The sequence below is a fragment of the Balaenoptera acutorostrata genome, chromosome 19 (assembly GCF_949987535.1).
Source record: "Balaenoptera acutorostrata chromosome 19, mBalAcu1.1, whole genome shotgun sequence".
Lineage (NCBI taxonomy): Eukaryota > Metazoa > Chordata > Mammalia > Artiodactyla > Balaenopteridae > Balaenoptera > Balaenoptera acutorostrata.
The window spans coordinates 12,879,419-13,089,981 of NC_080082.1; the positions used below are offsets into that span (position 1 = coordinate 12,879,419).

General features: G+C 43.9%; 2 protein-coding genes and 1 non-coding gene across 7 annotated transcripts; 1 reads left to right on the forward strand and 2 right to left on the reverse strand.

Moving 5' to 3' along the window:
* Window positions 1-1,631: 1,631 nt before the first annotated feature.
* ZNRF1 (zinc and ring finger 1) lies at window positions 1,632-99,694 on the reverse strand. Of its 2 annotated transcripts, none has more exons than XM_007198276.2 (5): window positions 98,609-99,652; window positions 15,515-15,610; window positions 5,486-5,591; window positions 3,892-3,983; window positions 1,632-2,286 (listed from the first exon to the last, which is right to left on the reverse strand). In XM_007198276.2, the coding sequence occupies exons 1-4, from the start codon at window positions 99,030-99,032 to the stop codon at window positions 3,926-3,928; spliced, it is 684 nt and encodes a 227-aa protein (XP_007198338.2). In that variant the 5' UTR covers window positions 99,033-99,652; the 3' UTR covers window positions 1,632-2,286; window positions 3,892-3,925. The 2 variants fall into 2 exon arrangements, with proteins under 2 accessions (XP_007198338.2, XP_007198337.2); XM_007198275.3 differs by lacking the exon at window positions 1,632-2,286 and adding an exon at window positions 2,318-2,628 and having other exon boundaries at window positions 98,609-99,694.
* Window positions 99,695-108,875: 9,181 nt separating this feature from the next.
* On the forward strand, window positions 108,876-195,648 carry WDR59 (WD repeat domain 59). Of its 4 annotated transcripts, none has more exons than XM_057534417.1 (27): window positions 108,876-109,031; window positions 121,741-121,790; window positions 126,675-126,810; window positions 131,062-131,147; window positions 132,266-132,346; window positions 134,533-134,570; window positions 138,373-138,461; window positions 141,949-142,065; window positions 146,369-146,446; window positions 148,627-148,783; window positions 153,129-153,208; window positions 154,232-154,364; window positions 154,498-154,622; window positions 158,430-158,594; window positions 161,099-161,194; window positions 161,350-161,506; window positions 162,010-162,079; window positions 166,082-166,235; window positions 169,996-170,052; window positions 175,363-175,496; window positions 176,732-176,813; window positions 180,043-180,155; window positions 181,744-181,894; window positions 181,989-182,061; window positions 183,662-183,788; window positions 183,948-184,090; window positions 194,823-195,648. In XM_057534417.1, exons 1-27 carry the CDS (start codon window positions 108,978-108,980, stop codon window positions 194,996-194,998), a joined length of 2,922 nt encoding a protein of 973 aa, XP_057390400.1. In that variant the 5' UTR covers window positions 108,876-108,977; the 3' UTR covers window positions 194,999-195,648. The 4 variants fall into 4 exon arrangements, with proteins under 4 accessions (XP_057390400.1, XP_007198335.2, XP_007198336.2 ...); XM_007198273.2 differs by having other exon boundaries at window positions 194,870-195,648; XM_007198274.2 differs by lacking the exon at window positions 169,996-170,052 and having other exon boundaries at window positions 194,870-195,648.
* Window positions 179,281-179,353, reverse strand: TRNAR-CCU (transfer RNA arginine (anticodon CCU)). Its single transcript has one exon. It is a non-coding gene; the product is annotated as a tRNA-Arg (tRNA).
* Window positions 195,649-210,563: the final 14,915 nt, after the last annotated feature.

The window sequence follows — 210,563 nt, forward strand, 5'->3', positions numbered from 1 at the left end:
GGAGTGGGTGGAACCCACCTCCCAGTTCCTGCCAATTCCCTCCCCTCCCGGAAAGGCAGAGTTGAGGAGAGCTGTTGGGATGGAGGATGACAGACACCAGTTCCATCTGGAAAGCCCGGACAACCCCGGTCCTACCCCCGCCCAGGAGCTGGCAATCTGGGTGTGAATTTGGAGGAGACGGCAACCGGCAGAGGGCTGCAGTGTGCCAGGTGGGAGTGAAGTCGCTGGGGGTGGGATAGGCACCAGCCCCAGGAGCCTGGAATAGCAGCCGGCGTGGGCTCCAGCCCTGCCCCGCCCAGCTCGACCCCTCAGCCCACCCAGGGCGCTGCCAAGGCTGCCGGGCCTAAGCCACCGAGGTGGGCACAGAGGCCTCCTCCGCCTGCAGGCCCAGGGGTCAGGCAAGGAGATCCTCAGGGCCAGCTTTGCTGGAGGAATTAAATATAGAACAGGCAGACATAGTTGCCAGGCAGAAGCAGGAGGTGCTGTGAATAGAACAGTGTTCTTTGCGGTGACAAAGCCATGAGCGAGCCTGCTATGCACGTGCCAGGGGCTTCTGGGCTGATCCTCTGACCCTCACGGTGGCCTCTGAGCTGCGTGACTTTGTTCCCACTTCACGTGTGGGGCATCTGAAGTTCAGATGAAGTCCTTTCCCCAGCGTGGTGCTGCCAGGCAGAGGAGCCCCATACAGACAGTTTAGAGCCCAGGTTTTTGCCACCATGGCGACTGCGGGTCCCCGGGGTCACCACCCCACAAGCTCAGACCCACAAACTCCTCTTGAGTATTTCTCTGAAATGCTGAGCGTGCCAGTGCCTTGGCTCGCATTTGCCCACCAGCCTGCAATGCCCTTGTACAGAGCAGGTGCTTCAGCAAGTGTCTGACAGAAGACAACTGCAGAGCCTGGGCCTGGTGGGGTCAGACCCCATAGAGGCAGCAGCACACAGGAGGCCCGGGAAGGGGCGGAGCAGGCGTCTTCCTCCACAGCTTCCTTCACAGGCTCTGCAGGAGGCTCTGGAATGCCGCTATGGGAGCCGGTCTGGCACAGGGACAGAGGCCGGGTGTGCACTGCTACCTGCTGCCCTGAGCTTCCCACCCAGCCCAAGGTGTGCCAACTCTTGCGAGCCCTGAGTGGCTGGTTCTAGTTCAAGGGCTCTGAGCTGGCTCAGCCCCAAACCAGGGCCTCTTTCTGGGCCTCACTGAAGGATGCCCATGAGTCAGCACTGAGATGTGGCCGGAGCAACAGGAAGGGCAGGGTGTGGAATGGGGAGCCGAGGATTCGGGGGGGACGGTCTGGGCCAATGCCTGGAAGAACCCGCATCCTTGCAGCCTCCATCTGCTGCAAGATCTTTGCCCTGCAGATCTTTCCAGAAGAGTTCTGTCACGACCACTCCACAGGTGATGGCAGATAGATTCCACGAGGCTTGAATGGGTCGTAAACCTGCGGGACTCCGGCCTGACCTGCCACGTTCCCTCACCCAGGCATGACCGCTGAGAACCACATCACACACCTGTAGCCCCGATGCTAGCCTGAAGGAAGGCTCAGGAGGTAGGCAGGGGAGCAGGGGACAGACCTTCAACGCCCACTTCTTGATTGTGTAACAATACTTGATTAAAATGAAGTCACACAGTGCATCTTTTATTAGACATTATTTTAATACCATATCAAAACACCTTGACTAATGAAGAAAGCCTTTTCCCCCAGCTTTGAACGTATTTTTAAACATTTTATAAGGTTTTTTTTTTTGTATTTTAAAATATAAATACAGAAACCTATCTTGCAGGGGCTGATGCCACATGTGAACATCAATGGCTAGAATGTTCTCAAACAGAATGCCTGAAAACAGGGGCAGCTGTACATATCCCTTTAATAAGTCTTTTGTTCGTCTAGGTTTTCTGGAAAAAAAAAATCCACAAGGGTCTAAGAAAAACGTTCAGGCATTTTTGCAGGACACTTGTGATTGTTAAATCCTCTGAACTGACCAGAACCAGGAGGGAAGAGGGGAGGAGAAATGGAAAGGATGGGGGGAGAAGGTCCTCAGTGGGTTGGTTTTTGGCAATGAAGTCAAGATATCAGGGTCCCAAGGGGAGAAAAGTGCAAAACCAAGCCAGAAAATTGGGGAAAAAACCAAACGAACAACAACAACAAAAAAAACCAAGGCAGAGCGGTTGATGGAGAGACCGCCGGGTGCCAGGCACAGGAGGGCTGTGAGCTCTGCTCTGTGAGTGGCGAGAACCCGGCTCTGTTCGTTTTGTCACTGAGTGGGTTCTGGCCGGGCAGCAGACGGCAATCTGTAAACATCACGAGGGAAAACACCAGTCGACACTAGACATTTTTTTTTTATAATTTTTTTTTTTTTTTTTGTAAACACTTTAGAGACAGACCCACAACGCCTTGCAAAGGTGAAAAAGAAAATGCCCTTTCCCTCCTGAGATGAGGATGAGGGGAAGGATATTGGGTGATTCTTTCTTCTCTCAAACTCGCTCTCATTCAATCTGGTGTCCTCAGGGAGAAAGGGAGAACCATTCTCTGGAAGTCAGTGCAGGAGGGGTGCCCTGTTCCCACTGGTGTCCCCAGCTCAGCTCTGCCCCAGGGTCCGAAGCCTCCTCTCAGGAACGGGGGCCTGGCTGTCCCTGTGGGGACCGTAAGATGTAAGTCGTGCTCCATCGGGCCCGAGGCCAGCCGCGTGCATCCCGCTGAGGCCGGGCAGGGGCACCTGTGGTTCCGGTCTGGGGGCCCCGAAGCCAAACATCATGCCGGGAATTTGGACTTGCAGCCAGCACCAGGCTCCACTCCCTCTGCCTCACTCTCCCCCTCGCTTTTTCTTCACCCCACGTCCTCAGTTTTTGAGGTGAAGGTAAAAAGAGCAAATGTCCCTGAATAGTTTGACATCAACAGCTGTTCTGGGAGTTTACTTGGAATAAATAAAATAAACCTAACAAAGAACAAAAGAAAACAAAAAACGAGAGAAAGAGGGAGAGGGGGAGAGAGAGAGAGAGCACAAAAGAGGCCCCCAAACCCTTGGATTCACGTGAGATGGGGTGGGTTTTGGTTTCTCTGGGGGTCTGGTTTGTTTGGCAGAAAACAGAAAAGTGCCAGCCCAGAACTCGGGAGGGACATGTAGGATGAGGCAGGAGAGAATGGTCAGCAGTAAAGCGGGGTGCCTGGGGGAGAAACTGGGGTCGGACGACGGTGACAGGGGAGCACATGTGCACATCTCGGGAGGAAGCTGGTTGTGCTGGTCTGCTGTGCCAACAGGGACTTGGGTGGCGGGGCCCCAGGTCTGGCCTGGAGGCCTCAGATTCATCTGGAAGGGGGTGAGGGCGGTGGGTGCAGGCGGGAAGAACCAGCCAAGAGATGGCTGCTGACAAGCGCTGCAGGGAACGAGGCGCCGTCCCACACTCGGTCTTGTCCAATGGGTGTGCTGTCCACGCGGGGACGCAAGCGAGATTATCCCGCCCCCAAAGAAGCAGCAGAGACACCCACACCACTGAGGGGCGAGGACCTGCCCCGGACACCCAGTGAGCACGAGGCACAGCTGGGGTGCAAAGCAGCATCCTGTCCCGGGGCTTGTGCTGCTTCTCCTGCCCAGCACTTTCCAAGGGACCTTTCTGAACCTTCCTCGGGGAGATTCGCCCTAGACACGGGGAACACGAGGGTCCTTCCCCCAACTCACCTTCCTCTACCCAGCAGGTTCTTCCTCGCAACGTGCGAGTCTGGACTCTCACCCTTCCTAGGAACGCTCCCCACCCCACGGAACCGCTGCTGCTGAGATGCTCCCCTCTCCCCAGACCCCTCTTGGCCGGGGGAGGCGGGGCGCGGGTGCCCTGAAGGCAGCTCAGCCCCCCTCCCCGCCTCCAGGCCCCAGAGCGACACGACCCCAACCACGGGCTCACCTTTGAGAGGAGTCAGCAAGCGAGCCCAGCAGGGTCAGTCCGCGGGGTGTTCTGGACAAGATCTGTTCACTTCAAACCACGAGTCTATGCAACTGAGGGGAGACGGCAAGGAGACACATCACCGGCTGGCCAGGCAGCTCCCTGGGGGCTAGCTCCAAGGGTCGGGTCTCTGGGCAGGGGATGCCTGACGCTCACCTGCGGGGACCCCACGTACCCACTGTCTGCTAGCAGAAGAAAGGAGGACACCCAGCGGGGTCCTGGCACAGCCGGAGTCCCGGTGCAGTGCGTATGGGCTTGGGGTGGACCTAGGCGCTGCAGGATGCAGGGAGTGTGGCCTCGAGAGGGACGAGGCCTCAGGGGCATGGAGCCCAGGAGGACGGCAACAGCTACTGGTCAGAGGATGAGAGTGGGGGGCTGCACAGGGCAGCCAGTCAACTATTTCCAAGGCTTAAAGGGCAGAGAAGTGGGAACAAAGCCCTGGCGGGCTGGTCATCGCCCTGAGCAAGCCCCCTCCTGAGTCACAGGAGCCGCCTGAGGCTCCCTCCCTGGTCTCCCTCTCAGGAGACCCCCAAGCTCTGCCCGGCTTGGCTGGCTGTGGTGGGCAGCCAGCATCTAGCCCTCCTTCCTGGAGAAGGTGGGCCGGGGGGGGGACTGGCCCTGTGGCTTAGTGACATTGCTCAGGAGAGCCAGACAAGAGGCTAGCAGGGAAATCCTGGTCTCTAGTGTTTACAGAAAGCACTGTCTGAACAGAGAGGGAACAGAAATTGGCCCAAGACAGCTTTCTGTAAAACATCTGGGTATTTTCAAAACAGGAACCAGACAGATCATTTGCATAAATCTCTCCCAGAGCTAAAGATTCCCTTCTTCTGGCTCTGGTCAATGCTTCCCTGGGACACTGGAGCCCTGGGTGCTGCGCCCAGGCCAAGACCCCCTCCCCTTAGGCCTCACTTGTGCCTTTCTGACACCAGCCACATCCATGTGATGCCCCGTGGCCAGTGGCCCTGTGAGTCAGGCTTTGGAAAAGCCTGTGTGTCAGGAAGCAGCTCTGGGGCTCCAGGGGCCGAGAACAGGTGGAGGCCACGGGCAGCACAGAGCGTCCTCCCGTCCTGGGTAAGGAGGTGTCTTCTTTCCACTTGGAAACAAGAATGAGGCTCATGCTGGAGCCTGAAGGCGAATCTCAGCCCTGCTAATTATAGCGGCTCGCAGCACCCGGGCCCATAGGCAGTGGCTATTCCTGCCTGCTGGGCCTCTGGGGAGGAGGGGCGGGGCCAGGGCAGACAGCACACCCCTCCGTGCTGACCACCCACCGCCACCAGACCAGGGTCTGCACACTGGAGCAGAGGGGCTCACAGAGATGGACGGGGACTCAACCTTCCAGGGGGCAGGGGCTCCACAGGCCTCCCCGTCGGCCCCGCCACCCAGGCTCTGCGCTCAGCACGTCCAGAACTCCCCACCTGCCGACCTCTGCCTCGACTCAGAGTGCTGGGGGACGGGGTGCCTAGTGACAGTCTGCCCTTCTCTCCCCCCACCCACAGGGAAGGAGCCCTCTGGGGTCTGGGGTGCAGCTAAGCTGGCCCTGCCGGCCCTCTCGTACCTTTTGTGATAAATGCACAGGCAGGGCAGCCTGGCTATCGTGTCCCCCTGAAGCAGCTCCTCCAGGCAGATCACACACTCACCCGCATCTTTAGTCAGCACGTCATCTGCAAAGGGGGGAAAGGGGAGAGCGGGGGGTCAGTCACCAGCAGGCAGGGGTCTAGGAGCTGCTTGGGACTGCACGGGTCACCTGAGTCAGCGAAAGCCCAAGAGGGACCCTGACGTGAAGGTCCTCACTGTGGACACAAGACATGCAAACCACACGCTAACTACCTGAAGACAAAATGGGATTAATCACCAAGTAAGCGGCCCAGGCGATGAAGGACGAAAAAGGCTTGGAGAGGAGGAGACATGCAGCAGAGGCAGCACGAGACAGAATGGTTCCCTGAACAGACATTCCCCCTAAACATACACACAGACCAGGTGCACTGGATTTCTGGTTTGGAAAAAAATGGTGATGAGGAGAGTGGTACGAGGCAAGGGTGAAAGGAAGAAAGAGGTACCCCAGCAATACGCGTACGTGTGTGTCCACGGCAGCATTATTCACAAGAGCCAAAGGTGGGAACAACCCAAATGTCCGCCAGCGGATGAATGGAGAAATGAACCGCGTGGACCCACACAACGGCGTATCCACTCAGCCAGGAAAGGGGTGAAGAGCTGACGCCTGCTGCAATGTGGATGCACCTCGAAAACATGGTACTGAGGGGAAGGAGCCAGATGCGAAAGGCCACCTGCTGCGTGATCCCGTTTACGTGAAATGTCCAGAAGAGGCAAATCCAGAGACAAAAAGTAGGTCAGGGGCTGGGGGCAGGGGGCACTGGGGAGTGCTTAATGAGTAAGGGATTTTCCTTTGTTTTTCTTGTGGTAACATGAGATCTCTTAACATGAGATCTACCCTCTTAATAAAAATGTAAGAGTACAGTATACTATTGTTATAGGCACCATGCTGCAGAGCAGACCTCTAGACTTATACACATTGCATAACTGAAACTTTTTTCTTTTTTTTAAAAGTCACATTATCAGCTTTTTTTTTCTCCCAAATATTTATTTATTTGGCTGCACCAGGTTTTAGTTGTGGCATGCAGGATCTAGTTCCCGAACCAGGGATCGAACCCGGGCCCCCTGCAATGGGAACGAGGAGTCTTAACCACTGGACCACCAGGGAAGTCCCAGAACTGAAACTTTCTGCCAGCTGAATAGCAATTGCCTGTTTCCCTCTCCACTGTCAACCACACTTCTACTCTCTGGTTCTATGGGGTTGACTGCTTTAGATCCTTCGTGTAAGTGGAAGCATGCAAGGAGTTCCTTCTGGGATGATGAAATGTTTGGAACTAGACAGAGATGGTGGTTGCACAACATGGTGAATGTCCCAAATGCTACTACACTGTACATGTAAAAATGGTTACTTGTGTGTTATACAAATTTAAACTCAGTTAAATATTTTAAAAAGACACCCCACACCCCACCAGAAAAGAATGAATGGAAGGAAGCTGCTGCCCACCACGGCCCCAAGCGAAGCCGTGACCAGAACAGCCCGAGCAGAACAGGGGGCCGAGCCAGCATCCCCTACATTTCTATGACATTCTGGGCACTGGCGACTCAGTGAATAAGCCACGGTCTCAGGATTCAGGAAACTCATAGTCTAGCAGGGGCGGCGGAACAAGAAGACGGAAATGAACAGCACAGGAATTCCTGGAAGTCTTACGACGCACATAGATCCAGATGTGAGAAGTACAGGAGACGCCGAATCGGGGTGGGGACTGTTCAGGGAGGGATATTCCAGGCAAAGGGGACAGCATCTGTGCACCTGGCAAGGCAGGACGTTTGCCGTGGTAGGTGCAGAGTCATGGGGCCACGGGGGGGTAGGTGAGACCAACTTCCTGAGGATGGACTTGTATCCTGCTGTGCTACCTGGGCTTTATCTGGGTCACTGAAGGGCCTTGGAGACGCACTGATCACATCTAGTCTCCTGAAACTACTGGAAATGACTGGACGAGCCCACAGATGGGGAGCCCGCTACGGAGGCTAACGCTGTGGTGCAGGAGAGATGAACTCAAGGCCGGCACCGGCAATGGGGGGAGGTGGATGGCATGAATTGGGGCAGCTGGGCAAACGGGGGGCGGGGGAGGGGAGCACACGCTTGTCAGAGCGAGAGGGAACCCGGAGGAGGGCCAGCTTGGGAAGTAATGATGAGCTCAGAGCTGGGTGGTAGGCGCTGACCAGGCGTCTCCCCCAGGACGCACTAATGGAAACCTGCTGGAGTCCATTCAAGTCCAGATCTGGGGTTTAGAGGAGAGATGTGGGCAACAGGGGTAGATGTGGGATAAAGAGCTTAGACAAATCTAAAGAAGGCAGACGACTGAACCCAGGTGAATTCTAGTATTTGAAAGGCAGGTGAAAGAGGTGAAGTCAGCAAAAGGTTACCCAGAAGTTCTCAAAACCACAGGAGAAATACCCTGAGAACAGGTTCTGGATGTAAAGAAAGCAAAGCCTGAAGCAGGGTAATTCTCCACTGATGAAAGATTTTAATTGATCGTGAACACTGCCAATGATACACACTGAGATTTCACGTGTGTTCAGTGAGCCTCAGGATCTTACAAGCCAGGCAGGGCACACGGTGTTATTCCTGTTTTGCAAACGGGGACACTGCAGCCAGAGGATCAGACACCTTGCCGAAGTCAGAGGGCTCATGAATCGGGGAGGGACGGGGACCCTCTGTGGGGCTGCCCTCCACCACTATGGTTTCTCTGTGCCCTCTGATTACTTTAGTGGAAGGGGAAACATCTGGGGCCCATAAAATGAGGATACTTCATGGCCTAGAAGGCTACGGTGACTCAGAGCCCCCCATCAGGAACCCCAAGGAAAACAACTAAGATAGAATCAACTCAATACTTAAAGTCCTTATGCACAAGAGCTGGGAGAGAAGTCACTTTCAGCTTCCAGGCCACCAGGACAGCCTGTGGTTATGTTCTCTGTTAAGATCTGCCTAACCCAAAGCCCACCTGAAAGGGCGACGTGGAGGGAAAAGCAGACAGCACACAGTCGGTCTGCCACTGGAGTGTAACCTCAGACTCCAAACGTGGCAAGTAGCACGTCTGTAAAAGGGTATGATCCCATTTTTAAAAAAAGCACTAGATACCATACACATTTAAATATTTGTGTGTGTGTAAGCGCAGGAAAAAGCCTGGAGGGAAACACACACTTTAATAGTGGTGGAGGAAAGGAGGATTAGAAGAAAAATATTTTTATATATTTTTGAATTGTTTGAACAGGCATTACTTTTATAATTAACAACCCCCAATAAAGAAACAGACTAGTGTTTTCATTTCACTCTGAAATGTATCAAAAGGATAATACGGATTGGTGGGTGGAGAGACATGTGATAGAGCAAGTACAGTATAATGTAGACTCTAGGTGGGGGGTATTTTGGTGTTCACTGCAAAACTCTCATCTTTGCTCTACGTTTGACATTTTTCATAATAAAATACTGGGAGGAAAAAACTCCAATAAAGATGGGAGGATAAACAGACCAGCTCTGAGAAGGCAGTCATACTGCAGACCTTCTTGGGCATTTATTTCCACTCTCCTTGTCTCTGGCATCTCATCTGTAAAGTGAGGATCTGGGATACGGCCCCTTTTCCGTGCTTCCCTCCTCACTTATGGATGATTTCCTTGGGAGCACAGCAACATTACTGATTCCAAATCAGCGTCCCCTTCTGATGGGTAAGTCAGCTGTGAGCCCAGGGGCAAGTCAGAATTCCCTCAGTCCCAAACAGTTTTCTGCATGAGCTGCGCTCTGTCTGTCCTGTCAGGTCCAGGCTGGGATAGGCGGCGGGAGCCAGGCAAGGGGGTGAGACCTGGTGCTTGCTTCTTCAGCGGGACTGGACTGGACTCTCCTCTCTTTTCTCGCTAGGTATCACTAGGGGAAGGGGAAGGAGAAGGAGGCACAAGGGCGGTTCACCTTCTCATCAAGGACTCAGATGAGCGCATGGAGGCCAGACGCTAGACTTTTCTTCCGAACAGTCGATCGCCACCACACAACCCATTACAGAGCATCTTCATGCACAGTGCTTAGCAGCCAGCCTGGGTGTGCGGCACGGACGGGAAGAACTAAACCGCACAGCTGCCTGCCAGGCTGGCACAGTGGGGAGCACATTTCACCAGCACCCAGAGCCCTGGCTGCAAAAGGCTGCCTGAGGGGTCCTGGGGTGAAGAGGAGCCAGGACTGGGACCCTGAGAGTGCGGGGCAGCAGGGAGTGCTCACACCCAGTGCAGTGCCTGGGGAGCACCATCTCCCCACCGCGGAAGGCAGGAGGAGCCCGAATCCAGCCACAGGCCTGAGTGGGTTGGGTAAAACTTCCCGTCCCAATCCCCGGGCTCTAGGAATCAGCAGCCCCCAGCTGTCCCTGGGCGCCTAGCAGGCGAGGGGAAATGGCTGAAGCTGAAGCCTGGCTATCACCCAGATCCTACGAGACTTCCGCACTCTTGTGATGGGAGCCTGCTGTCCGCTGTCGGAGGGACCTTGCAGCCTGAAGCCGAGGACCCCGAGCCTGGCACAAGTTAAGGCCACTCTGCAGATGGACCCAAACGCCCCCGGGCACCCGATGTCCCCAGAGGAGGGGGGCTCAACCGATGCTGGCTGATGAGAACACAGAACCAAGCTGTGCTTTCTTCCTTTTTCTTACTGCTTCTCAAGCACCCACAACCGCCAGCTTCCCGACACCGTGTGCAAAGCCAACGGCCCTGTCCAGGGGGGGAGTGCAGAAGTGTGCCTGGCCTGAGGGGTGGTGCTCACGGTGCCAGTGCCTGGCCCTCTAGCCAGCGCAGAGCGGCAGGCAGTGCTCTCTGTGACGGCGCTGCGGCGGGCGGTGATGGTACACTTCTGCCCCCTCCCTGACAGCTGCTGTTTATCTGAGAAAAGTGATCGAGGAGGAGGAGAAAGAGGAGCCCTCACTTCTTTGGGGCCAGCTGGATACCACAAATGTCGCACACACATCTCAGTGAATCCTAAAGGCCCTGGGGGGGTCTGTGCTTCAGCTCAGGCAGCTGGTAAGTGGCCATGACTCCCACGCCAAGTTCCTTCCACTTGGCCACCCTGCCTCCTTTCCTTAAAAGACCAGGCAGTAGAGTCTCTTCCTTGCGGCTGGAAACCACCACCCGTCTCACAGACAGCTTCAGATCTTTCTCTTTGTGAACGTGGTGCAGGAACCTGGGCGCTCAGCATGAACAGGCCAGGCTGAGGGAGCTGTACTGCTGCCCTGCAGAGAGCACAGGCTCGACGTCCCCCGAGGGGACCCGCAGAGCTGCCGGCGGCACGGAGGGAAGGCTGGTGCGGTGCAGCTGAGCGGGGCCGCACAGAGTCCACTGCCCCTGCTGCTTGATGGCAGTCACGGTCCTGGGAGGAAGGAAGGTGGGAGCCAGAGGGAGAACCCCCAGCAAATGACTCAGAAACAAAGGCTCCACCGCCGGCCTCATTTCCCGCCTAGGTGTGGAAGAGCCCAGGCTGGTAGACCCTTCGGCACGCGCAGAGCTGCTGGCCCAGCTTCCTGGGGGACAGGAAGGGGCAGTGCCACCACCGCCAGGCGTCGCCAGCTCCCTTCTTGGGAAATCTCCAGGCAAAGGGGAGACTTTGAGTAGAGAGCTCCCCTACCAGCAGTGGCGTCTCCACCCCACCCCACAGACTGTGAGGCACGACCCAATTGTCCTGGATCCAATTGTTCTGACAGGCGGGCTGCGATCACGACAGGCAGAGCGGGGAGCCCTCAGGCCCGCAGGGCTTCATGTTTACAGAGGCTGCCCTGTGACCCCATTCAGTCCCCTCTCCTCCGGTCTCCCTCCCAGCCACTCCTCATTCACCCAGCGGCCTGGCCTGCCGGGAGTTCTCCTCCTCTCTTCCCTCCCGCAGGAAGAGCACCCAGACAGACACCTCCGGACAGACACCTTGCAGCCAGACTCAGCCGCTGCTGGGCATCGAACAATAGCTCCTGGCAGTGCCCCACCGGGCTGGGCAAACTCCCCGGCCAGAACCTGGCTCCCCAAGGCCCAAGAAAAGACACTTCCATCCCAACCACAGGACCCCTGAGAGCAGAGACACAGGCCAAACAAGCACTATTTACACAGGTCTGCTGGCTGGGGGTAAACCAGCAGGAGGCATTCCTGCTCTGGGGGGAGCCAGATTCCCTTTCCTTTAAAGAAACCTTGTGTGACATTTATCATTTCAAGAGCCCTGAAGTTGGGGGCAATGACTTTCAGTAGAGAGGAGGGATGGATGGTCAGGACCTAAGAAGCAGGGCATGGCTCTGCGCCCCAGAAGAAAGCAAGGGGGAGAGGAACTTTTGAAGCTGCTTTGACAGCCATCAAGCTCTCTTAATACTGCTGGCAAATGGACCTGCCACACGCCAGACTCTCCCAGAGCCAAGGACTCCTGGCTGGTCCTGGAACCAGGGTCTCCTCGGCTTTCAATGGACAATCAGTCATCTGTCACGACCCCCCTCCACTCCAGTACTGTGACTCTCTTCTGTTCATAGCAGAATCAGGCCCCTCATCTCGAGGCTCGTTTTGCTGGCTGACCAGTATGATGGTCAAAATCTGAGTGCATGTTCTTGAGGATGCAAGTTCCCCCAGTCTCAGAACCACACACAGATATTGGAAAGGAAGAGAAATTACAAGGCCCAATCAAGCTGACCACATTTACCTGCAGAAAGGGGTCCCCCCAACTCTGTCCTCATCTTTGAGGGGTCCTGGGTTCAGAGCTGCCCACTGAAGAGAACGGAGGAGAGAAGATTCTGTGCTCTGTGGTGCAGCTCCCTTCCTTACCCCTCCGAATGGGTCACCAGGACTCACAAGCCAGGTGCCTGCTGGGAAGCACCAGTTACTGGCCTTCACATTTCTCTTGAGCACTGGGTCAACCAGTTAAACTAGTCTTGCCTTTCCAAAACTGGCTTTTTTTTTTTTTTTTTTTTTTTTTTTAAATCTGGCAGGCGGCTACTGGAGGCCTTCCAACCCACGGCTCAGGCCAACCCTCATAATAAGAAAAATACTACTTTCTATCTGCCTCATTTAGGAGGTTTCTACTTTTTTTCCTCCCCTTTGGTGGTTAACTAAATTTCATCTTATATAACCGCTATAAATTTCCTAAAAATTTCCCCAATTGGTGCCAGCAGCTACAGGAAAGGTGTGTGTGTGTGTGTGTGTGTGTGTGTGTGTGTGTGTGTGTGTAGATGGGAGTCACCAGGAATTCCAGTGAATCTTCACAAGAATATAGCACTTCTTAATCCACTAAGAAAGTCTCAGATTCTCCCCTTTCCAGGAAGATTCTGGGAGTTCTACACCTCACAAATGCTTTAAGTCTCTTCACTTTTTTCTTTTTTGGTAGAAAAGATAAAGTGAAGCTGGGGATGTCAGGATGATAAGAAATCACTGGTAAAATATGTTACTGGCAAAACCAAAATAAATACCTAGACCTGGGACTTCGGCCTAAGGCCTTATCTGAACTAAAACAGGCCCTAGACCAGCCCGGAGACTCACACCCCATATACAAACCCCAAGTGACAAATGCCTTTCTCTTATCTGGAAGGGTTAGGTGTCTTTAGAAAGGACAAAGACTGAATGTGAGGAATCCAGCCATGATGGAGGGGCCAGGCCACTGTTTCTGAAGCACTTTCCTCGCCTTAAGACGAATTCCACCGATGGGACCAGGAACAACCTGCCTTTCTTTGCCTCAGGTGGTAAAGGACTGGCTTTTGCAAAAGAGATCTTCCAGTTTAAAGCTTATAATTTACACTCACACTCACACTCTCTCTATCACACACACACACACACACACACACGCCCCACCCCACCCCCAAAGAGGTGGCTTTTCAATAAGAGGAAGGAAAAAGTGGGAAGTGACCAAGAACAGCCACGGTTATGCCTCAGACTGGTTGGCCAACCTCTGCTTCCTCTAAGGAGACTCCGACTCTGAGTGTGGCTTCCGCAGGTGACCTGTGCTCGGGCTGGGCTGTCAGGCCTGCTCTCCAGGGCTGCCTCTCTTTGGAGGCAAAGAGGAAAGGCAAGGAGGACACCTATGGCAGCTCTGGCACGTACATGCTCACATGCAAGAGGCGCTGCAGGTATCCCGGGCAGTTCCCCGGGAGAGAAGCCCATGCCCTCACCTCCCCCACTGTCCAAGCTGGGCATGTGGGTCCTCCTTACAGAGTGGCCCCAAGAGTGCTCTGCCCTCCACAGCTGCCCTACAAAGTTCTCCCTTATGACGCCAAGAGCCCAGGCCTGTCGGGTGAGCCCACTCTGAGGATGCTTTGTGTTCTCATGACAGCAAGGCAGTGTCCACAGAGAACTCTGCCCAGCGCCCCACGGGACAAGAAGCAGCCTTCATGGGGGTGCTGCGCACGTGGGAAGTAAGTGAACACGGTCTCTGAGGCCACGGCGGGGGAGGGCTGTCAGCCTCGGGGGAAGACTCCTCTCCCTCCCTGGTCCCAGGCAGAGACAAGGAACAAAGTGGAGCTGAGCAGCCTCGACGAGCCTGACGGGGAGCCCAGAGCTCGAGGGACAAGACTCAGAGACTCAGCATCAGTCAGTCCCCAGGGACGGGAGAGGCTGTCCCCTGGGGAGAACGGGGGCTCCCTGGACAACCAGGGAGGAGAGGAAAGGGAAGGACACCTGGGCTCAGAGATGGCAAAGGTCACCAGACCATGTGTATCTGAGACAAAGGGTAACCGGCCAGCCGGCCCACGTCCAGAATCTGTTGGCGGTGCAAGAAAAGAGATAAGAGAATAGCAGGACGTGTCTTCAGGAGAATCAAGTGGATCAGATTCGTCAGATTAATTTTGCAGGAACAATCTGGAATTATCTGGCCTACACAGGTGGGTCTGAGGAGGCAGGAGCCCAAGGAAGGTCTGTAAGGAGAGTCGACCTGGGAAACTTTCATGGACAGGATGGGGGTCAGGTGATGCGGGCCCACCTCCTGCCCGGTCCTGGGGCCCTGAGAAATCTCAGTGCTGTTTTCCTAAGCATCGCCGTGACTCTAACCTACAAGGCAGGCCGGGGTTGGGGTCAGGTTGGGCGCACCCCTCTCAGATCCAGTGCCCATTCTCGTAGAAGACACAGTTCTCTGAGAACATGGTTTGAAGACCAAACTAAGCACGTAAGGATGGAAAGCCCAAGAGTCACTGGCAGCACAGGGTGCAAGGAACTCAAGAGCAGTCAGTCCACTTCAGAAAAGGATGAAAAGAACCCCAGGGACGGCCTTGCATTTCTCGGGGCGGCTGTAACTTCCTGAGCACTGACCACGTGTCAGGCTCCGGACTGAAAGCTTTTATGTGTAATATCTCACTTTATTCTGACAAAAATCCTATGAACCCTGTACTGAAATCCCCATTTTAGGGACCAGAAAACCAAGGCTCTGCAAACTGAGCACTTGTTCAAGACCGCACGGCCAGTAAGTAAGTGGCCAAGGCAGGCTCTGAACCCAGAACAGCTAGGCTCCAAGCCTTCCCCAAAGTAAACCAGGCAGGTGCTGACCCCCGTTCTGTCCACAGAGGCACCGTGGCGGGGGGGGGGGTTTCACTGAGTCCCCCGTTGTACTCACTGCTCAGCCCCACAGCCGCCTCCAAGGCAGGAAGCAGCACAGCCTCGGGGCAGCGATGAGGTGGCAGGTCAGCATTCTCAATCCCCAAAGGTGTCCACAAATCACACCCGCTCTACCGTGGAGAGTCAGGCTGAAGCACTGTGTGCAAGGCACAGCCCAGACTCCCTTCCCCACAGAGAGCTGGCGCTCCCGCTGGGCCCTCTGCTGTCAGCTGTGTGACCAAGGCCTGTCTCCCGACCAGAGATGCAAGGAACTAAGTGGGTGGAAGAAAGGGCAGGGCTAATTGGCCACCCAAGGGACTTCCAGACCCCACCCCTGTGCCTTCCTCCCTGCTCCACTCCTCTTGCCGGAAGGCGGGGTGGACACGCTGCCCAGAGAAACGGAGGCTGGAAAGACTCTTGCTCAGAGCTCCCCCCACACCTCCCGCCCCAGCCAAGCTCTTACCGTTGTAGGAGAGGCGAGGTTTGCTCAGACACATTATAAAGTGCATTTCCATCTCATCGGAAGCCACAGACTTGGAGCAAATGGGGCACTTGAAACCTGAAAAAGAGGAAATAGAACGAAATGTTTTTTTCCAAACCAAACATATCCATCATAAATGTGGAAACTCTTAGGTTACTCTGGCCATTGTGGGGTCAGGGTCAAAATGGTGAATTACAGTCTAGATACATCCTACAGCTGACTTCTTCATTAAAGGCAGGCAACATTTTGTTTTCTGATTACAGCCTCCAATTCCCATTTTTTCACTGGGGCTCACCCTTGTCATGCCCCTTGCTGAAGTTTATCAGAAGTCACTGACAGCTGATTTGAGTTTTATTTTCTTTTATACCCTTTCCCAAGGGGGTCCAGTGGGCAATGGGGACAGGGAGGCATCGATCTAATCAAGGCAACCAAATAATCTGTCTTTGAATAATAAGAGTTTAATTTAACACCCTTCCGCCTCCCAGCCCTCAAACCACTTGGCTGGATCACCTGTGGAAGGAATCCCTAGAGTCCTGGGCACCTCCTCATCCAGAGCACCTTTCCTCCCATGGCTCAGGCAGCTGTCCTCCGAGAGTGTGCGAGCCACAGGGTGGCCCTCCAGAGCACTCCCAAATGCCACACATGCCTTGGCCGTATGCCACCAAGAGTAACAGCTGTTTCACAATGATAGGCGACAGACCCTTCTGTTTTATTCCCGAGGAAGTTTGCTTATACACCCAGGGAGTGTCCTCGGAACTGTATCAGTATTGGAGACTTTGGTTGAGAATCTTCTGAGCTGAACTCCATTAAGTAAACCTAGTCCTTTGATCTATTTTTTAATAAATTATTTTTTGATCTATTTTTATAGATAAATACAGATCCACTATTGTCAATTTCCCCCATTTTACTTTTATTAAAATGGCTTTCAAATGGGGAATTGCCTGGCGGTCCAGTGGTTAGGACCGTGTGCTTTCAATGCCGAGGGCCTGGGTTTGACCCCTGCTCGGGGAACTAAGATCCCACAAGCCGCACGTCGCAGCCAAAAAATAAAAAATAAAATAAAAATTACTGGACTTCCCTGGTGGCACAGTGGTTAAGAATCCGCCTGCCAATGCAGGGGACACGGGTTCGAGCCCTGGTCCGGGAAGATCCCACATGCTGCAGAGCAACTAAGCCCGTGCGCCACAGCTACTGAGCCTGCGCTCTAGAGCCCACAAGCCACAACTACTGAGCCCGCGTGCCACAACTACTGAAGCCTGTGCACCTAGAGCCCGTGCGCCTAGAGCCCATGCTCTGCAACAAGAGAAGCCACTGCAATGAGAAGCCTGCGCACCACAACGAAGAGTAGCCCCTGCTCGCCACAACTAGAGAAAGCCCGCACGCAGCAACGAAGACCCAACGCAGGCAAAAATAAATAAATTTAAAAAAAAATAAAAATAAAAATTACTTTCAAATGGATTACTTCTTTTCCATTCTACCAAAAAGATTGAAAAGTTATCTATTTATTTGTCCACATCAAATTTTAAACATCACAGCTGCTCCCTTTTGTGACCATAATCCCTACTTTCTCAGTCTGGAATTCCTAGGTCAAATACAGCACACCAGAATATTGTTGTGAAGATCAGACTCTTCTGTTAATTTGCAGTCAAAATGTCCCACGCACAGTTTCACTGGATGCTGGTAATATCTATCAGCAATATTTACTATGAGGCGAGGGTTCATGTTGACTGTTAGCTGCTCCAGGAGAAGAGGAGTTCACACCTTCACCAGTGTGCTTCCTGAGGGGAGTCGCTCATTCTGTATGGAAAGCCCTCCACTCTGGCAGCTGGTGGTGCTGAGACAGGAAGCAAGCTGGCTCCCACGTTCCCGTGTAGGGCACAAGCACTTTGCTTGAAGTCTTCTCCAAACCCTCCTCTCTTCAGTGACAATGCTCTGAGCTACAGGACCAGACAGAAAATCCACAGTCCGGTTCACTCCAGGCAATGTGGACCTCAGACCCCGTGGCACCGTTCCCATTCCTCCAACCCCTTTCCTCAAAGAGCTTTAGCATCTAAGTGTCTTGGCTAAAAATTCTTGGAAGTGCTACCATCCCAAGGACTCTGGCCAAGCTTTGAGAAAGGGCTGTATTTTCTGATCTCTGGATGCTTATGAATCCATTAATGACAAAACCAGAAGACAGAAAAGAAACGTGATGGGGGAGGGTCCATCCCCAGTTTCCTGGCACAGGTGAGTAATGAACGTGAGTCTGGTAGAATGAGGATGTTCTTCACATCTAACCTAAGTCCCTCTGTACCCTTGAATCTACCCTCATGTCTGTGCCCTGCAAATAAACCAATACTTAAATAACATTCCATAGAATGACCAGCCATTGGGAGATTTGTTCACCCTTTTTTCTGACTCAAAAGACCAAGGTTGGGTCTTCCCTGGCGGTCCAGTGGTTAAGACTCCACGCTTCCAATGCAAGGGGCACGGGTTCGATCCCTGGTCAGGGAACTGAGATCCCAACATGCTGCGTGGTGCGGCCAAAAAAATAAAAATAAAAAATTTATTAAAAAAATGTTTTAAAAAGACCAAGGTTTTGCAACACTTTGACTACAGGATGCTTCCACTTTAAACTTGCTAAGTTAGCACCCTGTCTGCGGGCTGAGGGCTCATGGCTCAGGGCTGCAGGCAGGCCAGGATGGATGTGCTCCTGACAGGTCCTCTAACACTATGTCCTGATGCAGCCACTGGGAGGTGGTAAAGTGATTTCTTACTGAAGAAAAGCCCTTCACCTCGTACATTACTCACTTTTCTGATAACTCAGAACAGAGTCATTGTTGTTGCTACAATAGCATCATTCAAACCCTCACATCCCAATGTGACTCCTTGAGTACAGGAGAGGGGTCGAGTTACGGCTACGGCGCTGGGAAGAAGGCCACCCCACAAGAAGGTCTAGGAAGGAATGTCACCCGATGTTTATGTCCTAGGAAAAAACAAGTTGAGACTCACAGGTTTAGACCAATCCTCTCACTGTACAGATAAAGAAAGAGACCCCAGTGAGGCCATCAGTCAAACAACTTAGGGGCGGAGCTGAGACCAGAATCAGATTTCTTAGCTCCCAATCTAAAGTCCTTGCCATTAGGGAAGAAAAAGCTGACCGCAGGTGTGATATTGTGATTTATAGTCAGAAGTACATATTTGGTCTTTGTCCCATTTCTGGCATAGAGCTCCTAAAACCCTTGGAATTCCCTAAGACCAATTATATTTGGTTTTCTGTCATCACTTCCTGAAATAGCTCCAGAGCCAAAGGTGAAAGGATGAAAAGGAGTGTCTTGTTATTCATAACCAGCCCCTTTCAACCACACCAGAGTTTATGTTAATGAGGTGACCTTTGGAAAGCCCTAGTTAACCTAAGGATGGGGGCTGGTTGCCAAGGGAACCAACCACGTGATTAGAGGCGTGGAACTTTCAGCCCCACCCTCGACCTGGAGGTTGGATCAATCACCAATGGCCAATGATTTAATCAATCATGCCTATGTAATGAAGCCCCGATAAAACTCCAAAAGGACAGGGTCTGGAGAGCTCCCGGGCTGGTGGACCCATGGAGATTTGAGGAGGGTGGTGTGCCTGGAGACAGTGTTGGCCCTGTGCCCTTTCCCCACACCTTGCCCTGTGCTTCTCTCCCCTTGGGCTGTTCCTGAGTTACATCCTTTTATAATAAACCATTGATCTGGTAAGTAAAATGTTTCTCTGAGTTCTGGGAGCCACTCTAGCATATTAAACAAATGTGGGGGGGGGCATGGGAACCCCCAATCAATAGCCAGTTGGGCAGAAGCAGAGGTGACAACCCGGGCTTGTGACTGGCATCTGAAGTGGGGGCAGTCTTGTGGGACTGAGCCCTTGACCTGTGGGATCTGATGCTATCTCCAGGTAGATGCTATCAGAATTAAGTTAATTGCTTGGTGGTGTTGGGAAACACATCTCGGAACAGGGTTTTAAAAAAGAGGTGGGCTGGGAAATATTATGTCTTGCAGGAAGCACCACTATAGTAGGGAGAGACCTATATTCTAATGAAAGCAGGGTCATTACCACTTGCATCACCTAACTCTGCGTGTGTGTGTGTGTGTGTGTGTGTGTGTAAGGCTCAAAAAAATAACTCAGGGTCTGTTATGAGTGGGAAAGACCAAGATAACCTGGCTTTTCCAGCCTCAAGACCTTGGCAAGTTATCTACTCTCCCTGGACCTCAGTTCCTCATCTGAAAAACAGAGACATTTACCTCCCTTTTGAGGATCAAATGAGATAAGAAACCTGAAAGCACACTAAAAAGAAGCTAAATAAATGGACAGTGGTATCATCATCATCAAGCCAGGCAGTGCTTAACAAGGAGGAAGGAACAGGCTTGAGAAGGGACGTGGGGGGTGGGCTGAGAGATGGGGGTGACGGACCAGCAGGGCACGTTGGCCACAGGTCGTGCAAAAGTGTGCTGGGGGTGGCCAGTGGCCATCACCGCTGGTCTCATCTCCCCAGAGCACAGAACTTTGGAGCACCGTGTGTGGCACTTTCTGTATAGCCGCCGTGGCACTGTACACGCTGAGGTCCCTGTCTAACCTCTATGGCACCCACCTGTGCACGTGATGATAAATAACGGCTTGCATTTACGTTGCTATGGGCAGCCACTGGGCTTTACGTGTCTTCTCATTTGCCAGAATATGAGGTAGGTACTAACGTTAACTTTATTTTGCACAAGAGGACACCAAGGTAGGTCACTTGCCCAAGGTAACGCAGCCAGAGCGCCAGAGCTGGCACACAACCAGGAAGTCTGACCACCCAGTGTGCACCATGTTCCCCGGGCTGTGGGACAGGCTGACTGGTACAGGAGGAGGAGACACATGGCAGAAAGGATGTGAGGGCTTCCCTGGTGGTGCAGTGGTTAAGGATCCGCCTGACAATGCAGGGGACAAGGGTTCGATCCCTGGTCCGGGAAGATCCCACATGCCGCGGAGCAACTAAGCCCGTGCGCCACAACGACTGAGTCTGCGCTCTAGAGCCCGCGAGCCACAACTACTGAGCGTGCGAGCCACAACTACTGAGCCCGTGAGCCACAACTACTGAAGCCCGCGAGCATAGAGCTCGTGCTCCGCAGCAAGAGAAGTCACCGCGATGAGAAGCCTGCACACCGCAACGAAGAGTAGCCCCCGCTCGCCGCAACTAGAGAAAGCCCGCGCACAGCAACGAAGACCCAACACAAATTTTTATAAATCTATAAAAATTTATTTTTATAAATAAATTACAAAAAAAAAAAAAAAAGAATGTGAAATGCTACAAAGACACAAGGTATCACCAAATATTCACCTCAAACCTTCCACATCATCCCAGCAATTTCTCCTGAAGCACCCATGGTCCTGGATAATCTCATAAACTGTAACAAAACTGATAATTTTTTCCTGGGAATTCTGTTAATATGGAAGGACAGAGCTCTGCTTTCCACTCGGGCACTGAGCCTATAGCATTGGTTCTAAGACGCTGAGTTTGCAAATTACCTTTTAAATGGAAAATAAAGGGCAAAAGGTAAGAGGGACGGAAAAATATGGAGAGGCTCGGGGCGGGGGGGTGGGGAAACTAGTGTTCCCACCTTCTTTCCCAAGAGGTCATCCAATGATCAAAATGGATGTTACCACTCTACCACCCCAATCTTTTCTCATGATTGTCCAGTCACGATTCAGCATCAATAGCCCTATGTAATAAATATTATGATCTTTACGAGCCATCTGAAGGTTAAAAAAATTCTAGGAAATTTTGATACCATTTTGGAAAAAAGTCCCAACTGAATTAAAATCAGCCCCACAAACAAAGATCAAACAATGGTCCACAAAGTCATCCAATCAACATCATTTCTGTCAATTTTCATGAGACCTCATCAGCACTCAGAAAACACGGGTAAGAGATGCTTCATGAGAAAGCAAGCTACAGGTGGAGTTTTCAGGACACTCCCCAACTGCGCTGAGACTAGACTCTACCCATCATGCCCTGGAAGCCAGGTGAGCAGACAGCACGTGCGCCCAGCTGCCTTCCTCTCTCCCGCCTTATCTCTTTTCAGAGGCAGCCCTGCCCGCATTGTGTCTTTAACATCTGACAGCATGAAGGGAGGTGTTGGCTAGCTCAGGCTTGCCAGCCAAGTCTGACACCGGTTCCCCTAAGCCTTTGCTCCCACCAGGCTGTGGCAGAGACAGGGAACTCACCCGGTTCCTAGTCGTTTTCTGCCAGCCTCTCAAAATGAGGGAGGAATGAATGACAGAGCACCGAGGGGAATTTGTCTACAATCTCCCAATTCTGTGCTGGGTGGGCTCTACCAAGCAAATGCTGCTGCAGGATCCCCCCACCCCCAATCAAGGAGACAGAGAGATCCTAATGGAGACCTCATTTTCTTTCTTCCTCTCGTCATCATATCAGCCCAAGGTTATGTAGAGAGGTGATCAGCCAGAGCCCAGTTGCTTCCTGTCTTTCAACAAGCATCTGGCTTAAGTGGGGGAATCCTTGCCATTCGACTGCCTGGACCAGAAACCGAAGCTCCTGAGAAAAGACAAGCCTGCACCTGGTGCAGGGCCTTAACCCTCTTACCACCGGGCCAAAGGGAGGTAGTGTCAGGCAAGTGAACCAAGAGTGACCCAGGAATGCACACATGGTCATGTGCATCAAGCGTCTTCCTGGGTCAGGTTAATTGGGCCCCTCAGACTTCACCCAGGTGCTTCCATTTGACTGAGAGAGCAACTGAGGAAAGGTTGGGGGGCAAGCGGCTCAAGTTACAATTCTCTCAAGCCTCTACAGAATTTATCATGCAGTACAAATGAAAGTTTTTCTCATTTTCCAAAACGGCAACCTTCTCCTTTAAGACCTGATTCTCGGGCAGGCAGGACATGTGCTCTACACGTTGCCCCAGTTCCCTCTCAGACCTTCCCTCCTATGCTGATGCGCTATTTTAGCCCTGCCCCAGTTCTGCCTGTCTCTGGGATCACCTAAAGGGAGAAGAATCAAAAGAAGCAACCAGGGTAAAGGAAGCCACGCTATCCAGGCAGGCCCTATGTCTGGGTGAGGGGCTGATGTAACTTCTCTCACCTAGGGGCGCAGGGAGCCCCACCCCCATACTCCATCCCTACCATCCAGTTCCTAGTTTGCAGCCTAGATTTTTCCCTCTCACATCCCTGTGATGCTTTAAGACTTGACTAAATGAATTTTATTAAATGGGATTTATTACAAATAAAAGGTCAAGGCGTAATACTGGATGACTTTCTTTTACAATTCTGTACCGAAATGTGTCCCCAAGAGCAGAGGCTGTATCACATTCTACACACACACACACACACACACACACACACACACACACAGACACACACTCTCTCACTCTCTCTCCCTCTATCAAAGAAATAACTGGAAACCAATGCACAATTTATCAGCTGCTGATGTCTGGTTCAGTCTCTCCTGGAGAACATTCTGGACTAGGGAAAGGCCCACCAGTTCTGCTGTTGCTTCTTTCAACACCTCTCTTCTGAACTCAGCCTCTAGGTTCCATTCTAGGGTCTGGGGCTCACCTGTTGCCCCAGCAGCCAATACAACTCTCATAAGCAGGTATGAGGAGAGAGCCACACTGATACTTAAAATCAATTTAATATATTAGTGTGTGTGTCTGTGTGTGTATTTAACCTATCTGTTGTGTTGGTCAACTTTATGTGTCAACTTGACTGGGTCACGGGGTGTGCAGATATTTGGTTAAACATTATATCTGGGTGTGTCTGTCAGGGTGTTTCTGGATGAGATTAACATTTGAATCAGTAGACTGAGTAAAGCAGATTGCCCTTCCTAGTAATGGCATCATCCAATCCGTGGAAGACCTGAAGAGAATAAAAAGGCAGAGGAAGGGAGATTTTGAGCTCTCTGCCTGTTTGTTTTGGGACATTGGTATTCTCCTGCCCTAGGACTGGGCTGTACACCATCGGTTTTCTCCTGGTTCTCAGGCCTTCAGACTCGGGCTGGAACTAAACCTGGTGGGCTTTCCTGGGTCTTCTGCTTGCAGACAGCAGATCACAGGACTTCTTGCTACCATAATTGCATGAGTCAATTCCTTATAATACCAATAAATCCCTTTATCTATATCTCCTATTGGTTCTGTTTCTCTGGAGAACTTTAATACATTTGTTTATTAAAATGCCAAACATTAAAATTTAAAAGATTGACAACAACAATGTTGGTGAGGGTGTGGACCAACTGGAACGCTCATATTGTTGGAGGGAGTGTAAAAAGACACAAGCACTTTGGGAAAAGGTCTGGTAGTTCCTTGTAAGACAAAACACACACCTAGCCTAACCCAAGAATTCCCATCTAATTACCTAAAAGAAATGAAAACATATGTCTACAAATAGATATTTATCAGAATGTTCATCACAGCCTTATTCTTAACAAGAAAACCCAGGAACAACCCAATTGATCAACGGAATGGATAAATAAACTGTGGTATAATCATGGAATGCAACAGAACACTACTCAGCAATAAAAAGCATGAACTACTGATATATGGAACATGGATGAATATTAAAAACGTGCTGAGTGAAGGGCATGAAAGAGCACATATAATTGGAATTGTACAAAGTTCTAGAACAGGGAAAGCTAATCTATGGTGGAACAAATCAGACCAGTGGCTGTCTCTAGGGGGTAGCAGTTGGGGCAGAGATTGATTGAAAAAGGGTTCAGAGAACCTTTTGGTGGCATGAAAATGTTCTGTGTCATGAGGAGGGTTTGGGTTACACACATGCATGCATTTGTCAAAATTCAGTGAATGTACACTTAAGATTTGAGATTTCATTGCTTGTAAATTTTACCTCAACGAGAAAAAAAGTGTAAACAAATACTGAACTATAGTTAATGACAGACAGGCTGAATGAAGCATTTAGAGGGAGGTGTACTAATGTCTGCATTAGAACAAAATGCATCAAAAAGTAAGATGCATAAGTTAAACTTCTTTCCACTTTTCTGTATGTTTGAAATTTTCATAATAAAACATTGGAAAAGGTGTCATTTGATAATTTACTTTTTCCTTTCTGATTTTGGATGTGTTTTATTTCTTTTCTTGCCTAACTGCTATGGCTAGGACTTCCAATACTATGTTAGATAAAAGTTTGTCTGGGTATAGGATTCTTGAGTTGCCTTCCTTTTTTCCTCAGTGGTCTGTAGATAAAATTCTACCATCTTTCAGCTTCTTGGTGTTGCAAATAGAAAATCTGATGCCAGTGTGGTTCTTTTTCCTTTGTAAATAATATGTTCCTTTGGCCTGAAATCTTGGAAGACTTTTCTTTGCATCCTAAGAGTTAAGAAATTTTACTAGGATACACTTAGACGTATTTTAGTTATTTCCCCTAGTGGTAAGTCAGGAGTGCCATTCACCAAATATTTCTAGCTTTCCTCCTTCCATCTATAGGGGAGGACCATACTTGCTTCCCTTTGAAGTTAAAAGTGGGATTGTGATTTGCGTTGGCCAATGAAATAGGAGCAGAAGTGATCTGTGCACTTCCAAGCCAACTTTAAGTACTAGTTCATGATTTACCATGTTGAGACGAAGCCTCTATCACCTTTTGTTCCTGAATAACAACAATGAGCAGAGCCCCCTCTGCCCAGACCAATACTGGCTACTGCATTATGGGGGAAAAATAAACTTGTTGAGTTAAACTACTGAGGTTATGGACTGTTTGCTATTACATTTTAACCTAGTCTTCGCCTGTCCTGACTGATACACCCTTCCTTTACCTTTTTCTCTTTTTAGCACTCCTATTACTGGTATGTCAAGTGTCTTGGTTCCATCTTCTGGGTCTCTTGCCTCCTCTTCCATAACTTCTCTGTCTTAGCATTTGCTCAGAAACTCAGCCCTTCTGACTCCTCTGAGCCCCACCTGCCCCTGCTTGCTGAAAGAGGTCAATGGTTGGCATCTGAATCAAAGAGATGAGACATGCATTCTGGTCACACCTTCCCAGAATCCTCTCTGCCTGGATATCCATATTTCCCTCTTTTAAATATACATTCTCTTTGTAACAGCAACAATCCACATACTTGTCATTTTCAACGTCTATGCATTCTATAGTGATAATATATTGTGCTTAGCTATTTTCTTCTGTGGGTGTTTAGATTCCCAATTGTTGCCTACTATAAAGATTCTCTCAGTAGTGATCTCTATTCTCTACTCTAAGCATGGTAGATTCCACTCCCAACATATTTTTGCTGTTTCTGAATTGTAGGCTGACTGGTTTGGAAGAAAGAAAATTATATTAGGAGTCAGAAGAAACAGGCTCTCCCAATCACTAAGTCAGGTGGCCTTGTACAAGCCCCTCAGCAATATTTGCATAGTGTCCTGCCTACTGTCCAATATAGTTCTAAAACCCAACCAAAGGTGGATGTGTGAGTGCTCTGTGCAGAGCCAAGCCATGTGAAATGCGATGTGGCCATTTTACTTGGCTGCATCCAGTGCAACTTGAATATACTGAGGCTTGCTGGTAAATCTGGCTATTTGAGGAAATTCACAAATTCTTCAGGCAAAGAACTGAAAAATGAGCTGACGCTACACAATGTATTTTGTGGACTCTAAGATGCCATCAATTTTAACAGGCACCAGTATGAAGCTCCGAGAGAGAGAAAAAAGCTGTCAATTATAATTTGAACATGTGATTATATGACACATCCTGATTTTAGAGTTAAATTGTGTTTAGTTGTTAAACTGTGACATGGACATGCCTTAGAATCAATGAATATATGAAAAACACATATGTAAATATTTTTAAAATATACAGACTGGATCCCAGTCACATACTCAATACATCGATCCTGTTCATTTACTACAAAGGAGAACAGGCTCAAGGAGGTATCTACAGTGGGAACACAGGGAAGAGCTGCAGGCTGTGCACATGGACATGTGCCTGGTGACTCCAAACCCACCTGCTGCCATGGCAAGTCTGGGCTGCACTCCTACCAGGTGGAGCCCAACACCAGCATTCCAGCCAAGAGAAGAATGGGAAAAGCGTTTGCCAGGAGCAGGAACTACAGCTATTAATTGGTCCTATTCCCTTTGACCCTCTGACCCATTTCTTCCAGAGAGAGACCCTGGAAGGACTGTTTAGGAGAGGGATTATGGGGAGGGGGGCAAGTAGGGACACGATAGTCTGATGATCTGAGCCTGAGCAGGTACAAATACAAAAAAGATGAAAGTCTCAGTGTGAGAGTGATCAAGTTCCCAGCTACCGAACAGGAAACATGAATGTCAAATGATAATCCCTTGTCACATGGCCTACCATGCTTGGGCAAGTTTAGGGGCATCCAATCATGATTCAAAAAGTGTGGATGTGGTCTCCAGATGAACATCTGGCTTTTATTTTAGAGATGTCTTAATTAAAGGATAGACTATATGTTAAAAGAGGAAGATGGTCTAGTATCCAAAGGGCAAGCCAGGATTTCTTCAAATGCTTAAATATTAGGGATTACCTACAAGCTAGGCAATAGGATAGACAAGTCTGGCCAGGAAATGTCTAGTTACTTAGCTGGATACCATGCTTTCCTCTCAATGGCTATCCCTTCTTCATTCCAATCCCCAACACACCACACACCCATGCCCCCTGGATCCAACACCCACAGCCGCTGCTGGAGGGGTCTTTCTGGTGTTTGGGCAATGCCAGAGCACATCTTAGGAGTAGGCAGAATTCCCCAGCCTTTTCTTCACAAACTCAACAGCACTGAGTGGGGCCAATGACCACCTTCCCTCAAAAAAGACAAAGGGAACGTAAACACCTGGGTTTTAGGCAAAGAAGGCAGTTATCTCCCCCAGCGGAGGTGGACTGCCTCCACCTTAACCACAGAAAGGAGCCTCACTTCTCCCGATTCTAGAGGGGCATGCCGTCTGCGCAAGACACCAGTCACGTAGGTCTAGCCTCACTCACAACAGGTGCCCTCAGCAGACTTTCCCAGAGAAACAGGACTATGCTGGGAATTGCCCTATTGTTGGCCTATATCTCTTCCAAGTCCTGGGGCCTTTTTTTTTGCTTTTTTTTTTAACGTTTTAATTTTATTGAAATATAGTTGATTTACAATGTTGTGTTAGATTCAGGTGTACGGCAAAATGATTCAGTTATACATATACATATAGTCATTCTTTTTCAGATTCTTTTCTCGGGACTTCCCTGGTGGCGCAGTGGTTAAGAATCCGCCTGCCACTGCAGGGGACATGGGTTCAACCCCTGGTCCGGGATGATCCCACATGCCACAGAGCAACTAAGCCCATGCGCCACAGCTACTGAGCCCACGCACCACAACTACTGAAGCCCGCGCGCCTAGAGCCCGTGCTCCACAACAAGAGAAGCCACTGCAACGAGAAGCCCACACACTGCAACAAAGAGCAGCCCCCGCTCGCCACAACTAGAGAAAGCCGTGCACAGCAACGAGGACCCAACGCAGCCAAAAAAAAAAAAGTTGGCTATATTAAGAATTAAAAAAAAAAAAGATTCTTTTCTCATCTAGGTTATCACAGAATACCGGGTAGAGTTTCCTGTGCTCTAAGTCGTGGGGTCTTTGTTGATATACTTAAATTTTCCAACCTTTAAGTAACTTTTTTTTTTTTATGGTGTGTGTGTGTTTGTGTGTGTTTGGAGGTGGAAGTGGAGGAGAAAAGGGGATTTAGGAAAGGCAAAGGGACAAAAAAGGAAAGTTTCACACATAATCCATACAGGACCAAGAGTTTATTTCTGGGTTCCTGAAGGCATTGTCCATCCCAATGCCCATACGCCTGATGGGGATTTTTCACTGACAAGAAGGAAAACACTTGAACACACTATTAGATCATGTTCAGCCAGTATCTGACTCACCAGGTGAATGGACATGACACACATCTAAGTGACTGCTCATACTGAAAAATGCCATTTTCCTCGCACTGCGGAACTTGTATCTGTTCATGCCAACAGCCCTGGCCTTCGTGTCACTGGAGGTCTGCTAGAAGGCGCCTCCGCAGCTCCCAATATAATCTCAGGATGCAGAACACGTGCTGCTGTATTCACTCCATAAAAACTATCAGCTCTGGCTTGGGCCCTGGCACGCAACAACACTGCAGGCTGAGCTTGGTTATGTTATTTAGCAAAATGAACACTGGCTGGCTTCTTGCCTGGACCTAGACCTGGTCCCTTCTCAGCAGGGCGTCCTCTGCTCACCTGCACCTCCAACACAGAAGTAGATGGAGGAAGGAACTCAGAGGACACGGTCCTGTCGGCCACAACTGTGCTTTGAAATGGCACCTAAAGAGGCAGAAGCCAAGAGAACAGAATGGGGTTGTTCTGAGAGCGCAAGAGCAGTGGAGTGATCAATCCTATGAAAGAGAAGTGTCAGGGTAAGAGAAGACCTTCACGCTTTAGTGTTTGCTTTTCTGTCGTCCACAGCTTTGAGTACCACAGAGAAAGAGATGGGGAGACCCTAGAGAGCTATGAGGTACTGACCAGTGAGTTTAAAAAGTATTTCCCGTGGACCCTCCAGACACAAAGCATGGGCAAGAAGGGTCATCGATTCTAAGCTCCCTGAAACAGTGAATGACTTCTATCAAGACATGGAAAGTGCGCTATTATACTAGACTGGTTCAGACTACTTGGGAGTCTGGGAGACAAAAATGGGAGCGGGGGATGCCGGGGAGCAAGGAGGGCAGAGGAAGAGATTCCAACGTGGTAGCAGGAACGTGGCACTGCCTCCTAAATCTTTACTCCCAATAGTTCCAAGGTTAAAAAAAGTCTGGGATCTCCTAATGATACATAGTTTGGCTGGCTGGCAAGCAAAATGTTAGTAATATGCTGTTAACATGAAAACCAAGTAGACGTCAGTGGACAAAATAGTAAGCCACTAAGCAGTCTCTGTACTGGACCTTACACGTGTATGTTTATGGGGAATGGGAAGGCCATGCCAACTAGGAATTAAATTCTTTCTTCACTTTGCTATTTTGCCTTGATGACTATGTTTACATAGGTTTTGACATTCCCTTATTTCGTCAAGTCAGCACATCGACTTCCCCAAATATTGGCATCAAGAACCTAAATACTGACAAGTATCACTAACTGAAATCTATGGAAGACAGGAGAATTAAAACACAAGCAGCCAAACAGAATGGAACGAGGTGGATAGGAGTCAGAAGTCCAGCATTCAAGTCATGAATTCTGGGGCCAAGGGGAATTGGCCTAACCTCTCTAATCGTCCATTTTCTCCTGTAAAACAGGAATACTTTTACCAACCTAGCCACTAAATGAGAACATATGTGTAAATAGCTATAGAAATGTCTGGTTAGCAGAATAATGGTCCCCCAAAGGTGCCCACATCCTAATCCCTGGAAGATGCAAATGTTATCTTATATGGTGAAAAGGGCTTTGCAGATGTGATAAATTATGGATTTTAAAATGGGAGACTATCCTGGATCACTGAGGTGGGCCCAATGGAATCACAAGGCTCTTTATAAGGGAAAGGAGACAGAGCCAGGGAAGCAGATGTCAGAGAGAGATTTGAAAATGCTAGCTGCCGGCTTTGAAGACGGATGAAGGGGCCATGAGCCAAGGAAAGCCGGTGGCCTCTAGGAGCTGGAAAAGGCAAGGGAGTGGGTTCTCCTCGGGAACCTCCGCAAGAAATGCAATCCTGGCAACACCTTGACCACTTCAGAATTTCACTTCCAAAAACGTAAGAGAATAAATCTGTGTTGTGATAATTTGTTACACCAGTAACAGGAAACCAATGCAAAATATAATAGGAGATGTGGTTATTTTCCTAAAGGATCAATTTTTTTTTTTTTTTTTTTTTTTTGGCTGCACTGGGTCTTTGTTGCTGTGCATGGGCTTTCTCTAGTTGCGGCGAGCAGGAGCTACTCTTCGTTGCGGTGCGCGGGCTTCTTTCTCATTGCGGTGGCTTCTCTTGTTGCAGGGCACGGGCTCTACGCGTGCAGGCTTCACTAGTTGTGGCATGTGGGTTCAACAGTTGTGGCTCGCAGACTCGAGAGTGTAGGCTCAGTAGCTGTGGTGCACGGGCTTAGCTGCTCCGTGGCATGTGGGATCTTCCCGGACCAGGGCTCGAACCCGTGTCCCCTGCATTGGCAGGCAGATCCTTAACCACTGCGCCACCAGGGAAGCCCCAAGGATCAACTTTTTAAAGGCGGAGTTATTGGGGTTCCCTGGCTCTACTGAAAATTACCGAAGCATGGCATCCTCTCTTGGTGCATCACGGAAAAGAGTACAGCTAGGTATGTGCCACACTCAAGTAGGATGAGCAACTAAGTGAGTCAGTCTGTCCACTCATTTTTATTCCAGTTATTAAGTGGTAAGGAAACAAGGCAAGACATTAAATATAATTTCTACCCTCAAGGAACTGATGATCTACTAGAGAAGAAGAGAGAAGACAAGGCCTCAGGGCTCTCATTTTTTCCGCCATTTTCAGAGCCTTAAGTGACTGACGGTGTAGGGAATGTATCCGACACGCAGCCTCATGACTGGACGCTCCTGGAACAGACGTCAGAGGATCCGTCAGCCTCCTGAAATAACATGCCAGGTTCTGCTGATAGCTGTGTTTTTGTCAGGAATGAATCTCTAGATTCAGATTTAAAACCCAAAAGTTCAGAACCATTTGGAAAACAAGAGAAAGACTGTAAATAGAAGATGAAAGCATGTTAAAACAGATATTTGAGGACAGTCCAAACATTTGTGACTTACTTTCAGCCTGGAGAAGAGGGAACTCCAAGGGAAAAAGGAAACTGAACCAGGGCCCTCCTCTCCCTCATGATCAGGGTCACTTAATATCTGCTAAAGCATACCAGAGGGCCATTTACAACAAGTTCCATCAGATGCATTTTCCCTCTCTACTGAGTCAGCATACATGCGCTAGTCCCCATATTACACAATACTCTCTCAATCCCACCCCCACTTTTAGCAACTGTCCCATTTACAATGAAAAGCACCTTCAAAGAGTTGTCTGCGACGGCCTTCTTCACTGCCTCTCCTTCCATTCCTTCTTGAACTACTCCAATCTCACAAATCGCTCTTACCAAGGTTACCAATGACTTCCACGTGGTGGTATCTGAAAGTCAATTCTCCAATAATCAGCAGCATCTGAGAAAGGTGACCCTCCTCCTCCCTCCCCCTATGTTGTTGCACTTGCTTTTTGGTCCCCCATAACGACTCTCTCTCTGACATCTGCCCATCCCCGCTCACCTTCCTAGACAACCATCTAAAACAGCCACCACTCTTAACCCACTCCCCCTTCAATTCACTTTTTCTTCTTAGCACTCACCACCGCAGCACCTGCTGCCACTGCCACTACAATATAAGCTCCCTGAAGGCAGTCTTTTTCTTTCACTGCTGTGTCCCCTGAGTGTGGCATATGATAGGCTGGCTCTCGAAAACATCTGTTGGATGAATAAATACCGCACTTTGTGGAACTGTGTGAAAAAGGTCCAGCTGTATAACCGGAAAGAGATAACAAATTAAGGGTATGTCACACTGAGTCCATTCCCAGCAGAGGTTACCCTCTACCACTCAAGGCTCCAGCAACTGCCATACGACAGTGAGGGTTAAGTGGGATCATGTCGGTTAAAAAGCCACTGCAGTCATGCTGCTTCCTGCCCAACCCCGTGGTCCTGATGAGAGTGTGGAAAATAATCACATGTGCATGTGCACAAACTGCAGGCACCCCTGCCACCAGCACTGGGTTGTGGAGCGGATGTGGTGCTTCGGTTGCCACCTGGGCAGGCCTTGAAAGTTCTGGGGACAGGAAAAAGGGCTGACCTTCTTCCTGCCACCAAACCAAGTCATGTTGAGCTAGAACACCCTCAAGTTTCTCATTCCTCCTACCAACAAGAGCAGGCAGGGCCCCGCCTCCCCATCCTGCCCCCAAAGGGCAGTGCCCAGAGGCAGTGGAAGAGCAGCACGGGGTGACCTGGGCTTTCTACCCCAGGTAGGGGCTGCCTAGGAACCCAATAGCCATTTCCTGTACAGGAGGGCTTCTGAATGCTTCAGCAGTCTGATAGATATACTTCCTTTTATAAAGCCTTTTTATTATGGAAAATTTCAGACAAACAAAAAATAGGATATAATGAGCTCCCAGGTACTCATCACCCAGGTTTAACAGTGATCAACTCAGGGTCAATTCTGTCTCATTTTCCCCTGGGATGTCCTTGTCTTGGTTTGCAGGGACAATCATGGTTTAAACTTGTCCTGGTGTAATTAAAAGCCCCCTCTTTCAAGATGAACCGGTTTGCAGGGCAGAAATTGAGACACAGATGTGGAGAACAAACATATGGACACCAAGGGGGGGAAGCTGCGGGGGTTGGGGTGGGATGAATTGGGAGATTGGGATTGACATGTAGACACTAATATGTATAAAATGGATGACTAATTAGAATGTGCTGTATAAAAAATAAATAAAATAAAATTCAAAAATTCAAAAAAAAAAAAGCCCCCTCTTTCAGTCTCAAACATGCCTGGGATTGGACAACAAATTATATGGTCACCTGATCTTTACCTCACCCACTACCCCCAACACCTGGATCATTTTGAAGCCAATTACAGACAATAAGTTTATCCATAAATATTTCACCATGCGAAAGGTTTTAACACAGCTCAGCACTCTTTAGACACCAACTCACGGACCACTGTGCTCTTTCCTCTCAACACTCTTGCTGGGGGCTTTCGTGTCTCGTAAGTGGGGAGCCAAGAAGGGGGAAGAGGTATGGGTCCCCCCGAAAGGCTCTGTGCTACATGCCCTTGCACTCGGGCCCTCCACACCCACTTTGTGGCCTGAAGGCATGACTACAGCTCGTGGACTGAGCTGCCAAGCACATGGAAAAGTCAAACGTGTGCTTATGCCGGCCCAACTCCATTGTATGGCCTCCTTCCACTACACCATGCTGCCTCCATACAAGAGGTCTAGAAACAGCCATGGACAACAGGACACCAGAACAACCCTCAGCAGTCACAGGTCATTTTGTACGTGGACACAAAAGGAGCAGAGTGAGTCTGAACTATTCAGGGTAAAGAAAATCAAACTTCAAACTGACCCACAAGAGACTAAGCCCCAACCTTTGTCTCTGTTCTCTGGACGGTATCACTGCAAGACTCCAGAGCCAGGCTAAAAGCTGCAGCAGCCCAAGCAACATACCTTCCTAGCACTTAGGAGAAAATGGAGAGAAATGGGATACAATCACCTCTTTTGAATCCCCAGAAGAGATGATCGTAGAAAGTTCACTGGTCTATGATCCCGCAAGCCCACTTCTGGTATGTTTCTCTGAGAAATCCTCCCACAGGCCAATCAGAAGGCAGCAGAGGAAGTCCCCCGCAGCAGGGAGCGGGGCAGCAGTGAGCTGCAGGCAGCCCGGATGAGGAACGGGAACGGAGCCTGTACACTGCGAGGTGGTGTGCAGCAGGCATCAGCAATGGACTAAACACACACACAGGAGAGATACGAACACAGTGCCGAGTAAAGATACAAAAAGGGGGCTTCCCTGGTGGCGCAGTGGTTGGGAGTCTGCCTGCCAATGCAGGGGACACGGGTTCGAGCCCTGGTCTGGGAGGATCCCACATGCCGCGGAGCGACTGGGCCAGTGGGCCACAGCTACTGAGCCTGCGCGTCTGGAGCCCCTGCTCCGCAACAGGAGGGGCCGTGATGGTGAGAGGCCCGCGCACTGCGATGAAGAGTGGCCCCCGCTTGCCACAGCTAGAGAAAGCCCTCGCACAGAAATGAAGACCCAACACAGCCAAAAAAAAAAAAAAAGAAAAAAAAAAAAAAAGATACAAAAAGGATCTGGAGCACCAAGCCATTTAAGTTAAAGATGTGTGTACGTGATCAACAAAAATTCAAATCCAAAAACAAAAATAAAAACTCCACATATGCACACAAAGCAACGATTCCTAATACACCAACAAGAGAATATATATCAAGCACATTTGCATGGTTGGCTACAGAGGGGAGGGGAATGGAGAACAGAAAGAAATGCGAAGAAATCAATGTGGAGGTGACTAAAACCAAGAGAACAGCCTTACCCAGACCAATGACAATACGCCACAAATTGAGCAACAGCGTTAACTCAACCCTCTGCACCAGAGGGAGGTCTAAAAATAAGAAAAAAGGGAAAGGAAAGGGAAAAAAAAGCTCATGATTGCAAAAGCCAGCAAATGATCAACTTGTGAAGGGAAGCCTGGTCCCAATTTTTTTAAATTAATTAATTAATTAATTTATTTTTGGCTGCGTTGGGTCTTTGTTGCTGCGTGCAGGGTTTCTCTAGTTGCGGCGAGCGGGGGCTGCTCTTCATTGTGGTGCCCGGGCTTCTCATTGCAGTGGCTGCTCTTGCTGCAGAGCACGGGCTCTAGGCACACAGCCTTCAGTAGTTGTGGCACATGGGCTCAGTAGTTGTGGCTCACAGGCTTAGTTGCTCCACGGCATGTGGGATCTTCCCGGACCAGGGCTCGAACCCGTGTCCCCTGCACTGGCAGGCAGATTCTCAACCACTGCGCCACCAGGGAAGAACCCTGGCCTCAATTTTTAAAATGCCATCTTTCACCCACCTAGATAACTGGTTGACAAATGGTCCAGGATTGGGGAGGGAGAGAGCAGAGGGACTGTAAAAGGAAGCCTCACTCCTCGCTGCTGGCACACGGGAAGGGCATGAAGAATGGCAGCACCTGGGCTTCATCACTGGGCCAACACGGTCCCTGCATCTCAGAGGTGAAGGCAGGAGTTCCATCCACTGCAACGCCTCCTCTCAGTGTGGGCCTGGGACTGCTGGTCCCGAAGGCATCGGCTTCCAGTTGGATGACTCATGCCAGAGCTCTGTTTACATTTTTTACCTGCAAAAGGATGGGGGGTTGATAGGACAATCTAAACCTAAAACTGCTCTCTGCTCTAAAACTTGGTGCTTTTGTGTGAGTGCGTGTGTGACAACATAGCTAATCCTATGTGTTAAACTGTTAATGCTCAATTTTATGCATAGGCCAATGTCTCTAGTGGGTGGACACTGGAGGATGAATCCATTTTCTACAGTTAGGGGACTGCTCAGTCATTCAGGCCAAAAGTCGTGTGAATGGAGAGAAGCAGGCCTGGGCCAGGCTACGCTGCCAACCCCTGGTAAACATTAAGGTCCCCTGTGCTACTGGGGCCTCTGGGCTGGCTGCCCAATGGGCCATCTGGTGGACTCAGAATCCAGAAGGGACCTCTGGTCGACTCAATTCTGAACAATTATTTATCTTGATTACCTAGTTTTTTGGTGTCTCCTTACACGTTGTGCCCAGTCCTGGTGGAAAAGTATATGGATTAAAAACATCCCAGGGGGCTTCCCTGGTGGCATAGTGGTTAAGAATCCTCCTGCCAATGCAGGGGACACAGGTTCGAGCCCTGGTCAGGGAAGATCCCACATGCCGCGGAGCAACTAAGCCCGTGAACCACAACTACTGAGTCCGTATGCCACAACTACTGAAGCCTGCGCACCTAGAGCCTGTGCGCCACAACAAGAGAAGCCACTGCAGTGAGAAGCCCGTGCACAGCAATGAAGAGTAGCCCCAGCTCACCGCAACTAGAGAAAGCCTGCGCACAGCAACAAAGACCCAATGAAACACCCCCCAAATTAATTAATTAATTAATTAAAAACAAAACAAGACAAAACAAAACATCTCGGGGACCTCCCTGGTGGTCCAGTGGTTAAGACTCCGCACTTCCAGGGCAGGGGGCATGGGTTTGATCCCTGGTTGGGAACTAAGATCCCACATGCTGCGTGGTGTGGCCCAAAAAAGAAAGAGAAAGATCTCTAATGGATTCATTCTCTTGGATTTTTTTATCCTAGAAGTGAGAGGAATGAGTGCAAAAGTAGTTAACAATGATGATCAAGTTTCTGGCTTCAGAAATTGAGTAGATAGTGGTTTTCATGGACATACGAATCCTTGAAGGAGGATGGCTGATAGAAAGGGAGCGCAGGGATAAAGATGATGGTTCAGTTTGGGACATATCAAGTTTGGGGAATGTGAGGGAAATGGAAATAGAGCTATCTGGTGTATCTGCTGTAAGGAACTGAGGCCCAGAGAGAAGATCTGGACTGGAGATATGGATTAGGCTAGAAACAAAAAAAGGCAAAAAAAGCCACGGGAACAGATAAGCCCAGTCCAGGAGAACGTATAAGGATCCAAGTCTGAGCCTTGAGGGAAAATAACATTTAAGGGACTACACTTAAACACGTGTGCAAATATGGTGGATACTAGAAGTAAAAGGGAGCAGCTAAGAATAATATTTACAGTACATATCCCTGGGGTCCAGAACAAAAAATAAAAACACAAATGAAGTTCTCCAACTGTAGACATCTATCTGTAAAGGAACTCTTCTTGCCTTCTTTCTTTTTGTTCTTTTTTATTTCCCCCCTTTCTCTGGCCCCATTGGTCCTCCTCAGGCATCAGCCTGATTCCATCCACTTGCTGAATGAAACCAGGGAGGAGGGAGTGGACCCCCATGTTTCTTGAGTGCACTCAAAATAACTTGGTGAGGGAGCTTCAGGTCCATTTCATAGAAGAGGAAAAAGGGTCAGACAAGTAAGGAAATAGATACAAGGTGAAAAGGGAAGTGTGTTCTTACAGCCTTAGCTACCAGGGCCAACTCCTAAGCTTGGATTAGGGAGATTACATTTCAAGCCCTGGAGGGAGGCATGATACAGGGCTGGAGATGCGGACCTTGCTGTACAGACTCCAGACCCTAGAACAATCCTGGGCCTCCACTCACGGCCTCGGCTGGTATTGGAGACCCTCGCACACTCCTGGGGCTCTCTTCCTCCAGAGGTCACACTCCAGAACCAGATCACTGGGTCTTTAACTTTTGGGACTGACAAATGTTTGAGTTTGGCTTTAATAGGCAAAACCAATCAACCAGATCAACCACAAAAAAGGAACAGCGGGTATGGATTAGAACCCAACTTGGCTTCCTGAGAAAGGAATTTGTCACAGGAGTACAGCTGCCCCACTGCCTGCTCTCCACACAGACTGAGACCCCCCGCCCCGGCCTGGCAAGCCACCTTCTTTCTTTCCACTGCTGGGGATGGCGTAATGCTTGTGGATTTTTTTCCCCAATCACTTAAGCATATTACGAAATGTTCGCCAATTCTAACTGCCACCCTCCTCCAGCTGAAGGCTTTCCCAGTGTGCTGCCCTCTCGGGGAAAGCTGGCACTGAACTCTAAACTCTGAGGCCAGTTTTATGTGACAGAAAAAGGTTTTATTTTTAAAATATATTTCTGGATTAAAATATTTATATCTTAAGGCTTTTTTTTTCTTTACATCTACACTATTTTGAAATCTACTTTTTCATTTTAAAATACATTTTCTTCCATGGAAATAATAAAATCTCCCTCATCTCTTTTAAGAAACGGTTATGGAGGACCCTACTGTACGGAGCCAGAACTTATTTAGCTAATTTCCTACAGCGAGACATTTAGTGTGTCCTCAGTTTTTCAGTAACAGAAACCACGCTGCATCTTGGCAGCACCTGAGCATCTTGGGCACTTGTCCAGTTTCATCCTTGGGTGAATTTCACAAAGTAAAACTGCTTAGTTAAGGCACAGATACTTTACAACCACCACCAGCACAAAAGGGGAAAAGGACAAGTCCCCACTTCAACTCCCCAGAGGTAATTATTGATAATTATCTTACATTTTGACACCTTGCAGATGGCTTTATTCTACCCTCACGTGTCTGGGAGCGGAGGCTGGCTGACTGGTTTCACTGCCAGACATCAGGCTGCTCCTCCCCGACCTTTGTCTCAATCTCCCGGCGCACCGGCTGATTGGATCACGCTGCACAGTTTACGGCACACTGGTCTGAGCGAGGTCTTTCTCTTGCCTCTTTTCATCCCCAGGGGTCACTCCATCCTCCTCCCTGAAGACCTTCTCCCCTGGGAGCAACCATTTAGTATATGTGCTGCCGAAGCGAGCACCTCCCCTGGGAGCAACCATTTAAATCTACTTTACGTGCATCCTCTGGTTTATAGGTGTGCTTGCAAAATGTGGATGGTTATTTTGGCTATGTGACTTTCTTATTTTTTTTTTCCTCTTTATCCTTCCCAGCAGCAAACAAATATGCTAATATTTCTCTAATTTTGGAAAAATGACTTCTCCTGACTCCCCTTCACCTGACAGCTATCTCGCTGTTTCTCTGCATAGCTTTTTATCAAAAACTCCTCCAAAAGGTTGTCTATACTCAATAACGCCTTTCTTCCCTCTCACCCTAAACCCACTCCAATCAGATTTTTTTCCCTTTACCACTCCATCAAAACTGCTTTGTCGAGGGCACCACTGGCATCCACGCTGCCACACCTAACAGTCACCTTTCGGTCCTCCTCTACCTGAGCTCTCACAGGAGCAGGGCCAGGTCATCTCTCCCTTCTCGGTGACTCACTGTCTTCACTTGGCTTCTAAACTGTGCTCCTTTGGTTGTCCTCTCACCTCACTGGTTGCTCTGTCTCCTTTTCTGTTTCTTCCTCTTCCTCCCAACCAATAATAATGGTCTATGCTTCAAGGCTCAGTCCTGCCACCCCATTATTCTCTTTCTACATCCTCTCCCTTCTGAGTCTCAAAGCTTTAAATACCATCTGTGTTTTTTTGCCTTATTTGTGCTTTACAAAGTTCCTCCTTGCTCCTGTGACACAAAGATACTCTGCACTTTTCCCTACTTTTTTATAATCCCTTATCTGCAAACCTCAGGGCTAGAGGAGTTTTGGAATTCAGATGGTTCCAGACTTAAGAAAGGTGATGTCATGTAATACTCCTAATTAACGTCTAGGACAGCACATATTATACACATTAATAGTTCTGAAGTGACCCACCAAGGAAATAATTGATTAAGGTAAGGATCACCAATGGATAATAAAACCATTAGATATTATCATCAGAACACTAAAATAATTTGGTTGTTGGAGGAACAGGAAATTTTCAAGTCACCAATGAATCTCCTTGTAAGTAACTTGCTAACTGCAAAGAGAAAAAAAAAGTACTTTTACAAGGGAAAGATCTGGCAGTCACCATCTTAACCAAATTATCAAACTTAACAGAACTATGGTGGAAAAACCTGACATTCATTACGTGTTTCCTTATGTCATACAATATGAAGTACATAGCAACAACACCTATATTCTTGTCAAAAATGTTTAAACTGAAACTAATCCAGACCTCGCCTCAAGTTTACAAAGAAATACAAACAATAGTATCTAGAGAAACAGGTTAAATGACACCATGAGAAAACAATCAGACAAATCCAGAATGAGTGACATTCTATAAGTCGGCTGGTTCTGGTCGTCACAAGAAGTCAATGTCACACACACACACACACACACACACACACATACACACAGAGTTCTGGATCAAGAGAAATGAAAGAAACATACCAACCAAATACAATGTATGAAACTTGGCTGGATCTTAGTTCAATAAAACCATATAAAAATGTATATTTTGGGTCTCTTTAAGGCCAAATATCCCTCAAAGTAGAATCACTCTAAGGTCTGAAAAGAGAGAGAATGAGTTAGGACCAGGAAGAGGATTCAGCTGTTTTCCCAACACGCTATAGCAGGAGGAAGGCCCCCTTCAGAAGGCATCGATGATTCCTTGCCTCATGTCCTTATAGTTTTGTTTCTGCCCGTATTATGGCACTTATTGCAGCCTGTCCTGCGTCATACTTTTTTGTGTATGTTTGTTTCTCCCACACTAGATTGTTCCCAAGGACAGCGAACACATCTATTTTTGTATTTTTCATAGTGACTTACAATAGTAGGTGTTCAATAATGTTCACTAAACATTAGTCAATGAACAGTAAACAAATAATGTTCAAATGCTCAATAAACATGTGTTGAGTGGGGAAAAACATTTGGGGGATAATTGGGGAAGTCTGAATATTGGTATTAGACGATATTATGGAATTACTGTTAACTTTTAAAAATGTGACTATTACGATTCTGTAGGAAAATGTCCTTTTCCTTAGGAAATACCTATTCTTAGCAGTATATACAGATAAAGTATCACAATGTTTGCGACGTTTCAAATGGTTCAGCAACAAAAGAAAAAATATATACATATACACATATATAGATAAAGCAAATACAGCAAATTGATAAGCATTGAGTGCAGGCAGTAGATATACAGGTGCCCACTGGACTATCCTTTTAACTTTTCTGAATGTTTGAAAGTTTTCATAATAACAGTTTGAAAAAACACTGCAGTGAAATATGTGATATTCACATTAAGCAGGATAAATAAATGATTATAAAGAGCCTCACCTCAACTCAAGTTTTGCTGCCATGTGGGTTATCAAAGAGCTTCTGGTTTTCAGAGCTTTCTGGATTTCACATTTGTGGATAAGGGATACTGGACCTCTATTAATTTTGTGGTGTTACCACTTTCATTTAGGCCTTTAATTCTTCCAGAATCTACCACTGTATGTGATATTACGTGGCGAACTGGTTTATGTTTTTCCATCTAGTAAGTCAATTTTCCCAACACTATCTACTGAGCAATCCATCCTTTCCTCATTGATTGTGGTACCTTTTTATAGTATATTAAGTTCTTATATATACATGGGTCTATTTCTGAGATCTTTATCCTATTCTGTTTTTGTCTATTATCTGTTCTTGCATAGATACCATACTGCTTTTAGTACGATGGCTTGGTAGCTTACAGTATCTGGTGCAAAAGTCCCCTTTTTCTTTCTAAAAGTTGGCTTTGTTATTTCAAATGCATTTAAGAATAAAAGTTCTTCCCCCAAAAATCCAGTTATAATTCTGAATGGAACTGCAATTTGGGCAGACTCTGTTTTCCAAAGATGGCTGCACCAGTACATGTTTCATCCCACATGCTCTTTTTACAATGATATTAACATTCTTCTATTGATATATGGAGTCTATGTTCCCTTCCCTTCTACCTAGAGTGACCTTCGCAACCTGCCTGAATCAATAATGTGCAGAGGTGATGCTGCGTGACTTCCAAGGCTGCATCCAAAAAGGCTTCCCCCTGGTTCTCTCTTAGGACAAGGGATGAGGGAGCCCTGAGCCAACGTGTAAGAAGTCCAGCTACCCTGAAGGCACCATGCTGGGGAGATCAAGCAGAAAGCTTGCACATAAACAGAGATGCCCACAGATCCCCAGGTGTTCAAGCCCCAACTGCTTGAGTCTTCCCAGACCAGGCACTAACATGTGAGTGAAAAGCCTTTGCAATGGTCCCATCCACAGCCACCATCTGACGGCAACCTCATGGGAGGCCCAAAAGACAAAAATGCCTGGGAGAGCTGGCTACCAAAAGTTGTGAGAGAGGATGATTATTCTTGTTTTAAGCTATTACGTTTTGGAGTAATTTGTTATTCCATAGTTACTGGGATAGCACTGAGTTTATAAATCAATGTGAAAGGAAGATTATGATCTGGATAATATTAGATCTCATACAGGAATACAGAATATCTTTCCATTTATTTGACTTTCCCATAGAGGTTCTATATATTCTTGTTTCTGTTAAATACCAGAAACTTTATGGTTTCTTCTGTTGTTATTTCTTAAATTTTGAGTTGATTATTGTAGCATAGGGAAATACAATTTAATCTGATAGATTCATCTTGTATCTGATTATATCATGTGAAAATAAAGTGTTAACTCTTCCCTTCCAACTCCTACATTTAATTTCTTTTTCTTTTCTTAATCTGTTGATCAGGACCTCCAGTAAATGAAACAAAGTTTCTTCAATTAAATATAATGTTTGCTATAGATTTCTGTTATATAACTTCTGTCAGATTAAGGAAGTTCCTTTTATCACTATTTTATTGAGTATTTAAAACATAAAATGCTACTGAATTTATCAAATTATTTTTCTGTATCAACTGAGATCATGTTTTCCCTCCTTTTGTCTATTGATATGATAGGTTTTCTGATGCTGAACTATCCTAGTAATTTGGGGGAAAACAGTACTTGTTTGTACATGTTCCCAATACACTATTGAATTGGTTAGCTGATATTTTATTTTGGGATTTTGGTAACAGAAGTGCCAGGCAGCTTTTTCATTTGTGACCAAACATTAGTATCTACAGATCTTTCCTCTGTAGTAAGTTCAGTTTCTTCAAACACAGATCCTTCAAACTCTTGCCTCTACTCTAGGAGTTCTGGAATTGAACAGGACAGGAAGTTTGGAGCCTCTTGGTACAGTATGGATTCTCAACCGATCCTCCTGCCTCTGGTTTGGTACCTCACTCCCACCTTCCCTTCCTTGGTGTCTGGCCAAGTCCATAAACCCCCGCTCAGTTTCTCTAGAGACGACACCTCCCAACTGTTGCAGAGCTGGGAAAGTAGCGTCACCTGATGGAGGAGAAGATCAGACCTCAGACTTTCACATTATCCTTATTCAGACTTTCACACTATCTCCTTATTTTCCAGGTTAATGGAGGTCTGGTTAATAATTTGTAGAATGTCCATATGATGGGCTATTAGACAGTCAAAATAAAAAGGCAAAACTTCTGTATACTAATTTGTCCACAAATTGAATTAAAAAAAAAAAAAAAGCAAGTTGCAGAACAATATGTAGAGTGTGACGCCCTTAAAAAACAAAGAAACCCACAAGCAACCCACACATGCTTGCAGAAGCATAAGCACGGACACACGTCTGCAGACACACCCACGTTTCACGGCAGCTACCTGGTCACCCACAGACCAGGAGACTGTGACGGGAGAAGAGACACAAGCTTTTACTTTCAACACTCTGTATTATTTGATTTTGTCATAATGAACTCAGATTACTTTCATAATTACAAGAACCAAAGAAGATTTTTTTGTTACGTCCTCCCACGCCCTAAACCCCACCCCAATTATCCCTGGATCTCAGTGAAAATCATAGTGGTTGAAACTGCTACTTACTAAGAAGGAAAAACCAGCGGTCTGGGCCTGGACGAATGAGTCCAGCTGAAAAAACCTGGGGGCGTCAGCACAAGGTTGCTGCTTAGCACAACCAGCTCTGCAACAAGCCCGGGCGTGAGCAGCACAGAGCCTCCCCAGACTTTCGTATCATTTCTGCTTCCCTCTTCCCCGTTTTCAGCCCTGGTTGCCTGCCTTTAGCACGTGTTATACCACAATTACCAAAGCAGTGGGATTGGTATAGCTTCTCGCTCCATGAAAGTGCATTCCCTTCTCCCTTATTTGAAGGCACAAGAGCTACTGAGCAAGGGCCACAGCAGCAAGGCCCATCCCTCACTAAGATAAGGTGAGAAACACCCCGGGCCTCCAGGAAGAGCAGCTGCATCGTCTGAATTCACTGAACACCGCACTCAGGAGTGACCAGCTCCGAGCCCCGCACACCAGCTGGTTTCCCCAGCGCCTTTCCCAGGGCCCTCCGCGGGGCACGGGACAGGCACATGTGGTGCGAGGGAGGACGCACGGTGAGCCCAGGGCAGGGCGGGGCAGTCAGTCCTTCCAAAGAGCCACTTTGGCTCTCACCGATGCAAGACGCGCCAGTGCCAAGTGCTGCAAGAATCGCCAAGAGCAGCCAGGAAAGGTCTCAGTGCTCTCACCACAGCAGCTCTGGGCCTGCTGCTCAGGCAGGGCTTCCATCCACCCAGGGGGTCGGTGGGGGAGGAGGAGGAGGAGGAGGAGGAGGAAAGGAAAATGAGAACAGTGGCCCGCATTTCCAGAGCCATGCCTGGCACGGGTACTGGGCGCTTTATTTGCATTACTACATTTAAGCCCTTGAACCTCTGTGCGGAGCACCATGATTATTCCTACTTTACAGGTGAGGAAATCGAGGCACAGGGAGATAGATGAAGCTCAGACAGTTTCGAGTGACTGGAGCCGAATCGCAGCCCAGGCAGACTGACCTCAGAACAACATGGAGAACCAGATGGAGAAGTAGGATGGGGAGGGAGGAAGGAATAAAACAAGTCGACCAAAGCTCTGACCAGTTCCTTCTTTTCAGTTAAGGACAGAGCAACTGAGTTTTGGTTGAAAATCAGGTCCTTAAGTCAAAGATTAGCCAATGCGAAACTCAAGGTAGGGGAGAAGTTGTCAGGAATAATACTCCTATACTGCTTTGGGTATCTGTAAATATAGAGAAAGAACTATAAGGATAATGTTTTAACAAGAATCCTGAGCTGGGAGACGACCTCCACTCCTCCTCTAGTCCAACTGGCAGGAGGCAGACACACACAGGCACAGGCAGGTCACAGGCAGCTTGTCCCCACCTTTATCCTGAGGACAAAAGCGGTGACCCTTTGGGCCCAACGTTTCCTCCCCTCATTCTCATAGGAAAGGGTCCCTCCCTAACCAGATGAGCCGAGTGGCAGGTGGACAACCCCACCACTCTGACAGCTGCAGAACTTCAGAGCTCACAAAGTGACCTCACAGACCTCATCATACACTCTCAAAGCCACCAGTGCACTGTCTCCATTCACTTATTAATTCAAACATTTACAAGTATAGATCAAGATCTTTGGGCTGAAATTTAAAATATACACATGAAATGCCACCATATATATTTTTTAAAGTAACGTAACATGAACACCTATCCAAGGAAACGGTGAACCCAGCGGGGTGGGGTGGGAGGGGAGTCGGAGATGAAGGGGGATAAGGTAAAAGTAAAACCAAACGGAGCCTGGCTGTCAACACCCACCCCAACCTAGGCTGGAATGTACCCCTGGCCTCCAGGAATGTGAATACCCCTCACCACCACCAGGCTGGAGGCTCCTTCCTGACCTCCCTGAAGGCACTCCTTGTGTATCTCCTGGCTCCAAGTGCCCAGCTTGCAGCCTGTGTGGTGGGAAAGGGACTAAGCAGGAAGCTAAAATATGTGCATTCTCATCAAGGGGTAAATCTTGACATTTCTGAGTCTCCACTTTTTCACCTGTAAAGCGAGGAGACTGGCTTATGCATCAAGATTCCTTCTAGTTCTAAGGCTTACGGATTTAAAGTTAGCGATGACTGTGGGTCCCCTTCAGTTCAGGAAGGCTCTTGGTTTCTTCTGACCCTGAAGAAAGGCAGTATTATTTCCAGGTGAACTAAAGGAGTTGGGTAGCCCCAGGCCTCACACATGGTAAATATTCTAAAATATTTTCAGAATTGATACCCTTGCTTAAAAAAAAAAAATTGGAAAAACTGCCCCTATTAGAAAAGGCAAGGAGGTATTTGCTATTCACATGCTGACTGTTAAACCTCTCCATGGACCAACATGCATCATCCTTCCCCCAACCCCCCCTCACGAAGCCTCCATCACCTACAGTCACCTGAAGGAGGGATGGTCTCACAGAGAACTCAGGTGCATGCGGCCAAAGCTGCTATGAAAAGGTAAAGACATATTCCATATGTGTACTCCTTTTTACTTAGCTCTTTTAATCAACCCTTTCTGATAAATAATTCATCTCACTTCAGCAACTGTCAACTTTAGTAAAAGGTCAAAGCATTAACCTTGAGCTGCTGTAGGAGGGAACTTCTCCAGCTGTCTTCAGAGAGGCCTAGAGAGGTTCTATGGAGGGAGCAGTATTTCCCACACGACTAAGAAATGCATATTCCGAAGAGACATGGGGTGTCTGCCTCTGATACCCTAACCTCCCAACTGCTTCCCAATGGAGCAACTACAAGGCATTACCTTCTTCTGAGATGCTCTTAAACAAATAAGGTTCTAAGCATGTTATTATAAATGAGATATAACAGGTCTGTCAAAGCAGGTTCTTTAAACTGTCTCGATTCTTTTGAAGTCACTGAACAGACATTTGCTTAGATCCTTCTAAGCAGTGTAACAGCGAGAACACTGATACTTTGTCAAGTCAAAAGTATAACCTAATTTTATGTTTCACAGATTAACTTGAGGGAAGTACAATACAAACCAGTGTCTTCCACTGTCTCAGCAGCCAGGCTCTTCAGAAGGGGAGCCTCTCACCGTAATACTGAACTTAGGCCTATTTTCATTAAAAGGCCTCAGCCAGGTCAGAAGCTATGACAAAGCTGATTCTTTGAATTAACACTTTAAACCAAGATGATGGCAAGATGATTAATTCTGTTAAGAAAGCAGGTGAAGTGGAAGTTATACTTGGGTACAGGGATCAGCTGCAAAGTTCCCATACTTTTCATGTCCTCCTCCTTTGGTCACTTCTGACTAAGGCATCACAAAACCTGCAGCGGGAACACCAGTGTGTCACTGCAGGTCTGAATTCATTGTGTCTCCTGAAAGGAGGTCACCCTTGGGCAGCCTTCCTGAGATCTTCTTGCCTCATTTTCTCAGCCTCCTCCTCGTGTAGTTAAGAAACTCCAGCCCCCTCATAGTACAGAGGAGAAATTAAGAGATAACCTTTGAAGTCTTCCCCCAAATCAAGGGTACAGCCGAGACTAATATCCCGGTGTCTGGACTCCTAAACCTCCTTTGAGGCTGGTGTGCTAGTGTGGATTTCATGGTCCTGGTGCTCAAATGTGTAGACAGAATTTATCCCCCTACTCCTGGCCCAGGCAAGGTTGGATCAGCCTAACTTACCCAGGCTATCTAGTCATATAACCCAGTCCCAACTCTACGTCACTAGACTTTGTAAGTGCAAAGGAGAGATGGGAGAAATGAGGAGGACGGGAGAGATGAAGGAACATAAACAATATGACTTCCAAGGGTCAGATGAAACAAAGCCAGCCTGAAGGAGAGGGGAGAGCAGTCAAATCTATCAGCCTAAGATCTTTAGTCCATTTTAAAACTGATTTATGGGGACTTCCCTAGTGGTGCAGTGGTTAAGAATCCGCCTGCCAATGCAGGGGATACAGGTTCAAGCCCTGGTCTGGGAAGATCCCATATGCCGCGGAGCAACTAAGCCCGTGCGCCACAACTACTGAGCCTGCGCTCTAGAGCCTGCATGCCACAACTACTGAAGCCCGCGTGCCACAAGTACTGAAGCCCACGTGCCTAGAGCCCGTGCTCCACAACAAGAGAAGCCACTGCAATGAGAAGCACGTGCACCGCAATGAAGAGTAGCCCCCGCTCGCTGCAACTAGAGAAAAACCCACTTGCAGCAACGAAGACCCAACGCAGCCAAAAATAAAATAAATAAATAAATAAAATTAAAAAAATGATTTATGGGAATTCCCTGGCGGTCCAGTGGTTAGGACTCCACACTTCCACTGCAAGGGGGCACAGGTTCGATCTCTGGTGGGAAAACTAAGATCCTTCAAGCTGCGTGGCGTGGCCAAAACAAAACAAAAAAACTGATTTATGCAACTTCCAGTCATTACAGGGAAAGTAAAAAACTCAAGCTTTGGGCTCCAAATACTTCTCTACTCACATGGAGAACTGGGAGGATCAAATAAGACCTAAGAACAAACTTCAAGAACCAGAGTCTTTAGATGGTAGAAAAACTGGTTCCTAGGTGATCGAAGCCATTTCACCACAAACAAAATAAAAAGACTCTAGCTTTTTCTGATACCCTCACAGTACCAGAGATGTATTATAATTCATCTTGATTTATTACGCTGTTCTTTTTCAAATCCCACGGATATTTGATGCCAAGTCTGCAACGGGGAAGGTAACCGCCAAGTGTCTGTAATGAGCCCCGGTGTTTAACCTGAAGACAGTTGAGAGCGGGCTCTTCCTGCAGCAGCAGGTCTGGGACACTTTGAGGGCTTCCTTCACAGCTCCCAAATGCTACGCAGCTGGAGATCAAGGCCAGTATCTAATCATTTACATTCAAACGTGAAAAGCCTAGCAGGCAACAGCCCCTGGGATGCAGCAGCTCAGAACCAGAACAAGGGAAAACCAGTATGGTCGAAAACCTCGACAAAGGTGTGCAGAAAGCCTGGTGCATCTTCTGGGTGAAGAGACTTGATTTAGTTAAAGGAGAAAAGGAAAGGGGACAATTCTCCTGGCTCCAACCGGCCAAAGCTGCACCCAAAGCAAGCATAAGTCCTACTAGTTACTGCTATCTAACGTCTTACCAGTTATCAAACTCAATCCAAACACTTCTGTCCAAAGCGGCGTGATGAGAGTTGCTGCTTGTTTTGTGCCCAAGTGCAACGCGAAGGGTTGGGACCCCCACTGTCCGGGAGGGCTCCAATTCCCCTTTAGGTTGCCCCCAACTTTAACCATTTCTCTCACTCTTCTGCGAGGCCTTTGGCAGCTTTTCTTCCTCAGCCTCTGCTGCCTGTGGTGCTGCTGGGCCAGCAAGTATGGGGAAATAATCCTTGGACTTAACTGTTACTGTGGTGTTATTCTCAGAGTGCCCCTTGCTACACTGCTACTGAAAGCCAAAAAAGGAAAAAGCCGCACACCGCTGATGAGAACAGCCCACCTAACAGGACAGCCCCAGGCTATCATCGGACCTATACACTCCTGCAGAGAAAGAAAAGGGAAGGGGGCAGGTCAAGTATCAGAGTACTTATAGGACGAGAGGGGCAGAACAGAGGTTCTTCTCTCTCAGACCCCACATTTGCTGAGGGGTTTACAGTGGTGCTGGCCTCCACCCCCTCCACACTCAGCTCAAGGCTAAAACAGCGCTTCCCAAGGCAGACAGACAGCACCAACTCCACCAACCTCCTCGCAGAGCAGCTGGGGATGACCATCCTGAGGCCTGTGGTGATGAATCCTTATGAAGTTTTCATTTTCTCCTGTAAAGTTATTTTCAATCCTACTTCCTAACGCTTTTGACTTTGGAACTTGAACTAGAAGAAGGTTCAAAACTGACAAGAGACCCAGAGAAAGCAGAGGAAAGAACAGAAGAAACTGGGCCATCCTGCTGCCCCGAACCAGCCAACCTCCCGGCTAAGGGAAGGCTCTTTAGTCTTGGGGCTGAAGGGGCTTATCTTCCTCAAGCCCCTCTCAATCAAGGACCAAATTAAATCATTTAAAAATCATTAAAAAGGGAATTCTCTGGTGGTCCAGTGGTTAGGACTCCGTGTGTTTTCACTGCTGAGGACCTGGGTTCAATCCCTGGTTGGTGGACTAAGATCCCACACGCTGCGCAGTGCAGCCAAAAAACTAAAAAATAAAATCTGCCCCCACCAAAAAAAATCATTTAAAAAAATCTCCAGGTATTGATCAAACCTGGTGATTCTTGCTGAGCAAACAATAAAACAAAACTCTGTCACCATCTATATTTGTACTGGAATCACCCACTAAATTTCCCTTTAGATCAGAAATCTGCTTGGCATGAATAAGCACAAAACAAGCATTTGAGTTACACAGGGGTCAAAGGAGCAGGGAGATGGAGGAGGCTGACAGGGGGAGGTTTTTCAAAGAAGCCCTGGAGCCATCGGATTCTGGATGAAGGAAAACCCCAGGAGATTCTGACCAAATCGGAAAGAAAACACAGATCAGGACTCTGTAAGGAGAAATGCCACCATAACAAGAACCCTAAGTCTTGAGTTCCAACAAGCCAAGTAACTGAACAGGAAGATGCCACAGGACTGAATAAATGTGCTGGGGGAGGAAAGGTTTTCCTGAGAAAAGTGAAAAGTTTAAACGAAAGCCAGGGGTCTAACAGGTGGAGCCAAGTGTCATCTTCACGACTGTCCTCGAGCAAGCTTAGCCCACGGGTTCATGAGGGGATTCTCACCTGCCCTTCAAAGACTGAACACTTCACACACTCACTGGGGTGTCACTCCAAGAACCACAGGCAGGCCTGCCGGGAAGTTTTACCTCTGAAGGAACGGGAGGACATAAACTGATTCTCAAAGCAGTAAACCAGGAGGCACCCTGACGCATTCTCACTTTGTCTAGCTACCGGATGAAGGACGTCTGTGCACTGCAATCCTGTTTGCCTTCTTTTTCTGGCAATAAAATGACCAGAGCCGGAGAACACTGGGTCTTCTAGTCGCTTCTCAAGGGACTTACCAAAGCGGACGGTTGAACTTAGTGGTATTAAAAGTGTCTTCCATGAGACAAGTATGTGGCAATTTCTCCTCCCACGCACTACTTGTGAACTTCAGTCCCTTTAAGTCTGTACAAGGATACAGTTCCCACTCTTTATTTATTTATTTATTTATTTTTGTCTGTGTTGGGTCTTCGTTTCTGTGCGAGGGCTTTCTCTAGTTGCGGCGAGCGGGGGCCGCTCTTCATCGCGGTGCGCGGGCCTCTCACTATCATGGCTTCTCTTGCTGCGGAGCACAGGCTCCAGACGCGCAGGCTCAGTAGTTGTGGCTCACGGGCCCAGTTGCTCCGCGGCATGTGGGATCTTCCCAGACCAGGGCTCGAACCCGTGTCCCCTGCATTGGCAGGCGGATTCTCAACCACTGCGCCGCCAGGGAAGCCCCCCACTCTTTTTAAAGAGTGCTAATGCCACGTTCATTCTTTAACCAAGAAAGGTAAACACTGACATCAGACAGAACTATATACCTGACTTTCAAACCTGTTCTGGCCACGACCACTAGAACTTATGAGCAGTACTGTCATCGAAAATGATGGAACCCTCAGCCCAACACCTTATTTCCAGGGTCTCTGACCAGAGCCACCAGATGGACACATGAACTAACATTATAGCCACTGGGACCTATGGAAGGAGACAAATCCTTTCACAGTCAACTTCCACAAGCCCTGACCTCTGAAGAGGAAGATTCTAATTCATCTTTATGGATCCTTCTAGTTCAAATATTAAAAAAAAAAAAAAAAAAAAAAAGACTTCTGAAGTGAAATGGGGAGGGGGACCTATAGAAATAACCAGCAGCTACTAATAGCTAAAATGGCTGCAGCCCTCAAAATTTTCTAAAGTAGCAAATAGTCCTCATTACATATAAATATAACCTGCCGGCTCAGCAAAGGAATGGATCTACATTCTGAGCAGCTCCGGGATGGCTTTGGGTCACTGGCTAGCAAATGTCTTTATTGAGGAAATACCGGAGCAGAAACACTACTTGTTTTCCCCAAAGCTTGCGATGTGAAGGACACGGTCTCGGTCCTTCGAGGGTATGTCCAGTTAGAGGCGAGGCTGACTTTCCCAGGGCAAGCTCAGTTCAGTAGGAAAGGCAATAATCACCCTTTACAGACTATGTGTTTATGCTGTTTTTCTTCTGTAAAATCAAGATCCTTTGTCTCCAAGCTCACCTGAAGAGGTCGTGAGCAACATTCCCATGCCTGTCTAGCAGAAGTGACTCTCCACAGACCGGCAGGAAGGGGTTTCTTGCTCCAGATGGAGCTGGTGTGTCCACGAGGCCTCTGGCTTTGTGGGCAGAGGAAAAGGCTCTCTCCCAGAGGGAGCAGCTGTGCCCTCATCAAGCCTGCAGCCTTTCCAAGAAGACCTCACTGTCTGAGGACAGAACAGGACCTGCAGCTGGCCCAGCAGCATGGCAAGTGCTGGGGACCAAGTTCTTCCCAACAAGAGACACCCAGGACCTTAAATCACGACCCTGGTTCCGCACAAGAAGGGAGAAATTCTAAATCCCAGGTCGGGGACTGGGAAAGTGGAGTGAATATGCACAAAGGGAGGGGTGGTACTTAGTTCTAGTTAGCCAGCACTACCACTTTATTCAAACCAGAGAAACAGTTCCTTTAGAAATCACGAAAATGGAAGCAAGGGGCAAAACCCAAATGACGTTCCCACACTTCTCAACTCTCTTCTCCCATCAATGCAGCACGGGACAACACCTGGCCCTGCCTGCTGGGAGAGGGAAGCCAGCTCTACAAATGAACAAGGACATTGGCCCACCCACTCTGCCACTTAGAAAGCCTTCTTTCTGCATTTGCTCTGGGAAGCTGATAAGATCACAATAATAGGTTCATCCAGACACCCTGCTCCTTTAATAACTGTTCTAAAACAAGAGAGCTACACAGGAGAACCAACCAGGAAGAGAGTCAGACCCTCTTGTTTGGACTTGACCAGTATGAAAGGCCAGGTGTGAGAGACAAGGAGGGGCTGAGACAGTCCAGCTGATGGGGGCAGTGAAAGCCAAGGCACCGTCGCCACAGAGCTGGTCTCACGCTCCAGAAGAGGCAATGCTCCACGTGAATAGGTGAGGCCAATCCCCCAGCGGAATTACTATCAGGAGAGGAACCACGGCACGATGCAGTAATGCCATCACAGGATGGACATGGAGGAGATGGTCAGGGAAGCACAGAACGCTGCTATTACTGACTGGTAAATTATTAAATCACTTCTTAAAGTAAAAAGCAATGATTCTAGACCCTTAAGTAGACGTGCCTGATTCAGAGATCAGAATAGGGGCTGAAAATCCAGCACAAGACCTGAGAAGCCCACAGCGATCTCCTCTGTGCCAGCTCTACCCGCTGTGCCCTCCCCACGCTTTCTCTCTGTCCAGGATCTCAGACCAGAGACCATGAGCTAGTGCCTAGCTTATCCCTGGACCCACGGAGGCCAGCGAGGCGGTGGGAGAACACCCAGGGTATCAGGAAGGCAAAGGGGCTCCAGCTTCTCCCTGGAAGGCCATGACTGGACTTCCAGAACCAGACCCCTGAAAGTACACTGCCCCTCACAACAACAGTTGCTGGGTTTTATTTTCCTTCTCCAAACCAGGAACCACATTTCTGGATCAATACAGTTAACAAGGCGCTTCACACTCTGGAAGACAAAAAGTGTACATGAAAACGCTATGCTGTTGAAACACACAGCAGGCCGATTATTTTCCACAGGGCTCTGCCATTTCCACAGGAACCCCAAATCCAGAGGGAACTAATAAGTAGTCCTGCTGGGAGGAGAGGGGGTATGAAGTGAACTGTCAACAAGGAGGGAAGAAATGATTTTAAATGGAAGCAAACCTATGGGTTGAAGGAAGTTAATTCAATGAGAAGCAAAGTTTTGAGCTGGGCTTGGGAAGACGCTGGCCACCGAAGGGAATGTAACAGAAGAATGTGAGTGAGCGACCAGGACGCGCCAAACAAGCCAGTGGATGATGCTACAGCAGAGGCAGCCCGCACAGGGAGCCCAGGAGCCCAGAGCAAGCAGGAAACCCCGAAAGGGTCGTTTCTAAAGTCCAGATTTTCTTGAAAATGTGACATGTCATCCCAATGCACGAAATGAAAAGACATCATCTGAGCGCATGAGGAAAACTCTATTTCTGTGAGTCAAGTCTGCTTATTCAATACTTGCGCTGTGTTTTGCAGCACGAGGCACACCTGTGATGGGAATTACAGATGCAAAGAGAGGAAGACCTCTGGGCCCACAAGTAGCCCTTGACGGCTGCAGTTTTCATCTCTCCAGCTGGAGTCCTCAAGTTGGAGAATATAATTATTTTCTGACCCTCTGTTCCCACCTTACACATACATTTAGATATGTGGTGTTTAACGTTAAGGTTCTAGCCACCCACCCGAACTAATTGAATTTTATAAGGTGACGTGGGTAGTGAGATAAAAATCCCCGAGATTGGGGCTTCCCTCGTGGCGCAGTGGTTGAGAATCTGCCTGCTAATGCAGGGGACACGGGTTCGAGCCCTGGTCTGGGAGGATCCCACATGCCGCGGAGCAACTGGGCCCGTGAGCCACAGCTACTGAGCCTGCGCGTCTGGAGCCTGTGCTCCGCAACAGGAGAGGCCGCGATAGTGAAGGGGCCCGCGCACCACGATGAAGAGTGGCCCCCGCTTGCCGCAACTGGAGAGGGTCCTCGCACAGAAACGAAGACCCGACACAGCCAAAAATAAAAATAAAAATAAATAAATAAATAAGACCCGGTGCAACCAAATTAATAAATAAAAATATTTAAAAAAAATCCCCGAGATTTCCTCTGGGATCTATGAATAGAGCTTCAGGAAGGCAGGTGGTCTACCTGGGGCAGGACTTTAAGGAAAAGAAAAGTCCGTTTCCTCAGGAGGTTCCTCCCTCACTTCCAGCACAGACGCCTCGTGGAGCCAAGTCACAGGATGTCTAGCCTCGGGAACGCACGTGTCAGACCCCTGATGGCAGCAAACGAAAATGCTTTTCCCATCTGCAGGCTCGGATCCTCCTCATTTTCACATGGGTCACCAGCTCTATTTTAATTTTAAAAGTTGGTGCCGTAATGCAGTAGAATCACAGCGGCGATCACGGAGAGATTACAACTGCATTTGGTGAAATGCATCGGAACGGTAAGATGGGCCGATGGAGGACTGCACAGAGGAAGAGTTTGTGATGAAGCAAATACAGGAAAATGTTGATTGTAGAGTCTGGGTGGTGGTTATGTGGATGTTCACTGTATAACTCTCTTAATGTCACTGTCTCTGGCAGATCCGTCTGCCTGAGGATGGAGGTGGCCTTGCAGGAAGGGGGGGCACTCACACTTGTGAGATCAGAAGACCTGGCCTCACCTTAAACATGCTTGCTGGCCTGAAGGCGGCTTGTGAGGTCAGCAAGGGTTCTTTACAAAGGCATACATCAGAATCAGCTTCCTCAAAATTAGGGACCTTTACAAACGACTCATGCTTGGGCCCCACTCTAGCTCTCCTGACCCACAAGCTGAGGCTGGCAGGGTAATGTAATTTTTCTATCTTGATGGGGGTTTGCATCGTTCTTGCGTATACACTGTCAAAACTCAGTGAATGGGGCTTCCCTGGTGGCGCAGTGGTTGAGAATCCGCCTGCCAATGCAGGGGACACGGGTTCGAGCCCTGGTCTGGGAGGATCCCACGTGCCGCGGAGCGACTGGGCCCATGAGCCACAACTACTGAGCCTGCGCGTCTGGAGCCTGTGCTCCGCAACAAGAGAGGCCGCGATAATGAGAGGCCCGCGCACCGCGATGAGGAGTGGCCCCCACTTGCCACAACTAGAGAAAGCCCTCGCACAGAAACGAAGACCCAGCACAGCCAAAAATAAATAAATAAATAAATAAATAAATAAATAATAATAATAATTTAAAAAAGAACAGTGGTTTAAAAAAAAACTCAGTGAATGTATACTTCAAATGTGTGCATGTCACTGTATGCAAATTTTATATCAAGAGAAACTATAAACAAATACTGAACACCAGTTAATGGTATGCATGTTGAAATATTTAGAGGAAAGTACGCAGATGTCTGCATTTACTTTGAAATGCGTCGAAAAATAAGATTGATGGACGGATAGAAGAGTGGCGAGATGAAAAGAAATATGATGACAAAATAAGCATAGTAAAAAAGATGTATTTGGGGTGGGTAGTGATGGTGGTGATGTTATGGCTGTGCCAGCAAACAAGTATTTTTTAGAAGCTCCTCAGGTTGGTTAAACAAACTGTGGTCCATCTGAACTGTGAAATACTACTTAACAAAAAAACAAAACAAAAAAGGAGTGAATTCTTGATAAACACAGCAACTTGGAAAGGGAGTTATGCTAAACGAAAAAAGCCAGTCCTGGGACTTCCCTGGTGGTCCAGTGGTTAAGACTCTGTGCTCCCAATGCAGGAGGCCCAGGTTCGATCCCTGGTCGAGGAGCTAGATCCCACATGCCACAACTAAAGATCCCACGTGCCGCAATGAAGACCCGGTGCAGCCAAATAAATAAATTTTTTTTAAGAAAAGAAAAAAGCCAATCCTGAAGGTTATACACCTGTATGATTCCATTTATAGAGCATTAACAAAATGACAAAATTATAGAGATGGAGAACAGATCAGTGGTTGCCAGGCGTTAAGGGTGGGGGGAAAGGGATGGGTATGACAATAAAGGGAAGGACTGGGGATCTCGGTGGTGATGGAACATTCTATAGCTTGACTGTGGTGGCTGGTACTCCAACTTACACATGTGATAAAACTACACAAACTACACACACACACACACACACACACGGGTGGATGTCAAGTGGTGAAATCTGAAGGAGGTCTGTGGATCGTCCCAAAGGTACCAATGCCAATGTCCTCGTTTTGATATTGTGCCACAGTTACATAAGATATACCACTACAAGGGAACTGCATGAAGGTACAAGGGACCACTGTATTATTTTTACAACTTCCTGTGAATCTATAATTATTTCAAAATAAAAAGTTAAACAAAAGTTCCTCAGACGATTCCAAACTTCCCTAGTTAAGAACTACTCATTTAGTCTAACCACTTACTGTAGAGAAGAAAAATCAGAAGTCTATAGAGGTCTCTCAATCACAAAAACTTTGTCTTCTAATTCTAAAACTAAAGTAAACTTAATCAATTACCAAGAATGTTTATTGATATTTCTGAGCCATTTGTGCCTAAAGACATCATCCCTTCCTTCCTTGGGATAGTAATCTTGGCATTACATGAAATATTAGGATTGAGATAATCCAAATGGGTAATGTGGGGGAAAAAGAGGTAGGCCAAGTGGACCAAAAGGAGAGGAGAGGAAAAAAAAAAAAAAAAAGAGAGAGAGAGAGAGAGAGAGAGAGATGCTTTCTAAGTTACATTGGAGCAGGTGCAAATTTGCAAACTAAAAATTATAGAGTTTTTAAAAAACGGAGTGTTTCACGCCCATCATATCCAAGCCTAGGTTTGTCAAAAGGGGGTTCTCTCAGTTTTCAGAGCTTCTAAACCATTATTTGCTAGTAAATTTCATGAGAAGCAGAAGGGGACATGCTCTAGACACAGCTGTTTCCATCTGTTGTTGAAAATAAGATCCTGTCTAAAAAAAGAAAATGTTAAAAAGTCATAAATCCTTCAAACTACAACCTCAGCAGGGGAGTGAACCGCGATTCTTTTCATCTTTTAAAATGTAATAACTTTGCTCTAGCTTGATCATATAGAAAAGGAAACCATTCTGACACATTTAAATGCTGATGTGCTGATGCCCTTAAGAACCGGAAGATTAAGCAAAACAGGGCCACTGGGGCTTCTACAACTTAACAACTTCACCATCCTCCCTGCTGCTTTTCACCACCCCATCCCTTCTCCAACCCCCAATCATTAAGAAAAAATAACCGGTAAGATCTTTGTAATCAGAATTAATAATGATTTGGGAACTAAGAATCCGGGACTTGTTAAATTGTGAGAACGATACCAACTTGAGTCACTTGCTGCAAGTTCACAGGAGAGTAAACCTAAGACTTAAAAATTATTTGAAGTGCCAAGTCTCAATTCCCAAAATCAAAACCAGGGGAACTTCCAGTTACAGTAATATGACAGCCTAGAAAACTAGAAAACCAGAAAACCCTACTGCTACAAATACCTAATACTATTGGAGAACAAACGAAAGAACTGGAAATCCCCAAGTGCCAGAAACCAAGAGAACTGAAAAGAGAAAGTGAGGGTTGGGGGGAGGTTGGTCCGCTTGTGCTACAGAGAAAGAAAAGCCTCTCCTGAGTTCTGTAGCTGCAGGCCTGCACCTCCTACTCTGATGATGAGGTTGCAGTCAAAAATTACAAAACACAGAGGGAAACAATCCACCAAGGGCAAGACTCCAAAAACAGTACAGTCTGAGAGATCCTGCAAATACGTATACAGTAATGTCTACATGTTAACTTTTTTTTTTTTCCTTTGGCTGCATTGGGTCTTCGTTGCCGCATGTGGACTTTCTCTAGTTGTGGTGAGCAGGGTTACTCTTCCTTGCGGTGCACGGGCTTCTCATTGCGGTGTGGCTTCTCTTGTTGTGGAGCACGGGCTCTAGGCACGCGGGCTTCAGTAGTTGTGGCACACAGGCTCAGTAGTTGTGGCCCATGGGCTTAGTTGCTCCACAGCATGTGGGATCTTCCCGGACCAGGGATCGAACCTGTGTCCCCTGAATTGGCAGGCGGATTCTTAACCACTGCACCACTAGGGAAGTCACTACGTCTTAACTTTTAAATGGTTCAGAAAAAATTATACATGAAAGAGATAAGGGAGTGAGAGGGAAAAGAGTTCAAATACGACAAAATGTTAATTGGCTAAATCTAGGTGAGGGGAATATAGGTATTCGTTGTCCTATTTAAGTTTTCTGTAGGATTTAAATCTTTCAAAATAACAAACTGGGAAAAAGAAAAAATATATCTTATATATTTATAAACATAAAACCAATGTCTGTATCAAGGCAATTAAATATGGCAATGAATGTGGGGGTTAAAAAAGAATGAAAGAACTGGAAGCACTTAATGAATGATTTAATATGGTTCCAAGCCAAGTAACTTATAGAAAGAAGTAAGTCCCCAAGAGATCATTTCAGGGAGAGTTAGTTCATTTATTTCAGGGGATCTCATTTCCATACTACTTAGAGCAGATAATAGTATGCATTTGTATTGGATCATCTAAGGAAATGTAATTGCCAACCTCACCAAAAGATCTAAGAATAATATTTTCACTAGATATTCTACAGCCATGAATCCTGAATACTAAATTAGCAAAAGGCTTCTTATGTTAATGTCAAAGTGATTTTTAGAAAGAAACAATACAAGGGGATAAAAAAATAATTCATCTGTGGATTAAAAGAGCTTGTGGGACAGCAAAGCAGAACCTATGGGAAATTTAAAATGCATATACTAGAACAGGCAAATCTATACAGGAAGTATTGATAGATTGCCTAATTCTGGGAGACTTGGGTTGGGGGAGGGGGGCGGAGAGAAGATGTGGAGGGTGCAGAGCTTCTTTCTGGGATAAATTGATGGTGATGATGGTTACACACCCTGAATACACTAAAAAGAACAGTATACTTTAAATGGATGAATTATATGTGAATTGTATCTCAATAAAGTTGTGGAAAATGCTGGACTTCCCTGGTAGCGCAGTGGTTAAGAATCCGCCTGCCAATGCAGGCAACACAGGTTTGAGCCCTGGTCCAGGGAGATCCCACACGCCGCGGAGCAACTAAGCCCGTGCACCACAACTACTGAGCCTGTGGTCTAGAGCACTCGAAGAACTACTACTTCACAACTACTGAAGCCCGCGTGGCTAGAGCCCATGCTCTGCAACAAGAGAAGCCACTGCAATGAGAAGCCCGTGCACCGCAACGAAGAGTAGCCCCCGCTCGCCACAACTAGAGAAAGCCCGCGCGCAGCAACGAAGACCCAACGCAGCCAAAAATAAATAAATAAATAAATTTATATTAAAAAGTTGTGGAAAATGCATATACTAGAAAATAAAAATAACGTAAAATCATTAGTTAGAGTGTCCAACTCAAAAACCTAGGAAAGAACTATAGAGCAAACCCAAATAGAGGGAAAGGGAGGCCAAACTGGCCAAAAACACAGCACCCAGCAGAAAATGACCATGGTGTTTAGGCAGAAAAAAGGTTAACAGTGGCAGAGTAACATGGAAGCTAAGCTTCTGAGGACAAGGCCAAACACCATACCACAAATGGACCAATGAGGGTCCCATCTCGGGGACAGTTGAGAAAAACGCCACCATCACGCCCCCCATCCCCGATGCCATTTACATGCTAGAATTTGACCCTGTCAACATGCCGCCTCCATGGCCTCAAGTTGCTCTTTCCAAATTAGCCTTTGGATGGGGCCCAGGTCATCTCTCTGGACCCTGCTGTGAGGAAAGCCAGGCATTTAAGTTTTCTGAGCTCTAACGGATGAAAGCAGGCCCTCATGGGGTTGGAACCCCAACATCCATTCCTGAGGACAAAGAAGGTTCAGAAAGGACCTTCTCTAACCCAGTGAAAAGCATCTACAAAGCCACAGCAACGATCACTTTCGGTGGTGAAACTTTAAGAATGTTCTCTTTAAAATCCCTCTGCAGTCAGGAACAAATCAAGGATGCCCCCGTAACTGCTTCCATTCAGTGGTGTATGAGACAGCTGAGCCAGCGTAGTGTTACAGGCTGAATTGTGTCCCTCCTAATTCCTATGTTGAAGTCTTAACCCCCAGTAACCCAGAACGTGACTGTATTTGGAGATAGGGCAGTTAAGGAGGTAATTAAGGTTAAATTAGGTCATTAGGATGGGCCCTAATCCTATATGACTAGTGTCCTTATAAAAGGTGGAGATTAGGATACACACACAGAGGGAAGACAGCCATCTACAAGCCAAGGAGAGAGGTTCAGAAGAAATCGACCCTGCCGACACCTTGATTTTGAATTTCCAGCCTCTAGAACTGTGAGAAAATAAATTTCTGTTGTTTAAGCCGCTCAGTTTGTGGTATCTTGTTATGGCAATCCTAGCAAACTAACACAATAAGAAGAAGACACAAAAGATATAAGGACCAGAAAAGAAGAAACACAAGTGTGATATGATTATCTGCATTAGGAAAGGCAGGAGAATCTACCAACTGCTAGAACTAATATAAGCTCAGTAAAATTGCCAGATGTGAGATCTACACACAAGAAAGTAAACAGGACCCCTCGGAATATACCAACAACAATTAGAAAACAAACAGGTACGTTAATTAATTGTCCCTCACTGTGCAGACAGATGAAGAAGTTGAGATATATTTATCCACATATCAAGGGAACACTACAAAGTAGTTAAAATAAATGGGCTGGATCTGCACAAATACATCTCAAAAACACAACTCTGAATTAAAAACCAAAAAAGCCAAGTTACAAAGAAATAGATACTTTCTATCTATTCATTTTTAATATACACACAAAATCATGGAGATGCATGTAAGTACAGCACAGAGAAATCCACAGCAAGGGTGTTTATATTAAACATTTCATTTTGGTGATAGGCACATAGATGTTTGCCATATTATTTTCTGTACTGTTCTGTACATTTGAAAGGCTTCATTTTTTGGATAAAAATAAAAAACTCTTGAGGTCCAGATAAATGCAAACATTAAATTCTAAGGGGCTCATGATGTTTTAAAAAGTCCCACAACACAGTTCTCTACTATCTGTACACACATGCTTTTTCAGGGGAGTTTAACCTCACTCCCACACTACTACTACCCCAGCAGGAAGGTAAAACAGCAAAGAAAGCGATTTAATTTCCAAGACATTTATTTTCAAGTCAGAATAAAAACCAACTTAGGTAGTGCCCTTTTCTCAGGGCTGTGTGATCGACTATAATCTGAAAGATGTCAGGGATAAATATACCACATTCTCCACCTGGGAGTAATCAGGGAGATCATTAAAGAGAAGATTCAGCCTAGTCAAAAGAGCAACGCAGGATTATAGGCACCAGGTGCAATACGGTTCACATTCAAAGTCAAGTTAGGACCACGACAGGGATCCCTTGGATAAAGCCAGTGATTGATAATGTCATGGAATCTTTATTGCTAGGTTAAAAAAGAAATCTTAGATCCAGTAAAAACCTGCACTGGCCCCACCTATGCTTATTAGCAGTAACATTCCCCACTCATCCATCATCCCCTCTCTATGCCTAGGATAATGACTTAAGCTTCCACTTCCCAACCTTTTCCTAAGGGAAAAAAACAGGCAAGAATACCTAATAAAAAACTGTGGTGCAAAGGGCAGGGAGAGTTCATGTGTTTAATTTTAGTCAGTTACCAGGTTTTTCTTGAGCCCTGGCCAGAGTTATTCTGGTTCTGGCATGGGGAATCTATTTTGCATGGGTGTGGGTTAGATTAAAAACAAAGAAACAAACAAAACTCTCACAACAGGCGCTCAAAGAACACGTCCCTAACTGAATCCATGAGGTCACCAGACAAGCACTGACCACTGATCCAACCAGGACACCTGCCAGGAGGTTCTGGTAAAGACAAGGGTTTCCCCAATACAGAAAGGGACAGGGGAGGCAGCTAACAGAATCACCATCTCAAATCCTCTGCCACTGCCTCCTTCAGATGGAAGTATTAAGCAATGTTGGAGAGAAAAAAAAAAATCCCACTTTCAAGAGACTCATGGATGAAAGAGAACCATGTTAAGCTCCCCTGGAAGAATAAAATATTAAATAACAGATGAGGTGCTTAAAATATTATGTTACTCCATTTATAAGTATGTCACTATTGGTTCATTTGTTATATATACAGCCTTTTTTTCCAAGGGAAAGCAGAATGTCCATTAAACAATTTGATCCTTGTAAAATCAATGGCAGCAAAGTGAGTCAACAGGACGCGGGCGCCTGTCCTTTACCCAGCAAGGCTGATAGCTAAACCACTGCAAAAGACTTCCAAGGATTAAATTCTGAAAGTCAAGATCTGGGTTTTAAAATATGCAGCAAAGGTAGCTTCTGATTCACAGCAGATTCTTTGGAAAACAGTACTCCATTCAACCCCGAGATCCTCCTCATCTCTTATATGCTCCCTCCTATAGCTATTTGGGTACTTTTACCACACACTGTCTCTTTGACCAGAGCGTAAGCTCCATGAGGGCAAGAACCGTGTCTTGTCCATTTCTGCACATCTAGTAGGGCCTAAAATGATGCCCTGCATATAGTCAAATGCTCAATAAACATTAGCTGGGTTTAAGCAAATCCGGCCCAAAGAGGCCTAGTGAAAGAGAAGGAAGATAAGAACTACAGTCTGGAAGGTGGCCTGTTCAAAAGAAATACACATTTAAAATGTTAAAAGATGAACAGCCATCCTTTGCAGGCCAGAGATAAAATGTTCCTCTAAGTAAAATTGAGGAAGGGAAGTACCAGAGTTTCCTCTGGCAAGCTTCTGAAAAGATAAAAGATTGTCTGGTTTGAGTGATAATGTGTTACAGGCTTAAGCAAGAACAGGTGAAAAAAATCTGATAAAACCATGAAGCTGCTGGTAACTCAAAGAAGAGGGAACCAGACTTGGCCAGGCTGCTTCACAACTCATGGCTACAAAGGTGGCTTTAAAATAAGGAAGGCTCAGAAAGAACAGGGAAGATAAAGGCATTATCCTCAGCTCGTTCTTGATTGTACATGGTCTCTTACTCCTATTATGTATTTATGGAGTGCCAACTACTGGTGAGCCATGGAGGTGAAGGGAAACACCCCAGTCATCGCTACTCAGGAGTTGGCCTTGGCTTGTGTTCTCATTAGCTGTTCAACCCGCTGTATGCCTAACCTGGAGAGAGGCCAGGACATCAAGTGTCTCTCAGGAACCGTTTATTATAACCTCTCAAAGAGCAGAGTCAGTTTCAGTTTCTCTCTGAGAAGTCACAAAGACTCCTGAATGAAAAACATCAGGATTCAAAAACAGATAACCATTTTGTAGAAATCGACAAGCTGATCATAAAAATTTAGATGGAAATATAAGGACCTAGTATAGCTAAAAAGATTTTGAAAAAGAACAAATTCGAAGAACATACACTACCAGATTTCAAAACTTAACTATAAAGCTGTAAGTAACCAAGATAATGATAGTCATATAAATCAATGGAACAGAATTGAGTCCAGAAATAATCCTTTACATTTATGGCCAGTTGATTTTGCCAAGTGAATTCAGTGGGGAGAAAGAATGGTCTTTTCAACAAATGGGGCTAAGACAACTGAATGTACAAGTGGTTCTTTAAAAAAAAAAAAAAAAAGGAACTGAGACCCTTACCTCATATCATACCCCAATATTAACTTAAAATGGAACAGAAGCATATGTAAGAACTAAAACTATAAAAATTCTAGATGAAAACACAGGAGAAAATCTCTGTGATCTTTGGACTAGACAAAGATCTTTTTACATATGACAACAAAAGCATGATGAATAAAAGACAACCATTGATAAATTGGACTCAATCAAAATTTAACATATTTGCTCTTTAAAAAACACCATATAAGAAAATGAAAAGACAAGCCATATATTGGGAGAAAACATTCTCAAATCACATATCCGGAATACATAGGGAACTTTTAAAACAGCCAACCCAGTAAAAAACAAATGGGCAAAGGTATGAGTAGACATTTCACCAAAGAAGATATATGAATTGCTATTAGGCACACGAGCAGAGGCTCAACATCATTAGTCACTGGGGAAATGCAAATAAAAAACCACAATAAGATACCATTACCCACTTACTAGAATAGCTATAAATTCATAAGACTGACAATACCAGGTGTTTTGAGGATGTGAGAAAATTGGAACCCCCATCCACTGCTGAAATGTACAACCACTTTGGAAAAGTCTGTTTCTTAAAGGGTTAAACAAAGACCTGCCATGTGGAAACACATATCCACATAAAAACTTACACATGAATGTTCACAGCAGCATAATTCATATTTGCCTTAAACTAAAAACAGTCTAATTGTCTACCACCTGGTGAATGGACAGACAAAATGCAGTATGTTCATACAATGGAAAACTATTTAGCATTAAAAAGGAACAACACGCTCAACATGGAGGAACCTAAAAGAAGGAAGCCAAATGCAAAAGACTTCATATTGTATGATTTCATTTATAAGAAATTCCCAGAAAACACAAATCCAGGACAGCAGATCAGTGGGACTGAGCAGGGACTGACTACAAACAGATATAATGTAACTTCTGGGGGGATGGAAGTGTTATAAAATTGGATTTTAGTGATAGTTGTACAACTCTGTAAGTGAAAATCTTTTGGGATACTTTCTAGTAGAAATGGAGTTTTCAGGCAGAGAACTAAGAAAGGGATTTCTCTATAACAGTGCTTTTCCAACTTTAGCAAGTGTAAGAATCACCTGGAAAACCTGTTAAAACCCAGACACCCCAGATATCCTCCCATCCCAGATATGGATTCAGAAGGTCTGGGATGGGGCCCATGACTTTGCATTTCTAAGAAGCTCCCAGAACACTCAGTAAAAATAGATTTCAGGGTTTCCCGGGTGGCGCAGTGGTTGAGAGTCTGCCTGCCAATGCAGGGAACACGGGTTCGAGCCCTGGTCTGGGAGGATCCCATATGCCGCGGAGCAACTAGGCCTGTGAGCCACAACTACTGAGCCTGCGCGTCTGGAGCCTGTGCTCCACAACAAGAGAGGCCGCGATAGTGAGAGGCCTGCGCACCGCGATGAAGAGTGGCCCCCGCTCGCCGCAACTAAAGAAAGCCCTCACACAGAAATGAAGACCCAACACAGCCAAAATAAAAAAAAAAAAAAAAAAAAAAGATCTTGATTTAAAAAAAAAAAAAAAATAGATTTCAAAGTCCCACCAGAGATCTATTACACATCCTCTTCAGGAGAGGAGGGCCTGGGAATCCACACCTCTTACAGGGAGAGTCACCCCCGGTATCCATCCACAGGGGATTGGTTCCAGGACACCATCAACACCCCAACGGAAACCAAAATCCATGGATGCTCAAATCCCTTACACAAGATGCATAAAACCTACACACATCCTCCCATATGCTTTAAATCATCTCTAGATTACTTACAATACCTAATACAATGTAAATGCTATGTAAATATTCAATAGTTACCAGTGAGTGGCAAACTCCAGTTTTGCTTTTTGGAACTTTCTGGAATTTTTTCCATGGTTGAATCCATGGATTGGGAACCTGTGGACAGAGAGGGCCAACTGTATAGGGAGAATCTCATGCTGAATCTCATGGTTCAGCACTTCATGAACTATAACACTCTCATATACAATTAATTCCAGCAGTTTCAAGAGTAAAATTTGTGTGTTCCTATTTTGAAAATGATAAAGTAAATGTCCTATATTTTAAATGGTTCAAAATCAGAAGGGGTTCTGCCTTAGGCCTTTCTAAATAAAGTAATTTGCAGAGAAGTAAATTGTATTTATTCAAGGCATTCTAAATATGCCTCCACATTTAAAAAAAAAAATTTCTCCTTTAAAAATGTTTAGGCCACTTTTCAGGCTGAATCTAATTTTAAATCTGTTCAGATGCACGACCACATGTCTTTCTGAATTCTTAACAGGGATGTGCAATTGTCTGACCCACAGGATCACAGTTCTGACTGCCACAGATAACACTCAGCAGCAGTGGTGCCACTTTTAATGGTTCAACTCAGTAACTACTGGAGTCTAATGCTCTGCTATCACAGAAGACACAGACACAGAAGACCAAGTTCGTACCGGGAATTCACCATACTTTTTAGTATCATAAAAAACAACAGTACTAAACATCAGCGTGTGCGGGAGCAGACGGGGGAAATTTTTACAGAGGTAGGACTGTGTTCTAGAAAAAAATGAAACAGCGCTTAAATTATTTTCAACTTCTCTGATCATTATGGTTCAAAGGAGAGGGAGTGGTCTCGCACATTGTATGCCATGTTGCAGGAGCCAGAAAGAGCCAGGCTGAGTGCTTAGAAGAGCACACACGGGACTTCCCTAAGAGCATCTCACCTCACCGTTTCTTCAGATTCTGACTGAAATGGCCTGGGGTGGGGCTCAAGCTCTCCAGAGGAAGGATTCGATGATAAATTATATTTCTAAAGACAGTCACAACAATACTGTCCATCCCACAGGCTTCTCTGCAATGGCCCCTCTCCTAGCCCAGATTCCTGTTTAGACCCACAGAATGTGGAGGAAATGACAGCAAGTAACTTCTGAGGCTGGACCCTAAGAGAACGTCAGCTCTGCTTTCACTGCTTGGAATGCTTGCTCTTGGAATCCAGCTCCCACGTAATGAAACCCAAGCTAGAGAAGTGGAGAGAAAGCCACTTGGAGAGGGAGAGATCCTTGCCTCCTAACCATGCCCACCAAGGTCCCTGTCGTGTGAGTGAAGCCATCTTAGATGTTCCACCCCAGTCACCATCAACTACAACCTCATGAAATGCCCCACCTGTGGCCACACAGAGACGAACCACCCAGCTGAGCCCTGCCTCATTTCCTGAGCCACAGAATTATGAGCAAATATAAAATGGCTGTGTTCTAAAGCCATTAAGTTTTGGGGTAGGTTTTGTTACCTAACAATAGAGTATAAAAATAGGTTTCAAGTCTGCTCTCAAATGTTTTTCTAGGTAAATGGTGTGCAGATTGTAGTCAACATGTATGGACTTGGTCCCTATACACCTCAGGGGTGGGAGGAGCCTGAAATCTAGCTACCGGGGAATGAAAATAAGTGTTCATAAGCCAGACCCAATCTGCTTCATAGACTTTTTCACATCTGTTGGAAAAGATTTTGTTGCTTCCCAAATTGTATATTAAAAAATCAAGTTACATGAATGTTTTATGTTTTCCTAAAGGCCAAATCAGACAAAGGACTGCCACTGCACACCAACCTATCAATGTGATTCCACTCATATTAAGAGTTTACTGAAACAGAAGGAACAAAAGACCCTAAAGACATAGCTTTCTACAGTATCATCCAGTCTGCTCTTCCCTCTATATACCAGCACCCCTGTCAATTTTACAATAGGGAAGAGAATTTAAACCCAATCACATCTAAGATGCGACCCATCACAAAGGCTGCACAAGCAGATGCTCAGTCAGGCAGATTCAAATTCTGCCTTTGTCGTTTCCCATCTATAAGATGGGAAGTTTGGCACTGAATGAGCACTCAAGAAATGTCAAGTTCATGTTTACCTTCTCTCTTCCCTCCCAAATCAATGCAACTGAACCTATAAAGTATTGCATAGCCCAAGGATTTTCTTAAACATCTAAGCAAACACGATAAAGAAACTGAATCACATACGGCTCAGTTCATAGTGCTCAGGGGAATTAAACATAAGTATCCAGGTACACTGAATAAATCTTACTGATCCCAGTACCATACAGGTATTACTGCCCTTTCAAGTGTTTATAATTTCAACATCTGAGAAAGAAAATTAGTGAAGTTGCTTCCATATTTGTGGACAGGTTGTCCAAAAATTTTTAAATGACAGAGCAGATAACTTAGCTGCCAGAGAACAGGCCATTCTTGTCTAGAGATAGATCCTTAAAAGGAGAAGTGCAGAGATGAGCTCCGAGCCTAAAGCAGCTATGCAAGTCTTAACGATACCAACTCACAACTGAGAGCTGGCTAGTGAACACTTCAGTGCTGGGAAGTAACAAGTCCTTGAGTTTATGGCTTGAGAGAGAGGAAGGCTTTGGTTGAAACAGGACAAATAGTCTTCATATTCAGAAGGATACTAACAGGTAGAGGAGCTTAGTTCTGCTAGGGTTTAGGAGACCAAAGATTCCCAATATGATCCCTGATTCTTATATAAGGTAGTAAGTTGAATCTTCTACTCTAACTGGCATCAAATTGATACCGGCAGCCTCCTACTAATTATAGCCCAGTCTTCACCTGTCTCTGTTATACTGAAATTTCCTCACCCTTTTAGTCACCTGAACCACAGAACCAGAAAAATAAGACTATATGTGCTTTCAGGTCTCAACTTAATATGATTTGCTCAAATCTTATAATGTCTGCTCTATGAACTGTGAAATCTCAATTTTATTATTTAGGGACTACTCACTCACCCTCCTCTCAGGTACAGTGGTTGAACTTGAGACAGCAGTGAAGGACTTAGAAATCTGCTGCAGGCAAAAAAATGGAAGAATACTGTTGCAAGGTTCTTAGCCTATCCATGAAGTAGTATAAGACTAACTGAAGATACACTATGGTAAGTTAAAAATGTATAATGTAAAACCTAGAGCAACCCCTAAAAAATAATAAGCCAAAGAGGTAAAAAGCTAACAAGCTCATAGTGGAGATAAAATAGAATAATAAAAAATTCTCTTAGTCCAAATGAAGTCAAGCAAAGAGGGTAAAAAGAAACTAAGAACAGAGACAAAACAAGCAAGACGGTCAACTTAAACCCAATCATACTGATAATTGCATTAAATGCAAACATTCTAGTTAAAAGGCAAAGATAGTCTGGATAAAAGCAACACAAAATTCTATGTTTTCTCTAAGAAACCCATTTTAAACAAGAAGATACAGATAGATTAAACGTAAAAGGACAGAAAAAGATAACCATGTGAACACTAATCAAAAGAAAGCTGGAGTGGCTACAATTATTGCTGGAGATTTTAACACTCTGCCCTCTATCATTGATAAAACAAGTAGACAGAAAATCAGTATAGTTCCAGAAGACCTGAAAAACACCATCAACCAAATTGACCTAACTGACATTGATAGAAAATCTACTCAAGAACAGCAGAAAACACATTCTTTTCAAATGCATGTTGAATGTTCAGCAAACTAAAACATATTCTGAGCCACAAAACAAATCTCAAAAAAATTTAAGAGGATTCAAGTCATACAAAGTATGTTCTCTGATCACAACAGAATTAAACTAAAAACCAATACCAGAAAGATACCTGGAAAATCCCTAAATATCTGGCAATTAAATATGACACTTCTAATAACCTGTAAGTTATAGGGGAAAAAAAATCACAAAAAATTAGAAAATATATTGACATGAATGAAAATAAAAGCACAATATATCAAAATTTATAGAATACATAATATTTTTAAACAGCTAAATAAAATAGTGTTTATAGGGAAATTCATGGCTTTAAATGCTTATTTTAGAAAAGAAGAAAGGTCTAAAATCAGTGATTTAAGCTTCAAGCTTTAGAAGCTAGGAAAAGAAGAGCAAATTAAACTGAAAGAAGAAATAAAAAGCAGAAATCAACAAAATAGAAGAGAGAAAAACAATAGATTGAATCAATGAAACCAAAAGCTGGTTTACTGAAACAATTAATAAAATTGATAAATCTCTAGGCAGACTAATCAGAAAAAAGAGAAGACACAAATTTCCAATGTCAGGAATGAAAGACGGGTAAACATTCTTACAGCCACTAAAAGTACAAAGAAATATTACAAACAGCTTTTTGCTGATAAATTCAACAACTTAGATGAAATGGACAAATTACATGAAAAAGACAAACTACTAAAGCTTATTTGATAAGAAACAAATAAACTGAATAGCCCTATACCTGTTCAAGAAATTAAATTTTTAGTTAAACTTTTCTACAAAGAAAATTCCACGCCCAGAAGGCTTTACTGGTGAATTCTATCAAACATTTAAGAAAAAAAAAAATACTACACAACATCGTCCAGGAAATAGAAAAGAAACACTTCCCAAATCATAGTATGAGGCCAATATTACTGGTACCAAAACAAGACAAAAATATTACTTGAAAAGAAAATTACAAATACTCCTTATAAGCATAAAAGTAAAAATCCTTAGCAAAATTTTAACAAATTGAAATGAGTAACATATAAAAAGAATAATATATCATGACCAATTGGATTCATTTACTCTTAGAAATCAATGTTATCCATCATATTAACAGAATAAAGGAGAAAAATCTTACAATCATCACAACAGATGCAGAACAAGCATTTGACAAAACTCAACAGCCACTGAAAATAACAACTCTCAGCAAACCAGAAATAGAAGGAAACTTTATGAAACAGCTAGCATCATATTTAATAATGGGAGACTGAATGCTTCCTCCTAAGGCTGGGAACAAGCCAAAGATGCCTGTCTCACTACTTCTATTCAACATTGTACTGGAGATCCTAGCCAGTGCAATGAAGTAATAAAGCATACAGATTTGGAAAGAAGTAGTAAAGCTGTCTTGATTCTCAGATTATGTAGTTATGTGTGTAGAAAGTTCTATGGACTACACAAAAGCTACTAGAACCAGCAAGTTAACTTAGCAAGGCCATAAGATACAAAATCAACATACAAAAATCAATCATAATTATATGGCAACAAACTATAGGAAAACGAAGTTTTTTAAAAAAATATTTTCCTTATTTATTTATTTATAGCTGTGTTGGGTCTTTGTTGCTGCGCGTGGGCTTTCTCTAGTTGCGACGGGAGGGGGCTGCTCTTTGTTGCAGTGCGTGGGCTTCTCGTTGCGGTGGCTTCTCTTGCTGTGGAGCACGGGCTCCAGGCGCGTGGGCTTCAGTAGTTGTGGCACGTGGGCTCAGTAGTTGTGGCTCACAGGCTCTAGAGCACAGGCTCAGCAGTTATGGTGCACAGGCTTAGTTGCTCCGCGGCATGTGGGATCTTCCCGGACCAGGGCTCGAACCCGTGTCCCCTGCACTGGCCGGCGGATTCTTAACCATTGCGCCACCGGGGAAGTCCCGGAAAATGAAGTTTTTAAAAGTACCCTCAACAGATATGACACCAAAAGCACAGGCAACAAAAATAAAAACAGATAAATTAGACACATCAAGATTTTAAACCTCTGTGCATCAAAGGACACAACGGAGTGAAATAGCAACCTACGGAATGGGAGAAAATATTTGCAAATCATATATCTAATAAGGGGTTAATATTCAGAATATATAAAGAACTTCTACAACTCAACAAAAAACAAATAGCCCAATTTAAAAATGGACAGAAGACTTGAACAGAATTTCTCCAAAGAAGATATACGGATAGTCAACAAGCACTTGAAAAGATGCTTAACATCACTAATTATTAGGGAAATACAAATTAAAACCACAATGAGCTATCACCCTACACCTGTTAGGATGTCTATTATCCAAAAGACAAGACATAACAAATGCTGCTAAGGATGTGGAGAAAAGAGAAGCCTCGTACATTGTCGGAGGGAATGTAAACTGGTATAGCCACTGTGGAAAACAGTATGGCAGTTTCTCAAAAAATTAAAAATAAAATTACCATATGGTCCAGCAATACCACTTCTGGGTATACATACAAAAGAACTGAAAACAAGGTCTCAAAGAGATATTTGTATATCCGTGTTCACAGCAGCATTATTCACAATAGTCAAAAGATGGGAGCAACGCAAGTGTCCATTGATGAATGAATGAATGATTAAACAAAATGTGATATGTATGCAACAGAATATTAATCAGCCTTAAAATGGAAAGAAACTCTGGCACTTGCTATAAATGGATAAACTCTGAGGATATCAAGCTAAGTGAAATAAGCCAGTTACAGAAAGACAAACACCATATGATTTACTTATATGAGGTAGCAAGAGTAGTCAAACTCATAGAAACAGAAGTACAATGGTGGTTTCCAAGGGCTGGGGGAGGGAGAAATGGGGAGTTCTTGTTTAATGGGCACAGAGTTTCAGTTTTTCAAGATGAAAAAGTTCTGGAAATTGGTCACACAACAATATGAATATACTTACCACTACTGAACTGAACCCTTAAAAGTGGTTAAGATGGTAAATTTTGTTATGTGTATGTTCACCACAATTAATTTTTTAAAATAATTTTAATGTGAAATTCTTAGAGATAAATGTTTAATATGTGTGCAAGACCTTTACTCTAAAACTGTAAAAGATTGCTGAGAGAGATTAAAGATCACTTAAATAAATGTAGAGAAATATCACTTTCATGGATTGGAGGTTGCGATATTAAAATTCATTCATAAATTTCACTCAATCCCAATCAAAATTCCTGTAGGCTTTTTTCCTAGAAACATATAAGCTGATTCTGAAATGTATATGGAAATTCAAAGGATTGAGAATACTCTAAACAATAATTTCAAAGAATAAGGTAGCGGATTTACGATATCAATATTTGATTTCAAGACTTACTATAACACCATAATAATCAAGAGTGTGGAACTGGCATAAGGACAGACATATAGAGCAGAACAGAATAGAGTCCAGAAGTAGACCCACAGATATATGGTGAATAGTTCCTTTTCCTTATTCCTTTCTTTCTTATTTCGGTAACATTGGTTCATGACATATATAAGTTTCATGTGTACAACTTTATATTTCTACTTCTGTACACACTATAGCATGCTCACCACCAAAAATTTAGTTGCCCTCTGTCACCATACAGTTGATCACTTTTACCAATTTTGCCCTTCCCCCCTCTGCCTCTTCTCCTCTGGTAACCACTACTCTGTTCTCTGTATCTATGAACTGGTCTTCCTTTTGTTTGTTCATTTGGTTTGTTTGTTCTTCATATTCTACATATGAAGACTGAAATCATACAGTATTTATCTTTCTCTGTCTGACTTATTTCACTTAGCATAATACTCTCAAGGTCCATCTATATTGTAGCAAATGGCAAGATTTCATCTTGTTTTATGGTTGAGTTGTATTCCATTGTATATATACCACATCTTCTTTATCTGTAAATAGAGTTTTTACAAAGGTTCCATGATAATTCAATAGGGGAAAGCATAGTCTTTTCAACATTTGGTGCTGAAACAACTAGGGGGAAAAATGAACTATGAAAGCAAAGGCAAGGCTTGTACATCAAAAACTACAAAACAGCTGAAAGAAATCAAGAAAGGTCTAAAAAAATGGAAAGACATCCCATGTTCATACACTAGAAGACTTTAATATTGTTAAGATGTCAGTACTCCCCAAATTGATCTAGAGATTCAATGCAATCCCTATCAAAATCCCAATTGCCTTTTTTCACAGAAATGGATAAACTGATCCTAAAATTCAAAGGAAATTGAAAGCAACCTCAAATAGCCAAAACAATCTTGAAAAAGAAGAACAAAGTTGAAGGACTCATACTTCCTGACTTCAAAATTAACTACAAACCTATAGTAATCATAACAGTATTGGCATAAGGATAAACATATAGACCAAAGGAATAGAATTGAGGGTATAGAAGTAAACCCAAATATCTATGGTTGATTGACAAGGGTGCCAAGACCATTCAACTGAGAAAGAACAGTGTTTTCAATAAATGATGCTGGAACAACTGGATATCCCCATGCAAAAAAATGAAGTTGGACCCCTACCACACACTACAGACAAAAATTAACTCAATAGTGATCAAACACCTAAGACTATAAAACTCTTGGAAGTAAACCCAGGTAAATCTCTCTGACCTTAAATTAGACAACAATTTCTTAAAAGTACAAGAAACAAATGAAAAAAACAAATTAAGCTTCATCAAAATTTAAAACTTTTGTGCCTCAAAGGACACTATCAAGAAAATGAAAAGCCAACAGAATGGGTAAATTTTGGCAAATCATGTATCTGATAAGGGACTAGGATCCAAAATATATACAGAAACCTTACAATTCAACAACAAAAAGACAAACAATCCAAATAAAAAATTGTCCAAGGACTTGAATAGACATTTCTCCAAAGAAGATATACAAAGGGGCAACAAATGAGAAAAGATGCCCGACATCCTTAGCGAAATGCAAATCAAAACCACAATGAGATACCACTTCACAACCACAAGGATGGCTATTATCAAAGAAACAGATAATAACAAGTGCTGGAGAGGATATAGAGAAATCAGAATCCTCATGCACTGTGGGTAGGAATATAATATGGTGGAGTTTCTTTGGAAAATAATCTGGAGTTTCTCAAAAGAGATCAAACATAGTAACCATATGACCCAGCAATTTCACTCCAAGGTATATGCACAGGTGAAATGAAAACATATGTCCACACAAAAACTTGTACTTGAATGTCCTTAGCAACATTGTTTTTAATGCCCCAAAAGTGGAAACAATGCAAATGTAAATCAACAGATGAATGGATAGACAAAATGTGATATACCCATACAATGGAGTATCATTCAGCCATAAAAAGGAATGAAGTACTGATATATGCTACAATATGAATGAACCTTGAAAACATTATGCTAAGTGAAAGAAATCAGACACAAAAAAACCACATATTACATGGTTCCATTTTTATAAAATGTCCAGAATAGGCAAATATATACAGGTAGAAAGTAGATTAGTAGTTGTCTAGGCCTGGGGTGAGACTGAGAGAAATAGAGTTACTGCTAATGGTTATGGGGTTTCTTTTTGGGGTAATGAAAATGTTCTAAAATTTACTGTGGTGATAACTGCACAACTCTCTTAATACATTAAAATCTACTGAATTGTACCTTTTAAATGGGTGATTGGTATGGCATGTGAATTACATCTCAATACAGCAGTTAAATAAAAAAAAAGTCAAGGGAGAAATCGAGCTGGAAAGATGAATTTTGGAGTTATCAGCATATGTACAGTACTTATAACACTAGCCTCAAAGACTTCTCCAGGGTTGCGCTATAGAAAAGAATGAGAAGTGGTCCAAGGACTAAGCCTCCATGTCCTTCAACATTAGAGGTAGAGCGATAACGAGGAATCAGCAAAGGAGACAACATCGGTGAGAGAGGCAGGAAGAAAACCAGGTGAGTGTGGTGTCCCGGAAGCAAGTGAACAAAGTGTTTCAAGGAGACCAACTTGTCAAATGATTCTGGCTTCCCCAAACTGAGAACTGAGAAGGGACTACTGATTTAGCAACATGAAGGTTCTTGGTGACCTTGAGAAGAGGAGTTCTGATAGAAAAGTGAGGGCAAATACTTGATTACAGTGGGTTCAAGGAGATTGGAAGGAGAAAAATCAGAGAATCAAGAAAAGAGAATTCTTAAGGAGTCTGCTAAAGAAGGAAGTAGAGAAATGGGGTGGTATCTGCAGGAAAAGTAGAATCAAGAGAATCTATGGGGCTTCCCTGGTGGCGCAGTGGTTGAGAATCTGCCTGCCAATGCAGGGGACACGGGTTTGAGCCCTGGTCTGGGAAGATCCTACATGCCGCGGAGCAACTGGGCCCGTGAGCCACAACTACTGAGCCTGCGCATCTGGAGCCTGTGCTCCGCAACAAGAGAGGCCGTGACAGTGAGAGGCCCGCGCACCGCGATGAAGAGCGGCCCCCGCTTGCCACTACTAGAGAAAGCCCTCGCACAGAAACGAAGACCCAACACAGCCAAAAATAAATAAATTAATTAATTAATTTTTTTAAAAAAAGAGAGAATCTATGGTTGCTGTTTTCAAGATGAAAGAAACACCAACAGTTTTATGCTGACAGGAATGTGCCACTAGAGAAGCAACTTTTAAGAGAGAGGGGAGGAAGGCTGGAGCAACACTCTTGACTCAGCAAAGAGGAACGAAACCTAGTGCGCAAGTGGAGGCCTTGGGCTTTGCTGGGAGCGTGGACGGCTAAGACCTACTAGATACAGGAAAGGGGGAAATAGCACAGATGCAACTAGGTGCATAGATACGGTGGTGAGCGCCAATCATGTTTTCTCGATTAAACAGGAAGTAAGGTCATCAGCAAAGGCTGAGAAGGGACTTTTGAGAAGAGAGGAGAAGGTCTGGAACAGTCCTCTAGGAGGGCAGGAGAATGAATAAACTGTAGAAATACAGCAGGATTCCCAGGCAGCACTAAGGGTCTCCTTGAGGTTAGTGATCGTGAATCAACAGTGAGGCCAGGGGCTTCCCTAGCGGTCCAGTGGTTAGGACTCCCAGCTCTCACTGTTGAGGGCCCAGGTTCGATCACGAGTTGGGGACTAGGATCCCACAAGCTGTGTGGCACGGCCAAAAAAAAAAACAACCAGCGTGGCCAGAGAACATGTTCAGAGTTCCCTCCAGCCAAGGAGAACACCCACAGAGCACGCAGAGATTTGGATTCGACCGGAGTTGTGGTTTAGCCAAGCAAGTGTGACAAAGCAAAAGAGGGGAAGGCGACTGATAGTGTACTAGAAGAGGCAGTGATTATAATGACTGACTTGGAACTTACATTATTTAAGGAGAAAAGTAAGGGCATGAGGGGGTGAGGGATGGAGAAGGAAATAGGATCAATGCACTATAGGACCTGTTGAGAGGACTGATGATATGACAGAAAGCAGAAAAATGCAGTCAAGGGTGGCAAGTCTCACAGTTGACATGGTAAAGAAATGTGTTTTATTTCTCCATCATTTTACGAAAACACAAAGAATGCTATAGGCATTGGTAGTACTTGGTAGGAAGGACACAGGGTGGAAAAAGATTCCCATAATTTAATTTCTGATGGCCAAACTGACTGCAATCTAATAACCATATGAGATACCATTTATTAGAGTCACATCACTTTCTACCTAATTAGGCTTGTTCCCTAACTGCTGGGGCTCAGTTTTCTCATCTGTTAAATGGGGATGATAACCGTAACCACTTCTACAGATTGAGGATTGAAAGAGTTAATATATGAGAAGTATTTACAACTCTGCCCGGCATTTAGTAAGCAATAAATAAATGTCTGCTATTGCTAATACTGCTATTACATACTACTGTTTAAGACTGTGCACGTTTTTTATTTTTAAAAGCTGCAATAACCAACAAAAACAGACTGTTATAAAAGCAACAGTCTCAGTAGGGAAGAGTTCAAAGACTTAAGTATTAAGCCTGGCTCAGGCTCAAGTCATTACAGAATTCTTCCAAGTACTTTTCCCACTCTGCTCCAGTTTCTCCACTTTCTGGGGACATGGGAGAAATAACACGTGCCATCCAAAAGGGCTGTGAGTTCACAGGAACTCTACAAACATTAACTTTGCTGTTGGATAATGGGTTCAACTTCATCTGAAACTCAATTTCTAGGTTCTGTGCCAGCTCCTTTACTTCCTGCCCACATGGGTGGCCTTGATAGTCACATGGAATAGCAACATCTTAAAAAACACACACACACACACACACACACACGAAGAAACCACCTTAGGAAAGGGTGCTTTTTCTTATTTAGGAACATTTCACATGTCCATTTAGAAACAGACCAGACTTCTTTTACAGTTCAAATGAGATGCTTGCTTGGTTACTGGTCATTTTATTACTCCATAGGTCACTGGAGGAGGGAGGAGAGTCAGACATTCGCCTGCCTGTCACCTGACAGAGACTCCTCTGTGGGATGTAATCCCATACATTGTCCGGGTCCCAGTGGATTGTTACAGGTCCCACCAGCATGCTGCCTGTTTGACAGTTTGTTTGAAGCACCCCCGAGGAAGCAAAAGCACCCATTGAGTGCAGAGCCCTAAGATTAGCTGTCTTGTACAGCCTGGCTTGAAATGTCTCCACCCTTGCCTCCCACCTGTTGTTTTCTTTTAGGGCGGCTCAGATTGTGGATCCAAGGTAAAATTTTCTTATGCTCTAAGTCTAGCTATTGACAGAAGCAATCATCCCATCAGAAGTAAAAATGGGAAGAAGCAGTGAACTCTGGAATGAGTTGGACATACTCAGATTGTCTCAGGATTGAAGGTTGAAGGAGAGAAGAACAGGGGTCCTATGAATCCTATTGCCTGGTGTTATATATTTGCCAAATATTCTCTGCATTTGGGGCTGAGCTCTGGGCTCTTTCTATTCTATAATTTAATTGCTCTACTGAGAACAAACTAAATTAACAGGAGGGGCTATGTGATCTTTCCCTGCGGCATTCTTACAACAACTTAAAGAGAAGTGTGACCAAATGAGAGATATGGTCTCTCTACCAAAGAGGTAAAAGGGTGAAAGCATTTTTGGGGCAAACTTCTCGGGCATCAACCTATTACATCGAGTTCACCCAAACAGGCACAATGGCTGGGAGGTGGGCGGGGGGGATTTGCTCTGAATAGGTCCCCCCTCGCAGGTACAAGTTTCTGGAGATAACAACAGAAACAAAAACAAAATAAAATCTACACATGCACATGGAATGACATGGAACAATGAAGAAAACATTAAATAAAAGACAGAGGTTGCGAAACGAGATAAGCAGAATGTGATTTCTACTGTTTTAAACATATCTACTAGTCCGCGGGGGCAAAAATCTAGAGAAATACATACCAAAGGAATTATGGGGAACTTTTGCTTTCTATCAATACATCAATGTTTGAAATCTTTACAATGTATATTCTGATTATTTCTGTGATCAGGAAAAAAAACCCAGGAAGAACCCATGCTTCCATATTTGCTTGAAAAACAAAAAACTGCTAATCTGGAAACCACAAAGGTCTGTTAACTTCTCTATTTCTGCAGAGCATCTATTAGTTCGTCCTTTCCAACTTTTCACCTGCTATAGGACATTTTTCTCTTTTACAGTTTCTTCTTTTTTCTTCTACAAAAGCTGCCTCTGAGGGCTTCCCTGGTGGCGCAGTGGTTGAGAATCTGCCTGCTAATGCAGGGGACACGGGTTCGAGCCCTGGTCTGGGAGGATCCCACATGCCGCGGAGCAGCTGGGCCCGTGAGCCACAACTACTGAGCCTGCGCGTCTGGAGCCTGTGCCCCGCAGCGGGAGGGGCCGCGATGGTGAGAGGCCCGCGCACTGCGATGAAGAGCGGTCCCCGCACCGCGATGAGGAGTGGCCCCCACTTGCCGTAACCGGAGAAAGCCCTCGCACGAACCGAAGACCCAACACAGCCAAAAATAAATAAATAAATAAATAAATAAATTAAATAAATAAAGGGAAAATAATTTGAAAAAAAAAAAAAAAAAAAGCTGCCTCTGAATTCTTTCTAAATCCTTCCCAGTCGTCTTACAAGCCATCTTTTTCTTTTGGATTAATTTCTTCCAGAAAGTCAACTCTAAGCTAGCTTTGCCAACCCTACAAATTCCACCAGGATGAACTAATAAGTAATGGATACTTTCTCATAAAAATTACCTTTATCTTCACCTCTAGAATTAACTTCCTTTTTCATGTGTATCTTCATTGAACAACTTTTATTTAGGTACCTACTCTATACCATGAGCCATGAATACTCCAGATAGAATTAGAAAAAAAAAAAAAACTTCCTCAACTACCATATTTGGTTCATAATGGTACTTTGCAATCAACAAGAACAATGTCCCTTCTCAGAATAGCAAACTCCAAACCTCAAATCCCTAGCAAAGAACAGTAAACAGGTTTAGTCTCGCATGCCAACTTCAGCTAGTTAGTCTGACTTGGGGACCCAAGTACTGTGTTGAGAGGGATTCTGAGTCCATGTAGAACTCCATAATAAAGAGTGAAGTACGTTTTTTTAGCAGTTCTTTGCCATAGGCAAAGAACAAGGTTGGGGTCACTGGCTCTTCTTTCTCTTCACAACCTGTTGGGGCCAGGCTGGTATGACCCACATTGTTCTTATTTTTGGTCTATCTTGAGGTCAGTCACTGTGAAATGTTGCTAAATTTGAAGAAGGTGTGGGTGTGTATATGTTGGGGGAGGCGGGGTTAGAGGAAAAAGGTACCTCTTTTCTTCTCTTGAGAATCTTTAACTGTTCTATTGCAACTCAAAGGAGAATGAGATGGCAATTTAAGGGGGTGGAGAAAGATGATTTCACTACAAAGAATTTCCAACCTGAGTCAAATTTCAAGTAATAAGACCTTGGGCTGGTTATCTCCAGTCACTCACAAACCCATCCTCCCTATTCTCAGTTTAATCACAATTGCATAAAATCAACAGACCCATGCAGTAATTCTTCTCCATGTTCCCCAAAGTTTATTCAACATCAGGTTCATTCACCTTTCTGCTTACCCTCTTCCCATGGTATCAAACTACAGATAAGACAAGTAGGCTTGGGTTTACCATTTCATCCCGTAAATCATTCTCAGAATGCAACACCCTCTCTGAATTCTTCCCACATATAGATAGTACAGAATGGTGATAACTCTAAAGAAAGCCTTCTAGTTTCTGGTTATCAACAGGTTCACTTGATCTATTTTCTGAAACTACACATTTACCAATTCTCTGTCTACTGTGAGAATACTATGGAAGACTTCAGAACAGCACAGTCCAATAGAACTTTCTGCAATGATGGAAATGTTCTATATCTGTGCTGTCCAATTATCGTAGTCACTAGCAATTTGTGGCTACTGAGCACTTGAAATATGGCTAGTGTGACTCAAAGGAAGTTTTACATTTTAATTAATTGTAATTTAAATAGCCACAGGTGGCTAGTGGCTACTATACTGCATAGTGCTACTATATAGGACAGAAGAAAGAGAATAAATCCAGCCTCCCTGGAAAATGGAAAGCTCTAAAAGTTTATCCTGGAACTTCCCTCTGCATATCCTGAGTACAGAGGAAGAGTTAAGTCTTCTGTTGCCATAGAAACAGATCCTTGCCACAGCTGTGAGCCCCCAAGAGGTACAGTGCTCAAAGATTTCCCTATATGACTCAGGAGCTGCTCTTCCTCTGGGAGCAGAGAACAAAATGATGATGGGCTTCCAGCTTCCTGCTTCCCTGTTCATAGTGCTTCTTTGCCCCACAGTATAATGCCAGTGATAGGGCTTTACGGAATTTCTGAGCAGAAAGAGAACAGAAAGCAGGTAGCCAACCCCACTTACTTTCCCAAAGAGAAAAACAAACCATGAAGGTAAGGTGACTTACTCATTTAAAATTTTTTTTACACAACTGAAGGTAAAAAGTAAACAACCCACAAGGAATTTAAAATGTAGTTCAATGAAACATAAAACTCAATGAACAGGTTAAAAAACAGGTGAATAAAGAATTACTGTACTGAAAGGTAGAGATAGGAAATTACCAAGAGTGCAGCATACAGAAATAAAGAGTTAGAAAATATGGAACTGTTTAAGAAACATGAAGGATAGAAGAAAAAGGTCCAATACATGACTTCTAAGATTACCAAAAGGAAAGATGGGAGAGAATAAAACAAAGGCAAAATTTGAAGGGATACATGGCTGAGAATTTCTCAGATTCTTTGAAAGACATGAACTCTCAGATTCAAGGACAAATAGCAAGCAAGAAAAATAAAAATAAATCAAACCCTGAACACACAACACAACAGTAAATTTGCAGAATACCATGAACAAAGCAAAGATTATAGAGACTTGCCTGGTGGTCCAGCAGTTAAGACTCCACACTCCCAATGCAGGGGGCCCGTGTTCGATCCCTGGTCAGGGAACTATATCCTTCATGCCGCAACTAAGAGCCTGCATGTCGCAACTAAAGATCCCACATGCCACAACAAAGATCCTGCACTCGGCAACGAAGATCCCATGTGCTGCAACTAAGACCTGGCACAGCCAAATAAAAAATAAATAAATAAATAATTTTTTTAAAAAAAGAAGACGAAAAGATTATAAAGCAGCTAACAGAAAAAAACAAATTAACTGTAAGAGCTGAGAATCAGACTTCTAAATTACAATATCAGACGCCAAAAGATAATGAAATGGAATAACTTTGTCCAACTGCTGAGAAAAAAATAACTGCCAACCCAGATTTTTATACCCAGCTAAATTATCATTCAATAGTTACAGCAAATAAAAACACTTTTTTAATTTGCAAGCAAAAAAAAAGTGTTTATGCTTAATAAATTCTCACTGAAAAATAACTTAACATCTACCTCTGGAAGAAGGAAATTTAACTCAGAAGGATGAAGTATGATGAAAGAAGGAACAGTAGGCAAAGAATTTGCTAAGCAGGTGGGTGACTCCAAACAAGCAGACTTTATCAAATAAGAACAGCAACAACTAATTCTAGAGTACAAAAACGAAGTGGAATTAGAATACTGAATCTTGGACTTCCCTGGTGGTGCAGTGGTTAAGAATCCGCCTGCCACTGCAGGGGACACGGGTTTGAACCCTGGTCCAGGAAGATCCCACATGCCACGGAGCAACTAAGCACGTGTGCCACAACTACTAAACCTGTGCTCCAGAGCCCGTGAGCCATAACTACTGAGCCTGCATGCCCTAGAGCCTGTGCACCGCAATTACTGAGCCCATGCGCCACAACTACTGAAGCCTGCACGCTCTAGGGCCCGCATGCTGCAACTACTGAGCCCGCATGCTGCAACTACTGAAGTCCACGCACCTAGAGCCCACAACAAGAGAAGCCACTGCAATGAGAAGCCCACGCACTGCAAGGAAGAATAGCCCCTGCTCACCGCAACTAGAGAAAGCCCGCGCACAGCAACGAAGACCCAAAGCAGCCAAAAAAAAAAAAAGAATACTGAATCTCAACAGTGTGTAAGACAAACTGTGGGTTCTTTTTTATTTGGGAAGAGAGTAGAGATACTGATTTAACATTAGATTTTTTTTTCAAGTATGCAAGCCAAAAATTTAAGAGTAGCCTCTAAAAGAACTGAAAGCTTCCAGATGGTGATAAAGAAAACCCAAGTTATCTAACAGAAGGCAGGAAAGGAGAAAAATGCAAACAAAACACATGGTACATAACACAAAACAATGTATTAAATAATAATATATTTTATACTAATTAGATATTAAATTAACATATAGTGGTATTCAGAATACTTTTTAAATGGATTTGGGACTTCTCTGGTGGTCCAGTGGGTAAGACTCCACTCTCCCAATGCAGGGGGCCCGGGTTCAATCCCTGGTTGGGGACTAGATCCCGCATGCAGCAGCTAAGAGTTTGCATATCACAACTAAGAGCCCGCATGCCACAACTAAAGATCCTACATGCTGCAACTAAGACCCAGCACAGCCTAAATAAATAAATATTTTTTTTAAAAATGGATTAAACTTGCAAATTAAAAGTCTCAGATTAGGTTGAAAAAACCCCCAACTATCTGTCATTTACAGGAGACACATCTAAGACATTAGGACACAGGGACTGAAAATAAAAGGACAGGAAAAGATACCAGCAAATAGTTACAAAAAGAAAGCTGGCATTAATACCAAAGAAAATAGACCAAAGAAAAAAGTATTATTAGAGATAAAGATGTTCTCTACAAAAGCAATTCTCCAGAAGGACATAAACAACTATATACTTGAGAAAAGTTCAAATTACACACAGCAAAATTTGACAAAATTATAAAGTGAAGTTGGCAAAGCCATAGTCAGAGAGAGTTTAACATAGTTCTCTCAGGAACTGGTAGATCAAGAATGCCAAAATTTAGTGAGATAAGGAAGATTTGAACAACACAACTGATAAGCTTGATCTAAGGATATCAGAATCAAATTTCACCCAACAATCAGAACACAATCTTCTCAAGCATGAATGAAATATTTATGGAAACTGACCATGCAGTGTGCCACAAATCAAGCATCAATAAAAACCAAACAATCAGGATTATAGAGACTGCTCTGTGACTATAATGCAATCATGTTAGAGGTCAACTTAAAATTTTTTGGAAATTTTAAAATATAAATAACTCATGAATCAAAGAAATACTAAAAAGTAGAAAATACCTAGAAATGAATGATAAAGGAAACACTACAGATCAAAAATCATGGGACCCAGGGACTTCCCTAGTGGTCCAGTGGTTAAGAATCCATCTTGCAATGCAAGGGACACGGGTTTGATCCCTGGTCAGGGAACTAAGATCCAATATGCTGCGGGGCAACTAAGCCCACGTGCCACAACTAGAGAGGAGCCCACGCACCACAACAAAGAGCCTGCACGCCGCAATGAAAGATCCTGTGTGCCGTGACTAATACCCAACGCAGCCAATAAATAAATAAATATTTAAAAATATCATGGAACCCAGTTAAAGAAGTGCTCAAAGGAAAATTCTAGAGCCTTAAATGACTATGTTAGAAAAGGAGATTAAAAAGTAAATGAGCATAGGGTACACTTAAGAAGTTAGAAAAGCATAAACAGTAAGCCCAATGAAAGTAGAAGGAAAGATAAAATACAGTTAAGAGTATAAAGCAATGAAATGTGGCAGACAGAGGGGAGGCAATGGACAAAACCAAAAGCTGCTCCTTTGAAAATAAAATAATAAAAAATAGGTCTGGCAAGACTTATCAAGAATAAAAAGAAAACATACAAATAATATTAGGAATGAAAAGGGGGACATAATATAGAGATAGACACAGAGGCTGTCTTGAAATATATGACACAAGAATAGAAAACCTGAACAGGCCAGTAACACTGAAGAACTTGAATCATTAGATAAAAGCCTACTCAACAAAAAAAAGTCCTAGGTCCAGATAGTTTTACAGGAGAATTCTACATGTAAGGTCCACCAAGCATTCAAAATACAGATATTTCCTTTGCCTTTATCTGTTTCCTCCAGATCCACTTTCCTCTCTGTTAGCCTTCTCTCCAGAAGACTGACAAGTCTGGACGCGGTTTCCTTGCCTCCCAAACTTCTGTTGCATTTGGCCAATGGGAATCAAGAAACCAGAGGACAAGATGATAGAGAGACTGGGGGTACTTATTACCTGGAGCCCTCTGCGCTTTGCCATGGTATGGCAGTGGTTCCTTTCTCCTATGTAAGTCCACAGTTCTGTGGGACATCTCTCCCAGGGCTACAGTTCTCATCATGTTTGGTAATGGCTCCCTCCCCGTGCACTTCAGATCTAGGTGTTATAAGAGCTTCCCACTGTGGCCAGTCTCCAGGTGCTTCACCACCCACTGTTAGTTCCTTTAATCCTGCCCACACCTTTGTAAACTGTCTGTTCAATTAAATTTGATTCAATTACCTCTCTGAGTGTGCCATCTGTTTGCAGCCAGAACTCTAATACACCTTTACACAAACTCTTCAAGAAAAAAATGAACATACGCTCCTAACTGCCTTATAAAAGGTTACATTAATCTTAATAACAAGAAAAAGATAGTATAAAAATTATGAGTGAAATTTTATAACATATGCAGAAATCCCAAGTAGAATATTAACATATTAAATCTAGCAATGTATAAAAATAGAACACATCACAACCAAGTAGGGTTTATTTAAAGAATATAAGGATAGTTTAACACTACAAAATCTATTGATACAATTCACCTCAGTAACAAATTAAAGGAGAAAGACAATGTGAATAAATGCAAGGGAAATTTTGATAAAATAGCCATTTGTGATATTTAATTTAACAAATTAAGAATAGAAGGAAATAAAGGCTATCCACCGAAAACATACACAATGCTTCCAATGCAAGAGGCACTTCCTTTAATAGGAGGAAAACAAGGATGCCCATGGTTATAGATTCAAATAAACTTTTTACCAGAGGAAATTGCCAGCAATCCTAAGGTAAGAAAGAGGAGTGACACACAAGAGAATTAGAAAAGAAGAAACAAAACCGTCATTATTTACCAACGTGATTCTCTTGGATTTTCTCTGTAGATGCTTTCCATTAAAACTATTAGACCTGTAAGAGTTCAACAAGTCTGCTGAATATACCAGAAAACTGAAATAATTATTAAAAATTTTAAAAATACTATTTACAGCATAAACCAAAAAACTATAAGGTACCCAGGGGTAAATCTAACAAAAAAGATTCAAGATCTTTAGATAATTACTAAGCTTTACCCAGAGACATTAAATAATAATAAGAGGTTACTTTTACTGATCACTTACTATCTGCTGGGCAATGCTTTGAGTGATGTGGATATGCCTATAAGCTCATTTAATTGATACAATAGTACTGTATGATAGATATAATTATTATAAGCCTCATTTAACCTTAACCACTACCCCACACTGCCTCTCCTAAGAAGGGGTTTCTCGTGTGCATTAGTGGTGTACTGGTGAGCATAGCTGCCTTCCAAGAAGGGGTGTCTCATTGCAGGCACCTCCCATGCAGGCACCTCTGGCTTAGCCAAGCCAAGCCTCCAGAAGACATTCTCAGGTGATACTGAGGCAGACTCGACCTGAATTACCCAGGCTCCAGCTGTCTGAGACTCTCAACTGAAGGGCAAGAAGCCCTTCTTCCATCAGATGAGATCACAGCACAGCGTGGGAGCAGAGCTTGGGACTTGATCTACTTCAAATCACATAAGGATACAGACCAACTCTGAAGAAAGTAGATCTCCATATTAGGCCTAGCCACCCTTCAGACACCATGTCACTTTTAAGTTCATGTGGCTTTCCCATTCCTAAGAACAGGTCAATGTAGATTCCTCAGACTTGACATGTTTTATTTATTAAGACTTTAAGCTGCTTTGCAGAGTTAAGGACTTAATGGACGTTCAACTATTTATGCCTTTTTAGTAACATTTGAAGATTCTGGCTAACGGAAATGCAGTATTTATTTTGCAGTTTTTGCAACTTTTCTGTAAGTCTGAAATTATTTCAAAGTTTTTAAAAATGTAAAAAAATTTTATCCTTACATCTGTAAGTCCATTCCCATCAGGTTCACGGGTAGACCCAATTTTATAAAGATGGCAATTGATAAACTCAACATAAAACTCCAGTAAATATCCTCACAGTTTTTCCCCCATAGAAGTTGACAAAGCTGATTTTTAAATTTATCTGGAAGCAAAAAGCGCCAAAAATAGCTAAGCAGTTTCTGTTGTTTTATTGTTGTTGTCTGTAACATACAGAACTGTTTATTCTGCTGTTTGCAATACAAAGACATAGGGAAATGTTATTGTTTGTGCAATATAGTAGGGGAAAAAACGTGAAACTGTCCATTAGGGTCGGTTTACCAGATGTCCTGTCATTAAGAATAACAGCTATAAACAGAGCAGTTCCTGGTACTCTGTACTTCATTTTGTTGATTCTATCTGGATTCCCTTATTTGTCCCTAGAAAGCTTTATTTAGACAACACAGCTCTGAAAGAGAATAAATAACAATATGAAAGGATTTGCCCTTCTACATGGCAAGACAAAACTATAGTAATTAAGAAAGTATTAGCACAAGGATAGACAACTTGACCAATGGAACAGAACAAAAAGCCCAGGAACAAATCCATGCCTGGAAGGAAACTTGATATTTTGATAGAGGTATCTTGAAACTTGATAGAGACAGCTTTGCAAATCAGTAGGAAAAGACTTTACCATTCCTCACTTGCTGCTGGGAGAGCTGGTTATTCATATGGAAGAAGGAAAATATATCTTTATCTTACTCCATTCAAACAATTTAATTCTCCATAGATTAAGGACTCAAATATGAAAGGCAAAATTTTAAAACTTTTAGAAGAAAATATAAGACAATAATCTTTATGACCTCAGGGAAAGAAAAATCCTTCTTAGGACACAAATGCACAAGCCATTAGGGAAAACACTGGAATATTCAATTATATTAAAGGTAAGTTAACCGTAAGAAATAGCAAGGAGAATAAAGAGATAACCCACAAACTGGGATATACAGATGTATATCTGGAAACAAAATGAAACAAAAACACAAATTCATACAAACTAGTAAGAAAAGGATGAACCATCCAATATAAACATGGATAAAAGACATGAACAAGAATAATGATTAAATATACATTAGTATATTAATTATATGTAAATATGTATTACATCAAGTATATAAATAACAAAAATCACAACGATATATCATTTCACACTCACCAGAACTTGCCAAAAATTCAAGTATGACAATATCAAGTTTTGGCAAGAACATGTAACAAGTGAAAATATGCTATTTGGGGAGTATAAATTGGTACGAGCACATTGGCAACCTACTGGGCAATATTTAATCAAGAGTTGAAGGTATATATATATGAGCCTGTGACCCAGCTATCTCAAGACTAAGGATGTACGCTAGAAAAACTCTCATTCAAGTATACAAGGAAACAGCAAAACATTCTCAAAGTAACTGAAAATAACTTTAATATCCACTGATGAGAATGGATTGATAAATGGTGATATCTGTGGTATATTCTTACAATAGAGTAGAGCAGCAAAAATGAATGTGTTATAGAAGCAAATAGTACAATGGATTTACAGATCTCAAATCCATTTTGAGTTGTATCTATAGACAGAGATATGAAAGGATAGAGACATTATAAAGTTTACATAAGTTAAATACTGTTTTGGATAGAAACAGGCAGTGAAAAGTATGAACACATACAGGATGATCAACAGGAGAGTCAGGGCAGTGGTTACTTTTGGGAAGGGAAGGAGAAAAATAGGAACTGAGCAAGGTCCATACAATTACATCTGCAATGTTCTATTTATAAGATGTTATGGGAAAACCCGAATGAACTTTTTGGCCAACACAATATTAATCTGCTTGGTAGGTAAGTACATTATCTCTTTTGCATGCCTGAAATAGTTCATTTTTTGAAAAGATTCCAAGAGACAAGAACTCCTATTCAGAGTCACACCGCTATGTGATTTCCTAAAATGTGCAAGTGAAACCAAAATTGAAATAGCACAAACCCCTGTGACCCTTCCATCTTACAGTCACAGGACTGAAACTTTATAGAGTTCATCTAATAAATGTGAATGGACAGGAAAAGGAAGGGGCAGGATCCATCTTGGATCCCATGACAAGATGTACCCTGGGGACCCTCAGGGAAAAGAGAGGAAAGTTATTCCTGCTCTTTTATAAAAGTGATAATCACTTTTTTCTTAGTTGTTTTGAACTCCTTATGCAAAAGATACTTTGTAATTATGCCATCAATTAAAAAATGTTGAGCCTCCACTATATAACCTAAGAGAAATTTGTCCTCTCAGAACAAACTGCTTTTTTCTTGTTTGAAGAAGTTGGTTAAAGTCATCTCTGCAGGATGTATCTATAATCCTAGAGACCTGGATACCTTCAAGGCCCAGAACTCCCCCCTCCCAGTTCCATGCTTCTGCCCTTTTCTCTTAGTTATTGCTGGCTCTTAGGCATCAAACGCTGGCTTCCTGTTCCCCTTTATTGAGCTCTGGAGACTTGGAACTGGTAAGAGGCTTTGAAGAAAAGTACAAAGCCAGGAAAACACGGAATGGAGACAACTATGACTTTCCAAAGGAAAGCAAATCTCAACAGTTGTAATAACATTTTAGACTTTCCTCTGTCTGTAGCTTACGTAAGACGTGGCTCAGACAGGAGGACCTAAGAAGTACTTAAGTCACTGAAGTTGGAAACGGTGAAAACTCAGGTTCCGGCGGGCAGAGAGGCTGAGGACAGGCTTTTTTTTCTTTAATTTTATTTTTGGCTGCGTTGGGTCTTCGTTGCTGCGCGCGGGCTCTCTCTAGTTGCGGTGAGCAGGGGCTACTCTTTGTTGCAGTGCGCGGCCTTCTCACCGCAGTGGCTTCTCTTGTTGCAGAGCACGGGCTCCAGGCGCGCGCGCTTCAGTAGTTGTGGCACGCAGGCTCAGGAGCTGTGGCTCACGGGGTTAGTTGCTCTGCAGCATGTGGGATCTTCCCGGGCCAGGGCTCGAACCCGTGTTCCCCTGCATTGGCAGGCAGATTCTTAACCACTGAGCCACCAGGGAAACCTAGAGGACAGGCATTTTGGATGCTGGTATTATAATCCTGGCTTGTTCTAAACTTTAAGTATCTCCAGCATGCCCTTTTCACCATCCTATAAAGACACTGGGTGAACTGTTCACTTTGGGTGTCATTCTAAGTGCTTTATTAGACCTAAATTCTTCAGAGCACAGACTCTGTAGAATCCTCTCTATGTGAGGTAGTCCCACAGTCAGGGCCAAGCACCATGCCACCATTTCACAATATGGAAAAAGGAGGCACGCTCGTGGCTCTTATATTCTCATCATTAGGCCTGCAGCCATCCCTTAATCCAGAAATATGATGTTGTTCTTGTAAATGGCCTCGGGCCCTCTGACCCAGGGCCTCCATTTCATGATCCTTTTACACTACAATAGTGTTTTAATGAACTGAGTTTGAATGCTGAAACTCCAGTCTCGTTGGTCATGCTACTGCGACAGTTCACTGAGCACAGCCCTCCCCATTCTATTCTGCTGTCCTGCGCTTTGAATTCAGGGCTTGCTGTCAGCACGGAAAGCACCAGAGTTCTGATATGGCAGCCTTTGGTTATGTTCAACCGAGGGATTTATCTTCCACAACCTACTCAAAACCCTCCTCCAAAAGCTACCAAAAATTCCCCTGGTGAGAAATGCTATTATGAGAAGGAGTGGCTGCTTTCTGACTCACACTGTTTCATTAAAAAGATTTTTTTTTTTTTCAAACAAATGTTCAGTAGAAGAATCCAAAGGTTTTCCAAAGTCACAGCAAAAACAGAACAGCTCATAATACTATTTCTCAAAGGTCTGTCACTTCATAGGAGATTCCTATACCTCAAAATGCTGGAGATGCTTAGATTCACTATCCTTTTACATTGCATTTGGCCTCTGGGCTGAGAGGAGGTAGGAAGTGGATGCATTAAACGCAGCCAACAAGACCGGGCTCATCAGGTATTAAGACGGAAGGCAGCTAGCTTGCAAGCCAGCCCTGGGCATAGGCCTTGGACTTACCAGAGTTCGCCAGGGCTGGTTGCAATAGTTATGAATGTTTTAGCCATTTCTGACCAGGATTGAGGAAATCTAATAATACGTGTTATATTTCGTAATGCTTATTACAGTAGTGGGCAGTGTTACCACAAAGTTTCTTTGAAAAGCTGACTTAGATGGTGCTGTGCCTCTGGGGGCATTAAAAGTGTGTCTGATCTAAACAGAATAGACCAATATTACAGAAAGCTCACTTGTATTTATGGTAGACCAAGTACTTCATTGGTTTAGGCTGGAATCCCAAGGGCTCCCTCAAATCCCTGTAGGATTCCTGGAGTACTTAAGCAGGCATCAAGATAAAAGAATCTTAATATTTCTTAGTTTTTCTCTAAGGAAAAGCACCTTCTCAGTGCGGAGGGGTGGGGGGGGGTGATATTTGAGAGGGAAACAAATGAAAAGATCTCCAAAGACTGGAGAAATAGGGGCAAAATGACCAAGCTGGCCGGAGTCTTGGAGTCTCAGTCCTGCATTCTCCTCCTACTTCTGTCTCAGATCATCTGGATGACTCTAGATTTAAGTTTCTTCCACACATAATAAATCAACTTTGACCTTAAAAGATACTGTACAGTACAGAGGTGACTAATTTCAGAACAACTCCTTTTGAAGCGTGGCTTATTTAATTACACTTTGCAGAGGGCTGAAGGTACTACCAACAAGCAAGCTGGAGCCATGCTATGCCAAGTGTAATTCACCAAGACCAAAAGGACCACATATGCCGAAATGTAAGGAGGGGTTTCTCCAAAGATTATCCTTCAGAGAGTAAGGTATCACCTTACAGCCAAAGTCTGCATAAAGTCTTTCAGCACGGAACATTTCCCTAAATTCTGTACTTTGGGCAAAAAAATACTCAACTCTAACACAGATTTAATAATTATTCCTGGGGGGAAATGATATTTCAGTCACTACTGCTGCCTATCATAAACAAGGCTTTAAAAATTACTTAAAACAGCACTAAAGTGTCAATGTCACGGAGCTCAGAGACAAACACAAGACCAAGGAGGAAAACTCTTACATTTCCTTATGTACATTTTGGCCTGGGATAAATTTTACAGAGATGGGTTTAAAAGGTGGTGGATCAGGCTTCTAGAAAACAGCGTTCAGTGACCAGAAAGAAAAGTGGCTCTAGGGATGACAAAGATACTGAAGTCAAAGATAATGAAAAAAAAAGTTTTTCTTTTGATATTTTCATTGAGAAGATAAGAGGACCATTTATATTGGCACATATGAGGAATTTCTTCTTACCAGGCACTTGACTGGAAGCACAAAGAAAAGATCACCTGCCCCAGCCCAGATAGAGGATTTAGTTAACAAGGAACAATGTGAGTGAAAGAGTAGAGAGGAGATCATCCGTGTAGCAGCCTCATGGACAAGCGCCTGAATTTGTTTATTCAACAGAGGAACTGATGAAGAAGGTAAAATCTTCCACAAGCTGCAATATTCAGACTTTCTCTTAAAGGAGTGAGGAAGCAAAAATTCTTAGAAAGAACAAAGTAATGCCAATCAACTTCATAATAAATATACATTCCCAGCACCTAGCACAGGTCCAGGTATACTGGAAGCACTCAATCTCAGTTGAATAAATGAATATCTTAGCTCAACAGATCTCCACACACACACACAAAGTCTCATACTTTCAGTCAGCTTTAAAAAAAAAAAAAAAGGGTACTTTGTCCACTTTAAAGTCTGGATTCATCCTGAGATCTTGTACTTGTCTAGCTGCCTGGCTGGGGATATAAGAAAGAGGATGTAACTCAGGAAGCCCTTCTGTAGCACAAGCAGCCAACGGCAGCTGTGCCTTAGGTGAGAAATCAGGGGAAAGAAGCACAGGCTAGGGGACACTGCCACAACTACCTTCTGTTCGGAGAAACTCAGGACCAAGGCAGATTGGCTCAGGCCTATCTGTACGAGAAAAATGCTTAGTACCATGTAAAAGAAAACAGCCAAAGAATGAACAATGCTCTTGCTGGGTGGATCTACCCTCTGGGAGCAATAGAAAAGAAGATTTGTATGGATTCTGCCTGGGAAATATCTGACTAGTTTAGTGATACTGAAAGTGATGCTAATGAATGCATGAGAAAAGAATTCAGAGTTCTTTCTCTCTGTTTATGGAGAGAAAAGTTAAAACCATGGTAGGGGTGCACTTCAGATATAGACGGTACTCTGACTACATTTTTAGAATCATTTGTTACAAATTCAGATTCTACTGAACTCTGGGAGTGGGGTCCTGTCCTCTGCATTGTTAATGAGACCCTAGAGAATACTGGGCAGAGTCAAGTTTGAAAACCCTTTGAACCATTCACAGAAATCAGGAGAGCTCCTGTCTGCATCTGCCTCCTTCTCCTTACAGATCCGGGAGTGCACCATAAATTCTTACCATGCCTCCTCTTACTTTACGGCGGCACGGTGAATTCCTCCTTCCTCTTTACTCCCAACAGAGGAAGGCTGTACTCTCAATTCCAACAACTCGAGGGAGATCTCAAGGTAAACAGTTTCATCAGCCTACAAAGTACCCCAGCTGCGGCTTTCAGATTAAACCTGGTTCTTTATTTGCTTCGCACTTGACGGTTGGTCTTCAGGTTATTCACCCCTCAAGCATTTAGCCTATCAAAATCAGGAACCCAACTGTTGGTTTCAAGGATAAACCTGTGTTCTTATGAGAAAATAAGATTCAGAGGTGAAAACTGCCAGATCTGTAAGAAGTCCATTCTCATACTCAAGCCTACACCCACCGTAATCACTAGGAACCATTTGATTGAGACAAGGCCGTGGCAAAGCTTGGAAAAGAAACAAATGGAAATTTGTACACATTCATCATTCTAAAAGATGGGGAATAGGACTTAGGTTTTGGACTTACTTCAAGATTTTGGTACCTCAACCTCAGTGACCCAGTCATTAAAAACACCCCCTACTTAAGGGTTAGTAAGAGCAAGACCAAGGGAAGTTACCACCACTTCCCTATGACTTTTTTCCAATTTTGAAACTGTCAAAATTGAAGTTTAGTCTTAAAATCGGGTTTGCTATAATGTAAGTACCCAATAAGCTTGGGTTTAATGTCACATTTGTAAAATAGAAAGCATGTTCCTTTCCCCAAAAGGAACTGGAGTTGCATTTCTGGTAAAGAGTGGCTTGGCTCAGAGAGTATTCCTTGTGACCTATTTGGGGTGTGTCTTTGTTTAATGGCAAAATGTACACATCCCATAAAACACACACTTTAAGAGTGAAACCACTGTTTCTTGCAACACCTTTCAAACCCCAGTGAGGGAGAATTAACTGTGACCTTCAAGAAATGATCTTCTCCTCAAGGGAACTTTTTTTTTCTTTTATAGAAAATAAGCCCTCATGGTAATAGAGAGCTAAAAAACTCTGCTTTTTAAAAAGTCTTCCAAGAAAACCCAGTCTTCATTAAGAATAAAACTTCTGCAGGGCAGGGACCCACCATGCTATTTGGAGGCCACAGAATGCTTTTCCTTTTCCAGAAACTATGGAAAGGACCATTACATCTAGCACACCTATAGTGAGGCACAAAGAGGCTTTCTGATCCACTCCGATGGAATTGGCAACTCTCCCTAATTATTTAAGAACAGAGAAAATTAAATCACTTGAGAACCCTAGAGTGGCAGCAGGATAGGACCCATGAGATATCCTGCTGGCACGTTCAAAGACTTACCAAAAAGTCACCATCTATCAGCCCCTGTTCATGGCTTGGTAACAAGAGAGAACAGTTTAGTTTTCTGCACATGCACGTGTATACACGCATCTGACAAAGAAGTTGGAGGGAAACCTCAGTGACCAGCCATTTTATATTAGGGCCCAGGAAACAGGCAAGCTCTTCCTTCCAACATGGTGGAGCCTCTATATTTTTTCCCCCACATCTAGAAATCTGTATTCTGAGATAAACAGGACTACAAATGGATGACCAGACCTCCAGAATACCACCCAACCATTAGGAGTTAAACACCTTATAGCAAAACGCATTGTATGTGGAAAAGAAGGGACTCTACTCGGATTCTATGAAGCAGCTCTTCTCAAGTGGCATTCTTATTATGGACGGCCCCCTCAACACAGGTCACATGTCAGTAGAGAGCACTAGCTTCCATTTTGGGGAAAGAGTTCACACGATCCTAAATCTCTCTGCCCAGCAACTTCTGAGGAGATGAAAGAAGGCAGAGAACTCTAGAAGTGACCCTGTAAGAACACCACTTCCCATTTCTATGTTATTTGGCTTCTGTAAACACCATCTCATGAGACCACAACAGCGACCCGGCAAGGTAAGCAGAACAGGTATTATCTTCAACTTACAGGTGGAGAAATGGTGACTCTGAGGCTAAATGACTCACTTGCACAAGGTCACAAGACAGGCAGTTAACTAGCAGCCCAACCGGGAGAGGAACCTAGCCCTCTGACAGGCAAGCAGTGCAGTTTCCACAACGCTATCCAGCTTCCTCATGTTTTAGGTTGAGAGGCAGTAGAGGGTAATGGCTAAGAGACCAGGTGGATTCTGATACTGGCAGACCTGCATTCCAATCCCAACTCTGCCACCTATTAGCTATCTGGCCTTGTGTAGGTTCCTTAACCTCCCTTTATACCTCAGTTTCTTCATCTGTAAAATGGGAATTAAAACATTTTACCTCCTAGAGTTATAGTGATGATTAAATGAGCTGATGAACATATGGCACTCTAATTCATTCACTCAACAAATATTTGTGCCTGGCATATGGAGTGCAGGAGTTACAACAGTGATCAAGAGGCACAGTCTTCCTTTCATGGAGCTTAAAATTTAGTCAACTTAAACAGAAAGAGTAAATGGATAAATACAATGTGTTAAGTGCTATCAAGGTAACAGGTGAGTGACTGGAGAGACTGACAGGCGGGAGCCAATTTTTAAGAGTGGTCTCTAAGGAGAAATTTAAGTTGAGCCCTAAGGGATCATAAAAGGCTATCCCTGTGCAGAATGGAAGGAAAAGCATTCCAGGCAAAGGAAATAGGGCGTGCAAGGGTCACAGCCCAGAGAAGGCAAACGTGACTGTGTGTATCCTCGCAGGATTTGGGGAACAACTTTTACAGGCTGGCTGTATTTGTATTTTAAATTTTACAGGCTGGCTGTATTTGTATCTTAAAAGTAACAAAGACAACGCTCAAGAGAGGTGAGGTGTCTCGTCCAAGGTCACAGCTTCTCCAAGGAGGACCTGAGACCCCAGTATTCTACCTCCTGACATAACATCAGCTCGCTCCCTTTGAGGAAGCCTCTAGCTCATTGAGCTCCCCCACTTATTTCACTGACAGCTGTTTTCTGTGCCCCTGAAGAGTTCCAAGAGCACCTTGAAAACACAAGCAACGACATCACATCAACTTCCAGGCATCCAGTCAACTGTGCACTGAAATCCTCACTCTTCTACTCTTAAGACACAAGAGTGAAAACTGCTGGGACCTTCCCCAAGGCTCCAAAATTTCTCTTCTTACAGCAACAAACAAGAGAGGAAGGGGATGTCCTGGAAGGAAGAGCCTGTGGCCTGTTGCAGAAGGTGAGATAGAACCACCATTGCAGAAGAGCGGAAATATCAAAGTTCCTCTCAAATGAGCTGCACAGGAAAAACTAATTACTTTATTTGAATAAAACAACAAATCCCTAAGGAGGTGGTTCTCAATCAGGCGATACCCTGCCCCCACCAATAGCACTGAAATTTGTGGGAGTATTGAGTGGGCAGGGCCAGGTATGCTCAATGTCCTGCAAAAGGACAGGATGGTCCTATAACAACTATATTAACCAAAATATTAACAGCGGCCCCACCCATTTTAATATTAATCCCTCAAGGGATTAATATGCTCCAACTTTTCCTGTAGTCCCTGGTTTAGTGGCTTTTCCTAACCTCACTACAACTAGATAAAAAAACCTTAAGGTTTTATAGCTGAGGAGTCTGAATTCTGGAATCCAATTTTAAGCTCATAGCTCCAGCATGGAACTTGGTGGCGGAATAAGGAAAAAGACGTTTCCAGTAAGAGACAGACAAGAAATTTAAGCAAGGGAACTCCTTCTCCAGAGAAACCTCTGTAAGATTACATTTTTGCAACACACAAAATTCTACTTGCGCTTTTTGAGAATCTCCTTATAGCACCCTTCAGTTTAAAATCAGACACTAATGACAGTTCTTTTAAAAACTTAACTACAATCATCTCAAAAATACACCTGACTCTTTCGGACCAAATTTTATAAGAAATATTATTAAGTTCAAGATGTCTAAGGGAGGGAGATGCAAGAGGGAAGAGATATGGGGACATATGTATATGTATAACTGATTCACTTTGTTATAAAGCAGAAACTGACACACCATTGTAAAGCAATTATACTCTAATAAAGATGTTTTAAAAAAAAAAAGATGTCTAAAGCTGATCAAATGTCTAAAAGTACCAACGGTAGTCATGCCTTGCATCTCATTCAGGGCAGAGTTGGATGCATGCAGGTCAGAGAAGCTCCAATGATATCTAGAGGTCTGTTCAGGGATTGAAATTCCATCCTAGCAATTAAAAGCCACTTTCAAATGTTACTCTAAATTAGTCACTAATTCTCCCTAAAAATTATTTCACAATTATTTTAAAGAATTGAAAAAAAAAGACTGTTTTCAGAAATAGAGATACAAAAAGTCTACCCTATTTCACAATAGCTAGAACAGTGATCCAACAAATAAATCCTCCATAAAGCAATCTTTCTTCTACACAATATCTAAATTTTCTGAAGTCTCCCAAAGGAGTCTGAATATGTTAACTTCTTCACTCCAACTTGCCAATTAGCAAATAGCGGCCCCACACCCCTTCTGACCAATTTTCTAGAAGCTTAACCTGGCTTCTCAGGTTAGCTAAGCAGACAGACCTGTTTTCCTCCAGAAGCACCGAGCAGTGCCTTTTCTGCCCTGCCTGTTAGAGCCTGGGAAATCCTCCTCCAGCTTTTCGCTGACCTGCCACCAGAAGTTCACAAAATGAATTCATCCAGGTTCTCTGAATCCTCCTTTCCCCCTGACATGTGCCAACAGCCAGGCAATAAAATGCCACCTCTTGGTTACAAAAAGATGCAGAATACCCAGAAGACCAAGCACTTAGCATGGAGGGGAAGAAAAAAGATGGAGGGATGCAAGAGTCATTGAGCCAAGGCTACTGCATGCAGCACGGGTAACCAGAGCCCTGGTCCTGCAAAGCCTCCCAGGGAGGCTCCCGTCAGGGCCCTCCATCCAGCAGGCCACACCTGCCTATGACAGCAGCCTGACGGCCGCTCCACTTTAAACAATTCAAACAGATTTCCAGCAGGGTGGCAAAACTGGGCACCCGTCTCTCCCAGCAAGAGCAAGAGCCCTAATCCAAACACCACTTGGCCCCAATTTTTTCACACCCTTTGTTTAGGAGACGCCGCTTGGTCAAATTGGATCCTTCTCTGTTACCGGTGAGGCAAGCACAATGCAGCAGTTACAGAAAGAAAGCATCGAGGCCGACTTGCTATAAACCAGACAAGACCTGAGGATGGGGATGCCAGTGAATGAGACTTCAATAGGCATCCATAAGTGAACCAACACCTGAAGTCCTAATACGCCCGGCTCCGCAGCCTCTCAGAAAGCCTCTTTTCTGGAGGGTGGGTATCCCATTCATCCCTTGGCTTCGGCGAACCAAGGGGAAGGCAGACAGATCCAGGTTGCGCACTCCACCTCCAAATCTTCGCACACGCGCGAAGGTGTGGGGCGCCCCGGCGCGCCCTCGCTTGCACTCCACCCTCTGAGGCCTCCACCAACCGCGGACTCACCACTGTGCGAGCTGAACCACCTGGGCGCGATGTGCAGAGGTAGAGCATCCGCCAGCGAGGCTCGGGAGCCCAGGTACAGCATCCCGTCTCTATGGTGACCACCGCCCGTCTCCTGGTAACCATTGCCGTGGGCATAGGTGGAGTCGGACGCCGACCCTCCGCCGCCGGGCGCCCTCTCGGAGTCGCCGGTCCCCCGGGAGGCGGGGGTGTAGAGGCCAAAGGGCACCCCCCCGGCCGTGCTGGGGTCCATGCCCATGCCCGCCACCGAACTGACCGAGCGGCTGCGCAGCCCCATGGCCCCGCCGCCCGCCCGGTAGTGCCCAAAGTGGGGCGCCCCTCCCGGAGGGGGCACGGCGCTGTCATCGGTGGAGACCCCCGGGAAAGGGCCCCGGGAGCGGGCCGCCGTGCTCTGCTTGCCCCCCATGCTCGCCCGGGCCCCGGTGGGGCGGGAACCTGGAGGCCGAGACCCTCCCCCACTTCTCAGCAGCGGGGGGAGGGTTGGGCGAGCATAAAGGGGGAGGGAGTCAAAAAAGGAGACCGGGAGAGAAAAAAGGAAAAAAAAGAAAAAAAGAAAAGAAACCCCGCGGGCGGAAGAGGCAGGCGGGCGGGGATCCCAAACTAAGAATTTAAAACGATCCAAGCCAAACGCATGTTTCCCCTCAAGGTCCAAAGAGGCGCAGTCCGGCGCGGGCTCAGCGCGCCACAGGCCGCCCCCGGGCCCCCGAAAGCCGGGGGAGCTGCAAGGAAGGAGGGAGGGAGGCGGCGGGCGAGCGAGCGGGCGGGCGCAGGGAGGCGCCCGAGGAGGCCGCCCGCCCGACAGCAGGAGGCGGAGGAGGGCTGGGGGCGCCGGGCGCGTCCCCCGCCTCAGGACGCCGCGACCATGGACGGCGGCCCGGACCCCTCCAGGCCTCGGGCGGGCTGCGGCGCTGGGCAGCCAGGCGGAGCTCGGGAAGCCGCGGTCGCGTGGCGTAGCGCTCTCGCTCCAGCCGCAGCCGCCGCCGCCGCCTGCCCCGCCAGCCGCACCGCCCTGCTCGGTCCCGGGCTGCGCTCACCGGCGCTCCTCGCCGCCGTGGAGACAATGGAGGGAAGCAGAGCGCAGGCGCCGCCCGCGCCCCCTCCCCCTCCCCACCCCCGCCGGGTTAACCCCTTCGCAGCCCCTGCAGCGCCGGGCTGTTGACGCCCGAGAGGTCCCACCCACCCACCCAGCCCGCCCCGACCCGCCTGGAAACTGAGTGGCCTGAGCTATGGGGCGTCAGGAACAGAAGCAAGGCGTCTTTCCAAGCAAGCACTCTTTAAGCCCCTGAAAGTAGCTGATGATTCAGAGGGGAACCACCTATGAGGGGAGGGGCTACCATGGTTCGAGGGGTGGGAAGGAAACGCAGGGAAGAATAAAAATTACTCTAGACGCCTACCTGGCTTTGAGGGTCACTGGTCAAGCTCCCCTCCCGGCACAAATTTGCCCCCACAGCGCCCTCTGGTGGACGTGCTGTCCGTTCTATCGGAGGTTCCCCATCCTAGAACCCCCAAAATCAGGAAGCTTAGCATTTGGGGGATTTTTAGTTTTTCGGGGGTACTTTTCACTGGGGCAGTTGTGACTCCAGATTTTGCTGACAGTAGATCAGAACTTCCTATTTTGGGCTTAAGCAAATGGGTAGATTCCTTAGCTAAAATGTAATCCTGAAAATCATTAGGTGTACGATAAAAAGTGAAAAGATATAGACATGAAAATGCAATAATGCAGCTAGAACTAGTGATTTTAGAAACTCCCTAGTCCACGGCGGGACCCCTGTTTTGTTTACCATTTATCCTGGCATGCACCACAGGGCCTGCGACACAGTAGGTATTCAATAAATATTTGCTGACCAAGTCTGCATTTTGCAATACGTCTCTCTCACATATTCACACTCACTGATTCATCGTTCGTTCGTCCATTCATTGGTTCAACAACTATTTTTCAAGTGCTGAGTGCTGGCTATGAGCATCACGCAGTCCCTGGCCTGACTTCCTTGCCCTAAATGTCCTCCAGATACTTCCAAATCAAGGAGCCAAAACAGGGTGTAAAGAAATATTAAAACCAAAAAAAGAAAGGTTGATCTGTCACAGGTATTGATTGTCCCAGTGTGACCAGCTTGGAAAGAAACAGGAGGAAGGCTATGTGCAAGCATGGAGTGCTTTTGAGGCCAGGGGAGGCAGTGAACAAAAAGCCCTGCCGAAAGAAGTTGAGATTTCTGTATGAGAAATGATGTAGCAAAAACAGAATGTTTTAATACCCAAGAAGTTATCTGTAAGTGCCTAAATGGGGAATTTGTGTACACCTAAGATCCAAATATGTGATCTGAAGAAAAACAAGAAAGTTTAAATTTAACCCAATTTCCTCCCTGAAGAAAGAAGCGGGGTATTTCAGTACCATGCAGAAAAGAGGATACTAGATCCCTTGACAGATCTCTACTGGGGAGATAAATATATAATCAATAAGTATTGTAACCATCTAACTAGCTTTTGATTTACCTATTCATTCAACACTTTTTTTTTTAATGTTGAACAAAATATGAATTTCTTTTTTTTTTTTTTTTTTGCTGCGTGGCACAGCTTGTGGGATCTTAGTTCCCCAACCAGGGATCAAACCTGGGCTCCGGCAGTGAAAGTGCAGTGTCCTAACCACTGGACCACCATGGAATTCCAAAAATATGAATTTCTAGTAAGTGCCAGGCACTGCACTAAGTTCTAGGATACGATAGTGAGAAAAACATATAGAGTCTTGTTCTCATAGGGCTTCAGAAGAAACACTAACCTAAATGTCCAACAACTGATGAATGGATAAACCAAATGTGGTATATCCATACAATGGACTGCTATTCAGCCATAAAAAGAATAAAGTGCTGATACATGCTACAACATGAATGAAACTTGAAAACACTAAGTAAAAGGAGCCAATCACAAAAGATCTTATATTGTCTGATTCCACTTATATGAAATGTCTAGAATAGGAAAATCTTATATTGTCTGATTCCACTGATATGAAATGTCTAGAATAGGCAAATTCATTGAGACAGAAAGAAATCCTGGAGGGAGGCGAGAATGGAGAATGACTGCTACTGGGTCTCTTTTTGGAGTGATGAAAATGTTCTGGCATTAGATAATGGTGATGGTTGTACAACCTTGTAAATATACCAAAAAAAAAAAACCCACTGAATTATACACTTAAAAGGGTGAATTTGATGGTGTATGAATTACAGTGCAGTAACATATAGATATATATATATATATATGAAGTATCAAAGCAGGCAGTGACAGTACAGTGTGGTAAATAAGCCTAGAACAGAGACTTCCCTGGTGGCGCAGTGGTTAAGAATCTGCCTGCCAATGCAGGGGACATGGGTTCAATCCCTAGTCCAGGAAAGATCCCACATGCCACTGAGCAACTAAGCCCGTGTGCCACAACTACTGAGCCTGCGCTCTAGAGCCCACAAGCCACAACTACTGAAGCCCCTGTGCCTAGAGCCTGTGTTCCGCAACAAGAGAAACCACTGCAATGAGAAGCCCACGCACCGCAACGAAGAGTAGCCCCCACTTGCTGCAACTAGAGAAAGCCTGCGTGCAGCAACGAAGACCCAATGCAGCCAAAAATAAATAAATAAAATAAATTAATTTTTAAAAAATAGCCTAGAACAGTGCCTGGCAAGTACACGACACTCAATAAATGTTTATGAAACGAATGAATGAATGACTAAGTGCTATGAGAGTTCAAGACCATGGTGCTGATGGAAGGAGACAGGCACAGACATAGTGATTCTAAACCAAGACCTAAAAGATGAGTTGGAGATTAGCCAGGGAAAGCAGGGTGGAGGTGGGGGATTAGCTGTATTTCAGGAAGAGAAGAATGTTCCAAGGAAAGGGAACAGCATGTTCAAAGGAACTGAAAGATGCAGTTGAGCTGCAAAGAGAGGAAGTGGTCCTCAGAAGCTGACAAGAGGGTCCAGGGAGCCATGGGAAGGAGCATGGACCATATCCTGAGGGCATGGGGAGCTGTGGAAAGATTTATCAACATCATTATCATTAAAAATAATGATTAATAAGGCCAATGATTAATGAAGATTCCAACTTGGAAAATTAAGAAACTTATCCTCTCCCCAAATAAAGATCTATATTTTTCTTTGCTTACATATTCATAAAGATACTGGATGGAAACATGAAACAACATAGTGTAGTCCCTTGGGGGGGGCAGTAGGAACTGGAGAGCTGGGTGAGAGGATAGATGGGAAATGTTTCGTTTCATTATATACCTTTTTGTATTTTAGTGTTTCAGCCATGTAAATTTAAATAGAGAGAGAGAGAGAGAGAGAGAGAGAAAGAGATAGAGGTATATAGAAAGTGCATACCACATGCATTAAGTCTTCGCCTTGCAATGCAGGGGGTGCGGGTTTGATCCCTGGTCAGGGAGCTAAGATCCCACATGCCTTGTGGCCAAAAAACCAAAACATAAACCAGAAGCAATATTGTAACAAATTCAATAAAGACTTTAAAAATGGTCCACATCAAAAAAAAAAATCTTAAAAAAAAAAAGGATATACCACATGCACACTGAAAAGTCATACAGCTGGAAGGAGCAAAGCTGGACTTCTAAGCTTTACAGTGAACATGTTCATCAAGGAATCTTTGCATGACAATTTCATTTTCTCTCTATGCTTTCCAACGGGGGGAAAAAGATTAGATCTGCTTAACAGCTCTATTTCTTTTTGTATATTAATAATTTGCCCTTAAGGTGTATATTCCAGTCTACTATCATAAGCTAGTCTCTCTCACATCTGGCACCACTGAACAGCTGAGAGCCTGATCTGCAAAGGTGAAGCCCCTGCTTTCTGCAATGTGATGACACTAAATTTAGGTGGCCTGTGGGACCTCGAGTGGCAGCCTTTCTCAGGCAATGCCCTTGTTATCTCCTTGTGCAGTTATTTGTATGACAAATTTCCCCCTGAAATGAAAATATTAAGATACAGAGCAGGGAAAGTTCAATCATTCAGTAGCTTGATTCTGTCCTTTACATCTTAGAAAGAGGGACTCATGGCATTAACAACAGGCATCCACTGAGACCTGAAGCCTCAGATTTGTTTCATTTCATCGTTTGTTGCATCAAGAGTCCTGTACGTATTTTGTTCCAAGTTTCTCCTGTGGGTTCTTGGTTTAAAGTTAACAGGTCTGGAGACAGTGGCAAGTCATTCTGGATACTCTTTTTTTTTTTTTTAATGTATTTATTTTTTTTTACTTTTTGGCCACACCATGCAGCATGTGGGATCTTGGTTCCCCAACCAGGGTTCGAACCCGTGCCCCCTGCAGTGGAAGTCAGAGTTTTAACTGCTGGACCACCAGGGAAGTCCCCATTCTGGACACTCTTGATGCAAGGATATCAGATGCAAGAACGGCCCCAGCTAGACTTGGGACCTCTGTTTTATTTTTTATCTTCATGCTCTCACTTACCCTGGGCGAACTGCTTCGTGGCTCTCCTTCAGCTGTGAAACAGGGTTAATAAATCACTAACCCACCTACCAGAATAGTCAGGAGAAAGAGCTGATAAAATCAGCATTGACTGTAGCCAATATTTTATAATAACTATAAATGGAATATAACCTTTAAAAATTGCGAATTGGGCTTCCCTGGTGGCGCAGTGGTTGAGAATCTGCCTGCTAATGCGGGAGACACGGGTTCGAGCCCTGGTCTGGGAGGATCCCACATGCCGCGGAGCGGCTGGGCCCGTGAGCCACGGCTGCTGAGCCTGCGCTTCTGGAGCCTGTGCCCCGCGACGGGAGGGGCCGCGATAGTGAGAGGCCCGCGCACCGCGATGAAGAGCGGTCCCCGCACCGCGATGAAGAGTGGCCCCCACTTGCCGCAACTGGAGAAAGCCCTCGCACGAACCAAAGACCCAGCACAGCCAAAAATAAATAAATAAATAAATAAATAAATAAATAAAAAAAAAAAAATAGAGTAATATTTAAAAAAAAAAAAAAAAATTGCGAATTACTATGGTATACACCTAAGACATGTAATATTGTAAATCAACTATACCTCAATTTTTAAATATTTTTATTTATTTATTTTGGCCATGCTGCGAGGCATGCGGGATCCTAGTTTCCTGACCAGGGGTAGAACACCAGGCCCCCTGTGGTGGCAGCACAGAGTCCTAACCACTGGACCACCAGGGAAGTCCCTATACCTCAACTTTTTTAAAAAAATCAGCATTGCCAAAGCCATTTGCCTTTGCAATGTCAGTGCATAACGATGGTGCAAAACCCCAGTTTCGAACATCACCTTGAAGAATGTAAGTCTGGGGGACTTCCCTGGTGGCGCAGAAGTTAAGAATCCGCCTGCCATTGCAGGGGACACGGGTTCGAGCCCTGGTCCAGGAAGATCCCACATGCCGCGGAGCAACAAAGCCCGTGCGCCACAACTGTGGAGCCTGCACTCCAGAGGCCCGTGCTCCGCAACAGGAGAAGCCACCGCAATGAGAAGCCCGCGCACCGCAATGAAGAGTAGCCCCCGCTCACCACAACTAGAGAGAGCCTGCATGCAGCAGGCAACAAAGACCCAACACAGCCAAAAATAAATAAATTTAAAAAAAAAAGAATGTAAGTCTGGGACTTGAAGGGTTCAGAAAATGGGGGCAATGGCTTGTTAGGGCCTACTCCTGGGAAATAGCCAGGGTGGGGATGGCATGGACAAGTATCTCCAAGTAAGAAACTTTCTCCCAGGCCTCTCATAGCTCTTTAGGTTTTTAATCATTTTGCTTGAAAAGAGAAAACGTAAATAGAGAAAATCAGGGTAATGATCAACCAAATGTATATAGCAAGGAGCCGGAGCATGTGGGAACATCCACAAATATTTGTTGATTGATGAAGAGAGGGAAATTACTGGTAGAGCTCAGGGCAGGGTTCCAAGATTCCCAGATGTAGAGAGACTGAGGGGTCAGCTAACTCCCCATTCTACAGAAGAGGAAACAGGGGACCAGAAAGATAAAGGATCGTGCTCAAACTTGCAAGGGTAGTTGCTGATAAGAGCCAGCCAGAGCCCTGGATTTCTGGGTTGGCCACATACCCTTCCTTCCTGTGGCGTGGCTAGCAAGTGACCTTCTGAAAAGACATTGTTTGGTGATAAGGGCCCTGTGGCCTGGTCAGCAAGTTGAGGTCTGCTTGACAAGGGACACCTCAGTGGTCTCCAGTCTCTGACTCAGGACATTCATATGCGGATCTCAGGGGAGCACAGTAGTGAAGAAGCAAGCAGAGAGCTCTAGACTTGTCTCCGGAGTCCTTACTCTTTCGTGGTGACAGCGTGGGTGGGAGATGGAAAGAAGGCCTGAGGAGGCAGTTAGAAAGGGGCTCATGGTCCCTCTCTCAAAAATTCTACCTTGGGCTTCCCTGGTGGTGCAGTGGTTGAGAATCTGCCTGCTAGTGCAGGGGACACGGGTTCGAGCCCTGGTCTGGGAAGATCCCACAGGCCGCGGAGCAGCTGGGCCCGTGAGCCACAATTACTGAGCCTGCGCGTCTGGAGCGTGTGCTCCACAACAAGAGAGGCCGCGATAGTGAGAGGCCCGCGCACCGCGATGAAGAGTGGCCCCCGCTTGCCGCAACTAGAGAAAGCCCTCGCACAGAAACAAAAGACCCAACACAGCCATAAATAAATAAATAAATAAATAAATTTATTAAAAAAAAAAATTCTACCTTGCCTTTTTCACATTCAAGAAAGAAAACACTGGGAGAACAGAGAGAACCAAGGATTTGAAGCCCAAAGTACTTTCTGTACTTAATAACCATGACAAGCAGATTTTGAGAACTAGACAAAAATGAACTAAAGAGGTGGGAGTGGGGGAGGGTTGAAGAAATGCTTGGGCAGGGTCAGTCCTACTGGTTTTAGTGGGAAAGGAATTACCAAGCTATATATAGACAGACAGAGAGCTTTGAAATCTCTCTCTCTACCTCTATCTCTATCCAAAATAAAACTTCAAAGCCTAAGCAGGACCCTTCCTAAATAGCCCTTTTCAACTTTTCTAGCTGTACTTTTTGTTACATCCTGTCATCTACCCTAAGTTACAGTTGTACCTGACTGTTTGCTAACCACTCATTCAGTGGCTATTTATTGAGCACCTACTACATCCTAAGCAACAGGCAAATAAATAAGAATATGATGTGTTAAATGAATTAATTCATTTATTCCTATGTGATGGCATAAGCATACCTAGAAACTATTCTTTATCTTTCCATCTCTGTGCCCTTCAACGTGGCTTGCAGTTTTTCCCCTTCCTGGCCCTCTGAGCTGAGGCCCTTCTCTCTAGAGCAGTCTTTGGCATTTTTGATGGAGAATTGGGAAGAAACTGGAAGGCAGGAAGAAAAGCCAGTGCAGGACTGTGGAGGCCAGGGCTGGAGGAAATTTTTAAGGGCTGTGTTGTGTGAGTGTAATAACTGATAGATGAATGAGAAAGAAAGCAAGGGATTTTACGGAGAACTATTGGTGATTCTGTATTTCTTTCTGGGTGTAAAGAATTACAAGTAAAGACCATGAATAGTTTTAGAAATTGCTTTTGGTTTCACAGAAGGCATCCTTTGGATTTAGACAGCACTGTGCGGGCATGACATATGCTTTTCGCATTTATTCATTGGACCAATATTCATGGAGTGTCATGTATGTGCGGTCGCCACTCAGGGCTGAACAAAACAGAGCTGGTCCCTCTCCTCCTAAAACTTGAAAATATTCAATAAACAAATATTGAGTTACATATTGTGGTGTGTATTTTGAAGGAAAGAAAGAAGCACAGCGTCGTGAGTGTTAATTGGGGAACTGCTTTATGTCTTTGGAACACATCCTGCCCTTCACACTTTCTGATGCTGAAGTACTTTTTCTGATAGTGGACTCTATCAAAAATCCTAATAATATACTGAAAAGCTCAAATGTCACGGTCTTCAGGATGCTATGTCATGTCTCCCATTTAAGCTGTTCTCTCCTGGCACATTGCTTTTATAAAACACAATTCTGCCAAGTGTATACCTGTTGTACAGTGACCAACTGTCTCTGTTTGCCCACATTGAGCAGCTTCCTGGTGTGAGTTGGTCACCCTAACCTGTTAACAAGTCTGTCTTCCCCATTATATCCAACACTCCAGGAGGGAAAGGAAGCCTTCTTATCTCTATTCATGCAACAACTTGCATGTAGAAATAGAGTTAATATTAACAACAATAATAATAGCTTACACTTGAGTGTTGACTATATTCCAGGCCCTATGCTTGCTGAACTCCTTACAACAAGCAAACAAACTTCTTCCTTCCATAGAGAAACTGAGGCTAAGCCAGTTAAGCCCAGGATTTGAGAGGCTGGGGCTGAAAAAGAGAACCTCTTAATCACCACTCCCCGTACTAGCACAGCAGTCCTCCAACTTTTTGATCTCAGGTTCTCTTTACACTCCTAAAAAGCATTAATGACCCCCCAAAACTTTTGTGTGGAAGATGTCTAGTACATCAGAAATTAAAACTGAGAACTTAAAAAATATATATTTCATTTAAACATCAATGCGCATTCACATCAATAACACATTTTGTAAGTAAAAAATAACTATTTTCCAAAAAATTGGTTTTGTGAGAAGAGTGGCAAATCTCTTTAATGTCTGGCTTAACAGAAAACCCCTGGACTTTCACATCTGCTTCTACGTTCAATCTGTTACAAATATGTATCATGTAGCCTCTGGAAAACTCCACTGTACACTGGTGAAAGAAAATGAAAAAGGCAAATAACTTCTTTGTATGACTATGAAAATTGTTTTGCTTTCGGAGACCCCCTGGGTCCTTGGATAGTTTGGCAGGCGCCGCTGTACTGTATAAAACAATGAATCGCACGTTCACTCTTTTCAATGCCTTTGTGGCAGGCCTCAGGGGAAGAGGTAACCATTGGTTTGCACTAATGTCGGGCTTTGGTTATACGGCCTGGGCCTTGCGAAGGACACCAGCGAGGAGACAGAGAGGTGCCTCCCCTTGTCCAAACCTTAACCTGCAAGCTCTTCGCGGATTGCCCACAAGTGGCTAGACCTTGGCCTACAACTCCCGGCAGAGCTCGCGGCAGGGGGCGTGTATCCACAGGCGCGAGGAGCGTGGGTGACTCAAGCAGAGTGACGGAGTGAAGGGGGCGTGTCTGTTTGGGGCAGGCGCGGTGCCGCAATTGGATGATCCGGGAAGAGGGGGCGGAGCCAGTGTTTGGGTCAGCCAATGGTTTGCGGTCAGACGGAAGGGGGGACGGGGCGTGGCTGGACTGAGTCCGGGCTGCGTGGAGCTCACCGAACGCGGGTGTCGTGGGTGGGAACGCGTAGTCCTGGGACCGCCGAGTCTGGGCGCGGGAGATGGCGGCGCGATGGAGCAGCGAGAACGTGGTGGTGGAGTTCCGCGACTCCCAGGTGAGCTCGGGGCCTAATGGAGCCTTTTAAGCATGCGCCCTTCCTGGTTCCCCTCCCCCACGCTGCCGGGTCATTCTTGGGGGTGGCAGGGCGACCCCCAGTCCGGGCTGGAGAGATGGGCAAGGGAGTGACCCGGACCTGTCAGACCCGAGCGGGTGAGGGGGTCCTTGATGACTGTTGCGGGTGTTTGGGGCTGGCATGGGCGGGGTTTCGGGGTTCCCCTCGTGGATACCGGGAGTGGGGTCTGCCTGGGGACATCGAATTGCAGAGATTGCGCGCTAGTGAGCGCTGAGAGGAGGCTTCCCATGACCAGGGTGGTGAGCGAGGGGGGTTTAGGTACCCCCGCGCCTGGTGACTTTGGGCAAGTCGCAGAACTTATTTGAGCCTCAGATGCATGGACTTAAGCCTGCCTCACAGGTCTTTGGAGTGGATTCGATTAAAAAAAAAAAATGCATGCAAAGTGCCTGTTTCGCGCCTAAGTTTTTAAGCGGTTACTGATGTTAGGATAGTGGAGAACACCGTAGGTGAATAGGAGTATGCACTGCATGTATTGCCCGGGTTCGAATCCCGCCTCAGCTCTTAGCCTGTCATCACCCTCTGTGCATGTTTTCTCACCTGTAAGAGGTGCGAATCGTACCTACCTCATACGTTTGGTGTGAGAGTTTTATGAAGTCATACATTTAGAATGTGTGGCACAGTGCTGGACACATGGTAAGCCCAAAGGAACACTAGTATTTACTAGGAATTTTTATCATTTTTCTATTTCATTCCTTCCATATGCTGGGCCTTGTGCTAAGTGGTCTACATTTCCTTTTTCTAATTCATGAAAGAACCATGCAAGATAAGTAGATTTTTTTTTCCCCCCAACGGGGAAGCTGATCCCCATTTGGCTGATCCCAAGTGACTTGGCCAAGGCCTCCCATTATGTTGTCGCATTGGGATTTGAACACAGGCGTCTGGCCCCAGGGCCTTGTTGGACTCATTACACTGCTCTGCTTCATACTGTATGAGCCTGTCATACAGTCGTTTTACAATAAATATCATGCCCCCTTTCCCCAGCACCCAGGACAGTGTGTTGGTGATTCTCTTCATGTATCGAACACATAATTTATTGAATACCTTCAGTGTGCCAGACTTTCATTCAGTCATTTTTTCAATAAGGGTTTATTGAGCTTTTGACAGGTGCACACTGTACCAGGCACTGTGTTGGTGCTCAGGTGATTTATACTGAAGGGGAATCTGGATTTACGATAAGGGGGTGATGTGGTTTCTTCTTTCTAAAACCTATCCCTTCTTTTGCCATAAAGATGCATGAGGGGAGAACCTCCCACCAATTTGCTCTATGGGTGCCCTTGATACATAGTGCCCATGGAGAATTTGAGCAACCGCATTTCGGTGAAAGGATCCTAAAACACTTTGCACTGTCAGCATGGTGTCTCTGGGAGGAAGAAAGATGCCAGACTCCCAGGGAAAAAGAACCATATTCCTGTTACCCTTTTTGTTAATTGCTTTCACTGGGGACTAAGAACAGAATCATGTGTCCTACCTCTGAGCTTGCTAATTTGGAAGCTACTAATCTGCAAACCCTTTAATTTTCACAGAAACCCAGGTAGTCTCACCCCTACTTCTCTACACAGATGTAATTGAAAAGACCTGCAGAGAGGGTGTTGACACATATATTAGGATGCTATGAAGTCATATCAAATAATTAAACCTAAACAGCAGTTGTCATAGTAAGAGAACAAACTAAATTGGGTAATTTAACTGCCTTGCGGGAGTTTCTGTTTTTCTTTCTGGTTTTTCTATTCATTTGGAAGGGTGAGTCTTAGTGTGAATTAGCATGGTTTTGTGATTGATTTTGGTGATCACTGGGAGGGGTAGGGACTCATTTTATTAGCTATTTCATTAACATAGAAAGAAAAAGTTAAAACTCTTCACACCGCCTTTCTGAAAAGACTTTACAATAAACTTTAAATAGAACAATAAACTTTTCCAAACACCCCACCACTTTTTTTTTTTAATTTTTTACTTATTTTTGGCTGCATTGGGTCTTCGTTGGTGTGACCCCACCACTTTTAAAAATCATTTAAAAAATTTAAAGCTTTTAGGTTTTTCAGAGAAAAACCCCAGTCTGAAAGGTGAAACTTTTTTACATTTTATATGTGTCATTTACTTTATAAAACAGATGTTACTTTCACCGATTAATAGTGAGGAAGCTGTGCTGCTTGGCATCTACTCTGAAGTGGTCTCTGAAATCGATGAGTGTGAATGCTAAGAAAGCTTAGCGATAGTTTTCTAGAGCAACACCATCCACTAGAACTTTCTGAGATGATGGAAATGTGGCTCTTCAACACTTGAAATGGGGCTAGTGTGACTGAGATAGTGTATTTTAATTAATTTATTTATTTTAAAATAAATTTATTTTATTTATTTATTTTTGGCTGCGTTGGGTCTTCGTTGCTGCACACGAGCTTTCTCTAGTGGCAAGCGGGGGCTACTCTTCGTTGCGGTGCACGGGCTTCTCATTGCGGTGGCTTCTCTTTGTTGCGGAGCACGGGCTCTAGGTGTGCAGGCTTCAGTAGTTGTGGCGTGCGGGCTCAGTAGTTGTGGCTCACTGGCTCTAGAGTGAAGGCTCAGTAGTTGTGGCGCACGGGCTTAGTTGCTCTGCGGCATGTGGGATCTTCCCGGACCAGGGCTGGAACCCGTGTCCCCTGCATTGTTAGGTGGATTCTTAACCACTGCACCACCAGGGAAGTCCTTTTTTTTTTTTTTTTAATTTTTTTTTTTGGCTGTGTTGGGTCTTAGTTGCAGCACGTGGGATCTTCATTGAGGCAGGCGGGATCTTTTGTTGCCGTGTGCGGGCTCTTCGTTGTGGTGTGCGGGCTCCTCTCTAGTTGTGGCTTGTGTGTTTTCTCTTTAGTTGTGGTGCGCAGGCTCCAGAGCTCATGGGCTCTCTAGTTGAGGCTCCCAGGCTCAGTAGTTGTGGCACGCAGGCTTAGTTGCCCCGCGGCATGTGGGATCTTCGCTCCCTGACCAGGGATCGAACGCACGTCCCCTGTGTTGGAAGGCGGATTCTTTAGCACTGGACCACCAGGGAAGTCCCAGCACAAGATATCTTTTTTTTTTTTTTTTTTTATAATTAATGTTTTTTGTTTTTGTTTTTAAATTTTTATTTATTTATTTATTTATTTATGGCTGTGTTGGGCTTAGTTTCTGTGCGAGGGCTTTCTCCAGTTGCGGCAAGCGGGGGCCACTCTTCATCATGGTGCGCGGGCCTCTCACTATCGCGGCCTCTCTTGTTGCGGAGCACAGGCTCCAGACGCGCAGGCTCAGTAATTGTGGCTCACGGGCCTAGTTGCTCCGCGGCATGTGGGATCTTCCCAGACCAGGGCTCGAACCCGTGTCCCCTGCATTGGCAGGCAGACTCTCAACCACTGCGCCACCAGGGAAGCCCAGCACAAGATATCTTAACATTTGTATGTGTCCTTTTCAATTTCTTTCATTAATGTTTTATAGTTTTCAGTATAGAGGTCTCACCTCCTTGGTTAAATTTATTTCTAGGTTGTAAATGGGATTGTTTGATGCAATTGTAAATGGGATTGTTTTCTTTATTTCTTGTTCTGATGATGTATTAGTGTATATTAGTGTATAGAAATGCTACAGAGTTTTGTGTATTAATTTTGTATCCCACAACTTTATTTAATTAGTTTATTAGTTCTAACAGGTTTTTGATGGAGTCTTTAGAGTTTTCTGTATTTAATATCATGTCTTCTGCAAATGGTGACAGTTTTACTTCTTCTATTCAAATTTTGATACCTTTTATTTCTTTTTCTTGCCTAATTTGCTCTGGCTAGGACTTCCAATATTGTGTTGAATAGATGTGACAAGAGTGGGCATCCTTGTCTTGTTCCTGATCTTAGAAGAAAGGCTTTCAGCTTTTCACTGTTGAGTATGATGTTAGCTGTGGGCTTGTCATATATGGACTTTATTATGTTGAGGTACGTTCCCTCTGTATTTACTTTGTTGAGAGTTTTTATCATAAATGGACGTTGAATTTTGTCAAATGCTTTTTCTGCATCTATTGAGATGTTCATATGATTTTCTTCATTTTGTTAACATGGTGTATCACATTGACGGATTTGTGGATATTGAATCATCCTTGCATCCAAGGAATAAGTCACACTTGATCATGGTGTATGATCCTTTTAATGTATTGTTGAATTCAGTTTGCTAATATTTTGTTGAGGATTTTTGCATCTGTGTTCATCAGGGATATTGGCCTGTAATTTTCTTTTCTTGTGATGTTCTTATCTGGTTTTGGTATCAGGGTAATGCTGGGTTCATAAAATGAGTTTGGATGAGTTCCCTCCTCTTACGGTTTTTGGAAGAGTTTGAGAAGGTTTGGTATTAAATCTTCTTTGAATGTTTTGTAGAATTCACCAGTGAAGCTCTCTGGTCCTGGATTTTAATTACTGATTCAGTCTTTTTAATAGTAATCAGTCTGTTCAGATTTTCTGTTTCATCATGATTCAATCTTAGTAGATTGTATGTTTCTAGGAATTTACCCATTGCTTTTAGGTTGTCCAGTTTGTTGGTGTATAATTGTTCATAGTAGTCTCTTATGATGCTTTGTATTTCTATGGTATCAGTTGTAATATGTCCTCTTTCATTGCTGATTTTATTTCAGCCCTCTCCCGTTTTTTCTTGGTGAGGCTAGCCATAAGCTTGTCAATTTTGTTTATCTTTTCAAAGAACCAGCTCTTAGTTTCATTGATCTTCTCTGTTGTCTTTTTTTTTTTTTTTTGGCTGCTCCACATGGCATGCGGAACTTCCCCGACCGGAGATCGAACCCGTGCCCCCTGCATTGGGAGCGTGGAGTCTTAACCACTGGACTGCCAGGGAAGTCCCTGTTATTTTCTTTATTCTACTAACTTTGGGCTTCTTTTTTTCTTTTTCTAGTTCCTTGAGGTGTAAAGTTAGATTGTTTATTTGAGACTTTTCTTGTTTATTGAGATAGACATTTATTGCTATGAACTTCCCTCTTAGAACTGCTTTTGCCGCATCCCACAAATTTTTGTATGTTATATTTCCATCTTCCTTTGTCTCAAGGTATTTTTAAAATTTCTTTTTATTTCTTCTTTGGCCCATTTGTTGTTCAGTAGCATGTTGTTTAATCTCCACATATTTGTGAATTTTCCGCCAGTTTTGTTTGAGTAATTAATTTCTCATTTTATACTATTGTGGTTAGAAAAGACGCTTGATATGATTTCAGTCCTCTTAAATTTATTAAGACTTGTTTTGTGGCCTAACATATGATCTATCCTGGAAAATTTTTCATGCACACTTCAGAAGAATGTGTATTCTGTTGCTTTTTTTTTTAAATTTTGTATTTGACTGTGTCTGGTCTTAATTGCAGCATGCAGGATCTTTTGTTGTGGTGCACGGGCTGCTTCTCTAATTGTGGCGCATGGGCTTCTCTCTAGTTGTGGTGCACAGGCTTAGTTGCCCCGTGGCCTGTGGGATCTTAGTTCCCTGACTAGGGATCAAACCTGCGTCTCCTGCATTGGAAGGCGGATTCTTAACCACTGGATCACCAGGGAAGTCCCTGTTCTGTTGCTTTTGGATGGAATATTTTAGATATAACTGTTATGTTTATCTGACCTAATGTGTTGTTTAAGGCTTATGTTTCCTTATTGACTTTCTATCTGGATGATCCATCCATTGAGGCAAGTTGGGCATTAAAATCCTCTAATATTATTATATTGTTGTCTGTTTCTTCCCTTAGGTCTGCTAATATGTGCTTTATATATTTAGGGGCTCCTATATTTAGTGCATAAATGTTTATAAATATTATATCCTCTTGTTGGATTGACCCCTTTATCATTATGTAACACTTGTCTTTTTTTTGGTATTTATTTATTTATTTGTTTATTTATTTTAACATCTTTATTGGAGTATAATTGCTTTACAATGTTGTCTTAGTTTCTGCTGTATAACCAAGTGAATCAGCTATATGTATACGTGTATCCCCATATCCCCTCCCTCTTGCATCTTCCTCCCACCCTCCCTAACCCACCCCTCTAGGTGGTCACAAAGCACCGAGCTGATCTCCCTGTGCCATGCAGCTGCTTCCCACTAGCCATCTATTTTACATTTGGTAGTGTAACACCTATCTTTGTCTCTGCTAACAGTCTTTGTTTTAAAGTCTATTTTGTCTGATAGAAGTATAGCTACTCCAGCTTTCTTCTGGTTTCCGTTTGCGTAGAATATCTTTTTCCATTCCTTCACTTTCAGTCTGTATGTCCTTCCATCTAAAGCGAGTATCCTGTTGGCAGCATATAGATGGGTCCTGTTTTTTTATCCATTCAGTCACTCTTTGTCTTTTGATTGGAGAATTTAGTCCTTTTACATTTGAAGTAATTATTGATAGGTTTCCCCTGTTAATAACATTTCACACTAGTATGGTACATTTTCCACAGTTAATGAATCAATATTGATATATTAACCCAAATGCATATTTAACTCAGATTTCCTTATTTTTTACCTAATGTCTTTTTTCTGTTCTGGGATTCCATCCAGGATACCACATTATATTTAGTTGTCATGTCTCCTCAGACAGATGTCTCCTGTGCCCCTTGCATTGAGAGCATGGAGTCTAACCACTGGACCGCCAGGGAAGTCCCAGATTTTTTTTTTTTTTTAAACATCTTTATTGAAGTATAATTGCCTTACAATAGTGTGTTAGCTTCTGCTTTATAACAAAGTGAATCAATTATACATATACAATATGTTCCCATTTCTCTTCCCTCTTGCATCTCCCTCCCTCCCACCCTCCCCATCCCACCCCTCTAGGTGGTCACAAAGCACCGAGCTGATCTCCCTGTGCTGTGCGGCTGCTTCCCACTAGTTATCTATTTTACATTTGGTAGTGTATATATGTCCATGACACTCTCTTACCCTGTCACATCTCACCCCACCCCCTCCCCATATCCTCAAGTCCATTCTCTAGTAGGTCTGTGTCTTTATTCCCATCTTGCCACTAGGTTCTTCATGGCCTTTTTTTTTTTTTTCCCTTAGATTCCATATATATGTGTTAGCATACTGTATTTGTTTTTCTCTTTCTGACTTACTTCACTCTGTATGACAGACTCTAACTCCATCCACCTCATTACAAATACCTCCATTTCATTTCTTTTTATGGCTGAGTAATATTCCATTGTATATATGTGCCACATCTTCTTCATCCATTCATCTGTCGATGGACATTTAGGTTGCTTCCATGTCCTGGCTATTGTAAATAGAGCTGCAATGAACATTTTGGTACATGACTCTTTTTGACCTATGGTTTTCTCAGGGTATATGCCCAGTAGTGGGATTGCTGGGTCATATGGTAGTTCTATTTGTAGTTTTTTAAGGAACCTCCATACTGTTCTCCATAGTGGCTGTATCAATTTACATTCCCACCAACAGTGCAAGAGTGTTCCCTTTCCTCCACACCCTCTCCAGCATTTATTGTTTCTAGATTTTTTGATGATGGCCATTCTGACCGGTGTGAGATGATATCTCATTGTAGTTTTGATTTGCATTTCTCTAATGATTAATGATGTTGAGCATTCTTTCATGTGTCTGTAGGCCATCTGTATATCTTCTTTGGAGAAATGTCTATTTAGATCTTCTGCCCATTTTTGGATTGGGTTGTTCGTTTTTTTGTTATTGAGCTGCATGAGCTGCTTGTAAATCTTGGAGATTAATCCTTTGTCAGTTGCTTCATTTGCAAATATTTTCTCCCATTCTGAGGGTTGTCTTTTGGTCTTGTTTATGGTTTCCTTTGCTGTGCAAAAGCTTTTAAGTTTCATTAGGTCCCATTTGTTTATTTGTGTTCTTATTTCCATTTCTCTGGGAGCTGGGTCAAAAAGAATCTTGCTGTGATGTATGTCATAGAGTGTTCTGCCTATGTTTTCCTCTAAGAGTTTGATAGTGTCTGCCCTTACACTTAGGTCTTTAATCCATTTTGAGTTTATTTTTGAGCATGGTGTCAGGGAGTGTTCTAATTTCATACTTTTACATGTTCCTGTAAACCACTACACTTTCCTTCTTTTTTTTAAAAAAAAAATTTTATTTATTTATGGCTGCGTTGGGTCTTCATTGCTGTGCACAGGCTTTCTCTAGTTGCGGCGAGCGGGGGCTACTCTTCATTGCCGTGCACGGGCTTCTCATTTCTGTGGCTTCTCTTGTTGCAGAGCACAGGCTCTAGGCGTGCAGGTTTCAGTATTTGTGGCACGTGGGCTTAGTAGTTATGGCTTGTGGGCTCTAGAGCTCAGGCTCAGTAGTTGTGGTGCACGGGCTTAATTGCTGCGCGGCACGTGGGATCTTCCCGGACGAGGGCTCAAACCCGTGTCCCCTGCACTGGCAGGCAGATTCTTAACCACTGAGCCACCAAGGAAGCCCAGGAAGAGAGGTCTGAAGTGATCTTTAATGTCATGCTCAGGCTATGGGGAACCACTAAGGGAGTGTGAGCAAGCAAGCAGCGTAGCCAGAGGTAGATCCTGCAACAGCCCTGAGGGTGGAGGGAGCAAGGCTGGTGACAAGCGGGTGTCCCTGTCCAGGGGAGGACCGACAAAGGCCTGAGCTGAGGCAGAGACAGGAAGAAATGGATGGATTAGGAACAGACTTTCCTAGCTGTTCCTTCAAGTGTCCAAAGCTAGGAAGAGTCCAGGAGGCAGTCATGTCACGAAGCCAGTGGTTTTAAGGAGGGAGTGATCATGAGTTCTGATGCTGCCACAGGATCAAGTAAAACAGCCAATAAACAGCCAACAGTGCAGGAGGCCAGTGACAACCTGTGCTGGACCATTTTTTATTGTTGTCCACCAGAGAGGTGGTAGAAGAGGGCTCTGAATCCAGTCTGACACAAAGCCCATGCACATCCTTTCTGCTGCACCAGATGAACTGTGTTTTATGTCTGCAGAAATGCCATGTAGAAACTTTCTTCCTTTTGATGCAGAGCAGTCAGTTTCTTTGGACTGGTGAAACCAAATGCTTAAGAACACAGCTGCCTTCATGAAAAAATTATTTTTTTGAACAAGGGCAGCAGCGATTTGTGTACAGAGGCTCGCAGAGTCTCATGAAATGGTATCTTTTATCAGCCGTCAGTTAGCTTGTCTTTTCCACGTTATGAATTACATTTTCTCTAGGCCAGTAAGAATCAACCATCACTGTCAGTGCTATGGCAGTCTTATTTCGTAGAGGTCGTATGACTCCTAAAGTGTGCCGCAAAGGCCGCCATCCTGCAGAAAGGACAGGGCTGTTAAGAACTTTATTCTCTTTTGTCTAAAGATGTCACCTTGACAGGGAGAATTTCTGAACATAAGTGTGTTTCCGGCAGGCGGGAGAGGAATTTTCAATTTCTAAAAACAGAGGTTCAGAAAAGGTATGATTGGAATTTTACGTCATAAAATGTGGGGATAAGGTACACACACAAACTTTGCTCGTCAGTTCTCTCTATTCCAATAGAAGGTTTCCCACAGCAGGCAATGAACTATCAAAGTTCATTATCCTAGGAGGTATTAAAAAAGTGAGGGAACTGGAGAAGTATAGATAAATTCATGGGTGATAAGTTAGCAAGGGAAAGGAAGGAGCCTTGGAAAGAAAGTGCTTTTTATTATAAAATAATGCAAATATAGAAATAATACAAAAAGGTAAGCTCATTTAGAGGAATAAAATTAAAATCCCATAGGAACAACTACCATCTAAACATTTTGGGATACTTTTTTCAGGCTAAGTAGCCGATTTAAATTTTAGTTCATAGTAGGGAATGAAATACCACTTTCCTGTACTCCTCTAAGTTGTCTTTAATCTGCAGCAGGGCTCTGCCTGCTGGTGGGAGGTTCTCTCTCAGTCGCTATGGGGCTCCCTTCCTCTCTTTGCAGTGGGATCATACAAGAACCCTATGGTTCTTCACCCCTGATGCGCAGACTTAGCATCTCTCAGCCGTTCCCCATCGGGTGCACTGAGGGTGCTGAGGCCTTTCCAGGGGGATTCTTGTCCCTGACAAAGCACCACCTTTTACTCTGGTCAGTTTATTTTTACGTCCTTTGCTTAAAACACTTCCCTCTCTCCATTTCCCCCTTTGGGACAGCCTAGCAAACCCTCCTTCATGTGCTCCTGCAAACATAACCTCTTTCTTTCTGGGATAGGAGTAGGGAAATGTCAGTTAGGTGTGGGTTTTTTTGTTTTACTTCTTAAAAAATAACCTGCTCTGATAAGGTGATATGGTGAGTTATGATACTCTAATTGCAGGCTCCTGCATTTTTCTATGTCATTCTTTAATGCTTCTAGAACATTTCATTGTATAGATATCTATAATTTACTTATAGATAACATGAATTCAACAACTCTGTGTATGAAAGTTTTGCTGTATTTTGGATAGATTCTGGAGGTGGTATTACTGAGTCAAAGGACATGACTTTAGGGGAGTTCCTAGTGGTCCAGTGGTTGGAACTTCACGCTTCCACTGCAGGGGACATGGGTCTGATCCCTGGTCAGGGAACTAAGATCCTGCATGCCGTGCAGCGTGGCCAAAAAAAAAAAAAAAAGACAAAATGACAACGTGACTTTTTTTTTGGGTATTATTACCAGATCATCCTTTATTGTCACTCACTGTACCACAAACTTAGCAGCTTGAAGCACCACCCACTTATTAGCTCACAGTACTGTAGGTCAGAAATCCAGGCTCTGCATGTCTGCTTTCTCTCTTCAGTCTCATAGGCTGAAATCCAGGCATCAGTTGGCTGTGTTCTCGTCCGGAGGCTCAGCTGACTAGGGAAGAATCTGCTAACAAACTCATTCAGGTTGTTGGAAGAATTCGGTTCCTGAGGGTTATAGGACAGAGGTCCCTGGTTTTTTGCTGATTGTTATTTAGAGGTCACTCTCAGCTTCTGCCATGTGGTCTGTCCATCTTCACAGCTGGCAGCAAAGAGTCTTCTCCATGTTAAATCAATCCCTCATCCTTCAAATCTCTGACTTCCTCTGTCTCTGACCTCTAGACTTAGCTTTAAAGGGCTGATGTGATTAGGTCTCTCTATCTCCCCTTCCTCCCTCCCCCAAGAAATTTTTCATCATCTCAAATGGAAACTCCGTACTCAGTAAACAATAACACACCACACCCCACACCCCCAGCCCCTGGCAACCTCTACTGTACTTGCTGTTTCTATGAATTTACCTAGTCTAGACACCTCATATAAGTGGAATCATGCAGTATTTATCCTTTTTTGTCTGACATTTCACTTAGCGTAATGTTTTCAAGGTTCATTCATGCTGTAGCATGTATGCCATTGTGTGTATATACCACGTTTTGTTTGTTCATTCATCACCTGATGGGCATTTGGGTTGTTTCGGGTCTCTCTATCTTAGGGTTAACTGATTTGGGACTTTAATTACATCTCAAAATCCGTTTACAGCAGTACCTAAATTAGTGTTTAAATAATGGGGAGAATGTGTATGTACCCCAAGGGCCCAGAATCTTGGGAACACCTTAGGATTCTTGCTACCACACACCCTCTAGAAAGATGGTACCGCCCCTGGTTGGAGGTACCATCTTGCCCTCTTTCATACCCTTAATGTATACATTGCACAGAAGAGTTCTGGAAATGGCATCTCATTTCACTGCCTGCCTTTCCAGCTGGGCTATTCTCTGCTCACGACTCTAGTGGAATGAAGGATGCATAATAATCCCTTTTCAGCCTCCAGTGAAAGCACTCTGGCTTCTTGTCCCTAATATTATCTGTGACATGTTTCTTGAGGGTGTACAAGTGAGAAACCCATTAATAAGACCAGCGAGAGTGAGGAAGGGAATTTCTGTTTACCACTTGTGATTTGTGAGTGTAGCAGAATGTACAAAATGCATTCTCTCTTGATAGACTCTTGGAGAGAACTTAGAGCATTTAATAACCAAACAACGGCACAAGCTGTTTCAGATAATGCCCTGAGAATGCAGCAGGACTTGAACTTGTCCAAATAAGCGAATTTAGGGCTGTAACTACCATGATTAAAATTAGCCTCGTGCTCCAGCCTGAATGCAGATTTGTTTGATTCAGTGTGGTCTTTTGGAAATTGGACATCAGATCCTGAAAAGATAGTACTCCCTAGGAACTGGGAGACCTGGGAAATGGAAGCCAGTAAAATGTGCTGGAAAACCCAGATTAAATGAGAACTGGGCATCTCAATGACAAGAATGTGACCGTGGATTCAGCAGAGGTGGTGTTTGAATATTACCAATTGCCATTTGGCTTGGAGGAGGAGTCCATGCCCTTTGGGAAGGCATGGATGGTGTGTGTATGTGTGTATATGTGTGTGTGTATGTGTGTGTGTGTGTGTGTGTGTGAGAGAGAGAGAGAGAGAGGGAGGGGAGAGAGAGAGAGAGAGAGAGAGAGAGAGAGAGAGAGAGAGAGAGAGAGAGAGAGGAAGATGTCCCAGGTTATATTGTGTGTAGCCCTGGTCTCAGGGGGAACAGACAACTGCTGCCCTATTGTGGAAGGTGAATGTGAGATTTGAATGAGAATTAGAAGGGGGTTAAAGTATCCACTGTAGAGAACTGCCAGCTGGGGACTGCCTGGGCCATGGGAAGAGGAAGACCCACAGGTGTCTACCTGCCTGTCTTCTCTAACCTGAGCTGGCTTTGCTGGCAGAACTGAATCTGTGTTCTCTCTCACAGGCAACTGCAATGTCTGTGGACTGTCTCGGGCAGCATGCAGTGCTTTCCGGGTAAGTGAGCTTACAGAGTTCGTCTGCCACGATTTCTGGGAACAAATTGCAAATCAAGAGGTTTCTGGGAAATTGGAAAATACTTTTTTATTTAAGGATTACGGTCATAGGGTTTAGTTCTGCTGTCCTAGTGACCTCAGCGGTAGTTGTGGGGATTATTTGCAGTTTATTTTTTTCTCTGCCCTAACAGGTGAGCAATAAAATTCCTTTGAAATGTTAGTGACTGGTAGTTTGGTCTTGAAATTGCCATTTTCTGTTTAGTGCATGGACTCTTCAGAAGGATGCTGTCTGGTACAGTCTAACAGGTAGTTAGTTCCTAGGATTGAGAGGATCTGGGTTACAGTTTGGCAGTGCCATTGATTATGAGCCCCTGGACATTTATTCAGTTGGCCTCCCTGGACTTCGGTTTTCTCATGAAGCAATTCGATTTCATCATGAAGAAGTTGAACTACATAATTTCTGTAGTGTCTTTGGTTCAAAATTAAGATTCTGGCAATTAAGGTCCCTGCATTTGCTAATCATCCTAACATTGTACCAGTATGATAACATTTAATGGTCAGAGTCCCTTTCCTTTCATGTTGCTCTAGATTACTACCTCTCAGATTTAGCTATATGTTCATTAACTTAGTTGTTTATGAACCCATTTATAAAATGAAGTGTTTTTTATTAACTTCATTATTTTGAAATCATGTTTTAAATTACTTTTAAATAAAACCATAGCAAACATTAATTCAAAAGGATATACCATGGAAAGTAAGTTTCCCTCCTACCTCTGACTCCACTCCCCAGAGACAGTTATTGATACCATTTTCTTGGGTCACCCTGAATGCATAGATAGGAAAAATTGATATGTCTCTTTTCTGCCCCTGCCAACCTCACTTTTTTAAAAAATAGCTTTATCGAGATATAATTCACATACCATGCAATTCACCCTTTTTTAAAAAAAATTTATTTATTTTATTTATTTTTGGCTGCATTGGGTCTTCGTTGCTGTGCATGGGGTTTGTCTAGTTGCGGCGAGCAGGGGCTAGTCTTCGTTGCGGTGCGCGGGCTTCTCATTGAGGTGGCTTCTCTTGTTGCGGAGCATGGGCTCTAGGCGTGCAGGCTTCAGTAGTTGTGGCACGCAGGCTGTAGAGCGCAGGCTTATTAGTTGTGGCGCATGGGCTTCGTTGCTCCGCGGCATGTGGGATCTTCCCGGACCAGGGCTCAAACCCGTGTCCCCTGCATTGGCAGGCGGATTCTTAACCACTGTGCCACCAGGGAAGCCCCAATTCACCCATTTAAATGTACAAGTCAGTGGTTTTTTGGTATATGTTATTAATTTCCTAGTCAGTTTTTAAACCTCTTTTTTTTTTTTTAAATTAAGGAAATGCCTGTACATAGTTTGAAAAGTCAAGTAACATTACAAGGCTTATATTGTCAGTCAGCAGAATCCCACCTCACCTTTTTTTTTTTAAATTAATTATTTGTTTTTTTATTTTTGGCTGTGTTGGGTCTTCGTTGCTGTGCATGGGCTTTCCCTAGCTGAGGCAACCAGGGGCTACTCTTCGTTGGGGTGCGCGGGCTTCTCATTGTCGTGACTTCACTTGTTGCACGGCATGAGCTCTAGAGCGCAGGCTCAGTAGTTGTGGCTCACGGGCTTAGTTGCTCCGGAGCATATGGGTCTTACCGGGCCAGCGATTGTACCCGTGTCCCCTGCACTGGCAGGTGGATTCTTAACCACTGCACCACCAGGGAAGCCCCCCCACCTCACCTTTTTCCGCACCCTGATCTCACTCACCAGAGGCAACCAGTTAAGACTCTTTTAGCTATTTATTTTGGATTGCCTCTATTTTTCCAAGTGGTATACTACATACACTGCTATAACTTGATTTATCCATCATAGATATTCAAATTGACTTCTTACAGTAGATGATGAATATTTAGCACTTTTACTTCAGTTGTGAGTCCCTTATGTATATATACCTGGCCTTCCCCCTCCTTCCAATGTAGTCATATAACAATTGTTGGGTTGAATCAGTATTTGGGGTTCTTTTTCTCAGAGTTATTGTCAAGAGGTCCTATGCCATTCTGATTCTGGACTCTGTATGTGACCTATTTTTTCTCTTTGGAGAAATCCTATCTTTATCCCTAGTGTTATCTTTACCTCTTGTGTGTGTGAAATTTTCACTGTGACCGCTTTGGTATGTGTCTTTTTTCATTCATTGTGCTGGGCACTTAGAGGGACCCTCCTCCCCTTTTTGACATTATTACCTGTTTTATCTAAACAAATAGAAAAATAACATATACTTGGCATTATGTAGCCATATTAACAACCCATAAAATACTTTCAGGTGCCCTGGAATAACTGTATCTCAAACGTTAGATTTCTCAGTATTGACTGATGTGGATATTGTCATTTGTAGCATTCTAGGAGAGAACGGGATTATGTAACTGGAAATCATGCAAGTGTTCTTGTTCTGATGTGTTCTTAGACATGCATACATCCATATTATTTTTCAACATGATCTTGAAGTTCACCATTTCATTTTCTTATATTGAACTTTAAAATATGTGTAGTAAGGTGTATGCTTAAGTGAACAGCTCAAATAAATTTACAAATATATACACCCATATGGTCACCATTCAGATTAAAATAACGAATAATTTTTAGCACCTTGGAGGGCCCTTTCAGTCTGGAAATCTGTGTCTTTTAGTTTGGAGAAATTTTCCTGCATTATGTCTTTGATAATTTTCCTCATTCTTTGTGGAGCTCCTCTTAGGGCATGTTGGATATCCTGTATGGATTCTCTTCTGAACTTTTTGGTCTTTTTGTCTTTCTGTTTTGCATTCTGGGAGTTTTCTTCAACTTTAACTTCCAGCCCTTCTGTCAGGTTTTAAAATTTCAACTATAACTTTAATTTCCAAGAGCTCTTGTTCTCTGTTCTTTAAATTGTCTTCTTTTATGTCTCTGAGAATATTAATTCTAGGTTTTCTTCTTTCCTCTGTGCCGCCCATTTCCTTTTTTTCCTTTTGGCTGTGTTGGTCTCTGTCTTTCAAGTTTCCTGCTGTGACTGATGCTCATGGGCTCTCTGTTAATATTAAAGAGTGAGTGGCATCTCTGTTTACGTGTGCAGTGGTGGGATCCACTGGAGGAGATCAGGTGGGAACTAGGCCCTTTTGTTGGAGGGTGCCCAGATGTCACCATCTCCAGGGCTTTGTTGTTGTTGTTGTTTTGTTTGCTTTCGTTCTTTCTTGGGCTGCTCACTTCCTCCTGAGAAGAATCCGCTTGTCATTAGTCACCATCTGAAGACTAAAAGCCATGTGTTGTGAGTTCTGAGCAGGGGAAGAGGCCTGAGGGTCTCACCCTCACTTCCTGCCCTGTTTTGAGCACAGCAGCTCTCGCTCACCCCCTGCTGTGCCTCTTGTCCCAGGCCCAGGGCTCCTCTGAGGTAGTTTCTCTTCCTCTCCAGCTCCTGCGGGCCTGGATTCCACAGTGTGAACCAGCTCACTCTGCAGGCACTTGGGTGCTGGTTGTCTTTGCTCTAGATCAGTTACCATTTTTCCGTCGGCTTTCCGTTTCCTCTCTCATTTTCTTTGTGGGTTTCTGTCTTCTATGTTTTCACTCTTATTCTAGTGGGTCTTCAGTGGGGGATGAAGACAAACATGTATGTCCAATCAGGCATGTTTATCCTGAAGTGCCCACCTTCTGCTGTTCTGCATTTGCCCTGTACTGTCTCTGATTTCCTCTGTTGAAAAACACGCCATATATATAGTGCTTGGCCTTTGCCCTGTTTTCATTCTAATGGGAAATGCTGGCCTGCCTGCCATAGGATCAGATGATTCCTTAGGAAGAGGTCAGAGTTTCTAGGTCTTTGTACTATACCAACTTTCTCAGAAGCCCCAGAAATTCTCTTAATTTGTGTCTTACCTGTGCTTCCCTTCTCTCTCAATCCATCCCTCCTAGGGTTTCTGCTAGAGTTCTACATGCCATTTTTACTTTCTACTTCCTGTCTGTTCTGAGCAGAGACAATGAATCTTCTTCTTCATTATCAAGCCCACCTGTCCTTGCCGACTCCCGGGGGCTTGGAGCGCTCCCCAACAAAGAATCGCTGATGGCTGCTGAAGAGGTTGATACACATACCAAGGATTTTTTTCTTAAAACAGAAGGAAAATAGGTGAACAGAGAACATCACTGTTTTCAGATCCTTTATATTGATTGGCACCTTGAACATTATTGGCACTTATTATTATTTTCATTATTATTATTTTTTGGTTATTGTTTCCCCTTCTGATAGTGTTAATTTAGTTCCCATCACCAAGTAGTCAACTTGCACAGGAATTTGAGATTTTCTCAAATTATTTGGCTAAGTGATAAGCGAGGTGTTTAATTTTACACACGTTTATTGCATGCAAAGCACTGTGCCTAGTGATGAGGGACATAGAAAGATATTCAAGACACGGTCCATACCCCAAACACTCAGTTGGTTTGGGACAGGAACCTTTACGTTAGCAGTTCTGCTACAGAGATAAGTGCTGTGCTGTAGTCCAAATGCAGACTGTGTCATGGGAGTCGTGTGGAAGCAGCTATGATCCTAACTGGGGGATTGGAAAAGCCTGGGAGAGGGCTGGGCTGGAGCCGAATCTGGTGGAGGAGGTCAGACTTCCATGGATATGGGAGGGAGGACCATCTCTAGAGACAGATCTCACAGGGGGTACGGCTCCCGCTTGCCCAGCAGCCACGAGTTACTCTTGTCACTTGTATGCCTTTCAGAGTCGATAAACGTCATGTACATCTGGGGATTTTTTGAGCACTGCTTGCGAACTGTATGTCATTCCAAATGTGCTTGTCTATCTTAGTGCTAATGCTGTTCTGTTTTCATAATGCTGATGTTGTTTTCCTAGCCGCCGATTCCTATACATCGTCAATCTAGATGCCCCCTTCGAAGGTCATCGAAAGATCTCACGCCAGAGCAAGTGGGACATTGGAGCCGTGCAGTGGAATCCTCATGACAGCTTTGCGCACTATTTTGCAGCCTCGGTGAGCTCATTCGAGGAGTACAGGAAAAGGCTTTTATTTTTTATTTTTATAACTTTATTTATTTATTTATTTATGGCTGTGTTGGGTCCTTGTTGCTGCGCGCGGGCTTTCTCTAGTTGTGGTGAGCAGGAGCCACTCTTTGTTGCGGTGTGCGGGCTTCTCATTGCGGTGGCTTCTCTTGTTGCAGAGCATGGGCTCTAGGCGTGTGGGCTTCAGTAGTTGTGGCACACGGGCTCAGCAGTTGTGGCTTACGAGCTCTAGAGCGCAGGCTCAGTAGTTGTGGTGCACGGGCTTAGTTGCTCCGTGGCATGTGGGATCTTCCCGGACCAGGGCTCGAACCTGTGTCCCCTGCATTAGCAGGCGGATTCTTAACAACTGCGCCATCAGGGAAGCCCGGAAAAGTCTCTTAAATGTGAGATCTAGGCTGGTAGGTCTGTGTTCTACGTAGAGAAGAGAACATAATCGTCATTTCTCGGGCGGCACAGAGGGGTTGCATGGTTCTAAAAGGAAGATGGAGGCAATTACAGATTTAAATGTATATGAAAAGAATTGGGGGTACCATCGGTAATTCTAAGAATTGAATCCAGATTTGGAAAGGGAAACAGGTAGATACCTCTATGTCTGTGTGTGATAAGAACCCATTTTCTGCAGGAATGTAACTAGCCAGTGACTGAAAGAGGTTCTAAGGAAGGACCTGGTGAGCTGGTCTGGGGGCGACTGTCATTGCTTTCAGAGGGATCAGAAGATTCCATACACCCTTCCACTCAAAGGAAGGGATTCTTTTTTGATTGAATCCTGTTTATATGTGAATTCTTCCAGGGAAAAGATGCATATGTTTCATTAGGTTTTCCAAGGGGTTCACAACTGAAAAAATATCTGGGCTTAGATCATCTCTGGTATCCCTTGCCCCATTCTTTATCAGTGTTCTGTTCTCCTAGGACAATTAGAGACCTAAACCTCTGGCTCCTTTTGCACTGGGCCGGGAGGGCAGTATTTGAAGGAGCCCTTCTCATCCTCCAGGGAATATGACCATTTGCAGTGCTGTCTGGGTCTGTTCTCATTGGGAATGACAGTCTGTGAGAGGAAAGCATCTCACAAAAGAAAGAAGAGCAGTGCTGTCAGCTTTAGAAGGAACAAAAAGCTGCTCTTCCCCGTCATTTCCAAAATAGAATCTGACTGTCTGCCTTTAACCAGGGACAATGACTAAAGTGGAGCTGATTCCTGGGACTGTTGACAGGTCGGGCCAGATCATTCTTCGTGGTGGGGGCCGTCCTGTGCTTTGTAGGAAACTAGCAGCATCCCTGGCCCCTCCCCCACTAGATGCCAGCAGCATCCTCCTTCACCCGCATCGTGACAGCCAAAAACGTCTCTAGGCATTGTCAGGTGTCCCCTGGGAAGCAAAATTCCCCGGATTGGGAACCAAAGATTTAGGCTGACCCTTCAGTACTCGGCCCAAGTGGATTAACACTGCATGTGTTTGGGAGTGGCAAGAAAGAGCCTTATATATTTATTTTTTTCAGACAGTCATTTAAAGGGAACAGTTCAGTATCATTTACTACATTCACAGTGTTATGTAACTGCCACCTCTATCTAGTTCCCAAACATTTCCATCACTCCAAAGGAAACCCCCTTACCATTAAGCAGTAATTCCCCCACCCCCAGCCCCTGGCCGCCTCCAGTCTGTGTTCCATCTCTGGATTTAGCTATTCTGGATATTTCATATAAATGCGGTCATACCATACATGACCTTTTGTGGCTGGCTTCTTTATCCACGTCAGAACATGTATCAGTACTTTACTCCTTCTTATGGCTGAATAATATTCCATCATAGGGATACACCACATTTTGTCTATTCATCCACCGATGGACATTTGGGCTGGCTATTATAAATAGTGCCGATAAGAACATGTACGTGCATGTACTTTTTTTTAATATATATAAATTTATTTATTTATTTTGGCTGCGTTGGGTCTTCGTTGCTGTGCGCGGGCTTTCTCTAGTTGCAGCAAGCGGGGCCTACTCTTTGTTGCAGTGTGCAGGCTTCTCATTGTGGTGGCTTCTCTTGTTGCGGAGCATGGGCTCTAGGTGCGCAGGCTTCAGTAGTTGTGGCTCGCGGGCTCTAGAGCACAGGCTCAGTAGTTGTGGCGCACGGGCTTAGTTGCTCCGCGGCATGTGGGACCTTCCCAGGCCAGGGCCCGAACCTGTGTCCCCTGCATTGGCAGGCGGATTCTTAACCACTGTGCCACCAGGGAAGTACATGTACATGTACTTTTTTGGGTACTCATTTTCACTTCTTTTGGGTATATTCCTAGGAGTGATTGAAAGGCCATGTGGTAAGTCTGTGTTTTACTTTTTGAGGAACCATCAAACTGTTTTCTACAATGCACAAGACCGTTTTGCAGTCCCATCAGCAATGCATCAGCATTGCATAGCAATGCACAATCCAGCCTCACCAAAATTTATTTCCTGTTTTTGTTTTTATAATTTAAAAATTCTAGCCATCTTAGTGGGTATAAAATGGTATCTCACTGTGGTTTTGATTTGCATTTCCCTAGTGACTAATGATATTGAACATCTCTTCATGTGCTGGCTGGCCATTTATATATCATTTTTTGGAGATATGTTTATTCAAGTCCTTTGCCAATTTTTGAATTGGGTTGTTTGTCTTTTTGCTGTTGAGTTATGAGTTCTTTATATATTCCTGATACTAGACCCTTATCAGGGACATGATTTGCAAATATTTTCTCCAATTCTGTAGATTGTCTTTTTACTTTCTTTTTTTTTTTTATAAAATGCTTCAAATACTTTATTTTTATATAAATTTGTTTATTTTTAATTTTATTTTTGGCTGCATACGGTATTTGTTTTTCTCTTTGGCTGCATTGGGTCTTCGTTGCTGCGCTCGGGCTTTCCCTAGTTGTGGCGAGCAGGGGCCACTCCTCGCTGCAGTGCATGGGCCTCTCATTGCGGTGGCCTCTCCTGTTGCGGAGCATGGGCTCCAGGCGTGTGAGCTTCAGTAGTTGTGGCTCACAGGCTCCAGAGCACAGGCTCAGCAGCCGTGGCGCACGGGCTCTGTTGCTCCGCGGCATGCGGGATCCTCCCAGACCAGGGCCCGAACCCGTGCCTCCTGCACTGGCAGGCAGACTCCCAACCACTGTGCCACCAGGGAAGCCCTTACTTTCTTGATAATGTGTTTTGATACATAAAAGTTTTAATTTTGATGAAGTTCAGTTTACTGATTTTTTTTTTTTCCCTTCATTGCTCTTGGTTGGAAGGCAAGCATTTTCAGGAGAAAGAGCTTTGCAGTTAGGCAAATCTGAGGTCAAGTCCCAGTTTTAACACGCACTGTTTTATCTTGAGCGCCCATCCAACTTTTGGAGCCTCAGTTGCCTCACCTGTGATGTGGGTGATGACACCCAGTGTGCAGTGTGATGGGAAAGAGCAGAGGGCAGGTTTCTTAAGGTTCCTAGTCCATAAACTGGCACTAGCAGACCCTGGAAATGGCTGGGAATGTTATTATGAGATGAGGGGGGCTTTTCTTTACACTCCTCTTCCCATTGGAAGCTATTTTGAATCCTTACCTTTTGACAGGAACCTTACCTAATTAGAATTGGAAACTGGCATTTCTGGATAAAAATCTCAGAGCTGTATACAACTGTCTGTCTCTGAGCTAAAATGAAAATCCATCTCATATATATATCAGTTCCGAAATTATTAAATAGCCTACTAATAGTAATTAGTCTATTAGTAATCTTTATCCATTTTCAGTGTGTTTTATGAACTCATGATATTTAGGGAGCATTTGCTGGCTTGTTGTTTCTTTAAGAGAAATGTAGTTTGATTGAAGCTTTGTTTTTCTTCCTTTTCCTTATCGTAATTGTGGTTTCTTCTGGCCCATTTTCCCCGTGTCTTTCTGCTTAACCCTTAAAGAAGTTCATATTTCAAGGAGTCTTCTATAATTTTGCCTTCTAGGACACCCTTTTAGTGGTGATTCTGTTTTCTTTCTCATGCATGTGTTTTTTCAAAGTGTGGTAGGTGGACTCCGGGCATTTGATGGTGGGAAGGGTGAGCTGAGACCATGGAGTGTGACAGCAGCTGGGGAGATGGGTGTGTGACGCTTAGGGCAGGGAGGTCGTTCCTCTGACGGTTGGGGGCGGCTACATAACCCGTAGCTCACGGGCTCACGAGCGTGTCTGCAGCCTTAGTTCAGCCGTAACTGTTCAAGATGGGTTTCCCCTTGTCTCTTTTCAGAGCAACCAACGGGTCGACCTTTATAAGTGGAAAGACGGCAGTGGGGAAGTTGGCACGACCTTACAAGGCCACACTCGTGTCATCAGGTAGGCACAGCCCTCCACTGCTCCCTGGCCTGTCTCACTTTGTCACAGTCCCTCGGGAAGTGAAACAAAGACACCATCCCCCTCCAGGCTTGACCCTCTGTGTTGCATTGGCCCCAGGTGGCTGCTGTGTCCTTAGTAGTCCTGAAGTGATGGTCTTTGCGGCGAGGAACAGCCGGTGTTTAGGAGCCAGCGTCCCTGTAGCTGTTCACCCCGATCCCAGGAGACACTTAGGTACAGCCCGGTCCAGAATAGAGGGTTAGAGCTGTTTGCTGCAGGAGGGAGATGAACTTACGCCCACAGAATCCCGCAGCTCACGGTCGGCGGTGCCCCGGAGCACAGAGACCTTGGGGGCCAGCCCTTTGCTCTCTGTCCAGCCGCGGTGGGGCACCACATGGAGCTCCTGCATCATAGTCTGTTACCCAGATGCCCAGTTGCTTCCCACTCGTGGCCTTCCAGCTGGCTTCTGGAATGTTCCTGGATCCATCCTTTCCTTGGGTCACTGTTTCTGGGTGGGGAAAACTTCTTGTGAGAAGTAGCAGCAGGAAGTGTGGGAGTGGTGAAGCTGACGTGGGAGGTGATGGGAAAGGCCAGAACCCCCCCGGCCTGTGTTAACTGTTTGTGTAGCAAGTGCCTTTCAAGGACTGAGGACGTGGGTGGGGAGGACCAGAGCCCTGCTTGCCCTCCTTGAAAGCTGTGTGGCAACACGGCAGTTTGCCAGTGCTTTAAAGATGTTGGGTTTACTCAAGGTATCTGTGGTTGAGTCTGATTTAAAAAACGATGTCAACAATTACGTGGGGTTTTTTTCTTTGTTTTGTCTTAGTTTGCACAGATGCATGTATGTGCGCTTTTGTGTGTGTATGTGTTTTAAGTTGAAATGCTCCGTTTCTTTTGGTTTGGGGGAGCAGGTGGTAACCAGGGAAGGACCTGAAAGTTTCCTTCGGAGCTTGGTTAAGTCTTCTTTCCCAAAGAACTTTGGAGGTTCCCAGCGTAAACCATGTTCAGGGGCCCATTAACAGTGACTTTCTGAAGCCACTAGAAATGAAATCTGCGAATGCTTTGGAAATGGACTCTGAATTTTTTCTCTTCGTTGTTGTCCTGTTTATTCCTTGCGTTTCCAGTGACTTGGACTGGGCAGTGTTTGAGCCAGATCTCCTGGTCACCAGCTCTGTGGACACCTACATCTACATTTGGGATATCAAGTAAGAACCGTTAAGAGGCATAACCACTTGGCTGTGGGATGATCTGGGACCTTTGTTTTAGAGATCGGGTATCTTAATTTGGTTTTCCCTAGATGCAGACCCTGAGACGAGGAGACGTTGCAGATACGTTGTTTAGGAGGGGACAGAACTGCTGGTGGGGGTGGGGAAGAGAGACAGGATCGGGAAGGCCACACAGAGAGGGTACGTCATCTACTTGGGTGCCACCATGAACAGGTGGAGCTTGGTCTTACTGGGAACGCTAGGGGCTGGTGTACCACTCCCTCCTCAGAGGTGTTGCCCTCCGAGGGCTGAGGAAGCGGGCGTGCCGTCCACTGTCAGTCACTGGCTGAAGGCTGTCCCCGGGGGCCTCAGCTCCCTGGCACTTCAGGCCTGTCACAGAGGTTTGCAAAACGGGCTTCAGCAGCCAGGGAAATCCCGTTGTCAGAGAACCACAAGTTCTGGCATTTGGAAGTCAGGCTGGAGTTTCCTGAAGTGGCAGGTGACGGTGGGGGCATTCTGATGGGTACAGACACACACGTGCTGCAGCGAGCAGTGCTCCAGGGCAGCTGCTTTGCTCTTGGTGACGCTTCACTTCCCCTCTGGAAAGGGGGCTGAGAGCCACCTCGTAGAGCAACTCTCCATGGAGCAAAGAGTGGAGGAGCGCCCAGCCCAGGGCCTGGCGCGTCCTAAGTTCTTAATAAACATCTATTCCCGTTTCTCTTTGTAAAGCAGATTCCTTTCCCCATAACCGTTAACTAGAGGGCCTGTGGCCTGTGGAGTCCCCAGGACAGGACACCCTCTCCCCAACCAGGCCGCTCTGCTCCCAAATGGCAGTGACTTTGTGATGCTTTACACTGAAAGGTAAACTGTAGGCAGAGGACAAGCCAGGTATTGAGGTTTGACTGACCAGACAGACCAGGGGAAGGGATCCCAAGGGAGTAAGGATGCGCACAGCTGACTTCACCTGCATCCCATGCAGGTTAGTGCTTCCGAGGTGACAGGTCTAAGGGCAGCGCCAGAGGAGGGAGAAGGAGCAAAAAATCCAGGGGAAGTGGAAGAGAGGGGCTCTTAACAAGCAAACAACCCCCTGGGAGCTCTGGGGCAAGGGTCCCTCATTTACATGAAACAGTTGTTTTCATAATTTAAAGACTGAAAGACACTTGAACTGACTTGCCTTCTCAGGTCTTCTGAACAGTAAGCCAGGGCTGCAGATTTGCCTTGTCTGGCCCTCCTAGCCCTAGGGGGCTGCCCAGTTCTGTCATTTTGACCATTCGTGGTGAACGGTTGAGTCTCCCATTGTATCCAGGAGTAGTTTTAAAAAAAAATAAAATTGTGGTAAAAGCCACAAAGCAAAATTTACCATCTTAATCATTTTTAAGTGTGCGGTTCAGTAGTGTGAAGTATATTCACATTGTTGTGCAACAAAGCTCCAGAACTTTTTCATCCTGCAGAACTGAAAATCTGTACCCATTAACCAACTCCCCGTTTCCCCCTCCTTTCAGTCCCTGGCAGCCACCACTCTTTCTGTCTCTATGAATTTGACGACTCTAAGTACCACGTGTAAGTGGAATCATACAGTGTTTGTCCTTTTGTGACTGACTTACGTCACTTAGTATAATGTCCTCAGGGTGCATCCATGTTGTAGCACGTGACAGTATTGCTTTCCTTTTTAAGGTCTAATAACAATCCATTGTATGTAGAGACAATAGTGTATTTATCCGTTCATCAGTCGTGGACACTTAGGTTGCTTCTACCTCTTGGCTGTTGGGAACATCCAGAGTAGTTTTCCACTCCACCTTGACAGTGCTGTTGGTTCTTGCAGAATTACGCCTCCACGACTGTCCCGTTGTTCCACAGGAGGAATGACACCAGGAAGGGGTTCTTTTGGCTCCCTCCACCCCCGCATCAGAGTCACCCAGGCCACGCCAGATCGCGTAATTTGTTCTCTGTGGATACAGCTGTATAATTGGAAATTCAGACTTAGCCTCAGCTGAAGAGGCTGAGAAAGTTCACCTCCCTGGAGGGAGACAGGCTTCTCTTTACACTACTTTTCAAGGCCCTCACATTCCCACTGAAGTCCAAGAACCCACTGAAAGGAAAGTGAAGAAATGCGAGCAGCGGGAGAAAGGCACCAGGTGGATGGGGGCAGGTGAACGGGCATTTGATTTCTGACTCTTATGTTTCAGAGATACACGGAAGCCGACCGTTGCGCTGTCTGCTGTAGGTGAGTGGACGCCCCCCCTCCCCCGGCGGCCTGCATTCCCTTCCTTCCACTGCTTCACTCCCATTGACCCCCCATCCCCTGCCCCGGGCTCTGTCCACGGTCGCGTGGACCTGTAAGGTCCGCGTCACAAGGGCCCTGCTCCCGCTCCTCTCAGAAGTTAGAGTCAGGACTGTAGAATGTGGTCAGGAACTTACTTCAGAATTCAAGGGCAGAAGCCACATTGGTTTGTTTCTAAACTTTTTCTTGTGGAAACTTTCAAAAGTGTATAAAACTAGAAGGGGATGAATTGCCCTGTGTTCGTCATCCAGCTTGAACGTTGTCGACGAACAGACAATCTTCCTTCCTCTTTCACCCACTAGCCCACCCACCCCTACCCCTATCCCCTTTGGGATTATTTTGAAGCAAATCCCAAGTGTCATATCATTTCATCAACAAATATTTCAGTAAGTATTTTTAATAAGAGAAGAATCCTTTTAAAAAAAACATAACCACAATACCATCAGCATACCTAAAAATATTAACAGAAGTTTAATGTCGTCAAATATTTAAGCAGTATTCAGATTTCCCCAGTTGTCTCAGTAGTTGTTTGGTTTTTTGTTCTCTTTTTACAAATTATTTGAATCAGAATCCAAATAAAGTCCGTATTTATAAGTGGTTGATATATTTCTCATCTCTTTCAGTTGGTAGGTTTCTCCTCCCTCCCCTTTTTTGGTTTGTTTGTTTTTCCTTCCCTGCAGTTTCTTTACTGAAGAAACTGGGGTTTCCTCACAGTCTAGATTATACTGATTGTGTCCCAGTGGTATCATTTAATATGGGCATACTGAAACTTTGAAATTACTTTCTGAGCTACCTGTTTTCATCATTCTGTTGGAATTGACTATTTTTGCAATTCTGCTTTGGGGCTGTTATGGAGTATTCTCACCACTTCCTGAGAGGTGAACTTGGGCATAGAACCGGTATACCTTGCCCACCATGATGAAGCCCAATCATCAGTATTCTATTCTGGCATCCTTGGTCAAAACAGATCATATTATCTGTCTCTTAAATCCTGCTTTTTTGTATCTTCTTGCGTCATTTGAATTCACATTTGGTGTTTGCTCCAAAATGATCACATGATTCTTCTTTTTATCCCCCTGTACTCCGACACATCATCATTTGAAGGCATTAAACATCACGACTGTATTAAGCAGTTGGTTGGTTTGTTCTGTGAGGTTAGGGACCACGTCTGCCTTGTTCAGGGCTGCAGACCAGGATCAGCCTAAGCGCCTGTCCTGTGGAGATGCTCTGGGAGTGTTTGTTCCATGGATGTGGAACTCAGGCACCTGTGTCTCTTGTGCTGAGTGCTTAACAGTTGTGCTGGTGCCTCCCTCACAACCTGTGCACACACACACTTGTAGGCACTTATGATCTGAGGCATTAGAATGGCCCACAGACGTGGTTGCAGAGGACCCTGAGCTGAAAGAAAGTACTAATGGTCTGTGAATGCCTCAGTCATCCATCCCTGACTTTGTTATTTCTACTTGCAGGTTTCTAAGTTAGATGGCTTATAGAGGACCTCTAAAAAGAAAGATTCTTCTAATTGCTTTCTTTTGGGAGTCTTTCTGAAAAAACAGAGGTAGGAGACTTCTTTCTTTTTTGCACCTCAGTGAGGTCTCAGTGGTGGCAGAGCTCTCATTCCCTGAGAGGTGCAGCCCAGATGTGCGGCTCCCCAGAGCCTGTGGTCCTCCTCTCTCTGTGAGCACATTGTTTATGCCTCGGGGTAGGGAGTCAGTAAGAGCATGTCCGCGTGTGCTCCAGAGCGTTCTGTGTTTCTGAGAACTCTTACGGTCTGGGAGGTCTCCGTGTGACCCTGGTGTCACGATCCTAGTAAAGCACGTTGAATTAGGGGGGTTCCCAGAATCCTTTGGGAGGCTTCATGTTCTGATGGACCACCTACTGGGAAAGGCATATTTTCTTGGAACTCGTTTTCTTTTCTTTTTCCTTTTCTTCCGGTTTTATTGAGGTATAATTGACACACAGCACTGTATAAGTTTGTGTACAGCATAAGGATTTGACTTACGTACATGGTGAGATGATGACCACAGTAAATTGAGTGAACATCCATCATCTCATTTAGACACAACATTAAAGACATAGAGAAAAATTTTTTTCCTGTGTTGTTGAATTCTTTGGTAACTGTCACGTGGAGATGGAACAGTTTTGGTTTTTTTTTAATAAATTTATTTATTTATTTATTTATTTATTTATTTTTGGCTGCGTTGGGTCTTTGTTGCTGCGCGCAGGCTTTCTCTAGTTGTGGTGAGTGGGGGCTACTCTTCGTTGCGGTGTGCAGGCTTCTCATTGCGGTGGCTTTTCTTTGTTTCGGAGCACGGGCTCCAGGCGTGCGGGCTTCAGTAGTTGTAGCTCGCGGGCTCTAGAGTGCAGGCTCAGTAGTTGTGGCACATGGGCCCCGTTGCTTCGTGGAACGTGGGATCTTCCCGGACTGGGCCTTGAACCCGTGTCCCCTGCATTGGTAGGCGGATTCTTAACCACTGCACCACCAGGGAAGTCCCTGGAGCAGTCTTTTCTTACACACTTTCTCCTCTAGCTGATACCATTTCTTGCAAAGAAACTGGGTCTGCTAAGTAATACGCTGCCGTCCTCCAACTTCAGGGGTCTCCATCATTCATTCTTAGGTGACTTAAGGTGCCCTGTGTCTCAAGGAAAAAATAACACAACAAACAAACAAATAAGTAAACAAATACCCTCACCAAAACCAAGCAAGGATAAAGTCTGGGCCTTACTCTATTTCCTGTTAGGTTCTAAGTCCTTGCTTTCTTTCTCATACTCTCCGGATTCTTGGGTCAGGTTGCTCTCCAAAGTCCTGGATCCACTGCGGTGTCCCCAAGTAATAAACACCCACCCAAAGGGAGAGGGTGTCAAAGCAGAAATGTCATGTGTTGTCTGAGCAGAGAACAAGAAGAGGCAGAAGGAGAGTCATCATGTGATTCTGGTTTAACATCATCAACGTGATTATTTTAAGAGTCAGCTGGAAGTGCTGCTATGTCCCAATTTTCCACCTGTCTCAGCCCCTTCTGGCATTTTCCAGTATGCCTCCTCTCTTAAGTAGCTCTTTGGTCGCCATTGTTGTTACCTCTGTGTTCTGGCACAGGACTGAGTCCACACGGCGCCAGGATTGCTCCCTTTCCCTGTCTCCACGCAGGGCCACGTCTAACCGGGCGCTGATGGGGAGTTGAGAGTGGGGCTGGGGTGCACATAACTTCCTGAGGGCAGAATTGGGCCACACTGGGGCTCATTCTTCAGCTCAGCCTCAGCTGGAGGCTGTGTTTTTCCAAGACTGTCCCTCCCCCAGAAACGAAACCAAAAAAACCAGTGTGGGAAGGAGCAGGCTTTGAGCTGAGGCTCTTCTGATTGGGAGCGCAAGCTTGGTGTCGGAGAGGCTGAAGGGCCAGGTTGTGTGATGTGTCAGTTACCAGCCAGCAGAGCTGGGCTGAACCGCTGCTCTGTAAGAAACTGTATCTCCCTGCTGATTCTGCTCGGAGGTAACCTGAAGTTTTTTTTTTTTTCTCCTTAGTGAGATTATTTCCTCAATTAGGTGACTCTGATCCTGTTCCCATGTGTTAATTCATTTATTCTTTGGCTTCATTTTCTCCTTAATGGTGGAGCTGATGCAGTCATAGAAGCTTGAAGAGTTCTGTTCTTACTCATCCGGAACTCATTATCCAGCTCCCCTGGATAAGCTCCTCTCTGGTACTGAAGGCGTTGAGGGCAACAGCTTTCCTCCCCTGATTTTTCTTTGCAGCGGGTGCCTCACAGGTCAAATGGAATAAAAAAAACGCTAATTGCCTTGCCACCAGTCATGACGGGGATGTACGGATATGGGACAAGCGGGTAAGTAATCTTCTTTTTCCCCTCTGAGAGGATATGAAGAGGATGTTGTGAATAGCAGGACTTGTCTTGAGAGACCAGGGTACCCTGTGCAGCATAGTTAATTGCCATGTTAAGATCCTAGTACCAGATGACATTTGCTTCCCGATCAAACTGGTGTTGATGGAAGATAGGGGAGTGAGACATTATGGTCAGTGGTTAAGAAAATGAACTTGGGGAATTCCCTGGCGGTCCAGCAGTTAGGACTCTGAGCTTGCACTGCAGGGGACACAAGTTTAAACCCCGGTCAGGGAACTAAGATCCTGCAAGCTGCGTGCCGCGGCCAAAAAAAAAAGAAAATGAACTTGGCCTGACCTAAGCTAGCGTCCCATTTTGCTGCTTCCTGATTATGACATCAGGTGAGCCACAAACTTTTCCAAGCCTCAGTTTCCTTTTCTTCAGAATAAAGATGATAATAGTGAGTGTGTCATTGAGGGGGTCAAGCCTGGGGGACCAGACACTATTCTAGAATGGTCAGCAGGCTTCTTATTCCTGCCCCAGATTGCAAAGTGAAAACTCATTGTTCTAGGACATATACCATCTAGAATTAAGTCACTGAGGCAGGATACTTGGTATGCTCAGATCTTCCCTTGGAAGTCTAGCTGTGCCGTCAGCCTCAAATGAGCCTGCAGAGTGTACGTTCTCCCTGCATTAGCCCATGGACCTGAGAGGCATGAAAGAGTTGCAGGGTTCTGCGCTGCTACTGTAATGGCAAGTCTGGAAGTTTGATATGTTGGCATCAGTGAGAACAGTGGTGCAGGGAAAGGGCCTCTTCCATAACTAACTGCCGGACGATTGGGTAAGAATGCAGAGAGTAGTCGACTTCTGTAGATCTGGGGTGTAAATTCTGCTTCCTGCTCTGTGAAACCTGCCTTTGTGGGGAGGACCTACTGTTAGTTTTCCTGGAACTTGTTCAGGAACTGTCCCACCTGGGATGCTGCCTGTAAAGTCTCAGCCTTGCTTCCGGCTGCCCTGCTCCCTTCCCCTTCCAGCAGGGAATAAAGTCATACAGTTGGAGAGGAGAGGGAAGTGAAGCAGAGATTGGGAGGCTGCTGGATTGGGTGCCAAGACCTGCTGGGAAACGGGTGTGCCGGCCGAAGCCCTCACTTTAGGTGGCTCTTAGGTGACAAGGTGATTTTATAAGGAAAGGATGGATGGTGCATCTTCTATATGTTAGTTTTATCTCTGTCCCTTTAGTCCAGTCTGGTAATAGTCATTCTTCATCCCTCTTTATTTCTTCAATTGGCAATTGTTTTTATTCATATTTGTCACTGGTATAGCATTTAAATATAGTAAATGGTTTAACTAAAATGTTTGGTTAATTTGTAGTGCTTGTGTATTTGCTTTAGACTGTTTTCAGAGCCATAGGCAAAATAAACAATTGGGTATTTAGCCATGAACTCGGTCAGGACCTATTTTCCAAAACAGTAGCTGTGTTCCTTATCTTGTAGAAATATACTGCTGAACTGTTTCTTTCTAGCCTTCTGATTGGTCTACTCATAACCCTGACTTCCCTTAGCGAGCCTTTTATCTATTTTGTTTAAAGAGCTTTAACTTTTTCTTGGCTATTAATACTTAGGACTTCTGTTCATATGGATTGTAAAACTTGTTGGTTGTAATTTCACTTCTCTGGCACTTTCTAGTATCAAAGCAGGACTATTGGCAGCAAGCATCACAGGCTTAAAAAAGTACAGTATCAGTGGTAATGTTGGATTTTCACTCAAATTCGTAAATGACTAGTAATACTAATATTTCTAAGTGTTTATTATGCACAGGCATTGTTCTAAGAACTTTATGTGTATGGATTCATTTCTCTTTATAACTAACCTTTAAAGTAGGTAATATTATTACCCCATTCTACAGCTGAGTAAACTGAGGCACAGTTTGTTGCCAGGATTTAAATTCAGGGAGGCTGGTTCTGGAGATTGCACTCTTAACCTCATAGACCAGTGCTGATTACAGAAAGTAATACGTGCTCTTTGTTGAAAATATAAAAGAGAAAATAAAAATCATTCATAGTCCTGCCCTAGAGACAAATGCTAATATTTTGGTGTTTTCTTTTCTTATGCTGTTTTTTAAAACATGGTTTATCATATCATATGCATAGTTATGCATACTTTTTTCATTTAACATTACAACAAATGCATATCCCCTGTGTTATAAGCTCTTTCTAAGTATAACTTTTAGTGGCTACATTATATTGTATCAGACAGCTGTACAATAATTGATTCTAACATTTAATTATTCCCCACTTATTATTCATGTTGTTTCTGGTTTTCTAGGTGTTCCAAATAACACCAGGATGAACATCTTTGGTACCTAAAGCTTTTTGTGAATTTAGGATATTCCCTTAAGAAAGGAAGAATTTTAAGTCTGTTGATAAAAATTGTCCAGTTTTTTTCCGGAACAGGTTATACTATTTTATATGTACACCAGCAGTGACAAATGCAGCCTCACTGCATTGAATATTATTTACAAGTATCTTCTAACTTCATTGCTTAAAACAATCTTTTAATGTTTTAATGTATGAATATATTTCTGAGGTTTCCTTCTGAATTTGTTTTATATATGCTTATTAATCATGTATTGTTTTCTTTTGTGATGTGTGCTCCATTCTCTTTTTGAGGTCTTAGGGCTTGATCATTTTAAGCTTGGTGGTTTTCCGATATAGAGAACAAAATAGTGGTCACCAGTGGGAGAGGGAAGGGGGGAGGGGCACTATAGGGGTAGGGGATTATGCGGGACAAACTATTATGTACAAAATAAGCAACAATGTTGTGTTATATTGTACAACACGGGAAATAAAGCCAATATTTTATAATAACTATAAATGGAGTATAACCTTTAAAAATTGTGAATCACTGTATTGTACACCTGTAACATATAATATTGTACATCAGCTATACTTCAATTAGAAAAAAAAAGATTAGTGGTTTTACCCCCAGGATTGGGGTTGGGTCTGTTTAGATGTCACAGCCCCTCTTTGTGGGTGATTGTGAGGAAGGGGAGCAGGAATTGCAGACCACGGTACCAAAGGAGAAAAGCATCCACTACCTTGTGTCCTTCATTAAGGCTGTTCCTGGAGCCGGAGCGGAAGTAGATAAGGCTCACAGGCCCGTATTCAGAGCACGCGTGAAGGAGAGCTGGAGAAGTCTTCTGTCATTTGTTTTAAACAAAACAAAGCGGAGTTTCTTAAGAATAGAGGCGGTCTCTGGGAGTTTTGTTGTTGTTGTTTTGGCTGTGCTGTGCGGCATGCAGGATCTTAGTGTCCCGACCAGGGGTCAAACCTGTGCCCCCCTCCAGTGGACGCGCGGAGCCCTAACCACTGGACCGCCAGGGAATTCCTCTGGGAGTACTTTTGTATTCCCACTCGGCACCCAGCAGACTATTATATGGTGGACACTCTGAGTTCCTTCTGAAGTGACAGCTCTCGTTGCTGATCCTGTTGCAGAAACCCAGCACAGCAGTGGAGTACCTCGCAGCCCACCTCTCCAAAATCCACGGCCTGGACTGGCACCCAGACAGCGAGCACATTCTTGCTACCTCCAGTCAAGACAACTCTGTCAAGGTGAGCGGCGCCCCCAGGGCAGTTGGGGGAGCGTGCTTGGGAGGCATCAGGGGTGTGTGAGCACTTCCTTCAGAAGGAAATTTGCAGTAGGTTAGCATGGCACGTGTTTCAGGGGTGCATGTGCTTTTTGGGGAGCTGGGCAAGTACACCTGGTTATGTGGTCCAGCGGGAGTGATGTAGTAGCACGTATCTGATATGGCTCCTGGCATTTGTTCAGAGGCTTTTCTTCTTTCCCTTTGTGAAAGGAAGTCAGAGACAAAAACATCTAGAAAGGAAAAAGAAGTTTACTTGCCAAGAAGTTGTCAGGAAGTCCCATTTCAGGACTGGCTCATCAAAATAAAAACACAACAGATAAACAAGTAAAGGAGAAAAGCCCACATGGTCATTAAAGTTACTAAGTTTACCATTAGTCTGGGGTGGAAAAAGAGCAATTTTCTCATGTGATTATCACATCTGCAAAAGTTAGGACATCTTCGATCATCAGCATTTCACAAGTAGAGATGGAGTTGTTTTATTAGAGATTCTCTAACTTACAGGAAATGCTCAAGGATTTATGTGTGTCAGTGACCCTATTATTTTTGGTTTCTCTCAGTGTTTCTTGTTTGTTTACCCTCTCTGACTGTGGGATGTGATATGCACCCTTGTTCGAAAGGATGCAGGGCACAGAGTTAGCCGTGCCCCACAGTTCCTGCATATGGTCAGGTCTCTGCCTGGAAGGACAGAGATTTGGCCGCAGAAATTTGCTTAGCAACTTTAGGATTCAGCCTCAGCAATTTAATGCTTTGTTTTATTTACATAGGCATGTACGTCTTTTTGGTATGGTTAGCAAAGCTAGAATCGTACACTCAGGCTTAAAATCTAACTTCTGTCTGGAGGTTTGTAAATCCCCTGGGGTTGTAATTTATTCTTATGTGCCAACAGTGGTTTTTCTGTTTGTTTGTTTTGGATTTAAGTGTTTGTCCCCATACCCCATCAGCTTGTTTCCCAACTTCAGGAACCAGAAATCATCCGATTCACCTCCTTCTCTTTCTTTGAGGTCCCCAAGTTTGTCAATATTCACTGAAAACTTTACTACCCTTGAGGCTGGGATTCCATAGGTAATAAAGCAGATAACAGGCCAGTTTCCACATGTGAAACAGTCCTTATTCCTTACTAGTGGGCTTAGCTTATGAATTAAATGAGATTTTTGGCATGGTATTTGATTTATTCCACTATATCCTGGTAGGAAGACAGTTTTTATTGAACATATACAAATAACATAATTGTAAAAAGTGAAGCAATTTAGAGGCGCTTATAATAGTCAACCATTGTTTTTAGTAATTGGTTGATAAGGCTCAATGCATGCCATTTTTTCCTACATAATCATTTTCTTTAGTTTATCTGACAATTTATTAGCTTATAATTTATAACAATAATTTTTATTCTATTTGTCTTTTGTGGATTCTAAGGGGTCTGCTGGAACAAGATACCATTGAATGAGTTTCACTTCACTTTGTAGATTGTAAACTGTAAAACTGTTGAATTGAGGGTTAGAGCTAGATCAAGAAGAAAGAAAAGAATTTTTCTTCTATGGCCATTAAAAATAGAACATGAACCATAATGAAATTAGTTCATGTCAGTTTGGATAGCCGATTGTTTTTTTCCTTATCTTGGGGTAAGCAGGCTATTCTACAAAATTGCCGTCTTCCAGACTGAGTCCTGGAAATCCAGACCCCGTCCCTTTGTCCATTCTGACATGTTCATAGTATTAGGTGAGCCATATTGAGAAACCTGTACCCAGAGGCTGTTCCCTGTGATGTCAACAGTCAGGAACCTGGTTCTTGACCGAGGCTCTTCTGACATTTCTTCAGAAAAATTTCTTTTTGGTCCCTAGCTTGGCGCAGAGGCCTTTGGCGATGGTGAGAGGAAAGCAGAAGTTACCTGTGGATAGGAGGCGGCACGGCTCCGGTTAACTTACTGTAATAGCCAACTTTATCACATTGAAATAGACCGGAGTCCTCTGTTCAACTATAACGTAATCATTTCATAAGACCCCAACAGTGATGGCCTTGAGAATAAGAGCTTTTTATGAACAGTAAGGACTTTTTCCAGGGTCCTCTATTTATCCCATAAATTATCTGACATAACTGTCACCAATTGATGAGCATATTTAAATCTAGAAACAAAATCCTTTTTTTTAGAGGATTAATTTTATTGGTAGTTATCATTGCCGGTCTTTGTAAATGAATGTGAATATACTTTTGTCCAACCTGAAAAGTAAACTATTGCTGAAGTGCATTCAGAGTAATAATATTTTACTTGTATATAATCAACCCAGGGAGGTTGAACTTCTCTTTTATTTGCTAGTTTTTCACATAGGGTGGACCTGGTAACAGGAAAGCATTCACAAAGTGTTGGGCTAATTGAAAATAAGGAGAATGCCAAGCATACCTAATTATTTCTAGTTTTCCTTCTTTTATAAGTTGAGGGAGCAAGTCATAGTTTACCCCGTGGCCGTCTGGGAAACCCAAAAGCAGTTTAGATGGAAATGACATCTTAACAGTTTTATTATGTTGAATATGGGACTTGAATTCGGCAGAAAAGAGTTGTCAGAAGAAACAAGAATTGCCTCATGCTATACCTATATAGTTCCACCCTCCCCAGCCCCTAACTTCTGGCAACCACTGATCTGTTCTCCATCACCGTAGTTTTGTCTTTATGAGAATGTCATTTAAATGGAATCATGCAGAATGTAACTTTTTGAGGTTGGCTTCTTTCACTCAGCATAATGCGTTTAAGATTCCCCCAAGTCGTTTTAAGAATCAGTAGTTCATATACTTTTTATTGCTGAGTAGTAACCCACTATATGGATATACTACAATTTATTATCTCTTGACCTGTGGAAGGACATTTGGGCTGTTTCCAGTTTTTGGTAATTGTGAATAGAGCTGCTGTAAACATTCGTGTATTGACTTTTTTCTGTGAACAGAACTTTTCAGTTTTCTAGGACCAACATATAAGAATGGGATTGCTGGGTCACATGGTGGGTGTGTGTTTAACTTTTTAAGAAACTGCCAAACTGTTCTCTGGAGTGGCTCCTCTCACCTTTTTTTTTTTTTTTTTTTTTGGTCCGTGCTGCGTGGCATGCGGGATCTTAGTTCCCCAACCAGGAATTGAACCCGTGCCCCCTCCGGTGGACTGCCAGGGGAGTCCCCTCCTGTCACCTTTTTTGACAATCGTTCCTTAACACCTGATAGTTCAGAGTTTCAGTCTTGGCCCTCCTACCTTTGGTGCTCTGCCATTTCCTGCTTTCATGGCAAATGCTTGAGCTCTAAGTGTGTGTTTTTCTGTTAAAAGCATAGACGTCTCTAAGGCTCAGTTTTTGTCTGGCTCACCTGTGTGTTCCCTGCACCTTCCATGTTGGAGTGGGTGGAAGAGTGGACGTGGGTGGTTGGGCCCCAAATAGTCGCACAGTCACCTTTTTGCTGCGTGAGCTTGACAAGTTACATCGTTTAGCAATTTAGCTTCCATCCTTGAAAAAGAGATTCATAACACCCACTGTATGATTGTTGTAAGGATTAGATGGGATGAAACTCTTAAAGCTCTAAACATCTGTCTAAAATGCAGTCAGCGGTCAGTACATTTTTAACTACTAACAATAGCGGTAGTTAATTTAGTAGTTAAATTACTCTATGTGGTGTGAAGTGATACAGGATGAAAAGTTGTCACTTCTACCTTTCAACTATGAAGGTGGTTTAATAGGCAGGCTGGCAGTGATCTGCCTCAAGGAGTGATCCTCATGTGTTCACAGAAGTCTTTGTTTCTCCTATAATGTTTCTAAGTGTGAAAGGGGCGTTTCCTGTGTGTCTGTCACAGGAGCATGGCCATGGGGGCTGACTCAAATGCACTTAGAGGACAGAAAGCATGGAGTTTGAAGGCTATGCTTATTTCTTTTCTGTTTTTTTTTTAATATTTATTTATTTATTTGGCTGCATTGGGTCTTAGTTGTGGCACGCGGCATCTTTGTCGAGGCATGGGGGATCTTTCGTTGCAGTGCACGGGCTTCTGTCTAGTTGTGGCACGTGGGCTCAGTAGTTGTGGTGTGCGGGCTCTCTAGTTGTGGCACACAGGCTTAGTTGCCCCATGGCATGTGGGATCTTAGTTCCCCGACCAGGGATCAAACCCGCATCCCCTGCATTGGAAGGAGGATTCTTAACCACTGGACCATCAGGGAAGTCCCAGCTATGCTTAGTTTGATAGTTGAGTTTTGTTTTTTTTTTTAATGGCATTTATTTCACAAATTATCCTGCTTTCTTTCTTCCAGTTCTGGGATTACCGCCAGCCTCGGAAATACCTCAATATTCTCCCTTGCCAGGTGCCTGTCTGGAAGGCCAGATACACTGTGAGTGAGATGCCCTACCTCTTGCTCGGAAACATTATCTAGGTGTTTTGGACAGAAGGGGCCAGGGACATTTCCTCTTATTTATTTGTGAGGCAGTTTTCTCCTTCTGTCTTGGTTTAGAAGTGGGACAAAGGTGGTAATGATGGCATAAAAGCTGTTATCGATTTAAAAATTTTCCCTTGGGTCGTTGAGTGAGACTCTATACTAGAAGTGCTAGACTAGCTGGGCTGGGGAGCTGGGCAGTGTGAAGGTGGTCAGTAAGGCAGGGGAGGAGGATAAGCTGGAGGGTTGAGAGGCTGGAGGTCAGTGGGTCGTGGTGGAAAGAACTCTGGCTTTAGATTCAGAAGACCTTGGTTTAGGGCTTGGCAATGGCATTTAATTTTTTTCCCCAGCTTTACTGAGATATAATTGACATATAACATGGCATAAGTTCAAGGTATACAACATGTTGCTATGTTACACTTACATATTGCCAAACAGTTACCACTGTAGCATTTGTTAACACTTCCATTGTCACATAATTACCATCTCTTTTCTGCAATGAGAACATTTAAGACCTACTCTCTTTTAACTCTCAAGTATATCATATGGTGCTATTAACCATAATCACACGCTGTACATTAGATCTCCAGAGCTTATTCATCTTATAACCAGAAGTTTGTACCCTTTGACCAGCATCTCCCTGTTTCTCCCACCCCCAACCCCTGGTAACCACCGTTCTACTCTCTTGTTTCTATGAGTTCAGCTTTTTAGATTCCACGTATAAATGATATCATACAGTATTTGTCTTTGTCTGACTTATTTCACTTACCATAATGCCCTCAAGGTCCATCCATATTGTGACAAATGGCAGGGTTTCCTTGTTTCTTGTCGCTGAATAATATTCCATTGTATATGTACCACATCTTCTTTATTCATTCATCCATTAATGGACATGTAGGTTGTTTCTATATCTTGGCTATTGTGAATAATGCTGTAATGAGCCATTTAATATTTGTGTGGCCTTGGACAAGCCACCTGTGTTTTTTGAGTAATAGTTTCCTCCTGTGTCAAACATGAATAATAGTGTTTAATATGCCTTGCTCTTTTTAAAAATTGTGATAAAATTCCCTATTTTTAAGTGTCCAATTCGGTGGCATTTAGTACCTGTACAATATGTTTTCCCTTTGGAAAAAAAAACATGTATGAAAATGCTGTATAAACCACAAAATGCTACAAGTATAGTGGATAGGCTGTTATCGACCCTCCAACTTTGTTGCCAGATTGATAATTGATCAGAGATAATATATTTCCTTCAGTGTCAACTTGAAAGGGAGCACAGGGATGAATGAAGGTATCTTTATGCATTAGGCTGCCACCTGCTGCGTCATGGCGTGAAGAAGAGAATTGGGGTATCACTTGGCCTTCGCATCTGGGAGCACTTGGGAGGAAGTCAGGCATTGCTCTTGTGAATTGAAATACTTCTCTGGATTAATATGTTTGCTTTAAAAAATAAACAGGAAAGCTCAGGAGTGCTGCCAAGAGGGCAGGAGAAAATAAGTGTGCTCTTAGGTGGCTTTGGCTTAATTCCTTAAAGAACAGAGTCTGCCTATCAACCAAATGAGCCCCTTAGCTACCTCGCAGATTGGGTGTTTATAAGTGGAAAGTGTCAGTCCTGAAATTGGAAGGTTTTCCTTTGCAAAGCTGTGGTCTTGGGGGCAGTGGGAAGGTGCTGCTTCACGTGGATGGTGTGCTTCTGGTGCATTTCCACATGGCAGGGTTTGTTTGCTGTCTGGGGTTACCCTCAGTGTGCCTTGCACGCTCATTCTGGGAATGCACTCGATAACTCTCAGAGGGAACTTGTGGAGAGGAGCCGGGGTGTGAAACGGTGTGTTCCCGTGTGCAACCCCTAGAGCCATTTGCTTATTTTACATTAAAAAACGTTCTTCTCCAAGTATTTGGCTTAGCTTTATTTTTTACTTGCTGTGGTCCCTTCCATCAGCAAAGAAAAAAAAAAAAGGAAAGCAAATGAAAAGTAGATGTGATGGTCAACTGACGGTATTTGGAAAAATGTTCCCCAGATGGGTTGGGGCCTCCCATCATCCAGTTTATTTTAATTAGGCGAGAATTCCAACGTGGGTAACTCAAGACTCAGCGGATTCTCCCTGGAGCAATGCCTGCTTTTCCCTCTTTTGCCACAGCCTTTCAGCAATGGATTGGTGACCGTGATGGTTCCCCAGCTGCGAAGGGAGAACAGCCTGCTCTTGTGGAATGTCTTTGACTTGAACACGCCGGTCCATACCTTCGTAGGCCATGATGATGTGGTGCTGGAATTCCAGTGGAGGAAACAGAAGGAAGGTGGGTGGGAGGGAGACCGCCAACTGATTTCCCCCTGAGCCCTGCTCACCAGCAGCTCCCGTCCGGGTGGGCCACGAGATCGGAGGGGAGGATCCAGGAACAGGGCTGGCTTAGGAGCGGGAGTCAGGGAACCTCCCCCTTTAATCGTAGGTGGGTGATAGGGTGTGTGGCTGTGCTTCTTCCCCCCAAGTCCATCCTCTTGTGTTCTGTGCAGTCTCTCTCCTGTGTGGAAGGGATCTGGAGAGGTTGGTAGCCTTGCTGTTGGATTACTTCTAGAGCTGAAAAACTCTGGGGTCATCACACACTCAGAAATCCCTGGCACTTGCTTCTTCCCCCCCTGTTTTTGTTTGTTTGTTTGTTTGTTTTGTTTTGGCTGCAACGTGTGGCTTGTGGTATTTTAGTTCCCCCATCAGGGATCAAACCCGGGCCCTTGGCAGTGAGAGTGTGGAGTCCTAACCACTGGACTGCCAAGGAATTCTCCCTTCCCCGTCTCTTGATGAGGGAGATGCAGGGTCATCGTCAGTACCACCTACCACGTATTCCCAGTTCTCTTCACAAACACACAGTGGTGTTTCACCTCCCAACCCCTTGAAGATAGGTTTGGCCACATGACCTGCTTGGATCTTGAAACATGAACGAAAGTGATGCAGTCTCTTTTGGGTTGAAGTGGTAACAGCCAGTGTGCAATTATTTACTCTCCCTGCTAATGCCGAGGTACCTGGAGAAACTCCATGTGGCGCTGCTCCCACTAGGGTGGGGGTGAGGTGAAGATATAGAGACAGCAGGAGAGCCTTGCATTAAGCCACTGAGATTTGGGGCTGTTTGTTATTGCAGCTCAATCTAGCTAGCCCTCATTCCTGCATCATAAGTATAATGGGGGTCAGGAAGCCCTCGGCCTCAGTTTCTCCACCAACTCACCATGCAAACTTAGTTGCAACCTCCCTTGTCTTGAGATCTTATTGCCACACTCTCTAAATGTTTTCCAGACCAAAAGTATATTTCATGGTCTTTCCATATCACAAAAGGAAAACCGGGCAGTGGAGTGGTGTGACTTGTCCAGAGTCCAGGAGAGGTCACTGGTGGACCTGGGATTAGAGCAGTCATCTTATCCCAGCTTGTTTGTGACCTTCACAAGCCTCTTCTAGGATCGTTTTTTTGTTTTTGTTTTTGTTTAATTTTTATTTATTTAAAAATATTTATTCATTTATTTGGCTGCATTGGGTCTTAGTTTCGGCACATGGGATGTTTGTTGCGGCATGCAGGATCTTTCACTGTGGCACGTGGGGTCTTCATGGCAGTGCACGGTCTTCTCTCTAGCTGTGGTTCAGGGGCTCTAGAGCGCACGGGCTTAGTTGCCCCGCGGCATGTGGGATCTTAGTTCCCCGACCAGGGATTGAACCCACGTCCCCTGTATTGAAAGGCGAATTCTTAACCACTGGACCACCAGGAAAGTCCCTAGGATTGTTTTTGATAGGAATCTTTTGATCATGCTCTTAATTTTCCCATCTTCATTTCCATAATCTTACTTGCTTCTAGAAACACGAGGCTGCTTGGTCTCTATCCCATCAATTTCCATGCTTGACTTCATCTTTCAACTCTTTGTCCTGCATTTTGCCATTGAAAAGAGATGATAGAGTTTCCCCATGGTCTGGCAGCGAGAGGTTGGCCTGTAGTTTCGGACTGAGATAAAAAGTTTTTAGCAACCCATTTTCAGTTGTCTGTGTCATCTGTAAGCTGGCAGGGTGAATTGTATAAATTGGGGCTGTCTAGCCAGTAGTGAAATTTTGAGTACAAGTTATAGGTGTTTTTTTAAAATTCCTTTTTATTGTGAGATATATCATCTACAAAATTGCATAAAACATGTAGAGTTTATAACATGAAAATCTGTGTGACTACCACCAAGGTCAAGAAAGAAAACATTGCTAGAACCCGGAAGCTTCCTGATCACAATCCTTTCCCTTTCCTAGAGGTAAACACTATCCTAACATTTACGGTAGTGATTTCTGTTTTTATTTTTACAGTTTACCACCCATTTCTGCATCCCTAAAAATAATTTAGGTTTGTTTGTTTTTGAACCTTTTATAAATGTAATCATCCTGCATGTATTCCTTTAAAAAAATTATTTATTTAGTTGCGGCATGCAGACTCTTAGCTGCGGCATGCACGCAGGACCTAGTTCCCCGACTAGGGATCGAACCTGGGCCCCCTGCATTGGGAGCCCAAAGTCTTATCCACTGGACCACCAGGGAAGTCCCCATCCTGCATGTATTCTTATATTTTACTTCTTTCTCAACCTAATGGTGTTCCATTTTCTTTTTACTGCTGTGTCTTCTTAGTCAGTTTTTATTGGACCACCTCAGGCTTTGATGTTGGTTTTTCACTGTGGTGAAGGAGCTCTCAGAGGTAGGAAGAGAATCAGGATGTTGTGGTCCAAGGAAAAGGATGCTTCATGAAGGAATCGGAGGTCATTGGTTTTGGGTTTTGCTGAAGGATCTCCATGCAAAGTAAGAGAGAAGCACTTAATTGTATAAATAGGTATAAATAGGAAGCCATACGATCATTGAGAGACCAGTTCCAAAAGCGGATTGAGGAGGGAAGCCTGATTGTAAGACAACAGAAACAGAGGCAGCACGAACTGGTTTTGTGAATGAGGTTGCCTTCAGAGGCAAGGAGTAGACTAAATTCCTTGGAGGAGGCTGCTGCCCTCTCTGTTTGAAGGCAAGGAGAAGAGGCAAGAAAGGGAGTAGGTGTGAAAGCAAAGGCCCTTTGAAAATAGGAGGGAATAGGGCCAAAGACCCAAGTAGAGGAGTTGGGTTTAGAAAGGAATTAGGCATAACTTTTCTTCAAAGTCAGGGACATGAAAAGAGGCTGGATGTGGAGTCAGAAAATTGTTGCTGGGACTTCCCTGGTGGTCCAGTGGTTAGGACTCCGCACTTTCACTGCCGAGGGCCCGGGTTCAATCCCTGGTCAGGAAACTAAGATCCTGCAAGCCATGCAATGATGCCAAAAAAAAAAAAGAAAAAAGAAAATTGTTGTTATGAACTTGGGCTAGATGGTGGTTCTCATGACAGGTAGTAGCTCAGAATAGTTGCTGTCTTGATAGTTGTGCACAGGGATGTATTAAAACATGGAGGAATGAAGGCCTGGTTGAAGGCAGTGACACAGAGAAGGAACTTTGGCCCTCACTCGCTCTGTTCTCTGTTGCTTCGGTTTCCCCGTCCATAATATGAGGGAATTGAATGAAATTATTTCTACATTCTTTGCTCTCTGAAGATGGCCATAAAGAAGATTCTAGATACTGCAGAATTACCCTGAAATGTTCTGATCTTTCATAAAGCTCTTTCAGAAAGTACCTTGGAACTTTTTATTGATAGGATAATTTCCCTTTGACCAGACCTATCGTGTGAAACTGCAATTCAGTCAGTTAAGAACATTAAAGATTGATTATTCCTTTTATAAAGAGATGCATTTCTTTACCAAAAAATTATTTTAAACAGTAAGATGTCACGATGCATTTAAAACAATTCATTTTACAAGCAACCTATTCATCCCCAGCTCCTCTGGAGCACGTAAAAGGAAGAACATTTGTGGAGGTGAAAGTTCACTGAGACATTAAATCCCAGCATCACTCTTCATTTGCTAATTTGTGAGCTATTATTTCACTTCTTTTAAGTTTCTGCTCAGGACTTCCCTGGTGGCTCAGTGGTTAAGAATCTGCCTGCCAGTGCACGGGACATGGATTCGAGTCCTGGTCCGGGAAGATCCCACATGCCGTGGAGCAACTAAGCCCGTGCACCACAACTACTGAGCCTGAGCTCTAGAGCCCGCAAGCCACAACTACTGAGCCCGCGTGCCACAACTACTGAAACCCGCATGCCTAGAGCCCGTGCTCCACGACAAGAGAAGCCACTGTGATTAGAAGACCGTGCGTAGCCACGAAGACCCAACGCAGCCAAAGATAAATAAATAAATTTATAAAAAAAGAAATAAAAATAAGGTTCTGCTCAAAGGTGACTTCCTCAGGGAAGTCCTATCTAAAAATAGTTCCCCTGTCAGTCTCTATCCTCTTATCCCATGTTATTTTTTTCATAACATTGTCACTGCTGGACACGTTATTGTATGTTTGTCTATTTCCACCATTGGAATGTGAGATCTGTAAAGACAGAGATTCTTGTATTCATGTTATAGCCCTAGTGCCTAGAACAGTACCTGGCATATAGGAGATGTTCCATAAATATTTGTTAAATGGATGAATGGATGAATGAATCTCACCCCATCGCAACCTGTAAGAAACTTGATGTTGAATCCAGAAAAACCTCCACGATTCTTATCTGATGATTTCCAGGGTCCAAGGACTACCAACTGGTTACGTGGTCACGGGATCAGACCTTGAGAATGTGGCGGGTGGATTCCCAGATGCAGAGGGTATGTATTCAATGACGCTGTGGAGGAATGCTAACTGGATACACCAGAAACATAGGATAGAAGATTTGGTAGTTGAAGAAGTTAGAGGATACGTGATGGACATTTAATACGTACTTGCTGGTTGGCCGAGTGGCTTGTGTATGCTACACTGAGGCTTTGAGGTGTTCAGGAGCCCACTTCAGTATTCAGCACTTGAAGGCTGCAAAGCCTCTGAATGTCTTTTTTTCCTCTTGTCCTGGTCTAAGATAGTGTGGGTTAGCATACTGAGCAAGTGGCCTGGGGGCTTCATTTCTTTCTCTTATAAATGGGCTAGAAAATCTGCCCTGGCACTAGGCAGTGTTCAGAGTCCTCCACGTTCATCAACAACACCTGTTAAGTGAAGCCCTTTCCAGTTTTTGCCCCATAAGTTGTATCTGTTCTTATATGAAGCACAGTGGTCCCTGTGTGAACTGCTTTCGTGGCCCTTGCTTTGCTCTGCCCCATCACGGGGTTCTGTCTTCTCATCCGGTGGCTAAATTCCTTGAAGGTGGGATCGCTGTCTCACTTGTATTGCATCCCATACAGCACTCTGTACAGAGTGGATAGAAAATTCTGGGTCAGATTTGCTACACTGCTTAGTACCAAGTCATTCATGAGCAATTTTGGTCAAATATCATCACCTTATTGCCTTTTAAATCTGTTTTCTCCAAAAAGTACCATTTGCTCCAAATGCTTTGAGGTTATGATATTTTTGCTCTTGGGTTGGCTGAATAACTCCATCAAGGCTGGAGTTTAAAAGGTTTTCTGAGATTTGCGTAAACTACGAACAGGATAAAACATTTTCCAGGGTAGGCTAATAGAGTCTGTTACCCTGTGTATTTAACCAGGGAGAATTGGTGATGGGCAAAACTTATTTTGATTGTATCAGTTTGGGGCTGACATCTCTCTCCTTTGTGATTCCCATTTTTAAGTCAGAACTCAACCAAACACGACAGTCCTTTCCACTGACTTCTCTAGACCTAGATCTCCTCCCCTCTGTTGCAGCTTTGTGCAAATGACATCTTAGATGGTGTTGATGAGTTCATTGAGAGCATTGCTCTTCTGCCGGAACCAGAGAAGACCCTTCACACTCAGGATACGGATCACCAGCACAACTCCAGCCACGGGGAGGAAGAAGGTAATTGGTCACACTGATGTTTTCGGTGCGGTGCCTCTCTCTGCATCTCCGAGTTGAGGCAGATACCCCAGAACTGCTCTCTGAATCCATTTCAGAAATCTTTTCCAACAAGTTACCCTCTCTCTCCTGCTAGTCTTAAAGGAAGACCCCCCAAGCAGCCTCCTGGAAGAGAAGAAATCAGAGCAGCTGGGCCTGCCTCAGACTCTGCAGCAGGAGTTCTCCCTGATCAACGTGCAGATCCGCAATGTGAACGTGGAGGTGCTCAGGCTTAGCGAACTGTCTCTCGCTTGCGGTTGGCGGTTGGTGGTTGGTGGGTGAGGGGACTATTTCAGCCATGATTTAGGCTAGTAACATAGCTTTGCTGCTCTAACAGGGAAGTCTCTGTGCTTGCTTTTTTGTTTTCTAGGTTATCTAAGGACATAGATATTTTACAAATGCAGATTATTTTCCCTTACCCTATTATTTTCTCATAAGATGAACCAAGGGATAAACTGATGCTCAAATGTCTTAAAATCTCCTTAGATGCTCTAACGCCTCATTTTACTCTATGTGAAGATGCTCAGCTCCTGGAAAGTTTAGTGTTTTGGTGGGGGTTACTGGCAAAGTTAATGGCAGGGCTGAGTTTGGAAGCCAGCCTCTTGACTCTCCAAGGCTCTTAGTACTTTGCTGTACGATCTTGCCTTGTAAGCTGATCATTTCCTCAGAGATTTAGATGCATGTTAAGAAGGTGACCAAGCCTCTTTGTTCATTTAACACACGGAGAGGTTTACTCTTTTCCTTTTGGGCAGGTACTGAAATTCTGTGCTTCAGGGAATTCAGTCTTTCTGTGAAGGAGTTTTAACACTTGATTAGTTTTTCTTTAGCCCAGATTCAATTAACAGTAGGCCTGGATCTTTGCACTTACGTAATTGTCTCATTTGGCCTTTAAAACAGTTCTGCAATAAGTGGTTTTATCCCCACTCTACAGATGAGGAAACAGAGACACTACGAAATGAAATAACTTGTCCGAGGTCAACAGCTGTTTGAATCCGAGTCTCCAGATTTCCCATATGTGTGACTCTTTTTGCCATCCTCCAGCTGCCGTCTCTAGTTGGCAGCACAAGAAATCAAAAGAGATAAAGGATTCCTTGATTAATTGGTTATCTATATCAACTCAGTTTATATTCCCTTTGTCCCAGTTGAGAACAGTTTGGATATCTAGTGATCTAGTCTAAGAAGGAGATCTTGATTCCTTTCCCAGGACTACTTTTTAAAAATTACTGAGAGGGACTTCCCTGGTGATCCAGTGGTTAAGACTCCACACTTCCACTGCAGGGGGCGTGGGTTCAATCCCTGGTCGGAGAACTAAGATCCCACGTGCTGCGTGGCATGGCCAAATAAAAAAATAAAATAAAATAAAATAAAAATTACTGAGCTATAATTCACATACCACAAAATTCACCCTTTTAAAGTTTACAGGGACTTCCCTGGTGGTCCAGTGGTTGAGACTTCGCCTTCCAATGCAGGGGGTATGGGTTCGATCCTTGATTGGGGAGCTAAGATCCCACATGCCTTGAGACCAAAAGACCAAAACATAAAACAGAAGCAATATTGTAACAAATTCAATAAAGACTTTAAAAATGGTCCACATCAAAAAAAAAATCTTAAAAAAAAAAAATAAAGTGTACAATTTAGTGGTTCTTAGTACATTCACAAAGCCATGCAGCCATCACCAGTGCTACTTCCAGAGCGTTTTCATCATCCCCAAAGAAACCCTACATCCCCTAGCAGCCTCTCCCCATTTCCTGTCTCCCCAGCCCCTGGCAGCCCCTCATCTCCTTTAGAGAGGAGGATTTTCCCAGGAGTCCTTTTTTTTTTTTTGACATCTTTATTGGAGTATAACTGCTTTACATTGTTGTGTTAGTTGCTGCTGTATAACAAAGGGAATCAGCTATACGTATACATATACCCCCATATCACCTCCCTCTTGCATCTCCCTCCCACCCTCCCTATCCCACCCCTCTAGGTGGTCACAAAGCACCGAGCTGATCTCCCTGTGCCATGTGGCTGCTTCCCACTAGCTAGCTATTTTACATTTGGTAGTGTCTGTATTTCATTGCCACTCTCTCACTTAGTCCCAGCTTACCCTTCCCCCTCCCCGTGTCCTCAAGTCCATTCTGTACGTCTGCGTCTTTAATCCTGTCCTGCCCCTAGGTTCTTCAGAACCATTTTTTTTAAAATATTCCATATATATGTGTTAGCATACGGTATTTGTTTTTCTCTTTCTGACTTACTTCACTCTGTATGATAGTCTCTAGGTCCATCCACCTCACTACCAATAACTCAATTTCACTTCTTTTTATGGCTGAGTAATATTCCATTGTATATATGTGCCACATCTTCTTTATCCATTCATCTGTCAATGGACACTTAGGTTGCTTCCATGTCCTGGCTATTGTAAATAGTGCTGCAATGAACATTGTGGTACATGGCTCTTTTTGAATTACGGTTTTCTCAGGGTATATGCCCAGTGTTGGGATTGCTGGGTCATATGCTAGTTCTATTTTTAGTTTTTTGAGGAACCTCCATACTGTTCTCCACAGTGGCTGTATCAATTTACATTCCCACCAACAGTGCAAGAGGGTTCCCTTCTCTCCACACCCTCGCCAGCATTTATTGTTTGTAGATTTTTTGATGATGGCCATTCTGACCAGTGTGAGGTGATGCCTCATTATAGTTTTGATTTGCATTTCTCTAATGATTAGTGATGTTGAGCATCCTTTCACACGTTTGTTGGCAGTCTGTATATCTTCTTTGGAGAAATGTCTATTTAGGTCTTCTGCCCATTTTTGGATTGGGTTGTTCGTTTTTTTGATATTGAGCTGCATGAGTTGCTTGTATATTTCAGAGATTAATCCTTTGTCCGTTGCTTCGTTTGCAAATATTTTCTCCCATTCTGCAGTTTGTCTTTCGTCTTGTTATTGGTTTCCTTTGCTGTGCAAAAGCTTTTAAGTTTCATTAGGTCCCATTTGTTTATTTTTGTTTTTATTTCCATTTCTCTAGGAGGTGGGTCAAAAAGGATCTTGCTGTGATTTATGTCATAGAGTGTTCTGCCTATGTTTTCCTTTAAGAGTTTGATAGTGTCTGGCCTTACATTTAGGTCTTTAATCCATTTTGAGTTTATTTTTGTGTATGGTGTTAGGAAGTGTTCTAATTTCATTCTTTTACATGTAGCTGTCCAGTTTTCCCAGCACCATTTATTGAAGAGGCTGTCTTTTCTCCACTGTATATTCTTGCCTCCTTTATCAAAGATAAGGTAGCCATATGTGTGTGGGTTTATCTCTGGGCTTTCTATCCTGTTCCATTGATCTATATTTCTGTTTTTGTGCCAGTACCATACTGTCTTGATTACTGTAGCTTTGTAGTATAGTCTGAAGTCAGGGAGCCTGATTCCTCCAGCTCTGTTTTTCTTTCTGAAGATTGCTTTGGCTATTCGGGGTCTTTTATGTTTCCATACAAATTGTGCAATTTTTTGTTCTAGTTCTGTGAAAAATGCCATTGGTGGTTTGATAGGGATTGCATTGAATCTGTAGATTGCTTTGGGTAGTAGAGTCGTTTTCACAATGTTGATTCTTCCAGTCCAAGAACATGGTATATCTCTCCATCTGTTTGTATCATCTTTAATTTCTTTCATCAGTGTCTTATAGTTTTCTGCATACAGGTCTTTTTTCTCCTTAGGTAGGTTTATTCCTAGGTCCCAGGAGTACTTTTAACTTGAGTCAGGTTTTTAACATCTTCCTGCTTTATTTTCCCATCTCAAAATAAATATAACAAGTTTCAGCCTATCTCACAGCTTTGGGATGAAGCTTTTTTAAGTAAAAACACTTTGAACTTATTAAATCGGTGCTAAAATTAAAAATCCATTTTGAAAATGAGTTGTCCACATCTTCCAAATTCATCTTTGGAGACTCTCTCTCACTCCGTTACCAGGAACCTAGAGCATTCAGTTACCTTATTTAAACCTGTTTGCATCTGAAGACCCTTTGCAGTTCCTCTCCAAAGCAGCTATTGATTTGTCCCCTGCAGATGGACGCAGCAGACAGGAGCTGCACAGTGTCTGTGCACTGCAGCAACCACCGTGTCAAGATGCTGGTGAAGTTCCCTGCGCAGTACCCGAACCACGCGGCCCCTTCCTTCCAGTTCATTAACCCCACCACCATCACATCCACTATGAAAGCGAAGCTGCTCAAGGTGGGCATCTGCGTTCACAAGTTCTCCTTGATGTCAGAAGTGGAGAGCACTGCTCATGTGCGTCAGTGTCTGAGTCGAGCAGTGAAGTTGAGTGAAAAAACCAATCGATAAGATTTGGACCTCATGTGTCCTTCCGCCTGGCAGGGTTAACAACTGTATTCTTTTTGTGTAGAAAACATTGAGCGCTGGTTCTTAATCTCTTTGGGTCATGGACTGCCCCCTTCTAAAGTCTAATGAAAACCACACACCCTTCCACAGAAAAATTTGCACAGATATTGCATATAACTTCAGAAATATTGCATATAAATCATGGGCAATTATGTAATTGCATATAATCTGCTCACAGATCTCATTAAAGCTATGCGTTAATCCCAGGTTAATATAATACAATCTCATTTATTTGGAAACTATAGGCAAAATGTATTCTGAAGCTAAAAGATACTTTCTAATCAGAAAAAAAGTATGTAAGGTCATTAAAAAAAATCTGGTCCGTAAAAGGAGATGTTGTTACTTAGAGTGAGGCTGGCTGGCTGGACAGGTGAGGTGTGTGATAGGACAGCGGTGCCTGAATGAAGGGGTACAGCCTGGCATCTCGTCTTTAGCCTTACAGGTTCAGAAACTTGATTTGTCAGTTCACGCAGAGCTAATCAGGTGGAATCCTCATAAAAAAGCCCCATGAGCTGAGATACGTCTTTTTCGGTCTGAGCAGCATCACATGTGAAATAGCAGAAATATCCTGACAGCACCAAGTTGACCTGAATGCTGTTCATTTTTTGCCTCGTTTGTGTTATATACACTTGATTGTTCTATCTTCTTGGGGTATGATACGTAACCAAGAAATTGTTCAAGCTTTGTAAGGGTCTGTGAAATGCTAATTACTCAGATTTTGTGGTACTTGACAGTTTGTCCTTGGAGTCTGAACATTTCGTTGCCTTGTTTGGACATACAAAAAAGATAGATTTTTCTGTTGGTATAAAAATGATAGGGTAAGCAAGTGTTTTAAAGGTCTAATTCAGTGCTGTCCAATAGAAATGTGATGCAGACTACATGTAATTTTCAATTTTCTTGTAGCCATGCTAATAAAAAAAAAGGTAAATTAATTTCAATATTTTAATTTAATCCAGTATATCCAAAGTATTATCATATCAACATGTAAGCAGTATAAAAATTATTGCGATAGCTTACATTCTTTTTTTTTTCTTTTTGGTACTAAGTCTTCAACTTTTGGTGTGAATTTTATGCTTACAGCACATCTCAATCCAGACTAGCCACACTTCATGTGCTTTATAGCCCGGTAATGACTTCCATGTTAGACAGCCCAGGTCCAATTTATATGCCTAGCTTCAGTATGTGTATGTCAGTTTATATCGATAGCATGTGCTTTAAAATGTTAAGCTCCATATATATATGTATATAAAATATATATATGTTATTAAAGTATAGTTGATTTACAATGTTGTGCCCCAATCTCTGCTGTACAGCAAAGTGACTCAGTTATACACATATATACATTCTTTTTTTAAAATTCTTTTCCATTATGGTTTATCCCAGGAGATTGGATATAGTTCCCTGTGCTATACAGTAGGACCTTGTTGTTTATCTGTTCTAAATGTAATAGTTTACATCTACCAACCCCAAATTCCCAGGCCATCTGTCTCCCTTCCCCTCACCCTTGGCAACCCCAAGTCTGTTCTCTATGTCTGTGAGTCTGTTTCTGTTTTGTAGATAGGTTCATTTGTACCATATTTTAGATTCCACATATAAGTGATATCATATGGTATTTGTCTTTCTCTTTCTGACTTACTTCAATTAGTATGATAATTTCTAGTTGCATCCATGTTGCTGCAAATGGCATTATTTTGTTCTTTTTTATGGCTGAGTAGTATTCCATTGTATGTATGTACCACATCTTCTTTATCAATTTATTTGTCAGTGGACATTTAGGTTGTTTCCTTGTTTTGGGTATTGTGAATAGTGCTGCTATGAACATAGGGGTACATGTATCTTTTTGAATTACAGTTTTGTCCAGGTATATTAGGCTTTATATTTTTAAAGGACCCCCCCAAAAAGGTACATTTTAATTTTCACTAAAGTGAAATCTGTTCCCCCTGGCGTGTATGTATCACATGGAACAGTTTTCAGTCCAGACTGGAGGATATTACTCTAAGTGATGCTGAGATTTCTCATGGAGGAGGGTGGGGTCGGGAGAGAGCAAAAGAGTAGAATTCACTGTAAGGGAAGAATGGTGGTTCTAATCGTGCTCTCTCAGAGCCAGTGCATGCGCCTGCCGTGGCAAAGGAAAGGGCTCCTGGAAGAGGATTCACAAATGAATCTTCTCCCTGAGCCTCTCGGGGAGGGGGAAGGTGGTGTGTTGTGTTGGCAGCCTCAGACACAGCCACGCTCCGGTGCCCCAGCATCATTGCTGCTTCCGATGCTTCACACAATAAAAAAGAATCAGGAGAAAGAATGTTGCTCTTCTTGACTGCGTTTTGTGCCTTTTCTAGATCCTGAAAGACACTTCCCTGCAAAAAGTGAAACGCAACCAGAGCTGTTTGGAGCCCTGCCTGCGCCAGCTTGTCTCCTGCCTTGAGTCTTTTGTGGTGGGATCCTTGTTACCAACCTATGCTTTGGGGTTTCCTTTCCTTTCCTCCTCCCTAAAATCCTGGGCTCCCTGATCTTGTAATAATGTGTCCTGTTTTGTAATTTGGCTTGAAGACAGACTGTGGGTTTTAGTCTCTTGATTTTAAAATTTCAGAACCAAGAAGACAGCGCTTCCAGCAATCCCTTCGCGCTCCCGAACTCTGTCACGCCGCCCCTACCAACATTTGCCCGGGTGACCACCGCCTATGGGTCCTACCAGGATGCCAATATTCCCTTTCCCAGGACCTCGGGGGCCAGATTCTGCGGGGCAGGTTGGTCTCTTTCGGTTCTCTGATTCTAGATTTCGAGAGAGAGAAGCTAAGAATGTCTGTATAAAAATTTCCATCAGAAAATGTTTCTTTGTTTTTATTTCCTGAGAACTCAAAAGATTTCTGTCATAGTGTTATCTGATGCCGAATTGGCATCTGGGGACATACCCTAAGAATGTTCACCAGATTTACAGACTTAACTTGTTTCATTCTGATGGGTGTGAATTTGAGTCTTGACTCAACCTATTGAAAATACACATAGGAAATATAAAGTACCTGTGAAGACTTTTTCCAAACCACATACATCCCATCTCTCCTGAATCCTGGAGATTCTTATCTTTGTTTTTATTAAGTACGGCTGCCATTGTGAGCCTGTGTAGCTTAGGATACTATGTCTTATCCTTCAGGTATATTGAGGTAGACAAAAGATTGACCAGTGCTTTCTTAGGATTTCCCACGACCAGCTCATTGACCTTGATGTGCACGTGTGATGTCTCCTTTGACAGGGTACCTGGTGTATTTCACAAGGCCCATGACGATGCACCGAGCAGTGTCTCCGACTGAGCCTACTCCGAGGTGAGTCTGGGAGATGCAGGTGTAAGCTACATTCATGGGCCAGAAATAGGCAGACATCTGGGAATTTGTCTTTGGACAATTTGTGTTAGTTATAAGATTTACTGCCAAAAGATCATGGTTCATTGAATTTCACCCAAGCTGAGATTTCTACTGTAAAGTTACTACTAGAAGGAGTTGCTTGATAAAAACTGTTGTCAAAACAAGGCAAATTCTTTTTTAATGTGCTTTTCCCCTATTGCTAAAGTATTATCTGAACATTAAATAAAACTAGAAAAATAGCAAGAGATAATCTGTAGTCCCCTAACACTAATAGGCCACTTCTGACATTACCACACACATGTAGTGTATGTGCAGCCGTCACTAGAGTCAATTCTAGAACCTTTGCATTATCCCAAAAAGAAACTTTGAATCCCTTAAGGGTCACCCCAGTCCCTAAGTCCCCCATTCCTCCAGCCCTGGGCAAACACTGATCTACTTTCTGTCTATAAATTTGTCTATTCTGGACAGTTCGTATAAATGGAATTATATGTGTGTTCTTTTGTAACTGACATCTTTCACTTAGTATATTTTCAAGGATCATACATGTTGTAGCATGTATCAGTACTTCATTTCTTCTTATTGCCAAATAATATTCCATCACACGTATATACCATGTTTTATTTATTCATACATCAGTCATTGGACATTGGGACTGTTTCCACTCTTTGGCCATTATGAATAATGCTGCTATGAATATTCTGTGCAAATTTTGTGTGGATATATATTTTTTCATTTTTCTTGGATATATACCTAGGAACTGAATGACTGGATCATATTGTAACTTTTTTTCTTAATTAATACACTTTAGCTTTTAGAGCAATTTTATGTTCATAGCAAAATTGAGTGCAGAGTACATATACCCCTGTCCCCACACCTTTACAACCTTCCCCATATTAGTGGTTTTTTAAACTTAAATATTATGCTGTAGACTTCTGGTTCTACAGTGTGATGACCAGGATAACTTGGAAACCCTCCTGCTACAAACACCTGGTTGTATTGTATATGATATAATTAGCATACTTAATAATGAATAGCTAAGCTAACAAGAAAGAAAGGACATTGCACCAAGTTCATGAGCAGGTGCTACGGCCGTCCTGGGAGTTTGCCAGTTTCTGCAGTAACCCAGGCAGATGAGAACTTGGCCCTACAAGAATTGGGAGTTAAATGCCAGAGAACGCCCTACATTACACCAGATTCCTTATTCGAAAGGTTGGACTAGAAAACAATCATCTACTCTTCTTTTTTTTAATTTATTTTATGTTTTTGGCTGAGTTGGGTCTTTGTTGCTGCGTGCAGGCTTTCTCTAGTTGCGGCGAGCGGGGGCTACTCTTCGTTGTGGTGTGCAGGCTTCTCTTGTTGCGGAGCATGGGCTCTAGGTGCGTGGGCTTCAGTAGTTGTGGTTCATGGGCTCTAGAGCGCAGGCTCAGTAGTTGGAGCACACAGGTTTAGTTGCTCCGCGGCATGTGGGATCTTCCCGGAGCAGGGCTCGAACCTGTGTCCCCTGCATTGGCAGGCGGATTCTTAACCACTGCGCCACCAGGGAAGCCCCCAATCACCTACTCTTAAAAGGAAACAACAGATATCTGTATCTGGACTTTGGGTCAGCGGGAAAATGTTCCTATTAGAACATTTTTCATACTAACAGTATTTTATTGGGGTATAATTTAGGGTACACAAATGTGAAGTCTGTACCTTGATGACCAGCACCCAGATCAGGATACAGAGCCTTGTCCTCACTCCCAAAAGTTCCCTGGTCCCTTTACCCAGAGGAAATGATTCTTCTGCTTCCATCATTGAAGTTTAGTTTGCCTGTGCTTGAACTTCATCTAAATAGAATCATCCAGCATGTACTATTTTATGTCTGGCTTATTTTGCTCAACTTAACGTTTTTGAAATTGATCCATGTTGTTGCGTTTATCAGTAGTTCCATGGTATGAAAATAATATAATTTGCTTATTCATACTCCTGTTAATGGACATTTGGATTATTTCCAGTTTTTATTTTATTATATGTAGACCTACACATACAAGTCTTTTTTTTTTAAATTTCATACAAGTCTTTTTTTTTTTTTAATTTTATTTATTTATTTATTTATGGCTGTGTTGGGTCTTCATTTCTGTGCAAGGGCTTTCTCTAGTTGCGGCAAGTGGGGGCCACTCTTCATCGCGGTGCGCGGGCCTCTCACCATCACGGCCTCTCTTGTTGCGGAGCACAGGTTCCAGATGCGCAGGCTCAGTAATTGTGGCTCACGGTCTTAGTTGCTCCACAGCATGTGGGATCTTCCCAGACTAGGGCTCGAACCCGTGTCCCCTGCATTGGCAGGCAGATTCTCAACCACTGCGCCACCAGGGAAGCCCTCATACAAGTCTTTTTATGGACATGTGTATTAATTTCTCTACCCAAGGAGTAGAATCCCTGGGTCATAGGATATGTGCGTGTTTAATTTTATTAGAATTGCCAAAAAGTCTGTCCCCAGTGGTTATGCCGTGTTATACTCTTCCAGCAATGTTTCAGAGTTCTGGCTGCTCCACATCCTCTCCAAAACTTGGTGTTTTTAGTCTTTTCAGCTTTAGCCATTGTGGTGGGTGTGTAGTACTATCTCATTGTGCTTTAATTTGTGCTTCCATGGTGACGACTAATGATGTTGAACAGCTTTTGTGTGCTAATTGACCACTTGGATATCTTCTTTTGTGATTTGCCTGTTCTAGTATTTTGTCCAGTTTTTTTTAGAGTGTGTTTCTTATTATCTATTTGTGGTAGTTCTTTATCAATTCTTATTGCAAATCCTTTGCTGGGTGTATGTATTCATTTTCTCCTAATCTATGGCTTATCTTTCTCCCTCTTTAATGATTTTCAATTTTCAGCAGTTATTAATTTTGATGCAGTTCAGTTTATCACTTTTTAAGTGTTAGGGTTAGTGCTTCTGTGTCCTGTCTAAAAAAAAATCTCTGCCTATCCCAAGGTCATGAAAATATTCTGTGTTTTCTCTTAAAAATTTATAGATGTAAATTCCTTATCTAAGGTCTGTAATTAATCTCAAAGTAATTTTTGTGTGTGATGTGAGGTAGGGGTCAAAGGTTTTTTTTTCAGTAGAGATATATAGTTGTTATATATATAGCACCATTTATGGAAAAGATTTTGCTCTTGTTAAATTTGCATTGATACCTTTGTTGAAAATCAATTGACCGTATGTTTTGGATCTATTTCTGGACTCTATTTTTTTCTTTTGTTTATTGGTCTCTCCTTATGCCAACACTACACTGTTAATGTAGGTTTATATAGTAAGTCTTCAAATCTGGTAATGTTAAGTCCTCTAACTTTATTATTCTCATTCAGGATTGTGTTGGCTACTCTAGATCTTTTGCATTTCTGTAAAAATAGAAATCAGCTTACTGGTTCCTACAGAAAAAAGCCTGCTCATATTTTGATTGGAATTGTGTTGATTCTATAGATCAACTTGGAGAAAATTGACACCTTAACAATCTGGGATCTTCTAGTCTATTAACACGGTGTATTTCTCTATTGTTTTGAGTCTTTAATTTCTCTCAGCAATATTTTGTATTTTCAGTGCACATTTTTTCTTTAAATGTGTTCCTAGGTATTGAATGTGTTTTGATGCTATCGTAAATGCAATTTTATTATTTTCCAAATGTTTGTTTTTAATATATAGAAATACAGTAGATTATTGTAGATTGACCTTATATCTAAATTCACTTATTAGTTTAAGTAGTTTATAGACTCCTTTGAATTTTCTATGTATATAGTCATAGAAACATTCTCCGCTTCTGCAGATAAAGCATTTTTCAGTTCTAAAAGTGCTCTTTGATTCCTTTTTGGAGTTTCCATTTTTTCCCCATTTTATCCATCTTTTTCTCCTGGTTTCATCAAGCGCTAAGAATGGCATCACTTAGAACTATGGAAAGATCCAAGCCAGTATGGTTAATCGTGCCTTTTCAACCACAGATCTCTGTCAGCTTTGTCTGCCTATCATACTGGCTTGATTGCACCCATGAAGATCCGCACAGAGGCCCCCGGGAACCTCCGTTTGTACAGCGGGAGCCCCACGCGCAGTGAGAAGGAGCAGGTCTCCATCAGCTCCTTCTACTACAAGGAGCGGGTAAGCGGCCGATCCACGGCCTTTGATTCTTATCCCTTCCCCAGATTCTTGTCCTTGGCCTCCCTGCCTGCCATGCACAGCAGCTAAATTAGTGATCCCCCTGTTGTCTTTCCCTTTCATAGTTAGTGTGTTAGAGAAAGACCATTGCTTTGTTCCTTTCGGTTGGTTTTTAACTACTGTAAATTGTATAGAAGGGGGAAGGGTGGTTGGTTGTTATAATCCGTACTCTTCCCTCCCCTTTAACCCTGTCCTGTGATCCCCATACATGAAGTCGATTCCCATCCTGTCAGATAGAATCACGCAGCTTCAGGTGTTCCTGGGTATTCTGATGTTTGTCAGCAAATTAAGGGATGCTTCAGAAGGCTTGGGATCCTGATATATTTGGAACTTCATAGTTGTGGGAAGTTTTCAAGTTGACCTCTAAGAGGTTTTATACTTTTACTCAGTCTGCACTGAAGTACCCATTTGAATGGACCGGTTTATAGAAAAATCGCCTGAAACTGTCCTTCTGTTCCTGGGTTCTTAAGGAACTCATCATCCCTACAGTAGCTATTAAGCTGTCAGAAACCTTTGGTGACGACAGTGTAGAGAATATTGGCAGAGCGTGGGAATGATTCTGAGAACTTTCTGTGTTATCAGGTTGAGTCTGGCTTAAACTGTCTTTTAACTGACATGATGTATTAACTGGTTACCACTGAGCTACTCACAAACTCAGTCCTTAGGAATTCTTTGTTGCTCTCTCCCACTAATTGAGAAATGATGGATTGACTATAATTAAAATTTGTTTTTTGGTTAAAAATTGAACTATTTAAAATAAAACCCCAATTTCCAGCAAGTGTTAGAGGTGTGTTCACTTTGATTGCAATGTAGTGTCTAACCTTCCTGGTTTGCATGATGTTGGCTGTCACTGACTTTGTCAAGTCTTAGGGTTGTATGTGACAAATTAGTGGCAGGAACTGATGCTTGAGACACGACCAGTCTTGGGCAAAACCTTCAGTCAATTAGGGAAAATGATTTTTTTGTTGCCTTTCTGGCCAGCTCCATAGTCCCTTTCTTTGCATCTCTGACGGAGTTCTCCACCCCACCGCCGCCTCCCCCCACCCCGCCCTGTCCTGCACCTGTCACAGAACTTCTTAGAACACTTTTATATTCCCAAGTCCTTTACATTCAAAAAAAATTTTTTTTTTATTTTTCTGCAAGCTAGCGGGTAACTGGTGAGAAGCTTTGATAAACTGGTTGGAACTAAGGCATTTTATTATTGATGTAGTAGCTAAACAAACTCAAGGTTGAATAAATGTGGGAATTTTCTTTAGCACCAGGGCCAGGTTGAGGAGACCTTTTAGTCAAAGAGGCAGTTCTGAATTCCCCTTTGCATCATGCCCCGTGCTTCTCGTGCTTGGGTTCAGATTGGGCAGCATAGCTGGGACTTGCACTTTTGACCCTGTGATAGTGTGTAAAGGTCGTGTTTCATCAAAATAACTCCAGTTCCAAGAAGGAGCCTCTCCTAATGCAGAAGCATTTGTAAGGCCTACATTTATATTTTTGATGGTCTGGACTCTCTTTTACAACAAACACACTGTAATCATGAAGAGGGAACAAAGGCACATAGATAATTAGCTCTTATCAGACAGGATCTGCTGGGGCGTGGAGGAAGGATTGTGATGTTTCACTTTGGGGTGATTCCCAGTGTGCTGCTTCTCCCCAGAGAATGGGCCATTATAGTCCCCTAGGATGACATAGTAAGTGGTCTCCGAATTGTATTTCAGACAGTGAGCGAATAAAATGGGGGGAGGTAGTTTTATTATAATTTCATATGAAACTTTTGTATTGATGTATAGCATATGTACAGAAAAGTTCACAAATCATAGGTATATAATTCAGTCAATTAGCAATCACAGGAAATAGACTGTTCCAAGAAATAGACTATTCCAAGAACCCTAGAAGCCCTGGGGGAGGGAGGCACATTTTAATGTATGATACATAGTAATTATTGGGTTAAATCATATGAAACTGCTGATACTTGAGCATTTTTGACCTTAAGAAAAAGTTTCACGTGGTTCAACCTAGTAAGAAGTTAAAATCAGTTATTAATAACTGGTCAGTCATTTTGTGATGAATCTAAAATAAACTTGTAAACTCTCCTTGAAGCTTGTTCACGTCCATCCCATTTACATACGGCATGGGGAAGGAATTACAGGAATGAAATATGGCCATCTTATCTTCCTCACAGAGGACAATAACGGTTTTATCCCTCGAGAAGTATTTTCTGATTCTTGGGTGTCTAGTTTCAAATGTCAAATAATATCACTTTTATTACTTTTGTCCTGGAAATGATTCCAGTGTACTAAATTTCTCTGTGCTTAAGTCTTCATTTTCAGCCCAAATTTTATCTCCTGCATACTTTTATTCTTGTTTAGATCTCTACCCCTGAGAGCTTTAAATGAGTAAGAAGAAAGGAAAAGAATATAACTGCATTAAAGTAAAACAATGAAAGAATTATAGAGTATTTTGGAGATTGCAGAAATATCTTCCTAGAGCCAATGGGGACTAATACTCATTTCTCTTGTTTTTGTGTTTTTAACCTGCCCTACTTAGGTCATCTTGTTATATAACCAAAGGTTCTCCAGATGGAATTCCAATGTTTGCTCTTAAAATTTTTTTAAATGTGAGAGATGTAAAAATAAACAAATAAAACCATTAAATTTCATAAGAAGTTAGAAAGCACAGAGAGATGCTAACATTCATTTGGTAACTGCACCATCTATTAATAGCTGATGAAATATTGTTTATTCTTAGGGTAAATCAGAAGGCCCAGGACTTAAGATCAACATCAGGCATTGCCCTGTAAACATTCAAAAAATTTTGCAGCCTCCCACATTCACTTCAGTGGACATCACTAAAATAGCTTTAATGTAAATAACTGGGGAGGTCTTGAAGTTAATAGAGTAATTTCTGATTTCCCGAAACAGTGTTGTATGCTCCCAGTTTCACACTGATGCTCCCGCGGTTAGCGGTTAGCGAGAGCCCTGGGGACCATCACGCTTCAGTTCTCTCAGGCTCTCACGTCCTCGTGGCACCGCTCTGAGGATGGTCCTGCAGCCCCAAGGTCAAGACTTCAGTTTCCCTGGCGCCCCCTACAGCCACACACCAAAAACAATTCGGTGTTGAATCTCTTGAGGAACTTCTTCCTTCTTAGGAATGAGAAGCTTCTCGCACATACATATGCTTTTGAAGGGGAAGCAGAGTTCTCCACCTGTTTCCTTTTTTTTTGGCCACGCTGGCCTGTGTGGCTCTTAGCGCAGCATGTGGGATCCTAGTTCCCGACCAGGGATGGAACCCGCATCCCCTGCATCGGAAGCATGGAGTCTTCACCTCTGGACCGCCAGGGAAGTCCCTCCACCTGTTTCTTACGATCTTAATTCTTGTAAGAGAACCACAAATCTCCGTCGTAGTTCCTCTGTCAGAGCTGTGTGGATGTCAGCCTCCTGATACCTTGAAATGTGTTTCGGACTAAAGGACAACGACATTGTCCACGCTGTGTATGGAGTGTGATGGGTTGCGAGGGGGGTGAGGGAATCTAAATACTGCTGTGCTGAGTTTCAGATTTTTCAGTCATTCCCATCCCAATTTTGCAGTATATTATGGTACCTTTGAATCCATCAGATGTGTGGGAAGCTTTCATTTTATTCTATATTTTTTGCCTTTTAATTTTCTTGGTGTTTTTCTTCCCTCCTCGTGGGTGTAACGTTTTCACGCACAGATGTCTCCTCGCTCTGCCCGGCGACGTTGGTCCATACAAGCAATTAACGACTTCCCGGTACTGTGCGCTGTGCAAATGCTCTCCTTAACTAATCCTGTCTCTGCCCAAAGGCCCAAGAATAAAATGCCACCTGCCTGGCTTTGAGGAACCTGAAATGACAGGCTGGCTGGTTTTCAGGACCAGCATAATCAATTTGTCACTCTTGGGAGTCAGGCGCCAAGGACTGCCTCCTGGTTCTATCAGTTTCAAATGGGTGAATACTGATATCGTTAAGGATTGTGAATGGACTTCTTTGAAAATGAAGCTGAATGCTGGATTTCTTGGAAAGAACCCCAGTGATAAGCCTTTAGCTCACCTGATTTCACTTGGAGTATTTGTATAATTTCATAGAGCTTTCAAAAGCCTACCTTTGGCATGGCGGGGCAGCAGAGGAAGATATAAGAGGCTTCTACCATTTTGTCTCCGTTTTTATCGTCTTGCTCGAGTTCAAAGAGGGAAGTGCCCACCTGCTTCATTGGCATGACACCGAAGCTAGATTTTAATCCTTTGGGAATTTCCTGGAACAAATTTTTTTCCTTGCCATCAATATTTTGCATTGACAATAAAACCTCTGCAATGGACATCTTCTCTTCCTTTTCTCTTGCTTACTCTCTCCTCTTCTGTCTTCCTCTCCCACCCCCTTTGTGTTTCAGTCGTGCCACGGTGACCTCAGGCTGTGCAAGACAGCTTTGAGGCTTTTGTGTAAGTTTCATTTGGTGTAAAAAAAAAAAAAAAAAAAAAAATTTAGGGGCATAGTCCTATAGCCTTTTCATATAAAAACCGGTTGAAATCAGGAGCCTTGATTAGCAAGTTCCACTGCTGCCCAACAACCTGGAGGTGGAGCTGCCTCCACGGCCATCTTTCCTCAGAAAGCCTGTCCTACCAACCCAACTGCTGCGTTTCCACTGATTTTCCCAGAAGTCCCTGCTCCTGCTGCTATTTAAATAGGAACTCGTTTTGACTCACTGCCCACTCTGCTGATGATTATGCATTGTCGACGGGGTTGCTGCGAAGCAGTTGGTGGCTTATTCTTGGGCTGTTTTTACATTTAACCCATTTATTGGCATTGATGTTGCCTCCGATTGTAGCAGTAACACTGGTGGTTCAGTCGCAAGCTGGCTATTGGTTGTCATTCAGTGCTCTCTGCACCAGTGCCTCCCCCCTCCCCCCGCCCCTCCCTCCCCACCCCCATCCTCCCTGTCCTGTTGCCCATAATTCCATGAACACCTTCTCGGTCTGTTCAGAGGACCATCCCAGTCTCATCGTGTGATAACTTGTCTGTCTTGCTTTGTCTCTCCTCCCTCGATCCCTGCTCATGGAATCTGTGGGGAAGGGGTGTTTTCTATCGATGGGGCATTGAGATGACCTAAGAGAAGTGCAGAGTCCTTCACCTCCCAGAGGTACCGATTTTACTGCACAGAAACGTATCCACATTTAAGCCCGTCAGAGTGGGACTGGAGCAATGCAGGAGGTTTTAGGGGGCTTTGGGGCCCCTGTGCCCTTTTCTCACCCGGAAAGGTCAGCCACACCTCATCCCGGTGTGTCATTGTTGTCGTCACCTGACAGGTGCTCAGACTAGAGAGGTTATTCTAAAATAATAATCCAGCAAGATACTAAGGCAAAGAAATCTTGGGAAGGTGTGGATGAGGTATGAACCATTTTTGTTGCCAAAACACTAGAGGAAACACTCCATGCTTCTTAGGGAGCAGCTGGGTCCTAGGCCTGATTTGAGATCTACCACATCTTTATTTAGGCAGCCTTGTTGGATTTGAATCCCCAGAATAATTAGCCACGAGACAGGTTTACTGAGTGACCTCCATAGCTTGAAGGGGAGATAGCTCATATTTAAAAACCATCAACCTCCAAGTTTGAAAAAAAAATATTTTGTGACCCACCTTAAAGATTTTTTATAATGTTTTATAGTTATTCCTTGCTGGATTAAATGAACAAAAACAGCTGTCCCTTAATTGCTTTCACACTTTGATTCTTGGTGGCAGCTATCATTAGGGTGATCCTGTGTTAGGGAATCTCCTTCTATTGTAGGCTCAAAGGCAGCTTATCGAGGTCCATAAAGCACCACCTGTACATCAGTACAGATCAAACAGAGAAGCACCTGGAAGCCTGGTGTCTCAAGAAGCTGACAAGGAAGTCCCAGGAAATACAGACAGTGATTTCTGTAATTCTGTGAAGGGTAGTTGCAGAAAGCTGCTCAGACCACTATCTTTACATTTTCATCAAGGACTTATCAATGACTCACATGGGCCCGTTTCTGCCCATCTCCGTCACCCAAGACTGCAGATGGGAGAAGAGCCCTGAGACGTCTCTTTGGACCCCGAGTTTTCTTTTCTCTACATGTGTCGAATCCTAACAAATCCAAAAAGGAAATTAAACGGCGCGAGGTTCAGGCTCATGAGCCCGGCCTGAAACACAGCACCTTGGCCTGAGCCTGGTGTGTTAAGTCCTGTAGCCGCAGGAGCTGCTTGCCTCTGCCTGTCACCAGCGTGTTGCTCTGGCTCAGGAGTGCTTGGCAGAGAAGTGACTTTAGAAGTGAGTAATTGTAGACAGTGCTGTGTTGGACAGCCCTCACTGGAATCAGATGTTGATCTCCGTATATGCAGAAATGGATCTGCTTTTATATGGATCAGGCTATTTACATATTAACAGGTAGCTTAGTCAGGACTTAATTTTCCCCCCTTTTTAATCTAAAATCATACTCTTAAAAGCAGGTTAACAAGTATGGGCTTAGCAGCCTGAGAACCTGTGTTCAAAGCTCAGCTCTTAGGAGTGTGGCCTTGAGTAAGCTCACCTCCTCACTGGTGAAGTCCAGGGCGTCTCTCATTTCCCAAATACTGGCTCCTCTCTGGCCGTTGTAGAGAAGGCTCTGGGGAAATAGGATAATTGCTCGTGATCTTCTTCCACATCCATTACCCAGGTCCCTCTGCTCAAGTATTTTTGGCATTCTGAAAATGATCCTTTTTAGAAATATTGCAAGTCTGCTAGGAAAAACGTTCTGACATGAGCTAGTCTATTTGCAAATGAACCACTTAGGGCACATGGGCCTTAATATTATGCTTTCATTGGGTTTGCTTAAAAAGTCAGGCGATTGTGGATGTTTCCAGTGTGGTCTGAAAGCTGTAGACCCCATCCCTCACGAGGCCTCCATTGGTTTCCACTGTTCAGTTGAACGGCTCTGTCGTGAATTGCTCAATTGTTGAAGGGCTTCTTATTTTCTCTTTGTAATAAGGAACCAGAGTCAGTGCCTGGAACTGTTTTAGAAGCCTTTCAACCAACCCGGAAGACCCAATTAGGTGGATCCTATTTGATTCCAGATGGAATCTTTTGAATGTAGATCTTTTCTTTCTGCCTTTAAAAAAAAAAATCCAGTACCCTAAATCTCATTGGAGATGACGAATTATGTGGGGCCTTGTGGGTATGTCATTTCCCAGGATTTTTAAACTCCCAGGAGTCTGGATGAAAGTCACAGTGAAGTGAGTTTATGGACTTACGCCCTCCGTGTTCTAGTTAACCATGTTGTGCTGTCCCATCACTGCAGGGTCGGTGTATGCTGAGCTACTCTCTGTAAAACCGGTCCTAGTGCTCAGGGCACGTGTGACAGCACAGTCTAATGTCGATAAACGCTGCCTGACTCCAGCCCATCCTGACAGGCCGTTTTTCTCGTTAGCACACTTGCCCCTTACTTGCACCCACATCACAGTTCTTTAGAAAATAACCAAGGCCGGCAGAGAATTGAAGGGCTACTAGCCCCCAAGAATAGATGCAGTTTCCTCTTGTGTTGCAGAATAATGACTTGTGTATGGATACATAGTAACTGAACTGCTTCTAAGACCAAATAGGTTAAGGTTCCAAATGGATAGCATATGTATTTACAAACGATGATGAACAATTCAAATACTTTAGCTAAACATCTACATTTACCTGCCATGCACTGAGTCCGGGTGTCCTGGGTTTTTAGCAGGTTCCATGCTGCTTACTAATCCTATAGGAAGTTACGTGCGTTGGACAACTTTGGGGGTTAGATGGGACGTGACCGGTCAGAAATGCCTGGATATAGACCATGACTGATTTATGGAAGAGTGATTGTATCAAAATCACTGGTGGAAAATGAATTTATCTATGAACCATCTAAATAATAATATACTCTGCATGCCCGAGAGTTTATGGACATTTATAATAATTACAGATTTTTAAATTGCACTTTTTCAGTTGACACTTTAGAGTCTCACCTTTTCATTGTCCCCTGATTAATCTTGTGAGATTGGAACCACAGAGCTTATCATGAGCCCAGAGTTACCAGTGAGCAAAGAGAGAGTGACACAAGCCTGAATTCACCGCAAAAAAGGAACGTGCCTGGGGTCTCATTGAGCCAGGGCATGTGTTAATAAGACCAGTAAGCCTTGGTTTTCTGACTCCACATTACAGGGCCCTTTCACTGGCCTCTTTTGCCTCCTTTGTTAATAAATATGTCACTTCCCTCCTGAGTTGAATCACTTTGGTGACCCCCTTTCTAACTTCTGGCAATAAAATAAAATAGAATATTGCTCCCTTGGCTGGTCGTCATTTTGAAGATACCAGATGGGGCTACACTCTCATAATTCTCATTTTCCAGGACATCTCTCATTTCCCATATACAGGCTCCTCTGTAGCCATTTGTAGGGAAGGCTCTGGGGAAATAGGATAATTGCTTATGATCTTCCACATCCATTACCCAGGTCCCTCTGCTCAGGTATTTTTGACATTCTAAATGATCACTTTTAGAAATAATTCAAATCTGCTAGGAAAGACAGGGTAATTTTTCTTGAGCTGCTCAGTTTCTGTGTCTGCCTCCCATAGATGAAAGTTTGCAGATCCCACACTGCTGTGTCTGAATTAAATTTCAACAAATCCAATTTAAATTGTTTGAAAAGGAAAGAAAAAAAAAAAACTTTGATTAATTTCAAGCAAGAATTTTGAACCTAGGGCTGAACCCAACCTTAAAAGTTGCTCTTCTCCCACATTTTTATGGTCTTTACTAACTTATTTACTTGCTGTTCTTTCTTTTTTAAATTCTGGCTTCAAGGTGTTTTTGAGCACCTGCAGAATGTATATAGCACTGCAGTAGGTGCTTATTTTCCTCTTAGGATTCTGGGCCATGAGCTCAATGCCCTTTGTCATCCTTTTATTTTCTACAGATGCTGATTCATATAATTGTGGGCATGATGTAATGCAAGGTCTCTGCAAATTACCAATGATCCAACTATGGTGTGCTCTGCAAATGTCGGTTTCCGTTCATCAAAGTCCCCATTAGTTATATCTTGTCATTTCCCCCAGAAATCAAGGAGATGGAAAAGTAAGCGTGAGGGATCGGACTCTGGGAATCGACCAATCAAGGCTGCTGGGAAAGTGATCATTCAGGATATTGCCTGCCTTCTTCCTGTTCACAAGTCATTGGGAGAACTATACATGTAAGTTCAGAATTTCAACTATGCCGTGCTTCCCACTTAGACATGAATATCAAAGTTGTTTATTTTATCTTATTTTATTTTATTTTTTGGCCGTGCCTTGCGGGATCTCAGTTCCCTGATGAGAGATTGAACCCAGGCAATTGAAAGCCTGGAATCCTAATCACTAGGCCACCGGGGAACTCCCTGTTTATTTTATTTTTTGAGATACTGGAATCCTTTTTAGGAGAGGCCCAGTGCATTAGCTTTCTTCTGCTGCATAGCAAATTACCACAGACCTAGCGTTTAAACAACACACATTTATTATCTCAAAGTTTCTCTGGGTCAGGAGTCTGGGCATGGCTTACCTGGGTCCTTGCTCTGGTCTCCCCAGGCTGAAATTACAAAGTCAGCCGGGTGGCGGTCTTAACCAATGCTCAGGGTCCTCTTCCGAACTCATTCAGGTTGTTAGCAGAATTCAGTTCCTTGCAGCCGGAGAACTCAGGGAATTTCATCTTCTCCAAGACCAGCGGGAGTGTCTCACTGATGCTTCACTGTCTTTCTAAGGTCTCATCTGATTAGGTCAGGCCCACCCAGGAGAATCTCCCTTTTGACGATTACGGGAGTGATATGTCATCAATATTGACTGGTCTTGACCCCGTTTAAAGGGAGGGTTTATACAAGGCATGTACAGCAGGGGCCAGCAATCTTGGGCACAGTCTCAGAATTCTGCCTCCTGTACTTAATATGTAAAACAGTTTAAAAGCAGAGCTACTTTGGTTGAAGGGAGCTGGGAGGTGGGTGACAGGCACGCAGAAGCTGCTGACCTGTGGTTCCCCTTCTTCCTGAACTTGAACACATAATAAAAAATATTTATTTTGTTGTTTATGTACAGCACATTACTCCTTGTTAGAAACTACAGTCAGCATTATACATATCTAAATCAATTTTTATTCAACCCTTAAGCCTGGGGAACTCCCCAGAAAAGCTAGCTGGCAAATTGTTCTTTGAATCTGGCCTCCTTTCCTGACTTCAAAGAGGTAAGCAATTTCACCTTCCCCAGGCCTGAACTCACAGTGTAACATCAACTGTAGGTAAGCTTTTTCTCCATGTTACGTAGAAAGGGAGCTTAAGGCCAATACGAATAAAACATTTTGAGTGACAACCAAAGAGGCAGTTTTTAGTTTATTTGTTAAACCAGGAGTAATTGATTTAGAAGTCAACTGGAAATAAACTTTTTAATTCTTCTTAAATTTCAGATTGAATGTGAATGATATTCAAGAAACATGTCAGAAGAACGCCACTTCTGCCTTGCTTGTTGGAAGGAAGGATCTCGTCCAGGTATTTTCCATTCCTTTTGTTGGAGATCTGTATTTTTCTCTTGGAGCAGGTTCTTTTCACTTTATAGTTGTGGTTTAGTGACATTTCAAGGTGTACCTCCTATTTTGTAATTTCTTTCCCATTTTCTTTGCCAAACTGTAAGGCTAGAGCAGCTTTTTAAATCCCTTGGATGTTTTTCTTATTAGTGCTTAGTTGAGGAGGTCCTAAAGCATTTACTAAGTGTTTTTATAACATCTGTTTTCTATTCTAGGGCAGGGTGATTGTTAATACGTAAATTTGGATGTCTTTATCTTTGCCATTTACACCCTCCGTTCTGTTTTGTTTGTTTTTTACTTTTAAAAATGCTTCATTTCATAAAAGGTTTACCAAGGCATTCCTTAAGATAGAGACATGTTCAGTTTTAAAACAAGGTGTAATATTACAAGAATTAAAATTTCCTTCGTCTTTGCAGAAACACATCAGTGCTTAGGCAAGTTGCTCTTATATTGGTGAGGTTTTTTGTTTTTTATTTATTTATTTATTTTTGTTTGTTTGGCTGTGCCACGCGACTTGCGGGATCTTAGTTCCCTGACCAGGGATCGAACCTGGGCCCTCGGCAGTGAAAGCATGGAGTCCCAACCACTGGACCACCAGGGAATTCCCAGTGTTTTTTTTTTTTAACTGTTTTATTGAGATTGTAGTCCATAGACCATGCAGTTTACACATTTAAGATGTACAATTCAGTGGCTTTTAGTATATTCACAGCATTTTGCTATCATCACCATAAGCAATTTTGGAACATTTCCTTTACCCTGTAAAGGCACCCCACACCCCTTACTTGTCACTGCTCAAGCCCCTCGTCCCCCATCCAGCCCTCGCCAACTAACCTATGTTCTGTCTCTATTGCATCTTTTATTCTTTAGCGTGAGGATTAGATTGAGCAATGGAAACTATGAGCTACTGTCCTATCTGCTCAGTTTTTTCCTTGTAACCCTCCAAGTGACCCAGAGCTAAGGCCTCCCCTTGATTTTTATCTGATTGAAAAATCCCTAAGATTTCCTTTTGTCTCCTAGTAAACACCGTCAAGTCTCTGCTGCAAACCCTTTTAAGTAAAACTTAGAGTCATGGATTTAATCTGTTTCTCTAAGGACCCAGCCACCTAAAATTCTGCAAACACTAAGAAGGCAAAACAAAGTAGTGGAAATAGTGGGGAATTTCTAACAGGTGGCGTCAGCCCGACTCCGCTCCCTGGTGGTATAACACTGGGCCAAGTATTTCCGACTCTCTCAGTGTCTGTATATTTGTCAAATGAGACCCACAAGAATAATTGCCTCATACGGTTGATGAGAAGATTGGTTCACGTTCTGAAAAAACATTCTCTGAGGAAAAATTACTTCCTAAAGTGGTTTTTTTTTTTTCTTTTTCTTTTAAGTTTTTAGGAGTTTTATGGCAGGGTTGATTTGGAAGGTCAGGCTAGTCCGAGTGAAGTGGAAAGACCCTTCCCTGGGGTTCAGACATACCTGGGTTTACATCTGGGCTCCGTCCCTTTCATGTTGTGTGATCCTAGGCAGCTACCTAATCATTCTGAACTTCAGTTTCCTCAACTATAAAATAGGAACAATACTTCTAAGGTCCTTATGAGAACTAAATAAGGTAATATGCATACAATTTCCATACCTGTATCTGGTAGATGTAAATACCCAGTATGTGGCAAATTATTGCTGCTGTTCTTGCAATTGCAGTCATCACTGTGGTGTGGTCTTCCTTAACAGGCTGGAAATGACATCAGTGCAGATGCTTGGAGAATTTTTTTTTGTTGTTCTTTTTGCACATATTGAAGATGATGTGTCTACTGTTTTGCAGAGAGTTACAGGAATAAACCTGTCAACTATTTCTGTTGAAGGCACTTAGGAAACGTGTATTACAAGTGAGGAAATAATGGGCCCAAGTTGTCAGCCAGGGTAGCAAACATCCTTTCCTATCCCAGAAACCTATGAACTTCTTCCAGCAACCATCCAGGTGGTCCATTGATGATAGAAATGAATGTTTTTCATTGGCACCAACACTCACGGGCGTTATTTAAGTGTACTGGGGCCACACGATTTAATTGATTTTTGTTTTTACATATCTGATGTGTTTCTATACCCATTTTTCAGTATTTTTATTTGCTTATTCTTTTTTTCTTCTATTTTAAACTCCTTGATTCAAAGCCTGTAGCTTCTTCCTTGCGGGTTTTTCTCAGAGTCTAGTAGTGTTTTCCAGTTGGTGGGCATACAGTGATGTATTGCTAGTAAGAAAGATTTCCCCAAAATAGTATTCCATTAAAAAAAAAACACATTTATTTATTTATTTATTTACTTACTTACTTACTTATTTATTTGGCTGTGCCGGGTCTTAGTTGCGGCGTGTGGGATCTTTTAGTAGCAGCATGCGGGCTTCTTAGTTGCAGCATGTGGGCTCTTAGTTGTGGCACGCATGTGGGATCTAGTTCCCTGACCAGGGATCGAACCTGGGCCCCCTGCATTAGGAATGCAGAGTCTTAACCGCTGGACCACCAGGGAAGTCCCCAGTATTCCATTTTTAAAGGTATAGAGGGGAGGGGACTCTGTTGATGGTGTGATGTATTTATATTTAGCGTGTGCTAAATCTTGGATTTAATAGACACTTCATGGACATTAGTTTCTGCTTGAGGACTCCAAGCCCCGTGAGGTTTCATGTTTGGGGATATTCCTCAGATTTGATGTCAACAAAAAGAAAGCCGAGTCTATTTTTTCTTGGCCTATTTTTCTGTAACTTCAGAGAGTATACTGAAACTTTTGTAATGGAAGGTTTTTCATTATTTGGGCAAAGGACAATCTTAAGTGTGATACCGAATGCATTTTTTTCTCCCTGCCAGTTCACTAATGAAGCAGCAGAAAAAGTCACATGAGTCAGTGGTTAAATAGACCATCCAGGGAAGCTGTTGCGTGGTGTCATTTCTCTGACGTCTGCTTCATAGAAGTTTTTAAGGCTAGTGTTTCTCAAATGTGCATACAAGTCCCCCAAGAATCTTGCTAAAATGCAAATTCTGCTTCAGTAGGTCTGGAGTGGGGTGTCAAACTCTGCATTTCAGTAGGCTCCCAGCTTTGGCCGCCCCCAGAGTAGCAAGGCTTTAGGCTGTGTGTGGAGGAGGAGGAGGTGGGGTACTTTCATGGTTCCCGGTCCTGTGCTCACCAGTCTGAGTGTGGGTATTTCTCTTTGATCTGTCCAGGTTTGGTCGCTGGCTACAGTAGCTACGGATCTTTGCCTTGGTCCGAAGTCTGACCCAGATTTGGAAACACCCTGGGCTCGACATCCATTTGGGCGACAGCTACTGGAATCCCTGTAGGTTTTGAGCGCTAAAAGTGAGGAAAATGAGTGATGTGAATTTTAGGTCTATAAACACTTTCAGTGTTTTTGTCTAAGAGAAAAGTGCAAAGGCCTGAGGCATGAGAAGAGGAAGTGAGACCTTTCCTTTTAGGGCTGCTATAATTTCTGTGCAGAACTTACTTCTTAGAGCAGAAGGAATTATACAGTATTTGTCATTTATAACAAGGATTTAGGACTCGTGTGTCCTTGAGAGAGTTATGCTTTGGCCCAGAAGTACATCAGTCTGAACACAGGAGTTTGAGTTCTTGAGGTAGAAAGTTTCTTGGGTGCTATCGAATCTCGCCCCTGAGAGCAGGTTAGAGAATTGCACGTTGGCCTTCGTGTTTTCCAAAGGCCACGATGCATTCACCCTGTTAAACAGTTTTTGAAAACCTTGAGTTTGTGTTTGATTTATTGCACTGAAATATGGCAAACTGGAAATACAGTGTGCAAAATGATTCACAACCAGGAAAAATCACTTGAGGCTCCAAGACAGGGAGGCCCAGGTCCTGACAGAGAGATGGAAAAGCTCTCCTTCCTTCAGGTGGAGGTTTGCTTTACCTACTTGTTGAGGCCAGACCTGGGACACGTGCTCCTGCTTCAGGTTGCTCATGGTGCTTGTTCTACCCACTTCATACGAGGCTCATGAGATAGTGTGAAAACACCTTAAACCTATCAGACATTGCTTGGTAGGAAAGTATCAATATTATTCCATCACCAAGGCCAAGTCCCTGGGATCTCTACCTCACATTCTATCTAGCACAGTTGTACTGAAAGGAGCAAAGGGGATGTGAGGACCTAAAAGGTAAAACTATCCCCTGTTGTTCTTACTTAATAGCTCAGACTCATAATGCCACCTCCCGAGTCTGTGACCTGCTCCCCATACTGTGGTGGTACCGTGCTCTCTGAGCACCTCCATGTAGCCTTACGTCATATGAGTGGAGGACATAGAAACCCCCCAGGAAGCGGTGTGATGCCTCCTTGGCGTTGGGGAGGCCGAGAGAGCATGTATGGCCTCACTCAGATGTGAGTTGAGTCTCCTTCATTCTTGAAGGAGCTCCATTCGAGTCTGAACCCAGGCCTGGATGCCAGCTAGGAGCTTTCAGATTGGTTCTATCTAGGTCATGTGTAATACTCAGATGCATGTTATTCCAAAACAAATTTAGCCAGACTCAAAGTCGATCAAGCCCCTGGATCTGTAGAAAGCCCTCGTTCCTGAAGGGGGCTTTTGAGGCAGAATCAAGAATTCTCCCTTCCTTTATGGTTTATCACAGGATATAGTTCCCTGTGCTATACAGTAGGACCTTGTGGTTTATCCATTCTATATAAATGATAATGGAAGAGTATGAAAAAGAATGTGTATGTATATATATGTATAACTGAAGAACTTTGCTGTACAGTAGAAATTAACACAACATTGTAAATCAACTATACTTCAATAATATAAATTTTAAAAAAAATTCTGCCTTCCTACCCCGATGGCGGCAACCCGCCGCTGTCGTGACAGTCATCCTTCCCCCTGCCCTTCTCATGCCTTCTCCTCTCCTGTCCCCTTTCTCTCCAGGCTGGCTCATTACTGCCGGCTCCGGGACGTGCAGACGTTGGCTATGCTCTGCAGCGTGTTTGAAGCCCAGTCTCGGCCGCAGGGGATACCAAACCCCTTCGGGCCTTTTCCCAGCCGCTCATCTAACCTTGTGGTGTCCCACAGTCGATACGTAAGTTGGGGGTGTCCTGGTGTGAGTTTGACTTTTCCCGGAGGTCGCCGTCACAGGGAATGGCACTCTCATACTGCTCCTGTTTGCTCTGCAGCCCAGCTTTACATCCTCTGGTTCCTGCTCGAGTATGTCCGACCCAGGATTCAACACTGGTGGCTGGAACATAGGTTGGTATGGAACTGCCTTAGCCCACACTGGGTTTTTTTGTTTTTTTTTTTTAAAACATCTTTATTGGAGTATAATTGCTTTACAATGGTGTGTTAGTTTCCACGCTGGGTTTTTATACTCTAAATGTGGTGTGTGATTTAATATGTAATCTTTACTTGATGAATACTCTCCATATTTTTACTTGTTTCTCCTTGACACACACACACACACACACACACACACACACACACACACACACACACACACACACACACACACACACACACACACACAGTATGCCGTGAAGCTTGCGGGATCTTAGTTCATCTTAGTTCCCCGACCAGGGATCGAACCTGGGCCCGCTGCAGTGGAAGCTTGGAGTCTTAACCACTGGACCGCCAGGGAAGTCCCCCTCTTTGCCCCTTTTTTTAAAAAAATTAATTAATTAATTAATTAATTTCTGGCTGCGTTGGGTCTTCATTGCTGCATGCAGGCTTTCTCTAGTTGTGGCGAGCAGGATCTACTCTGTTGCGGTACGCAGGCTTCTCATTGCGGTGGCCTCTCTTGTTGCGGAGCACGGGCTCTAGGTGCACGGGCTTCAGTAGTTGTGGCACGCAGGCTCAGTAGTTGTGGCGCACGGGGTTAGTTGCTCCACGGCATGTGGGATCTTCCCGGACCAGGGCTCGAACCCATGTGGCCTGCATTGGCAGGCGGATTCTTAACCACTGCACCACCAGGGAAGCCTCCCCTCATTGCCCTTTAAATTGAGTATGATGGGGATACTGTAGTCAGCAAGGTCTGGGCTTTTCGTGTTTGAACAGGCTGGTTTCTGGTCTCTCTGCCTTGCTGGGTTGCTTTCCATCTTGTAACCTTAAGAAACTGACAGTGGGACTTCCCAGTGTCCACCCCCAAACGCTAACCCTTATCCTTTCTCCTGCACAAGCCCCTTTCCCGATCATCTGCCACTTCCTGTTACCTCCCTCTCTCCACTTACCTCCTTCAGGGTAGAGGGATAAAGCTGAGCCTGGTTCCAGCTGGCCATAAAGGTCTATTTAACGAGGAAGTGTATTTGTGTTTTCTGGATTTTTTAAATTTCTTTTTAAAAATGATCTTAGTTTTGTTGATTACAAAAGTACTATTTGCCCAGTGAAGAAAAACAAAACAAAAAGCATTAGTGGAGAAAATAGTGATCATCGATTCCCCTACCTAGAAATAACATCTGTTAACATTCCAGAACATTTTCTTCCAATCTTTGTGTGTGGGGGGGTCATTCTATATTTGTGGGTTTTGTGTTCCATTTTTGATTTTGTCATGAGCATTTTCTCATGTCATTTAAAGAGTTTTTATAAGTAATGCCTGCCTAATATTCTACATCATCTCTACCATAATTTGCTTAATCATTATGTGTGTACTTAATTATCAAGTTACCGTAATAGTAAATACCTAGACAAAAAGGTAAGGCTAGGAGAGTGTTCTGTTTAGTTCCATTTCTCAGGATCTTCAACTTAGCTTATCTTTCTTCCAGAGAGTAAATTGGACACACGTGCATTATGAGAGTTTTCAGGTATTTCCCATGCCTTCTCTGATTTTCATCTTCTCTTCCCATTTGATTTTTTTCAGTGGGAAGAGAGACAGAGCACATATCTTCACCCTGGGGAGAGTCCTCACCAGAAGAAATCCGATTTGGGAGTCTGACCTACAGTGATCCTCGTGAGCGAGAGCGTGACCAGCACGATAAAAATAAAAGGTAATGACCTTCGCAGGAGGGAGCTGCAATTTCATGATGCTTAGATTCTCCAAAATCAGGACTCTTAGCATATTATGTGTCATTTGTTATATTAATTGCTGTTTGGCCTTGAGCTTGTTTCTCTGAAAGGAACTGACTGGAATTTTGAATTTGATCCAGGCTTCTGGACCCCGCCAATACCCAGCAATTTGATGACTTTAAGAAATGCTACGGAGAAATCCTCTACCGCTGGGGTCTGAGGGAGAAACGAGCTGAAGTGCTGAAGTTTGTTTCCTGTCCTCCTGATCCTCACAAAGGAATCGGTGAATAAGAATTTCTTTCTGTTCCCGTCACTCTCTGAAAAGTCCTATAATTTAATGTGCCCATAACATAATACTTGGAATGAAGTTCCAGTTTCTCCTTTATAAGCAGAAATTTCTGAAGCATTTTGGGTCTGTTTCAAGCTTCCGAAAACCTTGGCATTTCATGAGGTGATTACATTTTTACTGTAACGGAAGACGTTTTCTATACAATCCTCAGACATTGATTGGAAGTAGGGATATTTATTCGGTGATTCAACTAATGTTTATCAGACTCCTCTGAGTCACAGCGCTAGCACACTCACTCCTTCCCGTGGTGGAACTCACAGACCAGTGGGGGAGAAAAATATAATTACAAATTGTGATCAGTATTTATGAGCAAACAAAAGGGGTGTTGGGGCAGGGAAGCAGGGGGGGTAGAATCTTAGAAGACATGTCGAGCTGTATCGGGGAGGCTCTCGCAGGAGCTGAGGTTTGCAGGATGGGGTAGAGCCACACATGCAGCGAGAGAGCAGCACGAAGGGCGTCCCATGCAGAGGGAGCGGGTCCATGGGGGAAATAACTTGTTATTCTAAACAAGTGAAGGAAGGCCAGTGTGGCTAGAACATAATGAGTGAGAAGAGTGCTGTAAAATTAGACTGTAGGACAGTCAGACTTGAGAGTCATGGTAAAGAATTTGGATTATATTCTAAGTCCAATGGTGAGCTTCACAGGACATTAATAGGTAAGTTATATGACTTCCCTGGTGGTCCAGTGCTTAGGACTCTGTACTTTCACTGCCACGGGCCCGGGTTCGATCCCTGGTCAGGGAACTAAGATCCCGCAAGCCGCGTGATGAGGCCAAAAAAAAAAAAAAAAAAGTAAGTGATGTACTTTGGTTTCCATTGTAAGAGGATCCCTTTGGCTGTTATAAGAAGAAAGGGTTGGAGGAGGAGAGAAGCAGAGGTAGGAAGGCCATTTGAAGATTCTTAGAGTAGTCAGAGAGAGATGGACGGCCTAGTCTCGGGGTGACATCCGTGGAGGTGGAGAGAGATGAGTGGAGTAAAGATGTATTTTAGAGGTAGACTCATGTGGCTTACTAACAAGTTGGGTGTGGGCTTGAGGAGAGGAGGCAAAGCTTAAATGATTCCCAGGTTTCCAGCTCAAGCAACTGGGCAGATGGTGGTGCCATATTCTACGATAGAAAAGATTGGAAGAAAATTGAAAACTCAGCTTGGGACAGTTGGAAATGTTGGTGAGGTTCAGGCTGCAGAAATCACGCAGGCAGTTGGATATGAGTCTGGAGCTTAAAGGACAGTTCAGGGCTAAAACTAGGAATGTGGGAATCTGCACCATGTCGGTGGTGTTCAAGCTGTGAGAGTTGAGTGCATTTACCTGGGAGCTGGGGGGCGGGGAGGAAGAGGATGGGAGGAGCAAATAAGAGAGCCCACTTACTCTGGGCCTTGAGAGAAACCAGTACTTGGAGACTGCGTCTTGGAGGAAGAAGCAGAAACAGAGACTTAGAATGAGATACCAGTGAGTTTTGAGGAAAGGCAAGACTGTACTATGAAAGAAACTAAGAGAAGAGATGTTTTCTAAAGAGCGACATGAAAGACAGATACAAGAGTGGACTGAACACACACCGATTTCCTTTCTCCCCTAAACCCTGCCAAAGTGTCTACATAGAGCTTTTCTGTAAAGACACAACCATGCAAGGAGAAGTAATGTTGGCAGTAAAATTTGGGACCTGGGGGGCAGGTAGATTAGTGATACCTGATCTCACAGGGAGAAAGCTGAGCCCTGAACTGGCAGGCAGAAAAACAGCAACGCACATGGCAGAACCCCCAGGTGGCTCAGGAATTAGTGGTACCCCGTACCTCTGCAAGTGGCATGAAGGTGAGGTCAAAAACAGGAGTATTGTGTCATGGCCTTTCTAGGGTCCCCAGATCCCCACTCCTAGTTTGCAGAGCAGTTATCACCCTTCCTCTCCCCCAGCAGAAAACGGAAGTTCGTTCTCCAAAGAAGGTGGACACATTTCCCAATAAAGGGGCCGCCATGTAGCTAGCATACAAATGAGGAAAGACCCAGGGTTATAGAGAAGATCCTAGAAGCTTCCAGAGAGAGAAAACAGGTCACATACAAAGGATAGGAATATGAATAGCATCACACTTCTCGGGAGCAGTGAACTAGATACTGGAACTAGATGACAACAGTGCAGCAGTGCCTTCCCTGTTCTCAAGAAAATGATCCTCTTAGAATCTCTTAGAATTCTAACCTAGAATTCTGTACCCAAGTTATCCATCAAGTGTAAAAGTAGGCCTTCAGCCTATCCAAGGAGGAGAAATAGATTCAAGCCAGGAAACCAGGGTGTTGGGATGATGGTGAAGGGAGATGTACGTGACAGACCTGAAGACAGACCAGTCCAGGTTGGAGCTTCAGAGCATTGTCTCCAAGAAGAGAAAAAAAAAAATCTGTGTATTTCAGTATATATAGTGTATTTCAGTATTCAGTGTATTTACAGAAGATTCAGATGTTTGGAGATGAATTATCAATAAGTATGTAACTAAGCAAACAGGAAAAACAAGACTAACTCTAGGAGGAACAAAATGTGCAAGAAAGAAAGGAAGTCATCATGGTACGTGGCTTGGCTTGAGTAATATTTACCTAGAGAAATAATGTGAAAACAGTACTGATCCAACCAGCTGATAATAGAACCGCATGGGGAAGATGAGGAACAGGTGGTACATGAGTCTGGTTGGGGAGATTGGGGAATGAAAGCGTTTCCACCGGGGAAGGTCAAGAGACAGTGCTTAAATACGATAATTAAGAAATAGCTTTCTGGGCTTCTCTGGTGGCGCAGTGGTTGAGAATCTGCCTGCTAATGCAGGGGACGCGGGTTCGAGCCCTGGTCTGGGAGGATCCCACATGCCACGGAGCAGCTGGGCCCGTGAGCCACAACTGCTGAGCCTGCGCGTCTGGAGCCTGTGCCCCGCAACGGGAGGGGCCGCGATAGTGAAAGGCCCGCGCACCGCGATGAAGAGTGGCCCCCACTTGCCGTAACCAGAGAAAGCCCTCGCACGAACCGAAGACCCAACACAGCCATAAATAAATAAATAAATAAATAAAGTAGCTATAAAATTAAAAAAAAAAAAGAAATAGCTTTCTGAACATGTTGTGTAAAGATAGGGAGGTAGAAACAGAAGAAATAGTTAAGAATTTCCTCTAGAGGGTGATGGGTGTGGGAGTGGAAGGGAATGCTGCTTTTCATAACACGATACATAGAATAATTTGACCCTTTAAGTTGTGCGAGTATAGTTTCAATTAAAAAAAACAAACCAAACTAATACATAAATACATACATACTAATACATACATTGAATAACAAGGATTATTTTAATATGGATTATCTTTTTTAAATTAATTAATTAATTTGTTTTTTTAAATTTTTGGCTGTGTTGGGTCTTCGTTGCTGTGCACGGGCTTTCTCTAGTTTTGGCGGGCAGGGGCTACTCTTCGTTGTGGTGCGCAGGCTTCTCATTGTCGTGTCTTCTCTTGTTGCAGAGCACGGGCTCTAGGCACGCAGGCTTCAGTAGTTGTGGTACGTGGGCTCAGTAGTTGTGGCTCGCAGGCTCTAGAGTGCAGGCTCAGTAGTTGTGGCACACGGGCTTAGTTGCTCCGTGGCATGTGGGATCTTCCCGGGCCAGGACTCGAACCCGTGTCCCCTGCATTGGTAGGTGGATTCTTAACCACTGCGCCACCAGGGAAGCCCCAAATATGGATTATCTTGGTGCATGTACATAAAGAAATGCAGACAGAAAATTCTATGTGGGTACATATTTTTCAGAGCATCTACATGCATGAAAGTATATCAGGGAGAGATTAATGATGGCCTGGAGCAATTTGTCTTTTAAAATTAGTTTCCAGGAAAATAAATGAATCACAGAGATATGTAACTGATGTGTCAATCCATCAATCAGCTAAGATGTATTGACATCTCCTATTATAAAGGTCGTGCTGGGTTCTGTGGGCTGGACAAAGAACTGTAAGGTGTGGTTTGGGGAGGGGGTCATTCAAGAAGTCTATAATCCAATCAGAGAGATGAAACAGAAGCTCATGAAGACTTAAATGAATATAGTATGAATACAGAGAATGAACAGTAGTATGTCCTAATACCATTACAAACAATGCTACAAAATTTCAGAAAGAAGGGGGGAGCATGGATTGTGGAAGAGTCACAGACAAAAACATTAAGTATTTCATCCTTAAAGTTTTTCCTTTGGAAGAGTCAGACTACCCAAATACAGGAAATAGCAGGTATTGAATATGACAAGGTTGCCAAGTTGGTCTCCTCCTGGTGGTAACAGTTTCCTCCCACACTTATCACATCTGCAAGGGTCACTCCGTATCAGCAGCAAGATTTGAGGGGTGAAGTTGTTTTCATTTAGGGGATTAGATATTTATATAAAGGACTCCAGGCTTCATTTATTTTGAGGGGCTAATGCTAGACAGAGTATTCTTTAAAAAAAAAAAAGAAAAGAGGAAAAAAAAACTCCATATGCAAGGTGATTTTTGTCTTTGTTTTTTCTATTGAGGTATGAGGAGCTAGGTCAGAATGGTGGGAGAGAAGGTGCAGCCCACCCCCAGTTCCTATCTGCCCACCTGAATTTTACTCAGCAGTTTCCTGTTTCAGTTTATTAATTTAATGTCTTATTTACTTGGCTGGTTTTACTTGCATTTGTGTAATGTGGTGTTAATTAACACACATAACTCTTCTATGTGATTAACAAACTAGAATTGTATGACACTAAACCTTTGGGGTTAGCTTCCACCTGGAGGTTCCGTAAAGCCTTGGGAATCATAATTTGATCGTTCCATGTACCAGCAGTATTTTTATTGTCCTTATTAGTTTGTCTGTTAGGAACCAAGAATGATCCATTTCGCCTCTACCAGGTTTCACCTGTGAAGCCTATGCCTGTGATTCTATGCCTCCTTCCCTGAGATCCCCCAAGTTTATCAGTGTTCCAGTGAAAGACAGTTGACAGCTTTGTGGTTTTCATCAATGTCTTATAGTTTTCCGAGTAAAGGTCTTCTACCTCCTTAGGTAGGTTTATTCCTAGGTATTTTATTCTTTTTGATGTGATGGTAAATGGGATTGTTTCCTTAATTTATCTTCCTGATAGTTCATTGTTAGTGTATAGAAATGCAACAGATTTCTGTATATTAATTTTTTTTAAAAATTTTTATTTATTTATTATTTATGGCTGTGTTGGGGCTTCATTTCTGCGTGAGGGCTTTCTCTAGTTGTGGCAAGCGGGGCCCCTCCTCATCGCGGTGCGTGGGCCTCTTGCTATCGCGGCTTCTCTTGTTGCGGAGCACAGGCTCCAGACGCGCAGGCTCAGTAATTGTGGCTCATGGGCCCAGCCGCTGTGCGGCATGTGGGATCTTCCCAGACCAGGGCTCGAACCCGTGTCCCCTGCATTAGCAGGCAGATTCTCAACCACTGCACCACCAGGGAAGCCCTGTATATTAATTTTGTATCTTGCAACTTTACTGAATTCGTTGATGAGCTCTAGTAGTTTTCTGGTGGTGTCTTTAGGATTTTCTGTGTATGGTATCATGTCATCTGCAAACAGTGACATTTTTGCTTCTTCCTTTCCAATTTGGATTTATTTATTTATTTTTCTTGTCTGTTTGCTGTGGCTAGGACTTCCAGTACTATGTTGAATAAAAGTGGCAAGAGTGGGCATCCTTGTCTTCTTCCTGATCTTAGAGGAAATGCTTTCAGCTTTTCACAGTTGAGTATGATGTTAGCTGTGGGTTTGTCATATAAGACCTTTATTATGTTGAGGTATGTTCCCTCTATGCCCACTTTATGGAGAGTTTTTATCGTAAATGGATGTTTAATTTTGTCAAAAGCTTTTTCTGCATCTATTGAGATGATCATATGGTTTTTATTCTTCAATTTGTTAATGTGGTGTATCACACTGATTGATTTGCTGAAAAAATCCTTGCATCCATGGGATGAATCCACTTGATCAAAGTGTATGATCCTTTTAATGTGTTGTTGGATTCAGTTTGTTAAAATTTTGTTGAGAATTTTTGCATCTGTGTTCATCAGTGATACTGGCCTGTAATTTTCTTTTTTTTGTGGTATCTTTGTCTGGTTCTGGTATCAGGGTGATGCTGACCTTGTAAATTACAAGTGTTCCTTCCTCTGTGATTTTTTGGAATAGTTTGAGAAAGATAGGTGTTAACCCTTCTGTAAATGTTTGGTAGAATTCACCCATAAAGCCTTCTGGTCCTGGACTCTTGTTTGTTGGGAGTTTTTAAATTACTGATTGAATTTCATTACTGGTAATTGGTCTGTTCATATTTTCTTTTTCTTCCTGGTTCAGTCTTGGGAGATTGTACATTTCTAAGCGATTTTGAACACATTCCACATCCCTTTGTACCTCCTAAAGTGGCAAAAGTTAGCATGTTTACCAGCATCACCCAAAGTGGATGCATACTCTTACCAGCTGTTAACTAGTGGTCATGCCATTATGTGCAACAATGAGCGGCAAGAGAGAATATTAAGATTATGCTCAGTGACTTAGTGTTTTTGTATTTTTTCTCTTTGGAAATTTAAATCCATTTAGAAATTGTCCACACCCCTAAAGATTATTCGTTAGTTAAATGAAATATAAGTTCAAGGTCTTAAAGTTCATAAGGATGTTAGAAATTATGTTTAAGTGACACACTAAAAAGAAACATGATTACTAATGATGTATTGAATTTTTCAGCAAGATGACATTTTAATCATTTTACCCAGATAGAAATGGAGAATAGTTTACATATACAGTTATCTCAAGTGCCAAAGAACAACCCTTTTAAAAAGACATGTTATTATCATTCAGTTTACGTGAACACACGGTTTTTACATTTTCATAATTTTAAATGTTGAATCTATTCAAACCAATAAAACCAGTAAAGGAAACTTAAGAAATATAAACTAATCAGTTTTTAATGAGAACACAAAGCAAAGTCTTACATAATATATACAGTTATGCTTTACAGAACTAGAACAAAAAATTTTTAAATTTGTATGGAAACACAAAAGACCCCACATAGCCAAAGCAATCCTGAGAAAGAAAAATGGAGCTGGAGGAATCAGGCTCCCTAACTTCAAACTGTACTACAAAGCTACAGTAATCAAAACAGTGTGGTACTGGTGCAAATACAGAACTATAGATCAATGGAACAGGATAGAAAGCCCAGAAATAAACCGATGCACCTATGGTCAATTAATCTGTGACAGAGGAGGCAAGAATATACAATGGAGAAAAGACAGTCTCTTCAATAAGTGGTGCTGGGAAAACTGGACAACTACATGTAAAAGAATGAAATTAGAACACTCTCTAACATCATACTCAAAAATAAACTCAAAATGGATCAAAGACCTAAATGTAAGGCCAGACACTATAAAACTCTTAGAGGAAAACATAGGCAGAACACTCTTTGACATAAATCGCAGCAATATCTTTTTTGATCTATCTCCTAGAGTAATAAAAATAAAAACAAAAATAAATAAATGGGACCTAATTAAACTTGAAAGCTTCTGCACAGCAAAGGAAACCCATAAACAAAACAAAAAGACAACCCACAGAATGGGAGAAAATGTTTGCAAATGAAGCGACCAATAAGGGCTTAATCTCCAAAATATGCAAACAGCTTATGCAGCTCTGTATCAAAAAAAACCCCAAACAACCCAATCAAAGAATGGGCAGAAGACCTAAATAGACATTTCTCCAAAGAAAACATACAGATGGCCAAAAAGCACATGAAAAGGTGCTCAACATCACTAATTATCAAAGAAATGCAAATTAAAACTACAATGAGGTATCACCTCACACCAGTCAGAATGGCCATCATCAAAAGGTCTACAAACAATAAATGCTGGAGGGGGTGTGGAGAAAAGGGAACTCTCCTACACTGTTGGTGGGAATGTAAATTGGTGTAACCACTATAGAGGTTCCTTAACAAACTAAAAATCGAACTACTATATGATCCAGCAGTCCCACTCCTGGACATATATCCAGAGAAAACCATACTTTGAAAAGACACATTCACTTCTATGTTCATAGCAGCACTATTCACAATAGCCGAGACATGGAAGCAACTTAAATGTCCACTGACAGATGAATGGATAAAGATGTGATACATATATACAATGGAATATTATTCAGCCATAAAATAACAAAATAATGCTATTTGCAGCATCATGGATGAACCTAGAGATTATCATACTAAGTGAAGTAAGCCAGAAAGAGAAAGAGAAATATCATATGATATCACTCATATGTGGAATCTAATTTTTTTAAAATGATACAAACGAACTTATTTACAAAACAGAAACAGACTTACTGAAAACAAACTTATGGTTACCAAAGGGGAAACGTGACAGGGGAAGGATAAATCAGGAACTTGGGATTAACATACACACATTACTATATGTGATAAATAACCAACAAGGACCTACTGTATAGCATAGGGAACTCTACTCAATATTCTGTGATACCTATATGAGAAAAGAATCTGAAAATGAATGAATATATATATATATGTATAACTGAATCACTTTGCTGTACACTTGAAACTAACACAACATTGTAAATCAACTATACTCCAATAAAATTTATTTTAAAAAGTTATGCTTAGAGAAAGAAGACAGCTTTTTTCTGGGGGGGTGGGGGGGCTGCGTTGGGTCTTCCTTGCTGTGTGCAGGCTTTCTCTAGTTGCAGCGAGCGGGGGCTGCTCTTCATTGCGGTGCACGAGCTTCACGTTGTGGTGGCTTTTCTTGTTGCAGAGCACAGGCTCTAGGTGCACAGGCTTCAGTAGTTGCAGCACGTGGGCTCAGTAGTTGCAGCACGTGGGCTTCAGTAGTTGTGGTGCACGGGCTTCGTCGCTCTGCGGCATGTGGGATCTTCCCGGACCAGGGCTCGAATCCATGACCCCTGCATTGGCAGGTGGAGTCTTAACCACGGCGCCACCAGGGAAGTCCCAAGACATAGCTATTTTTAACCCAAATTTTCAAACCAGTTTATCTCAGGATTTACCTTAACTAGGAACTACCATAAAATATTTTCCTTAGTTACCACGTATTTAGAGTCTCTATTTGTCCGTTTTAATGACTGCCTCTTGTGGTGAGGCAGAGGAGCTGGCTTTGATAGAAGAAAGAAACCAGGACCCTTCCTCTACAGTAGGAGGTGAAAGAAGAGGGAGATGTGACGATTTGGGGGTGTTGAGATGAAGTGTCCCCCATTGGAAGGCTTCTATTTTCTTAGGGAAGGGAGAGAAGAGGCCATCAGGTGAGAGAGAGAGGCATGTGGGAGGGGTTTAAGAACGTGGCAGAGGTGTGAGGTGGGCACCTGGGAGTTGGGGAGGAAGAGCCCGACCGCTGCACACAAGCCAGGAGTCTACCTGCAGGTGCGGTCAGTGAGACGAGCATCCTGACAGTGCGCCTTCCCGTGGGAACGCTCCCGGACTGACGCAGAGGAGGCCAGGGATGGGGCTCATCCAGGTGAAGGTTTTGCCAGGTGGGACCGTGAGGGAGAGAGGGGCCAATTGCAAAAAGTGACTATGAAGTGGAACCGTGTAATTCAGGCTGGTCAGAGGGGAAACTACAGCCAGAGAGGGGCTGATCGCATGGAAGTACAAGTGGACTTTGGATAGAATGAAAGACGGTGGTGGATTAGAGGTGAGAGGACGGTGACCTGGGAGGCCAGGTGTGCAGAGGGTTAGTGGCGTGGCTCTTGAAGATGCCAAGGATTGGGGCGGAGGGAAGATTGAGAACCAGAAGCAGAAGTCTTCAGGGCACGGGGTGGATGTGTGTCCAGTATGTCGGTCGATGACAGTAGAGGGAAAGGGGAAAGGCTGGTGAAGCCAGGGGGCAGTAGCCTCAAGAGGAGAGTACAGTCTGGAGGCAGCCATGCGCCACCCTCCCCTCCCACCCCTCCATCCTTAGGATGTAAGACAGAGCCGGCCTTTCCTTCAGAGGAGGCCGAGACGCAGCGGGGTTTGGTTAGGGCCAGGCGGTGAGGGGACCGTTCCCAAAAGAGCCTGTAGAGCACGTGGGAAGGTCTGCACTCGATGCAGCACGGTGGAAGGCGGTCTGGGAGGAGGAAGGATCTCCAGGTAGCAGGGGGTGAGCAAGGGAGCTGGGCGGTTAACACGGGCCGCCTGGCCCCAGGGCCGTGGCCGAAGGGGACAGGGACTTCGGGGCAGGCAGGGACCAGTGGAGCAGGGCGGTCCTAACCGCTCTCCCCCGCGCTGGGGCGGCCCTGTGGTGGCCTGACTCCGTCCATCTTAGGCTGCTGGGTCATTGGCAGGCAGGTAGGGAAGAGATTGTAAGACCAATCAGCTCTTGCCTGAGTGTCGACTGATCCTTCAGTGCTTTCAGACAAACGTTTGTTAACTGCCTTCTCTGCATCTGAAGCTGTTGGGGTGGAAGAGGAATGAGATGGAGCCTCGACCGCTGCAGACACGGGGGTTTCCACCCAGGGCCTCTGAGAGCCAGGCGCCTGCTGCACCCCCTGCCCGCACCCTTCCACTGTGGCGATGACAGCAGCTCCTCTTTAAAAGACTTAGTGAGGTTGTGGAAGAAGGGGTTCTGCCATTCAAAAAAAGGAAATTGAACAGCAGGGGTCTAATAGGATCCTACAGAATCCCCCAAATGAGTACCTCGCTCTTACCCACAATGCCTGGTTCCCCTTTGCAGAACTGAACTCACCGTGTCTCTTTTTGGCCATCTCCACCCTTCTCCAGAGTTCGGCGTGTACTGCAGCCACTGCCGGAGCGAGGTCAGGGGCACGCAGTGCGCCATCTGCAAAGGCTTCACGTTCCAGTGCGCCATCTGCCACGTGGCCGTGCGAGGGTCGTCCAACTTCTGCCTGACCTGCGGGCATGGGGGACACACCAGCCACATGATGGAGTGGTTTCGGACCCAGGAGGTGTGTCCCACCGGGTGTGGGTGCCACTGCCTGCTTGAAAGCACTTTCTGAACTGACAGCCCGTGGGAGTTGTGGGAAATCCCAGAGAACCCGTCAATGCCGGTTGACAAGCTCTCTGCCAGGAGAGAGGCTCCAGAACCCACCCCTCACTAGACAGGGATGTGTTCTCCTCAAAGTCTGACACGGTACCAGCTGTTCATGGGCCTTTGCTTCTCTTTCGTTGGCTGTTGGTGGCATGGATGTCGGTGGAGGAGGACGTGGGCAGGTGGAAGTTTTCTTGAAGAAAAGCACCTGCCTCCAGAGCCGTGTTTACCTTTAAGATGACAGCATCCTTTCTGATGCCATCAGAGAGATCAAGGTTGGTTGCAAAGGACAGTCTCCCGAGCCAAAGGACAGTGGACAAATGGGCCTGTGACATAAGTTGATGCATTTATGAACTGATGGACTGTGGCCTTTTAAAATATACTTAAATTGTAAATACGTAATGTACTTAAGGATCCTTAAGATGTATTTTTTTGTTTGTTATTTCTCTTCCAGCTATTCTCCCTTGGCTAATAAAATGCTAGTAATCATTTGAAAAACAAAGAGATGAAGTTGAACAATATTTTAGTGAATCTTTTTTTATTCTACTTCTAATTGAAATTAACTCTTTAGGATAGGACCAAAGTCAGTGCTCATATTTTCAAAGGAAATGCTGATTTGCTTTTGTCATCCAACAGGAGAAAATAGAATTTGACATTTAAGGTTCTTCCCAACCCCAAGAGTTTTTTTTTAATCATTTCTTTTAACAAAGGAAAATGAAATTACGTGGCAGCATTGCTGTGAGAGTCTCCCGTTGCCACTGTGTAGGTTGGCTGGGTTCCCGTAAATGCCTTCACTCTTCCCTTGGGCCCCTTCATAGGCTTTGACCCATGTTTATCTGCATCCACCAGTTCTCCAGAATGATTCTCAATGCTTCCCATTTTGTATGTGCCAGGAAAGAGACATCTTCTTTTCAATATTGCTACTGAAATTTATATTTATTTATTTATTTTTAATTTTTTTTTTTTGGCTGCATCGGGTCTTAGTTGCGGCACGAAGGGATCTTTTGTTGCAGCGCGGGCTTCTCTCTAGTTGTGGCATGCGGGCTTTCTGTCTCTAGTTGTGGCGTGCGGGCTCCAGAGCATGTGGGCTCTGTAGTTGTGGCGTGTGGGCTCTCTAGTCGAGGCGCATGGCCTCAGTAGTTGTGGCGCACAGGCTTAGTTGCCCCGCAGCATGTGGGATCTCAGCTCCCTGACCAGGGATCGAACCCACGTTCCCTGCATTAGAAGGCAGATTCTTTACCACTGGACCACCAGGGAAGTCCCTATATTTATTTCTTAGAATTTTACAATTCCAAATTGATTAGCTTAAGAAATATAGCTCCATGTCTCAAAATGTGAAAGTGTTGTACATCATTGTGGGTTTTTTTGTTTGTTTGTCTTGTTTTTTAATTTTCATTCATTCATTTATTTATTTTTTGGCTGCATTGGGTCTTTGTTGCTGTGCAAGGGCTTTCTCTAGTTGTGGCGAGCGGGGGCTACTCTTCATTGTGGTGCGTGGGCTTCTCATTGCGGTGGCTTCTCTTGTGGAGCACAGGCTCTAGGTGTGCGGGCTTCAGTAGTTGTGGCCTTTTGGCCCAGTAGTTGTGGTTCATGGGCTCTAGAGCACAGGCTCAGTAGTTGTGGTGCACGGGATTAGTTGCTCCGCAGCATGTGGGATCTTCCCGGACCAGGGTTCGAACCTGTGTCCCCTGCATTGGCAGGCGGATTCTTAACCGCTGCGCCACTGGGGAAGTCTGCATTGCTGTGTTTTAAACTACAGGTCAGGACCCATTAATAGATTGTGAAATCAATGTAGTGGATAAAAACCAGAATTTTAAAAAATGAAACAGAGTAGAAGAGACATATCAGAACTTACCAGACATAGGGTAAACATTGTTTTCTGTAACTTGTTCACCAGTGTATATGCACACACCTGCACATGTGTATAACAGATCACAATGTAAATTCCTTCCTTCCTGAGGGTTGTGGTCAAAACGTTTTCAAAGCACTGTTTTGGGTGATGCTTATATGAACATCATCCCTGTGTTACTGGGCACAAAACACCATGACATAAGGATCCTGTGCAGTGAGAGCAGAGGTTTAACCTTGGGCTATGATCCGAGGTAAGATGCCAGCATCTTTGCAGAGTGGGCTGGATAACTAGGTGTAGTAGGTACATGGGAGGTGGATAAAGGAGGCGGCCAAAGAAATCCGAATTTGTTCACTCTCTCTTGTTCACTCGTTTATATCGACACTGCTGTAATGGCACCACGGGATAAGTCGCCAAGTTTTTACAGTAAGTCCCCTATGTACGAACAAGTTCCATTCCGAGAGCGCGTTCGCAAGTCCAATTTGTAAGTCCGACAAAGTTAGCCTAGGTACCCAACTAACACAATCGGCTATATAGTACTGTACTGTAATAGGTTTATAATACTTTTCACACAAATAATACATAAAAAACAAACAAAAAATAAAGACAACATTTTTAATCTTACAGTACAGTACCTTGAAAAGTACAGTAGTACAGTACAACAGCTGGCATACAGGGGCTGGCATCAAGGGAACAGGCAAGAAGAGTTACTGACTGGAGGAGGGAGAGGAGGTGGGAGATGGTAGAGCTGAAGGATCGTCAGCAATAGGAGACAGAGGGCAAGCTGCAATTTCACTCACGCCTGACGTTGATGGCAAAGGTTCTGGTTCCTTGCTGGAATGAATTCTATCTACCCTCTTGAAAAAATGGGTAGTAGCTCTTTTTTCTCATCATAGATGACACAGTAGCACTGGATTGCATTCTGAATGGCTGCTGCAACCTTCTTGTACTGTTCTATGTTCGGGTCCTGTGCCTCAAAAACTAACAGTGCCTCCTCAAATAAAGAAAATCCCAGGCTTCCCTGGTGGCGCAGTGGTTGAGAATCTGCCTGCTAATGCAGGGGACACGGGTTCGAGCCCTGGTCTGGGAAGATCCCACATGCCGCAGAGCAACTGGACCCGTGAGCCACAACTACTGAGCCTGTGCGTCTGGAGCCTGTGCTCTGCAACAAGAGAGGCCGCGATAGTGAGAGGCCTGCACACCGCGATGAAGAGTGGCCCCTGCTTGCCGTAACTAGAGGAAGCCCTCGCACAGAAACGAAGACCCAACACAGCCAAAAAATAAATAAATAAATAAATAATAATTAAAGGTGCTAATAATTAAAAAAAAAAAAAAGAAAATCCCCCTGCCATTTCCTCCGTTGTGAATCTCTTCGGATCTTCAGTTACTTCTTCCTCTTGTCTCTCTTCGTCCTTTCTCTGGGCCTCCAATTCCATCAGGTCTTCATTAGTAAGCTCCTCGTGTTGCCCAGCAACAGTACTGTACAATAAAGTACACAAAAGCACAATCACTTGTGGAGGATGCACGTATATGACAATGTACGCCAGACACGTGAACTAACTTACGTGATTGGACAGGCACGTTCTCATCTTTGAAAGTTTGCACCTTGAAGGTTTGTATGTAGGGGACTTACTGTACTGAGGATCTGTCATGTTCCTCAATGAAGTCACACCATTTGCAGAGAACAATCTTTTCCTGTTCCCCCAGTGCTTGAGCTCTTGTCAAAATCTAGTTTCTCGCTCCGATTTTAGTCCTTTGACTCTGTTCCCTTATGGCAGTTATCATTATTTTCCGGTAAGACTTGTGATTGAAAAGCAGTCAAAACTTTCAGGAATAGATAATGGATGTGAACTCGGCCATCACTTTGAAAATATACAACTAATCCTGGGAGACTGGTTATTACCTCCCGAACCAAGTAGCAGAAATCCCCAGCTTTGCCACCAAGGGGAATGCCTGTTAGTGTTTGGGAAGTCCTGTATGGGAATGCCCATGGATAAGTTCGTTTAGTTTGGACTAACAGAAAAAAAGGTAAGAAAAGCACAGACAGGAGTATCCGGCTTTTCCTTCTATCATAAAAATATTTCTCTTACAGTAACATAACTCTCATAACAATCTCTTAGTACTGTCTTTATTTGGCTACGTTCAGCCAAGATACAGTATAAAGGGTGCGAAGCGATTAGATAGAAATGATGTCCCTTTTCTCATTGAGCTCAGCTTTGCTGTCACGGCTCTGGATTGCCACGCAGGAAAGCACTCTCTCTCACTCTCTGTGCTTTCAGAAGATTGAAAGTTTGGCCTCCATAACCTGGCCCTCCGTGCTAGATGCCTCTGTGTCCAAACTGGGAGTAACTCTGGTTTAAAGGCCTGGGGCCAGGCCAGACATTACTGTCTTCTGCCATAACTTGATTTAGAGAGAGTCAATGAAGAGCACCTCCAAAACCATCTGTGTTTTTTCTTCTTTTTCTAATGGAGATCAGAAATGGAAGAAAGGAAGAAAAGATCAACATTGGTATCCAAAATAGGTGGATTTTCTTTCCTATCAGGAAAATGTCCCACTTTTCCCAGCAAAACTTGCTGGCTTTAAGAGGCTTGGGCCAACCTGTTTCTTAATCAAACTTTTTTCCTTCGTAAACATTTTGGACACATCAGACGCAACAGAGGTAAAATAGTTGTGCAGTACAAATAGAAGATATACTGTTTCTTGTTTTACCCACAAAAAGCTTTGATAGAGTTGGAAATCCTGAAATAGAAATGGTCGAAGGAACTCCAGGTGAAATTTTTTCAGAGCACAGAGCTTCCTGACTTTCTACCTTTTTAAACCTGAGAAACTATTAACACTAGGTGGCAGCAGAGATCTAGACTTGGTGAATCTGATAGATTCCTAAGACTGAAATGAGGTTGCCGATAAATATTAAACCAGACTAGTCTATACCTGGTTCTCCAGTCGTGAAAGGAAAGATCTGTTCAATTCATCTATATTCATCGATCCGGTGATTGAACAGATATATGCCATCGGGAAAGGAAAGCTAGTTGAAGTCCTGCCCATCACCTCCTCTAGTATGAAAATTTCTCACACATGGCTTTCCCTCTACCTACCTCATTATGTCCTTTCATTCAAAGATCAACTTTGGGTTGGCAAACATTTAATACGTCTCAATACATTAATACTTAAATAACGAATTTTTTTTTAAAGGACAGATTCTACTTTTCCACCCATCCACTTAACAAGTGTCCGTTCGGTTTCAGGCACTGTGCTACCCTTTGTAGAAACATGCTTGTTCATTAGACGTGATTCCTTCTGTTTCATGATCTTGCACTTTAGTGTGCACTATGCTTATAACGAGGGTCTTCTGGGTTAGAAATTTGGAGTGGTGGGAATAGCAGCTGTGAATCTCAAGACCTGTGTTCCCACCCCAGCTTTGCTATGTGACTGTAGTGCAGGCACAGAGCTTCTGTAAATCTCTAATTACTCACCTATTAGGAAAAGGGGCGGAACTATTTCAGGTGTTGCAAATTCCAAAGCTTATGGGGATCAGGCATGTACCAGAAATACAGGAAGCAAGTGGATGTTATGATTTGTTTTATAAAGACACTTTAAGTGGAATTCTCTAGAAAGACATTTTGCATATGAAGCACATTGGACTGTTTTCTCTTACACAAAGAATTTGTCTTCTCTCCCATTTTTTTTCTTGAAACCCTCAGCCTTCTAGATCTTCCATTTGTCTTCCCATGTTGGTAGAGTCACAGTGTAAAGCGTTTTAGTTCAGCCACGGCCGACTCTACCACAGCTGGGAATAATCAGTGAAAGAGAAGTAGCTCACAGAATCTAGGAGGGCTGGAAATCAGGCTTGGGGGTCATGCAGCCAAGGGGAGTGTTAAAATACAGGATGCCCCGGTCAATTTGAATTTCACTTGGAACATATAAGTTGTTCATCTGAGGTTCAAATTAAGTGGAGATCTTGTATTTTTTGTTGTTGTTTGGCTGCGTTGGGTCTTCGTTGCTGCGCGTGGGCTTTCTCTAGTTGCAGCGAGCGGGGGCTACTCTTCGTTGCAGTGCGCGGGCTTCTCGTTGCAGTGGCTTCTCTTGTTGTGGATCACAGGCTCTTGGGCACGCAGGCTTCAGTAGCTGTGGCACACGGGCTCAGTAGTTGTGGCTCGCGGGCTCTAGAGCGCAGGCTCAGTATTGTGGCGCATGGGCTTAGTTGCTCCACGACATGTGGGATCTTCCTGGACCAGGGCTTGAACCCATGTTCCCTGCATTGGCAGGTGGATTCTTAACCACTGAGCCACCAGGGAAGTCCCAGATCTCTTTTTTTTATTTGCTAAATCTGGCGATCCTCACCAAGGGTTGTGCTTAAATTATACCCTGAGATGATTCCAGCTGCTGGCTCCAGCAGGGCCCCCACTCTGGGCATGGGATGCCACCCCTCCAGGTCTCTGCCAGCTCTGACTCTGGGGTCTCACCCTGAATCTGTTCCTCATGGTTCCTTCTTTGTATCACCTGTCCAAAATGAGGTCTTGAAAAGAAGTCCAATAGACAATACATCAAAGGAAAGATGCCCCATCTCACTTGTAATCTGGGAAATGCAAGTTAAGACAAAAGATAGCATTGGTGAGGCAGTACACACAGTGGTAAGAGCCTGGACCCTGTGGCCAGAATGTGTGGATTGCATCTCATCTTGCCTGTATCCTTGGCACTGTGCCTCACTTTCCTCTTCTGTAAAGTATGAGTAACAGTACTTACCCCAGTGGGGTCATTTTGAACAATATATTTCTGAATTTCCAAGATTGCTTCAAAGTTCATTATGCTCTGGCATAGAGTTCTTTCTCCTCCCTTGGCAGGGTCTCCTAGAGAATGAGGGGTCTCCTAACTGCCTAATAATCAGCCTCGCCACCACAATTTACTTTGGAAACCCTCAGGACTCAACTCGTCATGTCCTGTAACCTTGCTTATGTCAACAGAGAAAGTTAATAAATGTATGTCACTCGGCCAGATGATCAAGGTCAACAGTGACAGTTATTAGTCATGTTGACAGTGTGATACGATAATGTGACAAACAGGGCATTTTACCTCTATGGTCATCCTCTCCCAAGTCCATAAGCCCAGTCTAATCATGAGAAAAACATCAGACAAATCCCAACTGAGGGACAGTCTACAAAATACCTGGCCAGGACTCCTCAAAACTGTCAAGGTCATCAAACACAAGGAAACTGAAAAACTGTCACAGCCCAGAGGAGCCAAAGGAGACGTGACAACTAAATGTAACGTGGCATTCTGGATGGGACCCTGGAACAGAAAAAGGATATTAGGGAAAAACTAAGGAGATCTGAGTAAAGTATGAACTTTAGTTAATAATAATGTACCAATCAGTATTGGTTTATTCGTTGTGACAAATGTACCATATTAATATACGGAGTTAATAAATAGGGAAACTGGGTGTGGGGTGTCTGGGAACTGTCTGTAGTATCTTTGCAATTTTTCTGTAAGTCTAAATCTCTTCTAAAATAAAAAGGTACTTTAAATGAATTTCAGTAAGGAATTTTAAATTTCTCTTAGTGACAGTAATAACTTTCTTCCAAAGCTATTCATAAGAGGTAAGGCAAAGTCTGAAGATGTACTGTACTCCCTTTTCTCTTAGCCTATTCTTAGGACTGCCTGTTTCACATGCACATACAACATTCATTGTCATCAATATCATGATTTCAAATGACATGTGCTGATATTTATAAATAACTGAATCAAAATTGTAATCATTCCTTATGTCATCTTGTTAGTTCCCTCAATTCTTAGCTTGACATTTTAAGATCAAAGAGTAATCAGAAGGGAATTCCCTGGCTGTCCAGTGGTTAGGACTCTGTGCTTTCACTGCTGAGGACGTGAGTTCAGTCCCTGGTCGGGGAACTAAGGACCTGCAAGCCATGTGGTGTGGCCAAAAAATAAAATAAAAAATAGACAAATTTTGAAAAAAAGAGTAATCAGAAAGTGACTCCCAAGCACTGCTCAGTATATAATTAATCTTTCCAGTTTAGGCGGCAAAGCCGATTAATCACTCTTAGACATAAGGATAAACTTTTGAAATACCAACCATCCCTGTTACTACCTTGATTTATTAAATTGAGTCACCATGTTCAGAAATGGCAGTAACCTTGCACTCATGGCGGACTGGCACACACACAAAAGCACACACAGGAAATGTCATTTTTCCACCTATCAGACTGGCGAAGATAAAGTTGAAGAAGCACAAATGTTGGCTAGTGTGTGGGGAAGCATGCAGCATTATATACTGCAGGTGAGAGTGGTAATTGGTGCAGCCTTCTTAGAAAACAATCTGTCAATAGCTCTCAAACTGTTCACTACCCAACCCTTAGACTCAATTTCCTTTTTAGGAATTTATTCCACAGAGGCAGTTACACAAATGCACGAAAACCCTTGTATGAGCATGTTTATTTTCACATTGTTTGTTATAGTGGAAAAAAATGAGACAACCTAAATGCTCGTCAATCGGGGACTGATTAAATAAATTGTGATGTGTTCATACAATGGAATATTATGCCACCATTGGAAAAACATGGATGCAGGGTGTTTGTGCTGCTGTATATATTGTTAAGTGAAAGAACATACAAACTGTATCCAGTATGGTCCTGTTTCTGTTTTTTTTTTTTTTCTGTTTTTTTTAAGTGATATATACATATACATTTATAAAGGCAGAGAAAATTTCTCAAAGGATACACTATTAAAAGGAATGTTCTCCGGAGAATAGGCCTGGAGGGGTTTGGGATGGAAAATAATTTTATTTTTTATTTTTAATATTTTTGTACTATTTGTTTTTTTAATATGTTACTTTGACTTTTTAATGTAACAAAAAACGAGTTAAGTATTGTAAGGTTTCCTTGTCAAAAACAAACGAGCAACTTTTTTAAATATAAAAAGAAGTTTTATAGGCAGCTCAGTGCTTGACTGAGAAGAATTTTGTGTATTCGAGACAGCTGGGAGCAAACCACTCCAGTTCCTCAATTCTGTTTTAAACAGGATAGCTGTATCTGGGGCAAAATGTTTACATGGGTCAGAAAGGCACACACCCAAAGAATAGGTGCTTATATTGTGAGACTTCTGTTGAGCAGATTTATTACTAGGTAAATTTTATGGGTGTGTTTCACATTTCAGATGTGATACCAGTTTGGTCTGAGGTATTGGCCTGAAGTAATAAACTTGAAGGTTAATATTGATAGCTTAGTTAATAGGTAATGACAACTAAAATCAGATTTTAAAAGTCCTTCCCTAAAGAGTTTTGGCATGATGTATATTACAATCCTTGGAATGATTATGGTGCCCAAGAAAACTTGACTCTTCTTCCAAAATAGTCTCAAAAGACAATTATAAAGAGTAAAAGGAAAGAGGGATTCTACCTCAAACAGGCTAGCTGAAGTCTGTTCCAAGAAATTTGAATTCAGAAAGTTTAGAGTGGGGCTTCCCTGGTGGCGCAGTGGTTAAGAATCCGCCTGCCAACGCAGAGGACATGGGTTTGATCCCTGGTCCGGGAAGATCCCACATGCTGCGGAGCAACTAAGCCTGTGGGCCACAACTATTGAGCCGGCGAGGCACAACTACTGAAGCCTGCGCTCCTAGAGCCCGTGCTCCGCAACCAGAGAAGCCACCGCAATGAGAAGCCCGCGCACCGAAACAAAGAGTAGCCCCCGCTCTCCACAACTAGAGAAAGCCCGCGTGCAGCAACAAAGATCCAACACAGCCAAAAAATAAAAATTTTTTAAAAATTAAAAAAAAAGTTTGGAGCAATGTGGAGCCAATAGTGGTAATATATTAAGTGAAAAAGACATGATAAAGAACTTATATTTATGTTAGTATTCTAATTGTGTAAAACAAACCAAAAAATGCACGTATGCACATTTAAAATTGTGGAATAATAATCAAATTTCCATTTCCAGTCCTTCTGCCTCTGGGCTTCCCGGTGTAGTGAGGACTTGAGCGCCCCCAGCCTTGGGGAAAGTGCTTGGCAGCAAACTCGGAGCACCCTGCGGGTGGCCCTGGAGGCTCCCTGGGCCCCGTGAGAGGAGGGAGGTCTACACTGGCCTCATAGAGAGGACCTGCGTCCCTGGGGCCCCCGGAAGCCAAGGAGTTGAACAGGTAAGCCAAGTGGGGGCAGTTACCTGAAAAAATGAGATTAGCGGTGGTTACCGAGAGCAATGGGAAATAGAGGTTGGAAAGGCGACCACTAAATCCACTCACTGTGAGAAGCAATCATTAAGGAGGGTTGACCTATGAGTACGAATTTGAGGGCAGGATCCATTGTTTTTAAAGGTTTTTTTTCTAGTTTTATTGAGATATGATTGACATATAGCACTGTATATGTTTAAGGTGTTCAGCATAAGGATTTGACTTACATACATCATGAAGTTATTATCACAGTAAGTTTAGTGAAGATCATCTCATTTGGATACAAAATCAAAGATGGAAAAAATATTTTTCCTTGTGATGAGAACTCTTAGGATTTACTTTCTTAACTTTCATATATAACATACAGCAGTGTTAATTATATTTATCATTGTATATTACATCCCTGGTACTTATTTATCTTATAACTGGTTTTATTTTATTTTATTTTTTAATAATATTTTTTAAAATATTTATTTATTTAGGCTGTGCCAGGTCTTAGTTGTAGCACATGGGATCTTTAGTTATGGCATGTGGACTTCTTAGTTGTGGTATGCATGTGGATCTGGTTCCCTGACCAGGGATCGAGCTTGGGCCCCCTGCATTGGGAGCACAGAGTCGTACCCACTGGATCACCAGGAAAGTCCTTATAACTGGTTTAAAGTTTTAAAGCAAACCTCTGTCAATACCATCCAGCTGAAGATCATCAGAATCACACTTGTAGGTGAACAAGGTGAGATTTTGCCTGTTGCAGAGAGGGAGACCACTCGCCCTGGAACCTGGGGCATCTTGGTGAGAGGCTGCTCTAAGGACCTTCTTACAGGGTTTGCACTTGTGTTAGGTGATTTTGATGTGAGTTCATGGAAGTGGAGGTTTGCTCTGGGTTGGATGTTATGTTCCTGTCGGAAGCAAGGATAATTCTATGATTAGATACATTAATAAAACGTAGTGAGAGAGAGGGGAGACCAGAGTGAGGCTACAGCTGTAGTTGGTAAAGAAGCAGCCATCACTCATATTGGCTGGGAGAGGGGGATGGCTGGTATTTTAGGGCTTGGATAGTGTTCAGCTTTTATTTGTGTTTAGACACGATTCCCAGGTGGTCTTGTTCTCGTCTTGCTTCACATGGTCTCAGAGTGGACCTGTCCAATGTTGATATGACATTGTTCACCAGTAGAACAGCAAGACCTCTCTCAGGGATTCAGACCAACCTCTGGCCGTAAGGAACAGCTTTCCTCTGGCGCACCCACAATTACAATAAATTTTGTCAGACTAATACCACTTTCAAAGTAACAAACCAAGTTTTATCTCCTCAACCAAATCCTTAGCAACTTGGTAGCTTTTCTTATTCTCGAGTCTTTTTTTTTTTTTAACAAATGGTGTATAAAAGGGCCACAGGTCAAAGTGTTATCCATCAGTATCTTAATGATCCCTTAACCTTTAATCAAGGGTCTTTTATCAGTCAGATGACAGCAAGAAAGGAACTCAAGACAAACAAACAAAAACACACTATGAAGCTATGCATTTTCTATGGTACCTGTATATACCTATAAATGCATGGAGAGCATTCTGGAAGAATACACGTTAAACCAATAGCTATGGTTACCTTGGAGCAGCGGGGAGACCAAGATTGGCAGTGATGATCAAAGGGAACCTAACGTTTTTAAAAAAGAGACTGTTATTTTAGTTTTAGGTTCACAGCAAAGTTGAGTGGGAAGTACAGAAAGTTCCCATCTGCCCGCTTCCCCACACATATGTAGTCTCCTATGTTACCAACATCCCCCCCCCCGCCATAGAGTGATACATTTATTACAAATGATGAACCTACACTGACACATCATCATCACCCAAAGTCCATGGTTTACCTTAGGGTTCACTCTTGGTGCTGTACATTCTGTGGGTTTGGACAAATGTGTAATAACTTGTATCTGTCATTATGGTATCATACATAAGTTACAGTGTCATAACTTAAATATTGTGGGAAATGGTTTGTAAATATTTGCTAAATTGGTCTTTTTTTTTTAATGGTCTTTAAGCAGGTACGATGCTGCACCAATAATGCTCTTATTATTTTCAAGGTTTCTCACTAAGTTCTAATTTTATGTGGAGGCTTCTGACTTCAGTCGTATTTTCTAGCCATTGTGAAATGAAAGAATGTGGGACATACATTTTTCTGTTTCCATAATGCTTCTTCCACTTAATTCCCCATCTTTATTTTTTTTCCAGTTCATATATTTTTTTGAATTTTATTTTATTTTTTTAAATAGCAGCTTCTTATTAGTTATCTATTTTATACATATTAGTGTATATATGTCAATCCCAATCTCCCAATTCATCCCACCACCCCCAACCCCATTTTTCCCCCTTGGTGTCCATACGTTTGTTCTCTGCATCTGTGTCTCTATTTCTGCCTTGCAAGCCAGTTCATCTGTACCATTTTTCTAGATTCCGCACACATGCGTTAATATACGATATTTGTTTTTCTCTTTCTGACTTACTTCACTCTGTATGACAGTCTCTAGGTCCATCCACATCTCTACAAATGACCCAATTTCGTTCCTTTTTATGTAGTTCCCCATCTTTAAACTGGTCCTTTCTGTGTACATTTCAGTTCCATTCCTGGGAGCCCCCAAGGGGAAAAAAAATAGCTATTTATTTTCACTAAAACATAACTTAAATTTATCATTCCTTTCAATTATTATGAAGGCATGCAAATTTGTTTTGGGTCATAATTAATGTTCTATTTAAGTTACATGTTTACCCCTCAGTTTTTCGTAAACACCTCCCTTTAAAAAAAGTTTTTAGGGACTTCCCTGATGATGCAGTGGTTGGGAGTCCGCCTGCCAATGCAGGGGACACGGGTTCAAGCCCTGGTCCAGGAAGATCCCACATGCCGCAGAGCAACTAAGCCCATGTGCCACAACTACTGAGCCTGAGCTCTAGAGCCCACGAGCCACAACTACTGAAGCCCGTGAGCCACAACTACTGAAGCCCGTGTGCCTGGAGCCTGTGCTCTACAACAAAGAGAAGCCACCTCAGTGAGAACCCCGTGCACCACAACTAGAGAAAGCCCATGCACAGCAATGAAGACACAATGCAGCCAAAAATAAATTAATTAATAAATTAATTAATTTTTAAAAAAAACTTTAAAAAATTTTCAAATATTTACAAAGGTAAAATAGTATAATGAACTCTCACATACGTCTCATCAGCTTTCACAATTGTCAATACCTGCCTATCCCATTTTTATCTCTATTCCTGACACCCTACCCCTCCCAACTTGCCACGGGATTGTTTTGTAGCCAGTCTCAGGCATCATATCATTTCATCAATAACACTTCAATATGTATCTTTAAAAGATAAAAATTCTCTTGTGAAATCCAACCATGCTACTTAAAACTTTTAACACTGATTCCTAAATATTCAGTTAGTTTTCATATTTCCTAAATTGTGTCACAAATGTTTATTCCAATCAGGATCCAAAGTCCACACTTTAAATTTATTGCCATGTCTATCAAGTCTCTTTTAATCCGAAGGATCTGTAGGTTTCCTCCCTTTTTCATCCTTGCAATTTTTCTGTCAAAGAATAAACTGTTTTTTTCTTCCAGTTAGCAAATAAACTATTGTTTCTTTGCAAATTATTTGTAGAAGGACATGTGTCCTGGAGACTTTTCTACATTCTAGATTTTGTTGATTGTATTCATTCTATTTCCTGTGAACTGGTAGTTAGATTTAGAGTAGGGTTTCCAGATAAAATACAGGACACCCAATTAAATTTGAATTTTAACTAAACAATGAATATTTTTTAGTGTAAGAGTGCTCAGTAGTGCAATATTTGGTCATCTTGTATTTTTTTTTTATAAGAATTTTCTTTTTCTTTTTATTTATTTATTTATTTTTATTTATGGCTGTGTTGGGTCTTCGTTTCTGTGCGAGGGCTTTCTCTAGTTGCGGCGAGCGGGGGCCACTCTTCATCGCGGTGCGCGGGCCTCTCACTATCGCGGCCTCTCTTGTTGCGGAGCACAGGCTCCAGATGCGCAGGCTCAGTAATTGTGGCTCACGGGCCTAGTTGCTCCGCGGCATGTGGGATCTTCCCAGACCAGGGCTCGAACCCGTGTCCCATACATTGGCAGGCAGACTCTCAACCACTGCGCCACCAGGGAAGCCCCATCTTGTATTTTTATTTGCTAAATTTGACAACCGTAATCTAGAGAGTTATCACATTCAGGCTTGGGTTTTGGGCAAGAATACATTCAATTTAGTGTCATGTACTTCTATCAGGAGACACATATGGTCTGGTTGTTTCTCTTTTTGTGATGTGAAAAATGATGCAAGGGTTCACGTTTTGTCAGCTGGATGCATCCATTGTTAATACAACCCTTCAGCTTCTTACCTGATGACTTTGGCAGGTGATGATCAATGCCCAGAATCATTACTTTATTAGGGCTTGCAGAATGATGCTATTCCAGGTCTATCATTCCTTCTGCGTTCATTAGCTAGTATTCTTCTATAAAGAACTTACTCTTCTGTACAGTTTATGTATTGATAGGAAAGTTAAGCTCTTTCCTTAAGTCAGAATTTTGCAAGCACCTAAGAGAGAGCCTTACAAATCTAACAGTGAAATCTTGCTAAGGATTTAGATAACTCTTACAAATCCAGCAAATCAAAATATACATTCAGTAAGGTTAAATTTCTAAAACATTTCTATATGTTAAAAATCAAACATATACATTTAGAAAATCAGAATTCTTCAGCATTGAAATGTTGACAGCACACTGAATTAGTTAAATCTTCCTAAGGATTACAATTAAAATTAGATGTTAAATTCTCTAGTATATCAGATTATCTGAAATGTTTCAAACCACTGAAAACTGAATAAAGCCTATAAAAAGAGGCACAATGATTATACAACTTTTCACACCTGGCTTTACACAGTATATATCAAAACTTTATTTCCTCACCATCTATATGTTTATTATTTATGCCTTTTTAGGATTGCAAACTCATCCACTTAAGGGGAGCTGAGTAAGCATCGCTAGCGTCCTACCGCACCTGAGAGTGTTTCAAGGCAACACGCCAGAAAGGGCAGACAGAACGTGGGAACTTGGATCCACCAAACCCCATATAGACAAGCCCAGGCCTCTCCGTATCTGTCTCTCGAGTCCACATCTTTGAACTGGAGTTAATTATAAATTTCTCAATTCAGAGCATCATACATTCTGGTTGTCTTTCAAACTTCATCCTTACCAATCTTTACTTTCTGATGTAGGTAGATGAAATTCGGCACCTCTTCTGGTCCTCCCAGCATGAGTTGTAGCCAATCTTCGTGCTGCCTGTTAAGAGCTCACTGGATTCTGCACTCTCTCTGTTTTGCTTCTGTATCTACCCATCAGCCCCCATTGCACAGTTG

Bases quoted from the DNA above. Each gene is read 5' to 3' on its own strand.
- WDR59 (XM_007198273.2), top strand. From the start codon at position 108,978: ATGGCGGCGCGATGGAGCAGCGAGAACGTGGTGGTGGAGTTCCGCGAC. The intron at 153,209-154,231 runs GTATGTATTCAA...CCTCTGTTGCAG, and splicing joins TGGATTCCCAGATGCAGAGG to CTTTGTGCAAATGACATCTT. The intron at 175,497-176,731 runs GTAAGTTCAGAA...CTTAAATTTCAG, and splicing joins TCATTGGGAGAACTATACAT to ATTGAATGTGAATGATATTC.
- ZNRF1 (XM_007198276.2), bottom strand. From the start codon at position 99,032: ATGGGGGGCAAGCAGAGCACGGCGGCCCGCTCCCGGGGCCCTTTCCCG. The intron at 5,592-15,514 runs GTAAGAGCTTGG...CCCCCTTTGCAG, and splicing joins ACCTCGCCTCTCCTACAACG to ATGACGTGCTGACTAAAGAT. The intron at 3,984-5,485 runs GTACGAGAGGGC...GTCTCCCCTCAG, and splicing joins CTGTGCATTTATCACAAAAG to TTGCATAGACTCGTGGTTTG.